The sequence below is a fragment of the Polyodon spathula genome, chromosome 5 (assembly GCF_017654505.1).
Source record: "Polyodon spathula isolate WHYD16114869_AA chromosome 5, ASM1765450v1, whole genome shotgun sequence".
NCBI classification, from domain to species: domain Eukaryota; kingdom Metazoa; phylum Chordata; class Actinopteri; order Acipenseriformes; family Polyodontidae; genus Polyodon; species Polyodon spathula.
In genome coordinates this window covers 52,061,491-52,349,848 of record NC_054538.1, presented here as the reverse complement: position 1 = coordinate 52,349,848, position 288,358 = coordinate 52,061,491, and the positions used below count along the sequence as shown (strand labels likewise).

The 288,358-nt window shown below is 39.0% G+C and overlaps 2 long non-coding RNA genes across 3 annotated transcripts; both read left to right on the top strand.

The window, feature by feature from the left end:
• Positions 1 to 56,225: 56,225 nt before the first annotated feature.
• Positions 56,226 to 62,670, top strand: LOC121315300. The gene is made up of 3 exons (XR_005950234.1): positions 56,226 to 56,496; positions 57,240 to 57,292; positions 62,533 to 62,670. It is a non-coding gene; the product is annotated as an uncharacterized LOC121315300 (long non-coding RNA).
• Positions 62,671 to 124,438: 61,768 nt separating this feature from the next.
• Positions 124,439 to 226,791, top strand: LOC121316046. 2 transcript variants are annotated; one of them, XR_005950355.1, is made up of 5 exons: positions 124,439 to 124,632; positions 168,134 to 168,228; positions 194,184 to 194,263; positions 224,374 to 225,062; positions 226,212 to 226,791. It is a non-coding gene; the product is annotated as an uncharacterized LOC121316046 (long non-coding RNA). The 2 variants fall into 2 exon arrangements; XR_005950356.1 differs by lacking the exons at positions 224,374 to 225,062; positions 226,212 to 226,791 and adding an exon at positions 204,462 to 204,955 and having other exon boundaries at positions 124,449 to 124,632.
• Positions 226,792 to 288,358: the final 61,567 nt, after the last annotated feature.

Sequence of the window (288,358 nt, the reverse complement as noted above, 5' to 3'; positions counted from 1 at the left end):
CTCCCTGCTACTGCAATATGATTTGATGTGTATGATTTACAGCAGTGGCCCTTGAGATCCAATGGAATCCAGGTTTTTACTCCAAACAGGTCCTAATGTATTTACGTGACGTTGCTAAGAGGCAATTAACTAATTTAGTACCCGGTTGGAATAAAGACCAGAGTTGAGTACCACTGATTTAGAGTAAAATGTAGGAGCCAATGGAACATGAGGAAATTCAGCTAGCTACACCCCCACCCACGCTGGCTGAACAGTTTCCAAATGTTGGCAAGTATGTGTTTACAGGACCTGCATCCCTTAGTTAGGCTTACAGTATATTCTAATGAACATTATGGTGGTATTTTATTTTAAAGCAGAAATACCTATTTTTTTTTTTTTTTTAATTGTCAAGTAGACGCATTGTTTGTGTAACACATTAATCAATGTTTTTATATAATAGATATATTCACTTGCATATTTGAATGCGTAATTTTTGAGATACATATCTGCATACTCTGCCAAGGTTATTGTGCTGGAGCCCTTTTTTCATATATCCCAATCAGACCACTTTCAAAGCAGCAAATCTCTCCAGTAGACCCTTGCAACCCGACCCGAGCCCAACGGGACTCGACAATCGGTGTTGGGTTTGGGTCGGATGTAGTTTGTATATTATGGTTTGAGCTAGGGTCGGGTCCAGTTAGTCTTATCACTGAGTGGATTATGGTGTTTTTAATTTTAAACATTTTAAAAAAAATTTAAACGCAAAAACACGGCTCACAGAGCACAAAATAAATATTTAAATGAAACAAAGTAATGAACACAAATAATACAAATATAGGTCAGGCTTGATTCATGCCAAAGCTTGACTTGGCTTGATTCATGCCAAAGCTGCCCGATTCCAGCCTTGCTGAAGCACCCCAAGATCATCACCGATCCTCCACCACATTTCACAGTGGGTGCGAGACACTATGGCTTGTAGGCCTCTCCAGGTCTCCGTCTAACCATTAGGCGACCAGGTGTTGGGCAAAGCTGAAAATTTGACTCATCTGGGGGTGCTTCAGCAAGGCTGGAATCGGGCAGATTTGTCTTTGTGAAGGACGCATGAACCAAGCCAAGTACAAGGTTGTCCTGGAAGAAAACTTGCTTCCTTCTGCTCTGACAATGTTCCCCAACTCTGAGGATTGGTTTTTCCAGCAGGACAATGCTCCATGCCACACAGCCAGGTCAATCAAGGTGTGGATGGAGGACCACCAGATCAAAACCCTGTCATGACCGGCCCAATCTCCAGACCTGAACCCCATTGAAAACCTCTGGAATGTGATCAAGAGGAAGACGGATGGTCACAAGCCATCAAATAAAGCCGAGCTGCTTGAATTTTTGTGCCAGGAGTGGCATAAAGTCACCCAACATCAATGTGAAAGACTGGTGGAGATCATGCCAAGACGCATGAAAGCTGTGCTTGAAAATCAGGGTTATTCCACCAAATATTGATTTCTGAACTCTTCCTAAGTTAAAACATTAGTATTGTGTTATTTAAAAATGAATATGAACTTATTTTCTTTGCATTATTCGAGGTCTGACAACACTGCATCTTTTTTGTTATTTTGACCAGTTGTCATTTTCTGCAAATAAATGCTCTAAATGACAATATTTTTATTTGGAATTTGGGAGAAATGTTGTCAGTAGTTTATAGAATAAAACAAAAATGTTCATTTTACCCAAACACATACCTATAAATAGTAAAACCAGAGAAACTGATAATTTTGCAGTGGTCTCTTAATTTTTTCCAGAGCTATATATATATATATATATATATATATATATATATATATATATATATATATATATATATATATACTTTGCAAAAACTTTGTTAATGTATCACTTAGGGTTGATATTAAAACAACAAAAGTAGGGCAATGCAATGTTAGGGTTTAACCCTAACTGCATTCTCTTCCACCCCCTTACAAGCAGTGGAAGGGGCAAGGCAACACAAGCAACCACAGACAGTCATCAACAGTTAGGATGAACAGCATAAAACTCTCTGAGACATCCAAGAGACATCCATCTGCACTGTATAAGGATGGCTATTTATAGAACGCATGTGTGTTTGATCTGCCAACATAGTCCTAAAACACTGGAGAATACAGAACATACTGGTATTACATCACAACATATACAGCTCAGCTGTGACGATGAGGCCATCCCTCCCATTAAACTGTATTCTGTTGCTCATCCAGTATGATGCTGAAAAACTCTTGGCTGATCTGTGTTGTTGGTACTGCCCTCTCAAACTGACATGACACAATGCATTCCACTCGCCCATGTAAACGCAGTTTCATACACTTTCATTTTTGCAGGTGAAAATATCATTGTGTTATACATCTGTCACTATTCTTAAAGTGTTCCCATTCCCCCTATTCATGTTGCTATGAATGCTAATGCTGGCCCCTCACCCTTTCCTCTCTTGCAAAAGTCTGTATTATGAATTGTAAAGCTGTAATTAGATACAACAGAAAGATATGCTACGGCATAGATTCATATTACAGCACTATTGGTAGTCCTTCTGTCATGCACATGTGACTCACCATATACCATTGATATACATTTCCCCTCATGTTGCCCTGCATGCAGTTCACCACCCCCCACTCCACAAACTGACACACAGTAAACATGTGGATGCCACACTAGGGATTGGTCATGGCAGTGAAATTCATAGATGTACAATGTGATGTACTAGACGTGCATAAGCAGTGCCCAGATATTCACTACCCCCCAACACACTGGCATGACTGTAGGCCTCAGACACCTAGTGGACCATGATGACTCTCCCTGTACAATTAAATCATTTGCTTTTTTAAAATTTCTCTTTTTAATTGTCTCAGTCCAAAAAAATATATAATTTGATGCAAAAGTTGTGGCCATAGCTGTAACATCTCTCAGCAAGAAAAATTTAAATATAAAACATAACATCTCTCAGCCAAAATATTTTAAATATATAATATAAAAGTGTACAATACGTATGTTTAATTTTACTATAACCATTAAAATATTTAATATATACAATGTAATGCACTGTTAGCATTCTGTATGTTCGCACTCATGAACAAAAACTAATAAATTATGTTAGTATATAAGTATAAATATATGAAAAAAAAAAAAAAAAACTTTCACCAGTTTTTGATCCACTAATCTTTGGAATGCAGGCAAACATGTTAACCTCTACACTATAGACTCCAGCTTCATGCCAGCCCCATATTATTAGACCTGGTGGTGGTTGGTGGTTGTTATTTCAGTTTTCACTGAAAAGACCAAACAAACTAATCCCATATTCCAGTAGTGAGATGTCTCTTGTATTTCTAACTCACAGGCTGAGATATCAGAAATTCAAATGTAAGGGGTGTACCTCATGCTGCTGCCCCCAGAAGTACTGTCTGTCTCGGGCAAATGTCTCTCGAGGACTCGGAGGTGGCTGTCCTCAGTCTTTTTTTGCGAAAATGAAAGAACCTCACTAAAGAAGATCCCCTCATGACAATAGAAACTTTCTTACTTCTGTACTACTCTACTGTGACAAAGTGCCCTCCCCTGTGTATATTATCTGTTATGTGTTGCGTGTGGTGTGTTTAAATGTTGGTGTATAGACATTGGTACTTGGGATATAAACGGGTCTGTGTAACACGAGTGTTTAAAATGTATATGTGTATTTAGGCACGAGGATTGCACAGCACTTCACGTGCAAGTAAAATGTAATAATATGTGAGCACGGGGAATTGCACTTTATTAATTCACGTGCTGGGATTCAAGTGAATAATTAATTAGTAATTGAATCCCAGCACAACAGTATGTATAGATGCACGTTTTCACATACTCACGGTTGGGTGTTTGGTGAATGGAGAACGGGATAGGAGACGGAGGTAAAAGTAATCATAAGAATAATACTAATAGTAGTTAAAGTATCTGCTCACCGTGTTTGTTTGTCTAGTCCATTTTGCTTGTCTTTTTTGTTTTGGCGACGTGTGCCGTGTCCTGTGTTTGTGTTTGTTTGTACAACCTTTTTATTTTCTGTTCTGTTTATTAAATGCTGAACGAAACATTCGCTCAGCTTCACCAAACCACACCTCTCTGTCGTTCATTCCTTTTCCTGGTTCTGACACCGCCCACTTCAACCGTCTCTGTGACATCTACTCACTTTGATAAAATATATATAGACTATATAACCCTGTTGTGTTGTTATTGTTTGACTGTGTTTCACTTTCTGGATCGTGAGCTTGGTTAGAAGTAATTAATAATTAAGAGTGCTAATTAATTAAAACCATTACATATATCAGGTAGTTACTCTTGATTGGGTATTGTACATGTATGTACTTGTTAATACTTCCCACATTATTATTGGCCCATCCACAGAAACACAGTATGTTAGCAGCGATATGTAAAAGTTAGCACACTAACCAGTGACGTAGAAAATGATCAGTTTGAAAGGAAATCTGTTTTTAGTGTTGGTGAAATGATTCCCAGTTGTTAAATAGATCATCTGAAATATAAAGTTGTGTAATATTATTTTCTAACCTATACATAGATAAAGGTCTATATGTGGACAGTGTTATGTTATCTACATTTATAATAGTCATTATTTGGGTCGATATTAAATAAATACATGTAAATTGCAGCACAGAAACAGCATCCAATCAACAAGTCATCCTAAATATAACTTTACTATCCTTTGAGATATGCTAGGCAAAGGCATATTTTCTGGATCGAATACAATTATTGAATGTGTATAAAAGTAGCAAGAAACTACACACCACTACAATAGTTTGACTTCTTGTGACAAGATGGCTGGTAAATGACATCACATACCCGGAAGAAGCACACAGGGGTTGAAATTGGATTGAAATAATGGGGTTGAAATTGAGACACAATGGATAAGCTCAGTGTTTTATTAAACAAATAAATACAAGATTTAAACAAAACAGCACACATCATTTTGGGCAAAAATAAATAGACAAAACAGTGGAATTACAAACAAACAAGTACTGAGCTGGTTTTCTAGCACGACGTAGTGATTGTTAGGTTTTAGTCGTTTACCACCTGGCTCTCCACTCTGAACACTTCCCCGTGCAGCCAGTCTGCAGGTCTTTTATATTCTGGCAGAGGGGTTAACTAGCTAATAATGATCTTATTACCCCTCGGCCAGAGTCTGCACGAGTCTAATAAGGATGCATGACTGTCAGTTAATTAACTGCTGACCAGTCACGCATCTTCACAAGGTTCTTAAAATAAACATAAAACAATAACACATAATGGTTGCCGCTTTTAAAATATATAACAAACCATAATAATGATAAGATATATAATAAACCATAATAATGTTAAAATATATAACAAACCATAATAACGATAAAATATATAACAAACCATAATAATGATACAAAGGGGCGGGACACTCCACCACACTATACTATTTTATAATCACTGTTACCGATGATTATTACAAAACAAAAAGCCTTCATGTGATGCATAAATTGGAGAAGAAAAACATATATTAATAAGGGAATTTTGATTCTGTATAGGGTCTAGTTTTTCATAAATACAAACAAGATTCCATGTCCAAGTTTGGACACACACTTTGAGTAATACTTGTTTTCTTTCTTTGTCAGCTTTCTATGATTATAATAATCTCAGTGCTAATTAAAGGAGTGCTTAAGAACTCATGGTTCTTTTTTGTTGTTTCAGGATATACAGTTTAAAGAAATATTTCTTCCTTGTCTGCATATTTCAAATCAAATTATTGTAAAATTCAAGCTCAAATAATTCAATTTTACAAACTGATCTTGATAAACAGATGGCAGAAGTCCTTCCATGTTCTTTAAACATGAGGACGCCTTTGATCCTGAGAGTGTACCCAACCCAATCTTCTTAAACATCATTTTAAACCCTCTCTTTTTAAATGTCTTACAGCTTGATTTAAAAACATCTCTCTCAGCGGTCATTGCTCCAAAAAAAGCCAGGCCATCAGAGATGGGTTCTGATGATGCTTGTTAACTTTACATTTAGATCTCATTAATCCCAGTTGATTACTGTACAAGGGAACTTGGGAAATCAAAATCAAATATCTAAAACTATTAAACTGTGTATTAAACCCTTTGAATAATTATGAATAATAATCTTAAAGTGGATTGTAAATAGTTTTGTAAAACAGACACTGGCCCAACCACCAACAGTTACAGATCTGATGTACTGCCTTTGTATGCACTATTTGTTTTAAATAATAGGGGTCTGTCTGTACTCCTTGCATTTCTCACCCTGCACCACCCCCTGACACGCTATACTATTTATATATAAGAACAATGCTAGACCTTTTATAATCTAAATTGATAAGTGCTGGTCAGGAAGGGACAATTCCTTTCAGAAAGCAAGCAGACTCTTACGAGTGTTTCAGGATGATCACATGTACAGTAAACATTTACAGACATGTAAAGGACAAAACATTACATGTTGCTTTCCCTTGTATGAGAACGAAATAACTTCAAATTGTACAGCAGCCTGAAATAAGTGGTATACACTGCAAACAAGTGCATTTTTGCTTGATAAATGCGTCTTTCTTTGTTAAAAGGTAAATATAAGAGATGACAGCTCATGCTAAATCTAAATACTGGTAGGCATGTATGATGGGAGGAACTTTTAGGTGTAGCATGATAATTCTATAGACTGATTTTGATAAACTTTTCTATAATAAGAATACCAAATTAACATTCTCATGCACCATCCAAGAAAGGACAGACTTCTGTTTGCTTTCATGTGGATGCTAGCCACTGTCACCAGTGGTGACATCAAATTAAGTATGACTAAGCCCTGTGTGCTGTTTTTTATCAGTTGCATGAACATAATTTCCCTGCAGTTTCCACAAAACAGAATAGTGACAGCATATGGGCAGCTGTAATTGTCAGCACAGTTCAAGCTTTCTGCTATACAGTTATATGTAATGTTCATTTTTGATGTTGGTCTGTTTTAGAAAACTGCTTAATCAAGTCTCCATTTATAAAGCCAGGGTTACCTTTCTAATTCAGTGTTAAAGACTGAGGTGTAAATTGAAGAGTGAGAGTAACTATCCTGACAGCAAAATGGCCATGGTGACATTTAAAAAATGTGTAAATTGTATACTGTATTTATTCTGGCACATGCCCACAGTTTATTATTAAACTATATCTTGTAAAACTTTAAACTGTACATTCAGTGCAATGATTGGACAATGCCATGTAGCAAACTTTCTGTTAGTGTGCGCCCTTATAAAAGCTTACCATGTTTTTATTGAACAATATGCATTTGCCATAGTTTATCCTGGTTTTCCATGTTAATTTATATGCCTTGCAATACCTCACTATTAATTACATTGATTGCCTATGTTTTACCATGTTTTTATTATGTTTTTGCTATATTTTACTGTGGTAAACTTTTATAAGCCCTAAAATAACTGATTAATTTCTTAGGAAAATGGCATCCTAGACATTTAAAAAACATCCCTGTTGCAAGTCAGTTTCAATCACAGTGTGCAAGAAAACTGGTCAGGAAGACTGAAGGTTTATAGTTGGCACTACTATAACTAAGACTGAACAAATTAGTGCATGTATCACAAGAAAGTGCCTTATGGTGAGTGTGGACTACATAGGCCATTCTGGTGAACATACTTTGTTACATTGTACTTTACTCAGTTTGTATAAGGTTTATATAAGGCAATATTCTTAGCATTTACAGATTCAGATTATTATTATTATTTTTTTTTATTTTAAACAATAGCATGCCTTTCAACTCTGTGGGCTCCACCTGCTTCTACTATACCTGGGCTTATGCAGTCGAGTGGCCTGTGCCAGCCAAGAAAAAGGAAAATGATAAAACATTGTATTGCTGTAGCTTTATTAGGCAGCATTATAATAACATCATAATAAAGTTTTCTAATCTTTTAAAAATCTATAAAAATAATGCTTATGGCACAGTGAAGATAAAAGCCTTAATACGTCATGCTCTTAAGCCTAACTTTTTTCTTCTGCGTTGCATAGCTTGTTCTATTTTTTCTTGACATGTCTAGCCTGTTGTATTGTTATGCTTTCGATGCAAGAATTCTCCTGCACACAAAGCTGTTTTTGTTTTTACAAGATATTGGGAGACATGACAAATATTCTCATGACGGAAAAGAAAATGAGAGACCGAGGTACAACCCTACCCTGGGTACCGTGTGGTGTCTCATATTTTACTGATGTGCTGTACTTTATCAGTACATTTACTTTAGCTACTAGTTGATTCTGAGATATAATATCTACATGTTTAATAATGATCACGTACTTGGTTATATCATTTGAAGCTAGTTTCTCTTTAATATGTGTGTAGTTCTAGAGATGGGCAGTCATTTACGCCTCCCAAAACTATTTTTATTTTAGTTTAAAACAAATGTGTTGGAATGTGTGGAAGTTGGAGACTTTTCAGTCAAATTAAGTGACTGCTGTGATTTATTTCAGTCATAGCTAGAGGGGAAGATGTGTTCGATGAAGGAACGTGTTGGGTTATGTTCTGACTGATTCATACTGAGGAAAATGCTGCAGATACGTGAACCCAACAGTAAGTTGTTTCATCCAAATTAAATGAGGCAATGACTGACCTCAACTTTCAGGACCAAGGGAATTGGGTGATGACGTATATACATTTAGCTTTCACTAAGATTTAGCAGACTAATGGCTAATGCTGAATGGACACAGTGATGATGTTACCAATTACAAACAGACTTTATAATATCTAATGATGATGTTTAACAAGATGTTGGCATCCTATTGACAAAATAGTTTTGTTAGGTTTGCAGCTGTGTATGCGTTAATTGTGCTTTGTTGGTTTGCTTTGTATATTCTCGGTGATGACAATGCTGTTTCCATTGATGTTTCAAAATATTTTGTTAAAATCTCAGCAGGTAGGCAAATTCCTCAGGCTAAAAAAATAGTTCATGTCCCCAGAGGAGTAGAGTACAATTAAATCATCATCAAACATTTCTCTTGCATTCTATACAGGGAAGTGATATAATAACTTTGGTAGTCTAGAATCTAAAAATGTGTCTTTCCAGATTAATTTGTGACAAAATGAATTGTATTTTTTTCCTACTCTGATTTTATTACATTACTGAAAAAAGGGATTACAATTGTGCATTCTGGAGCAATTTTGGATGGTTTAAGCATGTGCTAGACTAGTAGTGGTCTGCTTGTAGTGTCTGACAAAGTACCTCATTAGTGAAACAAAGGAGTTTTATTTCAGGACTGCTCACAGCAAGGCAAGATCAACAAGAACAATTGACTTTTGGAGCATTAAGGCCCCAGTAACAGAAGACTGAAAATGTGTGTGGAATTGGTGACTGCACCTTTTAATTGTGTACAGTTGTAATATGGGGAAACAGCATGCTGCAGCTCTGAGCATTAGTCAAGTCCTTATCTGAAAGCATATACTGTAACACAGACAGCTCTTATGATTACATGTTACCATTTATTTTTCAGTAAAAACAAGTTTAAATTGCAGTGTGATTGTTCTGCTATTTTCGTTATTAAATACACCACAGCAAGCATATTGTCATTGAGCCTCTGAACAAACCAACCCCTTATCACCTGTGATAACCCTATTCATACACCTGTAGCTGGAGTCTGATTAATCATTAAATCACTTATTCAATTCATGGCTCCAGCCACATGTTTTTGCAGGGAGGATTTTAACTTCCCCCCTGTCACCCATTATTCCACACTCGTGCAAACATCCCTGTACTCCCATATCAATATACCTTTTTAATCTGCACATTAAGTGATTACAATTCCTGTGCCTAAATACAAATATACATTTTAAATCACCATGCTACATAACCCACACTCCGTGCACCCATAGACACAACATAAAACATAACACAAAATAAGCACAGGGGCAGGGCACCCCACCACATACCTCCTCCCTTGTGTGCAGCACACATGGCTTAAAGGCCACCTCCCCCCTTAAAATCCCTAAAGTCTTGTGTGTACTCCTGGGCCAAGAACAGAGGCAAAAATGGACCCGCAGGTGACAATGTTGCCAGTAGCAATGCTGTCAGCAGAAATGCCGACAGAGGCAAGGCTGGCGCCTCCAGCCGGCGCAATCCTGGCAGCGGAAATGCTGCTCTTGGCAATTCTGGCAGTGAAATTGCTGACAACGGCAATGTTGTCAGTGGAAATGCTAACAGTGGGGTAAGGTCCTCCTCCAGGGGCCCCACTTGCAGCGGAAAGTTTAACAGAGGGGTGGCACACTCCAGCAGCAGAAATGCTGCTCATGGCAATGCTGGCAGTGGCAATGCGTACAGCAGAAATGCTGTCAGCAGATGTGCTGACAGCACCCTGGCTGGCTCCTCCAGCCGGGACAATCCTGGCAGGGTCACGCTTTATTTTAAGGGCCGTTTTTTTGGTTTGTTTATTAACTGTTAGCAAACAGCTAATAAACATGTTATTGTACATTATTTATTTTCTGTTAGCTATTAGTTCATAATATAATAGGTCAGCTAAAACTACGAACACCAGAGCCCTATGGATGATCAATAACTAGTCGATCATTTGTTTGAAATCTGTTCAAATTGTTATCGTAGTAATGTTTAGCAAATTTAAATTTTTATTAACCCTAACCCTAACCCAAAACCTTAGATAAAAAATAACAATGTTTGTTAACAGTTAATAAACTAATAAAACGTCCCTTAAAATAAAACGTGACCCCTGGCAGTGGCAACGCTGGCAGTGGCAATGCTAACAGCAGTAAGGCTGGCTCCTCCAGCACAGACGGTCCAGGCAGAGGAAATGCCACCAATGGCATAGTGGTGGGGCATACTCTGCCACAGGCCACAGGCCATAGCAAATCCTCGGTGGTCAGTAGCAAATGACCTCTAGGCAGTGACAAACAGGCCTCCCCGGGCAATGGTGAACAGGCATTCCCAGGCAATGGTGAGCAGTCCTCCCCAGGCAGCGCAGAACCAGCCTCCCTGAACATTGCAGGCTTGGCCTCTCTGGGCTTTGCAGGCTTGGCCTTCCCAGGGTAGTGCAGGCTCGGCAGCCCTAGGAGGTGCAGGCTCAGCAGCCCTAGGCAGTGGCGGTGACGATGGGTGCAGTAGTCTCCTATCTCTGGTCACTGGAGACTTGGGCTTCCCTTTCCTAGGCTCTGGACATGCAGGCTTCCCCTACTTGGGTTGTGGACACCCAGCCTCACCACTCTTGACTGTGGATGCTCCAGCTTCCCTTGAGGTGAAACCAGTCATCCAACTCCCAGAAAAGGAGGTCCTCTTATGGACATTCCCCCTGGAGATGACCAAACTCCTTACTTTTCACACTGGGGTTCTTCCTCCTCCTCCTGACGCAGCTGATTATAGAACAAGGTCTCATATGTCTTTTTTTTTTTCAGAGACCCAGTTCAAAGCAAAAAAATAAACTGCAACCGCAATACTTCTCCTGGCCTGAGTCTTCTAGGCGCAGTTTCTCACTCCTGTGGCTCGTGTGGTGACGTCAGGTCAGGAAGAAACACACAGTACTGTGAATAAATGAAGTGCTGTTGCACAAGTTTATTGTAAATAATAAATTAACCAAATAAAAGGTTTGAACAAACAAGAAGCAAAAATACTACATCAAAACAAAACAGCATGGTGGCCAAAACAAAATAGACTAACACACAAACACGGAACACAACAAATATTGCCTAAACTGGCACATGTAGCAATTGTATGTTTTAGTCCTCCACACGACTCACGTTCCGCCTCTGAACACACCAAGTGTAGTCTCGAGTCCGGTTCTAAAGTAGATCACATTAGGTAGTGCAGTTTATCAGAAGTGGGTATGCTGTAATACCGAACTACATTTTGTGTGTATCCTCCAGTATCCCATAATTCGAGCTGGGATTTAGTCATGGTGGTTGCGGGTGCACGGATTCCGTGACTTTTGCTAGTGTCCACAATTTTTGCTGATGTGCGTGACTTGCAGGATGTTAGTAAATTGTGTTCAATCTGTATGTGATTTTATTGTAAAGTGTTTCTCATTAACATTACATTTCACGTTAAAAAAATGCATTTATCATTTATTAATTCGAATAAATAATTAAATATTTTGAACTAGCTCCAACACCTACTTGCTGTCCTTTATTTTTTTTATTTTTTTGGAGAAGAAAAAAAATCTGAATCAGACTAAGCTCTTCAATTAAATACTTCTTGAAAGTTATGTTAACAGTTCATAAATTCAGTGTGTCTGTATGTGTGCGTGCATGTGTGTGCGTGTGTGTGTGTGCACTATACAAATTGCCAGCATTCGCTGCGGGACATACATTGAGCAGTTTCCTCTTTCTAATTGAAATTATTGTTCCACTTGTGTTTGAATTGTTGTATGGTTGCACGTAATTTAATGTACAAGTCTCTTGTCAGCCCCACACCCCATTAAAAATAAAACCCAACACTTCAAGCCCTACTTGTGTGTGTGTAAGTGTGTGTGTGTGTATGTGTACTTTTTCCAAAATACTTGGTGGCAGTATTTGGTGGTAGTCGTAGGATTTTATTACGATTGAGCACACCTTCAATCAAGCTCCTTCACACAGCAGCAGGCTGTCGGTCCAGAGACACCAACGGTTCGCCCTCCTAAGGCTCGAGAGACAGCGGGGCTTTTCTCGCCAGATTCCACTTCCGGAGCAGCAGTTCCAGCTCCTTTGGCTTCCGCTCCGGCAGCCCTAGCTCCAGTCTCCACCTCCCTGCTGTGTTACAATATATATACAGTATGTGTATATATATATATATATATATATATATATATATATATATATATACATATATATACACACACACTTAGTGTACAAAACATTAGGAACACCTGCTTTTTCCATGAAATAGCCTGACGAGGTGAATCCAGGTGAAGGCTATGATCCCTTATTGATGTAACCTGTTAAATCCACTTCAATCAGTATAGATGAAAGGGAGACAGGTTAAAGAAGGATTTTTAAGCCTTGACACAATTAAGACATGGATTGTGTATACGTGTCATTCAGAGGGTAAATGGGAGAGACAAAAGATTTAAGTGCCTTTGAACGAGGTAGGGTAGAAGGTGACTGGCGCACCAGTTTGAGTGGGTCAAACTGCAACGCTGCTGGGTTTTTTACGTTCAACAGTTTCCCGTGTGTATCAAGGATGGTCCACCACCCAAAGTACATCCAGCCAACGGCAGACCAGTGGTCAAAAACGGCCCATTGATGAAAGAGGCCAAAGGAGGCTGACATGAATTGTGCAGAGCAACAGACGGGGTACAGTTAGTCAACTGACAGTCCAGTGCAACATTGGTGCCAAAAGACCCATAAAAGAACGCACAGCTCGTCGTACCTTGACATGAATGGGGTATGGCCGCCGACAACCTAACAGAGTTCCACTTCTTTCAGCAAAACACAAGAAACTGTGGTTGCAGTGGGCTAAGGAACAAAAACACTGGAGGATTGGAAAAACATTGCCTGGTCTGATGAATCCTGGTTCCTGCTGTTTCATGCTGATGGAAGGACTAGGGTACGGATAAAATCACATGAGTACATGCATCCAACATTGCAGGCTGGTGATGGTGGTGTGATGGTGTGGGGTGTGTTTTCATGGCACACATTGATAAAAGTGGAGGAACATTTGAATGCCACAGGATAGCTGAACATCATTGCCAATCAGGTGCATCCCTTCATGGCAGCAGTGTATCCATCTGCTAATGGATTTTTTCAGCAGGATAATGCCCCATGCCACAAGGCTAGGATTGTCCAAGAATGGTTCCATGAACATGACAGTGAATTCAGCTTACTGCAGTGGCCTGCCCAGTCACCAGATCTCAATCCAATTGAGCATCTGTGGGATGAGATGGAACAAGCTATTCAGAGTAAAGATCCACTACCAGCCAACTTGACACAGCTGTGGGAAGCATTGGAGTCAACATGGGCCAGCATCCCTGTGGAACGCTTTCGACACATTGTAGAGTCCATGCCCCGAAGAATTGAGGCTGAGGGCAAAAAGGGTGCAACTCAATATTAAGAAGGTGTTCCTAATGTTTTGTAGACTCAGAATGTATATATATATATATATATATATATATATATATATATATATATATATATATATATATATATATATATAGTATCTTGCAAAAGTATTCAGACCCCTGACCAATTCTCTCATATTACTGAATTACAAATGGTACATTGAAATTCCGTTCTGTTCGATATTTTATTTTAAAACACTTAAACTCACAATCAATTATTGTAAGGTGACATTGGTTTTATGTTGGGAAATATTTTTAAGAAAAATTAAAAAAACTGAAATATCTTGCTTGCATAAGTATTCAACCCCTGTGCTGTGGAAGATCCCAGTTTGCACCGATGAAAGAAATTGCCCAAATGAGGACACAATTACCTTACCATTGGCCTCCACCTGTGAACCATTAAAGTTGCTGTCACATTTTCTGGATAAAAACCCCACTGTTGAAGGATCATTGGTAAGGCTGTGAATCTGAAGGAAAATGAAGACCCAAGAGCATTCTACAGAAGTTTGAGATAAAGTAATACAAATATATAGTAGGGAAAGGGTACAAAATAATATCCAAGTGTTTGGATATTCCAGTGAGCACAGCTGGATCAATAATCAGGAAGTGGAAGCTGCATCACACCACCCAGGCACTGCCAAGAAAAGGCCGTCCCTCAAAACTCAGCGCTCAGACAAGAAGGAGACTTGTGAGAGAAGCCACAGAGAGGCCAACAATCACTTTGAAGGAGCTACAGAGTTCAGTGGCTGGGAGTGGAGTAATGGTACACCAGTCAACTGTATAAAGAGCTCTGCATAACACTGGCCTGTATGGGAGGGTGGCAAGAAAGAAGCCGTTACTCAAAAAGTACCATCTGAAAGCACATCTGGAGTTTGCCAGAAAGCATGAGAGTGACCCAGCTGCGATGTGGGAAAAGGTTTTGTGGTCAGATGAGACCAAGATAGAGCTTTTTGGCCAAAACTCAAAGCGCTATGTGTGGCGCAAACCTAACACTGCCCATGCCTCAAGACACACCATCCCTACAGTGAAGTATGGTGGTGGCAGCATCATGCTGTGGGGATGTTTCTCATCAGCAGGGACTGGGCATCTTGTTACAATTGAAGGAAGAATGGATGGAGCAAAATACAAGAAAATACTGCAAGAGAATCTGCTTCAGTCCATTAAAAAACTGAAGCTTGGGAGGAAATTTACCTTTCAGCAGGACAATGATCCCAAGCACAAGGCCAAAGCAGCATTGGAATGGCTCAAGAACAAAAAGGTGAATGTCCTACAGTGGCCCAGTCAAAGTCCTGATCTCAATCCCATTGAGAATCTGTGGCACTATTTGAAAATTGTGGTCCACAAGCGTCATCCAACCAACCTGAACAACCTGGAGCAAATCTGCCAAGAAGAATGGGCCAAAATCACTCCGACACTGTGTGCAAAGCTGGTACATACTTACCCCAAAAGACTTAAAGCTGTTATTGCAGTGAAAGGTGGCTCTACCAAATATTAATGTGTGGGGGTTGAATACTTATGCAAGCAAGATATTTCAGTTTTTTATTTTTCTTAAAAATATTTCCCAACATAAAACCAATGTCACCTTACAATAATTAATTGTGAGTTTAAGTGTTTAAAAATAAAATATCAAACAGAATGAAAAATTTCAATGTACCATTTGTAATTCAGTAATATGAGAGAATTGGTCAGGGGTCTGAATACTTTTGCAAGCCACTGTATATATATATATATATATATATATATATATATATATATATATATATATATATACAGTGCCGAGAAAAAGTTTGTGAACCCCTTAGGATTTTTACATATTTCACATATTTTAAACCGAAAATGTTATTAGATCTTAATCTAAGTCCTAATGATAGATAAAAACAACAAATGACACAAAAACATAATACTTTTTCAACATTTATTTATCCACAATTGAATCAACATTCACTATCCATGTGTGAAAAAGTATGTGAACCTTTAGATTCAGTAACTGGTGGCACCTCCTTGAGCAGCAATGACTTCAACAAAGCGTTTCCTGTAACTGTATATATGGTCGGGCCTCTCAAACTCACCCTTGATGATCTGCCTAATTATTTAAACACCTGATTCTAATTATCCCCTTAATTGAGCTGATAAAACCAGGGGTTCACTTACTGTTTCACACACCCTGAATCTTATTTACTCATTGTTTGTCTAATTCATACATCATTTTGTTTCAAAAGACATGAAATTGGTTAATATAAACCCTATTGGATAATTAAGAAAGGCTATCATGGTAAAAGTATGGAATTTCCATATTTATCATATAAAAATCTTTATTTTATACAGTGCCTTTCCCAGTGGACCACCATCACAAAGGGCTTTACAAGATGCAGTAACAACAAGAAAATACATAATACTTCCAATACAGAGAAATACATAATACATGCTATATCATTAAAAAAAAAAAGAAGGATAATACATTAAAAAGTGGAAAGTACATAATACATAATAGTAGAATAATACATGAAATACTACATTAAATACAGTGGAAAGTGCATAATTCATGATAGTAATGTAATACATGAAATAGTAGCAGCAGCACACCAGCTGATAGATATCAGGCTTAAAGAGCACGGAAAGCAAGAGAGAACAGGTGGGTCTTGAGAGTTGATTTAAAGCGAGTGACGGTGAGAGCATCACACACCTAAGCTGGGAGAGAGTTCCAAAGAGTCTGAGCCATGAAGCTAAATGAGCATTGTCCAAGTGTGGCGCACGTTTGCTTGGGGATAACAAGCAGGCCAGAGTCAGAGGACCTTAGTTTGCAGACAGGGACATAACGGGTCAGCAGGTTGAGGAGGTACTCAGGACCTATGTGATGAAGGGAATTGTAGGTGAGCAGGAGAGTTTTAAAAATAATCCTGAACTCTACAGATAGCCAGTGCAGCTGGGCAAGATCCCCCTTTGCATTTTTCCTATTTTGTTGCCTTACAACCTGGAATTAAAATGAATTTTTATTTGGATTTCATGTAATGGATATACACAAAATAGTCCAAATTGGTGAAGTGAAAGGAAAAAAATAACTTGTTTAAAAAAATTCTTAAAAATAAATAACGGAAAAGTGGTGCATGCATATGTATTCACCCCCTTTGCTATTAAGCCTCTAAATAAGATCTGGTGCAACCAATTACCTTCAGAAGTCACATAATTAGTTAAATAAAGTCCACCTGTGTGCAATCTAAGTGTCACATGATCTCAGTATATATACACCTGTTCTGAAAGGCCCCAGAGTCTGCAACACCACTAAGCAAGGGGCACTACCAAGCAAGCAGCACCATGAAGACCAAGGAGCTCTCCAAACAGGTCAGGGACAAAGTTGTGGAGAAGTACAGATCAGGGTTGGGTTATAAAAAAATATCCGAAACTTTGAACATCCCACGGAGCACCATTAAAGGCTTTATTAAAAAACTGAAAGAATATGGCACCACAACAAACCTGGCAAGAGAGGGCCGCCCACCAAAACTCACGGACCAGGCAAGGAGGGCATTAATCAGAGAGGCAACAAAGAGACCAAAGATAACCCTGAAGGAGCTGCAAAGTTCCACAGCGGAGATTGGAGTATCTGTCCATAGGACCACTTTAAGCCGTACACTCCACAGAGCTGGACTTTACGGAAGAGTGGCCAGAAAAAAGCCATTGCTTAAAGAAAAAAATAAACAAACACGTTTGGTGTTTGCCAAAAGGCATGTGGGAGACTCCCCAAACATATGGAAGAAGGTACTCTGGTCAGATGAGACTAAAATTGAGCTTTTTGGCCATCAAGGAAAACATTATGTCTGGCACAAACCCAACACCTCTCATCACCCCAAGAACACCATCCCCTCAGTGAAGCATGGTGGTGGCAACATCATGCTTTGGGGATGTTTTTCATCAGCAGGGACTGGGAAACTGGTCAGAACTGAAGGAATGATTGATGGCGCTAAATACAGGGAAATTCTTGAGGGAAACCTGTTTCAGTCTTCCAGAGATTTGAGACTGGGACGGAGGTTTACCTTCCAGCAGGACAATGACCCTAAGCATACTGCTAAAGCAACACTCAAGTGGTTTAAGGGGAAACATTTAAATGTCTTCGAATGGACTAGTCAAAGCCCAGACCTCAATCCAATTGAGAATCTGTGGTATGACTTAATTATTGCTGTACACCAGCGGAACCCATCCAACTTGAAGGAGCTGGAGCAGTTTTGCCTTGAAGAATGGACAAAAATCCCAGTGGCTAGATGTGCCAAGCTTATAGATACATACCCCAAGAGACTTGCAGCTGTAATTGCTGCAAAAGGTGGCTCTACAAAGTATTGACTTTGGGGGGGGGGGGTGAATACTTATACTTGCTCAAGTTTTCTGTTTTTTTGTCTTATTTTATTATTATTGTTTGCTTCACAATAAAAAATATTTTACATCTTCAAAGTGGCAGGCATGTTGTGTAAATCAAATGATACAACCCCCCAAAAAATCCATTTTAATTCCAGGTTGTAAGGTACAAAATAGGAAAAATGCCAAGGGGCGGTCAATACTTTCGCAAGCCACTGTATGGTGCGTGCCGGGAGACCACCATATAGAGACGAGAGGAGACAAATGCATGACAAAGTATCCCTGCATCTGGGAGGGAAAGGTAGGGACGGACTTTGGAGATGTTTTGAAGATGGTAGAAGGAAGATTTGACCACAGAGGAGATGTGGGCATCAAAGAAGGGGTTTCTGTCAAGAAGGACACCAAGGCTTAGTACTGTGGGGGAAGACAGCAGCAAACAGTTTTCGAGGTTCAGGGCAGCTATATTGAGATTCTTAAGTTGAATTTTAGATCCTACTAGAAGGAGTTCAGATTTGTTTGTGTTCAGTTGAAGAAAATTAGCAGACATCCAGGCCTCGGTGTCTTGAATGCAGGCAGAGAGTCGGACCATGACAGAGGGGCTTCCAGGGTCGAGTTTTAAGTAGAGCTGGGTGTCGTCAGCATAGGAGTGAAACATGAGGCTGTGTTGGCGGATAAGGTGACCCAAGGGAAACATGTAGATATTTAAGAGAAGGGGCCCAAAAACAGATCCTTAGGGGGTACCATAAGTGACTGGGTTTGCAACACCACTGCGTCCAGCATAGAAAACAGACTGCATGTAAGAGGACATTCAGGAGAGACAGGTTCCAGAGATTCCAGCATACCTCTAAAGGCGGTAAAGAAGAATGCCATGAATTATGGTGTCAAAAGCAGCTGTTAGGTCAAGAAGACCAAGCACAGAGGGAGCACCAGCATCAGCATTGAGCAGGAGATCATTCACAATCTGGAGCAGAGCAGTTTCAGTACCATAATGCGGCCAGAAACCAGACTGTCGATTCAAGCAGATTGTTGTCCATGAGTAGTTTCATCAGCTGACTGGCTACAGCCCATTCAAGAGTTTTTGAGAGAAAAGGGAGATTGGAGATGGGATGGAAATTAAATAAGTCAGCCAGTCAAGGGAGGGTTTTTTTGAGTCTCTCGAGGGCAGCAGGATCCGAGCCAGAGTCCAGGGACAGGTTGAGAGTGTACATAATAGAGGAAGCAAGATCAGAAGCAGAGGCAGATATATATATATATATATAGTAAGGGATTGGTCAGTTTAAAAACATAAAAGACAATGTAAACTAACTGCAGGGTAAACAAAGAAATTAAATAATATAATGTGCTTGAGGTTAAAACTAAAGATGGGATAATTGACTACTGAATGATAATGGTGTGATAAATAAAGGAGAGTTAAAATAATTAAATCTGGTTTAAATAGGCCTTATTTAATAGAGACCATACATGGGGGAGGTGGTTGGGACCCAGTAGAGGTTACTAGAGTCGGACCAACTCCAGGTGTAGTCAATAGAGTAATTAGTGGACCAATTAATTATGTTTAAAAGGGTGTGTGTGTGTGTGTGTGTGTGTGTTTGTGTTTGTGTTTGTGTGTTTGTTTGGTGTGGGTGATAGTAGGAGTTGAGTTGGAGAGCTGGAATTGTGAAATTGTGAAATGGGAAAACGGGAAAACTATTGGAGAAGGTATTTGGATTACAATTTGGTTTTGGTGACAAGGTAACAGGCTTAGCCTGCCTTGTTATTAGTTAGGGAACATTTGTTTATCTAGGGCCCGAGATCGGGTTAGGTTTTGTTTTGTTTATTTTGTTTTTGTTTGTAAGTAATAAACACACGCTATGGCGTTTCTTGGCATTCTGTGTCTAAAGTATTTATTTGGAGAAGAAAAATGTGTGACCAGAGGGCAAGCCGTCACTCTATATATAGGTATTGTGTGCGATACAAGCTGACATCCACTCCACCAGGGCTTACTGGCTGCTCTGACATTGAGTGGGTGAAAATCGGATTGTGTTTTACACAGACTGCTATGCTATATTTTTTATATGTACAGTAGTTGAATTAGAACAACAAACTGTACAGGAATTTTAATGTAATTCCCATCTGATACAAATACATTTCAGATGGCTGTGTTACATTCATATCAAGGTCTATTAATATTATATATATATAAATGTCACTGTTTTAGACTATTAGCCAGATGATAGCTTGCAAATGAAGCAGAAGAGGAAGATGATGGGATAAATGACATGAATCTGGAAGTGATATCACTGATCTGGAGCAAAGATTTGCGTGTACAGGAAGTGAGGCGGCTGCATCACAGTGCATTTTCTCTGCGGGTGAATGTGGTCCATTTGTCTGAATTAAATCATCATGAAGAGAAAGATAACAAATAAGGGATTTACGTTGCAGAGTGTGCATGTTGTGTTAGGAGAGCTTGTCTGAGCAGTTGGTGAATGAAAATCTCACATTTTAACTGAGAATAAATTACGAGGACATTCCACTTCTGGTGTCTTTTGTTAGCAATATTTGATTGCATTTTTGCTATCTACTGTAATTATCACTTTTTCAAAGTGAAACCGAGCAGATAATGAAACTAACCCCTTTACAGCCACACATATATGATTGTTTTAACTACTGTTTAAAGTGCTAAAAAAAAAAAAAAAAAAAAACAGTAGAGGGGAAAACAAATCATATTTTAGATTGGGGGGGGGGTGCTAAATATTATATTATAGTCTATCTTTAAGAGGTATATTTCAATAGAACCTGTTTAAATATAAATTGTTAGCTTGGTACCCTGGGTTAAACTGAAGGATTGTTTTTCACAATTCATTATTGAACCTAAAGCTATCAGAATTATCTAATTTTGCTTCATAAAGTCGAACGAAACCTGCTGAATAATGCTACAGTAATGTATTAGATTTTGTACTGTTTTGTAGTTTTCCACATACTTAATGAAAATCAGTTCAGCCTCTTCAGTCGCTACTTGGATTCTAATGTACAATATGAGGTTTAACCTCCACTTCGCCAGTCCTTATACATTATTGTTACTCTCTCTAAGCAGATATATTTAGTTTTATTTTTACACTGGGAATTGTCAAAACAATGCATGCTGTCTAAAACATTGTTCAAGGACAAATGAGCATACTGTCAACCAACATTTCCATACTGTGAAAAGACATTGGAAATAGGAACACTGTGCCGACAATGAATGAATGGATTTCTGTTCCTTTTAACCTTTCAATTGCCAATAAACTCTATGTTGATGTATAGTTTTAAAAAATGTAACAAAGTTCTTCATTTTATAGATTGTTACAGCTATGCCAGTGCAGCTTTTCTCTTTCCATAAGAAGTATGATCACTCTATTCTCCTTTCATCCTGTGCCAACCGAACCACTGCCAGTTCCCAAACTTAATGACAGGTATGTATGCTTTTCATTACATATGAGTCATTCAAAGGTGGTTTTATGTTATTTGCATATTGTTTTCAGTGCAGTACACACATACTAGGTCACTTGAATAAGGGAGAAACTAGATCAAAGCCTTGTAGCTGTCTAAATATTTGACTAGTGTTTGTTACAGTATTTGATTACATTGCTTCTTTCCAGATACCCACTAATAGTATGTAAAAGCAAAGCAAGACAGGATTTGTATATCTCTATAATGATGATTATCATCATTATCATTTGATAAATGAATCTTAGCTTTTCCAGATGGTTTTGCCAAGTGTCAGCCGGAAACCATTGCATAAAATGGAAAACAGTATTAAAAAAATAAACTATCAGGCTTTGTTTAAATTCCTTAACCCTTAAGGACTGTGATCGTGTAAACACAATCATATTGAAGTGTCTATCTTGGCCCGTGGTCAGGTAAACACAAAAAACTTAAAAAAAAAAAAAAAAACCTGCTTCATTTTATTGACCTATTGGGCCACCATACTTTGCAGTACAGGTTGGAAACGCATATCTTTGGATAGGGGAGGGATAGAATTTCACTCCCTGTTAGGTTTTTTTTTTGTGTGTGATGTCACTGACCCTGCCATTTAAAATTTAAAGTGCAGAGACAGTTTATAGCAGTACACAGTTACAAAACATCACATGCACTTGTTTAGAGATCAGAAAAACACTGTAAATCTGATGTATTTGACTTATAATTAAAAGCAGAAAACATAATAAAAAAAATATTTCAGTGTTGGGGAAAAAATAGAAATGTTTTGATGGTTTCTGAAATGTTCTCCAGTGTTGTTGGGGGAGAGGACAGCAATTCCAAGATGCTATTGTATTGATGCTATTGTAAAAAATACAGCCATTAAAATGACTGGTCCTGGGAGAGCATCCCACTGAAAGATGCGTGGTCCTTAAAGGGTTAAGTATATGGAAAACTACAATGCGGTATGTAGTTTATAATGTCAATGTAACATTCAACAGGTTTCATTCGACTTTATGAAGCAGAATTAGATAGCTGTATTATGGATTTGCAATCACTCAGTGAAACAATGTCTCGTAATTTGCCCAAACATCAATATTTTCAACAAAACTGTCAGGAAGTATTGTAAGGTCCCTCAGGTCCTAGAATAATGCTTGGTCCTTAAAAGATTAAAGGATTGTCTTTCAATTTAAAAACTGGAATTTTGCCATTTCTTGAAATGGTTAGTTCTGTGGTAATTCGGTGGTGTTGTGCTCTACATTTCATCTAGTGACGTGCCATGTAAAAAAAATCTTCTTGGCCTTGGATTTAAAATTTGATTTACTTAACTTCCTAGTCAGCCAATACAGGGCGCTTTATCAGGGATAACTGATTGAAAATGGTTTACAAAAAAAAATGTTCATCCTTGATTTAATTTTAGGACAGACCCCTCCCAAAAACACAACAGTAGATTTAAACAGTGGAAACATTGATGCTCTACCAAATGTGGCCAGCTGGTCCAGCTTCCACAATGGTGTGGCTGCAGGATTGAAGATTGCATCTGCTTCCCAGATTGACTCTGCATGGATAGCTTGCAACAGGCCCAAGAATGCAGAACTGGTTAATAAGTGTCGGCTTCCTGATGGCTCCAGGGCTCAATGGATATTGTCAAAGTGTGTGTGTGTGTGTGTGTGTATATATATATATATATATATATATATATATATATATATATATATATATATATATATATATATATCTATATGCTCTGAGCACACTCTTAAACTCAGGGGAGATGTTTTAAACTCCTGTAAGTGGTTCTGGGCTTGCTATATGACCAGATAACTTTTTAATAATCAAGAAAATCACACATTCTCATTTTAGTTTTAATGAATCAGAGCAGTAGTAGTGCTCTTTCAGTTAAAAAATGGATTGGTTGGTTGCACAAACCACTTTAAATCCCAACTAATAAGTAATCTGGGTCATCCTGTGCCTTTACAGGTTTAACAGCATTAGTACTTCTATACAGTATTACAAATGTGGCTATAATATGCTTAGCCTTCAGGCTAGCCAGCAAAAAGCTAGAGCACCCACAGCTATGTTCTAAAATATTCAATATTTAACTCTCTTAAAACTAAAACATAATTGCTATACCTTATAGCAAGGCATCCAATATAAACAAGATATAAATTCAAATATATGCTTACCTTCCAATATATGGAAGTGTAGTGTAGGATATATGAAAAATAAGAACTGTCTTCAAAAGTTAAAGACTTCGACCAAACAGAAACCAACTATTTCAGAGACCCTCAGAGCATGCATCATGTCAGCTTGCAAGATCAAGTTCAATGGTATTGAATGGGGTCTTGCTCAAGGCTTTTATAAGATTTTCCCTCTATTGAATACATCAGGAGTCTCAATTAAATCTGATCATCAATCAGCCTTGTCAGTTCTTATCTTTGAGTTAATGATTTTTTTTAAACTAATTGGAGTTATATAAAATCTTTCAAAATTAATTGGATATAAACTCCTTTCCAAAATATTTCAACATAATCTCATGGTTCTCATTTTAACCCTTCCTTTCTCTAAAAAGTCAGGTGAACTGAAGTTCACAGGATCCTTAGCTACCAAGTTAAATTTACATTTATATGTGTATTAATTCTCTCGGACAATATATATATATATATATATATATATATATATCTTATGATCTATATATATATATATATATTATATCAAGAGATAATATAGTTGAAAAACACACTATATAACCTGGACCATAGAAATTATATAGGGAGCTCGTCGTATCAGGATTTCAGTGGAAAAGTCTAATCAAATGAAAGTATATGTCGTGTGTGTGTGTGTGTGTGTGTGTGTGTGTGTGTGTGTGTGTGTGTGTGTGTGTGTGTGTTAACAGGATATTTAATAAGAATTGTAAGGAGTTTTGCCATAGGCCATTGTTATGAAATCATTTAAGCTTTCAGTTATTTTCATCTAAATTCAGGCTACTGTTAACATATTAAAATGTAATAGTCTTACAGGGACTGAACTAAGTCCGACCTCTTTCTCTGTTCATACACAATCCAGTTGAAGCACGTTTTAGCGTTTAGCTTGCCAATTTTAGTGCTGGTGAAACACTACCGTAAGCATTTTCTAATACTCATTATTTTAATTTTAGATTTTAACTCAAACCATCCTACGCTTTATGCTTTCATCTCTTCTTGCCAGGTTATAATATAATATTAATTAAAGACACTAAAATATATTATCTATATATATATTATATATTATATATATATATATATATAATATATAGTCATATATATATATATATATATGTTATATAAATATATATATCCTACAACTTACCTTCTGTTATCCAAAAGGTATTTTGTTTGTTAATATTAACAAGATCACTCATTATAGAAAGGACCTTGACTTCTAAATTACTGATCAGCAAAAGATCCCCGCTTATCTGCCAAGATTAATGAATCATCTTCAAGGCTGCTTTTACTACAAGCAGGTAAGGATGAGGTCACAAAATTAGTTATTTTTCTTAGATACATGACTGCTAATCCATTTAAACTAAGTTTGTTTAACTATAAGAAATATAGCAGCAGTATTTCAGGTTGTTGTTTCAAATATTCTGTTTCCATTACTTTGGAATACTTGCTTTTAGATTAAAGATTATCTTTAAATCAAACTTACTTCTTTCTTTAAATAAGAGACTTGACCATGAGTTTGTTCTTGAACTAGGTAAACTGTATACTGGTTTTCTAAGTCTTTTTAGTTTCCATGTTATAAGACTTCCATTCTTTATTACTTTAAAATCCTACACTCGTAAAACACACATACTTAACTGTTTAGATTATGTTATTCCTTTTTTGTTCAGCACAGCAGTTCTCTTCAGAAAGTTGGCTACCTTTTTCTCATCAAACTGAAATGTGCTAACAAGGTCAAAGAGTTGCTTTCATCTGATAAGAGCCTGCCAGGAGCAAGTCTGCTCAACCTCTTCAGCAGGTTCCTTCACATAAGCTGCACACAAAAACTACTTACAATATATCCTACTTGGTATACAGATCTATTCAAAATGACAATATTAATATTATTATTGACAAAGAGTATATCATATTATTTCAATCAATATATGTTAGTTTTATTTATCCAATCCATATCTAACAAATCAGCATGTTCCCAGCAGGATTCAAACTCGGCACCAGGCTCAGCTCAGACCGGTTCTGTGAACACCTAAACAGGCCTTTTCATCCAATGCTTTACATCACAGGTGTGAGCAACCAGGGTATTCACTTGATACCTGCAAGACACTTGTACACATTTGGCAGGAACACCCTCCTCACATTCTAGTTTACCCAAATGAACCCTTGTCACTGGATGACCACTGTCACAACCCACACATTCAATTATTTTAATATCTCGTGGATCCACATTCAAGTGTGAAAATGACATCCCTTCTGGACTATTACATTCAAACAGAATTCGACAGTGGGTGACTAATGTAAGTGACTACAGGCTGGGCAAGTTTTTGACCTGGCTCCTCTGTGAGGGCAGCTCTCCACAAACCAAGGGGAATCCCCTTACAAATCTTTAAGTCACAAAGCACTTCTCTCCTATTATCAAATTCCATCGGTTCTTTCTCAGCCCTTGCTTCCATCCTGTGAACTTCCCATGAACTTTATTGCATTAAAAGATAGCACAGCCAATGAAGAATTGTTATTCTGGAACCAAATAGTGTCATTTATTTATTTATTTGTGTATTTATTTCCAGCATTTTGTTTTAATTTCCTGGTCAGTGATCTCTTCGCTTCTCGGTGGATGGCTACCCTCTGCCAAGTGTTTAATTGCTCTCTGTCTGATCCTCTGAACAGTGAAATTGTCATCTGAAGAGATTATGCGGAGGAGGTGCTTAGTGTAAAAGAGTAGCTTCTATGGAGGAGAAGGGGCAAAATAACTGGCTTATTACATACGGGTGTTATACGTATCATACACATGGGAGGGGTCATATGCAAAAAACACTCTATCATATAATAATAGACATATCCCCTCAACTCAATGCCGCATGACTGTACAGAGACCAAAAAACATTGCAATCAGCAACCTAATTTGTTATTCGACTGTCGTACTGACATGTATCAATGATAATCAATGCATTGACATTTTATTCTTTAACAGAAGAGCCAATAACTATGGTTTATTATTGTTAACATTTTATGTCCAAAGCAAAGCAAAACATTTGAATTAATCTCACAAATCCTGACTAATTTAACTACCATACTAAATTCAGTTTCATTTATATAATATTGCAATATAATCCAATCCATAAAACTGCACAGACTTACCAGTGAAGCAACTGAACTCATTTTACAACCCAAGGTAGATGCCTAAAGTGCGTATCCTAGCAACGCACTGACATTAATTATCTACTGTAATAGCACTAAAAGAAGCATACTCAAGGTTTTAATGCAAACTGGCAACAAGAAACTTCAAACTGGGTTCTAATTTGATGCATCGATTCACCAATACAGATATGTCAAGTCTTATACATTGGGCATGAGACTCATGCATTAGCATGCTGTCTAATGCTCACATGCATTCTTAACATTATCTCACGCATTTTGAGTAAATGTTAGTGGTGTCAATTCATTGCAGTTTAATCTGTGATTAACAACAAAGTTGAATAAGACGTTAATGTTTGTAACTTGGGTCAATGTCAAATCCAGTTTGCCTGTCTAAGGTACACCCATTTTGAATAAATATTTTAAAAAAATTTTCTCAGGGGCTGGAAGAGACAACAGTACCTCTGGGACCTCACGCACAGGACTTCGAGCATAGAAAGCTGCTTTCCAAGTTTGTGTACTGTGGTAACCATGAAGACTGCAGGAGTTCTATGCACACGTAAGAGGAGAGAGGAGGTTATTTGGGGGTTTCACTAGATTGTTAAAAAAAGTATGAATTTGTCCAAAAAACTATTAAAATATTAACTAAACAAATATTTGTACTGTAAAGTGTTTTTCAAAATAATGATCTCTATGACAAGGTGATATGCAAAATAAGCACATTGTTGAATTGATAAAACAGTTTTCTTTTTTGTTAGGTTTATATAAAAACAGTCTAGTTTTGAAAATGTATCTTGTTCTGTCCACTGACCGTGTGCCTAAACCAGGGGTTATTAACTCTGGTCCTCAGGGATCTACAGTCGTCCAGGTTTTTATTCCAACCAGCAAATTCTTTTTTTTTTTTTTTTTTTTTTTTTTAAATCCACTGGTTTTCATTGCAAATAGAATTCTCACATGCCCTGGCCTAGACTTTAGTATGAATTAGGACATTTAAGTGTTTAATATGCAATATTAAGCAGTGTACATTTTAAAACAAACTATTAAGTGCTGGTTGGATTAAAAAGGATGAAGGATCAAAGATGAAAGTCCATGTCTTAAGAAACCAGTACGTTTACATGAGCATAAGAATTCCAACAGTTTTTGGAAAATATATTGGAATATTCCGTAAGTCAGTTTTCGGAAAACAACACCTAGAAATGTCTGAAATTAAATTCCAAAAACTAACAAAATGTATATCATGTAAACACATTTTTTTCAGAAAACTTATTCCGATAGCTTACTGCACATGTGCAAACTTTGACCTTCATTCCTGTACATGGTTTTAGAACACAGAGAAAATAATAATAATCTGTAGTCAGTCTGCATGCATCCATTTGTCTAGTTAGGGATAAAGTAATACATTTGTTAAAGTGTGTATGTATTTGTTAATACTAATAGCCCATACTGAACCAGCAAATATTTTCCAGCTTGAAAATGATGTGATAATTTAAAATAATGTCTGCAAAAGAAACTGGTAATATAGAACAGGATGAGCTGTTGGAAAGGTTGATTGCACATTGTACTGAATCTGAATAGAGGTAAAGGATAGTAATCTTTGAATAAGGCACTATATTGGATTGATCTCCGTTCTGTCGTAGAAATGTCCAGTCTTCCAAAAACTTCAATCCATGTATACACTCTAATTCAATTTTCTATCGTTAATCATGTAAACACAGAAAAGTGACGCTTTAAGAAAATCAGTTTTCTGATTCAGTTTTCCGAAAACCACACCTGGAAAGTCTCACTCTTTGACCATGAATCTCAAACGAGGGCTGTAAGTCTCACTTTTAAGGAAAGCCAACCCTTGGCATCTCTGCCAATATGTAATTGAAGCTTGGGAAATTTAAGGACAGATGATCAATAATTGATGCATCGATTAATTGTTGCACCACTAGTAATTTGTAGTTAATTTAAATTACAATGTAATTGTAGTTGAACCATGGCACATCTGCGTAAGTACATTTGTAATTGTAATTACCATATAATTTATAAATTACAATTCAATTACACACCTTTCCAAACGTAATCATTTACAATTCCATGGTGTGTTTTACATTGAGTGAACACTCTTCTTGTATTTTTAACCACTTTTGTTAGAAAAAACCTTATAGAGTCTGTTTCTGTATTTGTACCTGTGATTACTGCTTGGTAGAAGAAACAGAGTAAACATGTTACTTTCTAGTATAATTGTAATTAGAATTGCAATTACTGCAGCATAATTGTAACTAATTATAATTGAACAAAATAGCATTGAAATTGTATTTGCAATTTCAGCAAATGATTCTGCTGTGATTGTAATTGTAAATATAATTGACCCACGGTGTGTTTCTGACATCGTGGGACAAAAGCCACCCGCATACCAATAGTTCATACAATTAAAAATGTACAGAAGTGGCTTATTTAAAAAAAAAAAAAAGCTTTTTTTGAACAAATGAATAGTTATTATTAAGTTAAACTGTGTTGTTTCTTTCTGTGGCTTATAATTAGCTTTATATATGAATCCTAAGCAAAATTACACTACATCCTACACTTTGGCCTTGACTTAAGCTTAGTTGTTTTGCTGCCCTCAACAAATTTACTGAACTGAAAGCCATTTTAGCCTTGCCTTTTTTTTTTTTTGCTGATTTAGCCCTGCAACTAGAAAATTAATTATTATAGTTGACTATGTTTTATTGTAGAGGGTTTGACACGGGCAATGGATATGAATAATATAAATGTAATGTTGAGCTGTTGAGATTTCCATTTAAATGCACTCCAAGATCTGAACCAACAGCAATTGTGTACAGTAAATACAATGATCCCCCCTCTGAGGAACATTGCTTTGTCAGGGTCATATACAATAGGAGCCAATATTTCTGTCTGTGCTGCAGCCCCCGAAAGTTCCTGCAACCCAGGTCAGGTAACACTGCCTGATACTTCCCTAAGTGATTAGTAGCAAATTGCACCAATAAAAGTAGGACCACAGTGTCATCTGCTGACCAGAATTAGTATTAATAATCAATGATGTATTTCACAACCCTACCTTTTTGTTTGTAAATTATTGAAACATAATGGTTTATTGTGAACCCACACCACTGTAAAGCACAAATGTTATTTTATACTGATGAATTTGAACATGTAATACCTAAATGTTTATAGTGCACTGTGAGGCGAGAGTGTATTAAATGGAATGTCCAGACAGTAATTTATGTGTACAGAAATAAAATAATTTATTTTTACTATCTATACAAAACAAAATAATTAAATAACAAAAGAAAACAAAATGGTGTGAGGGAAGGAGTGCAGGGGTGAAATCCAAAACAGATCGTGATAACTCATCTTTAATCGTCTTCGTGGCAAACCATACATAAACAAAAAAAGACAAAAGAAATGTTAGTGTTTTTTTTTAAAAATCCCGCTGCACCAAACTAGTCTCTCCCTCCACCCATTACTCCTCCTATTTTACTTTCGGACCAACCCCGAACACAGTAGTACGTTCCCTTTAGTATGTAATGTCCCGCCTCTGTAGTCAGTGGAACACCAATCCCCAACTGACAAGTGTCCTTATCCTTCACTTGACTCCAGTGGCTGGAATTTACATACTCGTACATCCGGCCGTCACCAAGGTGCCGCCCCTCAAAAGATGACTTTTGCCATGGTCACGAGATCTTGGTAAGGGAAGTCCCGAGTTGGTTTGATGCCATCTACTGTCGGGAGGCTGAATCACAGACCGAAATTCCTTTTGACTCTTCACAAGGATAGTATTTGATTTTTAAGAAAACATACAATAACCTGATTCCTTATATGACCTTTTTTATTCATGGATTTTTTATTTAAACAAGAGGGCTTGGCCCTGAGCCAAAGGGCCTTACCAGTGAGTAAAGCCCTCTTATTAGAGTTCTATACATTAGTTTATGCAACACTAGTTCCCTTTCAATTGAATGACAACCATTACTGAATGGGAAAGAACCCTCTCTTCAGGGTAGGGTGACTTCCTTCCCTCTCCCATCAGGAACCATACCTTCTACCCCTGCAGGAGTGACCCCATACTCGTTGTAGCGCTCTTCCCGTACCTAAAGAGAGCCAGTGTTTCACGGTGTACTTCTGTCTAGTGCTATACTACGAAACCCACGAAAGAAACATTGGGGCTAAACGTACCTAAAAAACCCTGTCAATCACTGAGCATATATAAAAAAGCTGCCCTGTCAGGGCCCTGCTGTGAGGGGAAAGTCCCTCCCACTTCCTGTTGAAGAGGGACGTCCTCACGGTATCACATCGCCATTTTCTCTCTCACTCCACTGAGACAGATCACAGATTGCTTTGTGCTTTCTTTGCCCGAATTTGGCTGATTTGTTGGTTTTTTACCATCAAATTTTATTAATCCACGGTAGAATCACGCTTTTGAGCATTTTTAAGAGTGCCACTGCCTGATTCTCGCATCAGTTTACTGACTAAAGCTAGTTTCGACCCCTCTCATTAGATTGGTAAGTGGCCATTACTCTCTTTTCACTGCATGAGGCCTCGTGTAGTGTTCATATACCGTGTGGGGAGCTGTTCTGGTGCTGTAAGCAGACCCTGTGGGCTCGTGGCGTTGTCCTCCACACTGATTTAATCAGCCACAGCGACCACAAAAAAATACAAACAAAAAAAAAAAAACAACTCGGGCCTATCGCCCCTCTCAAGCCTCGGGCTCTCCGAATCGGCTGCATACCTCGGCATCGACTTCGGTTTTCCCGCTGACTTTGAGGCTGAGAAAAACAGCGCCTACCCGACCCCGATTGACTTGGTACCAGTGTAAACATCTTCGGCGACACCTACAGACGGCACCGACCGTGCCTACTATTGGCACAGACCTTGGAACAAGTTGACTCGGCACCGACTGTTCGGCACCGACAGCGCTCTCCTCAACGCCGATCCTGGCACTGATTAACTCGGCACTGGTTGACTAGCTTCAGAGCCTTCTACAGCCCGGCACCGACCACGCTACACATCACACCAACTTTGCTCACCAGGTGACAGGTGGTCGCTGTACAAGCACCGCTCCCCTTCCCCATGCAGGCGCAGACGATCCCCGTCGGAGGCTCCTCGGAGGCGCCCAAACTTAGCCTAGTAGCACTTTGCGGAGCTAGCGGAGACTGTAAGGGCTCAGCAGACCATGCTGGAGACCCTACTAAAACCATAGGGCAGACTGCCCCCTACCACCGGGCAGCCCCAGCCCCCACAGTCTCGTTCCCCATCCTCACTTCCTAGACCTCCTAGGCAAGGCAAGCTGTCCTTCACGGCGTCGAGATCGGATTTCTCCGACCCAGTCACTTCCATCGGGCAGGCCATGGTGGGGGACTCCTTACCGCCCTTGCCACATGTATCATAGAGGGAAGAGTTCCAGGCACAAATGCAGCGTGCATTTCCCTGGCCGGCAGAAAAGGAGGGAAAGGGGACCCACTTCCTCCAGCAAAAAGGGCACCCACAGCATGCCCTCCCTTTATGCCAGGACTTCCTGAAATTGGTGCGCTCCTCCTGGAGCAACCCAGCGTCTGCACCCTCACCTCGAGAACAGTAGTAGTAGTAGAGTCTCTGCTGCACACTGCAGGACCCCAAGAAGAGGGTCTAGGCACATTCCCCACTATCAGGGACACGATCACAGTATTGTTGCAAGGTTCCACCTTCAACAGGGGAGATAAGGACCTAACCTGCCCGTCTAAGCCTTACAAAACAACATATGCCATGCTCAAGAAGGCCTATGCATCGCCAGCACTGTCAGTAAGAGCTGCAAACGCCATGGCAATACTGGTGCTCTATCAAACTCAGCTGGCGGAGAGGCTGCAGGAAAGATCCACAGAGGCAGGCATAGAGGAGCTCCAGGCAGTGGCAAAGGCAATGAGACCAAGAGGGTGGCAGTACTGGATGACCCCATTACACCGGGGCAGACATTTGGTGCGACCATTGATGTGAGCCTTGAGAAGTCCCACAAGACCACGGAGGTCGCCTCCAAATTTTCCAAGGTGGCCTTCACAGCCTGCAGGGGCAACGGGATCCGATCGCCGCCCTGCACCCAAGAACAGATAAGCAGGCAGAGGAAGAGCCGTCAGCAAGTGACCACCGCAGGCCAGGAGTAACTGGTTCTCCGGCTGGAGACCGAGGCAGTGAGCCTGTCATTATCCCATTTTCATCAGCAATTAGCACACAAACATGTGCTGGTCCAGACGGACAATACCACAGTAGTAACCTACATAAACCACCAAGGCAGTCTGCACTTACCAGGCCTTCACCATGCAACACTCCTGTCCTAGATGCCTGTGGTTACCGGGCCTTCACCACCAGACTTCTGTCCTGGATGCACAGAAACTTACGTTCCATCAGAGCAGTTCACCTCCCCGGTGTGGACAACAAGGCAGCAGACCTCCTGTCCAGAAGAGCTCCGGACAGCTCAGAGTGGAGACTGCACCCTCAAGTGGTGAAAAAGATTTGGGAGAGGTTTTGACCTGCATGAGTCAACCTCTTTGAGTCAATGAGTCCACGTATTGCCCCCTATGTTACTCCATGGAGAGAGACGGGGTCCCCCTGAGAGTAAACTCGCTAGATCACCCCTGGCCACAGGGGGTCTTGTAACAGTTCCCTCTGCTACCATTATTATCCCTGACAATAGAGAGGATCAGGGTTTTGCTGGTTCCACCCAGATGGCCAAGATGCCCTTGGTATGCTCTCCTCTCCAACATGTTGTCAGATCAGTCGTGGCAGCTCCCGCTGCACAAGGACCTCCTGAGCCAAGCAGAGGGGCTATTATGGCACCCAAACCCAGCCCAGCACCAATTCTGGGTCTGGCCGTTGAACGGAGCCGTCTATTCAGACGAGGTTTGCCAGATGCAGTAGTAGAAAGACTACAGCCTGCTAGGGCACCAAGTACTAGAGCCCAGTACTCATATAAATGGAAAGTTTGCCAAGACTGGTGCATTGCCGAAGGTCACGATCCTGCGACCTGCCCTATTGAGACGATACTAACCTTCTTACAACACCTGTTTGATACAGGAAAATCAGCGTCCACTTTGAAGGTATACCTGACAGCAATATCAGTATGCCATGACAAAATTGACTCGGTGTCCCCTGGGGCACATTTCCTGGCAGTGCAATTTCTTAAAGGGCTCGAAGGCTTCGTCCTCCCATGAAAAGTATGGTCCCCAAGTGGGATCTAGAACTGGTACTGGAGGTCCTTATGGGTCCCCCATGGCATCTGAGCCCATGGCATCAGCAGAACTGCACCCTGTTTCCTTGAAGGTGGTGTTTTTAATAGCCATTATGTCTACCAGATGAGTAAGTGAGCTTCGTGCGCTGTCCATTGTTGACACATGCATGGCTTTCACAGGGAATGACTTGCGGGTAACATTATCCAGCCAAAGGTGGTATCTTCATTCCATATCAACCAGTCGGTGGTTTTGGAAACTTTCAGACCTCCCCCGCATGAGTCAGAGGATGACCGTAGACAGCACACGCTATGCCAAGTTCGGGCTCTGCGTTGTTACCTGGATAAGACGACGTCTTGGAGACAGTCCAAACAGCTGTTTGTCTGCTATGGCTCCTGCTCTAGAGGTCAGGCCCTATCAAAACAACATCTAACACACTGGGTGGCAGATGCGATACGCTTGGCTTATGAACAGACGGATTCCCCCTTACCGGGGGACATTATGGCCCATTCTATCAGGGGTCAGGCAACTTCGCTGGCTCTACTTCATGGCGCCTCCTTAGATGAACTATGCAATGCTGCTACATGGACAGGTAGTCAGACATTTGCGCATTTTTACTGCCTCGATGTGGCAAACCGAGTGAGACCCTCTCTGGGCTCTAGGGTGCTGCAGGCATCATGTGGACTCTGTGGCTATCGCTGTGAGGTTATACTGTCGGTAATCTGGAGCCACAACAGCTTTGGTACAGCTTCCCATTCGGTAATAGTTGTCATTCAATTGAAAAGGAATTACAACCATTACCCTTCAAGGTCGTGTCCCCAGCTGACCTCTGATTTTGAAAGAAAATGGCAATATGTTAGTGTGAGGATGTCCCTCTTCAACAGGAGGCAGGAGGTACTTCCCCCTCACAGCAGGGCCCTGATATGACAGCTTTTTTATATATGCTCAGTGATTGACGGTCAGAGAGGGCTCTTTCCCATTCGGTAATGGTTGTCATTCTCTTTCAGGGAACCATGGTGTGACGGAGTGTCCCACCCCTTTATGTTTATTAGTGTTTTATGTGGAATGTAGTGTGTTAGTGTTGGTGTTTATGTATAAAATACACTGGATATAAATATGGGTTACAAGCTCAAATGTTTAAAATGTATGTTTGTATTTAGGCATGAGGATTGCACAGCACTTCATGTGCAGGTAAAATAGTATGTGAGCATTTTTATTAATTCACGTGCAGTTGTACTGTACTGTACCGAGACTCCAATTGAATGATTGATTAGCAATCGAGTCTCGGTAGCTGCATAAAAGCTGAATGTTTTCACTCACTCAGGGTTGTGTGTTCGGTGAGTGGAGAATGGGTGGGGAAAAGGAGAAAATACAAAGAGAAGTAAATAATTGATTTCACTCACCGTGTTTGTCTTTTCATTCACTTTTTGTTTAGTGTTAGTCCATTGCATTTGTCTGTTTTGGCCAACGCGCTGTTTTCTTTTAAAGTGTTTTTGTCTGTTTAAACGTTTTATTTTACAATAAAAGACTGGACGCCATAGTGTCTCAGGTTCACCACCATTCCTCACTGTTTAGAGTCTGTATTTCTGGTTTGACATCACCCCTGCGAAGCCATCCTGTTCAAAGTAGGTGTCAGAAACGGGGCGATACCGCCGTCAAGCGTCAGACCAGGAGTGTTATTTTTTGTGTTGGTTTTTGGAAATAAATAAATAAATAAATAAATAATAAAGAAATGGAAGGCTGGAGCTGGAGAGATGGCTGCCAGGATCTGGAGGACCTCCTTGGTGGTTTAGAGGACCAAGGCTGGTGCCTTGCCTGTGGGGAGTTCGGGCACCTGGTGGTGCGTTGTCCCTAGCAAGAGGGAGAGGAGGAACCGGCCCATAGGCAAGTTAGGGACTATGGATGTGCCAATCACCCATCTTCTAAGCATCCACATTCCTGCCTGGTTGCCACCTGATTCAACTGAGCTAGATGTCCCTCACAATGGGCAAGTGGCTGCTGTTGTAGGAACTGGGCTGGTATACCAGGGAACAGGTCATCGCCACAATGCTGAGGCCCTCCTTGCACAAATCGGTGAGCAATATCATACTTCCTATCATTTATGGAGGGTTATTTAGTAAGCACACAGACTTCCAAAGTGCCTTTATATACTGTCCTGTCCACCCACCTGTGTTATTACAAGCTTTTGTGTAACACAAGCTTCCACAATGAGATTGTTCAGTAAAGTATTTTGATTGTTGACAAAATTTAGCTTTTTGCATGCATTTTAGTGGTTACAATAAACACATTACTAACCATTGCTGTCTTGGGAGAACATGAGGATGGGTCAGGAGTCCTTTAACATTGTTCAGGAGAGCAAAGTAGGGTGAATGTTGGAATAAGTTCAGTCCATAAGAGGAAGACAAAGGAACACATCATTTCCAGGCACACACAGCAATTGATAATACGCTGTAATACACATTCACACAAACATTAATTATAAAGTGTTATTGGTATAAAACACTAGTACATCAGGAAATAAGACTTACCAATAAAGGAACAAAAGGCATTGGAATAAGCCTCAGGTCTAATAAAGGACTGTGACAGAGATCGAATGATTCCAGTATGTAACACAATTTTTGTTCCTGGGTAGTAAGTGTTATTTCCTAATTGTTTATGCCTCAAAAGTACAGAAAATGGCTATTATAGTGAAAGTGATCTTTTCCTTTGTAAATGGTTAGAATAAAATCTAGCTGCAGGCCAGTATTAAATCCAGACACCAACACTTCACTTGTCACTATGAAATGTCTTTTCACCATGAGCACTTAATCGCGCACCATAGGAACTGTGTCTGTGTTTTGTGTGTTTGTCAAAAAAAACAGGACTTTTGTTGCGGGTCAAACCCGTGGGATTTACAAAACAGAAGTGATACACACCGCTGTACCACTTCCATCATTATTATTATTATTTTCAGGTTTTGCTCTAAGGCTCTGGTCATTATAATTATTAATAAACACCCTTACAAATGTGAATCATTGTCTGTGTGATTAATCCACTCTGCACCGCACTCGCCTGCACGTACTCACCGCTTTGCCACAAGGACTTTCGGCATTAAGTCCAGGCACGTAGGAAGGGAACCATTCTCTTCAAGGAACACGAGGCATTGGGATATAGTCACAAAATGTGAATAATACAGTTATTGGCATAAACTCTAGACTCAATAAATATCATTTTACCTCAGGAGGTAGTCTCGAGTCCGGTAATAATTAGATTGCATCAGGTAGTGCGATCAAGTATGGATGCTGTAATACCGAACTACATTTTTTGTGTACCTTCCAATATCCCAAAATGCTCTGTGGTACTATATGTTTGGTGAAATAAAGGACTTGCTATCAGTGTACACTCTGTACTGGGTATTCATTTTTATGCTTAAAAAAAATCTGTCAGGGCATCTCTGTTAAACTAGTGGAGAAAATAACAAAAGCACAATGTTAAATTAGGAGACTGCAAAAATGAAATGCGAGTTACAAGTAGGATCAGGAATGAACAATTCAAGTAATTTGTCAGCTCTCTTTGAAATAAAATTAAAGGGACCAGAATTAGGCTCAGGCAAGATATGAAGGTAAAAACAAAGATAGTTTTGTAATTAACAGCTTAATTATGAAACAGAATCAGCTCAATTTGTTTAAAGGGACTTCACCTAATTAAAAATAAAACCCTACGTGTGTGTGTGTGTGTTCGCATGGTCATGGAAACTAGGATAGAAAGTGGTCATTGACTGAGGGAGATGATGCTGACACAACCCAGGGTCAAAGGACCCAGCAACCGACAACAAATACAAGGGTTATGACTTGGGGAGCTGCCCCTCGGGAAGAAGCTAGTCCCGGTAGACCAGGATATGAAAGGAGAGAGAGAGAGAGAGAGAGAGAGGGGGTACCCAGCATCTGAGAATTTCTGTAAAGAGGTGCTTGTTAAACCCCTGATTGGCTGAGACTTCACAATGCCTTGGACCTGAAATAAGGACAAAGGTTAGTATGGGACTCGAGCACTGGGAGTGGCCTTGTCCCGAAAGAAAGGCAGGATAAAGAACAGAGCCTCGAAGTGAGGCAAGATAAGCGCAGCAGGTGCGAAAGGACAGAGTGTGGCCGGGGGTCTGCTCTGACTCATATGGTGACAATCCCCCTGAAGGTAAGGGAGGCGGATACCTAGCAATGAGGTTGGGGAAGTGAGACTCACTTGCCCCCCAAAGGATGGACCCCTTGTACCTCGCGAAATCACCAACACCATGAGACAAACATAGACAGCACATGCCGACACATAACATAGACACAAGATCAGAAAGACAAATGGTACAAACAGAGGGATGATTAGTAATTTAGTAGGATATGACTATTTGTGTATACCTGCTGTTCAGTGGAGAGGCAAAACCCCTAAAGGCTGATTAGGGGAAAACCTCTGGTGGCCCTGGCAGAAGCCCCCACTTCGGGCATACCCCCAATTTTAAAATGAACTGCAGAAGCAGAAGAAACTGTGAATTCTGAGCTACTGAGGAGACCAAAGAAGGCTGAGAGGCAGATGATCTCCATAGGTAGATCCTTGTAGGGGGGGAGAAGCGGCCTTTCCAAAGAGTAGAAATGAGCAAATGGAGAATGTCCGTCATTATAGACAGACAGGAAGGTGAGGCAAGGGGAAAGCTCTTAAGAATCCAACAGAGGGTCAGGCAAATTGCTGGTATGGAAAGAATGGAGGGAGATGGAGAGATTCCGTAGTGTGTGTGATGAAAGACAGGATCCGGTTTTGATTAAAGAAATAGGATGAATCAGATTCTGAATACAGAAGACATGAATAATAAATATATTTGATACATGTTTAAGGACAGTTAGTCATGTATATGAATAAGTTAACGCAGTATTTAGATGTCACAGTTCAATGACTTGGCCCCACCCGCCACGCAGCAACAGGAAGCCAGAAGATTGCAGTACTGAGGCACAGAGCTTGCAGTGCCTGATGAAGCTGCCTGGTCACCATGGCAACTTACCACTACCCACAGTCACTCAATGAGGGCATTGCCGTGGTAACCATGGTCTGTGAGGCGCCGGTGGAAAAGTTGCAGTGTCGTTGGAGCATGTTGTGAACAGTGAAAATCACGAGCCGCCACAGGCTGAAATGGAGTTTGTAATGGGCTGGATAGGTTTTTTTAAAACGTTGAATGTAGCTGATGGAAATCCAGGGCAGGATCTTCTGATGGAACGATAAATTGTGCGGGCTTTGTGGGAGCAGGGGCAGGGTGCCTAATTGCAAGCGAGTAGTAAAGAAAGATTCCGAAGACAAAGCCTTGTGGCGGATTTAAATAAAGCTAAGGCAGGGTGATCACTGATGACGGGAATGCCGATGTCTTGTCAAAGGAGCTTTGAAAGTTTTAGCAGAGGGCCAGTTTTTCTGATAGACGTGGACAAGTTGAGTAATGAAGTTTTCTTTGGACAGCGCTGTTGCTGGGCTGGAGACTGGATGGAGCAAGAAAGACTAATGTTGGAGATCCTGGGGCCAAATAGAGAAGCTGCATGATGAGAAGAATCACCTGAGAAGGTATGAAAAATTATTGATAATATCTTGGGAGTGCTGCACAGAGAAGTGACCTGCAGTGAAAAGCAACAAAGTTTAGATATTAGCAGTGATGCACGAAATGATGGCGTCTGAGCGTTTGCTACAAAACGAAACACTAGACAGTGAAGGTGCAAGTGATCAGGGCTTAGATAGAACACAGGTACTAATTAACAGGAAATGATACGCCCCCAGCTTCACACTCCCTGAACTACGCAAGCTAACATTGTTAGAAAAACAATCATAGCCAAACCACCAAAGACAATGTTAACTTGCTAGATGATTTCAAAGAAAGCCAAATTTATCTGAAAAAACAATCTGGCAGAACTGGGAGAGTAGCCTACTTTGCCAAGTATTGAGAGCAGAGTGATTCCTCTCCAGTTGCTCCAATCTACTAAGTTTCCTTTGTTAGGTAATTTGATGACCTTCCCGTGAGACCAGTCATCTGGCAGCTCTTCCTCCTCCCATATATTAACAAAGAGAGTGTTGGATTTCTGCTGATGCCTTTAGGACAACCTTGAAGACTTCTGCACAGAGTGAGTTTTTTCCTGGTGCTTTGTTGTTTTTCATTGTGGATATTGCAGCTCTGATTTCTTCTTTTGTTGTTGGAAATGTTTCAAGGTCCAGGTCTCTTTCTGCTAGCTGGATGTCTGCTGGATGTTCAGGGTCTGGTCTGTTTATGACTTCCTTAAAGTGCTCAGTCCATCTTCATTCTTGTTCCTGTTCAGAGGTTAATAACTTTCCATCTTTACCCATGACAGAGGTGTTTATCCTGCAGCGAGTACCTCCACAAATCTGCTTTGTAATTTTATACACCATGCTCTTCTCATATCTGGTGGCAGTGTCTCTGTTGTGTTTGCTAGGTCTTCCACATATTTCCTTTTTGATCATCTTGTTCACGTCACTGTATCGTATTCAAAGTTTTTCTTTTACTCTCTGACTTGGTTTGATTGATTTTGTTTTTATGATGTTTTCTTTCTTGTATGTTTTCCCATGTAGCGGTGCTGATACAATCTTTGTGAAATCTTATTTCAACGCCAAGCATTTCTTTGTTGATTTGATTATAGACTTCCTTCATGTTATTCAACTTTTTGTGTATTTTTTCAGAGGCGACTGTTTTTTTTTTTTCTCCTCTTTGAAACCTGTTCTTTACTTTTGCCGTGAAGGCAGTAGCTTGTGTTATGTCCCTCAAAAAATGTAAATTAAAGTGCTCTTGTCTTGTCTGTTTGCAGGAGTCTATTTCTAAATTTTAGCTTGATCGTTGTGTGGTCACTACCGACGTCAGCTCCTCTTTTGACGCTGACATCAAGCAATGATCTCTGCCACTTACATTGATGTGGTCAATTTTATTTTGGTCTCTGGCGTTAGGGGAAACCATGTCAGTTTGTGGAAGTTTTTTTGTGCTCAAAGATGGTTCCACCTATCACCATGCTGTTCATACCATAAAAGTCACACAGCTTTTCTCCATTTTCATGGGAACCCATGGTTCTCTCTCTTCCAATGTTGTCTGACCCCACCTTTGCATTCAGGTCACCCATGATAATGAGGACGTTGTGTGCAGGTACTTTCTCTTTCTCCGCCTTCAGTGTGTCAGAAAGTCTCTTTCTCCTCTGGTTCTGCATTGTTGGTTGGTGAATAGCATTGGATGATTGTAAGTTTGCTGTGCTTACCATTAAATCTGGCTCTAAGTAGCCTGGCATAGATTGGTTTCCATTCTAGCACTGACTTTTCGATCCTTTTCTTAAGAATCAAGTCAACTCCAACGGGGTGATGGTCGTTGTCTCTGCCCCAGTTGAGGTGATGCACTTCCCAAAACTTGTCCTTCTACATTCATTGATTCCCAGAATGTGTAATTCGTATGTCCTAATTACTTTCAGGACTTGGGTTGTTATTGCTGGGTCCAGCATTATCCTTACATTCCAGGTCCCAATCTGGAGTTTAGTTTTTGCATCCAAGAGGCTTGTCCTCATGTCACTAGCTTCCTTCCGGCTTTCACTAGCGCCGATCATACTGGCTATCTTCTGCCTCAAGGTGCTCGGTACACTGGTGCAGCTAACTTAGTATGGTGATTGTGATTGTGGTGAGGTTTTACCAACAGAGAAACAAATGCATCCTATCTGTGATTTATAAAAGACAGCAGCACTCACAGTAGAAATTTTGTGCATTTCATAAACCTTTAACCACTTCAAGCTAAGAAATGAAGACCCATTTACAGTACATCAAGTTTCCCATTCTATTCTATGATCAGTTTCTCAGTCTAAAGTTTCAGGGTCAAGTGACATTTGTATCCAATTGCGTGTCATGTAGTGATTCCAATCTACCTGTGGGCGTTTAGAAGACTGATATATGTATTGTGGAAAGCCATACAACTGTTACAAGTATATACATTGGACAAAAATATAAACGCATCATGCAACAATTTCAAAGATTTTACTGAGTTACAGTTCATATAAGGAAATCAGTCAATTGAAATAAATTCATTAGGCCCTAATTTATGGATTTCACATGACTGGGAATACAGATATGCATCTGTTGGTCACAGATACCTTAAAAAAAAGGGAGGGGCATAGATCAGAAAACAAGTAAGGATCTGATGTGACCACCAATTGCCTCATGCAGCGTGACACATCTCCTTTGTTCAGGCTGTTGATTGTGGCCTGTGGAAAGTTGACCCACTCCTCTTCAATGGCTGTGCGAAGCTGGTGGATATTGGCAGGAACTGGAACACGTTGTCGTACACGTCGATCCAGAGCATCCCAAACATACTCAATGGGTAACATGTCTGTTGAGTATGCAGGCCATGGAAGAACTGGGACATTTTCAGCATCCAGGAATTGTGTACAGATCCTTGCGATGTGGAGCCGTGCATTATCATGCTGAAACATGAGGTGATGGCGGCGGATGAATTGCACGACAGTGAGCCTCAGGATCTCGTCACGGTATCTCTGTGCATTCAAATTGCCATTGATAAAATGCAGTTGTGTTCATTGTCCGTAGCTTATGCCTGCCCATACCATAACCCCACCGCCACCATGGGGCACTCTGTTCACAACGTTGACCATCAGCAAACCGCTCGCCCACATGACGCCATACACGCTGTCTGCCATCTGCCCGGTACAGTTGAAACCAGGATTCATCTGTAAAGAGCACACTTCTCCAGCATGCCAGTGGCCATCGAAGGTGATTATTTGCCTACTGAAGTCGGTTACAACGCCGAACTGCAGTCAGGTCAAGACCCTGGTGAGGATGACAAGCATGCAAATGAGCTTCCCTGAGACGGTTTCTGACAGTTTCTGCAGAAATTCTTTGGTTGTGCAAACCCGCAGTTTCATCAGCTGTCCGGGTGGCTGATCTCGGATGATCCCGCACGTGAAGAAGCCGGATGTGGAGGTCCTGGGCTGGCGTGATTACACGTGGTCTGTGGTTGTGAGGCCGGTTGGAGGTACTGCCAAATTCTCTAAAACGACGTTGGAGGCGGCTTATGGTAGAGAAATGAACATTCAATTCTCTGGCAACAGCTCTGGTGGACATTCCTGCAGTCAGCATGCCAATTGCACGCTCCCTCAAAACTTGAGACATCTGTGGTATTGTGTTGTGTGACAAAACTGCACATTTTAGAGTGGCCTTTTATTGTCCCCAGCACAAGGTGCACCTGTGTAATGATCATGCTGTTTAATCCGCTTCTTGATATGCCACACCTGTCAGGTGGATGGATTATCTTGGCAAAGGAGAAATGTTCACTAACTGGGATGTAAACAAATTTGTGCACAAAATTTGAGAGAAATAGGCTTTTTGTGCGTATAGAAAATTTCTGGGATCTTTTATTTCAGCTCATGAAACATGGGACCAAGACTTTACATGTTGGGTTTATATTTTTGTTCAGTATATATGGTGTTTTAAATAATTATTTTTTATTATTAGTTTTACTTGATTAGTTGTTGTTTATATAGTTTTTAGCAAAAGCTAAACATGGCAACGTATGTGGAGAGCGACAACAGGAGTGATGATGATTTGAAAGTTGGTTCGGAGGATTTCGATACCAGCGACAGTGTTGCTGATTTCTCACTCAGCGATGATCATGAAGAGGATGTGGAGCCAAGAACAGCAGGGGACTGGGTGTTTATTACTGATCCCTACCATGATGCCAGTCCTCCATCATTTGATTTTTTACCTGTTTACACAGATGTGCACCCCGCCATGGGACTTGAGAGTTTGTGTTCCCCATTGGAGTGCTTTTTGGCTTTTGTTCCTGAAAAGCTAAGAACTTACCTTTGTGACTGTACAGACAAAAGAGCATGCAGCTACTTTATAGCCAAGCCGGGAAGCAAGGAAGCTGTTTGGTTTGAAATGGCAGTGCTGTGACAAAATACTATCAAAACACAATACTGGGCACAAGGCAATAAAGCAGACGTCTGCGGCAGCCAGATCCATCACAATGCCTGTGCAAAGTAGTCCTGTACACGCATTTGTGACCATCCCTCCAACACAAGGGAAGCAGAGACAATAAAAAAGGTGCAGGGTCTGCTGCAAAAAAGAAAACAAAAGAAAGGGCACAAGAAAAATATGAGGTGGTTGCCAAGGCAACCCCGGTTTCTGTTGTATTGAACATTTCAATAAACGGCACAGAGCAAGTCGATAATGGCACGTGTTTTGATGTTGTTTGATTTTTATTTAATAATTACTGTATACTGATTATTATTATTAGCAGGGTTTTTGTTTTCATTGTTAAAAAACCAAAAAAAAAAAAAACATGTTTTTATCTCTACTTTACCTGGGTATGTAGTACTTTGTGTTTTATTCATCATATGTTAAAATTTGATAGCAATTACAGGTTTGAAAACATTGTTATTATTATTTTCAAAATCTGGTATCTGGGAAGGGGTTTCATTTTACATCTGGAGTTGAAGTGGTTAAAGAGGAAACAAGCCATTGAACGAGCAGCTGTCTGACACTTTTTTTCCATTCCAGAAAAAGGAATGCTGCTAACCACACACATATAGATATAAATCTTTAGCGTTACTTTCAGAGTACAGACACAGGCCTGGGGCTTTCTCTTCTTCTACAGGCTCATTTTGGAAGTGATATTTTATAGTGTGTTTCACTATGAAAAAAGTGAAATCAGATGTTAACAAAATAATTAATACTGCACTTGATTTTCTTCCAGGATGGTTCTGTGAAATTAAGTCATTACTGATTCTGATGGGGATTCAAGCAACAGGGCCTGGGCGGAGACAACCATAGAATTTTACAGGCAGCAGGAACAGTCAGCTGACCATACAGAACTTTTCACTCTCAGACAATGGGATCATTGAAGACTGATGTTCTGCTGAAGAATCAATGCCTGACAAAGGGATACAATTGTCACCTACTGTGGACATTATTGTAGACAATGTGAAATTTGAATGATTTGCTGTAGCATTAGATTTCTGAAATGAATGTTGGAAAATTAATGGTAATGCTATTTGTAACAATGGGTTGGCAATAGAAGTGTGTTATACAAAATTACGTGTGTGGGTATTGTATAGAGAATAACACAAGATGTAATAGAAGTTTGTGTAATTGTATGAAGAAAAGCAACTGCTGCATCCCAATGTGTTGCAATTGGATGATTATGCATACGTGTAATCATATAGTGATCATTATCATCTCCAGTTGATTTAAAAGATTCTGATTTGCATAATATAACTGGTACTATAATTAAAATGGAGATAATCAAACAATCTAAGACTGCAAACATTTTCCAAGTTATTCATTATTATGGCAAAATGTGGTGCTTTATCACCATGGCTACTAAATATTCAGTACAAAGGGGGGTAATGATAAGAAATCAATCTATGTGCAGGCAGGTTACAGGGATATAAAAAATTATCCAGTAATCTTGCAGATCAAAAGACTTGGGTAACAGTGCAAAAAGCAACCAAAAACAAAATTATGCAATTGTTAAAGGAACATAGAGCAACAGAAGAAAAGTTGTTTTATACAGGTATGAAATGGGAGGTGTCACTCAAAATGATGATTGTAATTCAATTGTCTATTATAATCATTGTTGTTTGTTTAATGTTGCAGTTTCATTGTTTGGTGGCCAGTCAACGCAAGCAACTCACCCACCTGATAATACGCCAGTTGGCTCAGGTATTATTATAAGACTAACATGTCGACGGGCGGTAGGCAGTAGTGTAGGTGTGCTAGTGACGATATACATATTCATCTACCAGGGATATACGAACGAGTACGGACACAAGGTGAGCCTGTTAGGAAGTAAAGGGAAGAAGATGGCAACACTGTGCTATAGTAGTCAGCTTGACTGGCAATGAATTTGATGACGTTGCCCAGTAGAATGTATGTTGTATGATGGATGGGTAAAAACTGGGTGTACCTTGTCGTGTCCTTGGGTATTCATCAGGCCAGGTTCAAGTGGTAAATGTAGGTGAACATGGTGTGAATATATATATATATATATATATATATATATATATATATATATATATATATATATATATATATATATATAGCTCAAAGAGCCAGCTGCCCAACGTTTCGATATGTTGTACGTATCTTTCTCACACACACACACACACACACACACACACACACACACACACACACACACACACACACACACACACACACACACACACACACACATATACATATATATATATATATATATATATATATATATAGCACAGCTGAGTGATGATAAGCCTTTAACCACCACAGAAGTGGTATATATCATCGAAACAGCACGGCCCGAACTGGTTTATACCTCTTATAACACTGCTACCTGTCATTTGTGGGAAGAAAAATAATTAAAATAATTAAAACATATTTAAATTAAGGCAAAACCATAAACTTTTATTGTGTATACATCCGCTGTGTAATATAGTCCCAAATTTAATTTACTTTAATTCATTATTCACTTATTAAAAATAAATTGTACACATTTGTGTATTGTGAATTTCTGCTTCGAAAGTGCCATCTCACTAAAAACTGGAGGACTGAATACAAGCTGTGATGATGGGCAATGGAGACTTAAGCTGGATCTTGAAGTGAATTTGTGAACTGGTTTTATGCAAGGCACACATATTCTAATAGGTTTTCATCCTTTTGGGTCTCAAAATATGTTTTTGTTAGTTGTTTAAGTTGATGATCGAACCAGCTTTTACGCACCAATCTGACCACGGTGTCAGGGGACAATAACTCAGTTTCTCAGATGCTTAAAATACTGGTCTGTAATTCCGGGCATGGGGGGGTGGTGTCTGGCCTTGTCGTTACCTGATTTTCTAAGAGTTTTCCTGACTGACAGGAATTGTAAACTTGGTTACTTTTCTGGAAGGAGAATCTGCCCATAACCAATATGTCATCAGCAAGCGCATAAAGGCTCGGTGTACTATACATTCTTGTCTCTTCTTTTTGTTGCGGCTGCTCAGTCAAGCGCTGGGAGGCTGAAACGGGAGTTGACCACTTAGAGCAGGGGTTTCTAAAGTTTTGGTGAAGGAGGGCCAGTTTCCGGAGGTTGCATGGGATGGGGGGGGGGGGGGGGCGGCCGCACAAGAGAATGCACCAAACCGAAATATGTCCCAAATCATGCCTTTTTTATTCCTATACATTTTTGTATTTAAATTAGGAATGTAAATTATTACCACTGCAACACCAGCAGCTTTGAAATGTATTTGTATTTTATGGTGCCACAACAGGCTTAGGTTTGAGTACCAATATCATGCGGTCACATCTTATATTGTCTTGGTCACAACAATTAAAGATGATAATACCGAAATAGGTTCTCTTCAAACTATACCAATTAAACTAATTTGTGGGTTATTCTTCAGTAGTGAGGCAGAATGCATCTTGACTTGTACAACTAACCACTTCACTAAGAACTGAATATACCTACAGTGAACTCTGTTTAATTCAAATCTCTGGGGACCATACAAATAGTTTGAGATGTGCAAAATTCAAATTAAACAAATTATGTAAATGGCCCCATGTGTGGACATTTAGAGCTATTTCCATAGTAAATGTGCAGAAATAAAACACAGACGTTATTGTATTTTACCTTGATGTTTTTATTTATTTTTTCTTTCTGAAATCAACGAAATAATAATACATTTCTATTTAGTGCAGAATTAATTATTTCAATTTTCTGCCACTACATTGGTGCTTTTTATGCAGTTAATATGATTGCTATGTAACATCTTGCTAGCTACTGTACTGTAGCCTAACTGTAGTCTTATTCAGAAACACTGTACAAAAAAGAAATATAACAGTAACAATTTTAAACTGTAGCCCACTGTTACTACAGTAGTACTTTCCCTAACAAAAGATCCAAGTTGAACACCAAAACTACAACACTGTACAAAGAGCATTTTCCCGATGTAGTTGAAGATGAATACAGTTTTCCCTCTTAAAATAATAAAATAAAATCTACAACAGAAAAAGTGCCTGTATACTGAACCGTAACATTTCTTGCAGTCGTTCTGTTAACATTACATAAGTTAGCTAGCTACTTCAGCTGCGTAAAGTACTCTAATGTTATTTGGATGGTACCTTCACGTCTTGATATCACAGTCTTTGAGCATCTTCCCCCGTGGAAAGCAATAGGAGATGACAAAATAATAATTTAAGAAAAAAAAAGAAGTGCCTTTTCTTTTGTTAGGAGTTTGCATGTTATTTTCCCATCAGCATAGCAAATCTACTGTGCACTATAGGCGCCATTTTTTTTTAAGGGACAGTATACATATAATGACCTTAACAGCTTAATAAAATCTGCTTGAGAGGGTCCCGATTTAATCCAAAACATGTAAAAAATGTATGTCAGGGAATTTTTATGAACTTTGATTGCTGTGTATTATTAATTTTCCCCAAATTACATTACATTACATTACATTTGGAAGCCATGACTTACAGCCTGGAGGAAAGGCTGCCCTCAGCCACGGATATCCTGAGGATTCCCCCTAAAAATATATTATTATGTGAGTAGGAGGTTTTTCCTTACCTGAGTGCTGAGCGGTTCGTATTTAGTAGTTCTGCAGGGTGCGTGGTCGGGTTGAGAGGCTGGGCTCCCTCACATTCATGCTCTGGGGGACGGGCTGTGTCTCAGCTGCTGATTTTCATTAAATTCAATATTTGCGGGTTAGGTGGCAGAGTACCACTGTGGAGAGCGTTAAATATTTTTCATTATTCATTCATGGTTTGGCGGACTCGTCATTTTGTGGAGAGGTGGCTGCAGCCACTTCTTATCTACAGCACTAGGATGCATGTATCTGTTCATATTTTTATAGCCGGCCTCATGCAGGTAGCCATCGGGCACCCGTGGACGAGACCTTCAGCCAAATTTATATTTCACTTGGGCTCTGAACATCCTTCACAGTCATAAATCATCTGCAATTGCAATCGCTATCAGCATCATTCATTCACTGCCATTCATTTAAGTGGATTCTCCGTGCTGAATACATTATTGCTGGTTTTAAACTCACTGTCAGCAGAGATGTTAAAACCTTTACTTTTAAAATATGCATTTAGTACAGCTCAGAGTTATAAAACTGGAGATTGAATACTGGTCCCCAGCTGAACTTCATGCACTGACATAAAATCCCCTTAATGTTGTTGAGATTTTTTGGACTTATTTCCAAAAAAATACATTTCCATATCTTTTTCTTTAAGTACATTAAACAGCTCACCTTAACTAAACAAACTACAAAACAGAAAACAGGAACTATGTCAACTAATACAGGATGTCATTTCAGTTAACTTCGAGTACCTATGTTAGATTGCTTAAGAACTGAGAGTTAAAAGTGACTTATTTAGCCATAATATGTGATGATGATGTTGGTGTGAACTAATCTAGGATGATGTTTCCTCACAGTAGTTGTAGGTGCCACAGAACAAAGATTTCTGTTCTGTTTGTCTGCTAAGATTTCAGCTTTCACCATATTTGGCGGAATTGTGGAAGTGAAGCTGTCTTTTCTACACGATTGTACTAGTGACCCGTTTTCAGTACCAGTTGATACCAGAGCCTGTACCCTGATTGGTACCAGTCAGTACCAGAGCCTGTTCCAGTGACCTGGTTGGTACCAGAGCCAGCACCAGTTGGTACCAGAGCCTGTACCAGTCACCTCGTTGGTACCAGAACTGGTACCAGAGCCTGTATCAATGACTTGGTCATTACCAGAGTTGGTGCCTTGATACCAGTTGGTACCAGAGCCAGTACCTGTGAACTTGTCGGTACCAAAGTAGGTAGCAGTCACCTTTATTGGTACCAAGACTGTTACCAGTGCTCAATTGTTATGTACTCTGTGTACACAACAGTTTTAAGCACCAGTCAGCTTACTGTCTGTTCTTGTGTGCGTACATCGAATGGCTGAACTGTTTTTTCAACCTTGCACCAAGCCTGGGTTTCACCTTTGTGCTGATTGGGAAGGGAGCACGCAGAGGGAGCAGTTAAAGACTGCACCTCTTGCATGTCTTTTGCTCATTGGAAAGCAGGCTGGCCCACTATTCTAGGGACCACTCTGCATCTCTGACACCAGTGCAGCATGACTCGCCCCATTCGTCCCCTGCAGTGCATTAAATAGAGTCCCCACTCCATGTTACACCAGGAGCTAGGAAGCGTTCCTCTCAGGGTAGGAGCAGGACTTCGAGTCCACACTTCTCTAAATCCTCCTCTTTGTCCTTTGGCTAAGAGAGCTCCCCCTCTCCCCTGCCAAGGAACAGGAACAGAAGCTGCCATAGCAGGCATTCTGGCAATACTGACCAGGTTGAGGGACAAATGGAGAAGCTTCTTGAGGCTATAAACTAGCAGCAATCCCTTTTGACAGCTGTTGAGTACATGGACAAGCAAGAATGAATCATCCTGTCGGAGGATGCAGAATCAGATATATTGGCTCCCACGGTAAGACCCTCCCTGTCAGAGGAGCTCAACTCCCTTATCAGACATGCTACCATGGTCATGCAGATGCCTTGGGCCACGGAAGATGAGCTTAAATGCTCTATATTAGATATGGTGCCCGTTGCTATAATCCAGCGTTGCCCCCCTCGGCTCTTGCAGATTTTTTGGCACGTCCGCCAACTGCCCCTGCTGCTTCAAGATCTTTGGACAGCCTATATAGGGTGCATAGCACAGATAACCTGGGCCTTGTCCAGTTTCCTGCTGTTGAGGCTTCCATTGCCTTTCTGCTGCAGATGCTCAATCTGACCGTGCTGCAAAGGGTCTTTTTTAGAATTTTGCATGCGTCTGGGTATCTACAGTAGTATGCTGGTGGCATCCCAGTCCAAGCTGTTGCAGACTCTGTCCACTGAACATAGGACCCCACTGGTTGGACCAGTTGAGCTTAGTCAATAACCACCTGATACAGTTGTCTAAGTACAATGGGTAGGAACACGGTCACCTTGGTGGTGGCAAGAAGTCTCAGTAGGTATCAGCCCTGTTCCAAAAACCGGTCAGTGAAATTGTTCATCCTCTCAACGAAGGAGGATGGTTTTACTCCAGATATTCCTGGTGCCGTAACTGGATGGCAGTCTCAGACCAATTCTCAACCTCAGACATCTCAACCTGTACTTGAGAGTGTACGAGTGTACCATGTATGAGTTCCGTATATAAGTGCATGGATGCTATACTGGCTCCTCTGAGACTCAAAGGCATCAAAGTGCTTAATTACGCCGATACATGCACCAGTACAGGCTTTACAGTGAACCATTCTAAAAGCCGGCTGACGCCTCTCAGAAGGTTGTCTCTCTCGCCGTAAGCTTTGATCCCATAAACATAATCGCCACTTTGTTGGACGACATGATCAAGAGGCTATCTTTCTGCTTGGAGCTTTTCAACCAAATGCGGCGATGATGATAATGACCTTCCAGATATTCTTGGCCTGATGGCAGCAGCATCCCCAGTTCTCCCTTTAGGGCTCTTACGCATGCGCCATCTCCAAGTCTGGTTCAACCACAGGGGCCTTCACCCTGTCTTGGACCAGTCTCACAGTGTCTTAGGTCACTTTTTGAAAGCTCTCTCGTGGTGGAAACAACTAGCTCATCTGTGCTTGGCAGTTTTGGGCAGTGTCACGAGGAGAGAGATGGTGACCACAGACACTTACAATGTAGAATTTGGCACTGCCCCATACATGTAAGTTCCGGGCACTGAGGGTGAAGCAATTCCAGCTTGTGAGATCAAAGAAAAACAACCAGGCCCATGTTCCCCACTCGAGCCAACTCAAAATACCATTCTTTTTTGTAAACCACAACAGGCTAAAAAATAAAAGTTTTTCAAATCTAATCTTGTAGTCGATTTCATTAGATAGCTTGTAGGGCAGCATGGTGGTTAGTGCTGCTGCCTCACAGCACCAGGGCCCTAGGTTCAAATCCCACAGTCCAAAGACATGCTGTTCAGGTTGACTGACATCCTGTCCACAGTGTAGTCCTGCCTCACACCCAGAGTCTACCGGTTTAGGCTCCTGCTCACCACAGCTCTGTAAAGGAGTTATTGATAATGGATGGATAGATTAGCTAGCTTGTTGTGTAGCCTGTGGCGTCGTTTCATGCTAGCTACTAGTGTAATCAGAAACTGCTTGCTCAGACACTATAATGTAGGCCAGCCCTCCCAACCTCTGTCTCCAAATGACCCGATTCCAAAAGAGTAATTAATTTAGAACAATTTGTAGATTTTGTTTTTCACTTTGACATTATGGACTATTTTTATTCCATGTTATAACACAATACAACGTGGAAAATTCCAAGGGGGGTGAATACTTTTGAGAGCCACTGTAAATACATATGGGGGCATAAAGGGGTTGGCCCCCTATGAGAATCAACTTTGAAATAAGTGGTCCAAAGTGATTTTACCCTTAAAATACCCCAGTTACTTATTCCATCCATGTTACATTTGCGGGATAAGAATAAGAAGCAGCAATGCGAATAAGAAGCTGGCCGAATAAGAAGCTGGCCAAAACACTTTTGGTACAAACCATTCACAGTCACATCTACTATGAAAAAAGAAAAAAACTAAAACTCTACTGTATCAGTAATAACATTTTGACCTCCTCTCTCCCATATTTTTTACTTAAATCAGAAAATATAAAAACACAACCACAATGCCATAATAAATAAATAAAATAAATAATACATTAAAATAAAAAAATAATTTAAATAATTATATTTTTCAACTGCTGCCTAGTATTTACAAAAAAAAAAGTGCCTGTAAGAACCCATTTAACTAAACATCTTCTTAAAACAGTAAAATCGGTTATTACCATAACCCTGGTTCCCTGAAAAGAATGACAACCATTATTGAATGGGAAGATCCTCTCAATCACTGAGCATTTATAAAAAAAAAGCTGCCCTATCAGGGGCCTGCTGTGAGGAGGAAGTCCCTCCCATCCTGCTGAAGAGAGATGTCCTCACAGTAGCATATCGCCATTTTCAAAATCGAAGGTCAGCTGGGGACACGACCACAAAGGGTAATGGTTGTCATTCTTTTCAGAGAACCAGGGTTATGGTAATAACCTAACATTCCCTTTCAAGTGGAATGACAACCATTAACAAATGGGAAGCTGTACCAAAACTGTCGTGGCTCCAGATTACTGATAGTACAGCCCCACGGCGAGAGCTCACAAAGTCACTTGGCTCCTGGTAAAATTGGTGGTAAGAAGTCTGTGCACCGCATGGTGAAGGCCAGGTGAGCGCAGACCGTCTTGGTGGTTTATGTAGGCTACCACTGCCATGTTGTCCGTCCGGACCAGCACGTGTTTGTGCACTAACTGCTGTCAAAAATCAGATAGCGCTAGGGCTACTGCTTGCAGTTTTTGGGCATTTAAATGAACTTGCTGCCAAGGTCCCTTCCACTGACCTCGTATTCCCCTCCCATTCCAGACCGCTCCCCAGCCCAGACTGGAGGCATCCATAGTGACAACTTCCCATCTGTGAAGCACAGATTGCCGGAGCAGAGCACTGTGGACTGAGATGGTACGAAGTTGCTCTTCTGTTGAAGTATGGAGAGCCGTAACTTCGTCACATGATCTATGACCTGTCTGGTGTGCGCCTCGGATCAGGACATGGAAGTTGGCGTCTTGCAGTCAACATGTTGAACTTCCTTTGTTTGAGGAACATGTTGAGGACCCTGAGGTCCAGAATAGGTCAGAAACCGCCGTCCCTCTTGGGCACCAGGAAGTACTTGGAGTAGAACCCGCTGAGGGCATCGCTTGGATTTACCAAGCACACAGTGTGCTTTTGTTGAAGATTGGAGATCTCCTGTTGGAGGAGAATCGCGCATGCTGGTCCGACAGTGGTAGAGAGCACAACCTTTATGGATGGAGGGCCTAAGCGGAAATGCAGAGCGTAATTGTGTCTCATAGTCGTTAGCACCCAGGAGTCCTGGGTGCACCCTTGCCATGGGTCGGTTCCAGTGGTCAGTCCAGTTGTGAGGGGGGATGATGGGAGCTGGAGCCCCTCAGGGGCGATCTTCCTTAGGCTTGGGAGAGGGCACCTCTTTTTTAGGCCCCAGCCTCGGTCTCCAGCTGGAGAACCAGTTACCCCTGGTTGCCGGTGGTCCCTGGCCGTTGGCTTTTCCTCTGCCTGCTTATTTAGCCTGAGGTGGAGGGCGGCATTCAGGCCCAGCTGCCCCACAGGCTGGAAAGGCCACCCAGGGTGCTGGCGATAAGCAGGAAGGCGCAAAAACTTTGAAGTGACCTCCGTGGCCTTGTGGGGCCTTTCAAGGCTCACATCCACAGTTGCTCCGAATGTCTGCCCCGGTGTTATAGGGGCATCCAGCAATGCAGCCTTCTCTGTCTCCACCATTTTGGCCTGGGTCAGCCAAAGATGCCGGCGGGCACCCAAGGGCGCCGCCAGAGACCTCCCTGATGCCTGACCTAGCTCCCCCATCAGGTCAGTTATCACTCCCGTCACTGCCTGAAGCTCCCCTGCGTCTGCCTTCGTTGCCCGCTCCCGCTGTCTTGCCACTAGCTGTGACTGGTAGAGCACCAAGATGGACATGGTGTTCGCCGCTCTCACCGACAATGCCGCTGAAGCATATGCTTTCTTTAGCATTGCATCAGTCATCCTGCATGGCTTGGATGGGCAGGTAGGTTCTTTATCCCCTCTGGTGAAGGTGGACCCTTGCACCAGCACAGTGACCATGTCCCCGATGGGAGGGAACGTGCCTAGGCCAGCTTCTTGGGCTCCGGTTTTGTGCCACAGGGACTCCACTGCTCTGGAGCCAGAGGGAGCAGATGCTGGGTGGTTCCAGGAAGAGCGAACCAGCTCCAAAAAGTCCTCACAGAGGAAGGGCATGTTATGGGTGCCCTTTTTGTTTGAGTAATCGATTCCCCTTTCCCTCCTGCTCCACAGGCCAGGGAATATCCGTGGCAGCAGCTGCACGCTGCATCAGGGTTTTCAGTGCAAAGGTGCCAATTTCCAGGACAAAGAGAGCACAAAGCAATCTCGGTGTTGTCTCAGGTGAGAGAAAATGGTGATATGCTACTGTGAGGATGTCTCTCTTCAGCAGGAGGTAGGAGGGACTTCCCCCTCACAGCAGGGCCCTGATAGGGCAGCTTTTTTATATATGATAAATGATTGATGGGTCAGAGAGGCTCTTCCCATTTGGTAATGGTTGTCATTCCACTTGAAAGGGAACTGTATTTCATTTATTCATTATTTTATTTATGTATTTATTTTGTATATTGACATAATCAGGTAACTGTAAATGAGACACCACACTTTGGACCCCACTTATCAACAAGTAAGAGGAAAGGGATTCCTATGCGTTTTTATTGGTTACACTTTGGGGTATGGCTTGCTCATTAAAATCTTTAACGTTTTTGCAGAGGGGGTGATAACCTATGTAGAGATACTTCAATATTTACTGAGCAAAGCATCTAAGGGGGTAAATGGGGCAAAACAAGCAGGTAATATATGGGGTACAGCTATGCTGCTGATACAGATTTTCATTGATTAATATTTTCGTTTTTCTTGAAAGAGGGAGCAATTATCTTTTAAATAGTAACAATATATTTATTGAGCAAGATGTGTAAGTGAGTGGTTTGTTAACTATACCGCGAATATGGAACCGGGAATAAGTAACCAACTTCAGTGTTCTGAATACGTTAGTTTTCTGAAAACTTGGTCTCATGTAAACCTACTGACATCTGGAGGGATAGGTGGCGTGAAACAAACTGCAATTAAGTAAACACAACTTTACTGAGACCTCAACTTTATATGAGCATGAATGGAAAGCTCCCATTTACAGAGTTAATTCATTAAACAAAAAACATTGACACTGCCAGTGAGCGTGCGTTTCAGTCTTTGTAAGAGATGGGTGTGATCTTCAGCACAGACCTGCGGGGAAAGCCAGGGTGAAACCGATAAATGTTGAATGACATACTGCTGACATTCAGAAAACAGCATACACGCTAACTACTGAATTAATATGCTTCTCAATAACTTCACTTGCTTTCTCTAACAATAAGTAAAACATTTTGGTTCGAGCTAAAACACGAGTAACAACAAGTGAACACTATGCTAACGTCAGTACACACTAAATAAATTAACACGCAACAGACGATGACACGTTACTCGGTAAGTACAGTGTAACCTTTTTAGTAGTTAAATGTGTATGTGGGTAAACAAGGAAAAGTTGTCTACGTTTGAACTTTAAGCATTGTGGTCTACTTTGTAGCTGGAATACAGGGTATTTTTGAAAAGTTTTTTTTTTCTCGCATTACGTTATTAAATTTAAACAAAATGACTGAACAATTTAACAATATTGTTGTGGATAAACAAGGAAAAGTTATATGCAGTTGAACTTTAAACACTGGTCTACTTTGTAGCTGTCGTACAGTGTATTTTGGAGAAAAAAAAAGTAATTACGTTATTAAAGTTTAAAAAATGACTGAAGAATTTTAACGAGGTGATACATTATACATCTGCGTTCAATCATAATGCACACGTATATGCGTTCTGGTTTCAGAATATAGAGTATCATTACGTTATCGATGTCAGTTGCCTAGAAATGTAAAAAGTATAAGTAAGAAAGCAAGTTCTGTTGAATCGGCTGGTTTAGATAGATTTTATGTGAACGGAAGTATGTGGTGTGGATAGTGAGATAGATCAACTTACAACTTAGAAAGCTTCCTGTTTCATTTTTGATATTTAACAGAAGAGCAGTTTGATGTGGATGGCCAGACTGCATTGTCACGTAGTTTCATTTTGTCATATGCATAATTGGGAATGTGACATGCGTTTTCTGTATCTGGCACCTGTTCAATGTTGCATGCCTGAGGCAAGAGGCCTATCTTTTGACTTATTTTGTTGCTCACCAGATAAAGAAATGTGCTTGCCAGGTGTACCCAGACTGCAGGCAGTGCCTTGGAAAGTAAGTGTCCTTAATTTGAATAAAACTAACGTCATTATAAACTTGTATTTACAAAGCAAGTGATAAAAAAATACCAAGTGGTTTTCAAAAATGAACAAATTTATATTGATACAAATATAAATTTCATACATTCTCCCAACTTATCTTCTAGCTGGTTAGTAAACCTGTTTTTTTTTTTTTTATTATTTTGCCTAATAACAATTGCTGCACAAGTGTGTTGGATTAAGTACAACTGTGTGGCATAGCATGGTGAGGAACTCATCAGTCTTTCACCTCTGTATGCCTGAGTTTGATTACAAGTGAAATTACTGAAGATTGATGGTCTCAAACTTACATACATTCACACCATAAAACAACCACATCATTTTGCTCAATTCAGAACAAAGTGAATGTGAGAGGTCATCAGTTCATGATTTGAATCTTTCTCTATCATTAATGAAACCACTCTGCCCTGGTTCATATTTCCTGTTTTGGCTGGTTTGCAATTGCTTTCTCTAGCTAAACTCTTTCTGCAAAATGTTTAAGCTGTGTTATTTTTAGTTGAGGCTATTGTGGCTTTCTACGCCCTTCATCCAGCTTCAACAATATATGTCTAAAACATAATCTGAGCTGCAGGACATCACCATTATGTGTATTGATTCTCAATGTATTTCTGTGTTTCACCATGACAAATTGCTTTTTTTTTTTTCTTGCTTTGACCATTATTTTCTAAATTCCACTTCCATAGGTAGTAGGAGTTCAACATAAAACTATTGTTTGCTCCACACATTTTATGTGAGGTTTATTAAAAGTAGAAGAGAGGGGGAAACACACAGATTTATAATCTGGCTCCCGGAAATGTTATTTTGCCTCTGCAGTGGAGGGAACTGTGGCAACTTGTTGTTCGCTTATGCAGTATTTGAAAGGGCCTTTCTAGTCCTTTGGATCAATAATTGACTTTATTTTATTAGTTACTTGTACTAATCTACTACTGTATTGGAAAGTGATTGAGACAATCATAAAAATGTAATAACTAGACACAGTTTGAAAAAAAAAAAATACTGTACCAGGTGGTGAGTCATCCTATAGTATGTGGGCTGCTGAATACAAATTTCCTTAATTGTTAAAAGTTGTAAAATAGACTAATACTGGGTCACATGTCCAAAAACAGTCAATAGTGCTCTGCACTGTTGATAGTGCTCCAGTAGCCACACCTTTTGTCTTGTTTAATACCAATATTTAAAGACAGGTCAAAAGATAGTAATTTACTGCCTCTTTTTTATTAGATGTAATGTGAATTCTCCATTAGAATAATTTCACTACTATGATATTTACCCAGATAAAAAAGCATGGCAGATGTATGATTTATTCAATGAACCAGACTCACAGGAGGGTAATTTCCATTTTTGTTTTACAAAAAGATATCTGAAACGAGAGATTGAACTTATTTAATACATATTTTACCCTTTCAGGCCAGGTGGTTTGACAGTAAAGATTGTGTTTTAAAATTACCCATGTAAGATTGCAAATACAGGCTTGAAGATTCTAGTGGCAAACACAGAAAAGTATTGCAGTAGGACATACTGAGCTTGCTGAGAAAAAACGGAAGTTCTTGACTAGAGAGATTTCTTCACACCAGTCCAACTGTTTAACTGCATAGTTGTTTCCTGAGTAACTCATACTAGCTGATGCAGAGCTGCACTGAAGCATGAAATGTTATTGAGGCTTTAATAGACCAAAAAAGTAACATATTTGCAGTGGCTATGGATGGACATAGTTAAATCATTTTGCATTGCCATAACACAGTCTGTATGTTGGTTCCAGACTTCTCCCACCTCACCTTTCATTTTTGTTTAAAGCAAAAGCTTTTTTTTTCTTGATTTGATTAGATTTTTAATATTGTATGTTTAGCCATTTTTAGCTGTAGTTTCCAGTAAAGTCAGCCATTAAATTTTTAGGAAGTAGTTGCCCCTAAACCTACATTCATACAAAATATTTGTAAAATAGCACATGCAAATTGGCAGTTACAATTAACTTTTTAATTTGAATTTCATGGTGTACTAACTTAATTTATTTTATTTTTTTTTTATTTTATTTTTTTTTAGCATTCATTTAGAGCATACAATTATTAAAATTACAATATTTATAATAACCTTGAAAGTATATTTTTTAGAATTTATAATATTTTATACAATGTTTTGTTTCATTAAGATATTTTATTTACAGCTTACACTGTTTACCACTGTATACTAATATTATACTGTGAAATATATTTTAGCATGTCTTTTATAAATCCTAAATACTGTAAACTGCATCTTCAATTGCAAATATAGTATTATTAGCACAAAAATACATTTTTTATTCCATGTCATTGGTTGCAAAAATTCTTATAGTCTCGTTGATTAAATCATTTATCTCATTACCACCAGGATGCCTGTGTATTTCAATATTAAAGTTTTAGTGGCGTAATCTGCTTTCATCTTGGCTGTGCTCTGCAGCATACATACAGGCAAGTTCATGGTAAATGCACCAAATTAAAAAAACAAATCACAGATAACATGCATCGATTCATTATGCGCACCCCTCATGAGCCTCAATAATATGTATATGTGCGTTATACTATGAAAACTGCTGCATTTGATAAACTATGGTATTTGTTGAATGGAGGTCATTGTATTCTTAATATTAAAATTAATTAAAAAAAAAAAAAAAAAAAAAAAAAAAAACGATGCAAAGAAACAAATACAATTTAAGACCACCAGCAAATTCTGGATTATAAGAACATAAGAAAATTTAGAACGAGAGGAAGCCCCTTGGCCCATCCATGCTCATCCAGTTCCTAGTACAGTGGTCTCTTTACTGTAGCAGTGTGATAACCTATAAATGTTGCAGCTTTGTAATCCTGTTTTTTCTGCATTAAAGCGGATGCACTCCATCAGTTCAGCATCCAGGTGGCAAAAGAGAGCAGAAAATGTGCTTACAAGTATAAATACCCCACAAAACACCCAGGGCCCGATTTTCGAAAGGTTTGCGCACCGCGCAGAGGGGTATGCATATCGCAAATGACCGTTGTGCCAAAATTGTGCCAAGTTTCCATATTCAAAACATCCTTTTGCACGTCACAATCCATTCTGCGCTGTGCAGGAATAAAATATATGCATCGCTCAATATGGGGGGACTGGCTGACAATATGTGTGATCCTGGTATATTCGAAGGTATGCGCCAAGCACAAAACCAGGTTTCTGATGTGCAGAATAAGGATTGTAAAAGGACTTTGTTAACTCTGCGCACACTACCATTCCAGCACTGACTACAAACAGACAACAATGGGAAATGTGGGTAGCATGCAGCATGTCTGTCGACATGTGGATGTGAATGATGCAAGACACACCCAGCAACAGCAAACCCGACATAGGCGAAGATATGCTGAAAGGGTGTACTGACCTCGGCACACATATGAGGAGCACAGCAATGAGCAAATCATGTCCAGGTATTTTCTCAACGGAGACATGCTGACTCATCTATGTCGCACGTTGCATGATGATCTGGCCAGAACAAATCTGCACAGTCATGCCTTGTCTGAGCAATTGGTATTGTCTGTCTATATGTGTATCCTGGCTACCGGGACCTTCCAGAAGATAGCAGGTGATACAGTAGGGATCACCCAGTGAGCTGTGTCCCGCCACCTCGACAGGTTCATAACCACATTACTGTGACGTACTGAGGAACATATTAAATTCCCCAGTACCAGAGCAAACGGAGGAGATAATACAGGGTTTTTATGAGGTCGCGCACCTGACGCGTGTGGTAGGTGCAATTGACTGCACCCATATTTCTATCTGGGCACCTGTTCCAGTTGTCCTGTTCTGTCAGGATTCCAGTTGTATTCGGAATAATGGGAAATTTGAATAGCTATTCCATGCCATGTAAACAGGGTATTTCAAATGAATCCGTCCGTATTCTGGATACCAGTATTCTGAAAACGTGATACCAAATACCCACTTAGTATTAGGATACTATCGGAATACTAGCCCTGCTAGACACCTTATTCAGAAAACCAGTTTTTTTCTAGACATACGAGTCGTCTTTTTTTTATAATCTAAAATATATAAGATGACGACTTGTGTGCCAAACAAAGCCTTTGCAAAAACTGTGCACAAATATATTAGTACTTGTATGACCCTAAACTGGTTGCTGACTGTGCAATATCTTCCTATTTTTTATTTTTTTAAGTTTTTTAGTAGATCAACAGTCAATACCAGGAGATATATATATATATATATATATATATATATATATATATATATATATATATATATATATATATATATATATATATATATATATATTTTTTTTTTTTTTTTTTATTAAAAAAAGATGAAGTATCAAATTTATAATAACATGCACATGTAAAAATACACTCCCAATGTCTACTTTTTAATGCACAAGATAAACATTTTTGTAAATAGCATAAAATCACTTCATATAATTTACATTGAATAGCCTTATATACCAGAATATACCAGTGCTTCAACCTGCGTAAAGCCAAAGAAGTCCAGTCTACCAAATCATACAATACACAATGATGAGTATTACATCTTGTATTCGTAATGTACCTCAATGCTGCATGATATTGCGAGTCCAGTTTACCTAAAGTTGATGGTTATGCAAACCTATATATTTCATCACCATAGTCAAGTTGCGGCAAAAACATACAAGCAATAAGCCTCTTTTTTTGTTTCCATAATATATATAACATGTTCATATCATAGTGATGTTTATAGCATACTCCCATGCCCAACAGTCGAGTGTGGAAACATGCACTCACCTCTGTCCAGCACAATGCCTTCCATCTGTTCCTTTAATACAGTCCTATTAGCATATGGTAATGCATCGGTAAATAGAAACATGTAATGCAAATGTATTCTAGGTGGACATTCAATATGCACATAGCGCAATCAAATTTGAATTGGGCGAAAGCCCTAATTCCTTTGAATATACCAATATTTGCGCGACAATTGCGATACGCTAGTTCCAATAACTGCGCACCGCTTGCTCAAATAGTGTTGGAGTAACAGTCCACCCTGGAGTTGGGTACAATAGTACAAACATACAATAGTACAGAACCCTAACTCCCTCCCCCCATCCGCACACACCGGATGGGCGGATCAATTATGTGTTTGGTTATCACTGTATTGATATGATGGACCGCTGTAGTGTGTTTACATATACAGTTATATGTGTTCTTCACTGCTCCACAGGCATATCTGCATCCAACGTGTGCCATCAAAGTATGCAAATGAACATTGAGAGAAGGATGAAGAGGACAGGGGGGTCCTGCTTGTTATCTTTGTTGTGTGTTGCCACAAATCTGTAAATAAATTATATAAATGCGGCATAAACCCATCTTGTGGCTCATTGCTTTATTTGGCTGTTCCATAGGTTGCTGGGCATTACGGGTGAGGGGTGGGCAGCTGCAGTTCAGACAGCCAAACACCGACAAGGCACTCTTGCTGTGAAAGGCATGCTAATGTTTTCCTAAAGCCAGACCGGTGATACGATCAACCAGTATTTTCTCTGCAGCAGTCCAATCATAAGTTAGCTGAGGCGGGACAAACAGTTCTGTTAACTGTCATTTCTGGCCGTTTTTATGCAGCTGTCCAGTCTGCTGAATGTCAGTGTTGCTAATTGTACAGAGACAGTTTTTTTTTTTTTTTATTGAGAAATCATATTAGGCTACAATTAACATTTTAGGAGCATATTTAGAATTATTATTCTTACCAAAAAAATGTCATAATGAAAAAAATTCATTCCGGCGACACTCAAAACCTTACAAACTGGGCTTAAACATGATGTTCAAATGGGTGAGTAGAATGAATAACAATGCATTTCTGTGTATTATGTATATAAAGATGCTTGATTGATGTCTACTTTGCAGGTGAATGAACTCATTACATTTACAAATCAGAGTGTGCTTCCACAGTAGACTTTGTCACAGCACCAATTATATAAAAAAAAAATCATTCAGAAAAAAAGACAGTATCTAAAGCCTTTTTTTATTTTACTTCAAAAACATACAGCTATGTCAGATCAGCTGACCTTTAAAGAACCCTTTATAGTATTTCCTTGTGATACAGTACTGTCCGTATTCAATAAAACAGTGGCCTTATCAGTTCATTAATTTGAAAACTTGGTGCCTAGCTATGGAGCCAATTGTGTATTTGAATGGTCCGTATGTATGTGTGCACAATATATTGTGTGGTCCTGTCTGCTGTCATATCGGTACATACTGTGGCAACACCAATGATAGCAGCTTGTCGGGGTAATGCCATTACTAATGGTGACTGTCCATCATTCTGCATTCTCTCTTGGCTGTTGTGTGCAGTTGCTATATTGGTAGTGAATGCACAGACGGTTTTGCGAGGCACAAACAGATTTGCGAATTGCTCAAAAAACTGCTATATTCCAATGTCTCGCAACTCCTTTGTGCCGTTTTGGAATATCTCATTTTGTGCCAAAGCGAGGCACAAATTTAGTGAGGGGATTGCATGAAGATCGAAGATTGGGCCCCCAGTCTTTTTTAGGCATAGTGATAATCAGTCCAGCAAGAATCTGAAATGATCTGCAGCATCCTTATTATAATAATGTAAATATGCATTAATACTACCGGTACAATACTTGTACACTTCCAACCAGGCCAACCAAGAGGACAAGGAGGCCCAAGATATTTCTGCAGGGCACGCTGCCCAGTGGGAAAACAATTTTTCTTGTAAATCAATGCAGAACATTTCAAAATTAAAAAAAAAACCAACAGCACCAGCACTCAGCCTGCGCAGAATCATTTGCGTTCACACCCACCACCACACAGAGAAGAGGAAGGTTGCGCTACACTATTTGTTGAATACATTGCTCTGTCAGTTTTAATGTTGTTTCTCAGTTCTGCACTTTAGTGAAGCTTGGACCCTGATAAAGAGGATGAGCTATGTGTAATATTTGGACATTATTTGGGTTGAACCAACTCATTTCATCAACAAAGGGGATATGTTTACTGAACCGCTTGTGTGAAGCCTACCCAGCAGCTCAGTGTCGGGGCACAAGCAGTGACAATAATATCATTAAGAACCGCACATTCAAATCATAACAAGTTTATTTGATAGAGTGCTGTACTAGTGATACCAGTTTACAATTACCAAAAAAAAAAAAGAAAGAAAAATGTGCCAGTAATTTCAGGAGACTTCACATGTATTTTTTAGCCTCTACATATATTCTCCAGCTGCAGACCTGTGCAGCTTTGTCCATGTCTGTTCTGCTCATTCTTATTTGCCTGTGTGGCATTGGTCTGTCTCTATCTTTAGCACACAAAGAATTAATAAAACTGTGTTTGAGAACTTCAGTGCATTATATTATGTTTGACTGAAAATGCAACATTCTCAGACAGCGTCCATTTCAGAACGAAACATAGTATGATTTTTAAGCACTGCAGCTATTATTTAACAAATTGCCATTATTATGGGGAACTACATACCCACTGCTGATACCACTCTGTTGTAATGAGTGTCCTGAACATCAAATTCCCAATCACGTAACAGGAAGATGACCTTTGTATCGTAAAATCATAGCCAATAGCATCACCAAAAATAATATTTCTTCAGGTTTAAAGGTGTAGAGACAGGAAAATAGTAGAGCAACTGCACACAAATTTTGATTGGAGCCTTTATTTTTAAGGCAGAATATACAGAGAACTAGGATGATTAAAGAATGGAAAAATGAATACCATGCAATGAACACAGGGCATAGAATGCTCAATGCAGGGAAAATAAAGCACTTTACCAAGCTGACCACACTTGTAACCATATTCAACAGTTGCCTGATGTGAATACATTACTGAAATTGTACTTCATTATGCCAATGGTACACCTAGTACAGCTGAACGTTAATTTTCTGCTTTGTAATGGCTGAAACAAGGCAGAATATGACCCAGACAACTTTAAAAGAAGTGGCTTTGATAAGCCCACACAAAGACAGAACCAACACTGTAAATGCTGGAAACATATTTGTTTATAGCAAAGAATAAGCGCAGGGAAGCCTAGTTTGGCAACCCAAAGTCTTAATCCTCATCAGCAGACCTTAGCCGTCACACGATAAGAAAAAGCTTTATTTGTATGCAGGGTGTTATTTGTTTATTGTGGTAAACATATGAATCAGTGGTTTTCTAATGTGTTCATAGTATAGTACTGTAATGTTTGGAGTTTGCGTTCTGTAACAGTTGTTAAAAGCAGATCCTTATTGACACAACTTTATAAAAATATTACCAGTAATCTGACAATGTGGTCATTTTGACTTTGAAGAAGTCTGACTTAGAAGAAGTTTAACCACAGATGTAAATTCATGTCATAGTTGTAAACTGGACAGTGTATTCAGTTCATCAAACATGGACATATGCTTTTAAATACTAGAGTTAATATTTCGCTTGGATTTTATGAGTATCGTGGTTGGTATCCTATGTTATGAGCAACATTGTTTTTTTTGGTGACGTGGGTCACGTGACCATTGTAATTTAACTACAACACGAGTAAGGTTCACAAAGTTCCGGCGCCTATGCTATTGTATTTAAAATATTAGCAAAATACATGCAGGTGTTGGGGGAGGGGGGAGGTCAATGGTAGTTCTGTAACCAGCAAAACAATTTCATACAATAGTTAAACTTGATAAACAAAAATAATACATAACATATTATTAATTACTATACTCGTGGGATGTCATAAATTTGAATTATTACTGTAGACCGTAGACTTTCACCCTTGGGAAATGCAAAGTTAAGAAACCCATTCATTACTTCTCAGTCTTAAACGTGTGCACAGCTGCACAGTAAGTGAAAATAAATGATGAACCTGTATTTACAACTACTGTAGGTTGTATAAATACACACAGAAAATTAAACCTCAGATGAGAAGCAGGATATTTATTATTTGCTGTGCTTACTATTGGTGTGTGTGTACACATTTTAACAACACATGTTTTTACTAGTTCAGCAAAAGCATTGCTTAACTTCATGATATATTGTAGGCTTCGGCATGTTCAAACTGTTACCGCAATCTTACAGTGCAGTATACAAATTACTTTAAGTCAATGTAAACTTTGTGGTTTTGGTGTTCCCAAGCTTCAGTATGTGACACCTGTTGGTCAAACACTGTGTTTCAGTAGTAATCTGTGACAAACCACTTTTTAGTCAGATAGCACCATCTAGCGTGCAGAAGATATGGGGCAGGTTAACAAAACTGCATATCACACTGACTTCAGTTTGATCGCAGACAGTACCGCATCATATTGCGACAATTTTATAGCTGGTTTTGGCTATCACTGTAGCTGACAAATCTCAAAAAGTTGTCAAGTTGGGTCTTAAAAGATCCAAGTGATTCAGCATCAACAACATAACTAGATAACACCATTCCATACTCTGACACTCTCTTTTAAGAAATGCCTCCATCCCTTTGTCCTCTTGTACTGGTTTCTGTACGGTGTTTAAAGTATTGGTTAGAGTTAACTATGTCAACTCCTTTTAATTGGAAATGTGTTAATTATATGATAGAGTGATGGGCTGTACTGATGATTTATAACTGGCTGCCCCATGGATTCAGACCCGTCTGTGAAATAATGATTAGGACACTCGATTGTGGTGACCCAGATCTCGTAGATTGAACTCAAACAATTGCTGAGGTTAAAGAGGGAAGAGTATGACAGGCAGTGTTACGTGTTTCACTGCCATTAAGGATTCTGATCCTACTCTGTTACATTGGCCCCTCGACCAGGATCTCAGTTTGCCTGCAGCCAATTGTTGAGGTTAAAGGAGGAAGAGTCTAATGGGCAGTGTTTTGTGATGCATTGCCGTTACCCATTCTAAAACTATTAGTGAGATGAGGTTAAAAGCTCTAAAACCACATATGTAGACGAACCTTGTTATTACTGTGGTCGCTGGTTCCTGCCAAGCCTCCAGCTCTGTGAAAGAGCTACACAACTGAGCTCTTCTTTGTTACTTTGAGCTAGGATAGACAAGGTGATCAATAAATCACAGGACAAAGGCTGCTAATGGGAAGCAGACTACACATGGTGCTCAAAACATTGCAACTTATTCAAACCTGCTGAGGATCTTTCAGCCAATCAGAGTGCACTTTTGGCTTGCTGTCTTCGACTAGGCATCACAAACAAACTAAATGAATGACATTTATTTTTATTTATTTATTTACCCACAAAGGTTTGAGGCTCTATAACACTATGATATAATTAGTCAAAAACGCTATTTAAACAACAAGCAATGCAATCTTGTGTAAATAGAGGCAATAGTTAGGATAAAGGCAGGCAAAAGAATGAGCAGTATAAACAAACACAATACACTGGAATAGTAAAATGCAGGTGAATCACATTCAGTATAATTAGAGGTTATATTCCTTATAATTTCCTATTCACTGACTGCAACTGTTTTTGCTTCACTGCCACTCAGGGAAAACTCGGAGGTGTTCTAGCAACCCTATTTTCAGGGGTTACTTCGATTGACTTCAATTCATGAAAGAAATGGCTGTCACATACTGAGTTTTTATCCAAGTTCAGAAACCCCAAATAAAAAATAAACGTGTTGCATATGTAGTGCTTTACATCTTGGTGTCAGGGATAGTGTGATATTCATATCACTAAGTTTATGTAGTTTCTCACATTGGTTTGGTACTTTTTTTCACACTCATAAAGCTCTACATCAGTTTTCCGTACTCTTGGTTTTCTACTGAATGTCTGTGCATTCTAGTAAGGGACTGATAGTGGTAATTAATGTGAAGAATATTTCTCCCTTTATCAGTGAGTTTTATCTAATTTGTACATTACTATCTGAGATGTCTCTGCATTTCTCAAAGAATTAAAAGATTATAAGTAAGAGGTAATAATCTTAATAAGGATAATCATAGGTAAGGAAAAAAAAGGTACTGTAATACAATTTAAACCATTGGTTAGAACACAGTTAAGATATTTTAATGATCTAAACAGAAATGAATTGAAATTCTGTGATCCATTAACCCAACTTCCTCTTGCCAGGTATCAATACTAAATCCTTGACACCAAGATGGACCTATGGACTGTTGTGGATAGTACTGTGGTAAATGAACATAATTGGACATTTTTTGAAATTATTGTTTTATGTTTGAAGGCGAATTATATAACGCATTATAAGTTTTGAGTTTTTGAAAGTGATTATAAGACTCTCTGGGACGTGGGTACCCGTGTCCTTTAGGCACACATGGTTTGTCAGGACTCTCATGTTTGCAGGACATATGTCTGTCAGTGTGACACAAACAGGCCCACTGCAGATAACTATCATTTATTTTTTTAATTGTTCAGGTAATACATTTGTGTTGTGTGAAGTTCAAGCTTCAGAATGTTAGCAGGCTCTAACTCTGCGTTTTAGTTCCTGCTTTGGAGAAGTGGAAAACTTGGACATGGGTATGTCTTGAATCGGAACAGACTGAAGAAGAACACTATACTAAGTTGCCCCCCTTTGTTCCCTTTTGTATGGTTGCGTGTTTTACTGAAATCCATTTCAGGCTTTTGTGGATTCTATGGCTATGCCTTTTTGTTATTCATTTTTTTAGACCGAAAAACTTTCTGTTTGTGGTTTTTAGTGTTTGTTTCATCTTGTTAAAAAAAATGGTCAAACCTTTAATAAATGAAGAAAAAATAAATGTCTGTACCATTTACTGGGCTTGCCAGATGTTTTGAGAAAAGTGTGTTTCTCCCAGTTTTCAGCCTTAATTTTTTGTCCTGGTCGGAAACAGTACACTATTAAATCATCCTGGTTTTTCTATTGTATTAACATTTTTTTAGAAGTGCAAAATGATAAGTTCTGTGAAGCGACTAACAGTAAGCAACAATAAGCCCAAATATTTCCTGTGTTCAAAACAGTACAGACTTAGTGTTGTATCAGTATAAGAATCCCATGTACTAACACAAAACAATAGGGTATTTCAAGATTGTTATCATACTTTATGCAATCCTTTTTATTAGCTGTTTATTCCTTTTGGGAAACATATGGCTTGTTTGCTTGTACAGATGAACCCACTTCATATCACGCCACGCAGGCATAATTCGTGATTTAAAGTGGGTCATGATATAAACAGAGTTTCACGTTTGCTATGACAGCACATTACGAGTGAGAGAAAAAAAAGAAAACTAACAGTGAATTAAAGAGCAGTGTTTTAATACTGTACGTTTAGTCGTTCTTTACATTTTAAAAAAATGCATATAGTTTTCTACAAGACAAATATGTATTGTATCATTAACTGGAATGAAACAGTTTGTGTCTAAAAAAGGCATGAATTGTCAAATGGTGAGAGCTGTTTTATGTGCATTGGCATGACTGACTATAGCCCCTTTCACACTGGCATGATCTACCCGGGTCAGAACCTACCTGGGCAGGACCAGGTGACATGTGGGTCGGGTACGCGATTTCACACTGCTTTTGATAAAGCAGGGTTGACCTGGGTAAATAATTAAACAAGTAAACAATACGCATATCAATGACCCGGAAGCAGCTTGTTACAGATGCTTCCACCCAAGCTTCTCTGGATTGAACCATAGTCCCAAATGTTGATTAGAACAAATGTTTCTTCATCCGTGCTGCAATCTGTGTCTCAAACAACAAATATGGCTAAACAAAATAAACAGAAACATTCCTTGAGGAAGTGAAACCTTCATGCAGGCTTCCGCTGCTGCCTGTATGGCCAGGGGCTCACCTCCCGAGGGTCCGCAGCTGCTGCCGTCGCCTCCTGAGGGTCCACTGCTGCCGTCCCCTGCCGGGGGTCCGCAGCTGCTGCCGTCCCCTCCCGAGGGTCCACTGCTGCCGTCCCCTCCCGAGGGTCCACTGCTGCCATCCCCTCCCGGGGGTCCGCTGCAGCCGTCGCCTCCCGAATGTCCCCTGCGGCCATCGCCACCCGAGGTTCCGCTGCGGCCATCGCCACCCGAGGTTCCGCTGCGGCCATCGCCACCCGAGGTTCCGCTGCGGCCATCGCCACCCGAGGTTCCGCTGCGGCCATCGCCACCCGAGGTTCCGCTGCGGCCATCGCCTGGGGTCACCGGCTCTGCTTTGCCTGGGTTCACCGGAACTGAGTGTCCCACCCCTTTGTTTATTTGTATTGTTATTATGATTTATGATATATGATGGCAAAAAGCCGTGTTTTGATGTATTGTTTGGCCGGACGAGCGAGACGCCATCCGCCAGGTTATTGTTTCTATTTTAAAAACCTTGTGAGGATGCGTGACTGATCAGCTATTTAACTAGCTAACAGTCACTGGTCATGCAACTTCTCTGTCGTCTAATATGGATTTCAGTTTCCAATCCTTTTTATTCAAGACACCACTTTCCCGGTTCTCATAATAACATGGCCGGTGCTTTAGCTGAGATACAGATATCCAGATTCCATCATAAAGTCTGCAGCTCATCCAGTGCCTCTGGAAGCTTCACAAACAAATTATCTATTCAACTAAATCTCTCCTTCGTAATCTCCTGGATTCAACCCAGGATGCATTGCATCTACTCTCACCCTACAGCTAGATCATCCTACACCATTGGCTGGAGTACTTTTCTGAACGATTTCTGAACTAAAATGGATTTCTTCAACCCATTTCAATTAAGATTGGTTTCTTGCTTTTTTTTGTTGTTGTTGTTCATTCCAAGGACACTTCCACTATCTAAGTCTACTTATCTGGAATCCAGCGTCAGTATTATGTGATATCCATTCCTTCAACACTACACTCTATTCCAGCTGTTTGTATTCGCCTGTGTGGATCTTCAGGAGCCATCATCTACCTCTCCTTGTTTGCCATTTTTACCGTTTTCAGATATCTTTCTCAAGATCTAGTGATGGAAACTATATGTTTAGCCTCTGCAATTTCTAGGAATCATACTGTCACTGAATGTTTTTTAAGCAAGTCCTCTGTATCTAAACTTGACTATATTCGTTCCCCTACTCTGAACTTTCAGATCAAGAAACATGCACTGCTCTCTTTGCGGGACAATTTTAATTTGTAACTCACATTTTCCCAAAGGTCAGACATTTCATATTTCGATTTACTTGCTCTTTCATCAACAGCAAAAAACTTGGATTCCTACATTAATAAATCAATTAAATGTGGTTGGGTCTCATTCAACATTGGAACGGCCTGTCTATAGTCTATGATGATTTTATTTCAGCACCTCTTGACCTAGCCTTACTTACGAACGCATCATTTAAGAGCCATTTGGGTGCGGGATTTGGGTTTGGAGCTTGAGGATGATGAGTGGAAGTCTATTCTGTTCTATCTCGGGCACACTCATCCTCCATCCATGCTAGGCATGGACTGATACAATTTAAGATTCTCCATCGTATTCATTGGTCAAAGTGTAAACTGTCGAAGATCTTCCTGGATTTGGACGCATCCTGTGACAGCTGTAAACAGGCCCCTGCCTCTTATTCATATGCTTTGCTCCTGTCCCAGACTGACCCTTTCTGGAGCTCTGTTTTTGACCATCTCTCAGACTTTCTCCCCTCTTCCTGCTCTTTTTGGGGTGGTGTTGGATTTTCAATGCCTAAAATAAAATATGACACCCTAGCCTTTGCAGATTTGTTAGGCGATTAATTCTTCAAAACTGGAAACAGACTGTCCCACCCTCACATCTCTTCTGGATCAGAGATATTATATACTTTATTAAATGAAAAAAAAAGTATTATACTATTTGGAGATCCTTGGAGAAATTCTACACAGCATGGCAACCATTCTTATGACATTTAGAGAATCTTCAGAGTCCCTCTGTGCCCTAACTACTAATAGTAATTATATATTACTGTCACTTAATGCAAAGCATATTAAACCTCCTCAGCCTTCTCTGTCTGGACAGGTGGACATGCAAAGTGGTAAATGTCCAAAATAAACATGATAACGCTTTACTGCAGACATTTACTCGTAAAGCTCAAGAATAAAAGAGTGCCTTTACCAATTAGCTTTCTGTAAATGTCCAAAAAGCAATATTTTTCTTCATAGTTCTGGACATTTACCACCTTACTTGGTAGATGTTGACAGTTACTGATAAAATTTAAGATTTATTAGATTTGAACTTTTACCATAACAGAGCCATTAGCAGAATGTAGCAGGGCATGGATGATGGCATATCGGTTAACCTATCGGTTAGCGTGCCACCAAGTGGACTAAAAGTATAGTGCTTTGCATTATATATCTGAAATTAATATATGAAATACACAATGTTTTTTGTAATCAATTTTGTTTTCATATTGTTTGTATTCTAGTACAGTGGAACTTGCCATATGCAACATAACTAACCGACTGAACCAATTCTACCCCTCCCCCTCCTTGTGGGTAATAACAGCTAGAGTCTACAAATAACCTGCCTGTTGTCCTCCCTTTTTAAGGGTTTTTTCGTTTAGCCTTCATTTTTTTCAACATTATCTTAAAGAGTAAGTAGCGAGGTTCCGAAAAATATAGTGTTATACATCCCCACATGTTGGTACAACTGTTTAAATAATGCACCTGTAATTGTTCTTTTCATTATTAACACCCTGACAAATTTTTACACTTATAACTTTTCAAAATGCCCGCTCTAATGCACTGATAGTGTTAGGATTATTGCCCACATTGTCAGACAGGTAACACAGCAATAACGATCCATGGCGTGTTACAGAACAGAAAAGCCAGAGCACTTGTTATGTTTTGTTTCACTTCCTACAGTGATTTAGAGGACAGATCTCAAACCCCAGTGCATTAGAGCGGACAGTTTGAAAAGAGCTTTGAAACAGACATTAAAATTATATGTAAAATGTTGTCAGGATGTTAACAATGAAAACAAAAAATACAAGTACATTATTTAAACAGTGGGGATGTCTAACACTATATCTTTTGGAACCCAGCTACTTACTGTACTTTTTAAGTGAATAATATATAACTATAAAACTAATTGCAACAAGAAAAGGACAGTCATCAAATAATTATTTAATATCAGAGCTAAACAAGAGCAAGGGAGGGAGGAGTGTGTAAGCTAATCGAGAGATTGTATCTAAAGGTGAACTTTAGTTTCTCTTATTTGGCATGTCACCGTTCCACAGTGTGGGGTAATCTTTTCATCTCTGCCTTTTGAAGTGTGATTTTAAAAAGCAGTGATCAGACTTTGAATCAAAAGTTTGAGGTTTCAAGTTACTTCATTCAATTAAGTTAAATTCTTCATTCTTTAACTGCATGAGAACCCACTGAGATTTATCTCTCATTTAGAACTAATTTTATGCCACAGTGTCAATTATGCCAATATATATTGAAAGCTTACTGTTTTCATATTAGTGCAGAAACCACTTAGTTGAAACCACTAGGTGGTGGTATTTGCAAGAAAACTGTAGAAAACTTGATTTGTTAGTGATTTTGTTTTACTGCTGCTGAACCAAAAGTTTTTTTGTTAATATCATTGTTTATAAGTTCCACAGGCACTGACAAAAAAAGAAGAGCCATTTTATTGTCTAACAAACCAAACCAAAAGAATGTTCTTTGTAAGTGAAACACATTGTAAAATAGAACAATGGTTATTATATGTGCAGAAATGCCCATTTTACTGACTAACTTATCTAATCTAATATTATCTGAAAGCTTGCTTTGAGGGTTTTACAACAACAACAACAAACAAATTGGTGCACATACTTGATGTAAAGGATCAGGCAATGTAGTGACTCGTACAGTACTGTTTAAATTCTACCTGGTCAACCTATAATATATAAGGATTTGCTGTTCCTTTTTATTATAACAGGGAAATAAAACACAACACCTGACAAAGACTTAACATAAAGTGTTATCACAAGTCCGATTGTAGTATTTATTTTTTATGTAATAATCCCTACATACCAGTTTTTGTAAATTCATCTGAGGCAGAATTCCTGTTCCCAGATGATGTCATCTTTGAAAACTGTCCAATTGCCTTTATTTTATGAGTTATGGAAAAACTGTACTTTTAAAAAAAAAAAATTTTAATAAAGTTAAAGTTATTAAATAATTTTAATAAAGTTGCTTTTGAATCATACATTAAGGGCACTTTCACACCTAGTTTGTCTGACCCTTTGATGCCGATTGAAGTGCGGTTCAGTTTGATATGTGAAACCACATAATCGCACCAGGATGCGCATCAAGGGCATGTCAAAACACACACACAAACACACATACACATGCACGCACACACACACACACTACAATGAAATAACACGTACACATCAGACAAGAACACCATAATGAAACATGTACACAACAGCACATCACAAAAAGAAATACTATGGAGCTGATTTACTAACTGGAACAATCCGGGTCTATTCAATTACACTAATACCTGTGTCTGAGATTTACTTTTGCAGCATTCAGATTCTTTAAGCATATTAGCAAAACTATCACAAGGCAAAGGGAAGTCACTGGAAAAATATTAAATGACAATTTTTTTTTAGTTTTTATTATCAGCTAAAAAACAGTTGGTTGAATGTACAATATGTACATCTTTTTCATAATCATGATTGTCACTGATAGAAAGACACCGTGGTTAATAAGGCATGTGTGACAGGGCCTTCTTAACGCATACCTGTCACTGCAGGATTAGCTTGGGTGCTCTGTGGAAAACACATTGCCAGGGAAGCCACGTGGGGTTGCCTTCCGAAGAGGAGCCCTGGGAAAAGGACAGTGGGGACTCTGGGCAGGGGTTACCACTGGACGGGCACCCCTCATAAAAGCCTGGTACACCAAGCGGAGCTAACGTTGGGGCTCAGCTGGCGCACTAGACGGACAGTGCTGCTCTTACCTACTTGCACGCCCTGCTGTCTGATGCCAGCTAAGCCCCGACGTAAGCGGGTGCCCGTCCAACCCCTGTGGTAACCTCTGCCCATTGATTCGAATTTAAATCTTAAAAAGTCTGCAAAAATAATTCATACCAAAAACAAGATTCATATTTAGTGGGGACTTTTTTTGTTTGTTTTAGCTTAGAGAGTCCGCCTCAACATGATACTGTGTAACCCTAACCCATATTTACATGGCTATGAGGAAAGATATTATTTCTTTGGAATAGTACGCAGCCCTGGCAGTTTTTCCAACAAATACGTGATGCTTTTCCAACATCTTCCTTCCATTTATTCCATAATGATTTGATGTTGTAAGCACCAGATTAACCAAAAGAACATGGACAACAGCACAGCCACAGCACATAAAGTATCGTCCATTTTGGGCACAATGAAAAAAGTTTTTTCCAGAGAGAACTTCCGTTTTAGCAATCAGCAAGAGAACCAAGTGCATTTGGAAAAGTGCAATGAGAAACCAATAGAACTCTAGTCTGGATGAAGCTTCAAAATGTTATTTTGTTCTCAGTTGACTTGTCTGGTTAAAAAAAAAGGATTGATTGACTGCTTAAAATTACAGATTTATTATTTAACTTTCGAATAATGAAAGCCTTCGTTCTCTGTTTTTTATGTTATTTTAATAATTTTAAGTCATATAGTGTGCTGTCGAAAATATTTTATTCAAAAGCATACAATAACTATATATAACAAAGCCTGTGATATGGTATAGTTTAAACCCAGACCTCTGATTTTATAAAGCAGTTTTGTTTTTCCATCCTATTATAACAGCAATTTACTGACAAAATATACTAAGAAAAAATGCATACAGGTATGTGCAATTACTTTTATAGTTTCCCAAGCAAAGCAAAGTGTATTAAAGCATAGTGAAAGTATGGTTGAACAATGGTAGGAAATTGGTACCAATGTGATACAATTTTAATTCACTGTATGTCCAGTGTGCAATACAATTTGATTCACTATTGATTGTTTGAGTTTAATTAACTTTTAACAAAAACTACTGGGCCCATGGTATGCTTTCTGTGGCTAATGGTCTCAGAACCAAGAATGCATTAAATTACTAAATCTGGTCCTATAAGCCACAGTGTAAAGAACGGAATTGGATAGGGGTATTCATGGTTAACTGTTGACCCAAGAGTTTAAATAGTATAACACATGCTTAGTGACTGGAGCCTGGGGTTTTCATCCACAGTCATACTATTTCAAAGAAATAACATCTTACCTCATAACGGTGCATTTATGGGTTAGGGTTACACAGTATCATGTTGAGGTGGACTAAGCTTAAAAAAAAAAAAAAAAAATCCCCACTAAATATGAATCCGGTTTTTGGTATGAATTATTTTTGCAGTCTTGGTGAGTTTTTGAGATTTAAATCAGAATCAATTTAGAAGTACAATATAGCATGAGTATAATAAATGCAAGGATTTTTTAAAGATACATATGATTACTTGTTTTAATGTACGTTTATACCAGACAAGAAGATTACACTCAGATCAACTGCTTATTAAGTTTTTATTTTTATATTTACTAAACCTTAACTTTTGCAGCTGGTTTAACAGACTTCGATTAGCACTAGTGATGGACTTTGTTACCTAAATTAACATTAGGTAGTTTAGCACTAATCTGGAAAAAGCCACTTCTAACCTGAAGCATACATTTACATTTTGAACTATAATGCAATTCTTAATAAGATGGCAACTTAACAGCATCACTCACCCAATCTCTCAAACTGTGCAGCAGTAAACCTTGGGTAGTCTTTCTTCAAAGTTATTTAGTGCTAAGAGAGTAAAATGGATGCATAGAGACTTTCAATTTATATACTTACTTCCTCTACAGTTCTTCACCAGTATCAGTTTTGTTTTATCATAAACTTTTTTTTCCAGTCACATTTCTATGACTATTTTTCACATCCCAAGAGCAGTCTGATAAATGGGTTTCAACTTTATAATTTAGTAAATAATGACAACAGTAAACCTAGATCATTTAAAATAACTATTATCTGTTTTAAATGTAGGGTTTTACAAAAATAAACTTAGAGACCATTAATTAAGGCAAGGAAAGACTTGCTTGCTTAGTCATTGTTTACGCTTATCTTTGCTGTAAGTATATTGTACAAATGACAGCTGTCATCTGGCCAGTTTAATCATGTAGAGTGAAGGGTGAAAGCAGGGAGACAAAGAGATTGTGATCAGCAGTTCTGTGAAGGCTGCAGGTGGTTGGCGGTGTCAGCGGAATGCAATGGTGTACAGTAAGGGGCAGAGATTCAGAAACATTCTGGTCACTTGTGGTTTCTTTTCTATAGTCAACTAGTGAAATAGGATGTTTCCAAAGTTAACAAAAAAATGCAGGAGTTTGTGAAAAAGTAAAGGGTTTTACCAAACATGCCTTGTTTCTTTATATGGCAAATGTTTTTTACAGACAAAATTGGACTTACCTATAACCCAAAAACATCTTCATTTTGTCATTTGTATAAATCAAAGTATAGTTTTTGAGAGTCTTTTCTTTACATGGACATGCAGCAACATGATTTTAAGGAAACTAAATCAAGGTTAGTCCTGTGGAGACAGGTAGTGTTGCAAGCATTGTGAGTCACAAAAATTGTCTGTGAACTAAAAATTTGACATTTAGAGCCTGACTTTCAAAGGGGGAAAAGTGAAAAATTGGTTGCAAAACACCTTTGCGTCACAAGATAGGCGGCAAACTGTATTTTCCAATTAAATGAATTGGAGACTTAAGTTGATGAGAAGCAATTACTCTCTGCAGTACTAATTAAAACAGTGTGTTGCTTTTTATATGAAAAATGAGAAGCGGGTTGCATGTTGGACCCCAACGCTCCCGACGGCTTTTTTTTTTTTTTTTTTTTTTTTATATGGGTCTCTCGCTATATCGCGGCCCACATCAACACCCGCGATATATCAAGTGGGTGCATGTATTTCATTTCAAATTAAATAGATTCTATCACAAAGGTGATTGGCTACTCTGGTAATTACACTGCATGTCTGTAAAATGACCAGCCACCATGTAGGTGCTACTGTAAAATGACCAGCCACCATGTAGGTGCTACTGTAAAATGACCAGCCCCTACGTAGAAAAAGCACAGTTAATTTACATTTATTTAGAACATGTAGTTTTTTACGTTATTTTGATTGACCCAAATTAGTACATGTACTAAATAACACGTTTTTTGACCCAGATGGCCTTCCATATAGGTGTAAAGGTAAGAGAGAGTGGTATGGTTTATTTATGTATTTATTTTAACTTAAAAAAGAAATATATTATAATTGCCTATTTTATTCTTCTTTAAATCCCCCCATTTTGTTGTATAATGGTGCATACTGTTAGAGCGGGCACAAGTTGTTGCATTCGAAATAATCTCAGCAGCAGCGGCCCCCAGTTTCGAAATTCCTGATGTAAGGAACACGCAGCTTATGCATTGTGTGTATGTATAAGGCTCACCCCTTGTAAAATGCATGGAGAGGTAAAGCAAAAAATAATATTTTAAGCTGTGTTAATATAAACTATATTACCAGAGTATCAATTAATTATGGACTGTGCACATGTTATAAGGACTTCTTTCCCACGTTAATATAGACTTTACTGTAACATCAGCTTTTGCTGATGGATGCAATAACGATTGTTTAGTATTCATGTAGACTGTGACTTAAAGTACACATGTAAAGTGCAATCAAGTATGCTGCCTGCCTCGTGTATAATGCACATCCTGTGTATAGCATGCAGCATTTCTTGTAACAATTGTAAAAGGCTGTAAATTATAGTTTAATGATTGTCCTTGCTTATTGGGAAAAGAGCAATGTGGATAAATAGCAGTGTATGTAGGCAAATGCATAGTTTCCCAATTTCTACTATTCAAATCCCAATGGACCCCTGAGGCTACATAATTAAGGGTGATATTGATTACCCACTTTAGACCTTTTGTTTGCCTAAGTTTGACTGACCTGCATATTCCCTTAGGTACATGTTAACAGTGAGAATATGTGGCAGTGAACAATCTCACACACATATTAAATAATTAAAGACATACCAACATAGTGACAATTCCCTGTTAAGATGCACAGATGTTCCTTGTATGTGTTTAGTGCTTGCATTACTTATTCATAGTACGTCAGTGTGGATTACCAATTCATATGTAAATGTACCGGTAACTTTAAATTGGATAACTTATTACCCTGTTGGGTTACCACAATATAGCTCACTCATTAGCTATTGATTAAATTCATTCATTTTTTTTTTCACTTGTAGTTCAAGTTGTCTTTTTGACATCTAAGGGACCACTTGCAATAATGTGCAGAATATGAAGAAAAACATATTTGAATTGCATTAACACACAAATCATTTTTTTTTAAGTACTTCTAAGAAGCACAGCCTATTTTGTTTTTGTCAAGGACAGGTTATGTATGGTTCATAAAAAAAAAAAAAAAAAAAAAAAGAAAAAAAACCTCCAACTGTAACAAATGGTACTACAACAAGAATAAAAGTAATTAAATCAATAATAACCAATTCATTATTAATGTTAAACAGTCTTAACACTGGGGTTCCCTGAGTGGCTCATCCAGGTAAAGCACTGGTGCTTAGATGCGCAGGATGAGTCACACAGCTTGAATGGTGGCAGTTTGCGCCTGGGCTGTGCAAAGAGGCCGAACAATGGCTCTGGCGCTCCCAGGGTAGGGGGATGGGAAACCGGCAGTGAACCCTGCTGGCCAGACACCAAGCACATTCAGTGTGGATAAGAGGCAGGGCTGATCTCTGTTCTCTGGGATCGCTAGCCGCCCACCTCTGCTCTAGATTGTTCGCCGTAAAAGTGATTCTGGCTTTAGGCTTTTGAGATCGGAGGACACTCACGCCCTCAGAACGTCTATGCTTTATGGAGTCGCTGCGGTGAAGAGAACAAAAAAAAAACAAAAAAACATAACATTGGACATTCCAAATTGGGGGGAAAATCGTAATATTAGTTATTTCCTTTATATATATATATATATATATATATATATATATATATATATATATATATATATATATATATGTAAAGTATTTTCGTGTTGCATTTTATTTTTAAATAACCTAGAAATGCTGTTGCAATGAATTCAAGAGCCACAAACTAAACATGAAGCTTTGTGGTGTCTTTTGTTTCCTAGTTACAAAGCCAACCTGAATCTCCAGACTCAGCATTTCTGTTTGTAGTTTTGAAAGTTTTGAAGTTTTGTCTCAGAAGTGCAGTTTTCCCTCTGTTGGTTTGGTTAAGACCTAATATTTATTTATTTTTTTTTATCATCACACAACTTCAGAAACAATAATGCAATGACCAATGAAACTTGGTATAAAGTACCAATTAGGGAAAGGGCACAGAACTATAGTCATTCTTCCCTACAATCGTCAGAAGTACATTCTTAGGAATTTTCCCAAAATCTTGAACTGAATAATACCTATACATATTTAGTATAAAGTCACATCTCCAAATTGTCACCGACAAAACCACTGGAATCTCAGCAGCAAGCTGAACTCTCCGTGCACCTCAATCAATAAAGCCTTATCTTGTTGTCCTTGACATCATGACATTGAATCCCACTGTTGGAAAATAATTTAATTCAAAAGTATCTTATTATCATTATAATACTTATTGCCCTTTTTATGAATTACTTTGGAGAATTGTATATCTTTTACCAGACATGTTTTTTTTTTTTTTTTTTTTGTTTTGTTTTTACCTATGAAGTTCATATTACAGTGAAGCTACTCTGTTGGCCACATTGCTGAGTAAGGAGGGATAACCTTAAAATAAAGCACATATAAAGTATGTAGTTACTCCCCCCCCCACGTAAATTCAATTAATAGCAGCAATGGATTTTGATGTCTGAAATTCAACCTTACATACAGTGATGTCATCCTATATCTTAAAGAACCGGAACGCCAATCGAAATATTGATATTTCTAAAACAAATTCTACGAATTAATGTTTTATGTGTACATTGCACTTGAGGTAACATTTAATAGTTAATGCATGCATCCCGCATGTGACTTTTAGGCTACTCTCCGTTGATCATTGCGGCCAGATTTGTGGTTTTCCAGCCAAATTTGGCTTGTTTTGAAAGCATCTAGCGGGTAAATGTTGTCTTTGATGGTTTGGTTATTTTATGGCTTTTTATCATGCATGTTTTTTTTTTTCTGTTCCTTTCGGTTATAAGGTCACCATCAGTGTAGAACTTCAAACACCGCGATGCCCTGTATAATATATCACACCCTCCCCCGTCTTCAATCACCATCCCTGTATAGTATATCACATCCTCTCCCTGTCTATCACATCCTTTCCCTGTCTTCAATCACCACGATGCCCTGTATAGTATATCACATCCTCCCCCCTGTCTTCAGTCATCACAATGCCCTGTATAGTATATCACATCATCTCCATGTCTTCAATCACCACGATGCCCTGTATAGTATATCAAATCCTCCTCCAGTCTTCAATCACCATGCCCTGTATAGTATATCACATCCTCTCCCTGTCTTTGTCACCAATTTAAGAACTGTATTAATGCAATTGGACAGTGTACACTGTAGTCTGAATATCTTTTTTTTTTTTTTCCTGGACCTCTACAGCATTTGATCTCATCAGATGAAAAAAAAAACAGAGGTTCTGGTACTGTAAGTTGTGAGAAAAAAAACAAACAAACAAATCAAATACATAAATAGTTTATAACATTACTTACCAGCATTGTTTTTAATAAATATGTAACACTTATTTATGCTTTTGTAATATATATATATATTAAATCTTAAAGCAAGTTCGGTCGTTTATTCCAAACCCCAGGTCTCTGTACTGACCCAGCTTTAAACCTGTGTTTACGGTCACAGTCATAGGATGCACTTTGGAAAAACATGTTTAATAGAAAATGAAAATAAAGATATTATTATAATAAGAAATAAAAAAATACATTTAAAACCAGTGTTTATACAGAATTTTAAATAGCTTTCAAAGCAACACTGCTTTTCTATTTTTGGGAGCACATGCACGTACTTCAGAGGATCCAACAAAAATGAGTTACTGGGCATGTGGCAGAGCAAAGCTCTGCCCTTTTTAAATTGGCAGGGATGGGGTTAATTTCCCCTACCTGCCTGGGTTTATTATGTTCAGGTGGCTGGGGTTGATTAGTTGATTAGGTTAATTAGCAATCAATCAGCGCCCAGCCACCTGACATAAAAGGAGGCCTCTGCTTCTCATTTGGGAAGAGGGAGTTGAGGAAGCAGGTTAGTTTTTTGGCTGTTTGGAAAGTTTGAATCCAGTGAAGGCATTGCCCAGCCTGGAAATTGTTATTTTTGTAAGTTTTGCTTTTAGTCTTCCTTTTTGTGTTTAAATTGCTTTGTTTTGGCCATTGTGCCCTTTCAGGTTTTGTGTTTATTTATAATAAAATAGTTATTTTTTGAACTGCAGTCTGTCTCTGGGCCTCTATCCAATCGCCAGCCTGCCACAGGGCATTTCATATGAGAGTTTAATTTGCCATATTACATTGTAATACCTGAAATCCATAAAAATGACAAAAAGCTCAGTTTATATATGTAGATTTATTTTGGTAGCAAAAAATTAGCATCAGCATCATTCTGCATGGAATTCCAATATGTGTCGCAATACATATCACAATATTCTCTTCAGTATTGTAATATATTGCAATATGGATCCTCAGTCCCAATACCCACCCATAGTTCACAAAGTCAAAAAGTCCCTTTTTAGTAACATGTATTCAATGGATTAATCAAGAATTAGCCATTTCAAACTACAGTAGATTGAAATTTGTTAATCATCAGTATGATATATAGAAATGCACCAGTAAATGAAGTTTGGTTCGTCGTTATATCTTTAATCAGTTAATCATCAGTATGATGTACAGAAATGCCACAGTAAATTAAGTTTGGTGTGTCTGTATATCTTTAATTAGTTAATCATCAGTATGATGTACAGAAGTGCCACAGTAAATGTTAGCCTGCGTAGTTCAGGAGGTGTGCAGCAGGGGGCTTCCAAGTTCCTGTCAATTAGTACCTATTTTCTATTTAAGCCCTGATCACTTGCACCTTCTCTGTCTAGGGTTTTGTTTTTGTAGCAAATGCTCAGACACAGTCTTTTCGTGCTTCACCGCTAATCTACACTTGTTGCCTTTCACTGGAGGTCATTTCTCTGCGCAGCACTATCAAGATATTATCAAATATTTTCCTACCTGCTCTGGTGCTGCTTCTCATCATTCAGCTTCTCCATTCAGCTGCAGGAGCTCCAGCGTTAGTCTTTCCTGCTCTTTCCAGCCTCCAGCACAGCAACAGCACCGTCCAAACCGCAGCTTCATTTCTCAAGTCGTCCACGTCTTTATTAGACAGACTGGCCCTCCACTAAAACCTCTAAAGCTCTGTTTCGGCGTGTTGTGGCTTATGCTTTCGACCGTTGATGACAAGCTCCAACAACACTGCTGTTCTGCAACTTTTCCACCATCGCCTCTCAGTCTGTGACTACCACGGCAATGCCCCCATTACGTGACTGCGGGGAGTGGTAAATACCCATGGTGACCAGGCAGCTTCATCTGCACTGCGAGCTCACTGCCTCAGTACTGCAATCGTCTGGCTTGCTGCTGCTGCGCGTTCACAATCTGCGAGGGCTCGTTCAACTCGCTGAATTGTGTAATCTAAATAATGTGTTAACATATTTATATACATGACTAACTGTCCTAAAACATGTAACGAAGATATTCAAATCTAAAAGAATACGCAATTGTTGTTCCACACCGACAAGGATTTTAATCACCAAATATTCTACCCGGCTTCACTCAAGCCAATGGTTAATTCTAATCATAACTGCTAGATGGCAGTATAACACCACAAATTTTATACAGTCTCTAAGCTGGTTTGCTATCACTGTGAAGCTCGCACACTCCAGCTTTTCTGTACATTCCTGCAGTTTGTTGTCACTCAGAGGGATTCGCAGGAGTCCCCCCCTCCTCAACCGTAGCAACTGACCTTCTCCAATTTCAACTCTTCCCCTCTTCAAGGATCTGGTCATGAAGCAACCTTACTCAGCTGTTTTTGAGATGCTCAGTATCTACCATCATAGTAACATCCTGCTTCCCTGCATCACGCATCCATTCCTGTGATTTATTCCTGTTCCCAGATTCGTGTTTCCTCATCTGGCATTGCTTCTCCAATCCGACCAGCTTCAAAGTCATCATTTCATCAACGCGAGCCGCTAGTCAGTCATGGAACCATGTCGTATGATTTATCAGCGTTCCAGTCAATGTCCTTCTACCCCCTATAGACAATAAACTGCTCCCGACCAATCAATAGGTTTTGCAGACGCCTCGGAGCAACACATTCTTCATCCTCTCTGGTTCTGCAGCGGTCTCAGATCTCTGCAATCTTCATCTCTGCCCAAAAGCAGCCCCATCTCTGGCTCCATCTAAATCTGCCTTAACTCTGAAAGACCAATATCTACTGCATTCAGCAGATCCCTACTCTCTGCAACAGACCACCGCACTCTACCGATGGTAGTCCTCCGTTCTCTATTGCAGATCTCTGCTCTCACAGCTGGGCCTCTGCACACTACAGCACTCTTCCTCAGACCTCTGTTCAGCACATCCCGCCCTCTACTGTTAATCGCTTCTCAGTACAGCAGATCTGCACTCCCTCTTCAGATCAGCTCACTACTGCAGCCACAAAAGTCGCTCTAGCTTACTGTTTAAATCTGCAACTGCACTTCTCCAGAGCCTACAATGCTCCAGCCTTCCTCCAATACGGAGATTGTGGCAGCATTCCCACAATCAAGGCTAACGCTAATCCCCATCTAATCAAAATACGGGGCACTTCTTCAGAAATCCTATTCATATCTCCGCTCATCCTCCCAAATGTGACAGCATTAATACTTGGTTTGAGACATGGTACGAGACTGGAAATCTGTCTTGATTATGAGCTAAGGATTTCCACTATTAAGAGAATAACTGGCGTTGCAAAGTTTACCTTTTCCATTTCAAGCAGACATGATAGTAGCAAACCGCTGATCGATCCTGTATTAACTAACACATAGAAAGGCGGCATCTCATCTCTGCCCTCATTTCTAGAATATGGGGCGCAAAGGCGCCGTGCTTCCCCAGTAGCCGATTCATGTTCGTTCAGTCCAGCTGCCACCTCAGCTCTCCTCCTGCCTCTACTTTCGGTATCCAAGTTCAGTCAGTTGGTCCCATTTGCTTCCACAACCCCCATCTAGAATCCTCAGCTTCTCCAGATGCTTTTGACTGAATCCTACTCTCAGTATACTCTTTCAGTCTGCTCAGCATTACATGTCTCCAGCCCTCCACCTTGTTCAAGAGCTCCTATTCTACAGCCTGCTCAGTGTCTTCAATCCTCTGCGCACAGATTTGAATAATCATAGCCCTTCAATCAAAACCTGGCTCTCATGGTCTGTGCTAGGGATTCTCACCAACTCCCTCCAGTCTCTCCATATCAGCATTCCCTTAAGAGCTTTCCCCCTGCCTCACCTTCCTGTCTGAATGTATCAACATATATTCTCCATTTGCTAATTTCCACTCTTCAGAAAAGCTGCTTCTCCCCCTACAGTGATTTACCCATGGAGATCAGCTGCCTCTCGGCCACCTTCCATGCTTACTCCATCACTTGGCTGCGTACCTCAGGACGGATCAATTCAGCGCGGTCAGTCCACTCACACGTCAAGTATCAAATTCCCTATCTCCCTTTTCAAGGTATCTCCACAGCAGGAACCCCCCCACCCCCTCCGCAGACCATCTGTTCATTGATTCCTCTCACTCCTGTCATCACTTGCCTCGCCTTCGAGCAGACCTCCCTCCATTCCTCCACCCTTGCCTCCGAGCAGGCCTCCTTCCTCTCCACCCTCGCCTCGTGAGTAGGCCTCCCTCCTGGACTCCACCCTCACCTCCACGCAAGCCTCCCGCCTCAACCCCTCCCTCTCCTGCTGAGCAGGCCTCCCTCATCTCCTCTAGCCTCGCCTCCGAGCAGACCTCCCTCCTCTCCACCCTCGCCTCCGAGCAGGCCTCCCTCCTCGACCACCCTCGCCTCCTAGCAGACCTTTTCCTCTCCACCCTCTCCTCCGACCAGGCCTCCCCCATCTCCACCCTCTCCTCCAGAGCAAGCCTCTCTCCTCTCCGCCTTTGACTCCGGAGCAGGCCTCCCTCCTCAACCATCTCCTGTAGAGCAGGCCTCCTTTCCACCCTCGCCTCCTCGCAGGCCTCCCTCCTCTCCACCCTTGCCTCTGGTGCAGACCTCCCCCCTCCCATTCCCCCCAGCCTGATCACGAATGTGGGGGAGCTGGTCCTCCTCTGCAGTGGATTCCTACATTCATTCATCCTTCCCTGATATAGTTGCTGCTCCATCTAAAAATGCTATCATGCCCAGAGTGGGGCTACCTGTCTGCTGGGGCCACTAGAGGTTTTCCCCTAATCAGCCTCAAGGGTTTTTTTCCTCTCCACTGAGCAGCAGGTATACACATAAGAACATAAGAACATAAGAAAGTTTACAAACGAGAGGAGGCCATTCGGCCCATCTTGCTCGTTTGGTTGTTAGTAGCTTATTGATCCCAAAATCTCATCAAGCAGCTTCTTGAAGGATCCCAGGGTGCCAGCTTCAACAACATTACTGGGGAGTTGATTCCAGACCCTCACAATTCTCTGTAAAAAAGTGTCTCCTATTTTCTGTTCTGAATGCCCCTTTTTCTAAACTCCATTTGTGACCCCTGGTCCTTGTTTCTTTTTTCAGGCTGAAAAAGTCCCTTGGGTCGACACTGTCAATACCTTTTAGAATTTTGAATGCTTGAATTAGGTCGCCACGTAGTCTTCTTTGTTCAAGACTGAACAGATTCAATTCTTTTAGCCTGTCTGCATATGACATGCCTTTTAAGCCCGGAATAATTCTGGTCGCTCTTCTTTGCACTCTTTCTAGAGCAGCAATATCTTTTTTATAGCGAGGTGACCAGAACTGCACACAATATTCAAGATGAGGTCTTACTAGTGCATTATACAGTTTTAACTTTACTTCCCTTGATTTAAATTCAACACTTTTCACAATGTATCCGAGCATCTTGTTAGCCTTTTTTATAGCTTCCCCACATTGTCTAGATGAAGACATTTCTGAGTCAACAAAAACTCCTAGGTCTTTTTCATAGATTCCTTCTCCAATTTCAATATCTCCCTTATGATATTTATAATGTACATTTTTATTTCCTGCGTGCAGTACCTTACACTTTTCTCTATTAAATGTGATTTGCCATGTGTCTGCCCAGTTCTGAATCTTGTCTAGATCATTTTGAATGACCTTTGCTGCTGCAACAGTGTTTGCCACTCCTCCTACTTTTGTGTCATCTGCAAATTTAACAAGTTTGCTTACTATACCAGAATCTAAATCATTAATGTAGATTAGGAATAGCAGAGGACATAGTACTATCCCACTAAATTACTAACCATTCTCCTATTTGTCCCTTCTAGTCTTTTGTTTGTTATGCGCTGGCATGTGCTGCCTTTTGTTTGTCTCACGGTGTGGGAGATTTGGTGAGGAGCCGGGGGTCCATCCTTTTGGGGGGCAAGTGATCTCACTTCCCCGACCTCAGGGCAGGCTTCAGCCTCCCTTGAACTTCAGGGGGGGGTTCTCACCATGTGAGTCAGAGCGTTTCCCTGGCCACACTCTGTTCTTTCGCAGCTCCTGCGCTTATCTTGCTTCACTCAAGGCTCTGTTCTATACTTTGTCTCAGTTCGGGACGTGGCTACTCATGCTCTAGTCCCATACTAACCTCTATGTCTTGTTCTTATCTCAGGTCCCAGGCAGCGTGAAATCTCGGCCAATTGGGGGTCTAACGAACGCCCCTTTACAGAAGTCTCAGACGCTGGGTACTTCTCTCTCTCTATCTCCTTTCGTTTCCCAGTCTTCCGGGACCGTCTTCCTCTGAGGGGCGGCTCGAGTCATAACCCTCATGTGTTTTCGGTTGCTAGGTCTTTAGGCCCTGGGTCGTGTCGGCATCGCCGCCCTCCGTCAGTGACCACCTTCTATCCTAACTTCCATGTCCAGCTTCTCTGGTCTGTTACTAGAGTGGGCCTCGCCTGCTCTTCTATCCTAGGTCCGGTCCTTTCTAGCCGGCACTCTGTCCTACTTACCGCTCCTTTCTGCTTCTTCTGCCCTATCCCTACCCCCCAGCTCACACCCTGTGAAATGAAGTTTGGTGTGCCATAATATCTTTGGTTTGGTTTCTGTATGAACATACATAGTATGCTGGGTATATGCTATTCGATGTATGGTTTTAGTCAGAAGTTTACATACCCCAATGGAAATGTATAATTTCTAGAAATTTCTCAAAAACACAGAGTTATTGGAAAAGTTTGTGTGGATGAGAAAAAAAAAATGTTGTTATTTCAGAAATTATTTTTGCAAAACTCCAAAAATTCTAATTCAAAAGTATTCATACCCTGACAAGGAAAATGAAATTAATAGCTAGTTGAGGCACCTTTAGCAATCTTCTTTTAAACAATTTGTATATTTGTTAATGAGCTTTTGGCATGATTCTTTAGTGATTTTTGACCATTCTTCAACGCAAAATTGTTCCAGTTCATTCAAATTCTGAAGACTTCTCTTGTGCACAGCCTTCTTCAAATCATACAAAGATTCTCAATCGGATATAGATCAGGACTTTGACTAGGCCATTTCAGACCCTTGATTTTATTCAACTTTAACCATTCTGAAGTACATTTTGATGTATGCTTTGCAACGTTGTTGTTTTGGAACGTCCAGTTACGCATTAAACAAAGTTTTGTAGTAAAGAGTTTCAGATGATTGACCAATATCTTTTGGTATGCTATGCAATCCATTTTACCATGTATTGGAACTAAATTTCCTGTGCCATTAGAGGAAAAACAGCCCCAGAGAAGGATAGTACTACCTCCATGCTTGACAGTAGGCATGGTGTTCTTTTCTTTGTACGCCTCACCAGACTTTCTCCAAACGTAACGATTATCAGTAGGGGTCTACTTAAATTGCGGTAAATTTACGTATTTTTCACGGGTAGGTTGCAGAATAAAATTAGGATTTCACAGACATTTCGCGGACCTGTCTAAACATTGAATTAACCTAAGTAAACAGTATTTCAGAACACTATAAAGCCTAAAAGTAGTGATACTTGCTTCCTTACTAAAACAGAGTGCTGTCATTTGTTAAAGGCAAGCATGCAACATCCTCCTGCAGTTGACTTGCCCATGCAGAGACTGCACGTCCTGCATCCACTGAATTGGTTGGAAGTTAAGCCAAATTATACATATAGGTGTGGAAATCAATTAGAAACATCCACAAAACTTGGTTACCCAAGGGCATCTGACTTACTGTCATGTTATTTGTCCTATCCAATAATTTATTTTATTAGCACCGAGTCAAAACAAAGAAAACGTGGCTATTCGGGTCTAAAATTCCAACTGTGAAAAAGTAAGCAGCAGGTTGAAGCGAGGTGGCTGTGCTCGATCGTTTTAGTACTGATTTAACTTGCAGACAGGGGTACTTTTTGTCTGGGATGAATTTCCAGTTTGGTTTCTGAAAGCTGTTTATTTTACATTCTTTTACTTTTGTTTAATGTGTGATTCTGAAGCTAAATAGCGATCACTCGTATCTTCTCCAGACACATTAAGATATGCAAAATAATTACCTCAATCTGCATGTACAGTTTCTTTGGGAAATATCTTGAAACGATCATCAGCCGAAATATACTTTGCTTTTTTTGTCGTCCAGTTCTAATATTTTACCTCCAATGCTGAAAACTAAACGCGGCACCAACTTTGTCCCACCCCTAACTGCACATTACAGGTCACAGAAAAGCAGTAAAGACGCACTGATAGGCTGATTAAAACTTCGTTGTCATTTGAATAGTAAACAAGAACGTTATGGCGAAGGAATAAAAAAAGGGCTATCTATAGAAGGAAGATATGTAGTTTGCGTTGCTTGCGTTGTGCAGTAGTTCATTTAAACAAGTTTTTTTTTTCTTCTTCGTACTTGTTTGTATGCATTGGCCCCTAAAAGAGGTGAATTTCGCGGTGACCCCTCAATTTCCCGATTTCTGCTAAATCTGCAAAATCGCGATTTAGTTAGACCCCTAATTATCAGCGTGACCAAATAGCTCGATTTTTGTTTCATCACTCCACAAAAGCTTTGACCAGAACTCATATCCATCAGTCCCATGTGCAGCCAATCCACTTTGAATATCTTTGGCAGTCAATCTCAGATTGTTATTAACCTTCCTCACAATTCTTCTATTTGTTCTTGGTGAAAGAACCTTCTTTCTTCCAGGCTGAGGGAGCATTGTGACAGTACCACGAGTCTTGTACTTCTTGGTAACTTAAACAATAGTTGAAATTGGGATACTTAGATGCTTGGAAATCTTCTTGTATCCTTCTCCAGCTTTATGAGAATAAATAATTTTCTGCTTAAGGTCTTCAGTTAGCTCTTTACTTTTTCCCATATTGACTTATTGGCAATGACAGCAATCATCCTATGCCTAAGCCTTTTATAATGTTCACCTTAGGGATGCACCAAATCCAGGATTTGGTTTTGGATTTGGCCCGAATACCTACTTTTTGAGCAGGAATCCGAATCCTACATCTGCCCAAACCACACCCATTTTAATACGTCCCTCCAATGTGTGCAGTTCTTCTTTAAATAAAAGACACAAATCCTATATTGTATGTAACTGTTGTATTTAATAACAAGAACACATTTAATGAACTCTGTCGCAGCTCTCAGTTCCCTAAATTACTGGTGGCGCATGCACTAAACACGTCACGTAGCTGCTGAATGTAAACATACCCCCCCCCCCCCCCCCCCCCACCCCATATGCAACACAGCACAGTCACATCAAACTTTTTATGGAATAAAGTTATGCAGTAAACCTGTACTATATAGTAATGGCAAAGTATTGTAGACTTTTCTGTTTTGTTGCTTTGTCTGTGAAACATGTTCTAGAGATCATACTGAGATAGAAATAAATAAATAAATAAATAGAAACTTGGTGCACAGAAATATATATCTTTTTGTAGCTTTAAAAGTGTCAGATGTGCAAGACGTAGTTGAACAATATGCTTTAGTAAATTACATTTTCTTTATTGTAATTTGCCAATACAACCTGGACCATTTGGGAACTGCTGTCTTTTATTAAAATAATTATAAAACTATTCATAGCCTATTTGACAGGAGTTACACATACGTATTTTAATCAACATGGGTTTTATTTTGCAGTGAGATTCAGCTCACTCATGGTAATTTTTTCCTCATAGCTCCCAGGTCAGCTGACAAGGGTTGAAACATCATTAAAGAAAATAGTGTGTTATGACAATGATACAGCTCTCCATTCTTGTAAAGGTAAAGTAAACGTTAAAATCTTACTCAGGGATATAGTTCCATTCTTAAATAAAAACACTATTAACTAAAAGGCTCAAAACTGTAGTTTGTGCGCGTCCCTTGTAAGTAGCTGCCAGTCTATTTTTCATTCAACTGTTACCTTCCGTTTTCTTGACAATTTTTGTAGGATTCGGTATTCGGTTTGGTATTCGGACAAATCTTTTCAGTCGGAGTCGTTATTCAGCCAAATCCCAAAAACTTGGATTCACCTTGTAGACAATACTGTCTCAGCATCAAAGGGTATGGATACTTCTGAATTTGAATTTTTTGCAAAACAATTGCTGAAATGAATAACTGTAGACATCTATTTCTTGTAACTTGTTTTCCACATCCAGTTGTTGTGAGCCACAAAAACAAAACTTTTGTACAAAAGATTTTTCCAAAAATTCTTTGTTTCCAAGAAATTTCGAGAAATTATAAATTTCCATTGGGGTATGTAAACTTTTGACTACAACTGTGTGTACTGGGTGATTAGAAAGTAAGTTTACCACATCAACAGACCATATGTCACAAACGGTAGGGCATAGGAAGGTGAAATTGCATACGGTTGTTAAGGGAACCATGGGGACGCAAATGCCACAGTTGTTAATTTTTGCCACTGTGGTTACTGCTGCTTATTTCCATACTACAGTACTGTGGGTATAAATAGTCCTGTGACTCATAAGGCAGCTCAGTCAAGCAACATGAAGCTGACAAGTGTGCAGAGACTTGAACTGGTCAAGTATTTTTTTACAGCAAAGGAAGCAATGCCAAGGCAGCTCTCAGGGAATACCATAGTGCATACCATCCACAGCGGGATGTGTTCAAGAGTTTCTGTTCAAAAATTTGAGGAAATAGGTTGCACTTGTGATAAGTGGCAGACCAACGACACCAACCGAAGTTGCGGTGGCGATCAGACATGCGATAGCAGGACAACCCAGCACAAATGCACGTGTTGTCACCCGCCATCTGGATTTGCCCAGTTCAACTGGTCATAAGGCTCTTCGTTCAACTCTGCGGATGTTTCCATGCAAGCTGCATCATATTCAAGCATTGGAGGAGATGGATTTCATCAGATTTTCCATTACAGTTTGTAGCAATTCACTTGCTCCATGAAGTGGGTGTAAGTTTCATCCACCTGTCCCTTTAATTAGGGTCAGTAGCCTAGCCAGGTTAAAACTAATTTTCCCATAGTTCCTTGCGATCAACCTCTGTTCATCCTTTCCCCCCATTGGCTCATTCAGGTATCCACTCCTCCAGTCTCAGAGCTCCTTGGAAGCCAGTACCGGCATTAAAGCTGGCTGGCTAGGCCAGGGAGGACTCAATTTTTCTCTTGAGGAATCCATTTACAAACAAATAGCATATTACTTAACAGTGTAACTTTAACTATTTTAGATAAATACTGGTGCATCCATTTTTGCTTTTCATAATCTTATACTTTGTCTAAACCTTTCTTTTTTGTTTACACTGTTACTTGTTTAAGTTTAGTTGCTGTTCAAGGTCTGTTTAAGGTTTGTTTTTTGGTAGTGTGTTCAGTCTCCATTTTGTTCCTTATCCTCCGGATATTTTCCAAACGGCTGTTCACCACTCAACCCGGAACTACTCGACAGACTCGCCATTTTCAATGATCGCTGTTTTTTCATCAACCTTCATCCACCATCATCAGTACAGGACTCTATTCGGGACTTCATTATTTGTTGGTGAGATTATTCCTTTTCTGTTTGCTGGTTTTTTCTACTTTACTTTGATACTTTTGTTCCTGTAGTTTTGGTTTTGTTCTTTTGTTACTTTGGATTTCATGCGCATTGCTTCACTGGACTTGTTAGGCCTTTCATTTATCATCCATTGCCATCAAGACTGTCTTTGTAATTGTTTTCCCTGTGTAATTATTCATTCACCTTCGTCTCTTTTGCCTGTCCGTGTGTTAGTTGTATATTGGTGTTGTGTTTGTGTGTGTGTGTGTGTGTGTGTGTGGAGGTTTATTGGAGGCCCACCGGACACTGCATTCAATTCGCTTTAGTGTTAGTTTGTTTGGATGTTTGTTTAATTCACTTTACTTTCTTACTCACCTGTACTGTCCACTTAACAAACTGTTATCTGCAATAAGTTGTTGGCATTATATTTCATTTATTACATTATAGTTTACAACAATAAACCGTTTGTTCATGAATTTGACACCTCTGACGTCCCTGCTTTTGCTGTCTGTCACTCTTGCTGACTTAGTTAGATATTGGGCCAGTAGTATCTCCTTAGGGAGAACAGTACAACTGCTTCTCAGTTGTGCAGAGTGATTGTTACAAGTTCTTGGTACGACTGGAATTGGATGACCAGTGGCCTGTTAATATCCTGTGAACATGCGCAACTGTGTTATCTGGTCGGAGACTAATCCACATGCAACGTTTGCAAGACCCCTGCATGATGTTAAAGTGACAGTGTGGTGTGGCTTTACAGCTAAATTTGTTACTGGACCATTCTTTTTTGAAGAGCCACCAGCAAGGAGACCTCAAACGTGCACAGTCACTGCTTTACGATACCACACCATGCTGACTGTCCATGTCATTCCTATGCTGCAGCAACGAGATGTGATAAACACTGCAGTCTTCATGCAGGATGTCCCTCCTCATATTGGTAACCAGGTGAAACGCGTCTTACAGGAGCACTTTCAAGTCAGAATTATTTAAAGTCACTTTCCTTGTGAATGGCCACCTCATTCACTGGACCTTACACCAGCAGATTTCTGGTTATGGGGGTACCTGAAGTCTTGTGTGTACCGAGAGAACCCTTGCACAATTCCTGACCTGAAGGATGCCATTGTCCAGTAGGTGGCCAGCATACCTGATGAGATGCATAATGCTGCCGTAATGTCCGTTGTCACACGACTGCAATTCATTCTGAATCATGTAGGATCACATATTGAACATCTGTGATTATCAGAGGTAGGTCATAGTGGCGCCCCCTAGTGACAAATTAATAACTATGGCATTTGCACCCTCATGGTTTCCTTAACAACCGTATGCAATTTCGCAATTTCCTATGCCCTAACGTTTGTGAGATAAGGTGCGTTGGTGTGGTAAAGAAATAAAAGTAAATAGATTTAAAAATAATAATTCAATAATTTTAAACTATAAATCAGTTGAAAATGCTTGGACATATTTACGTCATATACATCAGGCATGATTTTATACTAAAATGGAAATGAACAGAAAATGTAATTAGATTAAAATCTGGTGTTATATTCAGAATAAAAGTTTTACTTTCTGTTATTGAGCATTATAACATGACAGAGATCAAATAGAAAGAATACACATTTTTTGTGGTTATAATAATATAATGTAAGCCAGGCACAGTAGTTATTAAACGTTATGTTAACGACAACAATAGACGTTATGTCTGAGAGAATACGGTGCTAGAAATAAAACATAAAACCATCATAGCATTACAATAATAATTTGACGATGTTGTACAGTTTGCCACTTAGCTAATTTTATCATAAACAAATGTATTAAATTCCAACCAGTTATGCTATCCTCACGACAAAGTACATGTATTTTTTTTTTCTTAGCAGACCGACTTAGAGTTAATGTTGTCACAAAATATACATGATTCACAATACAGTAAGAGCATGTCAAATATACAATTACTTCAGTCCTAAGAGCAACTTTAACTAAAATACTTACAGTTCGATAATGACAATATAATAAGAGTACATACAATACTTTTCATATTTTAATGTCATAATTATATGTTATGTTAACATATACACAACAATATATAACAATATAACTTACTCATTAACCAAGTATCCTTATTAAATATTGATTTTACCACAACAGTTTTACAGATATGCAAAGACTGAAAATTTTAAACAACTCACCCTCGTAGTTGCAGAGGTAGCTGGAAACGTACATTTTAAAACCCTTTTCCAGTTTGTTTGATGGAGCTTTGCTGCAGTTTAACAGTTCTATGGACATCATTAACTATGATCCTTGGTAAGTCCTGAAGGCAACATATATAAAACAAGGCCATGACACACTTCACAAGCTGTCATAAATCAGACTCGAATACTGCATTCTAACGCAAACAGACATTATGTAGGATGTGTACAGAGCCTATAGGATGGCTTTGACATGAGCGGTTTCAGAATGGCCCATTCTTGGAAGCAAGCAGCTATATTCACCATGTTCCCTGGAGTATAATGTTCTAACAACCTCTGCAAATCATAAATGTAGCTGCTTTCAGAAAAAACACTACGAAAATATATTAAGAGTAAGACAAAAAAGAACATTGAGATACCTTAAGTTTGTCCTCATCATCTGGGTATGGTGTCTCTGGATCAGGAGGATGAAAATTTATATCAGCTGCTTCCTTTCACCAACAACTTCATCATAGTATCTGGTCTGTGAAATGCAAAGATTTCAGGAATTACCTACTTCTGAGTAAGGAAATCCCTTGAAAGGTTTATAACTGTATTTGTAAATGTATATCTAATTTAGATGATTGGTTCTACTCTTGCATGTTTTTGACTGAAAACATACTGTATTTTGCTTTTACAGATATTCTTCACACACAATAGGCTGCAAGTTTGTAAATGTACATAGCTATATTCATACTGGATCATCGGTTCACTCTCATTAGAAAACAGAGAACTAGCCTGTTATTTTGTGACCTTGACTAAAATCATTTCTTATAAAACTTGTATGTGACCTTGATTTAGTCGGACGAACATACACATGCCTTGTTTATGTGCTGGAAATCTTTTATTATTATTATTATTATTATTATTAAAGACTTTGGGTCAAAAACCAGGAATAATGTTTAACACAGCTGTCAACCCTCCTAGAACCAACTGTTAATATGTTCTGCTACAGGGAGTTGGCCCTTTAAACTGGGGAAATAATTGCAAGGAAAGTTACTTTAAAGTATAAAGTGCGCCATCTGTGTTAAATTGCCCTTAAGCTCTTGATTTTAGTGTTGTTGACTTTTTTTTTTTTTTTTTTTTTTTTTTTTTTTTTGGCTATGTAAAATCTTTTTGCAACACTGTTTTACTGAAACTAGACACCCATTACTGTTTGTTTAGAGTTTTTGGACATTTTCAGGTTGGTTGTTAATGATTTGATTTCACCTTTCAGAAGGAGAGCTAGGCGATGGGACTAGTCATGAGAATACTTATCCTTTTCTTTCTTCAATCACAGCAATATTCCATCTTCATAATCTCAATTGTGTAATGGTAAGCAGTATTTTACTATTTATTTATATCTTGTAGGTCACAGCCCAAATTGTCAGTAATATATATATATATATATATATTTTTTTTTTTGTATTACTGCAGCACAATAAATGTTACGTTTACAGAGACCTCAAAGATTCTTCTTGGTATTATTATTCTCCGAAAAAAACAAAACAAACATGTACACACCAAAGTATATGTTGACATTTTTATATTTAAATGTCCTCTTCAATCAAACAATGGTTGTAATTAAAGTTGTCAGTGGAGATACAACTACAGTCAGCACTCGCATATCGACCTGTAGCAGGACGGCAGGAAAGAGCCCTGCACACAAATAGAAGGGGCAGGGCAAAGCCCTGCTATAAAATGTATTCTTTTGTATTTATATTATGATTTGTGTATTTTAAATGATGGCGAAAAGCTGAGTTTTTTTATTGTTAGGCAGCGTGGATGGGGAAGCCCCATACAGATAAAAACCTTGTGCAGAAGGTGACCAAATCTAGTAGATTGATTAATTGTTGCTAATTGGGAGATGGTCACCTGTATAAATGCCTGCAGCTCTGTACGCTTGGTGTGGGTGTTCAGAGGAGGAACATGTGTGAGAGAGGGAGAGAAAATAAAACAGTATAGGATCAGTGAAAGCGATTGCCCAGCCTGACCTGGGTGTTGCTGTATTTTGTGTTTGTGATTTGTTTTTGTTTAATCTTTTCGATATGTGAGCAGTATTTTTGTTAAAACTGTTTATGTATTTGTGTTTAAATATAAATGGCGCCGCAGCGCAGTTTTTCTTTGCCAGTATCAGTTCCTGCTTCTGGCCTGACATTACCACCTTAGCCATCCCTGTCACATGACTCTATAATATTTTGACTTCAGGGACAGTTAAAAGAATGCGTCACTTATCTAATTTCATTTTGGCCCATTCCAGCCCTTTTCCATTTTTCAGGGAACACAAAAGATATACAGTGTCAAAAATACATAGCTGAAAGGACAGTGTTTTAAAATAAGTAGGCTTCCATTTAGATGTACTGTAATTGGTTTTGTTGGTACAGTACTATATTTAACAGGAGTAGTATTTTAATACAGAACGATATGACTCTGAAAATATCACTTGCCAATAGAGATGACTGTAATACAGTACATAGTTTTAAACCCAGTAAGTATTGTAGCATTGTGTAAAATTCCCCATTAACAAAATGTTACTCATGTACAAAACTGCATAAGATATAAAAGGAAATGAAATTTAGCAAAAGATAAAAAACAACCCACCAGTTTCCAGAATTAACAGTATCCAAAGTCTTCAAAATTGCAGAATACAATGCTCGATAAGGCCCTAATGTCACAGTTCACTTGCAAATGAAAATGCACAAAAGCAACGAGTGCATTAATTAATTAAACAACGCGTATATATATCAATATGTTATATATATATATATATATATATATATATATATATATATATATATATATATATATATATATATATATATATATATATATAATTTGTTATGGATACATATGATTTATAAAAAATGTTATTAGAATACATGTTTCTTAAAGGTTAATTTAAAAAAAAAAAAAAAAAGGAACTTCAGTTTTTTTTTTTTTTTTATAAGTAACTTAAATACTTTCACTTCTGGAAAAGGCAGTTATCAGGGATAAAATAGCACAATATTTTGGAATTGGAAAGCGCACTGATTGATATTAAAAGGTCTGCCTTAGAGATTTAAAAGTTTATGGTCTTTGATAGTAGGGGTGGGATTTTCAAGAAATATATTGCTCAGTACGTGAGCATTACAATTTCTGATTAATCCAACGCCAGCCTCCTCTACATACTAATGTACAGAAACCTCCCAAACATTGCCACAAGTCCTATTTTTAAATGCCAATGTAACACACAACCAAGTAAATTAAGTAATGAATATAGCATTTGCCTTCTTGTGCAGTTGTAATTGGTCAGGTATTACTAAATAATGTAATGTATCCAAATTCAGGTATTCACACAAAATTTACATAAAATTGTTAAAAAGAGATGCCTGGCCTACCTGTTTTAAGTGTGTCTCGGAGTTTCTATACTTTAGTGCAGTGGTTCCAATATACAAACAAAAATTTCACTAAGCAAACTGTCATTCAGTCCAAAATCATAGAGAACAATTTCAAGTGAAGAAGCTTTCCACCTCGCTTATATTGTTTTACGTGTGATGAATGTATTCTTGGTGAATTTTACAATCAAAAGAATCGTATTATGCAATATGTAGTGACTTTAGAGTTTTGTAAAAATAAAACTACTTAAATATACTTAAATATTTATCAAACATACTTAAGACAGACGTGTAGTGAACAAAAACTTGTTAAATATATATTTATTTTCCAATTGATGATTACTGGCATAATCTTACATCGATTTCAAAACTGCTGCATTCACAATTCACACACACGGGCCTTCCCATCGGGGATAATGTGATCACGCACTGTTCGGCTCACTCTATAGCAAATGTTGTTATGGATGTTTACTTTTTACTGCCATCAGTAGCTCCATCCACAGTCATTTCTTAATGTTTTAATTTCAAATGTTTTTGTGGTATGCCAGGTTTGTTTGACTTAATTTACATACCACATTTTTTTAAAGACATGTGGCCAGGTCAGTCAACACCTGGCCACCTGCTGCAACTTAGATTCAGTTAGACGGAGGGGGGGCGGAGGGGCAGGGGTAGTCTAACCTCCCAGGCCGTCCATATTAACCACAGAATTTATTTTACACAAGTTAAACATTTATTTTTTTTTTATTATTGTTTTATTTATTTATTTATTTATTTTTTAGTCGTCTCCAATTTTTTAACCCGGTGTTCTCCCCAATTTAGTGTGCCCAATTATTATCTGTGTCCTCGGCTCGCCGCTCACAACCCCCGCGCCGACTCGGGGAGCGGAGCCTTGAGCACGCGTCCTCCGAAACGTACGTGTGTGAATGTATGTATGTATGTATATATATATATGTGTGTGTGTGTGAACATTCATAATAGAGGAATATGAATAAAGATCTTTACACGTAGGAGGTGTACAGTGTGGCAGAACGGGGAGGAAAGATGTAGTCCAATGGTTTGCTGCAGGACTACATCCCCCAGAATTTAATTAGGGACACCTGCCTGGGATCAAGTGGGCAGGTATAAATAAGCAGGTCAAACTGTGTTTGAGGTCTGTGTTAAGGTTAAGGCCTGGGGAAGAGGCCTGTGTGCAGAAATTAAAAAGGTATGGTGATACTTAAAGTATATATGTGTTTTGGTACTGGTAAACGACCTAGCTGTCCAGTTTATAGTTTAGGACTTAGATTGCAGCAAACTAGAATGAGTGTACTAACTGGGGATGATCCCATGATTAGAACAGTCCTCCGTACTAAACTAGTATGTAACTTTAATACCAATTGCAGCAAACTAAACCGCTCTAGATAATCACCAGCTGCGTACTAAAAATGTTCCCAATTACAATGAACCCAAAATTACTACGGTTGTCTCTTGGAGCAGGGTTTACCAATCCTGGTCCTGGGGGACCCCTGTGTCTGCTGGTTTTCATTCCAACCGACTTTTCAATTACTTAATGAAACCCTCAATTGAACTAATAATTTGCTTAATTAGACTCTTTTTAATTGTTTTCAGCTCCTAAAATGTTGCAGATTTCAAGTTATTTATCACACTGTATACTTAACTTGAAATCTCCAACTGTTTAGAAAACAATTAAAGGTCTAATTAAGCTAATGAATAGTTTGATTAAGGGTTTACTTAAGTAACTGAGAACTCAGTTGGAATGAAAACCAGCAGACACAGGAGTCCTCCTGGACCAGGATTGGGAAACCTTGCCCTAGAGGATATTAAAACACTGTACTTACTTAGTGCAGCATTGTCTTTAGACTAAAATTGTGGTATTGCACTAACTCCTAAAACAAATGTAAAGAATCTCAAAATGTATTGCCAACATTTATGGAACTGAATTATTCCAAATGTTAAATAAAATGATTTGAAGTCAAAATGTTTGCCAAAGTAGTTTCATTCTTATTCAAAATTATAGCTTAGGCCTATATTAAAAAAAAAAAAAAAAAAAAAAAAAAAAAAAAAAAGAAATCACGATTCCATATATAAGATTAATACAGTGCGATGATGAACATAATACCAGATAGGATAGGATCCTATTTGTAATGGTAACGAATGGTAGTTAAATACTATATTGTGGATGGATATTAAAAGGAGTGTAAAACGAAATAATGTGCCGTTCATACCTTATTCATTGATTGTACGATGACCAGTGCATCTTGTGATTGTTGTTTATTTTGTCCTCTTAGAAATTAAATCATAGGACTATTATTGTGCAAAAGCTCATTAAATATAATGATGTAATCATTCATTCAGTGGTGTTCAATTGTTTTTAACAAGTGGCTCCTCTTTTAAAGCAGTTTCCTGCCTTTATTTGCACCTGCTTTCATGGTGTGGAACAATGTTTGCAAGCAATTCAGCCTATTTACTTTCGTGCGTCAATTCATTTCTGTGCTTAATTTGCATATTTAACAAAACTAAAGTAGGATGTTGTTGGGTTTCTCAATAAATAAACACAATTATTAATACAAATCAGTGTTCTTTGAGGAAAAACATAACACTCTAGATGATATTTTTAATTTATTTATAGTTTGAATTATATAATAAGCTGAAACCAACTCATATTTTGAGCTCCCCCTTCAGTTCCTGTTTGGTAACACCCTACAATAAAGAGACTAATCCAGTGCTGGGTACTAGTTGTGTATTAGTTGGTCCCAAACTTTGTTCCGCATCTTTTTTCATTGCAGTTGGTACTAAATTAGTACAGAGTTGAGGATGATCCCGAGATAATAGTACATAGCACGCAGCCCGTATTAAATTCCCAAGTTCACTGCAATTGACCCGCAAAGTTTAGTTTAGCATTCCTGGAAGGAGTCAGGCTTTTGTTTGGTTTGTCTTTGTGTATAAATAAATATAAAGGCCCTGCCCTGTTTAAACATATGTGGCAGAGTAGCGGGAGGAAAGATGTAGTTCTGCAGCCAACCCCTGGACTACATATTTCCTACCCCTAATCTACCACAACAGACAGATAGCGAGACGAATACATGTGTACAACACTGATCTCCAAGGAAAGACCTGCAAACCTTACAGATCTTTAGGATTTACAACCACTTAAGGCTTAGAAAAAAATGTTACATCATTCCAATAAGGAAACTGGTTCAATTAAGCCATTAAGAACAAAAACTTGAAGGCAGAACTCTCTGGCCCATGAGGATTGAAGTTGTAGACCCCAGCTATAAATTGGTGCAAAAAATGCAAACATGCTATAGGTTGCAATGACCCTCTGAAGAATGGTATCCTCTATCAATGCAGCATACCAGGGGTACTCCATAAGCAGATCTTCCAATGAGTTTCTTTGGGGACTTTTGTCACAGCAAGCTATATGATTATTTAACACTATTCATGAGTTTATTGATAGGGATTGGGAAGTATGTCTATTGAGAACAAATCTATAGAAGTTTTAAACATGCTATAAACAAATAAGCAAATAAAACAATTAAATTGATATAGGAAAACACATTTCATTACAATACATTAAGAAATGTACATTTATTTTTTTCTTTCACATATTTAAATTATTTCTTTAGCAAAGGATTTTTGCTTGTGTCCTCTTGTGGCAAAGTTCCCACCCCTGTGTGTATTTTGTGTTGTGTGTTAATGTTGGCGTATAGTCATTGGTACACGGGATATAAACGGGTCTGTGTAACACGAGTGTTTAAAATGTATATTTGTATTTAGGCACAAGGATTGCACAGAACTTCACGTGCAAGTAAAATGTAATAATATGTGAGCACGGGGAATTGCACTTTATTAATTCATGTGCAGTTGTACCGCGACTCCAATTGAATGATTGATAAGCAATCGAGTCTCGGTACAGAAGCATAAAAGTTGCATATTTTCACTCGCTTGGGATTATGTGTTCATTTATTAAATGCTGAGCGAGACCATTTGCTCAGCTCCACCAAACTCCACCTCTATGTCGTTTACTTCCTGGTTCTTGTTTCTGGTCTGACGTCCCCCACTCCGGCCGTCTTTGTGACATGTGGTGTCAGAACCGGGACTACCAGTGCCTGCTAGACGCAAACCAGAGCAGGAACCTCAGTTTCTTGTTTTAAAAAAAAAAAAAAAAAAAGTCAGAAGACGCCGTCAGGCTGAGAGACTGGATCCAGGACAATGCTGGGCTGGAGGCCGAGGCCATACCCATAGCCATCCGGGCCCTGTGGCTGATGGACGGGGAGCGATGGGAGGCGTATGAGAAGAAACACACCCCAAACTCCCTGGAAGAAGGTGCGAAGTTGGTCCTCTGCTACCTAGAGGCAGCTATAAACAGAACCGCAGCCCAGGTAGCAGGGTCTCCACACCCAGGCGGGGGGACCGCGAGAATCCAAAACCCGAGAGGAAGAATGTCTGCTGACCCCAAATCCACCAGCAGAGGAAGAATACTTGCAGACCCCATCTCCACCAGCAGAGGAAGAATGCCTGCTGTCCCCATCTCCACCAGTAGAGGGTGAGTGCCTACTGGTATCACTTCCCCTACCGTCACCACCTGGAGGAGAGGAGCAGGTGCTTCCTCTGCCTCCATCACCTTCCCCTGCAAGTGAGAGAGAGCCGCACCAGTCCCCTGCAAGTGAGGGAGAGCTGTACCAGTCCCCTGCAAGTGAGGGAGAGCTCCACCAAACTTCACCTCTATGTCGTTTATTTCCTGTTTCTGATCTGACATCCCCCACTCTGGCCGTCTTTGTGACACCTCTTTATAAGGGGCTGTGTCTTTCGGAACACTCAATAGAACAGAACCCACTGTGTCCCATGTCACTGAAATATCCTCTCAAAACGCCACGCTTGCCATCTATATATAACATATAACAGGGCAAAGTCCTTTTAAAGAGTCTTGCAATGTTCATACTTTTTTTCAAATTCATTGCTGTGTTACTTTTATAAACATTTGCCAGTTTACGATGCCTATTCAAAATATAACACTATTTAATGATCCCTTTAATTTAGTTCCAAGTACATAATTAAACAGTATTAACTAATAAAGAGTTACTTATCAGATTTTACAACTTCCTTTGTTATAAAAAGCCTAGCTGAGTAATAATTAAACCCTGTTAAGTATTGATTGCACCAAAAGCCACACCTGCATCAAGTGTCTACGGTACATGTTTACATCAAAATAAGGCTTTAAGGCCAGCTCAATTCGGTGTAATCTGCATTAGTACAGATATATAAAATGTTTCAGGTGCACACATACTTTGTAAATTACATTTTATAATAAAAGTAATGTAGCTATCTTTATAAGTCTGTTAATGTACGACAAGAGTATGTCATAATTTACTTATTTGTAAAGACATGTACATTGTTTAGTTGTGATTATAGCAACGGCTAAATATCCTTTTTTTTTTTTCAACAAAAGTTTAAATAAACTCTTGCTGTAACTTACCAATTCTTTGTCCATGGCTGCTGTCATGGCAAATTTCATCTGTCTCCAGCTCTAAAATGGTTTGGAATTTTTGTTGACAATTTTAGGGTACAAGGGGACCGGCCCAGAATAGTGCCCTTTTCTGGTTTGGTGAAAAAATATGAATCTGCTCATGAGTTATAAGGATTTCAAATTCTGGTTCTGAGCATGCTCAGTACAGCTCTTGCTGTTTGATGTTTGATCTTGAAAAAGTAACTGGCCTCACAACAAAATATCATTTTTTGGTGAGGATCTAATCTTCTTTCCTATGAAAAATAATCTTTGGTTGTGTCATTTCTTTTGTCGTGAGGGGGATCTTCTTTCATGTGGTTCTTTCATTCTTGCGAAAAAAGATGTACTCTGGCGAAAAATGAACGTGGACAGCCACCGCCGAGTCCTCGGGAGAGGTTTGCCCAAGTCAGACAGCACTTTGCCGAGCAGCAGTGTGAGGTACCTCACTTACATTTGAATTGCTGATATCTCAGCCTCGAGTTAAAAACCAATTTCCCTCTACTGGAAACTGGTTTGTTTGGTTTCTTCAGTGATGACCAAAAAAACAACCATTAACTGGCGCTAGTTCCATGGCTAATAAGGGGTGGGCCTGTAGCAGACAGTGCAGTGAAATTAGGTTATTGCTGGATTTTAATATGCACAGTTTAAACTTCTTTGACAAAGTTGCAAGTTAATGTTTTCTCTTCTCCCATCTCTTGGTCAAAGTTAGACAGATGCAGCTTTGTGAAGCTGGGTCGTAAACATTCCTTTGCTTAATCACAAACTGAGATCTCTGCAAACAAGCAATTCTGGACATTGACGAGAAACATAGATCTTCCCCCTCAAGAAAGCGGAGAATGGGGGGAGAGCAGCCAACCACCCTTGACAAGACAAAGGAAGTTTGGTCGAACTGTCAATTACTAGCTGTGGGCAAGGCCAATAAGTGGCTGTGACAAAGTGCCCACCCCTGTGCATGTTATCTGTTATATGTTGCGTGCGGTGTGTTAAATGTTGGTGTATAGTCATTGGTACATGGGATATAAACGGGTCTGTGTTTCATGTGTGTTTAGAAATGTATAATTGTATTTAGGCACGGGATTGTACATCACTTCACGTGCATTTAAAGTAGTTAATATGTGAGCACGAAGTTGCACATAATTAATTCACGTGCTGGGATTCAAGTGAATAATTAATTAGTAATTGAATCCCAGCACAACAGTATATATAGATGCACATTTTGTTTACTGGGGGTTGGATGTTCGGTGAGTAGGGAACGGGAGAGAGAGACGGAGAAAGTCATAAATATCAATTGCTATTATGTGCTGGTGGGACCAGCATGATACTTGTTTATTTAAACTCACCTTTTTGTTAAGTTTTAGTCTGTTTTTGTTTGTATATTTATTTTGGCGTAAAGTGCAGTGTCCTGCCTTTTTGTCTGTTTAAACTGCTTATTTACAATAAACCGGCGCAAGCAAGCGCCTCATCATTTCAATTAATCTGTTCTGTCTTTGTGTTCCTTCCTTTCCTGGTTCTGACACCACCCACTCGGCCGTCTTTGTGACAGTGGCCCAGAGACAAACCAATCAGTGTTTAAGCACATTGTGTGACTTTAAACACTGCCCATGAATTCAACGATCCAATCAAGATGGGTCGAGGTTTAATTCAAAAGACTGCGACAAGCAAGAAGTTGTGGTCTGAAGTCATGCTCTGAAAAGGGTTCTGAAGTCATGTCTGAAATGGGGTTTGAAATCTGCTCTGAAGTGGGGGTAGAATCAGGTCTGAAAATAGCTCAAATCATGTTCTGAAAAGGCTAAAAGGAGGTTGAAATCTGCTCTGAAGTGGGGGTAGAATCAGGTCTGAAAATAACTAAAATCATGTTCTGAAAAGGCTAAAAGGAGGCTGAAATCAGCTCTGAAGAGGGCCCTGCTCTGTTCTCTGCGAGAGACTGAACCAGGAAACAGGAAACTGCATTGATCCGAAAATGGGTCTTTGTTTTATTTTGCTGCTTGAAACCACAGAACGAACTGAAGCAAAAAGCAGCAGCTGTGCCTCTGAAAGGTGCCTGGCCTGTAACAAAAGAACTGCAACAAGAAAACTTTTACAAACTACATTACTTTTCAATTACAATGCAGTCTTTGAGCTGTGAGTTACGTCTGAGCAACGGAACTATTTTCAGTTGGAAACTTTCCGACAAGTTAAAGATAATGTTGTAAGACTATTAGAAATCAACAGCTGCCTCTTTCTGAAAAGAAATATTGTTTTTCTGAGAGCCGACGCAATACAATGCCTAATTCCCAAGGACAACCATCTCCTTTTCTTTCGGTGGAACTTCAGAAAGAAAGAGATGGGAGAAAATGGAGTGTTCTTATCAGACAGGTAATGTGGTCCAGTAGTTAAAGTCCAGGGCTTGTAACCAGAAGATCACTGGTTCAAATCCCACCTCTGCCACAGACTGACTCACTGTGTGACCCTGAGCAAGTCACTTAACCTCTTTGTGCTCCATCCTGTGGATGAGATGTTAAATCAATGTCCTATTGCAAGTGACTACATATAATGCACAGTGCACAACCTACCTCTGTAAATTACTTTGTGATGGTGTCCAGTATGCCAGGCACTATATAAAGATATTATCATTATTATTACCACCAAAGGCTGACTTCTTTGTTGAAAATCTAATTTAAACATATGAAATTTAAAACTTTGTATGACTCGAGAAATTAACTGTAACTAACTCTATTAAGTTAGTGGATACATTGTTCTAGGAATAGAATATAACTTCCTGTTTTGGAGCAAGGAATGTATTTTGTTTGTTGAAATGTGTAATTCAAAGGAGTTGCCTAATAAATGCAGAAAATGTGATCATTGCACCATTTCTGAGTTAATTTGACTATAGAATCAATTGAGGTTGATAACATAGTGTCAGTTTGGTAGATCACGTCTAAACTAAATTAACTCATTAAAACAAATTTGATAAATTTGTTGTTAATGTTGGATTCCATTGAAAATGGGAAGTTGAATTAATTCTTATGCATTTTAATATTATGGTATCTCTAACCAATAGCCTTTCCTTACTGTAATATTAGATTAGTTGTGGTCCTGTGCACCCTTTTTATTCTTAAATAAAATCTTGTTTTATATTTCTGACACGTTGTGTGTGTCGATCATTCTGGTTGTACATAATGCTGAACTCATAAGGTACAACTTAAGAGTACAACTTAAGAAGAAGACGGGTTATATATATATATAGATAGTATATATATATTACTTCAATATATATAATATATATATATATATATATATATATATATATATATATATATATATATATATATATATATATATATATTATATTATATATATTATTTATATATATACATTGATGTAAAACTAGCCGGGTGGGCGAATACAGACTTATTTACTTTTAAATAAATTGTGTACATAACACACTACAGCGTGAAGCTGGAGCCTATAGTAGGTATTAGCATGTTTGCCTGCATGTCAAAGATCAGTGGATCGAAAACTGGTGAAAAGTTTTTCTTTTTAATATGAATTATACTTATATACTAACATAATTTATTAGTTTTTGTCCATGAGTGTGAACATCCAAAATGCTAACAGTGTATTACATTTTATATATTAAATATTGTAATGGTTATAGTAAAATGTCCTCAATGATTAAGTTTTTACATGTAATTTATTATTTTATTTTTGCAGCTATAGCCACAACTTTTGGTTAATCACCTACATATTTTTTTTTGGATTGAGACAAGTAAATAAATAAATAAATAAACAAGCCTAGATTAACATAATTTAGATGTTTTATATAACATCATGGGATGAAAGAAACTACAGAACGATATCACAAAAGTCTACCGGAAGCCATAGTAGTTACATAGTAGTACAGTAGTATTTAAGGCATGTTGGATTTCCAAATGTCACATTTTTTAATTGTTTTCAGCTTTTCGTTAAGTATTGATAACTATGATTAATGCTATGAATAACTATGTATGTAATTCAATATGTTAACATAGCATTATTCCACAGGCTTCATTCGACTCTGTGAAGCAACATTATTTAATTACATAGAGAGATTTTGTCCGTAACTTTCTGACAGAGATGCAAAACCTTTGGACATAGCTGTACTCAATTCACTGTCAGTTACAACTGTACAAGCAATACACTGATGAGGGGAGGGGGGCATGGTTAGGAACACTAAACACTAAGCATCTGTAATATATATAAAGATATATATATATATATGCCTGTGACGTGTTTAATCAAGTTTATAAATATAGCCAGTTTTACTTGTTGTGCTCTATAATAGAATAGGAAGGACATTCTTTGTAAAAAAACTAATTTAATGCATCAGTTAGGGTATTAAAACAACAAAAATAGGGAAATATAGTATTAGGATTAGCTCTACATTCCCTCCCACCCCCTTACAAGCAGTGGAAGGGGCAAAGCAACACAAGTAACCACAGACAGCCATCATCAGTTAAGACGAACAACATACAACTCTGCAGATAACGCAAGAGACATCCGTCACCATGGTCCACTAGGTGTATGAGGCTTACTGTCAGTGTGTTGGTTGGTCTGCAAAAAAAAATCTGATTTGCTCACTACAATGTTTGAATATCTTCATCTTCCCCAACATAACTTTGTGGCATTGCTCTGCCCAGAGGTTAGAGCTTGCTATAAGTGATGTAGGAAGCTATTAACCATTTCAAAATACTAATGGACAAGGTCTATGCGCTTTATAGCACGTCTGGCAAAAATTTAATGGAGCTTAACGAATGAAAGAAGAATTTAGACATTCAACTGTGCAAAAATGGCAGAATCTTAGATACTAGGTGGGTGAAAAATGATCCTGCACTTCACAAACATTTCACCTCTGCAGCAGAGAATGACTCACAGGACAGTATGTCCCGTCAAAGCTACTCTGGCCTGGCCAGGCGCTTATCGTCAAATGCCTTTGTTAACAGTTTCAGCCTCATGTGCGATGCTTTACAAGAATTGTCGTAACTGTCAGTTGAGCTTCAAAAGAGGGACTACAATTATTGAAGCACATCGAGCAGTCTTCAGAGAAGTGAGGGTGTTTGAGGCCATGGCAGAACAGCCTGGGAAAAACACCCAACTGAGTCAGAGGGGAATCGAGGAGAACTTTTTTGAGGGGGTGACTCGAAATGCAGGAAAACCCTGAGACAAGAAGCTTTGGCAGAGGCAGTTTTGGCGAGGAACATGAAAGATTGCATGTTGTCACAAGGAGGACGGGTATTAGACAAAAGAGGATGCTGCAAGCTGATCAAGGAATTAAAGGTGCTTTACAAGCAATACTGGCCCGATAAGTCAGATGCATTGTACGGGCAAACCGAAGTGGAATCTCTTTGCCAGCGCTTCGGCATTGACTGTCTGCGTACGACTATACGGGCATACAGGCGATTCAGGGAAAGTAATGGACAAGACCTCCAAAGTGAATTGAATGACCTGTTTGTGGCGGTCAACACTATTGCAATTTCTAGTGCCGAATGTGAGCGCTGGACCTAATTTGCATCTCAACCTGTGCTGCCCTGCATGTCTCCACCATAGCATCTTTGCTCTTTCTAAACCTTGTCGGCCCACCTCTGACAAAATTCAACCCCGTCCCCTATGTGAGGTCCTGGATTGCTAAAGGCCCTGTAAGCCCACTATATTTTCCCTTGCACACCTGCTCATAACTTTTTCTTTTTTTTTTTTTTTTTAACCAAAAATATGTTTAAATCATGGTTTTATGAAGGTAATGATGGAAATAATGAATAAGAAGATAATTTTATCTTTAAAGTGATATATGTTTGTCAATATTGGTTACCCATGGGCTATATACAGTATAGTGGGAGATCATGCAGTAAGATTCTGAAACCCCACGGACTCAACGACGGGTCCATCAGAGTGGAAATGTTTTAAAAATACAGTAGGCCTAATGGCATATAATTATGGTATTTGAAATTGCTACCTTGTTAACATGTTATCTACAGTGTTTGCTTGAAAATGTGTTTAAATTGCATTACATTGATGTTCAGCTTTATGCGCCCCTCGTACATTTGTTCTCTCCTGTTCACATTGAGCTCCGGCACCTTGTGATTTACAAATGTGTATGTGTGTGTGTGTGTGTGTGTGTATATATATATATATATATATATATATATATATATATATATATATATATATATATATATATGAAAGTAGAGTCTCTATGGCAATGCAAAAGTTCAAAATTCTATTCAGTTTAAAACATGACTATAAAAACACATTGTGAACCTGATGAAGACATGGTAGTGTTGAAACGCATTTGTTTGTTTGTTTGTTTTTATAGTCATGTTTTAAACTAATTGTGGCAATGTTGCCCTGTCCCTGTGTGCATTTCGGTGTTGTATGTTACATGTAGTGTGTTAATGTTGGTGTATAGTTATTGGTACATGGGATATAAATGGGTCTGTGTAACACGAGTGGTTTAAAATGTATATTTGTATTTAGGCACGAGGATTGCACAGCACTTCACGTGCAGGTAAAATGTAATAATATGTGAACACTGGGAATTGCACGTGCAATTCACGTGCAGTTGTACTGAGACTCCAATTGAATGATTGATTAGCAATCGAGTCTTGGTACAGCTGCATAAAAGCAGCATGTTTTCACTCACTCGGAGTTGTGTGTTCGGTGAGTGGAGAACAGGATTGGAGCCGGAGGTAACAATAATAGTTAAAGTAAGAACTTCTCACCGTGTTTGTCTGTGTAGTCCGTTTTGTTTGTCTCTTTATTTTGGTGAAAAGTGCCATGTCTTTTGTTTTGTTTGTCTTATAACCTTTTAATTTCTGTCGTTCATTTATTAAATGCTGAGCGCAAGCAAACGCTGAGCTTCACCAAAACTCCACCTCTCTGTTGTTTATTTGTTGGTTCCTGGGTCTGGTCTGACATCACCCACTTCAGCCGTCTTTGCTGCTCCCACGCTGCTCCCACCTTTGTCACCAGGAGACTACATGCTGCTCCCACTCTGTTGCCAGGAGACTACACGCTGCTCCCACCTCTGTCGCCTGGAGACTACATGCTGCTCCCAGGAGCAGAGTAGCAGGAGCTGCCTCGGCCTCCGCCACTTCCTCCGCCAGGAGCAGCGCAGCAGGAGCTGCCTCTACTTCCTCCATCAGTAGAGGGTGAATGCCTGCTGGGTCCCCGTCCACCAGCAGAGGGTTAATGCCTGCTTGGTCCCCGTCCACCAGCAGAGGGTGAATGCCTGCTAGGTCCCTTTCCACCAGCAGAGGATGAATGCCTGCTGGTATCACTTCCCCCACCATCACCAGGAGAGGAGCTGGAGCTGCCTCTGCCTCCATCACCATCAGGGGGAGAGGAGCAGGAGCCTAAGGATACCTGCCTTGCTTCGCCCAAGGATGCCAGCCACTCCACATCGCCTGGGGTTGCATACCGCTCTGCATCGTCTGGGGTTATCTGCCTCTCCACATCGCCTGGGGTTGCCTGCTGCTCAGCATCGCCTGGGGTTGCCTGCCGCGCCGCATATCCTGTGGAGCCACCGGTTGCAGGGTACGAGGGAGAAGCAGAGCTCCCGCTGCTGCCTCTATGGCCAGGGGCTCCCCTCCCGAGTTTGCCTCCCGAAGGTCCACTGCTGCCTTCGCCTTATGTCGCCAGAACTGCTTCGACAGGGGTCGCCGTCAGCTCTGCAGGAGTTCTTGTGGCTGGAGTCCCACAGGAAGGAGCTGCTGGTTGAGAAGGGGGGAAAGGTCAGGAGACCAGTCGAGACGTCTTCAAGAACACGACGTCAGGGGTGTCCTTCTCGGGACGACCAACTCTCCCCCTTTTCCAGCCTCTGGTGGAAGGAGTCGTCAGATAGGCGAGGATAGATTCGGTAAATTTGACTTTCAAACCGACTTTTAAACTGAAAACAAAAGGGGGGGGGGGGGGGGGGGTTGAATGTTTTGCTCAAAGGGATTTTGAACTTTTGCATTGCCGTAGAGACTCTACTTTCACTATATGTAATTACTTTATACTGGTCAGCATTTCGTAATGCACAAATGACTTTCTTGTTTTTATATATTATATATATATATATATATATATATATATAGATATATATATATATATATATATATATATATTAGAGAGAGAGAGAGAGAGAGAGAGAGAGAGAGAGAGAGAGAGAGAGATGTACTTAGAGCCTATTAGCAGGATTTAAGCCTTAGGGCATTTAATTAAGGTTTGTGGTACCCAGTTCTTTTTTCATGTGCGTTTATTGTGTTTAATACAACCACATTACTTTTTTCCTTCTTCTCCCTTGCTTTATATACCTACCGACTATTTACCTTGTGAGGGGGCTTACCTGTTGGTGACATGCTTCACTTTTAGTGCTGTTTTAAAAAGTGAAGAAGTCACTGATTTCAATGTTCAGTCTGTTTTCTGGAGTAAACATAGTGGTGAATACTGTATTAGACATGAGTAAACTCATGCCTATCACTGTGACTAGGAAACTTTCAAAAGGCCAGAAACTGTACTCGGTGATCAATCTGTTTTTTCTCACTTTCCTTGTATTATATGGGTGCATTTGTGCAATTTCTTTGTTTTTTTTCTGCATACACAGAGAGCTCTTTTTTCTTGTTTTTGCTTGCGTCTTTGGGGACATTACACAAGCTGCTAAAACAGGCTGTGCATAAAGGACTCTTTTTCGTTGATTATTTTTGTTATACAGTTGAGCAGTGCTCCAGATCCACTATTTAGTGACTCATTTGTGAAAATAAAAAGTTGCTATTATTACAGCAATTAGTTGTTACTATTTAACTTTATAAAATGGCTTGGATAAATTAGGTGCTCTGATTGGCTGAACAAGATCTCATGACCGTGCAGTAATAGTTGTCTTACTGCATGGCTATGACATTATAGACCAACTTACTAACCTGATCTATTAATATTACTGTGCCTTAATAGTAACAGTTATCTAAACAGTGTTTCTGTAGGTAATAATGTCAACATACAACTGAAACAGCATTTAAATCAGTCAACAATCTGTTTTTTTTTTCATATTTAAAACAAAATTAAAATATCTCCTGCTCTATGCTGACCCAACCATTGGGCTTTTAAACAGGGTCGGGTTCAGCATAGAATTCTGTTGTGCTCGCCGAGGACGGGGAGGACAGCAGCACTGTGCAAACTGATACGGAAGTCGTTTAGTCCACACATCATCTAATGCTGGTTTACAATCTAGGGAAAGTATGCCAGTTACCGGCGTTGTTGTAAAAACAGCTTCAGAAATTATTGTTCAGCTTCTCTTGAAAACTGCAAAGCCTGAGTAGGACCATTTCCTACAAAAAAAAAAAAGACACTTGGAAGCCCTTCCCTCGAGCGTCAGTGCAGTGGCTGTTCCATGAATCCTCCATCAGATGTAGGAAATCAGTCTGCTTTCAATTCACAAATGTCATTTCATCTAGAAAATGTTACTGTAAATGACAATGTTCAATGTAGTGTTTATGGCAAATTAAAAAAAAAATACAAAATATATGTTACAATTAAACAGTCTTCAGGGACTATTTTTTCTCAGTGGAAGGATACACAATATATTTCTTATTTTTTTCCTTAAAAAAACTAGTTTGTGTAATTATTAAAAAAAAAAAAAAAAACATTTTATAAGTGAAATAACCCATTCCAGGGTGTGCAGCAAGACAACCTTACCGCAATTCCTGGGTGGGTTATTTCTTACTTGCAGGGCTAGTTTTTCTTGACTTTGTTTTACTGCAGCCCTATGGTATCAACACCTGTTATCAAGTTACTTCTTGCCTACCTTTTGATTCTGGTTCTATGAAATTTACTGTCCTGATCACTCCTCGCACATATTTGTGTGTCTTAACAATGAGCTAGATCCAGTTAGACTGCTACAAAACTTATGCAAATATGTGAACCTGCACTCAAATTAAAAAGTAAAACGTTTCCAGTACTGTTTTACTTTTACATGTAGATAAAAAGAAACAGTTCACAAACTGTTATGTATTTTGGGTTTGGAAGTAAGGGAGCCCAGACAAGGGAACCTTACAAAATGAAACGTCGATTTATAATTAAGCAGTTACACACAGAACACACTCTCCAAGAACAGAACCCCAAGAACCACAAAGCGCACACACGCCTTCCCTTTTATAATGCTGCTAACACACAGCCTTACACGTGTTAGCTAACACTGTAACAATTTGGGTACGTGCTGTGCAAACTGTGTTGATAAGGTACCTGAACTGAAGATGTACGGCTCCATGTAAAGAATTTTTAATTTTTCTTTTTGGTATTAAGGTACTATTTAGGCTATTGGAAGTACCCACACACCTCTGGTAAATTAAAGCTTTACAGATACAGCACACGACCCAGAGATTAACAGTCCATCTTAATTTTTTAAATGCCTCCTGAATTAACCATTTCATCTTGGATATTGATGCCTGAAAGCTACTAGACCACACACGGAATTCTGAGCAAACCACATTACTCTTGGAATATTCAGGGAAATGTTTGTATTCATTAACAAAAACTAGTGCTGCATAGCATCCTGAAAAAAAAAAGAAAAACAATAACTTTAAATTGTATCTTTTTTAACACAACCATTTTTTAATAGCAATAGAACCCAAATAAGCTTTGTCGTCTGGTAAAAAGCTGGATTAATACACTGCAGTCCAGCATTGGTTTTGATAGGAAAGATTTTAAAGCATTTAAAATATGGTAAAAAAAATAGTGAGGCATATTTATTATTGGAAATTAAGAAGGGGCTCAGTCTCAAAAGCTACCAATGCCATTTTAGTACAATCTGTTTAAGATTTGTTTAAAATGTATTTTTTACAGTCATGTCATTGGATACATTGTCAGCAAAAAAAGAGACGTATGTACTGTAACCTTCATACGAAACAGTTACTGAAACAATAAGGGTAAACTACTAAAATATTACTTTGAAATATTGATCTGAAACTTCACTATTTTCGTGAGATATCAATTATTATTTTGACTTGCTTCTAAAAAGTCACATGGTTGACATATTTGGCAAATGCTATTCTTGTAAGTTTGCTGTTGCTTTACCGCAATACAGTCATTTAAGTGCGTGGGTGTGGATTACAATATGACAACATTTATCAGTTACTCATAATACTCATAGGTGTAATACTCATATCATTTTAAGTATCTGTAAACAGATGGAATTGATCTTCTGTCATAGAAAGATATGCTTTCATTTGCATGTCGTCTGGTTGTCTCCTGTACGGCAATCGTCTACTGTGACAGTCACTTAAACAAGCACTGAATCACTACGTTATCATTTGACAAAGAAAAATAAAATTAAAAGCAATATGGAAACAAATACATCAAAGTTTTAGAACAATAATATGTACGTCATGTTTTGGCATGGATCATTTCCAATTGCCTGGAATGAATTGATTGTCTAAAAGGACTATTCAGTTACTTGTTTATGATGATGGTAATTTTCCTTCAAGCCCCTAAAAAGAGTTGTCTGTCCAAGTGACTGTCCTTGTTTTTTAGATGTCAAAAAATGTTTTTTACAAATCATATGTTGTTATTTACAATAACATCTGAAGAACCCCATTCTCTTCACAAGAGTTGTCTTAGCTGAAGCTCTTGAATTTATTGAGCTCCACAATATGGCTGTCTTGATTAAGAGGAGTTTGAATCGTTAAATAGTAAAATGTAGTTGCTACATTTTATAGTTCACATTTTAGTTTTAGTAAACCAAATGTAGTCTTTTCTTCCTATTGCCAAGTTAATAATTTAAATGGATTTTATTTTATAATCCTAGTCTGGCCACCGCAAAGAATAATCCCAGGAAATATACACCAATGTGTATTGCACTGCTCCAAAACAACGGGTTGCAGTCCCAAAATAATAAGACGTAGTTTGTAACTAATGAAACACAGTATCACACACACAAAGACACACATTCACAAATCCAGAGTGATTGTTATTGTGCTTGTGGTGAAAATACAATTTACTTGTATACAATGGCGCAGTGTTGTCTGGGTTTAGTGCTGGCTTGTAGCGAGAGCTCTGGATCGCGTTAGCCGTCTAGTAAATAAAAAAACAGTACAATTAGAACCGACAAGACAAACAAACACTAGACACTCATGGTAATATTTTGCGTTCTCTTAACCATAAACAAAGGAACAGATCACCTAGCTACGTCCCCTTCTGTACCTTCAGTCACACTCCCTTGGTTAGCGAGTGCACCCGTTTCTCCTCCAATCTGCAGTTGTCACATCAGTTTCCCTCTGGATCGATGACTTAATGTACGATGAGATGTACAGTATGTGAGATTTGGGAATACTGCTAAAATTGATGCCAAAAAAGGTCCTAAAATGAGTGTCTCTCTCCAAATGAGTGACACTTGACATGCCAGCTGTTTATATGTTTTTCACTCAATTGATCTCCCCTGCTTTCGATTTAGCTTGCATAAATATTTTAGCTGAATTACTAATAAGCTAACTATATGCTTGTAGATGATTCTTTAAATAACAATATCTGTAGATTTATTTAGACTGTAGTTTTGGAACAGTATACTATCTAAGTTTATAAGGGAACATTCTAAGTTCCCTTATAAATAGCTTCTTATTCCTGTTAGTATTTATCATAGCTTTCATATATTTTGTAATACACTCTCTTGGGGGATTATAACTGTGATGTACTGGCGGTGGACATGGATATTCAGATTGTTGGTGCACTGGGGAGTGCTTGGACTTAGTTTTTGATTAGCTACTTCTGCCATTAACTGTTTCACTTTCTTTGCAGGAGGGGTGTAAATATATTGTACAAATACAGTATTCCCAGAGCAAATGGTCAGTAAGCACTGCATTTAGGGAGGGAAAGTGAAGCCTGCACATTATAACAAACAAGTAAGTTTCCAAGCGCTATTTGAACTAGCCGGTACGATATTTTCAAAACTTCATGAAGAAAAGTCCCCAAACAGAATTTGAATTTATTTTACTTTGAAATAATAGTGGTGTATTTATCACATTTAAAGTTGATCTAACTGTGAAATAGTGTACGGAGAAAAAAAAAAAAACACTCTGTCATTGTAATTAAGCTCATAGAATTGTGTGCTTTTTTTTTGTGACCGCTTATTATCGGTGTCAGGTTTTTTTTTCCATTTCCTTTTTTTTGTTGTGTACTGTAGTTGTCAGTCAGATCCAACATCTGCCAGCACTTTCCAGTGTCTAGCACCTTCCAGTTGTCGTACACGAGTTTTGGTTTTAATACCTTTTCTTTTGGCGGTTGCTTCCCTGGACAGAGGAATGCTGTTCTTCGTGTGACATATATTGCTAGCATTGGTGGCAACCTGTTGGTCATGCTGCCCTTGTCTCCCAATGTTAGGGCTAAACATTGCAGCACCTGGTCATGACGCCAAGTAAACTGTCCTTGGCTAAGACCCACCTTACATCCTGTCAAAATGTGTCTTAATGTAGCTGGCGATAAACACAAAGGACACCACAGATCCTTTACTGCCCATAGATTAAGGTTCTTTGGTGATGGGAAAACATCAATATTGACCTGATGAGGAAATTGATCCTGCTCTGTTCCATTGTCCATAGATCTCGCCAGCCATTTTTGCTTTTAAATAGCCAATTCTCCCATCTCGTCCATTCTACTTGCTTGGCCTGGGAAACTGATTTACTTCTTTACCTCATCTTCTCCTCCTGCTTTTGCAGCTCGTTAACTACCAGCTTCTGCTGTTGAGCTGGGGCTGCCTTGTGCCATGTAGGAGGAGCTGAATTGAGACCAAGGCCTCCTTCCATGCTATACTTGCCCCATGACATCACTGATACAAAGGGCAACCTTTGCATCTTCCACAGCTTCCTTTGCCGCTCACTTTCTTCTAGTTTTCAACACAGGTGCTGACTCCCTCACACATTTGTCATGTGACTCTATCAATGTCATTTCCAATCGAATCTTGGCACACTTAAACTCCTCAGTTAGAGCTGAGATTGGCAGCTACAGTATCCCTTTATCTTACAGTCCCACTCTGCTGAGGCAGCGTGGAACTCCTAACCATTTATTGACATATGAACTGAATAACGCTTCCAGCTTCTCTACTTTTGTCAAGGAAACCTCATACACAGTGAGTGGCCAATAATTCTTTACAGTAGACCAAATTGAAAGCACCAGAGTTTAAGTTTGCCTGGTAAAGTGCTGCTGTCTATGCTCTTCAACCCTTCCACTGCTTGTTGTCTCACTTCTACCACACAAACGGTGTCCTTTAGGTCCCCATCATACCAAAACTCTTCACAGGCTTCTCAGACACTGTTGGTATTGCCTCACCATTTATGTAGAACCTGATATCCACTACTTTACCTTTAATTATAGAGATACTCCTTGACTTAGTGGGCTTGAATTGCATTTGTGCCCATTCAATGTTATTGATTGGTTTGCCTAATAACCGATAGTGCGGGCCACTGTTGCAGTCGTGATTGTCATGTCATCCGTATATGCTCTAATTGGAGGCAGTCTCATTCCAGAAGCAAAGCCAGTGGAGAAATGGTGCATCCTGCCATTATTCCAATTTCTAGACATTGCAGTGTAGTGGTGAATTCTGAAGTTAAAAAACAAAATTGCAAATCTCTGAAGTAGGTTTGCTATTGTCCTCCATACACTGAAAAAAAATGAAATGCTGCCCAAAGAAGCTCTTGTGGTACTGAACTGTATGAATAAGCTAAATCCAGGAATGTCACATGGAGCTCCTTCCTCTCCTTTTTAGCTATTTGAATTTGCTGCCAGATCACACTGAATACACACCTGGAATACCAGCTTTCTGTACTGAAGTGTCAATGAAGCAGCTCTTCAATAGGTAAACTGACAATCTCTGTGCAGCAATGCTGAAGAAAAGCTTCAACGTTTAACAGGGAAATAGGGCGAAACTGACCGACACTCACAGAATCTTTTTCTTTGTGTATGAAGACCCCACCTGCTTGGTTCCATTCTCTTGGTACAACCTGTTGGTACAAAACAGAGATCTGTGTTTACTGTGTCCCACGCTGTTTTCTCAGAAGCTCTTGGCCATTTAACTCCAGGCTTGTGCCCGTTGAGGTTCTTTTCTCTCTTATGCTAGTTTGTCTGACCGGCTTCAGAAGGATTATTAGGTTCATCACTAGTTGTGTTTATACAAGTCCTCCTCTTATCTATGGCAGAGGTGCTATCTACAAACTGTGGTTTGCTTCCTGTCGCTGGATTTCATTTGACTGACTTGATTGACTTGGTAAAAAGTATTGATCAATGTGAGGCCCTATCCTTTCTCCCTCAAGCATTTAATTCTCCCTTGATGAATCTTCAAAACCTTTGCTCCAGCCACAGACACAAACCATGGAGCTCCATGTCTTTGCTAATTGCAGATCTTGAGCTAGTCCTTTGCAAAGTATTCTTTGTTCTCATATCTGTTTCCTTTCTTAAGTCGTCAACCATGTTGTCACACCTTGAGTCATTTTCCACCCACACACTCACAGACTCTAGGGGTATTTTTCTCTTTAATTTCTTAGAAGCCTTGGGCGTTTGTCTCCAGCTTCCTGTTCCATTTGAAAACACAGAGCTGGTGGCTAACCCCTGCCAGCCCCAAGGAGGTCTATTTCCTCCTTTCAGCTTTCTCTCCAAGCTGTCACAAGGTCTTTTCCTCATCTGTGCAACCCCCGAAAACAGCAACACACAATCTCCCCACTCATTTACTCACTCCCCCTTCCCATGCTAAGTTACGGCGTGACCAGTAGCCCTTACAATACATATAACATAAAATACAGACAAGCCAAACTGAACAGACAACAAGACAAAAAATTGTCTGGGTCGTTACAATATATTTTTAAATTTGAAATTTCAAATATATTAAAGCATGACGATCTTTATGTACAAAATCTTCACTAATGTACAATTTCTGTTTCATACGGTATTAAATGGCAGTGTTTATATCTGATAGTGAAAAATAAATAAATAAATATCAAGATAGCTACAAATAAATGTCTATGTATTTATTTATGTTTTACTTTTACAAAATATGTAGGCTATCCTTCTGCATAGCTAATTCTCAAAAATTAACATTCCTTTTTGTCCAGTGGGGACCATAAATAGCGGTACTCTCATCAACCAATATTGAGAGGAAAACATGCTTCCTTGCGCCAATAGGGACCATGATGAGCGTTACACTGACAGGAAACCAAAATCTTTCAGAGATCAAGATCAGAATTTCAGAATGATGAGATGACTCGAAAAAAATCTCTGAAAAAAATCTTCAAAATGTAAAAAAATAACAAAGTCCCCAGAATTCTCAGCTGGCTGACTTCAACGTTCAAAATACTCTTGCAAACTGCACGTTATAGTTTCATCAAATCAGGCAAATGTTCCATTTTAAAACAGAAGTAAATCATTGAATATAAATATAGATGTCACAATAAGTGTGTTCCCTAGTATATTTCCATGTTGACAAAACAAGTTAATTGTCATTAAACTCAGATTTCCTGCAAAAAATTTTTTTTTTACCTTACTTTGACTACTTGTTTCTCTTACTGTATGACAGGTGTGGCAAAGTGGTGAATACGTGCAGGTGAGTGCAGTACAGAGCGAATTAATCACACAGATGAATGATTTGCAGGTGCAAGCATGTTTATTAATGATTATAATGTCCAGAGCCTTATGGCAGAACCTGCAAACAATAACAACGATGGAAGTGGTACAGCGGATCATGCGAGTACTCTCTGAAAAACAAACAGCACAAACAAACAATGTTATAAGACCGACGAACACTCAGAACTCTCACGATTTATTCACAGATTACAGGCGCCTTCTTGGTTGTTGCTAACCATCTACAAAGGAACAGATCACTGAAGCTACGCCCCCTATTTATACCCTCGCTCATGACCCCTAGATTAATGAGCGCATCCTCTCCTCCAATCCTTGGAAACACGCCGTCTACCATCTGGGTCAGTGAGCTTGGGTGCCGTAGCTCCGCCCTCTTCCTAAATGGCCGACTTCCACCTACCCTACGGAATAAATTGTCTTGCCTTTTGCTTACGGTTACTCTGTTCCTTCTTTCTAGTGCGCTCACTGGTCGGGAAGGAAATCTAACATCAAATGACATTCGATCTCTGTCACACAGGTATTGACTTTGTTTCTCCATTTCACCTAAGAGTGTTGGGAACTACAAATTAACTGTCCTTGCTTTATAGAGAGTCTTTTGAATGAATGAATCATTAGCATACAGTGGCTTGCGAAAGTATTGACCCCCCTTGGCATTTTTCCTATTTTGTTGCCTTACAACCTGGAATTAAAATGGATTTTTTGGGAGTTTGTATCATTTGATTTACACAACATGCCTACCACTTTGAAGATGCAAAATATTTTTTATTGTGAAACAAACAAGAAATAAGACAAAAAAACTGAAAACTTGAGCGTGCATAAGTATTCACCCCCAAAGTCAATACTTTGTAGAGCCACATTTTGCAGCAATTACAGCTGCAAGTCTCTTGGGGTATGTATCTATAAGTTTGGCACATCTAGCCACTGGGATTTTTGCCCATTCTTCAAGGCAAAACTGCTCCAGCTCCTTCAAGTTGGATGGGTTCTGCTGGTGTACAGCAATCTTTAAGTCATACCACAGATTCTCAATTGGATTGAGGTCTGGGCTTTGACTAGGCCATTCCAAGACATTTAAATGTTTCCCCTTAAACCACTCGAGTGTTGCTTTAGCAGTACGCTTGTGGTCATTGTCCTGCTGGAAGGTGAACCTCCGTCCCAGTCTGAAATCTCTGGAAGACTAAAACAGGTTTCCCTCAAGAATTTCCCTGTATTTAGCACCATCCATCATTCCTTCAATTCTGACCAGTTTCCCAGTCCCTGCCGATGAAAAACATCCCTACAGCAAGATGCTGCCACCACCATGCTTCACTGTGGGGATGGTGTTCTCGGGGTGATGAGAGGTGTTGGGTTTGCACCAGACATAGCGTTTTCCTTGATGGCCAAAAAGCTCAATTTTAGTCTCATCTGACCAGAGTACCTTCTTCCATATGTTTGGGGAGTCTCCCACATGCCTTTTGGCGAACACCAAACGTGTTTGCTTATTTTTTTCTTTAAGCAATGGCTTTTTTCTGGCCACTCTTCCGTAAAGCCCAGCTCTGTGGAGTGTATGGCTTAAAGTGGTCCTATGGACAGCTACTCCAATCTCCACTGTGGAGCTTTGCAACTCCTTTAGGGTTATCTTTGATCTCTTTGTTGCCTCTCTGATTAATGCCCTCCTTGCCTGGTCCGTGAGTTTTGGTGGGCGGCCCTCTCTTGCCAGGTTTGTTGTGGTGCCATATTCTTTCCATTTTTTAATAATGGCTTTAATGGTGCTCCGTGGGATGTTCAAAGTTTCGGATATTTTTTTTATAACCCAACCCTGATCTGTACTTCTCCACAACTTTGTCCCTGACCTGTTTGGAGAGCTCCTTGGTCTTGATGGTGCTGCTTGCTTGGTAGTGCCCCTTGCTTAGTGGTGTTGCAGACTCTGGGGCCTTTCAGAACAGGTGTATATATACTGAGATCATGTGACACTTAGATTGCACACAGGTGGACTTTATTTAACTAATTATGTGACTTCTGAAGGTAATTGGTTGCACCAGATCTTATTTAGAGGCTTAATAGCAAAAGGGGTGAATACATACGCACGCACCACTTTTCCATTATTTATTTTTTAGAATTTTTTGAAACAGGTTATTTTTTTCATTTCACTTCACCAATTTGGACTATTTTGTGTATGTCCAGTACATGAAATCCAAATAAAAATCCATTTTAATTCCAGGTTGTAAGGCAACAAAATGGTAAAAATGCCAAGGGGGTCAATACTTTCGCAAGCCACTGTAGGAAATGAAAATAGTATTTAGCAACCAAGTTTTCCAACAGGCTTAAAAAAGCTTTGGACATTTATTTTCCTTTTTACAAATGTTGTAGATATTTAGGTGAATTCACTAGTTTATTTAATATTGTGTTTTCCATTTATTATTATTATTATTATTATTATTATTATTATTATTATTATTATTATTATTATTGTACAAGCTTGTAAAATAACATATATTATAACAGTTAAAAGACGATAGATTAAATTGTTACACATGTATAGCACTTTACTGTGTCCTCAGTAACTGTACTTCAAACAATTAAAGATAAATACAGTAAACCAGCCTTCAAACCTTAAATAGACACACTTAAATAGTGCATGAAAAAATGAAGCAGCAACTGTATAATCAGCTTTCACCAAAGTTGTTTTTTTCTGCATTCTAAGATTTCAATTAGTTTTACCTCTTAAACTCCATGACCTCCAAATATTCCTCCCAAAAGCCTTGGGGTTAATATTCAGGATGGATATTATTTATGGGAATTTTTCCCAAGAGATTTTTTTTAGCAGTTTCCCAACTTCTTATTGCTTCTCCTGGCGTTCTGACCTGAAGAAATCTACAGATTTATATTGCATTATCAAAAATATATGTTAAGGAATCATATCATAAATGTGCGTAGTTTTCCTGAATATTAATTATTTTTCTCAGTAGGGTAGCATGCCGAAAATTGAATTTTGAATTTAAACATTTGAATTTTACAGAGTGAAAAAGATATACACATTAAAAGCTACGTACATTTAATTATGATGGTGTCTTAAATAGCTTATTGACTTAAATGTATATATACATTTAATGATGCAAAAATTGGACTAAGAGGACTAGGAGGACTAGGTGAAACTCAGCAGTTCTAATGTGAGCTTCCTTTACCAGCCCGGTCAACATTGTAACTACATCACAGAACACATCAGTAAGTTGAATGCATCTTCCTTTGCTTGTAAACTACTGCCGTTCATGCCGTGGCTTTCCCTTTCTAGGTAAATCCATTGAAATCTTCTGAAAAGACAATGGGGAGTGTCTCCTGGAAGACTGTTGACTGTCCTCTCCACCCATGATAGTCAAGACTCCTTTCCAGCTTAAAGCAGCCCTTTGAGATAGTGGGATCATGAGAAACTCATTTAGCAAAAGAAAATAGTGGTTAGTGAGTCAGCATACATGAGTAATTTTGTTCCAGTGAGCATCAACTGTTGTTCTTACTCATTTGGACATCTGTTAGTACATCACAGAACACGTCAGTTAAGGTGGTTCTGTGTGTGGGAACAGCTAGCTGTTTAGCCTCAGTGAAGTGAAACTGGGTGATGTGTATACTATTGTCTCCTCCCTCCCCCTTTTTATGTAGGTTTGAATTCTGAAGGGAAGAGAAGATCCAGGAAAGTCGGTTTTCTGGTAAGTATTATTTAAGCGCCTATTATGTCTCATCTCATGTCTAAATTATTTTTCCTTTTTTTTTTGTGGAATTAGCTTTTTGAGATCATTTAGATGGTACGATTTTCGAGTTTAGTTTGTGCAGACAATTGCATTCAAATGACTATTGATTCTAGATGGCTGAAATTCTGCGGCGCTTTTAAATATTTTGTAGTTGGCTGCAACACATATAGTATCTGGAAAGGATGGCCACATTGTCTAGGTCTTACTGACACTGTATCAGGGGGACACTTGTGACACATTCCTGACACGTACTCTAAGAAATAGTGTGACATGTTTGGTCAGCAACAGTATATATATATATATATATATATATATATATATATATATATATATATATATATATATATATATATATATACACTGTACCCTAATTACTAATATAAAGCTGACTTTAGAATCTTTTTTTTTTTTTTTTTTTTTTTTTTTAAATAGTGCTTAAATTAATTAATATATAATATTTTATGGAGACAATATGATATATTATGGAGAGACCTCTGAAACATTTATAACTAGCTGATAAACAACTACATATTCTTCATCATTAAGTTTTCTAAAATTCCTTTTTTGCCCTTTTATTTGGTATATAAATTCAACCTTTTTTGTTCAAGCTTTTATAAGATGTTAACTTATTACATATTTTTTTTTTTGTTTTTTTTTTTTACAGTAGCAAGGCATCTATTAACGTTTAAATATCTTTGATTTAATTACAAGATTTAAAAAAGTTTCTATATGTCTTCAGGAATCACTCCCTTTTTAAGGGTGTTCATCTTTAAAGAATACAATTAAAATATGTATATGGATTTTTTTTTTTTCAGTACTAATCTACAAACCTATTCCTATATCCCAGTAGCAACATTTGAGACATCAATGTAAAGTCGATATTATAACTTAAGTCAAGATTTGACCATTTACTCTAGGGAGGCATATTAATTGATCACTCCTAATGTTGTGAGCATCAGTAAAACTACATTTCACTCTCAGTTAAACAGAGTTACTGGTTTGGCAAATGTCTTTGTGGTCTGCTTCATTTTATACCATGAATGTAATTCTTAAAGTGTTATACAGTAACATTTTAAACCGTTGACCAGGAGTCAGTAATTATAACACAAGGCCTTATAAAGGTTGTGAAAGAAGTAGTATTAATACATAACTATTTTCACAAAAATGCAGGAGCAAGTGTAAAGCCTATAGCCTGGCAATGCTTGATACCCCATGCCTGCAGTTCTGGTTAACCCAGTTACAGTAAATGTTGACAGTTTTCAAGGGCTACTTTACACTGCAAAACATTTTAGTAGTATTTTCTGTGGAAATTAAGCGTGGTATAGCCCATCCTAAAGCTGCTTCATCTTCTCGGTGCAGTCAGCAAAGGTTTGCTTGCGTGGGCCACTTTGATTAAAATGAGTCAGCACAGTCTACACATGTCCTGTTGCTAGGCAGAAAACACATCTGCTATCAGTTTGGGCTGATCAATGTCAAAAACAAAGAAAAAAACCTTTCAACATGTGTTTTTTGATTTGAGAGGAAGTCTGCTAATCTGTTAGAAAAGAGATAGTAGGCCGATATATTTTGCAATATAATTTTACAGTAGTCTTTAGATATTGAAATAATTCTACTTTGCATATTATTGCCATTTTTTTCAGTTAGTTCTTAGTTTATTTACAATAGTTTTGGCACACTAGTTTACTGTAAATGTTAGAAGAAACTTGTTTTACAGTAAATCTTAGTATTCTCAACCTAGTGTTTTTACAGACCTGAACAAATGTGAACATCTCAGTATTGATATGTTTATGGACTGATGGACAGAGAAAAACATGGAGGTGAGAAAAATATTTGAAAGGTTACACTTTTTCTTTAAGAAGTTGGGTTTTGATGTTCTCTGTGGCTTGCTACTGGATAAATCTGGCTAAAATTTTCAAATGTTGTAAGCTGTCATTTCAGTCAGTTATTTCAGTTGTTGTGGTGTTTAGATTTATACCAACTGTTATACCAAAATATATTTTATTTGCATTATCAGAGATGGTGTTGTATGAGAAAGCTTTCCTACTGTTGAAAAAGTTATTTATCAGCGAGAACTACCAGAGACTCTCTATAGAGCAAGGATAGTTTAACGTGCTTTTATGGTATTGGTGAAGGAAAAGTAAATTAAATGGGACTATAATATCAATTTAATGTATTATTTCAAATTTAATTTTCCAAATGAAGACCCATGGCTAATGAATTGGAATGACAATTGCTCATTGAGATTTGGTACATTTTGATTATAATTAGGCCCGTTGCGACGATACAGTTACTTGCATACCATAATTTTGGTTTCTGAAAATGTATTCTGAATTCATAACACATGGGGATATGATATAGGGATTTCTGTGAAAACAACACGTGTTTTGTCATGTAAACAGACTTTGCTGTGCAAATAACTGCACAAGTCTGCTTGTATAAATCCCACAGCCACAGTAGAAGATTATATCATTTATCAAAACTGATCAAATTCATTTGCGAGATAACAATCATTGAATTAAACACAGCCAAATCAAGATTTTCTTTACATTTAAGGGTACAGCAGAATAATTTACTAAAATTTGCCTTTCCTAATGACTGCCATTAAACTTTATGAATAGGGCCCATAATGCTCTGACGTTATTTTTAAAGCATTCTAAGTAGTGTTTGAAAAATGACTTGGTTCAAATCTTTATGCAATTGTGGTTTGCAGTGAAACATTTTACAACATACAAAATAACAAATAAAATGTTCAGTAGTCATTGTGGGATGTCAATAATTGTAATCCAAAGGGAGCATACAGCAGTGGAGCTGCAAACACATGCCTGCATGTCCCTGAACGTCATATTTAGCTTGGGAACCGCTCCTCCACCTGTGTTGAAATTTGATATGGCATTTCTTAGCACAAGTTATTGTTGGTATGAAGGTAGGGGTGATGAAGATCACCCTCTGATTTGTTAAGTTAATGAACGCCATAACCTATCAGCCTAATTAATTAAATTGTTCATGAACATTTATAACAAGGTGTTGTTACAACAGCATGCAGTTCATGGTGATCAATCAGGGCTGGCAGCAGGTTTTCGTGGGCTTCGGGCAATGGACCTCCACTAATAAATACAGTGGTAAAATGAAATTAATACCAATAGCACACTTTCTTTTCACTTTAGCCTGCTGGCAACACAAAATAAATCACACTGCTGTATTTTACACATTACTGTACAGTGTGAACATAGTAAAAGATTATTTTTAACTGTCAGTACTTGAATCATCTTGTACTTGCACTTAACCACTCCACACTTTATTGTATTCTACTGCTTATAGTTGCTGTATCTTGTACATGCTTTACTCTTACAGGCAGCGCCTGGTTTCAGTAAGCGGTACTTTTAACACACACTGAGGCACCTCGTAAAGTTAGCGCCCATTTTATGTAATTGCTCTTATTTGAAATCGTTCTTATCCATTTATTGTACTTACTTGTGAAATTTACTCATAACTAAATACTTAAGTTTAACTGCTGTTAGTCGTAATCACTCTTAAACGTAATTATTTAGTGTAATATTTATTTTCTCTCATTTGCTCTTACTACTGATTTTATTGTATCTATAACTGCTATTGTCTGTAGTGTGACACATTGTAACACCTGTAAGTTGCTCTGGATAAGGGCGTCTGCTAGAAAATAAATGATAAATAATAATTAAAACAAAATAATTTTAGCTCATTTTTGTTTTACTGTGGGCTACTTAGTACACAATTAACAGAGAATAGAACACATACTTTACAGAAATAATCATTTTTAAATGTACATAGAAAATATGACAGTGCTTTTTTTAGTTTTTTTTTTTTTTTGTATTCTTTTCCTTCCGTTTTTGACATCCAGATTTGTTTTTCTTTTTATTTGGAGGTTTGGCAGGTTTTATTTTTGATGGTTTAAAATTGTGTAATTATAAAAGGTGTTTAGGCATGATAATATGATAATAGCAGATGTTGATAGTGAGGCTCTCGTCGAAACGCTTGTCAAACAAAGGTCTTGATTGTTGGAAAGTAAATCTGCCAATTATAGAATGTCTTTAGTTGGCGCATTTATATAATTGTATGTCGATCAGCCAGTAACTTTAGGCATTATGAAGCCCTGGGGAGGACAGAAGGCAATGGGGAGTGAGAAGAGGCAGAAATAAGGCAAAAGGATGCAAGCAGGAAAAGAGAATAGAAAAACATGGAGATCTGAAAAGTTTAACTGTACTGCACACATACAGTTTAGTTTAGTTTAATGAAAATGAAATGTTTTTAGCCCTAAAGGCTGCTTGAGTAGGATAGCTGGCACAGAAATAGTACAGTTACTCATATTTACCATTTTATTTCTGTATGTGTGTGGGCCCCCCTCTGGCGTCAGAGCCTGGGGTTGCCATATTGAAAGTGATTGCAGAGACTTGTGGTGATAATCAATGGAAAATGTTACTATAAAAATGTATATTATTGTCTTTGCAATATCATTTCTACTCAAGAAGTATAGTTATTATACAATAGCAATTCAATAATATCAAATTCTGAGATTCTATTTTATTACTGATTACTGAGGCAAATCTAGTCCCTTTTCTGTCTAAAAAACTGTATCTTCTCTCTGAGTTCCACTTTCCATCTTCCATTTCTATCTCTAGGCTATCCTTCAGTGTCCAATCTGCAAACCAGGCCCTTCCGGTATGAAAACATTTAATATCTCAATATTTATGTTTATTAAATGGTTATACTTCATAGAATCAATTTTTTCTAAATATCTAGAGCCTCATTCCCTAAACAGCGGTAATGTGTTTTGCCCGCAGTAAGCCCCTTTATTGCCTGATTTGTACAGCTGCTCTATTCAGTAAACAGTGGCAGGCAACCTAGCGCGTGGAAAAAAGCATGTGTAAAAAGTACAGCATTCGAGTCATTTTAATATAATGAATAGTGTTAATGTGTGGAAATGTATGCAAATCACATCACCAAATATGCATACCATATTCATTTAAGGGCGCTAACTTTAGTAGGTGCCTCAGTGTGTATTAGAAGTATTGCTTACTGAAACCAGACAGTGTCACAGAACCAGCAGAAGAGCTGCACAGGAGAGTGAGAAGAAGTCAGGGATAGAGTATTTTGGACCAGGCAGACGTTACTAGGGCTGTGTGAGGAGGAGGTAATAACAAGATACAGATTGAGTACAGCTCATACTAGCCTTATATGTAGGGCCCCGGAAAATTCACGATATCACGAATGTCACAGAAATCGTGTATTTGACTACCTACCGTGAACAATATTCATTTTATTTTCCTTTCAGTGTTTTACATTACTCTTCACCTCCCCTGTTAACGTCAGCAGAGCTACAGCAGCTGTACACGGCCCGGCGTCATCACCATGCATTTGGTTACTAGGTCAACAAGGTCAAACAAATACCAGCTTCATGATTGGTGAATTCCTCATACTGTACAATGACGTAATTTTTGAGTCAGAGGCAGGAAGCTTAAAATGGTTGTTTAGATATTGATGCTTTATTAGCTTGCAATGTATAATTAACAAAAAATGCAGACAGCTGACAAATAAAAAAAAAGCTAAATTCATTTCAATAGAAGATCGCGTTCAGAGCTACGAAAAGCATGGTGGGATTCTGTTTTGCTCCACTTGTAATGTGTCTTTGGATCATCTAAGAAAAGGTACTATTGACAAGCATTTTGACAGTGCAGTACACAAAAACAAGAAAATCAAACTACCGAACAAGCAGCTCACAATCACATGATTGTTTAAAAAAAGCAAAGAAAGTGGAGCAACAAGTAATGTCACGATACTTGAATTAGTGGAAGCCTTTAGTGCAGCAAGCATACTGGTACAATGGCTGGTCAATGAAATAGTACCAATTTTTTTAATGAAAAAAATCTCTAATTTTAAAGGTTTACAAAACTCGAAAATGTTGCTGAATATGTCATTCAAGGTTGTTTTTTTTAAAAAGCTGTCTTGTCTGCTTGTTACTTTTTTTTTTGCAGCAACACAGCCCATTTTAAACAACTCTTGTTTCCAGCAAAAGTTTGTTTAGTTTTTAAAGAATGTTACAATGTACTCGTACATTTTCAGACAATTTGGGATATATGAAGATTACTATGCAGGTGTATAAGCAACACTTTTGGCTATGTTAATATATTTATACAGTCACCATGTACTTGTGATATTTAAGTAGGCTATGCTTAAAATATCTTTAAAATATACAAAAGAAATTGTAAATGTCCAATAAATGAATGTACACAGAGTGCGAGTTGAGCTGCAATCAAACATTTTGCCAAACACCTTTTGAAATGCAAATAGTGATCTTCTAATTGACTGAGCGAGTGCTTTTGATTAATATTACAAAATAAATCAGAGGGAGATGAAGTTGAACAAACAAATATTTATTTGATTTGCAAAGTTAAACATAAATGTTCCATTAACAATGACTGTCTCTGCTTTGACTGTCTCACAGGATGCTGTGATTTGCGTCTCTTTCTATAGAGCGCATTTATTTTGTCCTTAATGTTTCAATGAAGTTTATGTTCTCACTGTATTCCTTTTTTTTAAATTTAGAGTGATCAGTTATTATTTTTATTTATTTTCCCCTAATTTGGAATGTGTAGCGAGTCCCCACACAGCACAGACATACTGAGGGCGTGTGAGCATCCTCCACTCACAAGCCTAAAGCCAGATTCGCTTTTACACTGAGCAATCCAGAACAGGGATGGGCGGGCTATATCCCAGAGAACAAAGATCAGCCCTGATTTTTATCCTCTCTGAATGTGCTCAGTGTCTGGCCAATAGGTTTTGCTGTTGCGCGATGAGGAGGTGCAATCTCTGTAGGTTTTCCATCCCCCACCACGGGAGCGTCAGACCCAATGTGACACCCCCTTCAGAGTTCGCAGCAAAGTTTGGCCTCTTTTGTACAGCCTGGAAACAAATTGGTGCCCACAGAATTAGCATCCCAAAGCTCTGGGGACACAGAGTCAAGTGTTCCAAAAAGTGGGATTGTCCCGTCTAAAATGGGATGTCTGGTCACCTCACTTATACCTTGTTCAGACCTGCCAAGTCTGTCAATTTCGCCGGGAGACTCCCGATGTAGAGCTTGATCTCCGTCTCCCGGTGAAACTCCTGATAATTTAGATTGCCGGTTGTTATGCATTATTACCTTAAGTTAATTTTCTAAAACAAGCATTGTATATATATTAGCGGTCGACATGGGTAGAAAATCTGGAACCAGGTACCCACTGTGAAAAATAGCCGGGTACCTGGATTTTTTGGGGGGGGTAATGATGATTTTTTTAATTTTTTTTAAATCACATGTATATTTTAAGTGCATGATACATATTTAAATACTGTGTAGTACACATACAGTACTGTGCAAAAGTTTTAAGCAGGTGTGAAAAAATGCTGTAAAGTAAGAATGCTTTCAAAAATAGACATGGTAATAGATTATATTTATCAATTAACAAATGCAAAGTGAGTGAACAGAAGAAAAATCAACATCAAATCAATATTTGGTGTGACCACCCTTTGCCTTCAAAACAGCATCAATTCTTCTAGGTACACTTGCACACAGTTTTTGAAGGAACTTGGCAGGTAGGATGGCCCAAACATCTTGGAGAACTAACCACAGTTCTTCTGTGAATTTAAACAGCCTCAGTTGCTTCTCTCTCTTCATGTAATCCCAGACAGACTCGATGATGTTGAGATCAGGGCTCTGTGGGGGCCATACCATCACTTCTAGGACTCCTTGTTCTTCTTTATGCTGAAGATAGTTCTTAATGATTTTCGATGTATGTTTGGGGTCGTTGTCATGCTGCAGAACAAATATGGGGCCAATCAGATGCCTCCCTGATGGTATGGCATGATGGATAAGTATCTGCCTGTACTTCTCAGCATTGAGGAGACCTTTAATTCTGACCAAATCCCCAACTCCATTTGCAGAAATGCAGCCCCAAACTTGCAAGGAACGTTCACCATGCTTCACTGTTGTCTGCAGACACTCATTTGTGTACTACTCTCCTGCCCTTTGCCGAACAAACTGCCTTCTGCTACAGTCAAATATTTCAAATTCTGACTCATCAGCCCAGAGCACCTGCTGCCATTTTTCTGCAGCCCAGTTCCTGTGTTTTTGTGCATAGTTGAGTCGCTTGGCCTTGTTTCAATGTGGGAGGTATGGCTTTTTGGTCACAAGTCTTCCTTCCTTCCATGAAGGCCACTTCTGACCAGACTTCTCCGGACGGTAGATGGGTGTACCAGGGTCCCACTGTTTTCTGCCAATTCTGAGCTGGTGGCATTGCTGGACATGTTCCGATTGCGAAGGGAAGTAAGCATGATGTGTCTTTCATCTGCTGCAGTAAGTTTCCTTGGCCGACCACTGCGTCTACGGTCCTCAATGTTGCCCATGTCTTTGTGCTTCTTCAAAAGAGCTTGGACAGCATATCTGGAAACCCCTGTCTGCCTTGAAATTTCTGCCTGGGAGAGACCTTGCTGATGCAGTATAACTACCTTGTGTCTTGTTGCTTTGCTCAGTCTTGCCATGGTGTATGACTTTTGACAGTAAACTATCTTCAGCAACCTCACATTGTTAGCTGAGTTTGGCTGTTCCTCACCCAGTTTTATTCCACCTACACAGCTGTTTCTGTTTCAGTTAAGGATTGTGTTTCAACTTTCATATTGAACTAATGATCATTAGCACCTGCTTGGTATAATTGTTTAATCATACACCTGACTATATGCCTACAAAATCCCTGACTTTGTGCAAGTGTACCTAGAAGAATTGATGCTGTTTTGAAGGCAAAGGGTGGTCACACCAAATATGGATTTGATTTAGATTTTTCTTCTGTTCACTCACTTTGCATTTAGTTCATTGATAAATATAATCTATTAACATGTCTATTTTTGAAAGCATTCTTACTTTACAGGATTTTTTCACACCTGCCTAAAACTTTTGCACAGTACTGTACATTTAGTCATTTCAGATCTGTAGACTTGTGTAATCTTTTTCAGTACTGTAAACATCGAAATAATAATAATAATAATAATAATAATAATAATAATAATAATAATAATAATAATAATAATAATAATCTTTGTTTAAATACAGACATTATGTTAAATGCACTTCATGCTGCAGGATTACATATATTGACTATGTAACAGTTATTATTAATGGATCACAGAGTTATCACTGACATAAACCGGATGGTTTATGTTGTTTTAGTTTCTGAGCATAGTCTCCGAAGTTATTATTATTGAAGTCTACTTGACGCTCACTATGTGTTATTGTTTTCTGTAAAATATCGATATCTTGTCAGTTAGAAAAGGCTCAATGTAAAGCTTGTTTTATCATTGTCTTTATTACATAAGAACATAAGAAAGATTACAGACGAGAGGAGGCCATTTGGCCCATCTTGCTCGTTTGGTTGTTAGTAGCTTATTGATCCCAGCATCTCATCAAGCAGCTTCTTGAAGGATCCCAGGGTGTCAGCTTTAACAACATTACTGGGGAGTTGATTCCAGACCCTCACGATTCTCTGTCTAAAAAAGCGCCTCCTATTTTCTGTTCTGAATGCCCCTTTGTCTAATCTCCATTTGTGACACCTGGTCCTTGTTTCTTTTTTCAGGTCGAAAAAGTCCCTTGGGTCAACATTGTCAATACCTTTTAGAATTCTGAATGCTTGAATTAGGTTGCCGCGTAGTCTTCTTTGTTCAAGACTGAACAGATTCAAGTCTTTTAGCTTGTCTGCATATGACATGCCTTTTAAACCCAGAATAATTCTGGTCGCTCTTCTTTGCAATCTTTCCAGAGCGGCAATATTTTTTTTTTATAGCGAGGTGACCAGAACTGAACACAATATTCAAGATGAGGTCTTACTAATGCATTGTACAGTTTTAACATTACTTCCCTTGATTTAAATTCAACACTTCATTATATGTCCAAGCATTTTGATGGCCTTTTTTATAGCTTCCCCACATTGTCTAGATGAAGACATTTCTGAGTCAACAAAAACTCCTAGGTCTTTTTCATAGATTCACTCTCCAATTTCAGTATCTCCCATATGATATTTATAATGCACATTTTTATTTCCTGAGTGCAGAACCTTACACTTTTCTTTATTAAATGTAATTTGCCATGTGTCTGCCCAGTTCTGAATCTTGTCCAGATCATTTTGAATGACCTTTGCTACTGCAACAGTGTTTGCCACTCCTCCTATTTTTGTGTCGTCTGCAAATTTAACAAGTTTGCTTACTATACCAGAATCTAAATCATTAATGTAGATTAGGAATAGCAGAGGACCTAATACTGATCCCTGTGGTACTCCACTGGTTACCACACTCCATTCTGAGGTTTCTCCTCTAATCAGTACTTTCTGTTTTCTACATGTTAACCACTCCCTAATCCATGTACATGTGTTTCCTTTAATCCCTACTGCGTTCAGTTTGAGAATTAATCTTTTGTGCGGGACTTTGTCAAAAGCTTTCTGGAAATCTAAATAAACCTTGTCATGTGCTTTGCAATTATCCATTATCGATGTTGCATCCTCAAAAAAATCAAGCAAGTTAGTTAGACACGATCTCCCTTTTCTAAAACCATGTTGACTGTCTCCCAGGACGCTGTTACCATATAGGTAATTTTCCATTTTGGATCTTATTATAATTTCCATAAATTTGCATATAATAGAAGTCAGGCTTACTGGTCTGTAGTTACCTGGTTCAGTGTTGTTTCTCTTTTTGTGGTTCGGTATTAAGTTTGCAATTTTCCAGTCTGTCAGTACCACCCCTGTGTCAAGAGACTGTTGCATGGTCTTGGTTAGCGGTTTGTAAATAACTTCTTTCATTTCTTTGAGTACTATTGGGAGGATCTCATCTGGCCCAGGGGATTTGTTTATTTTAAGAGCTCCTAGTCCCTTTAACACTTCTGCCTCAGTTATGCTAAAGTTATTTAAAACTGGATAGGAACTGGATGACATGTGGGGCATGTTGTCAGTATCTTCCTTTGTAAAAACTTGTGAAAAGTAATCATTTAATATATTTGCTATTTTTTTTCTTCATCTACAATTTTGCCATTTGTATCTCTTAGACATTTAACCTCCTCTTTGAATGTTCTCTTGCTGTTGTAATATTGGAAAAACATTTTGGAATTGGTTTTAGCCCCCTTAGCAATGTTCATTTCTATTTCTTTCTTGGCCTTTCTAACTTCCTTTTTGACTTGCATTTGCAGTTCTGTGTACTCTTTCTGCATACTTTCTTTTTGGTCCTTTTTTAATGCTCTGTAAAGTGCCTTTTTTCGCTGAATTTTTTTTTAATTGATTTATTAAACCATTTTAGCAATTTAGTTTTACATTTAGATTTGTCTACTTTAGGGATGTAATTCTTTTGCTCCTCTAGTATTACATTTTTGAAGAACAGCCATCCTTTTTCTGTGGATGTTTTCTCTATTTTACACCAATCTACTTCTGTTAGTCTCTGTTTCATACCTTCATAGTTTGTTTTTCTAAAATTGTAAACCTTAGCTTTAGTCATTACTTTTGGGGTTTTAAAAAGCACTTCAAATGAGACCATGTTGTGGTCTAGTTTGCTAGTGGTTCTCTGACCTCTGTTTTAGTTATTCTGTCTTCGTTATTTGAAAAGACTAAATCAAGGCATGCCTCCCTTCTAGTCGGTGCCTTGACAAATTGTGTTAGGAAGCAGTCATTTGTCATTTCCACTATTTCAATTTCATCCTTCGTGCTCCCCACCGGGTTTTCCCATTTTATATGGCGGAAGTTGAAATCCCCCATTAGTATTGCTTCTCCTTTGCTACATGCATTTCTAATGTCATTGTATAACAGATTATTTATAATAATGCTACTGGTCGCTGGGTGCGAATGTTGACCAAACAGTATAAAAGAATAAGACTGTATTGTAAGTATTATATTTTCTTATTCTCAAATTAATTCATCGATACTTGGGTAGTAAAAAGAGACCCGGATAGGGTCCAGTAATTTAAAACCCAATGGGTACCCAGGTTTTCAGGTACCCATGCAGACCTCTAATACAGTGCGCCCTTGCTATAAGGCTCTTGGTTATAACGTGCCTTGGATATAATGCTCCTACAGCAGGTCCCCTAATTCTCTATACTAGTGCTTCATGCAATATTTCTACAGTAAATACAGTACCGGTGTTCACACTGTAAATAACTTCTCAGTCTAACTTCCGTTTCTGTCTCTCCGTTTTGATACAGTATCTGAACTGAAGAAAAGCTGTGCTGGCACTTGATAACACAGACATCTTATTCAGCAATCGTTTTATAACTAAACAAATATTAGGCCCATTACATGGTTATCTTTCCTAATGCATTTACTTTTTTGCTGCAAGAGGAGCTGTGGCTTTGCTTCAGCCCCACTCCAGCAGCCGAACCTGGGGCAAGCCCTCTTCCCCTCACCCGACCCGCTCTCCTTCTCATGCTTGGTTTGCTTGTCTGTCACTTTGAACTGAACTTCCGACTGTCATTTAGCCAGGCTATTTATAGTTTAAAAACTGCTAATTAAAATGATCCACGAGCGGGAATGTTACTTCTTTTTTTTTTTAAATATAATATGGTGCTTTATGCATGGTTAAACGCTCTTCAGTTATAATGCTCATATTGTGTGTCCCCCGAGACCCTCGTTAACACTGGGAACACAGGGAACACTGTGTGTGTGTGTGTGTGTGTGTGTGTGTCTATGTGTCTATATATATATATATATATATATATATATATATATATATATATATATATATATATATATATATATATATATATATGCACACTGCATCAACCCCCCCCCCCCCCCCCCCCCCCCATGGGCATGGCGTAACGCCTGTGCGGATGCCCACGACTTGTACTGTAAGAATTCTTTTTAAAAACTACTGTACAGACTGAGGCCTACAGACTGAGGCTTGCAGCTTAGACTGCCACACACCACGCTGTACAGGGGAAACAGTAAAAAAGCTGCAAATATATTATAATATACAGCATAATGTTTGTCATTCGTCAGATTCTGAAGCATACCACTGATATGCTTATAAAAAGTCAATCAGTAATTCCCCCTTCAAAAAAAAGTTGACAGGTATGACACTTTCCACTGTCTGGTGCTCCCAGCTACAGCAAAAACAGGGTGTTTCCAGTGCTTGTCCAAGTGGCTGAGCATGGCTATCTGGTCAAGTTTTGTATTTCATACTTGATGCAGCAAAACTGGCTTTATGATGAACACAACGACAAAGCCTGACTGTTGGTTGGCATGTTTTAACCAGATTCCTTTTTATTTGTAATGAGCCTCTGGTTTCATTAAAACAAACAGCAATACGATTCCACAATCTCCCAGTGACCTTTAACGCTAGGCGAGAAATTCTGAAATGGTTTGTAAAAAAAACTTTCGATTTTGCCGCATAGCAGTAGGCAACCAAAGCCTGTAGTGCCAGTCAGTGGAAACACGGCATTATACTGCCTCAAGCTAATTACATATTAACCTATTGTGTACACCAGATTGTGTGAAAAAGGGAAAGCTTATATACCAGCCACAAGCATATAATCACAAATTCCAAGGTTAAGATAAATGACAAACTAGTAATAATACAATTATTATTATTATTATTATTATTATTATTATTATTATTATTATTATTATTATTATTTGGGGTAAGTATACAAAATCTAATTTGCCTGTGCAGATGACGTTACCGCAATTTTTGTTTCACCTATTAATTTAGCAGATATAGGTGTTTCTAACTTCTTTGTACAAACAACTTATTTGTGTGTGTCTAATTATAAGGAATGTTGGAAATGAAGGGGTTCTGTTGATATTCATCCTCAGTTTCTCTGGCCCTGCATCAGCCCTGCTAATTAAACATGTGTCTATGATGATTATGAATGAAAGCAGTAAAAAGTAAATACATAGTCAGTCCTTATCCTTACCAAGATCCATAACTGGTAAAGAGGTAAGCCGAGGTTGCTGTGACATCGATTGTTTGCTAGCCAATACAGTGGGTGTGCCAAATACAGTAACTGAGCCACTCAGAGCAGCAAAAGAACCAACTTAAAGGCATGCTCAGTTCCTCTGCTATATAACGTTAGGTTCCGTGTTATCCATTACCCTCACTCCAACACAGCTAACTTGAATGGAAAATTGGCGCTGATCCTTTATGCACACAGCATTTTATCCAGGTATATGATGTGATAATGTTCCTTTGATTTCCTGGCTGTGTAAACATAAATCTCGATTTCATTAAATGCTAAATTTTGTGAGTATCTACCCCTCAAAATATAGTAGTAGCTGCAAAATAGTTTCTGATGTCTAGACCTGTAATGTTTTCTGGTAAAGATAAGACATGGACAGAAGAAGATACAAGTTTTTTAACTCTTCACTGCCGCCATACCTACTACTGGTAGTAAGTATCTCATATACCATATAGGCTGGCAACTTCAAATTTCAGTATTGTGGAAGCTGTGGGCAAATTCTAATGACACCCTTCACTTTCACTTGTGACATAGGATGGTCACTATTGAGATATTGTCTTCATACGTGGTACACATATGTATTCTGTGATTCCCAAGGTGGAATTTGATCAAGGTTTTTTTGTAAAGCTACAGCCACCACAGTGTCAGTGCATTGTATCTCAGAAACCATTTCTTCATATTTTCAGAGTGTATAAACTGTTCATGATAAATGTGTTGCTGACCATGAAATGTACTTCTAACCTAACATGGCTGTGTGACAGAGAGCGAATGAATCCGAGTCAACAATCTCCCTCCTGACCTGTGAGGGCATAGTATAACAGGAACAGTTACCCCGGACTGGATGGTTTGACAGTTCATTCCAGGGTCAGTTGGAAGTTGCCCATCCAGGAAGGGGGCAGAGCCACAATACCAGAAGTCATCGCCCTACTATGGTAGGAGAGGTGTCAGTCATGGATTGGAGGATACGTGATTGCACTCACTACCGAAGGGGGCGGGTCTGAAGGTATATCAGGGGATGTGGCCAAGCAATCTGTTCCTCTGTTATGGTTATGGACTGACCTGCAGTAATTACGAGAAACTGTGTGTATTATTATTATTATCATTTCGGGACAGAACCCTGTGGTTTTTCTAACTTTACACATCATTGTGTAGAGTCAGTGTTATTATTTAAAAACCACTAATAAAGCTGTGTTATTTACCACTGAACTGTTGTTGGACTGTTTCTAAGCGATGCATCACCTCTACACCTGTGCACTACAAACCACTTTGCCACAGGCTGCCATTTTGAGGTCATGTGACTTTTAAAGTTATAACTGCATAGAGACAGTTATGAGACAGTTATTATCTTAATGTTTGGTACATTAATGTATGATTTGATTTTCCATTTTGGCCATATCAATGATACAGGCCACATGCTTTGACATAGGGTTGTTATAGTTAGCACACAGTGGTATTCTATGTTTATGTTCTACGACAGGTTGTATCCTGTAAATATTAATTGTTTCACTGCCACGTTGTTTTTAACCTCTTGATATGACTTTTTCATATTTCCATTTTACTTCATGTTTACAAACAATTTGATCTGATATGACATGCCTCTTAGATTATGGCACTGGGGATGCTTTGTTTTTGTTCACAAAAACACACATTTGTAGTTTAAGGAAGTGGGGTTGGTGGATGGGGTACTGAACTTCTATTAATATTATGATTTTTTGAAGAGATACTTTAATTCCTGGGTCATGCAAAATTGATTTTGTAAGAAGACAGTTAACATCAAATCTCTTGGGAAAGAGAACAAACTGTAACTGTAGTGAAAATAATTTGTATCTGAATAGCAGCACTATAATTATCTCTGGAGCATAGTGGTTATTTTGGATGAGCTAGTGTTCTGCTTGTTTATGGCCAGCAATTGTACTAATAGTATGAGACAGTTAGCAATATTAGGAACTGGCTGCACAATCATATGGTTTCAATTTACATACCATAAACCTAAGTACATGTAATGAAAGTTGTTATAAAAAGATAATGTGTAAAGGGAACGGGAGTGAAGATTGCAGTGAATAGAGAGAAGAGGTAGATAGGAGAGGGGTAGAAGAAGTGAAATGGAGAAGTGGTCCAAGAAGGAAAGGGGGGTGATAGTAGGGGAAAGAGGAGAGCAGTTTCTGGAAAAAACTAGGTAATTTGTTGTAACACTTTACTACAAAATTCAAATAATGAGGAGGTGGTTGTAAAATGCAAAAGATGTACTGTTGTGTTTCCACATATAGCTTCTAATTACAATAGCACAAAGCATGTCCAGACATGTTTAATGCAATTTCAGATTTTGCAGGATTCAGCATGATGAATGAAGTTTCTTTTGAGTCCTATGGCTATTTATGTGCTGAGACAGTGTATTGCTTGTTTCTTTAACAACATGAAAGATTTAATTATGTATCTTTCTTTTTGCTTTTTTATTTGTATTTATTTTTTGCTTTTTACAGTATACTTGGCTATCTAGCAGAAACAGTCTGTCTTAAGAAAATATTACAGTGAGGTCAATTACGTAAAGTCATATTTTTCAGGCTCATAAGAAACCTCATTTGTGGAGTTGCCTCTGCTTTGTTCACAGCTAATACACTTGGTTTCATTTAGCGTACTCATAATATACTTAGATGGCAGTTTCAGTGACCTTTCAGAAAGGTATAATTACTGTGGTTTGTTAGTTATTTTATTATGCAGTGGCCATAATCTCTTTATGTATATACAGTAATACTAAGTGTGTCTGTCATAGTGGTTTTCATTGCAGTTTTTGCACTATGCAGATATTTTTTTTTTTTTTTTTGAATATGCATGGGTCAATAAGTAAAACTGAACAGCAAAACTGAACATTATAAAAGGGTCTTCTCGATTTCTTATTTACCATTCATATGTTTAAATCAATTTGTATGTTTAATGAACTTCCATCTATTTTGTTGATGGAAATGGTGTCACCATTTTAATCAATTGAACTGCACATTATATAAAAAAAAGTGTAGGCGTGATATCGATTAGGCCACTTATCTGGTCGTTTCTTCAATCGTGTCATTTAGTCAGACTTAGGTTTTTGAAATGCTTTACCAGTTATCAAGATCAGCACAGTTGTTATTATTATTATTATTATTATTATTATTATTATTATTAGGGGGTGGGGCGGCACGGCGGCGTGGTCGTTAGCATTGCTGCTTCACAGTACCAGGGTCCTGGGTTCACTTCCAGCCTAGGGGTCTGTCTGTGTGGAGTTTGCATGTTCTCCCCATGTGGGTTTTCTCCAGGTACTCCAGTTTCCTCCCACAGTCCAAAGACATGCTGTTCTGGTTGATTGGTCACTTTAAATTGCCCTATGTGTGTGTGAGTGAGTGAGTGTGTATGTGTGTGGTGCCCTGCAATGGACTGGCATCCCATCCAGGGTGTATTGGTACAGCTAACACCACTGCTGACCAAGAGCCTGCAGTCACTGACTGAGAGCCCAGTCACCAGCAGAGAGCTCCACTCCACAACCACCCCCTTGAGAGAGCCCCACACCACCAGAGCCCCCTCAAGAGAGAGAGCCCCACACCACCAGAGAGAGAGCTCTGCATCACCAGTTATAAGTAAAGAACAATTCATAGCCAGACAGTGTTGGGAGTAACTTATTACATTGAATGGATTACAGTATTCGGGTTCCTTTTTCAGATAGGTAACAACATACATTACATTTCAAGTGAAAAAAAAAAATGTTGTTACTTTATAGTTGCATTTAAAAAGTAGACTGCTGCTAAAGCATAAGTCAGAAAGTGCAAGTCAAACCTTACATATCACATCAAAGCCCTATCATCTATCAAAATAGCATCAGAGGAAACAAGTGGGTTCGATAGCTGAATATTTCAAGCTGCAGGCTGGCGAAACAGAAAAAAAAAATCTTTGCAAAATGTAAACTATGCCTGTGAAGTAACTATTTGTAAGTTTAATTAACTACTGTGGTTTAATTGTTTCAAGGTAATGTTATTTTAACTAGTTACATTTTTGTTGACGTAATTGTTGTTGAAAGAGATTACTTTTTAAAAGTATCTTTTACAAGACTATAGTCAGATAATCTTGTAGTATAATTTGTATTCCGCATTTTCCTTTTTTTAAATTTAGAATCTCCAATTATTTTTACCCCCATTTTTCTCCCAATTTGGAATGCCCAATTATTATTATTATTATTATTATTATTATTATTCTCCTTCACCACAGCGATTCCCCACACAGCTCAGGGCCTGAGGCTCAATGGGCATCCTCCGATCCCACGAGCCAATCTGCATCTTTTTACACCCAGAAACTCGAGAGTGGATGTCTGCAGACTACTGGCCTCTGGAGGACAAAGACCAGCCCCGCAAATCTGCTCCCCCAAGCTCACTGGCCTGGCATGTAGGTGTCACCGCAGAGCAGTGAGGAAAACAATCAGATCCCACCTCCCAACCCCAGGAGCACCACCCCAGATTCCCCTGCGAAGACTGGCTGCCTCGCACAACCAGGATTCGAACTTTCGATCACCCTGCACGTCGCGTGGCAGTGCTTTTACCAGTTGAGCCATTCAGGGACCACTCCCCCACATTTCCAGTTTATTCAAATTTTTCCGAAAAACTATCAATTTGTTTAAAAAAAAAAAAAAGTGTCGTTTTTTACTGATTTATACCCAATTTTTGTCTACTGTTCAATATTTTACCGGTTCTACGAAATACACAATATTTTAATTAATATTGTAATAAGCAGCCCTACACTGTATTCTAGGAATACAGTAGGTATGTTTAGACGTGATTCTCTGTTCTTTATCACCTGATTGTGTTGGCCAATAAAAGCCTGATTATTGTAACAATTGCTACTAGCTTGATCGAAAACTACATTGCAATGACTAATTAGCTCATTTGGCTTTAAATACAAGTCTACTGTACATAGCTAAATTTGCTCTTACATGTTTCACTTTCATAAGAAAATTCATCTGGGACTGACATTTTGAGAAACAGAACTCTTCACCCTTGTAAAAACCCCTAACACCAGCTGAATTAATATTCCTTTAAAGGGCACTGGATTTGATCTTCCACTACTTAGATCATTAAAACTAGACCCCTGATGTGTATCCATTTGAGCCTATTTGACCTATTTGAGCCTATATTATCAACACAGGGAGTGTTAACTAGTATAGCATATTATTTAGGACTGGTCTTCTTTTCCTAAAAGAGATGATTTCCTCTACTGCATGATATTAGAAGCCTGACATTTTAAGAAGTGTGGTTTTAGGTAAACAAAACCAACTGGGCTTATCTGATCATTGAGAGGATCCCATACCCCTTTCTTCCTTTACAGTTGCTATATATATATATATATATATATATATATATACACACACACACACATACTTGCAATTTTTGTTTGCAAAGCTTTTTAACTGAAGCCGGTGTGTAGGTGGGGATTTACCTTCCAGTCTCAGCTCTGAGTCCCAGACCAGGTCCCCACCAACACACTGTCCTTCCACAAACCAGCTGGAGTGCAGATATGACTGTTCTATTTGAACAAGGTGCCAAAACTAGAGCAACTGTGAACTCCTTTAATTCAAGATCTGTTTCATATTATTTCTTTCCCAAGTGACTTATGATGCTGCTTTACATACCAGAATAACACTACAGTTACCGGAAGAATTAACATATAGACACATTCCGAAAATTGGTTGAGAAGCTACTATCATTGTCATTACAGTGCCTATAGAAAGTCTACACCCCCTTGAATTTTTTTCACATTTTGTTGTGTCAGTGCCTCAGAGTTTCATTCATTTAAATGAGGATTTTTTTCCACTTATCTACACACCATACTCCACACTGTTAAAGAGAAAAAAGTTTTTTTATTGAGAAATATTATATATTAAAAACACAAAACTGAAAGATCATAATTAGATACGTCTCCACGCCCCTGAGTCAATACTTGGTGGAAGCACTTTTGGCTGCAATTACAGCTGTGAGTCTGATGGGATAGGTCTATATCAACTTTGTACACCTAGATTTGACAATATTTAACCATTCTTCTTTACAAAATTGTTCAAGCTCTGTCAGGTTCCTTGGGGAGTGTTGATGGACAGCAATCATCAAGTAAGACACTTCTCCAAGCAAGCTATTTCAGTTTTTATTTTTTATCAATTTTCTACAAATTTCTAGAATATTTTTTTCACTTGGAAGTTGTGGGATAATTTGTGGATTAAAAAAAAAAAAAAAAAAAAAAAAATATTTCAATGCATTTTAATTCCAGGCTGTAAGGCAACAAATGGTGAAAAATTCAAAAGGGGAAGTAGACTCTACAGGCACTGTGTATATAATGTAAGGGATAACATACAACAGGGCGTGCATTGTGTTGCATTATCATGTGGCTGCGGTTCAGTTTTTTTTGTTTGCTTTATTTTACTTTTCTTCGATTTTATGAAGTTGTTTTCTTGTTAGATCTTTGTGTCTCTTGCTTTTTTTCAACTGAGATTCCCTTTTAAGTACGAAACGTATCCATTACATAAAGGGGTTAACTTTGTTTATCTGAAAATTTTGAGACTTGCCAAAGCTGTCACGCAGTGACCGGCAAATTCGTCACGCCAGGCTCTGCCCCTCCTGAGAGACACTAGGCTCTGTGATTTGAACAGCACTATTTTCTCTTCAGCTTGATTCGAGCAAGCTGGAGAGAGACACTTTATTTCATATATTTACATAAATCGTAAAAATACAATAAATCAGAATAACACTGCACAAATATACATAGAGGCAGGACACTCCACCACACATGGCCCCACCCCTTGTGCGCGGCACACATGGCCTCAAAGGCCACCTCCCCCTTAAAAGCCCAGCAGTCCTGCTAAAAGTCCTGGACCAAGAAGAGAGGCTTTAATCCTTTGCAGTCCATTTATTCAGCGTTTGTCAGGCGCATCAGGTCCAATTTATTTTCACACACAGTTTATTTTATACACGCTGTTTAAAATATTTTTCAGTGTAAAACATGTTTAAAAGGCAAAAAAAAAAAAAAAAAAAAGAATAAACTGCACCTGCGGTATCCCTGGTCTGACACGTGGAGGCGCTGTTATCTCATGCTGAACACATATGTGATCTGGACGGCTACAGGGGTAACGTCGGAGCATGGAAATGAAACCAAAACAAAGAATGCCGGGGTAAACTGAGATGCTATGGTGCTCACTGCTTTTATTAAATAATCAAATAAAAGATTTAAACAAAGCAAAACACTCAAACAAAAAGGCACGTTGGCACACAAACACAATAAAAAGTAACAAGTAGTATGCTGGTTGCGAAACAAGCATACATAGCAGTTGTTGTCTTTTTAAATCACATTACCTGTTAACTCCCCACTTGTTTTCCACTCTTGAACACCTTTCTCCATGCAGCCAAACTACAGATCTTTTATATTTGTGACTGAGAGACTAACTCCGCCACATTAAGTTTTTGTTTAAAAAATATTAATAATTCAATTCAGACACCATAGAGGTAGTTTGGAGGGAAATAATTTTAGTAGCAGTCACCAGCTCTTGAATTGGCAAAGACACATGCACATAAACAATTTCTAAAGTACACATTTGCACCTCACAAGCCAAATCCAAGCAGGGTCTTTCCAATAAAGTAAATACATTTTTTTTTTAAAATAGGAAAACAGTGTATTGAGTCAATTATGTAAGTAAATTACATGATCTGTACACTTGTAATATCCATTCTGGCAATAACCTCTCATCACATACCTTCAATTATGTCTTTTCTGCTGTTAGAATCTCAATAGGTACAACCTTTATTGCTTCTTATGTCTACCCAAGAGGCATGACTATTATACCACGAACACGAAATTTCTTCACTGCTGACTTATCTCACTGTTAAAACTAGAAACACACGTCAACAGAAAAGTATGATGTTGTTGGAATTACAGAAACTTGTCTTAGTCCTGAAAATGGAGAAGAATTGCACATACAGGGGTGTGGCAAAGTGGTGAGTAGATACAGTTGATCCCAGTGCAGGTACAAATCACACAGACAATTACGAAAAGGTGCAAGGGTGTTTATTGAAAGTGTCCAGAGCCTTATGGCGAACACCTGTAAATGATAGATGATGGAAATGAAACAGCGGCGTGTATCATTTCAGTTTGTATAATCCCACTGTTTTCACCCTCAACCAAAAGTCCAGTTTATCATGCACAAAAAACATAAAGACACAGTCACAGTTCCTACAGTGCATGAATTAGGTGCTTGTGGTGAAAAGACAGTTTCTAGTGGAAAGTGAAGTGCTGGTGTCCGGGTTTAATGCTGGCCTGTGGCTCCAGATCGTGCTAGTAATCTTGAAAACAGACAAAACAAACAAACAACGTTTACAAGACTGACTAACAGAACAGTTACGGCTTCATTTAAATGCAGGGACTCCTTTTAGGTTGTTTTCTAACCATTTACAAAGGAACAGATTACTTTTCTACGCCCCTAGTTTATAGCTTCACTCATGACCCCTTGGTTAACGAGTGCATCCGGTTCTCCAGTCCACGGATGCCACGCTGTTTGCTTTCGGGTCATTGAGTTTGGGTACTGTAGCTCAGTCCCTTTTCTAGCTGGCTAACTTCCACCTACCCACGGGAATAAAGTGTCATCCCTTTTAGTCCAGGGTATTCTGCTACGTTTATCTTGTACCCTCTCAGGTCGGGAGGGAGAGGTAACACCAAGCGTCATTCGGTCTCTGTAACAAGGGGTATAAATTATTCAAAATAGATTAGATAGGAGAGGAGGAGGTGTAGCTTTATATGTTAGGGATGGACTAGAAGTATAAAACATTGATTTATCTCAGACTAAAAGTGAGTCAATTTGGGTACAGCTGGTAGGTAAAAGCGCTAAAGCTTTTCTATTGGGGGTATGTTACAAACAGCCGAGTCAGAATATTATTGATAGCAAATAATTATACAACGCAATTAGAAATGCATGTAGGGGCAAGAAGTAATGACAAGTAATGGTTTCGATTTCACAATATAAACTGTGACCATTCAGTGGGATAACATAGAGACTGAACTGATCGATACAGTAAATGATTGCTTCCTGACCCAGTGTGTCAAAAACCCAACAAGAGACAGAGCAATTTTATATCTGATGTTAATTACAAATAATACTAACCAAAATACTAACAATACAATAATAGCAGTGCATATATATTTGTGTGTGTGTGCGTGTATATATATATATACACACACAATTTTTCCAGTTTTTCCAGTTTTTATTGAAATTTAAGCAGTTCAAGTCCAGTGAATAACCTGAAATGGTACAAAGGTAAGCAGTAAACTTCCAGAGGTTAAAAAAAAAAGTTTAGGGTACCAAAAACTGAAAAATAATGTACATTTCAGAGTTATACAAAAAGGCCTTTTTCAGGGAACAAGTAATGGGTTAACAACTTACAGCTGTTCTGCAGCAATGAAAGTAAATTAAGCCTTGAAAGTTGATGCTAACAATTCCTACAGGTGTCCCAACTTTTGTTGATTACTTACAAACCCTCTGTCTGTACAAAAGCGGTGTTGGAACAGACTGTGTTACTACACACTCTTAAGCATTATTTGGACAGTATTGTACTGCAGGAATTAGTACATTGCTATCATAATGGCGAGAAAAAGGCAATTAACAAAGGAAGACAGACAGACTGTTATAACCCTTTAGAGAAATTGTAAAGAAAGCCAAGGTGTCAGTGAATACAGTTTCCTACACCATCAAACGGCACTTGGAAACTGGAGGAAACTCTGACAGGAAGAGGTCTGGCAGACCCAAAGCCACAACAGAATCAGAAGACAAGTTTTGCGTGATAGGCGGCTCACAGGACAACAGCTTCAAGCACAGCTTAACACTGGTCGAAGTAAGCAAGTCTCAGTTTCAACTGTGAAGAGAAGACTTCGAGCTGCAGGTTTGACAGGTCGAGTGGCAGTAAGAAAGCCATTGCTAAGAAGCACCGCCAATGGACTACTGAAGACTGGAAGAAGGTCTTATGGACCGATGAATCAAAATTGAAATCTTCGGTTCATCATGCAGGGTTTTTGTACCCCGTCGAGTAGGCGAAAGGATGGTTCCTCGGTATGTGACACAAACTGTCAAACATGGAGGAGGACGTATGATGGTCTGGGGCTCTTTTGCTGGATCCAGAGTCGGCACCCTGAACCAAAACGGCTACCACAGCATTTTGCAGTGCCATGCAATACCCTCTGGTATACGCCTAGTTGGTCAGGGGTTCATCCTACAGCAAGATAATGACCCAAAACATACCTCCAGACTATGTCAGAACTACCTTAGAAGAAAAGAACAAAACGGTAGGCTTCAAATCATGGAATGGCCAGTCTCCAGACTTAAACCCCATCGAGCTGGTTTGGGATGAACTGGACAGAAGAGTGAAAGCAAAGCAACCTACAAGTGCAACACATTTGTGGGAACTTCTGCAACAGTGTTGGGAAGAACTTTCCAAACAATATTTGATTTCCATTATAGAAAGAAGGCCACGAGTGTGTGTGGCTACTTTGATGAGTTAAAAATTTAGATAAAATTTTGTTAAACAAAATGATTCCATGATTTCTTTTTTTATCTCCAATTGTTTATTTGTTCTATGCTTTAATTTCAGAGTACATATAGAGACATTAAACTGCGTAAATTTCAATAAAAACTGGAAGAATTGATGTGTTCTAAAACTTTTGACCTGTAGTGTGTGTGTGTGTGTGTGTGTGTGTGTGTGTGTATATATATATATAAAAATATTTTATTACGTGATTTATGACATTTTAGAAGTATTGCGGTTGCTTATTTTCTGTAATACGGTAGCCTACCTGTATGCAGCAGCGTGTGTGGCTACTTTGACTACAGTACATTTATCGGTGACAGTTACTGAGAGCCTGTTAGGGGGGAGTTGGAAGTTCAGGGGAGTACTATATCAGCGAATCAGTAGTGTGTATTGGTTGTTAAGGGGCAGGACAATGTGGGTGTGGCAGTTAAGTCCAAGACTGTGACGTAGATGTTTTCTGCACCAAAAATTAGCTCAGAATATCAGCTTGATCTCTGTAAAAACTATAATATATCCTATCCGGTTATTTTTTTTCTCACTGTAACTTGCTTATTTGTAATATCTCTGCAAGAGAAACCGAAACTAAATCTTCTCATAGATAGTAAGCACTTTGTTTTTATTTGTACAGGATTGAGTACAGGAATTACAATTGAACTAAAAACAAAACAACAAAACCACCTGTAAGAACTTCACAAGGATTGCTGTTTTGTACATAGTTTATCTTATATTTTCTTTCAGAACTGTACTGCCATAAATATAATGTGCTTGCTGTGTGTGTGTATACATTAGTTTGTAATTTAATTGCTAGATTGAGGCTCCCGTCTCTTCGAGGGCGTTATGTGTACATAGTCAGTGTTGCGCGTTTATTTGTTTACTCTGTGTGTGTTTTTTTAGAAGGAGGAGAAAAAAAAACCTTACTGTTTCTTTATAGATAGCGGTGTTTATTCTAGGGCGGCCTCTATTACAAAGCTGACATATGACTGATATATGATGACGTTTTTAATTCGAGGGTGGCACCAAATTGAAGTAATACGGTGTATGTATGTATGTGTGTATATATATATATATATAGATATATATATATATATATATATATATGAACGATTGCGCCACTTCCAGAGTTTGTTGCCCCTTTAAGACCAGACCCAAGGACACGCAAATGGATTTTTCAGCACTTACGCGCTCTTTTAATAAACACAAATGAATATAACAAAACCAACAAAACAGAAACAAACACCTAGCTCTCTCCTGGAGCTCTAACTAAACATTAATATGTCCCTGACTAATACGCAGGACGGCTAAGCCGTTTACCTGCAACACAAAACCAATAACACATGGGCTTCACACAATGACTTACTTTGTAACGACTGTTCTCACACACACACAGTTGGGCTCTCCACTCAGCAGCCCCGATCAGTCTGGCTGCCTCTCTTAAATACCCTGCACCTGGCTCTAATTTATAATTACCACCAGGTGCAGGGGATTAACTAAATCATTAAACAATTAAAACAATTACAAAAACCCTTAGCCCAATCACCCACAGTGCATTCTCACATGTTTCCAGCAGGGAGAAATTTTAACCCCCTCCCTGCTATCTCACAATATATATATATATATATATATATATATATATATATATATATATATATATATATATATGGACGGGACACTCCGCCACATATGCCCCCCCTTGTGCACACCACACATGGCCTCAAACGGTCACCTCCCCCCTTAGTCCCCAAAGTCCTGGTTCACAGTCCCGGCACAGGAACATGGGCAGCAATGGGCCAAGGGTGGCAGCCATGGAGGGAGGTCCTCCTTCCACCCCAACTGCTGTAGTGACCGTACACAGGCCGGCTCCTCCGGCCAAGGCAATCCTGGCTGCCGCCCGGCTGTCTGTGGGGTTGGTCCCCCCGCCCCCCTTCTCTGTAGCCAGCAGCTCCCCCTTGTGGGGCTCCGGCCACCAAATTCCCTGCAGTGAAAGTGCTGCGGGGGAAGGTGGTCTCCTGACCTCTCCCTCCTTCTTCATAATCGGCAGCTCCCCCTTGTTGGGCTCTGGCCACAGTATTTCCTGCAGAAAAGCAGGGCTGACAGCAACCCCAGGCAAAGCAGTTATGGCGACCCCAGGCGACGGCAGCAGCGGACACTCTGGAAGTGGCGGCACCAGCAGCGGCGCAGCAGTCAAACCCAGGAGATGCGGAGCAGCAGTCAACCCCAGGCGATGCTGAGCAGCAGTCATCCCCAGGCGATGCAGAGCAGCAGTCAACCCCAGGCGATGCGGAACAGCAGTCAACCTGCAAGCAGTCCTCCCATGGCAGTGGAGACGGTGGAGACAGAGGGAGCTCCTGCTACTCTGCTCCTGGCAGTAGAGATGGTGGAGACAGAGGCAGCTCCTGCTGCTCTGCTCCTGGCAGTGGAGGCGGAACCAGCAGGAATTCACCCTCTGCTGGTGGAAGTGGGAGCTACAGGCAGTCTTCCCCTGGCGGTGAAGGCGAGAACATCAGGTAGTCTCCTCCTATCCTCTGGGACTGACGTGGCTCTCCCTTTAATCCCGGGAAAATGGTGCTTGTGTTCGTACTGTGCTGTGCAGGGAAGATAATGCTCAGGGGGTAGTGATGGCTCTATGGCGGCAGCTCCTGGTCCTCTTACCCATGTGGTAGGGATGGAGGCAGAGGCAACTCCTGCTCTTCTCCTCGTGAGGGTGGTGGTGAAACTAGCAAGTATTCTCCCTCTGCTGGTGGAGGTGGAACCAGCAGGCATTCTGCTGGCAGAGGTGGGAACAGCAGGCACTTTTCCTCTGCTGTTCTCATCCTGGGCTGTGGACCTGGGGGCTTTCCTTTCTTGGGATGCGGACACTTGGCGTCTTTCCTCTTGGGCTGTGAATGTTCGTGCTCCTGCATCTCAGGCTGTGGAGGCAAAACCAGCAGGCATTCTCCCTCTACTGATGGAGATGGCAGCAATGGCTCCTCTCCCTTCGATGCTGGAGATGGCGGCAATTGCTCCTCTCCTTCTAGCACTGGGGATAGTGGGGCTTCTCCCTCTTGCACTGGAGATGGCAGTGATGGCTCTTCTCCATCTGGTGCTGGAAACAGTAGCGGGGCCCCTCCCATATCCACAGCCAGTTAGCTGAACACCATGGCTGTGATGTCTGGGTGGTGTTGCTGTTCCCAGGACTCCCAGCACACCCTATCTCAGGCCCACAGGAGGTTGATCGCAGCAGGGAGGGCCTCCTCGATATCCATCTCAGGGTCTGTCAGCCAGTCCGCTTCGGAGGATGCAGAGGCAGCTCCTCCTCCTCTCCCTCGGATGATGGTGGTAGAGGTGAAACCAGCAGGCATTCTCCCTCTGCTGGTGGAGGTGGGAACTGCTCCCTCTCATGCTTTGGATGCACAGGCTCCTCCCACTCAGGCATTTTCGCCGGTCTCACACAACAAAAAAAAATATCGGATGGCTTTTGTCTGTCCGCAAAAAAACACAAATATATATATATATATATATATATATATATATATATATATATATATATATATATATATATATATATATATAATATAATATAATAATACTAACCAAAATAATAATAATAACAATGATAATAATACAAATAATAATACAACAGTGCATGCACACACATATAGGGGCGGGACACTCCATTCCAAGCAAAAGGCTGCACAAACTAAAGTGTATAGTTTCGGAGAGGCTAACTTTAAAGGGATGGGACTGGGTAGGGAAATTGGACAATAGGACAGCTGAAGTTCAATGGAACAGATTTTAATTGATAATGCAAGACATGCAGGACAAGTATATACCTAAAAGGACCAAGTTTAACAAGCAGTCGCCAAGATGGTTAAGCAGATAAATAAAAAAATTAAAGTAGAACAAAAGAAGATACCGCATATTCTTTCTTATCGTTTTACCACATTTTCCTGGGAGTTATAAGATTATGTTTAAATTTCACAGACTACACAAGGAAAGAAAATCCTCCATAAAGACAAAAAAACAGGAAAAGGAAATACTGTTAAGTCACCAAAAAATAGACACAAACAGCAGTCCACAGTGCATGCTCTAGTGCTCATAGTGAATACAGTTCTTTAGTGGCAAAAGTGCAGTGTTGTTGATCCAGCTTTAGTGCTGGCCATTGGCGACAGCTCTGGATTGTGTTAGCCATCCAAATAATTACAAACAGTATTATTAAAGGCAAACAAAACACTCGTTTTTCACAGCACAGATTCTCCTTCTGATCATTTATCATAACCATTCACAAAGGAACAGATCACATCACTATGTCCCCTTTTTATAACGTCACCCATAACCCGTTGGTCAATGAGTGCATCCGCTCCTCCAATCTATGGATGCCACTCCGTTTCCCGTCTGGTTCTTTGAGTTTGTATACCGTAGCATTGCCCCCTTTCTAATGGTCGACTTCCACCTAACCCTGGGAATAAACTGTCGTGCCATTTAGTGCAGGTTATTCTGTTCCCTTTATGCAGCTGCCTCGCAGGTCGGGAGGGAGAACTTACACCAAGAATAATTTGAGATGCAGAAAGATTAAAATCTATAAAGTTTATTTTAAACAGTACATAAGGATCTTTTTATTTTATTATGTTACATGTTCACATGTATTGCTACAACTGTTTACATAAGGTCTGTGTGTATTGTTTTTTTTTGTTTGTTTTGTTTTTACATTTTGATCACTTTTTTAAACTTAAATTGCATTCACTGCCTCAAGATGGCTTCCCATGCACCCGTGCAGACCTCTCAGAACTACATTTCCCATCATCCTCTTCTGAGAGGTCCATGCGGGTACATGGGAGTGTGTAGTATAATAGTCGCTGTGTTTTTTTTGAAAATAAGTAAGCCGCAAACTAAACTGAGTGCCAAATGTAATCTCGGTGAATTGTACCATCTTAAGAATTATATTTTGTGAGCTTAATATAATATTTTCAGAAATTATTATTACGTTTAACACAACAGGTTTCATTGTCACTTGCGTTATGTAGTGAATTTAGAGCTCTGTAAACGTAAAACTACTCAAACATGCTTAAATATTTTAAAACAGACGTGTAGTGGACAAAAAGTTATATTAATGTATGTATATGTTTTTCAATTGATAATTATTGAGGTCAGTTTACATCAATTTCAAATATGTTTGCAGCACACACAGCCCTTCCCATAGGGGATGAGCACGATCACGCTCTGTTCACCCACTCTACCATGATGTGGTATGGAACAGAATCACTGTTTTTGAGGACAGATCTCAAACCCCAGTGCACTAGAATGGCCCTTTAGAAAAGGGCTTTGATACAGACTTTAATGTTAGAAGTTTAAAGTTGTCAGGATGTTAACAACGAAAATAAAAATTACAGGTACTTTATTTAAATCGTTGTAGCAACACGTGGAGACGTATAAGGCTACCTTTTTCAGAACCCTGCCACTTACTCTTTAAGCATATATTTCTTCTGATGAAATATACTTTCAAGAATTTAGACATACTATATGATTTGATGATAGCATTTGTCTTAAATGTATTTTACCAGTACTTGTTTCATTGAAGGTAGCAAATCCTACAACATCAGGTTGTAGGATTTACATCAGGTTTGAAAACAAGAATTGCTTAATTGCTTATCTGACTGTACACAAGTGTACTGTGTTGCATCTGTTTTTTTTTTTAGCTCAATATTGACTAGCAGTGGTTTCAAGTACATGCCTGTAGATGGAGTTGTTGGTACAGGAATAAAGCAGGCTTGTTAATTATATCTGTTGCTGAATTTGTTTGATCTACACAGAAAAAACCCAGCTATAACACAGAAACAAGACTTTATATTCTCAGTTTGAGATTAAACAACTGTAGTAGTATGTAGTAGAATGCTGACATCTACAGCTATGGACAAAAGTTTTGCATCACCTAGAATTTTAGGACTGAGTCATTATTAAAACAAAAATATAGATCTTTTATTTAATATCATGTAATCAAAGAAACTACAAAATTATAAGAGTCTACCGGAAGCCATACTAGTACTAGTAGTATATCATGTTAGATTTCAACATGTTTGACAGTTTTTCATTAAGTATATGGAAAACTACAATGCTGTGTGTAATTCAGTGTTAACGTAGGATTGAACAGGTTTCATTCAACTTTATGTAGCAAATTTAGTTCATTCTATAGGGTGATGCTAAACTTTTGGCCATAGCTATACTACAAGAACTTTTTAAAATGTATTTATACCTTTACAATAACAACAGTTTATTCAATTTTGCTTCCCATCTGTTGTCTAGTTTGAACAAATCTCAATCGGTAGTAATTTTACATTCCCTATTTATGCAAACCAGTTTACAACACATATATTAGCCTAGAAAGACTATTACATTGTGGTAGATATAAACTAGGTCATCATATTGTAGCTTAAGTACTATATATGTACTTTTAATCAAGTTAATTTGTTGATTGTGTGGATCAATAACAGACTGCCCATGTACAGCAAAAGACTGCAAAAGTTTAAACTGTAAATACATTAAAAAAGGTATAGTATGTTGCTAAACATTTAAATAAAATTGTGCTATTTTATGATCTTACATGTTACATGCTTTCAGTAAGAGGCACGATACATTGATCTTATCTTGATACGTTGTGTGCCTTTAATATTAAATATGAACTAGAATGTACAATTTGGAATACAGTTAAATATATTCCAATGTGTAGTGTATAAATGTGTAATCTATTAAACATAGATGTACATCTTTAGGGCCTGACATCGCAAAGTAATGGTGCTAGCACGGAGGTCGTTTGGGCACGGTTTTTGTGTTCTCATGCCCTTCCCCTTATATAAAAACATTCACATATATTTCCTTTAAAATGCCTTCATATTGAATACATATTTATGAATTGTACTGCGCAAATACAAAAAATAGTCAGCATAAATTTACAGCAGTCTATACTGTCATTTGCAGAATCTGAAATTATTATATTTGAAAATAATTATTCATCTGTCGTTATCCACCCATCACATATCCGCCATGATCAAGCTCTTCAGCACAGTGTGTGTGCATGTGCGAGTGAGTGAGAGAGAGAGAACCCGAACCAGGAAGGGTGAGTAAGCAATTTCGAAACCGCGACAACTGAGTGAGTAGCCGGAGTTCGTATATTATGGAACAGAGAAGATTAGTTCAGAGATTGTAGATCCAACCAAAGTTTTCGTACACTGTGTTGTATGTACTCCATGCGCTATCATTGCTGGTAGTGTTAAGTGAGCTGTTCAGTATGTTGATATGTAAATAAATCCTGTTCGCCTGTGGGGCATATCAACTTCAATCCCCGTTTCAATCTACTGCCTGTCACTCAGCAGTGAATGCAGGCACCCACACGGCAGACAACTACCCTGTCACAAGCATTAATACCCGGTGTCTTTCTAAACAAGGAATTTAGGGGAACGCCCTAATCAAAGCTGAATCTCAAAACAATCATTGTGTGAATATAGGTATTGTTACAGCTGTGTATAATGTTATTTAAAACATTATTCATTTATCTGACTTTTTACATATCCAACTTACTCTGGTCCCACCGCAGTCGGATATGCGACAGACTACTGTAATATCTTTTCTATATCAGTTAATGTTCTGATTATTCTGGTGGCTATGATCTGAAATATTGCAAATAAAAACAGTGATGCCCTGATGGCAGCATTCATAGATCAGAAATTCCGTAGGATGGTGTATTCAGCCATCATTGAATGAATCACTGGTGGACCACAGTTCCACTGGCTGTGGTTTATAAAATACAGATCCTTTTTCACTTATTTCAGTATTAGTCACTGGAATAAAATTATGGTTATCAGACTGCGGAGAGAGGCACAAGAAAATCCTTACTGGGTTCATGTTTTAGTAGTGTGTGAGTGTGATAAAATCCAGCGTCTTGATATTAAGTGGATCTAAACCTGTAAAATGTATAGGTAAATATGAAAAGCATAATTCTACTTAAAGATATCACTTCATATTTTTGCATGGATTCAGGTGAATCTTTCAAAATCTTTTATGTTGGGACAGTAAGCTTATAGTTTATAGTTTTGTCAGCAATGGTATGAGATTATATATATTTATATATATATATAATTTTTTTTTTTTTTTTTTTTCCTAGAATGAAGATTGGCTGTATAATTTGTAGTAATCAGTCTATATGTTTTTGGTGTGGAAATTCCTGTTGCACTTGTTAAATCTAAAACAGGTTGTAGTTGGTAGCTGCTAACTAACTGCACAGAAAGTAGCATGCAGAACCTTTAGAATGATTTTTGTGAAGACCTAAGCTAATAAAAAATAAGTTGTTATTAATTATTTAGCATTCCTGTATTCAGATCTGAAAACATAAAATATCCCAGGTCCCCTTTGGTTGTGGGAATATATTCTAAAGACTTAATGAAGGGATGGAATCATTGTTTATTTGTAGGGTTTTTTGTGTTAATGTTGTAGAACAATATGTGATTGTAATTAAATATTGTAATGAAAGATTTTGGAACTTATCTTAATAAATTACAAACAGCAAATAAGAGTTATTATACTGTAGGTCAGTATGACTGAAGTTGTTTCGCTGTATTTCTGATGCACTAAGAAAGTACCATATTTAAAAACAAATTTAAATGCCATTGCAAAAATAGCTAGTCCAGTTTACCTTTTTTGGGGGTGTGGTTGAGGGGAATTTCAGGATCCTTCAAATTGTAATATTGTAATATGTATATTTGGTGGGGGGGGGGGGGGTGTTTTGTTCTACTCATACCATTATTTTCATTTTTTTATATTTGAGTACAGAGATATTGCAAGTCATCTTACAATTTTGTTTTAGTCTTTGGTTTATTTCTAAGCTAAAAAAAAGACTGCAGTGAGACAAGCAATACACATCCTTCTGAAAAATCAGCAGGTAACAGTGCAGGCAAAAATATGAAAAAAGGTAATCAACTTGTTTCTTTAGGGTTTGTGGTTTGCAGATTATTGTTGAAATGCAACTAGCTAAACATTGTGACATTTACTTCTTATCTTGATTTTTTTAAAGAATGTGGTGCATTGGGGACACAAAGATAATCAAACAGCATAATCAGAACATGATTAACATATTTAGTGTTGGTTAAACATCAAGAACATTTATATCACCCTCCAAAAGTACCCCGTCCTGGGATAAAATTGCATTAGTTAGATATGAGACTATTTGTGATAATATACAACGATACTATTTTGAAGACACTGAGAAAGGCTCATATTGAAAACATTAACATAATACATTTTGCATGCTGTAAGGAATAGTTAATATGGGATACCAGCTGCTAGTGTATATAATGAATTGTATAATCCTATAGGATTACTATGTACGGTACCGTCATTGTTTTATAGGTATTGGTTGTAGTAAACTGTCACAAAGACAGCCGGAGTGGGTGACATCAGACCAGAAACAGGAAATAAACGACAGAGAGAGGTGGAGTTTGGTGGAGCTGAGCGAATGGTCTCGCTCAGCATTTAATAAATAAACAGAACAGAAAATAAAAAGGTTGTAAGATAAAAACACCCAGGACACGGCACTCGTCGCCAAAACAAAAAGACAAACAAAATGAACTATACAGACAAAACACGGTGAGCAGATATTTAACTACTTATTACTTTTACAATTACCTCGTCTCCAATCCTGTTCTCCACTCACCGAACACACAACCCAGAGTGGGTGAAAACATGCAAGCTGTACCGAGACTCGATTGCAATCATTCAGTTGGACTCGCAGTACAACTGCACGTGAATTAATAAAGTGCAATTCCCCGTGCTCACATATTATTACTTTTTACTTGCACGTGAAGTACTGTGCAATCCTCGTGCCTAAATACAACTGTGTATTTTAAACACTCCAAGACCCGTTTATATGCCGTGTACCAATGACTATACACCAATATTAACACACAACATATAATACACAGAGGGGCGGGCACTTTGCCACGTAAATGTAATAGATAAATGAAAAACACATCAATTAAGAGTTACTGAACAAATGTAAGGTTTAAAACACTACACATTACTTTTTTCAGCATAATCATGATTTTTTGATATTTTTAATAACATATCCCTGGTCATAAATCAATTTATTTTCATGTTACATCAGGCCTTCTCATGAAAATATCCTCTGAATTCAAAACTTTCCCTGGTTGAATTCAACCTTTCAATCAGAAACATTTAGGGTAGATGTACTAAAGTGTTGTGTCTGTCAGAATCGTTGCAAACCACATGCAAACCAGAAGGAAGCGTAACGTGAAATGTACTAAACAAACGCAACGCTGTTAGCGTCATTTTAACAAATGCTTTGCAGCCGCTGTTCTTATTTGTGCTTTTGACAGCACGTCACAATTGTTACTGGCATTTCCCAGTCCGCTTTTTCTCATGTGTTGCCAGTTGTTATCAATGTACTGGAGATGAACACCCAAGCACCTAATTTTCACTAAAGTCAGGGTGTACTTACAAGCCTTGAAAACACATTTCTATGACATTTCTGGTTTTCCCAGTGTGTTTAGCGCAATAGACTGCACACCTGTGCCATCTGTATAGGACCAAGAACTATTATGTGTTAACTGTCAAGGCTACTAAGTAGACCAGGTTAAAAATAATAATTAAAATTAAATTAAATTAAAAAAAAAACATAAAATCATTTAGTTTCAATTTAAAATAATCTTTTATTCGCATTGTGCACCAAAGTGTACAATACAGCCGCATGATTTATTTTGCGTTACCAGGAGGCTAAAGTACAAAACAAGTGTGCTAGGTATTCATTTGATTTTATTAATGTACTTTATACTGTACAGGCTTACTGTGCAGATTTATATTTTTACATAATGTAATGTGTAGCCTACCCAAAACACATTTGTGTTATTTCAGCACAATTATTTATATTTAAAATACATTGAGGAGTGTAAATGTATGTGTGTGAGATTTTATTGTATTGTTTTTAAACCCGACACCTCCTTATGTTTGACAAACATGCCTGGTTTAGTGAGGGGATACTGTATGATTATGAAAAGCTTTCTGAGGGTAAAGGTTGGTGCCCCACTATAAAATCAATGGGATTAAACTGCCTTTCACATATATATATATATATATATATATATATATATATATATATATATATATATATATATATATATATATATATATATATATATAAAAACAGTATTAAAAGAGGTAAAATGAAGACTGAACAGAATGCATTGTACAGATGATATTTATATTTAACAAAAACTATGTTTATTTTGATTCTTGCACCCTTGCATGTATAGACGTTATCCTTCGGGCACTCTCTGCTGCAGCAAACCACAACTCAGCTGCTGCTATTTGATTTGAAAAAATAAAGTAGATGATGCAAATATTTTAATTAGTATATTACGGCTCTCTTCATTAACATATTTTGTCTTAGTACATACGACAAAGTGTGCACTTTACAAATTGTCGTAACGAAAATGCAAATTGCGGTATGTTTGCGCTGCGACTGGCCCATCTTAGTACATCTGCCTCTTAACTGGTTCCTGACTCCTCTGACAAAGTTCACTATTTTTATTGGTTCATCTGTCCGTCATGTTTACCAGGATCCTATCTGCTCGGTATGACAAAGGTTGAGGAGGGGTGGGCACAGGTTTATGAATATGCATGATAAGCATATAATGCCAAAAATAAATAAATCCATTATTTTTGTGGGTTAATGTGGAATAATAAAGCAGACATCACTGCCTAGAGGTTAGAGTGTCATGTGTGACAACGTCTTATCTGCATTCATATTCTTGTGGTTAGAGGTATTTCCCTTGTACATTTTGCATCTTAGCTCTAACCGGGCAGGTGTCCGTAAAGCAATTGTTGTCATTTATATGGGGCTTGTCATTCATATTCCTAAACCTGTTCCCGTCTGTGCTGGAGTTAGCAGGTACAGAACAATTGTGGCAAAGATGACAGACAGATGAATCAATCAAAATGCTGAACTTCGTGAGAGGAGTCAGGGGCCAGTGAAATGTTTCTGATTTAACAGGTTGAATTGAAGCTGCCGATGTTTAGAATTCAGAAGCCATTTTGACAGTAAGATCCAAATGCCTAACTGATGTAACACGAAAATAACTACTAAAAACTGATTTCTGACCAAGGATATGCTAATAAAAATATTAAAATAATGGTGATTATGTTGAAGTAGATATTACAGGAATATGTAGAACACATGAACAGGTCTTACTTTGCTGTCCAAAATAAAATAGTGATTAAGTGGTTTTTAAGCTTTGTTGGAAAACAAAAAGCCTTCATTTGGTTAAAATAGTTATTGTTCTGGCATTGTTCCCTCACAGCACTGACCCCCCCCCCTCAATTTGCATATTTCCTTTCCTTTTATTCTTTGTTATAAAGATATTAAAAAAGGGAGACTGTCTATACTTATTCAGCTGCCACATGATTTACTGTGCAGGGTATAGCTACTCTTTAAAAGTCAATATCCAGTATGTGTACAGCTCAGTTTCTGTTGTGTGAGGAACCTGATCACTTTAAATATAAGGATGAGTAAACTAACTCTAATAGTTCACAGAAACGCGCATGGTTCATTTTCTTCAAATAAACAAAGGATGACATTGTGATCAGCATGTGATTATTTCCCGTTGCTGAGTCTGAATGTCAAGTTAAAGTGTAAGGGTATTTGGAATATTTAATACATTTGACATTCTCTGATGTACCTGTAGTTTTTTATGTTTATGTGTAAATTGTTTCATTCTGCCATTATTTGTCAGCTGTGCAGGAAACAAGTTAAATGCATGTCCCTGAGTTGATGGTTACATATCATGCTTGCACTAGTGGAAAGCTCAAAAGAATTAGGCCTAAAATTACCATGCCCTTTTTTCCAGCTATAATTTGTTTTATTGGATTTTTCTGTAGCTTAATATCTTCAAGTTGCGGTCTTTTCTTCAATTTTCAGGATTTTTAATTTCCACCAACTATTGTTTTCTGTATTTCTTGGGGTTAATTGTCTTTTAAATAAGCCACTTTCAAAGGTTCCTGTGTATTGTAGGCTATTTAACCTGTCTCTCAGTAGGCTTGGAGTCAATTATAAGCTGGTAAAAAAAAAAAAAAAAAAGTTTTATATTAATTTAATAAAGGTGGCACTTACATGAAGATTTTAGCCTTTTTGAAAGGATACAGGTTAATGTAGTTTGACGCTCAACTGAGGAGATGTACAATGTTCTAGAATTATATATTTGGAATGAACATGATATATTTTTTGCACTATAAAGAATAAATAACATGGGATATCAGCTGCCAGGATATATTATGAATTGTATGATAAAGTGCATTTTGTACAGTATATTCTCTCTTATATGGTCAGCATTGCAATACAATACACATTTTCACAGGAACAGATCACAAAGATCATAGTTAGAAAATTATTTGTGGGTCGCAGTAGGTATCCACAATATATAATTAATATTTTATGACTAAGCTGCTCATACTAACTACTCAAAGTTTCAGTTTGCTTAGCTACAAATGTTGAAGGTGCCCACAATTGTACAGATTTGAAGCTGTGATGCTCTGTGCCACTAACCGGGATTTGCGTGGGCTTGGTTTGAACGGTAAACACAGCTGATACAAACAAACCTCATAGGATGTTTAAATGTCAGGCAGAAAAGCAATTCCTCTCCAAAATATTGCAAAGGTCTGGTGTAAAGAAATATACATGTATATGTAAATGTTTTTCTGTGAAAACCACAGGCTCTTCTCAGTTTTGTTTTCAGCTGTCTTCTGATGAAGAGATATATACCTGAACAAATATCAAATATTTCAACAGTTCATAGTTACAGATATTATTTTAACTATAAACCACAAGCTTACCAATTATAATTGTTATTGAAAATGATGTAGTTATATAAATATATTTCTGTGTTTTCTTGATTATATTATGTGTGCATGTTAAATAGTAGTTTTGAAAGTATACAATTAAGTACATGAATTGTTTTTATTAGTACTATGCTGCAAGTAGAAGACCCTGGTAAACAACAGGCCTGTTTTCTTTTTTCTTTTTCTTTTCAATTCATAGTTACTTTCCTTGTGGTTGTGGTCATACAATAAAGAAAATGGTTAAAAGAAAAGAAAATCCAGGCATTAATATACAGGGCTGTAGTTGCAATGTTTATTATTTCTTATTTTTTGTTCATGATCTGTTCAATACTCATTGTTACCTGCATTCCAATTAGCCCTTATTATATTACTAACTTTACTGATTAGAGGACTGTAACCATTAGCAACACTCTCCTTTGAATAGTTTAGTTTGTTTTGGAAAGTAAAAGTTAGCTCTAATATATGATAATCTATTTTAAAACTATTAATGTTGCATTGCCTGTAGATTGCTAAGGTTTTAACACCTTGAAAAACACAAAATGTGTGGTTAATTTTAAGAACACTGCATTTCAATTAGACTTGTATCAAAAGATCTGAAACTGCAGTTAAATACAAAACAAGAGACAGTTCCCTGAAACGTGTGTTATATGTTAAGAATAAAAGAGAGATGTGGGGAGAATAATAATAAAAAACAGCACCTTTTCTAATGTGGTTTAATTTCTGTACGGGTATGACAGACTTGTTAAAAAATAAGAGATGCTTTGGGAGCTTCTTTTTTGGACTCCCACTTGTGGTTACAAATTCTTGCAAAATAGACACAGACAGTTTTGTGAAAAAATTTCATATATGGATAAATATTGATATACACCACATGTTTTATGTTAATAAATACATCAGTGTTCATCAATTTGGCTTTTTAGTGCTCCTAAATATGGAACACGGTCTTATTGTACTTTCTATATATTTCTTATTTCTGTGTTAATATGGCTTTGTTTAATTACATTTTAAAAGAAGCCTTATGTGTAGCTTTACAATGTTGTGCAATCGGCACTGATTATAATAAAGTTTTATTGTTTTACAAAACTAATATATATCTAGATATATCTATCTTATATTATATCTATATGATATATATTCGTATATATATATATATATATATATATATTAACTGTTTTAAATCTGGAAAAAAAAATACACTCCAAACCAAAAATGCTGTGTTTTAAAGCAACTTTTTCTTCACATTAAGAAATTCCAAGGATGGTAGATGTATGTGAAACTCCTGCATTCTGTATGATAACTGTATTTGTTAGTTTCATGTTATATCACAGGGTGAAACTTACAATTATTTTGTTGACCTAATTAAATCAATATTTTGTTTGGGCATAAAGACTATTTTAATTGTGAAAGAACGTTTAAGATAAAAATCAGGGGTTGAAAATGTTACCAAACAGAATTGTACAACAATATATACAGACAAGGTCCTGCCTGGGAACTCGTACAGACTCTTGTTTAAGCTCAACATGTGTGTAATTATGTGACCTTATGGGACCCGAGAATTTTAATTTGATCTAGGGTGCCTGTATTCATTAGTTTCATAATGTGTCACTGAAGACTAATTCACATTTCTGTGTGTGGTTAACAGATATTAAGGTCTCGAGAAACCTTTCTTATTTTTTCCTCATAGTCATACTTTTAAAAACTTTTTTTAGATCAAAATCATAGTCTTAAATAGACTTGACTTGAATTATCTTAGATGAGTTGTTCACTGCTTTACTGGGTTAAAGCAATACCATTTTTAAGTGTGTACCTGTCAACAATAAAATTAAAAGACTACAGAAAATACAGTAACAATCTATCTTGTATTTACTGTTGTCTTATACAATGGACTTACAGTAATACCCATTCTGTGAAAATGCAAGAATGTCAAATGTAATTGGTTATTCTTAGAATGAAATGCATGCCGATAAAATGGTGGTTTCAAAATGAAAGGTGCAGTTTTATCAGAACCTGATTTTTAATATATTGATTGTATCTCAAAGCAGTAGGATTTAAACATTTTGAGTAGCAGGCTGTTGTATTATTAGCAACTAGAATTATAAGAACCTTAGAAAAAAATGTGTGGTATTTTTATTAGAGTTTGTTGATTTCAGTTTTAATAGCTGAGGTTCAAACTATGTAGGAGTCACTGTGGCTCACCATTATATAGGTGATAAATTAAAATAACAGTTTAAACTGTCTGTTCTTTTGTGTATATTTTGCTTACTGTAGAATAATTTAAATGGAACTCTTGTGATGCAGGTTATCCTCTTATCAGAACTGATTTATGGGGACAATACAGGTCATTAGGCATCATGTTGAAATGAGATATAAATGGTCTTATACAGTATTTGTACAAAGTTGCTGCTGTCTTATGAATAAACCGATTTAGCAAGTAGCTTTATTGTTGTAACAATTGACTGGTAGATGTAGATCTAGACTAGTGTTTAATATTTGTTTTGCACAATGAGTATCGTACATAAACCTTCTGTTTAAGTAGTTTTAGCTGAATGTGAAAAGCCAGTTTAGGAACAGAAAAGTCTATCTATAAAGCATGCGATTTGTAACCACATTTGTGCTCATCAAAGGGTTGGTTAAACAGAGTATGAATGCTGTAAAGCAAAGGAATTATTTGTGTGTTTTTGACCATTTAGTGTTTTTTTTGTCAGTTTTCCTGGTTTTAGTGAAAAAAAAAAAACATTGCTGCATTTACAAACGTAATTATAAATAACACTAGTCAAATATAAAAATGTAGGTGTTATTTTAAACATATTCTATGTTTTTGGAAGTTATTAAAATAGTGTACCATATCAAATTGAAAATATACATACTACTATAGTGCTGTTCGTAATGATGTACTGAAAAAAGGTAAACACGGTCACCCCCTTTGAAAATCAGCTGATTTAGTGTAGAAATAAGGATACAGTTAATGTTTTGCTCTACTTATCTAATCGCTGTTTTTTTTAATATACATAAATATAAATAAGTCATTCTGAAACTTGATGGCTTTGGTGATAATAAAATAGCAGCCGAGGGGAAATTTTCTTCATTAAAATGTTCTTTCACAACCCACACTCAGTTTCGATAGGAAAATTATTTAACCTTTTCAGCAACAACTAATGCCTATGAAAACAAAACCAGACCAAAAACTGTTGTTGTTGTTTTTTTTTTTTTGTTTTTTTTTTTCCATTTTAGAACAGGTACACCATCATTTTTCTTTCTGGTGGCTGATAAATAAATACCTATGGAAATTACCAACATGCTGTGGTTATTATAATTAAAATAGTAGAACAATTGTTGACAAGAATGTACAATTTTAAATTGTAAATTTAAATCTTCAATTTGGTATATACATTTTGACATAATGTAATGTGTAATACCCCTATCTGGCTTACACATTTCTGCAGTAGTTAGATTTTGCAATGCAAATGATATGACATTTCTTTTGAATGGTTATGTCGTCTTAGTTAAGCCATACACTTTGCTGTGTTATTATAGAATATCCATTAGTTGCAATCTAGAATGGATTGGCTTAGTTATCTTTTTCTCTAAGCGAGACACAACCACATTTATGTGTCAGTTCCCATACAGACTCAGACAAGGTGGAAAATATCAATAAAATGTGTGGGCACAAGTTTTAGGTTTACATTGAATCTTGGGTATTTGTAAATGGACTTAGGGAATATTCAGAACATTTTTTTTTATCTTATTATAGCTTATCATATATGTGTGTGTGATAAAAGATAAAATTAAACCAGTAAAATAAATAAGTTTCAGGTGTTGTATTTATTATAGCTGTCATATTGCCAGGGTTAAAAAAGTTAATAAATAATTTAATAAAATACAAATATAAAAATTGAACACGATGTGTATATTCTTTACTGAAAGTACTAATTTTGCAGAGGCTTAACTTGAGAGTAAATTTCAAAAACTGCTCATTCATTGCTTTCACGAGTGACATTTTCACATCAATTTTCTCAACAAAATTGTCAAAGGACAGCATCAAAAAAAAGAAAACCTTTTAGTTGCAGTATTTCTGTTTTTCAAAACATTTGGTATTACAAGAACATGTATTTAGAGATCCACAGCTCATTTCCTCTTTGATCTGTTTTGTTTGCCATCTAAGGTGCTATTTTTAAACATATTTTGCGAATAGCTCATTTGAATTTCAAGGTAAGATTTTTTCATGATACTTAGATAAAGAGATAAACATGCACGTAAAGATTTTATTTATTCATGAAATCTCTGACCTATTTTTTTTTTTTTTAATAATTAAAATACTGTAGCTGCTTGTTCCCTTTCATTTCTGTTTGACATTCTATAAACAGTGCATTAAAGTTATGGTTTTGAATATTTTTTAATGGTACATATTTTAGAAATGTGTCACCTTATGAGAGACAATGGGGGAAAATGTTTTTTAAACTAGTACAACACACCTGTGATGTTCATAATCTCTTCCTGCTTCTGTTTTGAGCTGGGCTGTAGTTATGCATCTGTGCACCTTACGGCTGTATGAGAATGTAAGCAAACGTGACAGTCAGCATTTGTAGATGTAGCTGATCTAATTCTTCACCATAGCTCATATTGTGATCTTTTTCAAAAATAAGTGGTATCCTAAGAACCTCAGGAGGCCTGAAATTAAATCCACCTTAAGTGAAATTAGCTTTCTGACCAAGTCCACATCATCAAACATCACTCAATTCAGAACAACTGGGGCAAAAAAAAAGCCAATCATGAAATAGACTGATGTGCAGTACGGATAAGGTCACATTGCCATGGCCTGTGTTAAGAGGGTTATACTATCCATCTATCAGCTTCACAGACACCTACATGTGGAGGAAAAAAACAAACATACATTTCAGGACTTTGACCAACAAAGTGGTGCAGTACTGTAGATATCCTTTAATACTTTCTGTCCATTTTTTCTTTGTTCCTGTATATCTTTAAGTACAAAGCATGGTGGTCAGTCATTTTTTCTGTGTTTTTGTTTCAGAATTTCTGATACCTGAAACAGAAAGCAGCATGGTACAGTTTGACTGGAAATGGTGTTGAGTGAAGTCACGACTACCACTTATTTACCAAACCATGGTGAGTGATGCGTACAGTGTTGGAAACCTCTCAAATGCAAATAGAGGCCTTTTTTCGTTGTGACTCAAACTGTACATTAAAAGAGGATGAATAACATTGGTCTGAAGCGTTATTTTGATTCAAAGGTTAAGCCCCTCATCCGCTTTTTTAACCACTCTGGTTAGAAATAAGAAAGTAAAAACAATTTGGGAACAAAAAAACAACTGATCAGCCCTTCAAGACTCCACATTGTATTTATTATATAGATTTGCCTTCCAAAAATCAGGTTGACTGATAGGTGAATTGGTAGGTTAGGTTGAGGAGGACTGAGACAGCGTTGAGAAATCCAAATCCAAAATCTAGAATCCAGTTGCTTATTCACCAGTCACAAATTGCAAGTGGGTGGATTGAACCACACCAGTGGAGACACCTCCCCTAAAATTTCCACTAAAAACTATATCTCCCAGGATACCATGTCTTCATTTACTAGGCAACCATACACAAGAAAAATCCATCCAACAAAACATTAGTCAATTGCTGGTTATACCTGTTACCTTTACAGACAGTTAGAGTAAGAACATTTCAAACTTCTCAGAGTCATTGTAAGTAGTAACACCTACTAGTACAAAAAATATTTAAGTTGCCTATAGTAGTAAACCCAACTGTTTTATAAGTTATGGATTTTTTTATTAATACATTCCCTTATTTTATTTTCCAGTGTTGTATTCCATGCTGTTGTATTACCGATAATGTCATGTTAAAATACAGGCCCCAAGTAGCGTAATTATTTGCAGAGTAGGTGTCATGCCTTAATGAAAAAAATGCTATAAAGTTATAAAAGAGCTATGGTTTGTCCATTCTTGAACATGTGAATGACCCTTGATTGCAAGTTTAAAAGAAAGGCATGGGAGGAAAATGTTCTAATTGAGCCTGCTGTACATTTGGAGAAGTTTTGGCTGCCTGTTTTCTGTAAGGCAAACTACTTTAAAAATGTACCTTATTGCACTAAGATTGTTTTGAAGACATTGCAGTAAGTATTAGAGCTAGGTATCATACAGAAATATTTTTTTTGTCAAGTCCACATCCAAACTAGGGTTTTTTTTTTTTTTTCCCACCTGTTTCTTTCATGCTATTGTGTGTGTGTGTGTGCAAGTATCCCTATCTGTGTGCAATTATCCCTATCTGTGTGCTGTGTACAGTAAAATAAGATATGGTAACAATTGGTATCTCTTGAATATAAAGTATTGGCAGTGAGTATATAATATTACGTTACAGGTCACCATGGTAATTTGCAGTTTACTAAAAATAAAAATTAATGAAAACCATTCTGCAGCAAAAATACTCCTACAGTCCTTTCTTAGAATTTCTTAATTGATCCTTCGCCCCCCCCCCCCCCCCCCCCCCCCATCTGTCTGCCACCCCTTCGCCTCCTCTCCTGGAGTCGCCACTGAACTATACTATACAATTTTAAAAATATATATATTGAAAACCCTGACTTATTGATCACATGTTTCTGACAATTCCTAGGCAGGTTAGAAGCTAGTCTGTCATTTCTTCAGTTACCGCTTGCAGTATATTCACAACTGACCATTTCGGTGCAGGGCACCAATGGAGTGCAAGAATCTTGATGAGCTGTGCTGCAAAATTGTGATGCGTATTTGTTACGCATTAAATGGAAATATCATACTGTGGGAGGGTGTGGGAAGTTCACTGACACAGGAGACAGAAGGTTGGAGTTTAAAACACTGCTTGGGTGCACTGATTTATTTTCGCCACAGGGTGGCATGGTTGCACAGTTAAACTCAATACCAGCAATGGTAGAGGCTTGCCGTCCACTCGGCGCAAATGCAAGTAAAACACTGTTAACAAACCGTCCCACAACCGTCGCTATCCGAAGCAGCTCGGGTCTTCAGCTATGCTTTCCTATGCCCTCACTATTAATTACGGGGTTGCCCAGCCTTCCCCAACTAAACTAGCAACATCACTCTCGAGTATGTAAATAAATAAAATGCAGCGGCTGCCTTCTGCAGTGGGGCTTTCCTTCCCTTTTCTTGTTTAAGAGTGATGGGATAGCGAAGCATTCCTTTTATAGGTCGAGCAACCCCCCAAGGCCCGCCTCCCAACCACTCAGAGAGAGAGAGAGACACACCCTCACCCAACTTCTCCTTGTCATTGCCATGGTTGACAGGCAGATCCTACGGGGCTCCCGACCTCCTCCTGCAGGGTCATGCATGCGTCAGACAGCCAGCACAGACCTCTCCCTGTTACACATACGTAAATAATTATTTTTCATTTTGTAAAACACTTTGCACAGCTTATCTGGAGGGTTGAATATAGTACTATTCCATAATTCATGTTTTAATGTAAAAAGACACCTCACTGATAAACAGTTTTCAATATTTTAATGTGTAAGTCTTATAGTGAAATAGAGGGTGCACTGTATAGTTAAATACAAGTAATTAAACAGTATAGTTAATATTAATGTGACGTTATTTTATCTAATACAAACTATATGATATAAGCTGACACATATAGAATATTGTATAGAGTGCTGTACCTTCCAAGCTGATATCCACTCCATGAGAAGTCAAAACAGCTTCACCACAAGTGAGCTTCCTGTGCGCTCTGACCTTAACTGGGGGAAAATCAGCCTGTATCATACACAGTACGTGACAGAGTAGCCCTCGCTAATACAGACACTGTTATGCTGTGCATTCGGATATGCCGACAAAACGTATGCCCCCCAATAATATCCCATTAAATGTGACACTAGGTCTTTTTAATTGCTTTTGCAAAGGAAGTCCGACTCATACCAAGAGAAAACAAAAGTAGCAGGTAGGCTATGTGTCTTACTGGCAGCCACACATACACTATAAACTTTTCTATGTACATTTAAAAATGATTTATTTTTGTAAAACGTGTGCAGTGTATGTATGGTAGTGTATAGTATCATAACATGTCCATGCGACACCATGATCTATTTTATGTTAATTGTGTACTAAGTAGGCTACACTAAAAAAGAAAATGCACTAAAATAATTTTGTTTCAGTTTAAAATAATATTTATTATTTTCGCATAGTACCGTTATGTGCACAATGCAGCAGCATGGCTTATTTTGTGTAACCGGTAGCATATAGGCTAAAGTAAAAAGAAAGTGTGCTAAGTATTCAGTAGGCTACTTGACACTATCGGTATAGATTTTTTTTAATTCAGACAACTCGTTATTTCGGACAACCGGTCTGTCTCCCGACTATTCCAGTTTAGCAAGGAACTATTGTACTACATACTGTATGATCTCGTAAAATAAGAATAATCTGTATAGACACATTTAATGTGATAATTTCCATCTGATGCCATCATGTCTTGTGACTGTCTACAGCCTCCTACTCAAAAGACATAAGAATCAGGTGCATTAACACTGTTTTTTATCCACAGCCTAGCTTTCAGATTCCAATATACAAACTGGAAGAGGCTAGATCCAACATTACTGCAGAGGGCAGAGTTGGCATCTTAACTCTTTAACTTGGACATAGTTGATCCGTGTGTGATATAATACTCTTACAAAGACAGGTCTCTGCAGAATTTTACATGTACATCATTCAGAAAGGTGCTTGTAAACAGTGGGCATGCAGCTTCAAGTATATCACCAACTTTTTATTTTTTTATTTTATTTTTTTTGAGAATGAACAGATAAGAATCGTCATAATGATTTTTATCTGAGAAAATTTTTTTGTATGAATTTGCCTTGCCACAATTGTCTTAATGCTTTATAAATATGTCAGTCAAATATTCCAAATACTGACTGCGTTGGACAAGCAAACTTGTTGTAGGGGCTGCCTCTTACTGCTTTGAAAGTGCTGTATTATGTGTTCTTTGTAGATAAGGCATGCAACTCTAATTAAATAATTAAAGAAAACCACTGAAGTCAATAGAGTCATCTGGAAAATGTGTAACATTTTTTGCTCAGTGTTAAGTTTTTGTTTTTTACATTTTTTTAAACACAGTTAAGTTAGACCTCTCGTGTGTTGTCTGCACCATTCCGTCATATACATATATACACAGAGTGCACAAGTGGAACTGAAGCCAGCGCCCCTGTCAGTATGTGCCAGGCAGCCTCAGCTTGCACATAAATGAGCCAATTCTTACAATAATGTTAATGTGGTTCTATTATATACTGTAGAATGCGGCTGTTTGACCATTTCTAATCTAAGTTCTGCAACATGTTTCTTTCTTTTAGTAACAACTAGTGCAAACTTAGTACTGGAGCAAATGCTTTGTAAATCTTGCCCTTGGTCTATTTATAATATTTAAGTTATGTTATATTTATGAATTTAAAATATTTATGTTAAATATTTCTGTTAAAAAAACAGTTACTGGCTGTGGCCATGTTTTTTTTAGGAACAATTTGGAAATACAGTAGACACATCAGGAAGCAAGGTGATGAGTAGGAGTTGAAATGTGTGGCATTTCATGTGATTTAAGGTTTAAAGCTGTTTACTGCTTGTTAGTTGACTGTAAAATAGGTAAAATCAAAGACTGATTTGAGCTTAGAAGGGGCAATAATGTAGATGTCATATTTGGCTGCATCATGTACTTGTTACAGTTGCCATGGTAAAGTACTTCTCTAATAGCATCCAGTATATGATTGCCATGACTTATACATAATATCAAATATTGTTATTGCAATTTCTTCAAAATGGTTCAACACATAGCCACAGAATGTAAAATCTAATCAAAACGTTTTAAATATTTAGTAACACGTTACATTAAGTGCCTCTGTAATTATGCTTTATTTGCATATGTGGTTACATAGTAGTGTAATTGCAAAAGTCACTGCCTACATTTATAATTGTGTAAGTAAGCATTTTGTTGTATTTCAACTACCATATGGAGGGTATATACTGTGCCTTGTAAAAATATTCAGACCCCTGACCAATTCTTTCATATTACCGAATTACAAATGGTACATTGAAATTTCATTCTGTTTGATATTTTATTTTTAAACACTAGAACTCAGAATCAATTATTGTAAGGTGACATTGGTTTTATGTTGGGAAATATTTTTAAGAAAAATAAAAAACTGAAATATCTTGCTTGCATAAGCTCCCAGTTTGCACCGATGAAAGAAATTGCCCTAACGAGGACACAGTTACCTTACCATTGGCCTCCACCTGTGAACCATTAAAGTTGCTGTCACATTTTCTGGATAAAAACCCCACTGTTGAAGGATCATTGGTAAGGCTGTGAATCTGAAGGAAAATGAAGACCAAAGAGCATTCTACAGAAGTTAGAGATAAAGTAATTCAGAGTGAAGTATTCATACAGTGAAGTATGGTGGTGGCAGCATCATGCTGTGGGGATGCTTCTCATCAGCAGGGACTGGGCATCTTGTTACAATTGAAGGAAGAATGGATGGAGCAAAATACAGGAAAATACTGCAAGAGAATCTGCTTCAGTCCGCTAAAAAACTGAAGCTTGGGAGGAAATTCACCTTTCAGCAGGACAATGATCCCAAGCACAAGGCCAAAGCAACATTGCAGTGGCTCAAGAACAAAAAGGTGAATGTCCTACAGTGGCCCAGTCAAAGTCCTGATCTCAATCCCATTGAGAATCTCTGGCATTATTTGAAAATTGCGGTCCACAAGAGTCGTCCAACCAACTTGAACAACCTGGAGCAAATCTGCCAAGAAGAATGGGCCAAAATCACTCTGACACTGTGTGCAAAGCTGGTACATACTTACCCCAATAGACTTAAAGCTGTTATTGCAGCGAAAGGTGGCTCTACCAAATATTAATGTGTGGGGGTTGAATACTTATGCAAGCAAGATATTTCAGTATTTTATTTTTCTTAAAAATATTTCACAACATAAAACCAATGTCACCTTACAATAAATGATTTTGAGTTTAAGTGTTTTAAAAAATATATATATCGAACAGAATGAAATTTCAATATACCATTTGTAATTCAGTAATATGAGAGAACTGGTCAGGGGTCTGAATACTTTTGCAAGACACTGTATGTGTGTATATATCAGTGCCGAGAAAAAGTTTGTTAACTCCAGTGATAATTATGGAAATTCCATAGTTTTACCATAATAGCCTTCTTGAATCAAAACCAGTATTTTCTTAAATATCTAATAGAGATTATATTAACCAATTCCATGTCTTTTGAAATAAAGTGATGTATGAATTAGTCAAACAATGATTAATTAACATTCATGGTATGTGAAAAAGTAGGTGAACCCCTGGTTTTGTCAACGCAATTAAAGGGATAATTAGAATCAGGTGTTTAAATAATTAAATAGATCTTCAGGGTTTAGTTTGGAAGGCCCCACCCTATATAAGGATCAGAAACTTTGTGAGTTTGGTTTTCATCATACAGGTGTGTGGAAACATGTCAAGCCATGATCAAAACAAATCTCTGAGGACCTCAGAAAAACAGATATTGATGCTCATCAGTCTAGAAAGGGTTACAAAACTATTTCTAAGGATTTGGGCTCCACCAATCCACTGTCAAACAGAGAAATGGAGAAAGTTCAAGACCACAGTCACTCTACCCAGGAGTGGTTGTCCTACCAAAATCTCTCCAAGAACAAACCGAAAAATCATCAAGGAAGTCACAAAGAACCCCAGAGTAACATCCAAGGATCTGCAGGCCACTCTCGCCTTGGTTAATGTGAGTGTTCATGACTCAACTATCAGAAAAAGACAAGAATGGTGTTCCTGGAAGGATAGCCAGGAGTAAACCACTGATCTCTAAAAAGAACATTGCTGCCCATCTGAAGTTTGCCAAAGAGCACATAGTTGGTCCACAGGACTTCTGGAACAATGTTCTCAGGACAGATGAGTCAAAGGTACAACTTTTTGGCTTCAATGAGAAACGTTATGTTTGGCAAAAACCAAACACTGCCTTTGAGCAGAAGAACCTCATCCCAACCATGGGATGCTTTGCTGCCTCAAGACATAGACGGCTTACCATCATTGACATGAATTCTGCATTGCATCAGAAGATTCTAGAGGAGAATGTCAGGCTATCTGTCCGTGAGCTGAAGCTGAACCGAAAGTGGTTCATGCAGAAGACAATGATCCTAAACACACAGAACAAGCAGATCTAAAAAAAGAATGACTGCAGAAGAAGAAACTCTGCTTTTTAGAATGGCCTAGTCAAAGTCTGGACCTAAACCGCATCGAAATGTTGTGGCAGGACCTGAAGCGAGCTGTCCTTGCAAGGAAGCCCTCAAATGTCACAGAGTTGAGGCAGTTCTGCAAGGAGGAATGGGCCAAAATTCCTCAAAACCGATGTGAAAGACTGACCAAAAGTTACAGGAAACAATGTAATAACATTTTAGGTTTAAAATATGTGAAATATATGAAAATCTTAAGGGGTTCACAAACTTTCTTGGCACAATGTGTGTGTGTGTCTGTCTATATATATATATATATATATATATATATATATATATATATATATATATATATATATATATATATATAAACTCAGTTGTCAAACTTCTTGTCACGTGGTGAATCTTTCGAAAGGAAAGTCTTCAAAATCAGCTTTCAGAAGTTTTAGTTGGACGTCTACAACCTTAACTCCCTTAATTATACGTGTGTGTGTGTTGTCTGTTCAGCAGCGTGTGTATTGAGCAGCCTGCTGTCACTGAGCACGTGTGGATGACTGGGTCTGTCACTTTGTTCTCTTCTCTCTTCTCTCTTCTCTCTCTCTCTCTCTCTCTCTCTCTCTCTCTCTCTCTCTCTCTCTCTCTCATGAGTGTGTGGCCAGTTTGCAGTTGGCATGTATGCAAAATAAAAAGGCAAATTTGGATAGCCTAGCTGTAATTTTGTAAATGTTTATTATAGTTTTTTCCATTATATTAATAACTATATATTGTTAATAATTTTAACATAATTTCTGAGCAGAAGTAATTAACTTACTTGCTTATACTGAGGTCCCTTTTTTTAACCTGCCAATTAAACAGCAATCTTACAAGAGCATAATTCTTTCATTAGCCACAAAGCTGAGCTACAACAAGTCCAATTCACTTTTATGTTTTAGTAAGTTTAATGTACCTGTTTTTATGGCTACTGAAAGCACAGACTTTCTTGCATGAGACACAGGCAACGTATCCAGCCACAGTGTGTCCATTTTCATCGGTAAGTAATCAGAATGTTTTCCAAATTGATGACCTGCCTTTCTCATTTTCCTTTAAGCTGTAATCACCTGTGATTAATTTCTTGTAGATTTGGTTCTCCTTATTTAAAAATCAACAGGCAACTACGGAAAGTTCAAACAGGTGACTGTGTCAGCTGACAATGTTATATTCACTATACTCACTGACAGATTTTATATATTAAAGTAAAGCAATTTGAATCCCACAAGTCTCTAGGGTTTCTGAGTCTCAAGTCTACTGGCAATATTTGAGATGACTGATAAAGACACTACCAGTAGTTGTGCAGGTTTAATTTGGCTGCCCTACAGTTGAAAGTACCTGTTGCACAAAAACATGTTTCACAAAGACATCGGGTCTGATTTTTTCGAAAGGGGTTTCATTTTTGGTGGAAACAGCAAAATCGAATGAATATTTTCAACTGTTAATATGCAAAAAATATCCTCCTATTTTCTAAAGCAATCATCGGTTTTACCCACCGGCGGATTGCATTTCACGTGTAATTTTCTGCGGTTCTTGGTAGCTTTAAATGAATAAATCAAGGCCATTTAAGCGGTATAATCTGCCAAAAAAAATGGTTCGGGTTCAAATGTGTTATCTTAGCAATGCTATATAAACATAATTGAAATTGAAACCTGTCCCAAAACAGCGGAGAAAAATTAATCAAAGCTCAAATGCAGGGACGGAAATAAGGCTCCCATTGCATAGCAGTTTGATCCAGTTCTGGTTTTGAATTTAATAAGACACTTCTGAGCTTGTGTGATAGGATGTAAATGGTGTAGTGTAACAAGTGAATGTCCATGCTTGAGTTATCACAAAATTGTATTTATTCAAATGCCTCACAAATAATAAATCAGCCGCGCCCCCCAACAATGGTATAGGTCAAGCAATACGGCGGGGTTGCAGTCCCAAACAAAAAGCAACACCCCTAAACCATAGTCCTCCATGCAAGAAACTATGCTCCTTTAATCCCGGGGAAATGCGATGTTCATGTCTGCGCTGTGCTATGCAGTGGGTAATGTTTTGGGGTATGTGGTATTCATGTATGCGATGTGCAGTGGGGTAGTGATCTGGGGAATGTGGTGTTCACGTCTGTGCTGTGCAGTGGGGTAGTGGTCTGGGGAATGTGGCGTTCATGTCTGTGCTGTGCTGTGCTGTGCAGTGGGGTAGTGATCTGGGGAATGTGGTGTTCATGTTTGTGCTGTGCTATGCAGTGGGTAGTGATCTGGGGTATGTGGTGTTCATATCTGTGCTATGCAGTGAGTAGTGATCTAGGGAACATGGTGTTCATGTCTGTGCTGTGCAGTGGGGTAGTGGTCAGGGGAATGTGGTATTCATGTCTGTGCTGTGCTGTGCTATGCAGTGGGGTAGTGATCTGGGGAATGTGGTGTTCATGTCTGTGCTGTGCTGTGCTATGCAGTTGGGTAGTGATCTGGGGTATGTGGTGTTCATGTCTGTGCTGTGCAATGGGTAGTGATCTGGGGAACATGGTGTTCATGTCTGTGCTGTGCAGTGGGATAGTGGTCTGGAGAATGTGGTGTTCGTGTCTGTGCTGTGCTGTGCTGTAGTGGTCTGGGGAATGTGGTCTTCATGTCTGTGCTGTGCTGTGCTGTGCAGTGGGGTAGTGATCTGGGGAATGTGGTGTTCATGTCTGTGCTGTGCAGTGCTGTGCTGTGCAGTGGGGTAGTGATCTGGGGAATGTGGTGTTCATGTCTGTGCTGTGCTGTGCTGTGCAGTGGGGTAGTGATCTGGGGTATGTGGTGTTCATGTCTGTGCTGTGCAGTGGGGTAGTGGTCTGGGGAATGTGGTGTTCATGTCTGTGCTGTGCAGTGGGGTAGTGATCTGGGGAATGTGGTGTTCATGTTTGTGCTGTGCTATGCAGTGGGTAGTGATCTGGGGTTTGTGGTGTTCATGTCTGTGCTGTGCAGTGGGGTAGTGGTCTGGGGAATGTGGTGTTCATGTCTGTGCTGTGCTGTGCTGTGCAGTGGGGTAGTGATCTGGGGAATGTGGTGTTCATGTCTGTGCTGTGCTGGGTAGTGGGGAATGTGGTGTTCATGTCTGTGCTGTGCTGTAGTGATCTGGGGAATGTGGTGTTCATGTCTGTGCTGTGCAGTGGGATAGTGATCTGGGGTTTGTGGTGTGGATCTGGGGAATGTGTGTCATGTCTGTGCTGTGCTGTGCAGTGGGGTAGTGATCTGGGGAATGTGGTGTTCATGTCTGTGCTGTGCAGTGGGGTAGTGGTCTGGGGAATGTGGTGTTCATGTCTGTGCTGTGCTGTGCTATGCAGTGTGGTAGTGATCTGGGGAACATGGTGTTCATGTCTGTGCTGTGCAGTGGGGTAGTGATCTGGGGTATGTGGTGTTCATGTCTGTGCTGTGCAGTGGGGTAGTGGTCTGGGGAATGTGGTGTTCATGTCTGTGCTGTGCAGTGGGGTAGTGATCTGGGGAATGTGGTGTTCATGTCTGTGCTGTGCAGTGGGGTAGTGATCTGGGGTATGTGGTGTTCATGTCTGTGCTGTGCAGTGGGGTAGTGATCTGGGGAATGTGGTGTTCATGTCTGTGCTGTGCAGTGGGGTAGTGATCTGGGGAATGTGGTGTTCATGTCTGTGCTGTGCAGTGGGGTAGTGATCTGGGGAATGTGGTGTTCATGTCTGTGCTGTGCTGTGCTGTGCAGTGGGTAGTGATCTGGGGTGCTGTGCTGTGCAGTGGGGTAGTGATCTGGGGAATGTGGCGTTCATGTCTGTGCTGTGCTGTGCTATGCAGTGGGGTAGTGATCTGGGGAATGTGGTGTTCATGTCTGTGCTGTGCAGTGGGGTAGTGGTCTGGGGAATGTGGTGTTCATGTCTGTGCTGTGCTGGGGTAGTGATCTGGGGAATGTGGTGTTCATGTCTGTGCTGTGCAGTGGGGTAGTGATCTGGGGAATGTGGTGTTCATGTCTGTGCTGTGCAGTGGGGTAGTGGTCTGGGGAATGTGGTGTTCATGTCTGTGCTGTGCTGTGCTGTGCAGTGGGGTAGTGATCTGGGGTATGTGGTGTTCATGTCTGTGCTGTGCAGTGGGGTAGTGATCTGGGGAATGTGGTGTTCATGTCTGTGCTGTGTGCTGTGCAGTGGGGTAGTGGTCTGGGGAATGTGCTAATATGGTGTTCAAATCTGTGCTGTGCAGACATTGACAGTCACCCCATCACTAGACCCATGTACACCACAAGTGAGACACGACACGACACGTCACCCATCACGTGATCCTTACACCTGCACAACAAGGTAGTCAATGTTACGTCACCACTAGATGCTTGTACCACAAGTGCGACACGTCACCCCATCACTAGACCCCTTAGCACCACAAAGTACAGACACGGGTGCTCATGCAGTGCTGTGCAATGGGTAGTGGTCTGGGGAATGTGGTGTTCATGTCTGTGCTGTGCAGTGGGGTAGTGGTCTGGGGAATGTGGTGTTCATGTCTGTGCTGTGCTGTGCAGTGCTGTGCAGTGATATGCCATCCATACACCTACAAGTACAGACAGACACGTCACCAATGTGTCCCATTAGACACCCTGTACAGACACGTCACGACAGTGGACACCTCACCACGTACACCACAAGTACCCACCATACGTCTGGACAATGGGTACACGATATGGACACGACACGGTGTCATGTGCTGTGCCAGACCCCTTGTACCACAAGTACAGACACGACACGTCACCCTATCACTGACCTCTTACAACCACAAGTACCAGACACGGACACGACACGACGTTACGCGTCACCCCCACACACCTAGACCCCTTACACACTAGACCCACGACACCTGTGCTGTGCAGTGGGGTAGTGATCTGGGGAATGTGGTGTTCATGTCTGTGCTGTGCTGTGCTGCTGTGCAGTGGGGTAGTGATCTGTGGTGTGCTGTCTGTGCTGTGCTATGCAGTGAGTAGTGATCTGGGGAACATGGTGTTCATGTCTGTGCTGTGCAGTGGGGTAGTGGTCTGGGGAATGTGGTGTTCATGTCTGTGCTGTGCTGTGCAGTGCAGTGGGTAGTGATCTGGGGTATGTGGTGTTCATGTCTGTGCTGTGCAGTGGGGTAGTGATCTGGGGAATGTGGTGTTCATGTCTGTGCTGTGCAGTGCTAGTGGTCATCTGGGGTATGTGGTGTTCATGTCTGTGCTGTGGTGCTGTGCAGTGGGGTAGTGATCTGAGGAATGTGGTGTTCATGTCTGTGCTGTGCAGTGGGTAGTGATCTGGGGAATGTGGTGTTCATGTCTGTGCTGTGCAGTGGGGTTACACCACGTCACCCATGTAGACACGTACACACACGACACGACCCACGTGACCCCATCACTAGACCCCTACACATGGACACGACACGTTGACCACGCAAGACAGTACACCCAAAGTTCACAAGGACACGACACGACACGTTAGTGCTGTGGGGTAGTGTGTCTGGGGTCTGTGTGCTGTGCTATGTGTTCTGGGTAGTGATCTGGGGGTATGTGGTGTTCATGTCTGTGCTGTGCAGTGGGGTAGTGATCTGGGGAATGTGGTGTTCATGTCTGTCTGTGCTGTGCAGTGGGGGGTAGTGATCTGGGGAATGTGGTGTTCATGTCTGTGCTGTGCTGTGCAGTGGGGTAGTGATCTGGGGAATGTGGTGTTCATGTCTGTGCTGTGCAGTGGGTAGTGATCTGGGGAATGTGGTGTTCATGTCTGTGCTGTGCAGTGGGGTAGTGATCTGGGGAATGTGGTGTTCATGTCTGTGCTGTGCAGTGGGGTGGGGTAGTGATCTGGGGAATGTGGTGTTCTGTCTGTGCTGTGCAGTGGGGTAGTGATCTGGGGTATGTGGTGTTCATGTCTGTGCTGTGCAGTGCTGGTAGTGATCTGGGGAATGTGGTGTTCATGTCTGTTCATGTCTGTGCTGTGCAGTGGGGTAGTGATCTGGGGAATGTGGTGTTCATGTCTGTGCTGTGCAGTGGGTAGTGATCTGGGGTATGTGGTGTTCATGTCTGTGCTGTGCAGTGGGGTAGTGGTCTGGGGAATGTGGTGTTCATGTCTGTCTGTGCTGTGCAGTGGGGTAGTGATCTGGGGAATGTGGTGTTCATGTCTGTGCTGTGCAGTGGGGTAGTGATCTGGGGAATGTGGTGTTCATGTCTGTGCTGTGCAGTGGGGTAGTGGTCTGGGGAATGTGGTGTTCGTGTCTGTGCTGTGCAGTGGGGTAGTGATCTGAGGGTGTGGTAGTGTGCTCTGGGGTTGTGGTGGGGAATGTGTGTCTTCTGTCCTGTGCTGTGCTGTGCAGTGGGGTAGTGGTCTGGGGAATGTGGTGTTCATGTCTGTGCTGTGCTGTGCAGTGGGGTAGTGATCTGGGGAATGTGGTGTTCATGTCTGTGCTGTGCTGTGCGGTGGGGGGTAGTGGTCTGGGGAATGTGGTGTTCGTGTCTGTGCGGTGTGTGTGCTAGACCCCTACAACCACAAGTGACACGACACGTGTCATGTCTGTGCTGCCACACTAGACCCGTGATCACCACAAGTACAAGTGTTACACTGTGCACACACGGGTAGTCACCCCAAGTCACTAGACCCTGGTACACAAACAAGTACAGACACGACACGATACGTCACCCCATCACTAGACCCCTTACACACAAAGTAGCAGACACGACACGTCACACCCCATCACTAGTGCCATACACCACAAAGTACAGACACGAACACGTGTAACATCACTAGACCCCACAAGTTACACCCAATCAGTCCAGAGTCGACACGATATGGTAACCCTACAGACACGACACGTCCCATCACCAAGACACTGTATGGTGTTCATGTCTGTGCTGTGCAGTGGGGTAGTGATCTGGGGAATGTGGTGTTCATGTCTGTGCTGTGCTGTGCAGTGGGGTAGTGATCTGGGGTATGTGGTGTTCATGTCTGTGCTGTGCAGTGGGGTAGTGATCTGGGGAATGTGGTGTTGTGGTGTTCATGTCTGTGCTGTGCAGTGGGGTAGTGGTCTGGGGAATGATCTGTTCATGTCTGTGCTGTGCAGTGGGGTAGTGGTCTGGGGAATGTGGTGTTCATGTCTGTGCTGTGCAGTGGGGTAGTGGTCTGGGGAATGTGGTGTTCATGTCTGTGCTGTGCTGTGCTGTGGTAGTGATCTGGGGAATGTGGTGTTCATGTCTGTGCTGTGCAGTGGGTAGTGATCTGGGGAATGTGGTGTTCATGTCTGTGCTGTGCAGTGGGGTAGTGATCTGGGGAATGTGGTGTTCATGTCTGTCTGTGCTGTGCTGTGCTAGTGATCTGGGGTATGTGGTGTTCATGTCTGTGCTGTGCAGTGGGGTAGTGATCTGGGGAATGTGGTGTTCATGTCTGTGCTGTGCAGTGGGGTAGTGGTCTGGGGAATGTGGTGTTCATGTCTGTGCTGTGCTGTGCTGTGCAGTGGGGTAGTGATCTGGGGAATGTGGTGTTCATGTCTGTGCTGTGCAGTGGGGTAGTGATCTGGGGAATGTGGTGTTCATGTCTGTGCTGTGCTGTGGGGTAGTGATCTGGGGAATGTGGTGTTCATGTCTGTGCTGTGCAGTGGGGTAGTGGTCTGGGGAATGTGGTGTTCATGTCTGTGCTGTGCTGTGCTGTGCAGTGGGGTAGTGATCTGGGGTATGTGGTGTTCATGTCTGTGCTGTGCAGTGGGGTAGTGGTCTGGGGAATGTGGTGTTCATGTTTGTGCTGTGCTGTGCAGTGTGCAGTGGTGGGTAGTGATCTGGGGTATGTGGTGTTCATGTCTGTGCTGTGCAGTGGGGTAGTGATCTGGGGAGTGTGGTGTTCATGTGGCTGTTCATGTCTGTGCTGTGCAGTGGGGTAGTGATCTGGGGAATGTGGTGTTCATGTCTGTGTGCTGTGCTATGCAGTGGGGTAGTGATCTGGGGTATGTGGTGTTCATGTCTGTGCTGTGCAGTGGGGTAGTGATCTGGGGAACATGGTGTTCATGTCTGTGCTGTGCTGTGCAGTGGGGTAGTGATCTGGGGTGTGTGTGTTCATGTGCTGTGCAGTGGGGTAGTGATCTGGGGAATGTGGTGTTCATGTCTGTGCTGTGCAGTGGGTAGTGATCTGGGGAATGTGGTGTTCATGTCTGTGCTGTGCAGTGGGGTATGCAGTGGGGTAGTGATCTGGGGTATGTGGTGTTCATGTCTGTGCTGTGCAGTGGGTAGTGATCTGGGGAACATGGTGTTCATGTCTGTGCTGTGCAGTGGGGTAGTGGTCTGGGGAATGTGGTGTTCATGTCTGTGCTGTGCTGTGCAGTGTAGTGATCTGGGGTGTGTGGTGTTCATGTCTGTGCTGTGCTGGGGTAGTGGTCTGTGGAATGTGGTGTTCATGTCTGTGCTGTGCAGTGGGGTAGTGGTCTGGGGAATGTGGTGTTCATGTCTGTGCTGTGCTGTGCTGTGCAGTGTGCTAGTGGGGTAGTGATCTGGGGAATGTGGTGTTCATGTCTGTGCTGTGCAGTGGGGTAGTGGTCTGGGGAATGTGGTGTTCATGTCTGTGCTGTGCTGTGCTATGCAGTGGGGTAGTGATCTGGGGAATGTGGTGTTCATGTCTGTGCTGTGCAGTGGGGTAGTGATCTGGGGAATGTGGTGTTCATGTCTGTGCTGTGCAGTGGGGTAGTGATCTGGGGAATGTGGTGTTCATGTCTGTGCTGTGCAGTGGGGTAGTGATCTGGGGTATGTGGTGTTCATGTCTGTGCTGTGCAGTGGGGTAGTGGTCAGGGGAATGGGTCTGGGGTCTGTGGTGTTCATGTCTGTGCTGTGCAGTGGGGTAGTGATCTGGGGAATGTGGTGTTCATGTCTGTGCTGTGCAGTGGGGTAGTGATCTGGGGAAGTGCAGTGCTGTGCAGTGGGGTAGTGATCTGGGGTATGTGGTGTTCATGTCTGTGCTGTGCAGTGGGGTAGTGATCTGGGGAATGTGGTGTTCATGTCTGTGCTGTGCAGTGGGGTAGTGGTCTGGGGAATGTGGCGTTCATGTCTGTGCTGTGCAGTGTAGTGATCTGGGGAACTGTGCTGTGCTGTGCAGTGGGGTAGTGATCTGGGGAATGTGGTGTTCATGTCTGTGCTGTGCAGTGGGGTAGTGGTCTGGGGAATGTGGTGTTCATGTCTGTGCTGTGCTGTGCTGTGCAGTGGGGTAGTGATCTGGGGAATGTGGTGTTCATGTCTGTGCTGTGCAGTGGGGTAGTGGTCTGGGGAATGTGGTGTTCATGTCTGTGCTGTGCTGTGCAGTGGGGTAGTGATCTGGGGAATGTGGTGTTCATGTCTGTGCTGTGCAGTGGGGTAGTGATCTGGGGAATGTGGTGTTCATGTCTGTGCTGTGCAGTGGGCAGTAGTGATCTGGGGAATGTGGTGTTCATGTCTGTGCTGTGCAGTGGGGTAGTGATCTGGGGTATGTGGTGTTCATGTCTGTGCTGTGCAATGGGTAGTGATCTGGGGAACATGGTGTTCATGTCTGTGCTGTGCAGTGGGGTAGTGGTCTGGGGAATGTGGTGTTCATGTCTGTGCTGTGCTGTGGGTATGCAGTGGGTAGTGATCTGTGGTATGTGGTGTTCAGTGTCTGTGGTGTTCATGTCTGTGCTGTGCAGTGGGGTAGTGGTCTGGGGAATGTGGTGTTCATGTCTGTGCTGTGCTGTGCTATGCAGTGGGGTAGTGATCTGGGGTATGTGGTGTTCATGTCTGTGCTGTGCAATGGGTAGTGATCTGGGGAACATGGTGTTCATGTCTGTGCTGTGCAGTCTGATAATGGTCTGGAGAATGTGGTGTTCGTGTCTGTGCTGTGCAGTGGGGTGCAGTGGTCTGGTGGTGTTCATGTAGTGCTGTGCAGTGGGGTAGTGATCTGGGGAATGTGGTGTTCATGTCTGTGCTGTGCAGTGGGGTAGTGGTCTGGGGAATGTGGTGTTCATGTCTGTGCTGTGCTGTGCTGTGCAGTGGGGTAGTGATCTGGGGTATGTGGTGTTCATGTCTGTGCTGTGCAGTGGGGTAGTGATCTGGGGAATGTGGTGTTCATGTCTGTGCTGTGCAGTGGGGTAGTGGTCTGGGGAATGTGGTGTTCATGTCTGTGCTGTGCTGTGCTATGCAGTGGGGTAGTGATCTGGGGAATGTGGTGTTCATGTCTGTGCTGTGCAGTGGGGTAGTGATCTGGGGAATGTGGTGTTCATGTCTGTGCTGTGCAGTGGGGGTAGTGATCTGGGGAATGTGGTGTTCATGTCTGTGCTGTGCTGTGCTGTGCAGTGGGGTAGTGATCTGGGGAATGTGGTGTTCATGTCTGTGCTGTGCTGTGCTGTGCAGTGGGGTAGTGATCTGGGGAATGTGGTGTTCATGTCTGTGCTGTGCAGTGGGGTAGTGGTCTGGGGAATGTGGTGTTCATGTCTGTGCTGTGCTGTTCTATGCAGTGTGGTAGTGATCTGGGGAATGTGGTGTTCATGTCTGTGCTGTGCTGTGCTAGTGATCTGGGGTATGTGGTGTTCATGTCTGTGCTGTGCAGTGGGGTAGTGGTCTGGGGAATGTGGTGTTCATGTCTGTGCTGTGCAGTGGGGTAGTGGTCTGGGGAATGTGGTGTTCATGTCTGTGCTGTGCTGGGGTAGTGATCTGGGGAATGTGGTGTTCAGTCTGTGCTGTAGTGATCTGGGGAATGTGGTGTTCATGTCTGTGCTGTGCTGTGCAGTGGGGTAGTGATCTGGGGAATGTGGTGTTCATGTCTGTGCTGTGCAGTGGGGTAGTGATCTGGGGAATGTGGTGTTCATGTCTGTGCTGTGCAGTGGGGTAGTGGTCTGGGGAATGTGGTGTTCATGTCTGTGCTGTGCTGTGGTGCATGCAGTGGGGTAGTGTGGTGTTCTGTCTGTGCTGTGCAGTGGGTGTGATGTGGTGTTCATGTCTGTGCTGTGCAGTGGGGTACACCACAAGTACAGACACGATACGTTGCTGGACCATTGCTAACCCAATCAGTGATACCACAAAAGTACAGACACGACACGTCACCCCATACCAGTCCCCTTACACCACAAGTGGGTTCATACGTCACACCACGACACGACACGACAGCTACGCAACCATCTGTGGGTATGTGACCCAGTACACAAGTGCAAGACACGACACGTGACCACCAGTACCAGACACTGACACGTTACAGGACACACATCACTAGACCCCTTACCACCCAAAGGGGTAGACACGACACGGGAATGGACAGACCTACTACACACAAGCCAGACACGTCCACGTGTGCTGTGCTGTGCAGTGGGGTAGTGATCTGGGGAATGTGGTGTTCATGTCTGTGCTGTGCAGTGGGGTAGTGATCTGGGGAACATGGTGTTCATGTCTGTGCTGTGCTGTGCAGTGGATGACGTCTCACTGACCCCTTACATCACAAGTACATACCGACACGTCATGCAGTGTGGTACAAACACGGACAAGGGAGACCCATCACGATCCACACCCAGTGTACGACACGTCCAGAAGTACAGTTCATGGTGACATTGCTGTGCCAGTCACCACAGTCACTACAAGTGCGTACCAAGTACAGACACGTACAGACACGCCACGTCACCCCATCACAGTGACCCCTATACACGACACGACATGACAGCTGTGCACACCACAGTAATACACGACACGTCACATCACAGTCCGTCACGGACCAGCACTAGACGACAGTTAGTGACACGGGGACACAAGTACACAGACAGTGACAGTGCACTTCACCCCAATCACCAGACACTTACAAAGGTGTTGTTGGTGTTCATGTCTGTGCTGTGCAGTGGGGTAGTGATCTGGGGAATGTGGTGTTCATGTCTGTGCTGTGCAGTGGGGTAGTGGTCTGGGGAATGTGGTGTTCATGTCTGTGCTGTGCAGTGCTGTCTGTGCTGTGCAGTGGGGTAGTGATCTGGGGTATGTGGTGTTCATGTCTGTGCTGTGCAGTGGGGTAGTGATCTGGGGAACATGTGGTGTTCATGTCTGGCTAGTGTGGGTAGTGATCTGGGGAATGTGGTGTTCATGTCTGTGCTGTGCAGTGGGGTAGTGGTCAGGGGAATGTGGTGTTCATGTCTGTGCTGTGCTGTGCTATGCAGTGGGGTAGTGATCTGGGGTATGTGGTGTTCATGTCTGTGCTGTGCAGTGGGGTAGTGGTCTGGGGAATGTGGTGTTCATGTCTGTGCTGTGCTGTGGGGTAGTGCAGTGTGGTAGTGATGTCTGGGGTATGTGGTGTTCATGTCTGTGCTGTGCAGTGGGGTAGTGATCTGGGGAATGTGGTGTTCATGTCTGTGCTGTGCTGTGCAGTGGGGTAGTGTCTGGGGAATGTGGTGTTCATGTCTGTGCTGTGCAGTGGGGTAGTGGTCTGGGGAATGTGGTGTTCATGTCTGTGCTGTGCTGGGGAGTGGGGTAGTGGAAGTACAGACACGACAACGTCACCCATACCAGACCTCATAACACCACAAGTACAGACACGCACACGTCACCCATCACCAGACCCCTTACACCACAAGTACAGACACGACTTGCTGGCATGTGGTGTTCATGTCTGTGCTGTGCTGTGCAGTGGGGTAGTGGTCTGGGGAATGTGGTGTTCATGTCTGTGCTGTGCAGTGGGTAGTGATCTGGGGTCTGGGGCAATGTGGTGTTCATGTCTGTGCTGTGCAGTGGGGTAGTGGTCTGGGGAATGTGGTGTTCATGTCTGTGCTGTGCTGTGCAGTGGGGTAGTGATCTGGGGAATGTGGTGTTCATGTCTGTGCTGTGCAGTGGGGTAGTGGTCTGGGGAATGTGGTGTTCATGTCTGTGCTGTGCTGTGCTGTGCAGTGGGGTAGTGATCTGTGGTATGTGGTGTTCATGTCTGTGCTGTGCAGTGGGTAGTGATCTGGGGAATGTGGTGTTCATGTCTGTGCTGTGCAGTGGGGTAGTGGTCTGGGGAATGTGGTGTTCATGTCTGTGCTGTGCAGTGGGGTAGTGATCTGGGGTGTTGGTGTTCATGTCTGTGCTGTGCAGTGGGGTAGTGTGTCTGGGGAATGTGGTGTTCATGTCTGTGCTGTGCTGTGCTGTGCAGTGGGGTAGTGATCTGGGGAATGTGGTGTTCAGTCTGTGCTGTGCAGTGGGGTAGTGGTCTGGGGAATGTGGTGTTCATGTCTGTGCTGTGCAGTGGGGTAGTGGTCTGGGGAATGTGGTGTTCATGTCTGTGCTGTGCTGTGCTGTGCAGTGGGGTAGTGATCTGGGGTATGTGGTGTTCATGTCTGTGCTGTGCAGTGGGGTAGTGGTCTGGGGAATGTGGTGTTCATGTCTGTGCTGTGCTGTGCTGTGCAGTGGGGTAGTGATCTGGGGAATGTGGTGTTCATGTCTGTGCTGTGCTGTGCTATGCAGTGGGGTAGTGATCTGGGGTATGTGGTGTTCATGTCTGTGCTGTGCAGTGGGTAGTGATCTGGGGAATGTGGTGTTCATGTCTGTGCTGTGCAGTGGGGTAGTGGTCTGGGGAATGTGGTGTTCATGTCTGTGCTGTGCAGTGGGGTAATGATCTGGAGAATGTGATGTTCATGTCTGTACTGTGCAGTGGGGTAATGATCTCAGGTAAGTGCTGGCTCATTGGCGGCAGCAGACAATAAAAAAACTAAACGCGCACACGCCCCGGCTGTGAATCACGTCTCAGCGTAAGGGGCCGTACTGACGTGGCTGCTTCCCCTTTTGTACCACCAAACTCCCCCCTGCAATCAACCCAGTGCCATGGTTTCTCCATTCACCGTCTGCTCCATAGTTGATTGCAATGTAGTCCTTCCGTGTACGTGCAGCTATGCGCTTCCCTTAATATCATCTTCGGGTTTCCATCGAGGCTGCCCATCCAGGAGGAAGCATACCACCAACCTTACACAGCACCCTTTCTGGTTGGGAGGGAGATTTACAGCTCGAATTCCATTGCTCTCCGTCACAGCTTGTTACCTGGCCACTATGGCTAATCAAGCTCATACTAAAACCGGAAATGGTGAAACTGCTATGCAATAGTAGTCGTATTTTCATCCCTCCAAATGGAAACAAGACCAGCTGTAAAGGCAAAAAGTGCAAATTCCTGATTAAAAGCTTACGCTGATTGTATCATTCATGATTGTATCACTGCTTTTTTAACTTCAAGGACAGCATAAAACAAACAAATATTATTATTATTATTATTATTATTATTATTATTATTATTATTATTATTATTATTATTATTATTATTATTATAATATGTACACTGTTAAGACAATCTGTACAATTGCAGGACAATGCAGCAGTGTAATCTTAATAGATTGTTGTAAATGTAAATTGTCGTAAAGCATATATCATTAAGTTCAATATTTAAAATTAAAAGTGCAATCGTAAAGTAGCTGTGAAGGGGTGTAGACTGATAAGAGATCAGATAAATACTGTGGAGTCAAACCATGTAAAGCCTTAAAAGTAAGAAGTAAAATTTTAAAATCAACACGAAACCTGACAGGCAACCAGTGCAGGGCCTCTAGAACAGGAGTGATATGATCCCTTGCATGTGACTTTGTCAGGATACAAGCTGCTGAGTTCTGAACATGTTATAATTTGGACAGTGTGCTTTTGGAGATGCCTGCAAGCACAGCGTTACAATAATCAATCCTCGAAAAAACAAATGCAATTTTTCAGCTACAGAAGCAGAAAGCATAGTTGCACCCTAGCGATGTTTCTAAGGTGAAAAAGTTATGCCTTAACAGCATTCTGTAGGTGAGGTTCAACAGTTAATCTACGATCAAAAATAAAAATCTAAACTCAAGCATAGTACCATCAACTGACAAGTTTACAGCATTGGTTTTACATAACTGGTGGGCAGTGCCTAGCAATATAACCTCTGTCTTGTCACACCATGTTAATTAATAGTACTATTAAATAGTAGAGAGACCAAAACAACAACACTGGAACAAAACAACAGCAGCATGCTGTATATATATATATATATATATATATATATATATATATATATATATATATATATATATATATATATATATATATATATATATTATACACGTTTTAAAAAATGCTGTAAAGTAAGAATGCGTTCAAAAATAGACATGTTAATAGATTATATATTATCAATTAACTAAATGCAAAGTGAGTGAACAGAAGAAAAATCTAAATCAAATCCATATTTGGTGTGACCACTCTTTGCCTTCAAAACAGCATCAATTCTTCTAGGTACACTTGCACAAAGTCAGGGATTTTGTAGGCATATAGTCAGGTGTATGATTAAACAATTATACCAAACAGGTGCTAATGAGCATCAATTCAATATGTAGGTTGAAACACAATCATTAACTGAAACAGAAACAGCTGTGTAGGAGGAATAAAACTGGGTGAGGAACAGCCAAACTCAGCTAACAAGGTGAGGTTGCTGAAGACAGTTTACTGTCAAAAGTCGTACACCATGGCTTGACTGAGCAGAGCAAACAGACACCTGGTAGTTATACTGCCAAGGTATTTACAGTATAATCGTAAATCTCGAAAAACTACTCACTTCTAAAGCTTTTGTAGTCATTTTTGTATTACTTTAGTATAAATACATGTTAATTTGGATTCATATGTTGTTTTTTTCTGACTTTATGTGAACGAAAAGACACACATTTGCCCGTTTTCCCATTGGAAATAGTGATATTTTGAAATATCACTGTCCTGGTCACAAAAGCAAAGTTTGTGGGGAATAATAACCATTTCTATACTTTTGCGGCATAAGCAATTAGGAAATAACACTTACTACCCAGGAAAAAAGCAAAAAAAAAAAATTGTTACACAGTGTTATTTACAGTTGTAGTCAAAAGTTTAAATACTCCAGTGGAAGTTTATAATTTCTAGAAATTTCTCAAAATCAAATAATTATAGGAAAAATGTTTTTGAAGCAAGTTTTGCTTTTGTGGACAAGGAAAAAAGGTTACAAGAAATATATTATTTCAAAGTTGAGGCACCTTTAGCAATAATAACCTGTTTTAAATGATTAGGATATTTGTCAATGAGCTTTTTGGCATAATTATTTAGTGATGTTTGACCAGTCTTCCAACACAAAATTGTTTCAGTTTATTCATATTCCGAGGACTTCTCTTATGCACAGCCTTCTTCAACTCATACCAAAGATTCTCAATTAGATTTAGATTTAGACTTTGAATAGGCCTTTCCAGAACATTGATTTTATTATTCTTTAACCATTCTGAAGTAGATTTTGATGTGTGTTTTGGATCGTTGTCATGTTGGAACATCCAGTTGCGCTTTAAACCAAGTTTTGTAGCGGAGGGTTTCAGATGATTGGCCAGTATCTTTTGGTATGCTATGGAGTCCACTTTACCATGTATTGGAACTACATTTCCTGTGCCATTAGAGGACAAACAGCTCCATAGAAGGATATTACCACCTCCATGCTTGATAGTAGGTATGGTGTTCTTTTCTTTGTATGCCTCACCAGACTTTCTCCAAATATAATGACTATCAGCTTGACCAAATAGCTCGATTTTTGTATCATCACTCCACAAAACCTTTGACCAGAACTCATATCCATCATTAATACTTCTTGTATCATTCTCTAGGTTTATGACAATAAATAATGTTCTGCCTAAGGTCTTCAGATAACTATTTACTTTTTACAATAATGACTTTGGTAATGACAGCAATCATCCTATACCTAACCAATTTATACTCTATAAAAATGTTCACCTACAATCCAACATTTTCTAGACTTTTCTAGAATTATGTTCTGCATTATTATATTGAAATTTCTAGCACCTTGTAGACAATACTATTATAGCATCGAAGGGTATGAATACTTTTGAATTGGCATTTTTGGAGTTTTCCTAAAATTCTTTGTTTTTGAGAAATTTCTAAAAATTATAAATTTCCATTGGGGTAATTTTTCTTTTACTTAAATAGATAAATAGGTGTTGATGCTGGCTTTGTTTTATTAACATGTTTAACCACCCAGCTGCTTATCCTGCGATTTCCATGCGGAGCGCAAGAGAGTCAAAATGTGTCAAAATATGTGCATCTGCAAAGTTTAACACATCATGTGGTACTGTTGTCTGCGGTTTTGTTTTTCGTTTTCAGATGGCAGCAGTCCCTAAGAAATAGCCCCTATCCCTAAAAAAAAAAAAGCATTCGCTGAGTAAAAAATGGATGCCTATTACAGAGAATGAGATGAGGGTATTTATGTCTTTGATGTTCAGCAGCCCCACTATATTTGTTCTAGCTCCACGGCTTTGATCTGAAGTGCTGTCACTCTTTGTACTGGCGGATGGCTGTACTGACCATTCTGATGACTAGCGGAAAGCTAACTGGTGGAAGTTTAAATTATCCACCACTTTGGTCTTTGGAAAATAAACGCAGATTCTTAGACCATTATATATTCCACCAAAAAGAAAGTGTCAGAATAACTAATGAACCAGACTAGAAGATCCATTCCCGCCATGTTTAGAAAACACTCAATCTGAGGAAAAAACAGGTACAGAAAAAACGATTGAAATAATGGCGTATAGAGCTATACTCCAGCTGATCTCCTTTGAAAATAACCTCCATAAACATTACTGTGTTTTTTTATGAGGAAATAAATACTGATATGCTGCCATCTTACCTGGCTTCTTTTAGCCAGACAAAATGTTAATATTAATCAAGCAGCATCATATAGAAGTTTCGAAAAAGTTGCTTGTTTAAATCTATATAAACATAATGCTGAACATGTGAAGTAAATAAAATGCTATATAATCATTTCCACCTGTAAATCCAATATCAAGCTAGACACGTCAGGAATGATAAGAATGTACTGCACATATGTGAATTAAAGGTTTACAAATTAGCTTGTGAACTGAACCATGTAAAGGCCATGACACTGAAAGTTAGAAAACCCACCATAATTACAATTTACTTTATATCAATTTAATGTGAATTTTAAGCTGCATTTCATTAGTACTGTAATTTAGCAATGCACAATCAAGCAAAGTATTTTATCTAAACTTTGTTAGGGATGACAGATATATAAAGAATACTGCACGACCATTCATTAGACAAATGAGGATGGCACAATAATTGCCAATGTGTGCTCGTATCAGGAATAAACACAATACTCGGTTATCCAGAATTTATCTAGCAGTACAATCTACAACACTTTTTAATTAAACTGTGTAATTTGTTTAATTAATTCACCTGGGGCATCTTTACCTGTATTTAGATTAAGTGGTTGTTTACACTAGTTATGATTGAACAGTGTAGTCCAATGATTTCCAACTGCCTTTTAAAAATCAAGAGCATTTGGTGCCAGTAGCTTCGATGAACAAAAGGCTGAGCAAATTGTTATTCAGCAAGATATATATACAATATCCAACAATAAAAAAGTGTGTTATTATGATTGCAAAGCATTTTAAGTTATGCATGCATGGTTTAAAAAATAATATTTGATACAATTGTGTTGCACTGAAGAACCTTAGCACTGTTGTAGCAGACCACTACCAGCAATGGAAAAATGTAAAAAATGTAATTTTACAACAGATATGTACATTTAAAAAAAGTATTACTATGTACAGAACGTACATTTGTTTATTATAGATGTACTATCAGTTATAACAACAATTTTTAAACTGTTGGAAATGGTCGAGCCAAAAAATACTAAAACTATGTGAGGCATTTCACCTTTAAAACATTTCCTATCTGTGATGAAATGTTAACTGTTAAAAGCAACCAATAAATAAATAAATACATGGTAGACTAACCAAAAAAGCCAAGCTTAATTTAAAACAATGAGTACACAATAATAAACACTAACATTATTTTGTCTTATCTCATTAGCAGCCACTCCACTCCAGACAAACTGAACCTGCTATTCAAGAGGAGCAGAGTCAGACACCTTTAATACGTACGTCCAAAACGTAAGGATGTTTTTTTTTTTTTTTTTTACATTTAATAAATTATTTCCTGAGGCTCACGATTATTTCCATCATTCTTTCTTCCTAATAGTACAATATTTTTATTTATTTATTTATTTATTAAGTCTAGTTCAGTATAGACCACCCTTATAAAAGTTTACCATTGTAAAAACATAGCAAGGTGTAATAAAACAGTCAGAGCGTGGTAGAGCATAGGTAATCATTGTAAAGCCCAGAGAGATATAGTAAAGCATATTAAAAACAAAACAAACCATGGACAAACTGCAGAATTACTGTACAGATTTACTGTGGTAAACTTTTATAATGGTTATCCAAAAAAACTGCATCAGAGAAACCACACTTATTTTCCCAACCTCCATCATTATTATAATGATATGATACATTTGGGGACTTTTGCTCAACTTCCAATACAGTAGTCACCATATGTATCTGGAAAATTACCTTTTTATTCTTGTTGAAATCTCTCATAACATGACTGCAGTTTAATTGAGTGGAATGGTAGTTCCTCGAGCCAAGATATCAGCGAAGCGCAAGAACTGCCACTCTCTGTTTTCAGGGTACTGGCGCAGCAAAAGTAAATAAGCCCGAAGCACCATTCACTTTTAATTTGTAGTTCCCAACACTCTTAGGTGAAATAAAGAACAAAAAAAGTCAATACCTGTGTGGCAGAGCACAGCTCTGCTCTTTTTAAATTGGCAGGGATGGGGTTAAATTCCCCTACCTGCCTGGGTTCATTGTGTTCAGGTGGCTGGGGTTGATTAGATGATTAGTTTAATTAACGATCAGTCAGCGCCCAGCCACCTGACATAAAAGGAGGCCTCTGCTTCTCATTTGGAAAGGAGGGAGCTGAGGAAGCAGGTTGGTTTTGATTGTTTGGAAAGTTTGACTCCAGTGAAGGCACTGCCCACCCTGGAAATTGTTATTTTTGTAAGTTTTGCTTTTTGTCTTTCTTTTTGTGTTTAAATCGCTTTGTTCTGGCCCTTGTGCCCTTTCATTTTTGTGTTTATTTATAATAAAATAGTTATTTTTTTGAACTACAGACTGTCTCTGGGCCTCTATCCACTCGCCAGCCTGCCACATTTGGTGTCAGTTGTGGGATAGTGCCACCTAGAGGCTCAGAGCAGTAATTTTTTTTTGGGGGGGGGGGGGGGGGGGATTTTTTGGATCTTTTTTTTTTTTATTAACATGGGAAAGAAGAGCAGACAGCGGCAAAGGCGGGACAAGCAGCAGCTGAAGAAATGTAAGCTGCTGCAGCCACCGCTGGAGGACCCGGCCAGCATCTTCCCTTGGTGTTCCTGGTGCGGGAAGGAGGACCATCGTTGGCGGTCCTGCCCAGATGCGCCACCGGCAAACTGGTGTGGCCGGTGTGAGGAGGACGGCCACAACTGGGCAGGATGCCCCTACAACCAGGCCCAGGAAGAGATGCAGTGTTCACCCCGGGCATCAGGGGCCACCTCACTACCGCCAGCACCACCACCTTCACCACCGTCCCAGGAGATCTGGGACTGGTTGATGCACCCTGAGGCAGACCTCGTCAACGATCTCCCCATAGTTATCAACACGCTGTGGCGTCGAGATGGGGAGAGGTGGGAACAGTGGGAGGAACAACACCACCCGGCGTCCTTCCCAGAGGTTGCCCTCATGGTGGTTAATTACCTGGCGGTAGACATGGGAGATGCCCCGGTCACTCCAATAAAGAGGGGTGAGCCGCCTTCCCGAGAGCCAGAGAGGGAGGAGGAGCTGCCGTCGTCCGGAGAGCCAGAGAGGGGTGAGGAGCTGCCGTCGCTCCCAGAGCCAGAGAGGGAGGAGGAGCTGCCGTCGCTCCCAGAGCCTGAGAGGGAGGAAGAGGAGCCGCTGCTCCCAGAGCCCAGAGGGGAGGAGCCGCTGCTCCCAGAGCCCAGAGGGGAGGAGCCGCCGCTCCCAGAGCCCAGAGGGGAGGAGCTATAGCCCAAGGATGCCTGCCTTGCACCGTTCAGGGATGACGCATCCGCATCGGCTGGGGTCGCCTGCTGCTCCGCATCGGCTGGGGTCGCCTGCTGCTCCGCATCGGCTGGGGTCGCTGGTGTCTCCTTTTTGTTTTTTCGGCCTCCCGAGGGTCCGCGCCGCCGGCCGCCACCTGAGGGGGCCTCCAGCCGAGGGAGCCCCTCCGCCGTCGCCGTGCTACCTTGGAGATTCGGGGCCCCCTCAACCAAAGAAGTCTTGGGGGCTCCTACATCAACCCCGCCCACCACCACCCACCAAAACAGCCCACCCAAGGGACATAATTGGACATTTTTGTGTTTATTTATAATAAAAGTTATTTTTTTGAACTACTGACTGTCTCTGGGCCTCTATCCACTCGCCAGCCTGCCACAACCTGTCATACAGTCAGAGAAATAAGTAATATTTTTTGCAGACCCCAGACACTTTTATTCACAAATATGTATATTACAGGACATCCGAGTTTAATGACAATTAGCTTGTTTTGTTATCATGGAAATATACTTGGCAACACATTTATTTTGACGTCTGTGTCATTTTATATTAAACGATTTATTGATATTTAAAAATGGATTAGTCACATACTGCATGGGTAAAAAAAAAATGTTGAAGACCCCAGGGAGTTTTAATCCATGCATAGTATACTACAGGACATTGCAAGATAAGGTAGCCACCCTAACCTTAACTCTGCACCCTTATGTGTATGTTTACTGTCACACTTGACATTGGAAATGACAGATTCTCCCAGAAGACTGGTCATACGGACATAACACTTGGAAATCGTAGTCCTGTGATTGGTAACATGTTCAGTAACTGCATTAGCATACCCGCAATGTTTGCTGTCAATGTGTGCTTTAACGAACAAAATAATTCCTTGTACTCAGAAATGTGTAATTCGTGTTGAGTTACGTAGTGATGAGTATTAGATTTTTGGACATGCAATATGTCAAACCCTACATGTATGTAGTAATTGTATGGTATACTGTTGATACATTTATGCTGTGGTACACAAAGCAGGGTTTATGCCTCTTGTAAGCATAACACCCACGCATTACAATCCACCTCTTGTTTATGTACTTCATTGAGTACCATTTTCACAGTGGTGAACTGCAGAAATCTGCAATTGTACCTAAACATGTTAATGTCAAAATTGGCATCCAGCATAACAGTATGTTAGCACGCATTCATAGTCAACTGTAAAGTTTGAAAGATGAATGGTTAATCACAGTGCAAACATACACATTCTGCAGAAAATGCATTGACTCCTTTTGCCACATGAAACAATGAAGTTAATACAAGAAAGCCAATGTTGCAGATTCCAGATACCGAAAATATTGTTTGTATGAATATTGCTGATAGCTTTTGAAGAAATATGACTTGTTTAACATTAGTTCCAGTAATACAAGGGAGGTCCCTAATTAATTCTATAACACTACTGTATTATGAGTTTATTGGTTTTACTTAGAACATTGGTGAAATAATTAGTGAACTAACTTAGTGAACTCATTGGTGAACTAATGCAGTTACTGAACTGTGTTGTGTCCGTATGGCCAGTCTTCAGGGAGGATTTGTCACAAGCTTAGTGATGTCATTGCCAGTGTCAAGTGTGATGGAAAACATACACATAAGGGTGCAGAGTTAATGTTGCGTGGCTATCTTAACTTGCAATTTCCTAAGCTTTTGGACTTTTGCAACCAAACCTTAACATTACTGTAACAAAGTATTTGCCATTGAATTTCCATTATTTTGCAGATGGCATCCTGGCAAATCAAACAACCACATCTGCCACATAATGCAGTAATGAAAATATAACTTGAGACACTAAATAGCACAGAAGAGAGAGACACACACCAAGTATGCACTTTTTTTTTTTTTAAAGCCAGATTTATTGAAGCAAAATTAAATGTGAAAAATGTTGATCCCTGCCTCTGAGGCTGGGGAGGTGGGGACAGCAATAGCTGTCCCTGAGACTTGAGAGGCAGGGATAGCAAAAGCTATCCCTGAAACTGGAGAGGTAAGGACAGCAACGACTGTACCTGAGGCTGGAGAGGTGAGGACAACTTTGAACAGCAGTGCTGAGGGCAGTTATTCTTCATGTTGTGTGGCTCTGTCCACTCTTTCTAGAAAGATCATGTAAGAATCCTGCAGGTTTTTAGGCAGTCTGAAGCATTGTGTGCATTGCGTATCATTACATTGAAACCATTGCTCGTCTTTTCACACCCAGGCAACATAGTGACCATGGCTGATGGGCTTCCCTTTGTGGAACACAATTGCCAGAGTTTAAAATGTTTTCCTATCAATTACAACTCTGTTATGCTTGAAATTGGCAAGTGTTTTATTAATTGCAATATCATATCATTTTAATAAACTAATAAACAATAAGGGGGGTAATTAATTCTATGTTTGATTTTTAAAATGGCGTTATATAAATCTGGTGATACAGAGCAGTAAGTTTATTTTCTAACTCAGCTCAAGTGACAAGTGTTAAACAGGAGCATGTTAGCATTTATGTCTTGTTGTCAACCAACATTTTGTTATTTTTAAACTTCACTAAATGTGGACATCAGTAAGTACCTCTGAAAGAAATGTGTACTGTAAGTGTCGCTGCCTGCAACTGCTGTACTCGCTACATGCTAGAGGTTGCTTCCCCACCAGTTTAATTAAATCTTAATTGTATAATAAGTAACACTATACACGGGGCCACTTTAATTTTTATTATTTAAAAGTACACAGAAAACAGTTTTAATACCGAGAGCAACATAGATTTATTTGTGAAATGGAGCGGTATTATCGAACTCCTGACCATACCATAACAACAAAAGTGAGAGGGGGATAATGAAAATCGTATTTCCTAAATTAAAAAATTGTTATTAATTTCCCCAGTGTTTAAGGAACAAACACAAAAGAAATTTATCACTGATTACCAAGTTTAATCCAGATAGAAACACAGATGTGACCCGTGTGTGCTGAACTATATATTCGATGTGTCCCTATTCAGTGCAATGGAACGGTCGCAAGTCACTCTAATTAGCAATGACGTCAGACAACAGTGATGTCAGACCGTCACCATTGGGGTTCATTTTCTGTAAAACTATGACCCCCCCAAAAAATATTAATACTTTGCACATCTACACCCCCGGGACTATGTCTATGACCAGCATGGTTCATTATTTTGCAATACTTTTTGAGATATAAACAAGCATCTTAATCATCTCAAAAAAACAAAACAAAAACAAAGAAAAACAGCTCCACTAAATGCATTCATATTGGTGAGGTTTTACCCCCCTTTTGAGCTGGTTGTAAAATTAACTTTAAACAGTACCTTTGTTCAAACCTTGACTATGTCTATGCAGCATTTAAAACATATATATATATATATATATATATATATATATATATATATATATATATATATATATATATATATATATATATATATATAAAAGGCAGGATTTGAACCCTAACTAATTTTCACTCTAACTACATAACTGCTATGCTACACAGATTCACATCTTAACCCTTTCAACAGACTAGACTACCATTTACATTTATCATATCCAATACATTGCCTCAATATAGGTTGAACAATTTTGCTATTATCGTAACGTGAGTGTGTGTGATAACTGAAAAAAGAAGTGATATCTGAAACAAAAACACACTGGAAATGTAAAAAAAAAAAAACACCAAGTTATCAAAAGTGCCCAGCCATTTAAAGCAGAGATATTAAAAACACAAGCCAAGTTTCAAGAAACCATTGGACTTGAACTTGCAGGAATGTTTTTGATATCTCCACTTGGCTGAGTACTTGTGATAACTTGTCATTTTTTCACATTTCCAACATGTGTTCCAGTTTTGTTTCAGATAAGCTATATCAGTGATGACAGTGATTTATTGTTATAAATGTATATTTTTTTAATCAACATCAGATTAATTCTGTTGCAAATATTTGTTCATACCTGTGGTTTTTGTGAAAATATACAAAATTAGGGGCCTGTTTTTCCACAGTTGGTATATTGCTCATTTAGTATTGTCATTTAGTACTGTATTGTGCTTTGCTCATGGGAGTAAATATATAGTAAACTAGTACAAAACTGTAAATGTACTTTAAGTAAACCAGAATCATGTACTGTATTCTGTATCAGCAGCCTTACCTTTTAATGAACAATGTAATCATAACATCTGCACTGTGCAAATATGCCAGCAATTCTTATATCGTCAAGACAATTCCTTATATTGTCTCAATTTCCCACTAAAAAGATATGCAGAAACAAAATGCTGATATTACATGTACAGCGTACGATGTATGGAAGTTTTTTTTTTTTGTTTGTTTTGGTTTTTTTTGCTAGTCTTGTGGTCTGTTTAGTTTGTACTGTAGTTTGGGTTCCATTTCAAGGTCATTTTCACATTCTAGTTAGATGCCAGTTGGGGAGGCAGCTGATTGGTTATTGACAGGAATTAAACCGGAGAAGGAGTCTTCTGCACTCTAGAAAACATGTAAAATTATGTATATCCGTGGAGGGCGATGTATATGTTACTGAATTTCTTAGTTGCCATGACTTTCAGATAAGATCTTTCCACTTCATGTGTGCACGTGCCCAAACAAGTCAGAAGTATGCTATTCAGGACTATTTATATTAAACATTTATATTGCAGGGCTGAAGATACTTGGTAGTCTAGCAATTTCAGATTTGATTAAAAGTGTAGAGTGACTCACTTAATTTGCATAGCATACAGTAGCAGGGAACAACAGAATACAAGGTATTACTTCAAGTTAATGTATTAATTTTATTTCAGATAGCAGAATATTATAAAAATATGTAACTAACAAATAAGGTACTGTGAACAGGCTGGCTGTAGCAGTGACATCAGGCCACGACATTAAACCAAAACACACAGCAACTGTGGGCGAAACTGAGACGCTGTGGCACGTTGACCTAATGAACAGGCAGACACTAACAAACACCGTAAGACAAACAAGCACCGTGCAATTGTCATGTTTATTATTCCTATTTAATCTACCTCCTGACTCTCGTTCTTTCCTTTGTGTGCGTGAAAACTGACTATATATACAGCTGTGCTGGGATTCAATTAATCCTTTACTTGAATCCCAGCACATTAACTAATTGTGCCCTCCCTATGATCACATACTATTGCATGCTTTATCTGCACGTGAAGTGATTGTGCAATCCCCGTGCAGAAGTAAAACTATATATTTTAAATCACTAGTGCTGCATAGCCCCATTATATCCCATGCATCAATACATATACACCAACATTAACACACCACATGCAACATATAACACAAAATACGCACATGGGCTGGGCACCCTGCCACAGGTACCCTGTTATGTATTTCAGCTTGTCCTTCAAGGGTGTTTGCAAATGTTGTTTTAAGTATTGCGGATGTGGGCTTACATACTGCCACATAAATGATTGTTAATACGCAGCACGCTCTTACTTTTGTTAAATATAGTACAGAGTGTCAAGAAATAACCTATTGTGGTTTGAGAGGAAAGGAAACAATCCTTTTTTCAATGTTGTGCTCAGAAAAAGCTGGAGTGGGCGTGAGGGTTTTGAAAATGTTTTAACTGTTTTAAGAATGTGTTTCATATGATGCCATTAAACTACTGTAACTGTGAACCATTTAATGCAATATTACTTGCATATCTTGTCCTTTACATAGTGAGTTCACAGAATCATTAACCTGAAGTAACTCACTATTCATTATTTCTATATGTTGCACTAAAATGACAATGTTTACCAAGCACAATTTAAATATGAAATGAAAACTTTATTGTGAATCCCTGTCTTGTCTTAAGGAACTGCAGGGAAATAAGAATAAAAAGTTCCCGAAATAAGTGAGACTTACCAAGTCTGCTATTATAACGTGTTTTAATTCTTTAAATTCAATCAGAAATAAACTTTGATTGAAAGTTTAAGTAAAGGAAAATCCAAGCTATACAGTGCTAGATTTTTTTGCATCGTCAGCAAATGTTGCAAATTAGTCAGTTCTTCATCCTATTCTATAAAACCACTCAGTTGTAGAATATATTTAGGGCTTCTGATTTTTGTTTTTAACCGATAAAAACCAATATAGCACCCCGATGCACAAAAAATGTAATCTGTGTATAGCCAATGAACACCGAAAAACAATGGAAATGTGCCTTCCCATTTGACACAGACACACGCACAACTTGAGTTTCTAATTATAAAACTGTTTGAACACTTGCTTTCTAACTGCATTTTTTTGTCGTAGTCATTTTTTTTTTATGGGAAAGTTGTGAGGTCAACATGAATCGATGTTGAACCTCACAACTTTCCCATAAAATAAACGACTACTGCAAAAAAATGCAGTTAGAAAGCAAGTGTTCAAACAGTTTTATAATTAGAAACTCAAGTTGTGCGTGTGTCTGTGTCAAATGGGAAGGCACTTAACTTTCAACAGTGAAGGCCATCTAGAAAGGGGGCAGAGCTACGGTACACTATAGGATCGACCTGGGAGGGAACTATGTGGCAGCCGCGGATTGGAGGAGCAGCTGCACTCATTAACCAAGGGGTCATGATGGACGGTACAAAAGGGGAAGTAGCAAAGAAGGAACCAGAAGGAAAACCCGTATTTTTACCATGAGTGTTTTGTTTTTGTCGTGACTAATTATACTTGTTTGTTGTTATTAGATGGCTAAACACGATCCAGAGTTGTCACCAAAGGCCAGCACTTACCCTGACTTAACTGCACTGCACCACACATTGTTCACTAATAACTGTATTTGCACCACAAGCACTATAGCACTCACTGTGTTTTTGTTTTGTGTTGTGTGGGCGTTTAGGAACAGGTCTATTAACCCATGGATTAAATGGAGCAATACACACCACTCTATTGCCATTATTATTGTTTACTGTCTTTACAGATATATGTCCTATTAAAATGTGTTAAAATATTAATTTATATAGGTTCAGTGGGGTTTAATATTGAGATTTTACCTCTGCATATCTATTTCTGGAACTGGGTTATTTATTAAATACTGTATACATACCATCTGTTTTTAGAAATATACATATACAGTTCAGTGAAATATTCCCTCAAGTGTGAGTCTTTATTAAAATCCTGATGGAAATATTGTGCAGTCTTAAATTATCAGTACTATAACAATGTCTCAAAGTTATTACATGAGCTATTTTGCATTACACTCCAGATACTTTTACAAGGTTAAAAACATAAATGTATGTACAAAAAGGAACACCCATAGCTGTCAACAAACAGAAATGATCAAGGGAATGTGTATAAATGATGAGACTTCTAATGTTTTGTAAAAGTGTTGTCTTTGAAGAGGTTGTTGAGGTACACGTGAGTGGAAAAACTTTTGTATACCACCCTTAACCACAAAGAATTCTATTGGTATAAACCATCTGTTGAACTGAAAACAATAAGAAACAGTTCTGAATCAACAAGAACAGTATGTTGTTCAAATCACAGAAAAGCAGATCCACATACGAGGCATGTTACAGTATTTTTAATCATTTAAAATTAAACAATCTGTGGTATGCTACTCTATTGCGTTTGCTGTAGATATTACTTTTTATCCTGATGTGACCTGTAGATCCTTACTGTGACCTGTAGATCCTTACTAAAACTTTGTAAAACTCCTTTGATGTTTGTGTCTGGTATCATCTTTGTCACGAGGATAGGCCTTTTCTAGACTATGATGCAAGTCACAATCTGATGTGTTGTAAATGTGTAGCTCAAAAGGTCAAAATGTTATCTTTCAACATCACTTCACACCTTTTTGCCTTACAATAGCTATATATCTTTTGTTTTAGTAGTTGTTATAAATGACATTTTTAGATACAATACATAACTTTTTCTTCTTTTAGATGCTGGTCACCTTTTCATTATACAGTAATCCCTATAGTAAGAATAAAGATTGTAGTTCACTGCATGTCACTGGAGCGAAAGGGCAGTGAAAGACTATTCACAGTACAAAAGAGCAGTGAAAAGGCTAATAGTGGCAGATGCACCATCCATTAAAGGAAAACTTTGGAAACATGCAAAATGTCAATAGGAATGTCAATGTCAATTGGAAAATTTAAAAGAATATTTGAAGGAAGGTGATAGCTTAATGCCAGGTTTTACTAGATGCAGATTCTGTTAAATGCTGCTTAACAGATGCTACAGTGAGAATGATTTACCTTGTCCCTTCAGGTTCAAGACAGCAGACCAAGGACTTGAGGAGTAACTGTGGAATATTTAAATACAAGTGAATGGTTATTTGAAAACCCCGTTGTATGAAAGACATTGTCAAGGTAAATATTGTACTTGGGAACAGCTTTCTCAATTTAACACTGAAAGTCTTCTGCACAATAGCAGTCTTTCAAATTGAATGTGCAGCTAGTCCCATACCTATACAAACAGAGTGTTGTAAGTGAGTCACTCTACACTTTTAATCAAATCTGAAATTGCTAGACTACCAAGTATCTTCAGCCCTGCAATATAAATGTTTAATATAAATAGTCCTGAATAGCATACTTCTGACTTGTTTGGGCACGTGCACACATGAAGTGGAAAGATCTTATCTGAAAGCCATGGCAACAAGATATACACCAGACTTTGTCTGTATGGGTCAAACATGTAGGGGTCAGATCAGTTAGTATTCACTAGTGACTAGAAAGACAGAAAGTAAAGAGGTGTGGAATAAAGGGAATGGGCAACAAGAAAAATCAGCTGTTCATTTCAGCAGTTTTTGGTTTTTTAACAAAGTACAATAGCCTAGATGTGCATTTGTGCCATCTATGGTGGTGTTTATGCTATGTGTGATGTGTGTTCAAATATTTTGTATATCGTCAATAAATGTGGATTTTTTTTTTCAGAAATTGTTGTCTTTCTTTCTTTTGGAATTCTCCAAAAACTCAATGGCCAGCCTGTCTAGCAAAACTGGTATTACTCCTATATATTGTGGTATTGTGGCCATTGTATGTGACTGTGAAGAGGGTGGCTTTGTGGTGATGTCAGACCAGGTGAGGCAGACAATAATACTGCGAGTGACACACTACTGCGCATATTTATTTCAAAATAAATGGTTTAAACACAAAACAACACTTTGCTCATTGGCCAAAACAAAACAGTGACCCAAAACAAGTATCGTGCTGAGATATCTAAACCCAACTGCTGACTACCCCAGCTTGACAATCTAGAGTAGTTATGTGGCCAGAGGACAAATCTTGACTAAAAGGTGGATTAAGCCTTGGGTCATGCACAATACTCAATGAACAGACAACTATTCCACCTTGACCATGAATGGGTGGTTACCTTTCAATTCGAAGATGACCACCAAAACATTACTTATGGGATATGCCTCCTATTGGCAGGTATTCACTGAGCTCTTTATATCAATGCTGCCAACAGGCCCCTTCCTGGGGTGACGTCCTCGATCCCGCTACCGAGGGATTAAACAGTCAGCCCACGGAAGCCATGTTCTCTTTTTGCTTCTCAAGACGGTAAGGTAAAACCTCTATATTGAAACTGAGCGTATTCAAAAGAGCTTTTCTGAGTCGACTGCAGTTCTCCTTCATTCGTGCTGAAAGCTGGCTTGCCGCTTTCATGGAATAAACAGCTCTAATATATAGCCTCTTTTTCTCCTTTCTTCTGCAACCTGCCTCGCTTGCGTTGCAGGCTGCCTTTTTTTACTATCTGTCATATGTGAGCGACTGCCTGTGCACTATTGATTTAAAGGAGCTGTCTGGATTGTGCTGTGGATTTAGCTGCAGGCCCTTGGTACTTTGGTGCCTTGATGCGCATGATGCTTAGTGCACATGGGGCATACGTTGCCTGGTACATAAGGTACTTGGTGCATATGGTACTCCGGTGCGTGTACCGCTTCAGTGCACGCGGTACTCTTTGCATGCTGTGCACACGGTGCACACTGTGTTTGGTACATCGGTGCATATAGCACCCTCGCTGCTAGTTGCACACAGTGCACATGGTATTTGGTGCACGCAGTACCCAGTGTGCACAGTGTTTAGTACCTCGGTGCACGTAGCTCCCACGGTGCTTGGTATATCTGGTCCACACAGTGCTCGGTGCACACAGTGATCGGTGAGCACGGTACTTGGTGCAAATGCTCGCCGCTCACAGTGTTCGTTGCATTAAGTGTCAATAAGGCTAGGTGCACAGTGCTCAGTGCACATGGTGTGCATGGAACCTGGTGCTCTTGGTGTACACGGTAGTTAGTACCCTGATGCACGTATAGCCTGGTGCAAGCATTGCTCTCAGTGCTTTGTTACCCCAGTGCACGCGGTGCTTAAGCGCTCCCCGTGCCTTGCACTTCATCCGCTGTCCCAGAGCCCCTTGCAGGATATACCCTGCACGCAGACTCGGGTGTAGACCCCTCATAGCCGCTGTCCATCTCCACAGGTGAGACAGGTTAAGCACTCGAAGTAGGAAAGGGACATAATGGACCTCAAAGCACAGATGGCCCAGGTCCTTGTTGAGGCAGCAGGCACCAGCCGCAGGCCTGGCTCCCCCAGGGGAGCTCAGGGTGAGCAGGAAGCACCACTGATGGAAGAGGAGGACGCTGTAGAAAAAGCACTATAGAAAAAGCGGCCTCCTGGGGTAAGGACTCCTTCCCCACTAAGATGAGCCTGCTGATCCACACCGGCCGTAGCTCCCCTCCCGCAGCCTTTCCGAGCTTTCCCAGACTTTATGGAGGAGGTGCGCTCCTCTTGGGATTGGCCGGCCTCAGTGCCAAACATATTGAAGCAAGCCTCATAGCTTGTTTCCTTGGAAGGCTCAGATAAGCTGGGCCTAGCAGGTTTTCTCCCATTGGATTCCACCATTGTGGCCTTGGTCAAGGCTCCGCTGGTGGGGAGATTAATCAAGGACTTTGTGTGCCTGAACCTGTAGTGCAGGTTTACAGAAACACACCTCAAACGGGCAAATATAGCGGAGTCGCAGGTGACCTGCCTTGCAAACAGGACGGGTATACTGACCACCTATATGAACGGTATACTGAGGGAAGCCCTGTTCCCAGAGCAGGTGTCTACCAAATTGTGCCTCCTGTCAGGCATGCTGCTCCAAATCTCCAGCCTTCAAGGACAAGCCCTAGGCTGGAGCCTGGCAAGCCTAGTAGTAGCTCGCAGGCAGCCGTAGCTGATGCAAACAGGGGTCCCTGACGCAGAAAAGGCTGCGTTATTAGACGCACCAATATCCCTTGGACTGGCGAGGGAGGAGATCTTGCAGCACCCACCAGGAACGAGAGGCATCTCGCTATGTGGCCACGCTACTCCCTGCCAGTGCTCTGTGCACGTACTATTACCAGGACAGTCCCGATGACCTGAGGTGAAGCCTACAGGCCAGAGTTCTTTTGAAAGTGCCTTGGTGCTCATGGTTGAGTCTTTGCTTTCAAATGCACTACCCAGCAGAGGGAACCTACAGGAACTGCTGAATTTATCTTGAAATCATGTTAACACAGGTGGAAGCCACATAACTTGAAATTTTGAAGGCGATTGGTTACACCTGAGCTAATTTAGGATCGCTATTACAAGGGGGGTGGACACTTATCCCACCAAGCTATTTTAGTTTTTATTTTTAATTAATTGATTACAAATTTCTAGAATATTTTTTTCACTTGGAAATTGTGGGGTAGGATGTGTAGAGAAATGAAAACAAAAACTATTTGAATGTATTTTAATTCCAGGCGATAAGGCAACAAAAGGTGAAAATTTTGAAAGGGGGTGTAGACTTTCTAAACACTGTAAACGATAACTGCTGACCTTTTATTTATCTTTAAGCAGTTATAGATAATAGCATAGTTCTAGAAATTAGTCTGGTATCTCAAAATAAATGTACACAGAGACCATGAAAAAAATTGGTTCCACCAGTATTTATTGTTAGTGATTTAACCCCAGGATCTTTACATGTCACAAAGCAAATGGAAAATGTTCTTTTTAATGACCTCAATGGCTCTGTTTTTCTCCCTGAGGCCACAAATGTGGTCATGTCACTATTGTTCTCACAATAGTTTTGTAGAGACAGCTTTGCCGTACAGCAAGACTCATGCATTTGTAATATTTAGCACGTTAATCGGTATATTCAGCAGCTATACATTTTATTACATTTCTTTCTACCAACTCCTGATATCCTGGTTAAAACATGTATGCATAAATGATGCCTCAACATAAACAGCCTCATTAGATGAGCATTATTACCTCTATAACCCTACAATGTAGTGTGACATCAGACATCAGCCTAATAGCAATGCAGTAGCCTAGTGAGATTGACATTAAAACAGGAGCTACTGTGCTTTGATTTGGCAGTTCCTGAGTGGTACAAGCACACACAGTTTTTAAAACTATTTATTAAATCATTTCAAAGCCCCTCCCCCCTATTTAAACAGACAGATGCATTGTCTGGATTTTGTTTAACTACTATAATTTAAAGTAACTGGTTTAAGTATATTTTGTGGTAAGAAGTCTGTTATTAGTATTACGTAGTGCAATGTTATATACGTATGACTTGTATGATATGACTTGACAAAGATATGCAAACAGAATATTAGAGCATCAGTAGTTGTTTTACGCAGCAGTAGTTGTTGCTAAGGAATGTACAGCAGATGTTTCCCTCAATATTCCACGAGTAATGCGGTTTACTCAGAATTCCGTGTGTGGGATGGTTAATTCTGAGACCTTTACAATATTAAACTTGAGTTCTATATTTTTTTCAAGACTGTTAGTTTTGGGGTCATGTGCTCTATCAAGCGATTTCAGACAGCCTAAATGATAAGTTATATTGTTTGTTTAAATCATTTTAGGCACCTCGTACTCAGAGGTGAACATGTTTAATCATTTGTTTGTTATTATCTACCTCTTAAATGTAAAAGAATAAAAATACAAGTAACATTTTATGTTTTTATTAAGATTTGAGTGTTTAAATTACCAATACGTTGCAAAATGTATTAGAGTAACATGTTCACAGTGTGTTCGTAGTGTCCTGGTTTATTTAGAGAAGAGAGCTCTTTGCCTGTGTTGCTATTATGATATGATATGCTGAAATAAAGTTACTGAAAGTAATCACTCTGCATCCAGTTGTTTTCTACAACGTGTCATTCAAATGGGAGACTTGTTGAATACTGTACATATTTTCCAGGGGATTGATTTGGAACAGTGATTTAACATACTGGTACTTTAAAAGATAGCATTCAAGGTCCTTTCCCAGAGATTAGGGACCTCATATTGACCAATCATGTTAAAGGAAATCTCTGATCCATTTTCTAATTTTCAATTAAATATATTCACTGTTTTTTTGTGAAAAAAAAGCTTTATAAAAACATAATGATATAGTATGTTTAGATATTTAACAACGAATTTTTGTATGTAACATTTCATGCCAAACACCTGGAACCAGATTTACATGTCGAATAACTAGGGTGGTGATAGTTATGTAATATCACACAATTCAAAAACAAATTAACACAATTGATAGTGCTTATGAAAAATAATAGAAAACTATGGGATGTCTACCACATTAATCATTCTGTTCCTCCTCCTACACTGGAAATTAATAAAGCATTGTTCACTTCAGTACTCTACACTATCAATTTGCAAGGAACAATTTGGGGGATATTAGGTCGGCTTTATAAAAGGATTATCAGTGACTGATACATTTTACCATCATATTCTCCTCTGTGTCCGTTAATTGGTTGGGCGCGCTTCGGCGCTGTGGAACCTATGTCTGCACATGCATACACATGGTTACTAATTCATGTGCTTGTTAGACACAGACACAGTCAGTTTTGCATCTGCCTTTGCAAACAGATTTGATAAATAAGGTAATATGTAAAAATATCAACTCCCTCCAAGCAGTAAGTAAGCAGTATTTAAGGCATAGCAAAAAGCCCCTCTTATACTTCCATCCTATCAATCAATCCTATCATAATTTTTCTGTTAAAAAAGTGGGGTGTTGTTCCACAGCAATTGGGCTCATTTTTTATTTTAGTATGTCAAATATCCCAAACTACCATTAGCCCCTGCTGCTTATGCCTGCTGTGTTTTGTGTTGATAGAATGAGGTGTGTTTTAACTATTTTCTGAATTTTAGAATTATCTACAGATAATTTACTTTTAATGCAATGATCACCATAAATGTACTTAATAAGTTACAACCATATTTACTGTTTTATTTATATATCACCAGTATTACATTGGTACGGCTATGTATATTGATATAAAGTGTTATTCAAACCAAGAAAACACACTACAGCAGCATTTATCATAAAAGGATCTGAACATGTACAGTTAAACTTTGAATGGTCAGTTTTAGCTTGGTAGTACAGTGTCACAGACCCTTTGCAGCATTTTACAGTACTGAAACTCACATCTGCTAAAAAAGTATTTGCGTTAAAACCCATTCACCTTATTAACTACTCTATGGATCATTTAGTAGCAACCCACAGCCTGTGCATATAATGAAGTTACAAGCGTAAAGCTTCTACAACACTGTAGAGCTGGCATTGTACTAATGTGTAATGATACGCCAGTCATGATCTTGAAGAAGCCCAACCACATTTTTGTACAGAATGGATTCTTGCATGCTCTTATGTTATCAGTTTAAGATGCAAATAATGCACATACTATAAGTGGGACACATTATCTTAATCTAGATGATTTCCCTTTTCCCATTGCTTATCACATGTGAATACATTTAGTTCACACAGCGGCTAACCGGTAGTTTTCCAGATAATGAAATCCCAAAATATAGATATCTGGGAACCAGCGTGATACAAATAAGGCCTTGAACAATGGGTTAGTGAGCAATTCTTAAAGGAGTGGTAAATAATGTTTTTAAATCCAGGAAGAAATGTTTAATCTTTCAAAGATATGGAGTGAAAAAAGCAGCATGTTGCCAAAGAAAATAAAATGATCAATGAAAAAAAAGTTTTCAGAATAAAGGGAACCAGTGATAATGTTGCTAATGCTAACTCCTTTAGATTTGAGATGTTAAAATGAAGACAACTTTGCTAAACGTATTTATCTAATAGAAACTATATATATATATATATATATATATATATATATATATATATATATACACACACACACACACACACACACACACACACACACATATGACACATATATACTATATTTTATTCAGAAAAAAAAAAAAACATTGGTTAAGTAAAGGAGTATGTTTTGTATTGAGTGAATAAAAACAGGATTGCAACTTTTCATTACATTCAATTAAATGAACTATTTCACTACACCAAATTCAGTTGTGATTCAGTCCTGTTTTTTTTTTTTTTCTGTAGCTATAACCCATAAGTGAAAACCCATGGGTTAAATGACCATATCTGGGAAAAATTTCTGGATACCGGTACAATGTATTAAGTTATATATAGGCCAACTGCAGCTGAAGCATTACCTGTGTTTACTTTGCGGATTGTGAACGTTATATGCAAAAATGACACTGTAATCAACCTGAATTCCTGGTAATTACTATAAATTTATATTCACTATATATTACAACATTTACTATATATTTTTAGCATTTTTTTTTTGCATTGTTTTACATTAATATAGTGACTCACTTTAGAAATACTATGCAATAAGATACAACATGATGATGTTCTTTAAAAAATTGCTTTTGAATTTTGTCTACATTTTTATTGTTCTGTTTAGAGTCCAAGGAGATCCAAACAGCATATTGCTGTCTAAGAACACAAATGCTTGGAATCTTGTTCAGCAATGCCATCAGTAATAATGGTAAAAGCCAATGGCACAATCAATTTAATATATTTAGTATGAACCAATTCATTCTGGAAATCTATTGCAGTAGAGTTCTATGGTACCACCAGCGGTCCAGATAAGCTGCGTACCTGCCATTTTTATGCTTGAAAAAATCCAAAATGTGCACTAAATTTAAATTCTCTCAGTGTTAAAACTAGAGGGTAAATTATTACCAGACCCAAAACAAGCAAGGTAAAGACCCTTAAGCAAGGTAGTCGAGTAAATGCATAATAAACACATGGGCTGCTATATTTCTATGCAAAATGACCACTGTACATTTTTATAGTACACGGTAGACCTGTGTGCTTAAAACACCAGGGTCAGGAGAGAGAGAGCTACAGCTGACAATAAGACAAGAAACTTGTCTGCTCAGTTAATTGGGAAAACTAATGCAGGCCTTTTCTGGGAACAGAATATGGATCTCCAGCTGGGTGATAGGAGCCATAAACAATAACAATCAATTGCAATCAAGTGGCATTACAATAAACAGCCATGAAGCTTAATCAGCACATTTTTATTATCTTACCTTCTTCGGTTTTGTGTTTTCTTTGCTGCATGCTTCTGCCAGATTATACATAGCACAACCTTTTTATTAGCTAATCTGGCCATTGATGTATTTACTATTGTTTTCAACTGTTGTATAGACACACTGTATGACTTAGTGTTTTCATAGGAACACTTTACCTGTCATCTTTTTTGTTGAATAAAGGATGTGTTAACAAGGTCTTTTTTGATGTTATCAATCTCAACTCAATTTTTTTTTTTTTTTCATTGAATAAATCATTGTCATATCCAGGTTGCTTTACCAGGTGTAAAGTAAAATGCTAGAGGAAAGCACCGTAGAAACGTTGAATATTTATTTTCTAGAGAGAAAATTATAAACTATCATTGATAGTGGTGATTTTTGCTATACAAGGAGTGAATCTACAGTGTTCTGACAGAAAACAAATGCTTAATCAAATGTATGGTAAGTCTTGAAAATAAACAATATACAGTAAAAATATAAACAATGACTAATGATTAATTAATCCATACTAAAGCATAAATAGTATGACGAGAGTATGATAAAGCATAGGGGAGGGGAAAAGTTGGCAAAACATGCAGAAATGCAGATCTACAGCACTGCAGAAACACTACAATTTAATCACAAAACACTTTAATAAGAAAATCAAATCAAGGAATAAATGTGTACTGTGATAAAGTTGAAGTCAAAAGCCAAATTTGTATATAATGGCCTACATTCCTGTTAGATACTTGTCACAAATACTGTATTTACTTGATGTATATATGGGTTTGTAACCAATATATTCAGTGTAGGAGTGTGAAAGTTCAAAGTAAGTATTGCTTACTCATAATCTAACCATCATAGTACAGATGACTGTAATAAAGAATGTAAGTTCTGCAGTACCTTCTGAAATAATCATATCAAAATTGTTGTCAAAATTGACTTGACTCTATATTTTCTCACTGTTATATTTAAAACCTTAAATGCTATCTTAGAGTTTAAGATGTGGTTGTGATGTCAACTATTTCCATATAGGGCCCTTCGTTAGATCACCATTGTCAGAAAGACCAGAGCTAACGTCTCTGATTTCTTAATCAATAGTATGGACCACTAAAACCTAAGCCTTGCGTGGCGACATCACAGGCCCGGAAGTAGACGGGACACAGATTGATGAGTGAAGTGGTGATGTGCAGATTTAATAATAAACAAACAAAACACAGAGACACCAAAATAAACAGCACGATGGCCAAAAGAAACAAAACAGTGAACACAAACCCCAAAACAAGTATCATGCTGGTGCAGAACCAGCCCACGTAGCATTTATTTTCTTTCTGTCTAACCCCGACACAGCCTGCACATGAACTAATTGTGCATTACCAGTGCCCACATACTAATATATTCCACCACCCTCCTGGTCCTGGTCATGGGCGTACATTTAACCCCTCTTGTGACCCCTGGGCTTCTGTGAGGAGATGCCTGTTTAACCCTCTTTCATCCCCCTAAGCCAGAGTGACTTTTCTCCACTCTGGGCATTTCTATAGAGGGTTGTCCCAATACTGGCAGTGGCACTGGGCCCTTCAGTGGTGGCGACACAGGCAGTGGCCATGCTGGCAGTAGTGCTGGGCACTCCAGCAGTGGTGAGTCTGGCAGTAGCTCAGGGCACTCCGGCAGTGGCGATGCTGGCAGTGGCAAGGCTGGCCACGGGACTCCAGTAGCAATTTGGGCTTTGGAAACAGCAACGGCTCCTCCCCCTTTTGCACTGGAGATGGCAACATCTCCTCCCCTTCTTGCACTCGGGATGACAACAGCCGCTTTCCCTTTGGCTCTGGGGATAGTGGAAATTCTCCCTCTGCTTGCCTCTGGGAATGGTCGGCCCTCTTTCTTCCTCTTTCAAACAGGTCTTTCCTCCTTCTCAGGAATTCAGGCAGGTAGTTCCTCCTGATATTGGAGGGGGCAGCATACCAGCGAGTGCCAGGACTCCACCCAGGTGAGGCACCAACCTTGGTCCTTGACGTAGCTGAGGAAGTTGTCTAATCCACCGTCCCAGGTGGCTTGGGAGGCAGAGGGGTCTGTCTCTGGCTTTCCGGCATATGCCATCACAAAGCAGGAGTCTTTATATGGGCACATTTTCTGGTGCCCAAAGTCCAGGCAGGTCTCGTAAATTGTAAGTCCCTTCAGCTTTCCTCCAGCTCTGCTCCTGCTCCCACTCCTCTGCTAGTTTGTCCATTTTTTTTGTTTTAATTTAACTGCAGTCCTGCTCTGGGTCACAAGGGGATCTTCTCACTTCTGACTCCACATGTGCTGGGGTAGCATCATAGACTAAGATGTTACCAGCAGGAAATAGAAATAGAGATAGAAAGCTGCAGTTTTAAAGCATTGTTGCACACTTTATTAAACAAACAGGAACACAAAATAAACATGGCACAAGGGCCAAAATAAAAGGTTCAAACAAAACAAAGTTTTGTCAAGTTTGCAAAATGGTACAAAATCACAGCTCTCCCACTCGCTCCCAAACTCCTACTAAACTCCACCAACAAACAAGGATTTTGCTTCCTTTTATACATACGAACACTCCCTGGTTAGCATCATTTACCTGCTTGGGATATTGCCACACCTGCAGTTGTTAGCAGGGCCAGATTTAACCCCATCCCTGCCAACCTTACATTCCCACACACACTATTTACAGCAGCAGTGCTTCTGCCCTGCCACAGTCATATAAAAAATACAAATAAAACAGTGAATGAAGAGATCTCTAAACCCCTCAGACTGTATTCTTATTTTTTCCTATTTGGTCAAAGAAGCTTGCCTGGGCTACTTCCAGGAGATAACAGTTGTTAATAAAGAATTACTTGGCACGGCCTTCAGTTATAGCAGAAAGTTGTGTGAGGTTACGTCACAAACAGGATTTTCACTGCGGAATTCTTGTAAGCATAAAGTACAGCTTTAGGACATGTTTATTGTTATGCTAGATTGGTTATATTATTATGGATCATATTTGATTGCTTCATTAACTTTGTGATTGTATGTTTGTTGCTGCTGCCATTAAAAAAATATGTTATTTGTTAATTGATTGCTGTGATCTACCTGTGTGTCTAATTGAAATGTGATCTGTTTTATGTTTCCTTTTGTTCACCTGAAATGAATAATGACTGTTTAAGGATTATGTATTTACCTTTCTTATCGATGCTCTGAATAAGACCTATGGGTCGAAATGTGTTAGTTATGTTTGTTGTGAAGTTTTAAAGATGAAATAAAAGTGGCTATCCACTGGAGGATATATATATATATATATATATATATATATATATATATATATATATATATATATATATATATATATAAACGTTATGTTAAACCCATTTTTTACTTAAACTGGGAGGCTTAAACCCCATTTTTTGTACTTAAATAAGTTTGACCTCATTAAATGGATTTACACAAAAATGTATATGTTTGGTCTCGTGGGTGAGATCTGTTGACATGGCACATTTCGTACTGCTGAGACGTGTCAATTCCAAGACTCCAAACTGTGATTTCCATTTTTTTTGTAATCGGTACCCAGCTTGTAATTTTGGTCTGAAATGTTCAGGCTACAAAAAGGACTGGCCCAGAATAGTGCCTTTCACTGGTTTGATGAAAAAATATGAATCCGTTCCTGAGTTATAAGGATTTTAAATTTGGGGTTCTGAGCATGTGCAGTACAGCTCTTCAAATTAAGGCCACTACACATTAGACAATGTGATTATTTTTTATCAGGCGACAAGATACTTTGGCAGCGACATGACCATACACACCTGAAGCGACACAGATGCGATAGATTTGAAAACTGCCAGATCTATAAAACTATACAAAATTGTTATTGATGTTATTTCAATATATATAGCAATACATCATACATACCAGGCTTATCCAGTTCCTTAGAAATTGACTCCTATATATTATCTTTCATCTCTGTGTTTTTATAATTACAATGATCTTTGTATAAAGCTCTGGGTATTATTCCACGGCAAGTATTATTTTTTCCTCTATCATTTTGGATACTGCTTCACCCTGGAGGACACAGTGCATTGAAGCTGTTCTTCAATTACTCAATTCCCTAAACCCTATTTTGCATTGCCCCCGTGTCGCCTGTGGTATGAATGATATTTATGAAAAGTATACAGTAGGTTGTTTTAATTTGTCAAATTGCTGCGCATTTCCATTTGTCGTATCAGGTCTGGTGTGTAGCCGATTTTAGATGCTTGATCATGAAATAAGAACTGGCCTTGCAAAAAAAGATTCTTTGTCATGAGGGTCCAATCTTTTTTCGTGCGAAATAATCTTTGTTCGTGAGATAGTTTTCTTTTCCATTTTAAAAAACAAAACAAAATGCCTTAAAATCATGATCTTTAGGAAACCAGGAAATTTTTCTATATATTTGGGACTCTGTAAAACTGACTCTGACATTATCTTTCCATCTTTTTTTCATCACTCGTCTCAAAATATAATTCTTCTCACGAACAAAGAATTTCTTCTGTTCTGAGAAGGATCTTTTGTACTCGCAAAAAAATAATTTTGACTTTGACTGGGCAGGAGTCCGAGTCATTTTCCATCTCATTTAATCGCTCATCTCTTGGCCCCTGTGCATGTAAGGGAGAAATTAAAAGTTGGGCCCAAGTTTGTGGTAAACAGGGAGTTGGGGGAGGGGTGGGAGGTGTTAAAAAAAAATACTCCACTGGACTTACAATGAGATAGGAGTTGCAATGATGTTGTTGTGTTTGACTGGATAAGCATGCTGGTCAACATTCAAAGTTTAAATTTATTCATGTGCTTCAGTATATGATACACTATACAACCTCTTTGCATTTATCTATTTCCAGTTCACTTCAGCAGGCACCATCGGTAATGACAATTGTGTTTGAAACTGGGTTATCTTGTGTTCTGTGTTTGTGTGTGTGTATATAAAGATTAACTCATTTTATATCACCTCGCATAATATCATGCCCTGTTTATTATCACAATTTTTCAAAAACCACTCGCCATGCACGATAGGTTCTTTAAGAAATTACCTTTCTTAATATCATCTCACAAACCCGCTTATTGTCATGTTTTGTGCAGCCTGTCAAATGCTGCATGGCCGGGCTTCACTAAGTAACCACAGGATAGAATTACTTTACAACGCAATTAACAATCAATAATCACCTCGGCTGATAAACTGACATTTAGTGTCAAATGCTGCATCGGCAGTCTTCACAGGATACAGTTCAGTTACAAAACACCAAAGTCACCAATTTTCTTTTTTTTAAACATACTGTGACAGGGTCTTCCTCGAGTCACACGTGTGGGTCGCCGCTGTTCAAGCATACAGAGAGACTGAGGTGGTGTTGAAACGACAGCACAGGCGCTCGGGATTTATTAACAACAAACAGAAAACGAAAGTAAAATAAAGGCGGTCATGTGACGTTACCAGCGATGGTAACGCACTGAGGACAAATACAGCAAACTGTACAAAAAGTGCAAAATAAAACACAATACCCCCAACTATAACTCAAAAGGTGCCGTGAAAACGGCAGGCCTTGCAGCAGCCCCGAGCAATCTCCCGCGGATGTTTTTAAACTGACGGACACTCGGTCGAGACCCGCCCACGTGCTGATTGAGGACCAGCACAGCCAATCACTTGCTGCCCTTCCCTCAACCAAGCATAGCAGGCAGCAAGTCTCAATCGAGCGCCCGTCTGTAAACAATAATACAATCAAACTAATCAAGTCCCAAAACATCACAAAATAAACCCATTCCCACATATAAACCACACCAACACCAATTTACCACTGTGCAGGGCAATCACACTGCCACACATACTTATTCACAAAAAAAAAACCCACCAAGTGCAATGTCTAATTGATAGCTCTCATCAGTTGACATCAGTTTATATTGTAAACCACTTTATATCCATGGCCTTTTCTTTTTTAGTGATTTTCACATCCTTGTAATTTTTAGCTATGAAGGACAAATTGTGTAGTATACAATACCTTGTACAACTTATAGCCATTTCAGTTGAACAGACATAGTGACATTAGCTAAAATGAATGGCATGTCAATAAAATGGGGGGTTTACTGGATACACAAGGCCCTAACAAGACCAAAACAATTCCAGGTTTTACATTCAGTAAATACATTTAAGTAAATTAGAAATCAGTTGCAGTGCAACACAAGGTTGTCTGTTTACCATACTGCAGTAGTGATACAAGTTTCTTCTTCTATCAGTGCTACAGTAGTGAGAAGCTCCATCCGACCCCCCCAGTATTACCTGAAATTTACCCTAAAAACTGCAGAATTAATTTTTATTTTTACAAACTCAGATTAATTCCAGGGAAATTTAATATAAAACAAAGGTCCTTCAATATACCTTATTTAATGGATCAGAAGTTGAACGTACATCCACTGACCTGTACATTGGAATTTAATTGGATACAGCATGTGAAAGCATCCTATCATGTACAGCCACTTACAACCAATCACATGAGAGTTGATCTCACTGCAAAAACATAAGGAAACAGGATACAAGTATGACAATGAAAGTAACAGTTTTGCAAAGCAAAGCAGATCATAAAGTAAATATGATCAGAGCAAAGGTCATACATAATTAAATATCATAAATACTTGTTTTCAGGTGTTCTAATATTACTAACAGAAAATATTGTTTCTAAAGCGTGAAACATATACAAGCTGACAACACGATCTAAAAACATGTAGCATAATAACCCCAAATATCAACTCTCATGAGGTAATGTTAAGGTCATTCATAGAAAGTCCACCTAGCTATCTTGTTAGTCCAGGCAGTTTAGTTTTCATCTCTTGAACCAAATTGCACGTGATGACATTTTTTTTCTTTATCTTGTTTTCATTCTTACACTGTTTACCAAGTGTATTTGGGAAATTCTGCTTTTATTTTGCTTGTATTTAAGTTCACAATTTTTATAAATTCATGGGCATTTTATTGTGCGGCACCTTGGGACACTTTAGTGTGAAAGGCACTAAATTTAAATAAAAGTATCGGGTGACACTAACATGAGACTTAAAATAATATTCTAAAGCAGGTCACAGTTGTGGACTTTTCACTATGTATAGAGGAGGATAGGAACGTTGTGTTACAATACTCAATTATTTAACAAACACACACACAAAAAAAACACTTACCAGTGTAAATTTGATTGTTACTTTTGCAGTTTTTACATATTTTTTCACATGTTCATACAATGCATTTACTGTGGTTTACCATGGTTTGTTGTGTTTTTTAAAATAATTTTTCATAACTAAGGACGTTATAATATATGGATACGTTATGGGGTTAAATCTGTCACTGCTAGCAGTTACAGGTGTGGCCCTTCCCCAATTAGGTACTTGAGTGCTAACTGGGGATGCCATTGTTTGGTGAAGGGAGGTTGTGTACTGTTTTGTAACTTTGTAATGAAGGCCCAGCCTACAAGTGTTTTGTTTGAATCTTTTATTTTTTCCCATGTGCCATATTTATTTTGTTAAAGTGTGCTTTGTGAGTAAAACTTAGGTTTTCTGTCTCTGTGTCTTTCTTGCCGGTAACCAGCCTGGGCCCTGTTGCTACCCTGTCACACTTGTATAATCAGGATTACAGGGTGTGTATTTTTATATGTAATTAATTAAAAGGGAAAAATAATCACTAGTTTAGGCTTCATGGCAGAAGCATGAGGTTTTTTTTTTTTTTTTTTTTTTTTTAAATACCTGAAAATCACCTTAATTAAGTGGGTTCCTTGCAAGATTGTTGTTACTTTTCTTAAATTCTAGCACTTGATACAGCAATTTAAAACATAAATGGCTGATTCCACACACTCTGATTAGCCCTATTCGCAGCACAAATCTTGGCACTACTGCTTAGTTTCACAGACCCTAAATAGCATTAGTCTTGAACTACCTAATGTTGCTTTAGGTAAGGTAGTCCAAGATTAGTGTTAACTGGGGTCATGGAACCAGCTGCAAGATGTCCAAATGCTACATGAAGTAATATCAGGTTTTCTTTCCTGTGGCTATTAATTAATTGAATTTGAGATATTGCCATGAAACATCATTGTCACCTTACTTTGATTTCAGTTAAATGTAGTAAATAAAATAAATATATAACTTATAGGAACCTATTTTGAAACTAGTGCAAGGCACATAGTGTGCTTTAATTATTGATCATTTGCTTTTGTTTTCAGCTCTGAAACCATTGCAGAGTTCAAGTTACTTATACAATGTTACAGCTAACTTGAAATATGCAACTGGTAAAGCTGAAAACAATTTAAAGATCTAATTAAGCAAATTATCAGTTCAATTAAGGGTCTAATTAAACAATTGAGAGCTCAGTTATTATGAAAACCTGCAGACATGTTGTGTCCTCAGGAGCGGTTTGGGAACGACTGCTCTAGGCCATTCCTTTCTAGTTGTAAATCAGTGCTGGAAATCTAATAATAAAAATATGTAAACGTAGACGTGGTTTTTTTTCAATTGTGCTATATATATATATATATATATATATATATATATATATATATATATATATATATATATATATATAACCTGCAGACATGTTGTGTCCTCAGGAGCGGTTTGGGAACGACTGCTCTAGGCCATTCCTTTCTAGTTGTAAATCAGTGCTGGAAATCTAATAATAAAAATATGTAAACGTAGACGTGGTTTTTTTTCAATTGTGCTATATATATTTCTTTTTTCGATATGGACGGAACACGATAAGGGTACGATATAGACTGTTATATATAAGGTATAAACCACAACGGGCCGTGTGTATCCCATGAAATATAAGCATGTCTGGGTGATGATAAGGCCCAAGATGTAAGCCAAGGGCCTTTAACGACCACAGAAGTGGTATATATCATCGGAAACACATAGCCCATAGTGGTTTATACCACTTATAAAACTGCTACCTGTCATTTGGGGGGAGAAAAAAATTAAAATAATTAAAACACATTTTAAATTAAGACAAAACTAGAAACTTTTATTGTGTATACATCTGCAGTTTAATGTAATCCCAAGTGTAATGTAATTTAATTAAATGTATTGTTCACTTATTAAAAATAAATTGCACATGTCCGTTTATTGTGAATATCTGCATCAAAAGTGGCATCTCACTAGAAACTAGAGGGCTGAGCACAAGCTGGTGATTGGTGGAGTTTCAAGTGACACTGAAGAAGGCAGGGCAACTACTGCGATGGAGGCTGTTGTCAGACACCCTTGCGTCCAAGTCGTGCCAGATTAAGTTGAAGATCAAACCAGACTTTACACACCAATCTGACCGCGGTGTCAGGGGACAGTACCTCAGTTTCCTGCAGATGCTTAAAATCCAGGCCGGTAATTCAGGGGGTCATGTCTGGCCTCGTCGTTACCTGCTTTTCTAAGAGTTTTCATGACTGTCACTGTCAGCAGAGATGTTAAAACTTCTACTGTTAAAATATCTATTTACTGTTCAGCTCAGCATTATAAAACCTGAGACTGAAAACTGGTCCCCAGTTGAACTTGTTGCACTGGCAAAAAATTCCCTTAATATTGTGGTTTGGACTTTATTTCCTTAAAATGAATGGCATATTTTTTTTTTTTCTTTCAGCCAGTCTTTTAGTACATTAACAGCATGTGCTGTAGTGTTTTGGGGTTTTTTTTTTAGTGTTTTTTTCAATGTTCCTCATCTACTGTTATGTGTCTACTCTTGACAGTTGCTGGTGCACTTATTTTATTTGTAATTTTTTTTTCAGGTGGACTGCTGTCTTCACTCAGGAAGTTGGTGTTGTACCAGTTATCTGGAGTTTCATCTCCAAATATATTAAAGGAAATGGTTAAATGCCACTTATTTTTGCTCTAGGTGGCGCTATCCCACTCTGACACCAAATGTGGCAGGCTGGCGAGTGGATAGAGGCCCAGAGACAGTCTGTAGTTCAAAAAAATTACTATTTTATTATAAATAAACACAAATGAAAGGGCACAAGGGCCAAAATAAAAGGATTTAAACACAAATAAAGCAAGACAAAAAGCAAAAATAACAATTTCCAGGCTGGACAATGCCTTCACTGGATTCAAACATACAAACAAAACACCAACCTGCTTCCTCAGCTCCCTCTCCCTAAATGAGAAGCAGAGGCCTCCTTTTATGTCAGGTGGCTGGGTGTTGATTGATCGTTAATTAAACTAATCATCTAATCAACCCCAGCCACCTGAACATAATGAACCCAGGCAGTTAGCAGAATTTAACCCCATCCCTGCCAATTTCTAAAGGGCAGAGCTGTGCTCTGCCACATTTTCTTTATCTATTATTTTGCATTTGTATCTCTTCGACATTTAACCTCTTCTTGGAATGTTCACTTGCTGTTGTAATAATGGAAAAACATTTTGGAATTGGTTTTAGCCCTCTTAGCAATGTTCATTTCTATCTCTCTCTCTTGGCCTTCCTAACTTCCTTTTTGACTTGCATTTTCAGTTCCGAGTACTCTTTCTGCTTTGTTTTTGGTCCCTTTTAAACTCCCTGAAGCACATTCAGCAGCAGTACTTACCCCAGACACTGTTTGAAATGCCATTGAAATTGATTCAACTTGCAAATGAATATTGTAAGAGGATCGCACTTCATTATTTCAAACAGTGCCAATTTGCAACCTATTTAAAATCTAGCTCTAAGGCTTTGTGTACCCATTTTTTTAATTTATTACATTAATTTCGTAATTATATTGTCGTTTAAAATTAATAATAAATAGGGCTTGAATTTGGCATTTTTTTTTATTTTGGAGGTGTTTTTTCATTGTTTTATTATTATTTGACAAAATTGGTTACGTTTGGTTATTAAAAATAAACACCACACAAAAATGCATCAATTTTCAGTCTCAATCCTACTGTGATGAACCCGGGATGTTGTGGCAACCTCATCTGATGCTGCCTCACTTCTATGGAAATGTTCCACCAAACATCTTGCTGCTCCAACAGCTCGGTCACTAGTAGCTTTCAGATAATTATTCACTACTAATTGAATTGTGTGCTCTGTACAGCTGATGTTTGCCCAGCTGAACTTGTCCTTCAGTTTTCTGGCTGCAGCTTGTCACAAACTAATACACAAATAAAAGGTACTTGTAATTCAAATTTGTTAAGCACTTCTTCAATCCAGGTCACAATGTTTTCAATTGTGTGTCTTTCTGCAAGAGGTTTTGTGGCAAGATTTATGGTCTTTAATTGTTATTCTTTAGTGATGAAATGTGCTGTCACTGACATGTATGTTTCAATTGCTAGGCTGGTCTTTCATCTGTTCATTTACTTTCTTATATTTAATGATGCAGATTTTAAGTCCAATTTTTTTAACATATATATTTTTAATAATAATAAATGACCAGATGAACAAACATCATAAATTAAAATGTTTTATTTTGATAAGAAAGTATTACTTGCGTTTCGGCTTGTGTTTCATTCATTAAAGCGAATGGCTGCTTTGTTTATAGGTATTCAAGCAGAATGAGGAATAGTGATAAAAAGAGCATGTGTGATAGAGAGAAATGTTGTAAATCTCCCTCCCAACCAGAAAGAGCGCTGTGTAAGGATGGTGGTATGCTGCCTCCTAGATGGACCACCTTGATGGTAGGTGGAAACCAGAAAGTGACCATATTAGGGGGAGCGTGTAGATGCAAGTACCCGGAACGACTCCATTGCAATCAGTTGTGGGAGGTGTCTGCAGGGAGGAGTTTGTGAGTAAAAAGGGGAAGCAGCTACATCAGTATGTTACCTTGTGCTGAGAATGTAACCACTAGCTTGAGTGTTTTGTTTATTTTGTTACGGGCTGTTTTCTTTTGTGTTCATAGAGGACGAGTAAGGAGCCAGGGACTGCAGCCACAGAGCCAGCCCACATAAACAGAGCATTACAACACCAGCACCCCCCTGCAGATTGAAGAGCACACTTTCATGCACGGGAATGTGGATTGGGGGTTATTAAATACTATTATTTGTTTTTGTTTTTGGTCTGCAAGCCAGCCGTGTTCCCCCATCGATACCTTTGCAGGTAGGGGGATAGTTCTTTTTGTGTTCTGTCAATAAACACAGACCTGCTAATTGAGCAGTTCATAAAGGTGCTGGGACCAGACGTGCAGAACTGGGTCAGCTGCCATCGTCCCACCAGGCTGAATGCAGCAGTCAGATTGGCTGAAGGGTTTGAGGATGCACCTCTTACCCCTCCAGTGGTTGCCATTCCTGCTCCTGCCTCCAACAAGCCACAATTGGCTGGACCACCACAGCGCTTCATCCACACTACCCATGGACCAACACTGCAACGTCACCACATGGGCGGCCTCCCTCCAGCACAATGGAGATCAAGGGTGACCTGCAGTCGAGTAAGAGCAGAGCACCCCTTCCACCTGCAGTGGAACACGCAAGCTCTGTGGGTGCCCTTTCGCCCCACCTGTTACCAGTGACAGGAGGTCAGCCACCTTCGCCAGAAATTGCCCGTCCACAATGGAATATGACGTGACCGCCCATTATGTCCTGATAGCACCAGGTAAGTTCAGGGGTAATGATTGGGAGGGGCCTTGCATTGTTAATGTACAAGATAACAAGGACTACCCTCTCACTAAATTAGATTTGACGATTGGATGTCATACCCACCGCGTAATCGTGGCTGTGGCTGAAAAGTTGCCATATCCAGTCATTTTAGGTCAAGACTGGATACATTTTGATAGCATGATTAATAAAGACTCTGGGAGCAGCGGGGGAAGCTATTGGGAATATCTTTCCACTGCGCACTGATTTGTTCCATTCCCTATTTCACCTGACAAAAACTAAAAGAGAGTGAAGAGTTGAAAAATGAGAAGGAACGAAACAAGGCTGGGGTTTGGTGGGGGAAACCTCGGAATCTGTCAAATGTAAGGGAAAGGGGATCGGGACTCAGTGTGACCTGCGGGGGCGGGTTACTGAGGGCCCAGTGCTAAAGATACTTTAGCTCCATTCGATATCCTGAAATTCTGGGACCGAGATGTGGACCTAGCGTTGGAACAAAAGAATGATCCTTCACTGGCACACATCTGGGGGCAGGTTCGGTCTATTGAGGGGAAGGATGTAGATGATAACCGGCCGTTTACATATTCTCACCACATTATTGTCGGGCACTTACTATATAGAGTATCCCAAGCTACGAGCACAAGTCAGATTATAACAAAATTACTCGTTCCCCAGTCTTTTTGACGTGAGATCATGCAGTTGACTTACGATATTCAGGCCATTTAGGTAGTGATAAGACTCGGGAACGAATATTGGCTCAGTTTTATTTGATGGGAAGTTCTTGTGAGGTGAATGGCAGCAAGTAGCTCCGGGGCGGGTTCGCCCAGCCCCGCTGGTCCCACTGCCCCTGATCTCAATTACCTTTGAACACATTACTATGGGCATAGTGGGTCTATTGAATCAGTCTGACTCTGGTTATACGCACATTTTGGTAGCGGTGGACTACACTACTAGACATCTAGAGGCAGTACCATTGAGATCCACTAGCGCTGCAGCAATTGCTCAAGAGTTAGTGCAGATTATAGTGAGAGTAGGGATTCCAAAAGAAATCCTCACCGATCACAGAACGAACTTTATGTCACAGTGTTTGAAGGAATTATATAAATTATTGCAAATTAAGTTCATTTGAACCTCTGTTTATCATTCGCAGACAGATGGATTGGTGGAACATTCTAATCATACTTTAAAACAGATGCCGAAGCGGTTTATCAACCAAGAGCAGAAACATTGGGTGAAACTCCTCCCCTACCTGATGTTTGCTGTGAGAGAGGTGCCTCAGAGCGCGATCGGGTTCTCTCCCTTTGAGCTGCTGTATGGGGGACAACCATGGGGTATCCTCAAAAGAAGGCTGGGAGGAGCAAACAAAAACTTCTAAAAATATAGTCAAGTATGTAATTATGTTAAGAGACCGTCTAGCATTAGTTGGTCGTTTGGCACAGGAAAATGTAAAACTCTCAGCATCGCCAGGAGCAACAGTACAACTGTAACAGGGAGCAGGTTCGCTGGTTCCTGCACAAGTGTGTGTGTGTCTGTGATTTAAATCAGCTGCGACGTGCAGCCGGAGATGCTGCACAGAGCTCAAAAAAACGTTGCGCAACAACTTCCCAGGTTTTGTTCATATATGCAGCATTGTCTGTAACAAAAGCAATAATTTCATCAAAAGGAATTTTGTATTTCTGAACTGTTTCCACCACTGATTGACTCACAGTTTTAATGTTTACCATCTCCAAACAAGCACACTCTATTAAAAAAGACTTCAATTCCAAACTCCGTTCCCACTGTCGTTGATGTAAGCCTTTAAATGCTTAACTGCTCAATTACAACACATTTCATTGGCTGAGCTACACCGCTACACGTGCCTGCTACACCATGCTATGCAGCTGTGTTTTTAGCACATCACATGCTTTTTTTTTTTTTTTTGTGTGTAAAATTTTACACTTATGGGAATTTTCATGAAGTCACGGACATCTCTTAAAATCACAGAATCCGTGACCTCCGTGACCTCCGTGACACAATCGTAGCCTTACTAGTAATATAAGTAATACCAGTAATAGGACTGCTAAGCAAATACTGCTATGTAATAAACAGTTTGAGCAAATTTGAATTCTGCATTTCAAGGCCAAAAACACTTTAACTTATGTTTCTTTTACTTCCAAAAGTCTAACTGGAAAAAATAACTTGTATGTAAATAGAGTAAATTTGACCTAAGAAATGTAACAATAAAAATGTTTTAAATTAAACGCATAAATAGGGCAAAACTATCCATACTGCCTCATAAATATTTAAAGTAAGTATAGTTACTGTAACTGTTCAGACATTGGGTCTTATTTCAAAGCAAGTAGAAAGGCATTTTTTCTATGGGCATAACAATTATTTTAACTACAGTATTCATAATAATTTAACTGGGGATCACTAAAGCAGGTTGTCTGTAGTGTTTTCCAAAAGCACATTCGTCACTTTAAAAAAGGAGCACCTGATAAGATCTTAGCAACTAAACACCCTCATACTTTTACTGTAATGAAAATATATTCCAAAATGTACTGTAATATGTCATTTTTGGAAAAAAAATAAGTCATACATTCTTGTTTATTGTATACTTTCTGTAAAATGACTTAACAGGTGCTTCACCCACTTATGTTAAGAACAGGTTTCGAGCAGCATGACTATTCTGTGATGCATAGATGCAAACGATATCTTACAATGGGACCCACAGTTAGAAGTACCAGCAGGCCCTATTACAGATGCTTTGTGTCTGCATTGTACTGTGGCTGCCTTAAACAAAGAACTCTATTCAGAAAGTATTACTGTACTTCATGTCAGCAGACAGACGTGGGAGGAACTCCTGCAATTAGAAGGATGTGGTTAATATTTAATATTTAAAAAAAAAAAATACTTTCACATTTTAGCTGAAGTAAACTGGTCATTGTGAGATCTTTAGTTTGTAGTATTTGATCAGGCCTACTCAACCAAATTTGATCCCTATCATCCAGACAAGGAGAAAAAAATGACTTTGACTTTTTACTGACAAGAAATTACTCTTCCAACCTAGTACATGGCAATTTGGAATAATGATCCAGTCAAGTGATATTTTTTAATGTATTTTCTATTGGATCATTATCATTTTCTAATTACTGCAACAAAAATTGCAATACAATACTTAGTATTGAGATTTTTTTTTTCTGAATCTTGTTCTCAAAGATATGGGGCCCTGTGGCAAAGTGGTTGATAGTGTACAGGTGCAGGTGATTAAAGAACAGACAATTGTAATCCAGGTGAAAAGGTTTGTTTTATTTTCTTTTAAGTCCATGCCCTGATGGCAAAATAAACAGTAAATAATAATGTGTGTATTACTTACATTTATAATCCCTGGGCTGGTCCCAAAATAGTCCCATTCTTGTATCCCCACATTAAACACAAAACACATACACAAGTCCAGTTAGTGCATGAATTAGTGATTGTGGTGCAATACAGCTTTACAGTGGTACAAGTGAATTGCTGTTCTGGGTTTGTGCTGGCCTCATGACCCCTTGGTAAACGATTGCAGCTTCCTTTATGATCTGCAGCTGCCACATCATTTGCCCTCCAGGTCAATAAGTTAGTGTACCGAAGCTCCCTCTATGTTCTACACGACCGACTTCCTTTAAACTCTCAGAACGAAATGTTTTGTTCCTGTTACTTAGCACCCTCACAGGTCGAGAGGGAGATTTACCACCAATAATCATTGTCTTTGTATCACAGACCCTATTTAGCAATGTTCGCAAACCCCTAATGCAATTGCAACACACTTTTGTGAACAGTTAGTGCACCAGAATCAGGCACACGTGTGGGCAAACTGACTTTGCTGACATATGTGATTTAGCAACCGTGTTTTAGTGCCCATCTGCCATTAGCGCTGGACATGGGCTGAACTTTAGGCTGAACTACATACAAATGTAGTGATTTAGCAAACCATCAACAGCTTTAGCGTTTGCGTTTTAGCAGACATGTGAAAACCAGGACTAAACTATGCGCAAATTACTTGGTCGAATATAAATACCAGTGAAACTACCAGAGAAGCAGGCAAAGAAAGGATTGAGAATAAACAGAAATAAAATAAATACGAGTGTGCAGTGGATTAATATGATACTTTGTAATGTGATTCTTCGTACTGTGATTTTGTAACAATTGTAAGTCGCCCTGGATGAGGGCGTCTGCTAATAAATAAATAATAATAATAATAATTTTTACCTGGCCAGACAAAGAGAGGAGGAGGAAACGTCCCCAAATACTTAGAAGTCATCTGCCTTTTCTGAGCCTGTCTGACACATAATGTATGCAGGAATTTCGCCTCAACAAACAAACAATCACTGGTATCTGCCAACTGCTTCAGGCTGACATGGAAGGAGACATGTGGAGAGCACACTGTTTGCTTGTAAACACACACTTGTAAGGTACGCGCACCAACACAGAACAGGCATCTCTACGTAAATCGTAAGGGAACTTATTCTGTCAGCGTACAAGTAGTGTGTGATCTGTGATGCCAATGACTACATCACAAATGTGTATGCAAACTATCGTTTCTCCGCTGATGACTTGTTTATGCTCACTAATTCGCAGGTGGCAGCTGCATTTCAGCAGGATGAGAGGCTGGTTATTAGAGGACAACGGGTATCCACTGAGGCGGTCGCTACTGAAGCAGTGGCTGGGCACATATTTGCTAAATAGGCCCCTTGGACTCTTGGACCCTTAGCCAGTTGACAATACTGGACAAAAAGTTGTTCTAAAGTTCTTTGGCTGGAGATAGCAATTTTTTAAGCAATTTATTTTTGACAATTCAAATTGACCATGTGTCATTAATTGACTCGGGTTTTCAACAAAATTTTTATTGGCAATCCATTTCCTAAAATAGACCACTGCTCTATCTTCAGCAGTTCAGTTGAAAATATTTCTGTGTGCCTGGGTGTGTTCAGCCAGTGAAACTAAATTTTCTAATTGCTTGATTTCACTCTAAATTTAGCAAAATAGGAAGTATAGCATGGCAGTGGATACATGACGAAACTTTGCAATTGATTGATTTTTTTTCATGATGGAAAATATTTATGGGGTGTTAGATGTGTGGAATATAAAAGACTACAATAAAAAAAGAAAATAAATATAAGTAGCTAACATTTTTGGGAAAACCCCACCGACAGTAATGGACAAAATTGCCATAAAGGTTATTGGCACTCAGGAGAACTCAACTCCCTCATATTTGTATTTTGCCTTGCAATGATTGAACTCACTCAAGCCAACACATCTCTTCAAATGTCGACTGAGACGTGCATAAAAAAAATCTCCAATCCTACAGGATCCTCTAAGCACAATTCCTGCATCAAAACATGTGCTTCAATGCTGTTTCTGCAGCACACCTACTCTCTGGTCCTCACTCAACTTTTTCTATGAAATGTCTTTTCAAAATTATTCCAATTACAATAGCAGCTGCAGAAATATATTTTACCTGCAAACAGGCAACATCTTAAAATTGTTTAAAATAATTGGCAATATCCCAGTGTGTGTGGCACATTAAGCAAACAGCAATTCAGTTGTCAATTTTTTTTTGTGTCAACTAGAATTGACAATAAAAATTGCTTGAGTATATCCGGCCTTACAAATAGTATTTATGCTATTATGAAATTGATCCACATGTGTTGATTGTACATTATTTAAGAGTTGTCTATCCACTATAGAGGATTGGTACTGGATTGTCAGTCTTTTTTTAGTCTATTCCAAACTAAGGTCTGAATCAAACCAAAGTTTATGGCACTGCCATAGCTATACTTTAGAATTGTCTATAGCACTACCATGATTTTGATTTAAACCAGGCTCAGTTCCAACTAAGTCCTCAATTAATAATGCCACCCCTCACCCCCTCCCAAGGACCAGTGTTGTACAACCAATTTAGCCCAGTTTTTCCTGTCCAATTATGTGTCTTCAAGGCAGAAACTCACAGTTAGTTCACTCTAATTTCCCTATTCCTCACAACAATTAGTTTCAAGTAGGTATTCGGGTAATAACCCATTGTTGCTGTTTTTTGACAGCTAATGTCAACTAAACAATGAAAATGAAGAAAGTAATACAGCCAGACTGGTGAATTGTTTTTTAAACTTTTGTGTCCTGACCTAGAAACTTAAATACATTGTTACTTTTTTGTAAATCCTTCAGGTCTGAACAGCCTACCTGATTCAGTTGAAATTTCAATTTCAGTTTTGTTCTGTTACCTTTCTGTGTTAACACAAGTCATTATAAACAAACTATATCTATCGTGATTCTAACCATTTTCACTGGCAATTACTGTACAAACTAAATGCAGTAATCAAGCAACATTTAGAATGTTTTAAATCTCTAACTGGGATCTGCACAGCAACATACAATTAGTGAGAATTAGATTTATTTGAGCAATCTTGAATGAAAACAATGTTCCCTTCACATTTGCTTTTCCATTGTCTCTGTCACGAGATATCACTGCTGCCTCTAACATCAGCTCTTGCATCTCGTGCTCAAATGCCAGCACTAATTACATAATTGCTCAGACTGCTGCAGGCTGCCAAATCTGAAATCCACAGCCAGTAAGGAGAACTACCAGGCAAGTGGTTCAATTGCTCTCCGGTATGGAGACGCCCAGACATGCAGTAGCTCTCAAATTTATTGCTCTTTGTCCACCAAAATGTAAACACTGCCCTGCAATCTGTGCTAACAGCTCCAGCACCACTGTGATTAGGCTATAATCTGGTGGATAAACATTTTTTGATATACAGCGTCTTTCCATGTATAGCACTTGAGAAGGGTTTTTCACAGTTAAATGTGTTTTAGTTTCATATGTCTGAGTCATATGAAACACTGCCTGCATTTAAAAAAATTATCAGAAAGTACCGGTATTGAGGAACCATACCCCTATTTTTTTCTTCCTCTTTCACCCACACAATCCTTCTCAAAATTACCTAAAAGCTCACACTTTAAAATATTTTTCACCTTCCCTCCACCACTGTACAGCAATTTCCTATCCCTGAGTGGGACAGGATGTCTAAACCTAAGGATTCAATTGTTAATTCATGTTTTACGCACACTTGTTTGTAAAGAAAACATAGTATTTAAATAGGTGAATACCTTTATACTGCTTACTAATTATTTGTTGATACCAGTACCAATTAATTCAGTCTTTATCTTTGACCAGTTTAAACGCATATAAAACATTATTATTTCCTTTTGTTTACCTTGAATATTTAGATTTTTGTGTATAAAGGACATTTATGTAAGGTTAATATAAAGGAAATATATAACTTACCTCATTTAATTAGCTGTTTTGTTTGGAGTTTTCTATTTGTAAGAATATTGACTGTGACTTTGGGTTAGAGTGAAGTCCCATGACCCTCCATCCTTTCAAAACAAAGGGGGAAATACTTTTTAAATATATGTAAATACAAATTTCTAGGTGATTGTAAGTTTAGGGTGATATTTCTTGCAGATTTAGCAGGAATTACTTTTGGATGTTTTTATTATTATTTGGTTATGCTAAAACTATTACTTTATGCATTGTTTAAAATATTTTATTTTTAAAATGACCTTTGAACTGCCCTTAGGTCATGTGACAAAATGTGCAGATATAAAAGCAGATTACTTTGTGCAGTCAGGGTACAGGTGCAACCAAACCATTGAGGTCAATACTGTACGGCATATGAGATGATTTGTGACGCTATTTAGCAAATTACTTTTGTTTGTGAATTGCGAAATTGTGTGATGTAGTGTGATTCCTTTATATAAGTAAAAAGGTGACTTGTAGAGGTGAATATCTTAATAAATCAAAACACTATTTTCCTTAACCCTGGGGCTGTTGGGGCAATTCCAAATTCTTAACCTTTTTGTCCCATCAGCCCAAATTCAGTGAAGCACTGGTTCAGGGCAGACAATCTTTAATCATCTTGGGATTTGGCTTTTGCCTGCAGGTTTGGTTTGTTTCCATAATCTTCACACCTTTTTTTTGGTCAAACATCCAATTTTTGTAATTCTTATCTACTTAGAGAATACTTTTGGACAGCTTTCAATTGCTGTAGTTCTATTGCTTTTATAATGTACTGTAACCAAATAGATAGATAGATCAATATGATTCATTTCAGTGTTCATGTTCCTGTTAACAATCAGATACAGAATGAAACAGAGCTCTCTTTGTTTAATTGTATTGTTTAACGCTGACAGTAATAGACATTATACCAAAACAATATATTCCTAATGTGTTCAAACACAGATTTGACTTTATTACATAATCAGAGACATGTACTTGCAAGAGAAATACAGTATATATGTGTTTTAGGGTTGAAGTTGTGACATTTTACCTGAGGTTAAATTCCCATATTACTGCAATTGGTTTCATCTGCAATAAAAGCCAATCTGACTAAATTTTTGTGTTTGTGTGAGAAAGTGTACCCTGCTTATTATAAATAAAGTGACTTTTATATGAGCCAACTTAAAATAAAATACCTCTATACATACATTAAGTATATAATTATTTTCCTGGGACATCTCACAGATGACACTGCTACATTTCCATAAAAATATATCATGAGAGTTTTTGCACTGTATGCAAGCTGAGGGTGATTTATGTTTATATAAACTGTATAGCAACTTCTTGTATTATTTAAATTCATGTAGGGGCTTGTTACAGTTTTTAAAAGTGACAGCATTTATTTCAATGGATACAGGGACTATGAAGGATACAATACTGAAAACTGACCTCCAGATCATATTGTATGTCTCAAACATGCAACAGCGTTATTTTTCAATTTTAAAACTGTTTACCCAAAATGTCTAGGCATTATAGTGCTTAGTACATTATACTACAGTGTACTATAGTGCTTACTATAATGTACATCAAAAACTGTAATACTGTATACTGTAGTGTTGAACAAGGTACTGCAGTTCATACTATAGTATTATTATTGACCCTTTATAGTTTTATAACACTGAATCCAAATAGGGCCTTTTTAGTGTTTTCTTTGGATCATGTATGTTATCCAAATTGCTACCTAGGAAGTATTTATACCTCAGCTTAAAATAACTAGACTGGGCATATTAGAGGAAAGAAGGTACAGTACATAGCCTGAAAACCAAACTATATCAGTTAAGTATGACAATCATTGGTAAAAAAGACAACCATTTAATTATAGGCACTTGCTCATAATATTTGCTTACACTTTGGATTTCACAAGTGAACCATCTTTTAACCTTTTGCAATGCTATATTTTTCCTCACTAATACATTTCCAAACAATACTTATTTAATGAAAGCTTGTGTAAAACAACTAATTGGAATCACATATTATTTTCTTTTCTTTGTACAGTAGCTTGTTTTGTACATAATTGTGAACAAATAACTAAATATAATACAACAGCAAGATGACCGACTTCCTTTTAACCCTGGGAATTAACTGTCAGGCCACCCAATCCAGGGTATTCTGTTCCTGTTACTTAGCGCGTCACAGTTTGGGAGGGAGAGTTACCACTAAGAATCATTCTATTTCTGTCACAGGGTGTTACCACATAATTTCTAAACTTTCTATGTGAAGTGATACTAAATTAGATTGCACTTGATTATGGGGTCCATAACTACCACAAAAATGAATTGGTTATGTTCCTTGCACTAATCTAAAGCTTAGTTCGCATACTTGTAACTTGGCTGATCTTAGAAATTATTTCTGTTCATATGAAATATTGGCTTGGTTATGAGATCAGAGGATGCCCACTGACCTGTTCTGTGTTACTTCAAACACTGAAGCCAACAATGTTTTTCACCATATTTGTTTAGACATGAACCTCAACGTAACTCAAATATTGTAAAATGTTTTTTTAGTGAAGTTTCGTTTCATTAGATACAGTAACCTTTATTTCTTCCTTGTGTCGCAGTATGACTGGGTAAGTAAAAAAATACCCTCAAAGGGTTAAGGAATAAAGTCAGATGATGACTAATGGAACAGGAAAGTACCTTGTCTGTAAACACTGACTAGGCTTTATGCTGAACAATTAGTTGGGTTCATGTAGTGTCAGTAGTGACATAAAAACTGATAGCACATCATTGCACACATACTTTGACCTAAAGCTATTTATTTATCTCTGTCTACCTTTTTACCCTTGTTCTTAATTCTAGTAGCTGTAGCTGGTGTAACACCTGTATTTTTAGAACATAAAATAATAATTACAGCATATCTTACCAAATATGCATTTTGATGACTTTGTAGGTATCAGATACATGAAAGATACACACATTTTTGCAAATGTGTATTTGACTTTTAAACCTAAATTTTTCATTACAATTAGTGTAGAAATATTGAAGGAGCACTCCCTGTCACATCAAAGAACCAACTGCAGAGACATTAAAAGCAACGCTTGGTTATTGAGAAGGTGAATTATATGTGGCTCTCTGCATAGATCTGTGGACCATGTGACCTGACCAGACACCTTTTGGGCTCTCTATACTCTAGTGTAGATGCCTGTACTTTAGGCTTTCCTGCCTCTGCTACCCGTCCATTCAAGCTCATCTAAAACTCTTCTGCTCGCCTTACCTTTTCCCTACCTCGTTTCTCCCACGCTACTCCGCACCTCGAATCTCTGTACTGGCTCCCTACTGCTGCTCGTATCCAATTCAAAACTCTTATACTCACCTATCACTGTCCTGTATGTCCCTGCAGGGAATTTGGTGGCTGGACTTCCACAAGGTGGAGTTGCCGGCTATGAAGAAAGGAGGAAGTCAGGAGACCACCTCCCCCGCAGCACTATCGCTGCTGGGAATTTGGTGGCCGGAGCCCCACAAGGGGGAGCTGCCGGCTACAGAGAAGGGGGAGAAGGTCAGGAGACCACCCCCACAGTCAGCCGGGCGGCGGCCAGGATTGCCTGTTTTACGCTACAGCTGTTGGGATGGGAGGAGAACCTCCCACCGTGGCCGCCACCTTTGGCCCATTGCTGCCCCTATTCCTGGGCCAGGACTACGACCGGGACTTTGGGACTGAGAGGGGAAGTAACCATTGAGGCTAGGTGTGCTGCGCACAAGGGAGGCATATGTGGCAGAGTGTCCCATCTCTTTATGTTTATTAAGTGTTTTATGTAAATATAAAATATAAAATACACGGAATGTAAATATGTGTTACGAGCACAAGTGTTTAAAATGTTTATTTAGGCACGAGGATTGCACAACACTTCACAACCAGGTAAAATGTAATATGTGAGCATGGGGAATTACACTTAATTAATTCATGTGCAGTTGTACCAAGACTCCAATTGAATGACTGATTACTAATCAAGTCTTGCTACAGCATGTTTTCACCCACTCAGGGTTGTATGTGTTCGGTGAATGGAGAATGGGTGTGGAGAAGAGAATTAAAAACAAAGAGAAGGAAAAGTAATTGATTTCACTCACCATGTTTGTCTGTTCGTCCACTGTTTGTTTACTGTTTTGTCGTTTTATTTGTCTGTTTTATTTGGCCTCAAGTGCCATATGCTGTTTTGTTTAAATCTTTTGTTTATTATTATTTAATAAAACACTGGACGCCGTAGCGTCTCAGGTTCACCGCCATTACCTGTTTTGGTTCTGTGTGCTTCCGGGTCTGACGTCACCACTAGAGTCATCCTGGTCACAGGAATACAACTTAAGTTAGATTTACAGTATAAGATTTTAAATAAACAAAATTTCAACTGAAATCTTAAAAAATGAATATAGTATCAGTTTGTCTGCTGTTAAATTACTGATTAAGCTTAAGCTCAGGGAGAAATACCTTAAATTATAAACTGGTTTGGCAAGTTATTACTGTTATGTCAAACCTGTTTGTAAACCTGGTATTTCCCAATGAGATGGGTCTTACTGTAATTATATGTCATCCAGGGATGAGACAACAGCTCTAATAATACGTTGCTATAAACATATTAAATATTGGTTTTAAAATCAGTCTTGTGATTCATTAAAACACATTCACATGGCAGATTATAGTTTGCATTATAGGCCACAAGGTCCTTAACAACAATCTATATTCATAGCAACCTCTCTGACTTTGGCCGACGGGGTGACCTTTCACATTACAAATAAAATATATGGTGGAAGACTATTTTCCTCAGCTTACTGAAGATGAGATTCAATAAACTGTAAACAATAATAACACTAAAAACAAAAAAGTTTGAATAAAAACATCAAACCATCTTGCAGCATTATCTCCAATCTCAAAAAGCATGAAATACGAGCCTTAAGACCTAAACCTGTGGCTGCAAGAGTTTTACACTACTGTCTGGAAACCAAATGCATATTAAGCTGTTTTTCAAGGTTTAGTAAAACATATATGGACTGGATATTTGGGGTTATTGTGGAAAACTATTGTGCCCATGTGTTAATGTAGTGTCTTCCAGTGGATAGTATAGCTCTCAGTCTTTGGCTTCAGGTAGTATAATCCCCTGTCAGACACTATACCCCCCTTTGGGTCTTTGGTAAATTTCATCACAATTGGCCCTTGGTACTCTTGACATGCTGTATGAAAAGGGGAATGTACACTATATACAATTGTACACCTACAATTTCTAGAAGACCAAGCTTTTTGTAGTGCCACTCCACAACAATGGAACATGATGCCCAGATCTATTCAAGATTCGAAATGTAGTTCTGAGAGGTCCACCCAGTTTAAATAAGTGGTCAAAATGTAACAATAATAATAATAATAATAATAATAATAATACACCCACCTTACGTAAACAGTTGTAGCAACACATGGGAACATGTAACACAATAAAATAAAAGGTCCTTATGTACCCTTTAAACTACATGTATATTAAAACAGAGTGGGAAAACTAGACCAAGACAAAACTGCCTGGATGGGGCACTAAAAAAATCAGGCTGAGCTGGTATCTTGACAAAACATTTCAATCAGGTCAGTTTTAGTGGCTTATACTGCAAACTGTCTGCAAGATTCCTACAAAATATTCTTATATGAGAATGTATAGTATTTTGGGGTATGACTCTTAATAATTACAATAATTGTAATAGGAAATAACATAAACTGTTACAAATGACTGAAAATTCAGCACTGTAACCTCTACTAAACGTGCTGATTAAACCTTTGCCTCAACAGATATTGAAAGTGATTTCCTGATATTAATTCTGATATTGCCTGCCATGTCAGGCAAAACAAACATGTAATCTGGAAAAACACCTGTTTGGGGTCTGATATGGGGCAGATGGGATTTCTCCTGCCTAATTTATGCTCTCTGATGCCTTCTAGACATCTGCAGACATCTTTGTTCCCCTCCTGTATATAAGAATGGGGTTAATACCTTTTTTGTTGTTGTTGTTGTTGTTAAAAGCTGACTTCTCCTGGTTTTAATAACGTGCCATTGAGAAGGTGTTGAATTGTGCCCTACAACTTTGTGGATTACACCGATTACATAATTAATACATACTGTAAACACCTAAAATGTGTTCACAAAACGTTATTAAGAAAACATGTTAATAGCACTAATTCAAGCACACAGACTGATTTTTGTAGGTTAGATTATTTGCTGAAGATGGATATTAGCACTGATACTAAAACAGAAATGGTACTAATGGCACTAAAAACATTCTGTGAACTGAGCCCAAAGCCACTTCTTGAGTTGTCTGGGCTCTGTGGTTATAGAGAGGAATTTTCGGACGACTATGCTGTAGAACAGGACTATGCAGTGGAACAACTCCGAACAAATCTTAGAATTTAATAAAGTAACTTGCTACCCCTTTCATTATTTTTTTTTTTAAAGTAATAAAATAAGTTACATTAAAGATGTCCTATCTGTACCGAGATGTCTAAACCTAAATGCCAGTGTGCCCAGCAGGTAGAAACAACCTTGTGGGATTCTTACACCTTACACCTGCCGTGGCTGGGATCGAGACAATAGAGAGTTTCAGCCCCGAAATGACAGTGATGTCGAAAACAATTAAACAGAGAGGAATTCTATGGTATACATTGCTGCTGAACAAGCACCAGCAATTAATTGAAAAGCCCACAACTGTAAAGTAGCTCTAAGTTTTTTAACCTATTGGATTGACATGTGTTTTACACATTGTGACATAGTGGGAGAAGCTTTTCAACTCGCAGGACCTTTTCATACTTTCTTCTTGTATAATAAACAGTACTCAGAAACACTGGTAGGTTTTAACAGGGCTGTGCCTGTATAGTTATTTATTTACACAAAAAAACATAGTTTCCTTCAGGCCTTAGCCTTAACACAGACACTAGACAAATCAAGTGTAATTAATTAAACTAGAGCCAGGTGATTCTGATCCTGGCTCAATAAACAATGAAAGAATTATATCGGGGCTGTGTTAAAACACCCACAAAATACACAATATCCAGTGTGCAGGTCCTCTGCCATGTCACAACATTTACACATGTTTTCACCCTCAACAACATTTGTTGGAATATTCCTATTAAAAGTATATGCAAAGGGTTTGGTTAAGGAGCCCATCTAACAGAATGCTAAGAAGAGCTCATTATGTGCCCCTCCTTAGCAGTCTATTCTAGTCACAATTATTTTACCAGAGCAAACTGTCTTTTCTTGTACTGCAAGCTTTTGAACAATGCAGTTATGCAATATGTTTCAAATAGGAACAGCATATTCATGCAATCTTTTGAGACAAAGTGTGACATTACGCTGGAGGCAAACACATTTAAGGCATGTCAGTTAATAAACAAAGCCCTGAATACAAAGAACTGATTTCTCAACCTATCTGGGTCTTTCTGTTAAGATGTTCCCTGATACCATGCATGTGGCAAGCTTAGAAATGTGAATTTGACAGAGGCAAAAACAGGTAATAAGCGTATATACTTAAATACATCTTTCTCAAATCAACAAAAACATACACTGGATTTCCCCTGTGGCCAACTTCTAGGCTTCTTTTTTATATTTAAATTTATCTGCAATTTACTTTGAAGGGGTTTCCAAATCCTGTTATCCCACGATAAGTCTGGATAAACAGACATATAAAAAGTCCATTGACAGCATAGTAACACCAACTTGTTGCTGAGCCCAAAGACTGATTCAGTTGAAGTCAAAGTCATAGGAGAAGGGACATCTATGTCATATAATAGCTATATGATGCAAGAGTCTCACTAGATAGTACAACATCCTTGACTTTATCTTGCATGGTATCCACTTTGAAGGCTGCTATCTACACTCAGTGTGCCCTGTAGTTGCTATTAACATTTATTATCTTCAAGCTGAATCACTTGTTTGTTCCTGCTTCTAAAAGTTCAACCTAAATTATCAAACAGTCAGGAAACACTTCCTGTTGGCAGACTTGTTGTTATGAGCTATCTAATTGTCTACAGGTTCCAGAGTTTGAATCCTGATGCAGTAAAACAAAAAAAATGCTTAAATTGTGAGTAATACAACAGCATTGTATTAAATTGTGAGTAATACAACAGCATACTGATTCAATATGTTCCTCCCTTCTGGAAGTAAAACACTCAATCACTGAAAATAATCTCCTGTGAGACATTTGACAGGTTTTGCGAGGCCTCTCAGTGTCTGTAATGGTTTTATAAGCTGAAAGTCGGCAGGCTCTTGTTATGTTTCTTATTATGTTTCATGAGAGGAACATTTTTAATGTACCTGAACAAATGCATTTCTGTTACTTATTGTTTCAGTACTATTTCAAATTATAGGTCATAGACTGAGCACTGACATGTCTGAGAGTTGTTATAATTTGGCTGGGCGGCTGTAATTGTGACCTCTGCCAGCACTATTTTGAGCTCTTTGCCAGACAATATACTAACATCTGTTTCAATATAGTTAATTACATAGTCATTGGTATAACACCAGATGTTCTGTAATTCTGTGTGCTGTAATTCTCAAGAGCTTTTAAAAAAAAGTTTCAGGCAAATGGCTGAAAGCCTTATCCACCCTTCCACTTCCACTTTACATCCACTACCATGGCAACATTCTATTAAAGATAACATTCTTCTTAAACTACACACCAGGGGTGCTTGTTCACTAAAACATTCATGTCTGTGTTTGCATTTCAGAAGGAGACAAACCACAGACACTCATTAAAGCAACGCATACAAATGTTAGCTGGTATGTTTTGCACAAGGAAACTATACGTGTAACTAAACTAAATTGCCCTGCTTTGTTGTGCAAGTTAAGGAATATGATAGATTCAAATGAGGTGACACAAGGGTTTCCAGGAAACAGTGGGGGATGAGGAACTAAATGATTCTAACTGGTTCAACAAGGAAATGCTTACAGTGTTAAATATGTTGGTGTTTTAGAATAAGCGTGACCATTGCCAGACTGGTATACAAATTTAATGTGGGTGTAACTTAAGCATGTCGATTTATGAAAACATAAAAAGAATAAGGAAATTGAGTGAGCACAGTATTTAGCAGCACTCAGGCCCATATTCATAAAACTTACCGTCTCCTTTATCATGCCAGCAATAGTGTTTTACATGACAGTATTTAATGGGGTGATTCATGAACAGCATTTACCCTCAAAAAACATCACTCACCTGGGAATTAGAATAATGTGCCCTAATGGACCAATTTTCTCATTAGCATATTATTCGTCTGATTCATAAATCTTCTATTGTACCGTTAATTGACCCTTACCGGCATCATAATTAACTTGTGCTTCAGACCAGGCAGAGAATGAGATGTATCTTAACGGTATCATTTCCTAGCATAATTTCAACGTTTAGAACATGTATTTAAACCAATAGTAATATTTTAAAAAGTCTATGTTTAATTATCCAATAACTACATAATTTAAGTATTTTCTTATTTTGCAACACATACATTATGTCACTAACTAACATTGTTAACTCGTCTGAACAGGATAGGCAACTTACTGGTTGAAAAACATAAATCACGTTTGTAGTGTATTCGTTGCTCTAAGAGAATGCCAGGCTTTGGTATGCTTGTGTGGACTGTACAGCAAGAGGAGGGAGGTATCTTGAAACATGATCTTCTCAAAAAAGTGAGAAGACCCAGCAGATTTGAGCTGTAACTTGCTCTGGATTACTGATGATGTGGTATAGCAGGTATTGACTTAACAGGAGCTCAATTATTCACTAACACGTACTGGTACTGAAGAGTTGAACTGCTTCAAACAAGGCTGTCCTCGTATTAAAGCAGATTAAATCAGTGCATGATTAGGATTGATGTTGGCGAGTTTTGCAGGTATATTCATCTCTGCCATGTCCAGAAAACTAGTAGGGCCAGGATACTTAGCTTTACATATTTTTCATAGCATTCTATCTACTGATAGAGGTAGCTCAAGTAAATTATATTTTATTATAACCCCCAACACGTACATCTGTTTACTATTTACAGCTATGCCAAAAGTTTTTGCATCACCTAATTAACTACTTTTTCTTCATAAAGTCAAATGAAACCTGCTGAATAATGATATGTTAACATATATTATAGAAAGTGACATTTTGAAATCTAACATAAAATACTGTACTAATATTATGGCTTTCAGTAGACTTTTGCGATATCATTTTGTAGTCTCTTCGATTACATGATGTTAATTAAATAAAATATGTAAATTATGTCATATAGATTTTTTTTTATTGTCGCAATGCTAAATTTCTAGGGGGGTCATGTAAGGATATGTACAAAGTGATTTGCGGGTGCAAAACCCCCATAATACTGCCGTAAATCATGTTTAGCAGCCGTAAAGTCTGATTTTACCGGTCGATAAAAAAATGCAGTGCATGTAAAGAATGCTGTTCACCTGGCGTTCTGCACCCGCTATCAGATTTGCACTTTGCTATCATTAATCCATTAAAATGATATTGAAGTGCATTCAAATGAAGAAAAGACCATGAAATCGGACAGGATCTGGATACTAAGGGGGCACAATACAATGTAATGTAAGGATTTTGCCTTGCACTTAGGCAATTGTTGACCCTCCAAAAACATTACACCTCTTCTTACAAGGTGCAAATCATTGTAGAAGCGAGTAACTAAGATAGCTGCGGTGGTATATTTACTGATACAGCGGCACTTGGCTCTGTTGAGGAGAGGCAGGAACACATTCGAAGGAGAAGGGCAAGACAAAGAAGACCCTGCATATTCAAACCCAGTGTCACTTTGTTTGGGATGCTGGAGGATGTGGTGCTAAAGCATTATCATCTCACTTCAAAGGTCATCCTAGACATAATAGCTGAATTGAGGGATGAGCTAGATCCCAGCGTCAATCTAGGGGCAGCTATCTCTGCACATGTGAAAGTGTTGTGTTCTCTGCACTACTTATCCTCTGGTTTCTTTCAAACCACAGTTGGAATGTCTGCAGGGATAACCCAATCCACCTTTTCCAGAGTGCTAGGCAAATTTTTGGATGTCATGCTAAAAAAGGCAGGCTAATACATATACTTTCCTAAGTATACTAGCATAACTGATGTTGGCTGAGGCTTTTCCAAACAACTCTGTTTCATGGTGAATGACCTCAGCTCCTCAGAAAACTTTTTTTCCAAAGAGGACTTTGCTGCCCTTCTTCTGACCTATTTTAGTCAGGGAGCATGTGAAGTCCCATGGGAATTTTATGATCAAAGCAAGCCACCCATTTCGATGCCTTAAGTGGACCCCAAAAAACAATAAAAACCTTGTTGGCAGTCTGGGAATCTGTTCTGTTTGGCTATGAATTATTGAGAAATAAATCCAAACTATCGGACTGAAGACATTTATACCTTAAATATATCCATATGTATGCAGAATGAAAATACAGCAATCAGGGTGACCACAGGCATTGGCTATGCCTTTATAACATGAGTTCATAAAAAAAAAAAAAGTCACTTTCATGTAAAACAATGATCGAGTTCTTAAGACTTATCAGATATGTTAACAGTATGGAACAGCCTGGCAAGAAATTATTCTAAGTACTACTATCACTCATGAAATAAACATTGTGTATTGATCTTTAAATTCTGACATTTATAGACTGATCTACACCTAAGTCTTTGTTGATAGAAGTTACAGTGTTATAGGGAAACCTGCATTTACTGTGGGCTTAAAATTTAAGAGTGTACTGCTACCCCACAAACAATGTCCACATTTGCAAGTACACAGGAATATGTCATCACCTTCTCCCTCCTCCTCCTCCTCCTCCTCCTCCTCCTCCTCATGCACTGGGTCACACTCCTCCCCAATATCGGAACATCCACAGATGTCAGTTCAGCTGAACCCTACTTTCCAACTGGTGCACCTTGTTGTTTGACATCTCATCTTGGTGCAGTCACACTTCATCAAGTGGAGTACAGACTTTGGTGCTGGAAGTTGCATGGTCATGACTGGAACCCACTCTTCCCCTTCTAATTTCCAACCATATTTTTTGTGGTGATGGGATCTCAGGGTTTGCCGTGGTTTCCATGGTGTCATTGTTCCAAATAATGACCTGGTAGTGAGCCTGTAGAAGTGCTTGATGTAGTGCATCTTGTGTAGGCACTAGCCTTTCCGATTGTGCCTGCTTCTTTGTGAACATCCACCACCTCAACTTCTCCACCTTTGAGGTATGCATTTGAGGCAGCTACACTTTTTCCGGCAAAACTGCCTGTATTGTCAGCACCACTGATGACATGGAATCCTGGCAAGGCGCGAGCCTTGGTAGGTCCAAGGTCTTCATAGATGGGTCTCAGTGGAATGACATGGTGCCACTGACCAGTTCTGGTTACAAAGTTGGTGTCCTTGCATAGTTCTGGATACCGTCGGATAGATAGCACAAAGATGTCGGTATCTGATGAGTGAATGCTGATGCTGAAAGCCCCACAGGCTGTTGCATCAGCGGCATGCAGCAGCGGCTTTGCATCGGTAGGCTTGACACCACCGAGCCTGCCATGTCTTCTGTGTCATTGCTACTTCTGCCTATTCCTTCTCCATGTTCATTAGTGTCAGGCACAGTGTCTTCCCCTTTGGGCAGCTTCCGAAGGATGGCCATCAGACTACTCTTCACTTGGCAGTGTAGCATTGCTCCATAAGCTGCAAACATCGACATTGGAACAACTGAGAACTTGTGCCTCCCTACAGTTTTCTCTAAGTTGATTTCTGGTCTTGACTTGGACACCAACAGCAAGCTAGCAAAAAGGTTTCTGTCTTCTTTCAGATCAATCATCTTGTCTCTGGTGTTCACTCTCATTTGCTTCCCTGTGGTTTTCAGGTCTGTAGTTGACTTTTTTTTATTGGGGCCCACAGGTTGGTCATTCCTGACCTGATGCGGTTTGAGACAAATTCGTCAAGTAGCTTACTGTCATTTGCCCTTTGTCCACAGAGGCAATGAGGGCTTCAATGTTCTTCTCTTGCCACATGATCACTGAAGTTGAGAGTGCATTGTGATGCATTAGCATATCTGACGATCTAGCCATCTGTTGTGCTTCTCCAGCAAGCCTCACTAGTTCTGGTGAGATGAGGAAGAACTTGCTGCAAGCATTTGGGTAATAGGGTAATACCCATGAGTCCACCAGCTACTTTCATTGACCGATTGATATGCTCCAAGGCATGATTAGCTCCAATGAAACAGAATGGCATGTGTGTATTCTTGTTCACAACCCAGTTGCCATGCAGAAACTCCTGGTAGATGTCAGTGTCCGACTCCTTCAGTGATTCCATATCTGATAGGTACAGTGGTATTATCCGTGCATAGACAAGCTTGTCATGGGCAAAGAAGTGCTTGGTGAATGCCTCAAGTACCATCAAATGTAACTTCCAGTCACCCGTTCTGACCATCTGCATATACTGATACATCATGACTGGCAGTGGCTTGCTCCCGTTCGAATCGAGTCATCTCTTCCATTACTTTCCAGGACTCCATCACCATTTCTGACTGTGTTTGTTGTATCTCTTCACAGCTACCATCTGCACATGACTGATCAAGATCTTCAGCTATACCAGGCTTCCTGGTATAGCATGAACATGGCCTGCAGGGTGACCATGTGTGCCTCTACTCCTCTTTTCACGTGCTTCCCTTCATTGATTTGTTTGATTGTCATGGGTCCATACAGGTCTGCCTCGGTCCAGCAGAAGTCAATTCTGCTGTTCTCGATGTAAGCGCCAATGCAGCATTGCTCTGCCACTATATTAAGCTCGCGAGGGCTGACTGTCGTGTGATTCGTGTCTTTGCGAGCCATATGGAGCTGCTTTGCAGGCTTGCAGAGCCCCATGTCAAGAGAGATAGCAGTCTTGTGATCAGGGCCCACTACTTTTGTGTTAATGCCTTGGGCTTGCATGAGCACCATCAGTAGTGTTTGCCACTCTTCCAAGGTGACTTATAGGTGTTACAGGGAGTACAGGGTTACGATGCAAGCTTCATATTTAAATACAGTATAGTTTATAGTAAGTGCAAATAATGGTGCTAAAATACAATACGAACTAGTATACAGCAAGTTAGGATTACAAGTGTAGTCTACAATGACATATTAGTCTGTGTGATGTTCTGAAGCCTGAGAAATTGCGGTTTGTTTCCGTTTTCAAGAGATTGCATAATTATCTTGTGAAATATTTATTTATTTATTTATTTATTTATTTATTAATTTATTTAGCACTTTTTGTTCAAAAGTATTGCAAAGCACTGTACAGTACAAAATCTTAGAATCAATTGTATACTGAAGTGTAAAGAGGCAAAAACAGAGGTAATATGTTCATGTTTCTTGGTTTTTGTCAGATTTCTAGTGGAGGTATGCTGAACAAGCTGCAAGAGGAATACCACACGTTTTAGAAAACCAGAAAAAAATGCACTACAATAATCAATTCAAAATGAAACAAAGGCATTAGTCTCTCAGCATCAGATACAGAAATATAGTGCCGAGAAAAAGTTTGTGAACACCAATGATAATTATGAAATTCCATAGTTTTACCATGATAGCTTTCTTGAATCAAAATGTCTTTTCTTAAATATCCAATAGACTTTGTATTAACCAATGTCATGTCTTTTGAAACAAAGTTATGTATGAATTAGACAAACAATGAGTGATTAAGATTAAGGGTATGTGAAAAAGTAAGTGAACCCCTGGTTTTATTAAGGGGATAATTAGAATCAGGTGCTTAAATAATTAATAGACCTTCAGGCGTGAGTATGGGAGGCCCTCCCTATATAAAGATCAGAAACTTTGTGAGTTTGGTCTTCACCATACAGGTGTGTGGAAACACGTCATGCCATGATCAAAAGAAATCTCTGAGGACCTCAGAAAAACAGTTATTGATGCTCATCAGTCTAGAAAGGGTTACAAGACCTTTCATAAGGATTTGGGGCTCCACCAATCCACTGTCAAACAGAGAAGTTGGTGGATAAAGTTCAAGATCACAGTTACTCTACCCATGAGAGGTCGTCCTACCAAAATCTCTCCAAGAACAAACCGAAAAATCATCAAGGTGGTAACAAAGAACATCAGAGTAACATCCAAGGATCTGCAGGCCACTCTCGCCTTGGCTAATGTGAGTATTCATGACTCAACTATCAGAAAAAGACTGAACAACAATGGTGTTCATGGAAGGATAGCCAGGAGGAAACCACTGCTCTCTAAAAAGAACATTGCTGCCTGTCTGAAGTTCACCAAAGAACACATAAATGATCCACAAGACTTCTGGAGCAATGTTCTCTGGACAAACAAGTCAAAGGTAGAACTTTTTGGCCTCAATGAGAAACGTTATGTTTGGTGAAAACCAAACACTGAGTTCGAACAGAAGAACCTCATCTCAACAGTCAAGCATGGTGGGGGGAGTGTGATGATTTGGAGCGGCTTTGCTGCCTCAGGACCTAGACGGTTTGCCATCATTGACACAACCATGAATTCCGCACTGTATCATTAGATTCTAGAGGAGACTGTCATGCCATCCATCCGTGAGCTAAAGCTGAACCAAAAGTGGGTCATGCAGCAAGACAATGATCAAAAGAAAGGCTGCAGAAGAAGAAATGTGGCATTTTAGAATGGCCTAGTCAAAGTCTGGACCTAAACCCCATCGAAATGTTGTGGTAGGACCTGAAGCGAGCTGTCCATGCAAGGAAGCCCTTAAAAGTAATTGAGTTGAAGCAGTTCTGTAAGGAGGAATGGGCCAAAATTCCTCAAAACCGTTGTTACAGGAAACACTTAGTTGAAGTCATTGCTGCTCAAGGGGGTGCCACCACTTATTGAATCTAAAGGTTCACATTCTTTTCCACACATGGATATTGAATGTTGAATCATTTATGGATAAATAAATGTTGAAAAAGTATCATGTTTTTGTGTCATTTGTTTCTATTATTAGGACAATTGTGTGATTCCACTAGCATAACCTCTGTTTTATCTGAATTCAACATTAGAAAATTCTGTGACATCCAATGCTTGATGTCTGTAAGACAAATAGCTAATAACACCCAGGCAGAAGAAATTCCTCCTCCCTTAGGGAGAAATATAACTGGGTATCATCAGCGTAGCAATGGAATAGGAAATCATTAGCATAATTATAATGTAATAAAGTCATTATTATCTTGTGAAAATGAAATATGTTTATTTTTGCTCTACATGGCAGCTATAAGCTTTCATAGAAATGAAATGAATAAAGATAAAATATTTTACCAATTATTTTGGTAAAATGTAATTAATGATATTTGACTTTTAGTTTTAAAATGACAATATTCAAATTGTAAATTAAACAATGTGAATTTGCAGACAGTCTAAGTTATTATTATTGGTAATTGTTGGTACATGTGGGAGGAGGAGTTCATCTGGTACCAGGTATAAAAGCGGGAGAATTTGTTTTGCTGGGAAAAGAATAGTCTAGAGACTTGGTGTAATGCTTTGCAGTGGCCTAGAGTATTGGGTCTGTGCTAAACCACTTTGGGAATGTATGTATACTCCATCGCAGTGCCCAGGCAGATGCTGAAGGCTGGGATTGACTTCCAGAGTTCTGTTGCATAATACCATCCATTACTTAGTTTGAGTTAAAAAGAGTTTGCCCATTGATCTTTAGTCCTCCTGATAGTAAGGGTGTTGCAGTATATCTTAACAGAAAGAAACCTCTGTCCAAAACCATAATGAATGATCCACCGTTATATGCTGCAAAGTGTATTGTTTCAATTTCTGAAAGATACTGGCTAGCCTAAACCATGGTTTGCTTTTTCATTTGGGGAAGTTCTGTTCCAAAGCAATTACCGTCAATATGGCTGCAACAGAAATGCAAATCAATTTGAGGAAAGGAAAAACAGGATCAGGAAATCATCCTTGTTAATAAAGATAATCAAAGGCAGCACACTGCAGTCTACAGGCACATCTTTTTCACATATGATGTAAACATGATCCAATCCAAGTGTAGCAGGGACTCACTAAGGGCTACTTTTAAAAGAAAAGTAAAAAAAAAACTTTTATTAATTCACATGCAAGTGTACCGAGACACCAATTGAATGCTTGATTAGCAATCGAGTCTCAGTACAGCTGCATAAAAGCAGCATGTTTTCACTCACTCGGGGTCGTGTGTTCGGTGAGTGGAGAACGGGTGTGGAGAGGAGGAAGTAAAAACGTAAATTAGTTTTACTAACCGTGCTTGTTCGTCCACTCTCTTGTCTGTCTGTTTAGTGTTAGTACGTATTGTTTGTCTACTTATTTTGGCCTCAAGTGCCATGTCCTGTGTTTTGTTTATCTTTCAACCTTTTATTTTTTTCAACCTTTGTTTAATCATTAAATGCTAAGCGCAACCAGGTGCTTAGCTTCACCAAACTCCACCTCTCTGTGTCTCTTCTGTGTTGGTTCCTGTTTCTGGTCTGACGTCACCCACTACAGCCATCTTTGTGACACTCAGAAATTACACAAATGACAAAACTTTTATTTTACAGATTTTAATAAATAAACAGTTAATTGTGGAAATCAATTAATTGGAGTTTCAAGCAAGCGTAGAGGGTTGTAACATCAGGGCTAATGTTAGATTACTTACTATTGATCAATATCACCAATAGCTGTACATAAACAGGTTTCTAAAATCTTCCAACCACTGTTTATGAAACATCAAACATAAACCAAACTCAAAGTACATGAAATCTCAAACAACCAAAATAAATGACCATGAATTATAATATTTTAAATCAACCACCCTGCAAAATAACTACTGATTTATGTAATTTCACTATAGTGAATATTATTAAATAAAACTAGTGCAGAAAACTTTTTGCAGAAACAGTTCAATACAGAAAACCGAGTACAGAAAACAGTGACAATAAGCACTCCCGAAATATATCCATGTGTCTAGTTCACTCGGGTCGGGTTGACATTATTTCTATTAACAAAAATTCACATGCAGCTACCTAGCTCTCACGCAACTGATGCCCCATGTTTACTCTATGACACACCCTCCCCCTCAGTATGACCTTATAGGGGCGGGCAACTTCCCAAATTAAATTGCACTCCTTGAGAAGAATCTGCATTCTGGTGTTCCTTTCCCACTCTATGCTGAACTCTGACACAAAAAGGCTGTAGCATCAAAAATCACCTGGCTACTTTAGAATTTTTTTTTTGTTACGATGGATCCATGTAAGAGGTGCATGGTCAGTCACTAATATAAATGATCTTCTTAACAAATAATACCTAAGAGACTCGATAGCCCACCTGATAGTCAAGCACTGTATAGCACTGGCGTAGAGTACCGCACCTAAACCTACATCAGACGCATCGGTCTGTAGGCTAAATGGTTTTGAAAAGTCAGGGCTTATCAGCACTGGTTCTGAACATAATACAGATTTCAGATCTAGGAAGGCAGCCTCTGTAGTAGCACTCCATTTAACCATGGTTGAATTTTTATTGTTAACGGCACAGCGCGGGGGGGAAATCTTTAATAAAGCACATGTAGTAACCAACCAAACCTAACAATGCCCACACTTGCTTTTTATTTATTAGCTAGGAACAATTTTGACTGGCTTCCACTTTGTGGTTTTACCATACCCCCACCCAGTGTACCCCAAATATTTAGTTTCTTGCATTGCCAAGGCACATGGATTTGTAGTTAAGTTAGCCCGTCGTAAAGACTCTAAGACGGCCTCTACCTTTTTTAGATGGTCTACACTGTAAATTAGAATGGCATCTAAATATGACACTGCATATTGTGCATGGGGCCTCAATAGCTCATCCCCCAACCTTTGCAAGGTAGCTGGAGCGCTGTGTAGTCCAAAAGGTAATATAGTGAACTGGAATAAGCCATCCGGAGTTCAAAACGATGTTTTCTCTACAGACGCCTGGGTAAGAGATGCCTGCCAATAACCCATGGTTAAGTCTAACACGGTGATATATTTTGCTTTTCCCAATCATTCAATCACATCATCCACTCAGTCCATGGGATAAGTGTCAAATTTTGAAATTTCATTGACCTTCCTAAAGTCAATACAAAATTGAATACTCTCATCAGGCATTGCCACCAGCACAATTTGACTTGCTCACTTGCTGTTGGATTCCTGAATTACTCCTAACTCTAGCTTTGTAATTATTTCCATTGTCATTGATAGGTGAAATGGTAGCCGTATAGTCCAGAGATGATCAACAAAGAAAAGGAGAGGTGATACCTTTTATTGGGCTAACTAAAGACTTCAGATGTTTCTTCTTCAGGTGAAAGTAGAAAAGAAAGTTTATGTTTACATTAAAAGGTGCCACCTTTAGCTGATTTTTCTAAAAGACCCACCAAATCCATAGCAATTCTTTCAAAGGGAACAATCAGTAGCATGGGCATTAGAGGAGCTTTAAAGTGGGGACGAGGAGCTACTTGTTGACAATAAAGACAAATAACACAGTCATTTTGTGATCACATTTTTATTGGAACATAAAAAACAATACAACAGTTCAGTACAGAAGAACATTCCCCATGTTTCCCAGAATGTATACCCTGGGGCAGGAGTGAGTTTCATTTGAAATGGTCTCTGAGGGGTTAAATATATTCTATGAATAAAATTTAAATTGATCAGCATACATGAATGGAATACCTATTGTGATATGAGTTCATTGACATGGATTTTGCCTAATGTATTTGTAATATTGTCAGACTGCCCCCACACTGTATGTGCAGTGTACACTCTCACCTTCACACTTCTGTATGCACATATTACAACATCTTCTTATAATACAGTAAATGTTTGGTGACTACTTCTATTCATGTTGAATTTCTTTATTACGGAGGCGAGTAAACAGTACCAGAGAAAAGGCATGATTAGAGGAATTAACAGAACAATTAATTATAAACAAATTGTGTATTGTGTTGAGGAGTTCTAACGTAATTTTAAAAGCTTAATAAATGTATAATGAAGTGTACAACTAACAACTATAAACACAAATGACACTTCACACGTATGTATGTATGTATAGCCTACAATCGTACATACTAAAAGTAGATGTCAACATAAGAAAATAAATTCCAACCAATATACATAGATGGCTTACCCCCTGCCCCATCTAAAAAATAAAACGTTTTTTTTTTTTTTTAAATCTGTGCCATCTGATTTTTACCAACACGCCAGATAATCATAAATCACCACTGTATATGTGAACAAAGCAAACAATTCAAACAAAAGACCTAGCTCTTTGGAGCACTAACTAGCACAATTCTTCTCTATCTGAAAATATCCAGAACCTAACAGGGGAAGGCTAGTTCCTTTAATATATCATTACAAATCATTTTCTGTAGACCAGTGAAACACACACATCTCTTCCCTGGTGGTCACGAAGTACCTGGCTATTGGCAACCTGTCATCTTAACAAGATACACCTGTAAGCAATTGTTTGGAAATTGGTGGCTAGTTTGGCTCCAGATAGCTGCCATCAACCAGTTTCTAAGGTCATAGTGGCCTATAGTTTTGGGAGTGTATGTATACTCAATCGCAGTGCCCAAGAAGACACTCAAGGCTGGGACATCTCCAGGGTTCTGTGGCTTGATAACATCCAATACTTAGTTTGTTAAAAAAGAGTTGGTGATTGGTGAAAGCAGGGGTGGATTTTGCCCATTGATCTTTAATCCTCTTGATAATAAGGGTGTTGGAGCATATCTTAACAGAAAGAAACATCTGTCCACCCCCCTTCCCCCATGGCTTGCTTTTTCATCAGGGGTAGTTCTGTTCCTAAGCAATTACCATCAATGGGGCTGCAACAGAAATGCAAATCAATTTGAGGAAAGGAAAAACAGGATCAGGATACCATCCTTGTTAATAAAGATAATCAAAAGCAGCACACTGCAGTCTACAGGCACTTCTTTTTCACATGATATAAACATGATCCAATCCAAGTGTAGCAGGGACTCACTAAGGGTTACTTTTAAAAGAAAAGTCAGAGAATCAGAAAATTACACAAATGACAAAAGTTTATTTTACAGACTTTAACAGTTAATCAATATCACAAATGTAATATAATGGAGGAGAGAAAAGTATTTTATTTTCATTTTAAATCTCAAACAATAAAACAAAAGATGTCAGAGTATATAATGCTGTCTCCATATTTAACTTATGATCCAAAATATAATGTTTTTAACAGCACTGAAAAAAGATACTGACAAGCTGTGAAAATGTGAAATAGTAAACAGTACCAATTTGAAATGTACCTTTTTTTATGACTTTATTGTTTCTCCCCAGCATGCACCCAAGCACTCCGCCAGCCAGTCTGACCTTGTGAGCCCTCTAAATGAAGATGTTATAAATGTGAAAATTGTTCTGTGCAGAGGGCTAATCGATTCATTGTCCCAGATCTCAACCATCACTGAAGAGTTTTGTAGGGCTCATCCAGTTCTGAGCACACAGAAGCTAGAGAGCACTGATGTCCGCCATTGAAGGAGTTGGAGGTTAAAATGTCCCCCATCTGGGTGTGGTGAAAATAGACCTCTCGTTTCTGGGCCAGACTTATCATGATGTGCCAGTGTTTGTCGTGCCTTCTACTGATTACCGAAGAGCTGTTCCTACCCTGTGGGAACTAATGTAATTCGTACCAGCAAGTAAGATCTAGAAAATCAACATGGTGGTAGATGACCTGAATGCATGATAGATGAGTCCCCTGCGTGGCATGCTGCATACCTGCAAGTATCTGCCATTTCACCTCCAAATGGGCAACCAGGGAGTAAAAATGAACAACATGCAGTGCGTCATGTCCCTTACAGTTGGACCTGGAGAAAGAAAAGATGCTTTGGTGAAGGCCCCGTGGAGCAAAGGATGGAAACCTTACAATGTACTAGTGGAGCAGTCCAGCCAGGGGTGTGTGCCAGCAGACCTGGTAATGGAGGAAACAATATCCCAAGTGGACCAGGGCCTGACTTTTGTTAGTCTGCACAATATTTCCCCAATTCCAGTAGTGGTCAAAAAGGGCCAACTGCCTATAAGTGACATCGCAAAGGTGATGGTGCAAACACAGCACACAAGGTCCAACATTATGATGGCACATGATGAGCAAGGCGATGCAGTGTCAGAGGGAGCAACAGCCAAAGGCACCTGAAGTGGATCTAAGCCAGGCAGCAGTGTTGAACTATGACCAGATGGAACAGCTTAGAGAGCTTTTGAGAAAAAATTCTGATGTTTTCCAGCAGTGACTTGGATCTGGGCTGCACCACCACTGTTAAGCACAAATTTCCACTGATTGTCTCTATTCCCATGAGTCAACCATATCATCAAATTCCCCCAACTCATTATCAAGAAGTCAGGCACCATCTACAAGATATGACAGCTGCTAGAGCCATACACCCAAACCAGAGCCCTTATGCTTTGCCTATAGTGGTGGCCAGGAAGAAAGATGGAGCCATACACATCTGTATGGACTACAGGCAACTAAATGCAAAGACGGTGTGTGATGCGTTCCCACTGTCACATATTTAAGAAACCTTATATGCTCTGGGAGGAGCCAGATACTACTCCAACTTGGATCTGACCTCTGGCCGCTGGCAAGTGGAGGTGGCTGAAAAGGATAAGCATCAGACGGCATTTACCACACCCATGGGGCAATCTGAGTGTAATAGGATGTCTTTTGGTTTACAGAATGCCCCTGGGACTTTTCAGAGGCTAATGATGAATGGGTTGGGGGATCTAAACTTCACTTCTGTGTTGATTTACCTGGATGATGTAATAGTGTTCTCTGATACCTTCGAGGATCATCTACAGTGCCTTGAAGTGGTCTTCAAAAGGCTTCGCCAAACCGTCTTAAGCTGAAGTCAAGAAAGTGCCATCTGCTGCAGGAAAGAGTGAAGTATCTGGGGCATGTATTGTCTGCAGAAGTCATTGCTAAAGACTCTGAGAAGATAGAGCAAGTGTGGGACTGGGCAACCCCCACCAACCGCAAAGAGATGTCACAATTCCTCGGCTTTGCTGGATATTATCGGTAGTTCATTAAGGGTTACTCAAAGCTGGCAGCACCATTATTCCAATTGACAGCCGTGATCACCAGGAGAAAGGGAGTTGAGGCCTCCATCAGCAAGCTGCCGCCATTTATCTGGACAGAACAGTGTGATAAAGCTTTTAAAGAGCTGAGATTAAGACTGGCCGCTGCTCCTGTCCTGGGTTATGCAAATTACACTTTCACATTCTTGCTTCAGACTGATTCCTCAATGGAAGGTTGGGAGTAGTGCTAGCGTAAGTCCAGGAAGGAAAAGAAAGGGTAATTTTGTGTGCCAGTAGGGGTCTGAGCCCTTCAGAGAAGCGGTACCCAGCACACAAGCTTGAGTTCCTAGCACTGAAGTGGGCAGCAGCTGAGAAGCTAAGAGACTACCTGCTAGGGCACAAGTTCACTGTATTGACCGACAGCAACCCCTTGGTATATGTGACCAGTACTTCGCAATTGGATGCAACCGACCAGCGTTGGGTAGCAAAGTTGTCAGAATTTAATTTTGACATCAAGTATCGGCCTGGAAAGAGTAATGCCAATGCAGACGGACTATCACGCATGCCTCGGACTGAAATGGCTGACTTGCTGAAGGTAGACTGCAACCCCTTGGTAATACACCAGCAATAGAGCAGCCAACACAACGTGGGGGAGCAGAAGTCATTCCAGGTCTTTCCAAGGCAGAACTGAAGAGATAGATGACATAATCGCCAAAGTGCGGCAGTACTTAGCACAGCCAGGTGCACCCAGAGCTAGACGGACACGCCAGGAATCTCCCCAGGTGCAAGTGTTGTTGAAACAGCAGAACCGACTGATAATAGAGGATGAAGTACTTTACAGGAAGATATGCATTACAGGAAAGGGGCCAATAAAACAGGTGGTTCTAACTGACTGTCTCCAAAGGGTTTTTGACAGCCTAAATACTGATATGGTATACTTGGGCTTTAACAGGAACATTGACCTCTTTGTGCCTGTTGTTATTGGCCTACCATGCACAAGGTTGTACAACAATGGTGCGTTGCCTGTGAGAGATGCTGCCTGAGGAAAGGGGGTACCCCTGAAGCAGATGTCCCTTTAACATCCATGCACACATCTCACCCACTGGAAGTGGTATGCTTTGACTTTCTCACCTTGGAGAGATCCAGAGCAGGGATCGAGACTATCATGGTGGTTAAGGACTACTTTACCTGCTATGCCCAGGCATATCCGACAAGGGACCAGCGGGCATCTACCATCGCCAAGATAATCTGGAAAAGATTCATATGCCACTATGGAATTCCGAAGCATATTCACACAGACCAGGGAAAGAACTTCAAAAGCAACCTGTCAATATTTATGTGGTATTGAATCTCAAAGAACACTCTTAAAAATATATTTTTTTTAATATGAATTTCCTCTTTGTGGTTAAAGATTTAAATAAAAATGTACTTTGCTGAGCTTAATCATTTTTTAAAGAAGTCTTACTGATGTAAGGAACAGCAGAAACAAGACCTTGAGAAAAAAAAAAATGTTTTAAACCTGTTCCATTCAAATTTTAGGTAGATTTGAGAATTATCAGCATAAGTACTGAAATTCACTTTTGAATATATGGCAAAACACTTAGGGTCCAACATTGAACCCTGTGGAGTCTGATGTGGTCACTGGTCTGGATATGGGTGGAAATTTAAGATTGTGGATGGTTACACCCTGGCCCTGTGCATATCTGATGTTTTATGTGGTGTGTTATTGTTTTGGTGTATACATGTATGTATTGGTGCACAGGGTGCAGCATTATTAGTATTTAACATGTTTGTATTTGGGCACTGTGGCTTTAGGTCGGTAGGGAAGGGTTAATTGTCTTCCCTGCCAAAGTAGTTCATGTTTAGATTGTGCCAGGCCTGACTGAATGATTAGCAGTCGAGCCCGAGCACAGCTACATAAAAGAGGTCCCTCGAGGCTAGGTGTTCAGAGGAGAGAACATGAGAGACAGAGACATGTGAAAGAAATTCAGAGAAAGATAAAAAATTGCTACTGTTTTGGGGTTTGGTTCAACTGGTTTTGTTTGTTTTGGCCAATGTGTCATTTTGTTTATGAAAAGTGTTTTGTTTTGTTTTGTGTTTAATCATTTTATTTTGAAATAAACACGTGCATCAGCGCTTCACTCAAAGTATTATTGTCTGTCTCTTCCTGGTCTGATGTCATCACAAAGCCATCCTTGTGACAGGGATACAAGCATGTTCAGATAATGGGGGTTCTACTGTATGCACACTAAAAATAGGAATTTGGCAAAACACATCTAAAGCACAGTCCCAGCCTTTACAGTGTTATATTAATTCAACCAACTTCACAAATGAGAAAAAAAAAACTGGTTGTTTTCCCCGTTTGTGGGAAACCCAAGCTCAAATTATTAAGTCATTTGACATGATTTAAATTAACCCAGCTGCAAATTTTGGTTTAGACACTTCCCAAATAAAGTCATACTAAAACATGTATATCATTTAAGATTGCTGATATGTTAAACATTATTGTCTATGTAAAGAATATTATTGTCTATGTAAAAATGCCAAAATCCATATCAGTCTTTCATATTTTTAGTATAAGGATGTGTGAAGTGTGTATGTGTGTGTGTGTGTATCTATCTATCTATCTATCTATCTATCTATCTATATATATATCTATATATATATATATAATATATATATATATATATTTTTACATTTTTTCTTTAAAATTAACTCTCATTTCCTGATAGAATGAATTTTCTACAAGGTCCCAGCAAAAGTTTGCAGTTGCTTATTATAAATTACTTCTTGATGTTGCTCCAGATTTCAACATTCCCACACATTCCCACTTTGTCAACCATTCTCAAAAGAAGGGACAGTTGTCAGTGTTTCTGATTTGCTCAATACCCTGGCGCTGAGGGCCTTGCTTTGGTGGTTTAAAGTTTTGATCAGAATGGGACATGCAGGTGTCAAGTACAGTTCATTTGCAATGTATACTTTTTAAAAGTTCACTTCCAGCAGTATTCTCAATACTTTTAAATGTATAATACCTGATATTGTTCTGTAACAATATTAACCTGTTACTGAGTTATAGGTATTTAAAATTTTGGTTCTGAGCATGCTCAGAACAGCTCTTGTAGTTTGACGTTTGATCTCGAAAAAGGAATTGGCATCAAAACAAAATATCTTTTTTTCGCGAGGGTTTAATCTACTTTCATCAGAAAAAATCTTTGAGGCGGACAATTTGTTTTCAGTTTTTTTTAAAATGCCTGAAAATCTTTAGTAAACCATGACATGTCTGTTTATAATTGGGACTCTATAAGATTGAAACGATTTTCGTTCCATTTTGTGAGTGACAAATGTGTTTATTTTATCTTTTTAAATCTTTTTTTTGCCATTTGTCTGACAAAAAAGCAGCTGTTCTGCCAAAAAAAGTAGTCTGGTGAAAAAGAAATTTTGAATGTAATTTCTTTTGTCATAAGGAGGATCTTCTTTCGTTCTCACGAAAAAAAATAAGTACTCTGCCGAAAAAAGAATGGACAGCCAATGTTGAGTCCTCATGAAATCAAAAACTGGCGAAAACTTTTTAATATACTTAATATATTATTAGTTGATGAGTGCGAACAACCAAAACGCTAACAGTGTATTACATTTTATATATAAAATATTGTAAAGTTGCAGTCAGGTATATTTTTTTTTGGATTGAGACAATTAAAAAAAAAAAAAAAATAGAATAGAATAACATAATTTAGATGTTTTATCTAACATCATGTAATCAAATAAACTACAGAACGATATTGCAAAAGTCTACCGGTAGCAACAATAATATTTAAGGCATACTGGATTTCTAAATGTCACATTTCTAAATGTCAGTTTTTTGTTCAGTATGGAAAACTACAAAGCGGTATGTAATTCAATATGTTAACGTAGCATTATTCCACAGGCTTCATTCAACTCCGTGAAGCAAAATCATTTAATTATATAGGGAGATGCAAAACTTCTGTCCATAGCTGTACAGATCCACTCCACTTATCACGGATCCTGTTAGAACAGAGTTCCGTTTAGAACGTATTGAGGAGGCATGTCCCTGCCAAACAACATGTGTTTTAATGGTTAAAACTGACTAGTTTATGACGTATATTCTGTTGACTGTTTAACATGTACAGTTTTCCTGTTCCGTAAGTATTTTGTGTTGAATGCATTGAGTTTAATACATACTGCACTGTTTTGTTAGGTACTATTTCTTATTCCACAGGTAGATAGTTTGCGCAAATAATGTACATCCAGGACAGTAAATATAAATTTGTAAAATGGTACTACTTATTACATTGTCAGTCCACAGGGGCATGTTTTGTACAAATAATAAGCTCCCATTCTTTGGCAGTTAAAGGGGAACTGTAATGCAAATGAATATATAACCATTCAAACAGAAAACATGTTCACTGGTGTGGCTGGCTGTAACGTAACAGCGGCGCCAAAAAAGATCCAATGTGGCGACGGCCTGCATTTCCAGCTGACAAAAAAATTGAAATGCTGGCCAAACGCTTGACTTTTGAACAAAATTGGTGCAGCGAGACGTATTTGTTATGTATACAGAGCATTTACAGAGCCTTTCTGTTTTGAGTACTGTTCCCCTTTAAGCTTTCTTGTATTGTTTATATTTAAGGTACCTATGTTCACAGTTACATACAGCATTTCGAATTTACTACGTACTTCGTTTATAAAGTACTGAATTCCATTGTCTTTTGAAGTTCGTTATAAGTGGAATGTACCTTTATTACTAATTCACCATATTCTAGATAAATTACAATGGTACATGCCATACTGGCAAAATACAATAAGCATTGCCTCGATTTATGATGTTCTGCACTGTATAGCAACATGTTTTTATATATTTGACCCATAATATTAATGTTATAGTTTATTGCATATTAACAAGTCTATTTTTGAAAGCATTCTTACTTTACAGCATTTTTTCACACATGACTAAAACTTTTGCACAGTGCTCTGTGTGTGTGTGTGTGTGTGTGTGTGTGTGTGTGTGTGTGTGTGTGTGTGTGTGTGTGTGTGTGTGTGTGTGTGTGTGTGTGTGTGTGTGTGTGCCTATAGAAAGTTTACATAAACCCCCTTTTAAAATTCTCACCTTTTGATGCCTTATAGCCTGAAATCCTACCCACAACTTCCAAGTGAAAAAAAAATATTCTGAAAATTTGTAGAAAATTAATTAAAAATAAGAACTGAAATAGCTTGGTTGGATAAGTGTCCACCCCTCTTGTAATAGCGATCCTAAATTAGCTCAGGTTTAACCAATCGCCTTCAAAATCACACACCAAGTTAAGTGGCCTCCACCTGTGTTAAATTGTAGTGATTCACATGATAAATTCAGCAGTTCCTGTAGGTTCCCTCTGCTGGGTAGTGTATTTCAAAGCAAAGACTCAACCATGAGCACCAAGGAGATTTCAAAAGGACTCCGGGACAAAGTTGTTGAAAGGCACAGATCAGGGGATGGGTAAAAAAAAAAATATCAAAGGCCTTGAATATCCCTTGGAGCACGGTTAAGTGATTATTAAGAAGTAGAATGTGTATGGCACCACCAAGACCTTGGCTAGATCAGGCCGTCCCTCCAAATTGGATGACCAAGCAAGAAGGAGACTGATCAGAGAGGCTACCAAGAGGCCAATGGCAACTTTGCAAGAGCTACAGGCTTTTATGGCCAAGACTGGTCAAAGTGTGCATGTGACAACAATATCCCAAGCACTCCACAAATCTGGCCTGTTATCACCCTGACGAAACTAAAATGGAACTTTTTGGCCTAAATGCAACACCATCCCTACTGTGAAGCATGGTGGTGGCAGCATCATGTTATGGGGATGTTTCTCATTGGCAGGGACTGGGGCACTTGTCAGGATAGAAGCGAAAATGAATGGAGCAAAGTACAGAGAAGTTCTTGAGGAAAACCTGCTGCCCTCTACAAGAAAGCTGAAACTGGGACGGAAGTTCACCTTTCAGCATGACAACGACCCAAAGCACACAGCCAAAGCTACACTGGAATGGCTAAGGAACAAAAAAGTAAATGTCCTTGAGTGGCCCAGTCAGAGCCCCCACCTAAATCCAATCAAAGATGTGTGGCATTACTTGAAGATTGCTGTCCATCAGCACTCCCCAAGGAACTTGACAGGGCTTGAACAGTTTTGTAAAGAAAAATGGACAAATATTGTCAAATCTAGGTGTGCAAAGTTGGTAGAGACCTATCCCAACAGACTCACAGCTGTAATTGCTGCCAAAGGTGTTTCCATCAAGTATTAACTCAGGGGGGTGGAGACTTATCCAATTATGATCTTTCAATTTTGTATTTTTAATATATAATTTTTTTCTCAATAAAAAACTTTTTTTCCCCTTAACATGGTGGAGTATGGTGTATGGATAAGTGGGAAAAAATCCTCATTTAAATGTATAAAACTCTGAGGCATTGACACAACAGAATGTGAAAAAAGTTCAAGGGGGTGTAGACTTTCTATAGGCACCATATATATATAAACCCAGTGTATTTCTTTTAAAGTTCCCTAGAGACAAATCTGTCTTCATGAATTACAACCGGGAAGGCTTTGTTTTTGTTCACAAAAGCACTGTTTTCTCATTGTTCTGGTTGGATGAGTGATTGGGTTGTTGTTAGGCAGTATGTGGGAATTCCTGTGAATACTTCAGTTGCAGGAATTGAGCCTAAATGCACCAAATAACTTTTAATTGTGTAGGCAATTCACCCAAGAGAAAAGAAGGCACTGTAACTCAACCCATTGAGAAAGCATGAATCGCGATAAACAAATAATAGAAGATGTACAGTTAAAAGTCCTAACCATGTACTGTATGTATAGCAGCACCTTTGCATGGATTCTGTTTTCTGGTAAAAACCTAAATAACCCCTAAATAAGTGTGAAGTAAAGATAACTAAAAACTAATATCCTTATTTTTGAAGCTTAGGAGTTTGAATCTGAGAAAGCTTAACAGTTCTATTATGCAATTGTTTATTCTTACATACAGGTGTTGGTTAACCGGTAAAAGGGAAATAAGTAGTGTGACTTCATCCTTTCTTTTCATTTTGTTGAGATTTGTTAATGTTATTTGCATAACATTTTTGATAGGCTGAGAAAGGTTACTTCCTTAAGCAATGACGTTAATTTATATAATATCTATCTGTCTGTCTATCTCATTGTTTTCAGGTTAATGAGAAAAAAAGGTATACTGATATCAAGATGGTCATGCCCGACTGTTCCTCCTCACACAGGACAGTGCCTCATGTGGAGTTTTCAAGGTAATATTGATAGCATGTCTATCAGCTGCCTCTTGCCAGGACTACCTTGGAAACAAGAGTTGAGTCTAAATGTTGCTTTATACTTTGTATAGATAACCTAATACAATATGAATCAAATAATGACATATTTATTATTTGAATTCCAATGTCATTTATGTGAATCTGAAGTTGGATATTTTGACTGTGTATTTATAATAACATTTACAATTTTGTATCACAAATATGATATTATCCTTGTTTCACTAATTATTTGTATAATTATTGTATAATATTGGAAATGTGTATGTTTATAATTACTGAACGTTCATATAAATATATAAACATAGATGTTTTATGATAAAATATATATAGTCCCAATAATACCTAAATTAACAAATATTTCTAATATTTCCAACTAACTGGTTACCAAGAATGTGTTATTTTTTTCCAGTTGCAGAGTGTCTTTTAAATGAAGAGAGTTGTTTTCCAACAGAGGACAGCTGCCATCAATATATTACGAAGGGAGATAGTTGAGAATTTAATCAATGAGTCTGGTTTATACATGATTAGTAATAAAGGTGGTGGAAACACTTTTCTTTTTCATTCTTAAATTGACATCTAAGAAAATGTAAGCTTTTAAATTATATCAAATCCTAAACTAAATTAACAATTTCTCTGTTCTGAATCATTGTTAAAGTTCCGCAGAACCCAGTACATCAACTATTGCCATGAATTGCAATATTGTTTGATGGATGGTACATTTACATTGCAAAAATGTGGTTTCTACACACAGTTTAAAGTTCCAGTTCAAATGAAGGTTCCACTTTGTTCCAAAAGTTAATTCTATCTATCTATCTATCTATCTATCTATCTATCTATCTATCTATATCTATATCTATATATATATATATATATATATATATATATATATATATATATATATATATATATATATATATAGGGCCTCTGCTTTTTCAGGTTTCATTTTTTTTCCTGTATTTATGTAGAACAATCTGTTATGTAGAACAATCATTTAATCCATGTGGATTGCATTTACAGGAAAAAAGCTCTAAACAGTTTCCTTTGGGATTTAGTAGTCTACCATTTATAATGCTTTTAATTTCAGTGGTTTTCTTAGCAATTCAATTTCAGTAGTGCCCAACTAGAAAACCTTGTCTGTAGTCTGCTGGAGGCTTCTAATTTTGTCCCATTATGACATTCCTTCTAGTCACAACAGATGGATAAATCACTACCGAATGCATGCAGCTTCATGAGGTTAGTCTTTAAATGTAGGAACTGTTGCTATGTACATCTTCTACATCCTTTCAGAAATAACAGCACATTTGGGGTTTTACTTGCTTTAACCTGCAATCTGGGTACTTAGATGGATATACTTAGATAGATAGATAGTTCTGCCATATACCATGTAATGGGCCATTTTGGCTGGTATTAAATTTGGCGAATTTGCTACCTTGATGGATTTTGACGTTTTTTTAATTGTCGTTTTTCACTTAGCATGTTCACGAAGAAAAATGCCACACAGTTTTGCATTTGTACTTTAAATTTCTAAAACTTTCAAATACATGTTTACTTAATGAAATGTGTCTGCTAAAACAGGATCTCGTTTATAGTAGCTCCTTACAATACTTACAATGTCACTGGAGCAACTTGGAGAACAACAAAGAGGGCCTTTTAAAAATTAGTTACAGTATTTATTGTTCTTATATGGCCCTTAATTTTAAGGTACCAGTAATTGGAAAGGATTACTAACTGCAGTACACTTTAACGAAAGGCATTTGCTAACTCTCAGTTTTAAAACTTAGTTGTGGTTTACTGACATAAGACATTGAAATAATCAAAGAATCATTTAAGTAACTGTACAATAGTATTGCCATGTGTGAAAACTTTAACAAGTAAGCCAAAACAAAAATGCTTTAAAGTTGCTTCGAAATCATTTCAAACTGGTTAATACACTAGTAAGCACTGGCAAAATCAGCACAGTTTTATATGGTGCAGAACTAATTTATTTTAACATTTTGTTTAGGGACTTTGAGATACCTGCATGGTGGGTGTCTTCAGTAACAGTACGGTATCTACAATTTATCGATAGTAACAATCCAAAGCAAATCAGCATCGTTTTGTTATAGACTTTATAACAAGTCTGGCATAAACAATTTTGGCTGTTACTTAATTAACCCCTTGTAAAAAAAAAAAAAAAAAAAAAAAACACAAAAAATGATTAACATAAAAAAGAACAATGCTACATGTACCACAGTAGCATACGTCGATTACACTGCCTCGGCGGTCCGATCGCATCATAAATTCATTATTGGAAATGTCTGGTCTACGTTTAATGGTTTCAAGCATCACTGGCATTCTCATGTCCACTTTGACATCTGACACGTTCATTCCCATGTCTAGCACTTCTTTGACCTGTTCTGCATACGAGTCTGTCTGAGGACAGTGTTTTTAGAGAGGGTAAGTGATGTGTTCTACATTTTTGGTGAGAATACTTCTGTGAGTAAGAAGAAATTGAAGAGTCAGAAGCATAGATGCTTAACCCATGGGGGGCATGACCCCCCCCCCCCCCCCCCCCCCCCCCCTCCCCACACACACACACACACACACTTTGAATATTGGGTGGTCAAATATTTTGCCCCCGCCCCCCCCCCCCACACACACACACTTTTTTCTTTCATTATTTATGTATTATACCTTGTTGTGTTTGCCATTGTTTTGCTTTAAAATCTTTTTAAATAAAATCAAAAAATGGAAAAGTATTCAGAGGATGGGCCACATTTATAAACAATCACAATAAATTCTCCCTGCATGCACAAACACATTGGTTTGACCCAAGGTCTGCACCATGGCTAACATTAGCTAACAGTAAGAAAAAACACTGCTAAGTGAATGTGAACTTGACAAACAGTGATCCCATTGGCTGGATATCCCCATCTCAGCCAGGGAAACAATTTCCTTAAAAATAGTTGCACATGCTTGTCTATTATAGTGACTGCTAATTTGATTGGCTGGATATACGTGAGATATACGTTCGCTGCTGTCTCCTGATGACAAAATGTGAAAAACATTCTCTAGCATCCAGCATTACATTTAAAACAAAGCCAAGCAAGGAATATTTTGACTTAACATACATATGTCACTATATCTATCAATAAACAAGCCATATTATAGCATGTTGTACATGTTATTGTTTGTGTTTGTTTAGCACTTCCCTTTAATAAGCTACATTTTGGAATTATAGGCACAGTATAGTATTGTACAGATATACCACTGCAGCTGGTTCTGCTGTTTGGTGCTACTTGTGTTTGTACCTAATAAATACTCATTTAGTAAATATTCTATATTTTATGTTGAAACACCTGTTCAATTTTGTGGATTTACTATTACAAAAACCGTAATCTGAAAAAGATTAAATAGTAAAAATGAGGTTACCGGAGCTTCTTAGCAAAAATAAATAAAATGAAAGGTGAGGAGGAAGCAGAGGGAGCCAAGGTGGTGCACTATCTGCATTGCTTATGGGCATGAGGACGAAAACTGCCCAGAACAAGAGCCAGAGGATGAGGATCCCAGTTGCCCTACGTCTGAGGGGGAGGAGCCCAAACTTCCTACGCCTGAGTGGGAGCAGCCTGAGTATCCTGCGCCCAGAAGGGGGGAACACAGGCATCTACAGCCCGCAAAGGGGGAGTCAGAGCATCCACAGCCCGTCTCCACCAGCAGAGGGAGAGTGCCTGCTGGTTCCTTCTCCAGCGTCGATGGGAGAAGCCCTGCTTGCTCGATGGCCACCAACGAGGGAGATCTGGGACTGGCTGACGGACCCTGATGTTGGCCTGGATAGTGACCTCCCGAAGGTGATCAACCTGCTGTGGGCCCGAGATGGGGAGCGTTGGGAAACTTGAGAACAGCAACACCACCCAGTGTCCCTCCGAGACATCGCAGCCATGGTGTTCAACTACCTGGCTGCCGATATGGGAGGGGTCCCGCCTCTGGTCTCATCAGGAGAAGCCCTGACACTGTCTCCAGGACCAGAGGGAGAAGAGCCAACGCACCAGTACCCTGCAAGTGAGGGAGAGCCTCCGTCACCAAGAGACCACACGCTGCTCCCACCTCTGTCGCCAGGAGACTACACGCCTCCGCCACCTCCATTGGCAGGAGCAGAGCAGCAAGAGCTGCCTCTGCCTCCGCCACCTCCACCACCAGGAGCAGAACAGCAGGAGCTGCCTCTGCCTTCGCCACCTCCACCAGCAGAGGGTGAATGCCTACTGAGTCCCCGTCTACCAGCAGAGGGTGAATGCCTGCTGGGTCCCCGTCCACCAGCAGAGGGTGAATGCCTGCTGGGTCCCCGTCCACCAGCAGAGGGTGAATTTCAGGTGTTTCCAGATGTGCTGTCCAAGCTCTTTTGAAGAAGCACAAAGAAACAAGCAACGTTGAGGACCATAGACGCAGTGGTCGGCCAAGGAAACTTACTGCAGCAGATGAAAGACACATCATGCTTACTTCCCTTCGCAATCGGAAGATGTCCAGCAATGCCACCAGCTCAGAATTGGCAGAAAACAGTGGGACCCTGGTACACCCATCTACTGTCCGGAGAAGTCTGGTCAGAAGTGGCCTTCATGGAAGACTTGCGGCCAAAAAGCCATACCTCCAACGTGGAAACAAGGCCAATCGACTCAACTATGCACAAAAGCACAGGAACTGGGGTGCAGAAAACTGATGAGTCAAAATTTGAAATATTTGGCTGTAGCAGAAGGCAGTTTGTTCGCCGAAGGGCTGGAGAGCGGTACACAAATGAGTGTCAGCAGGCAACAGTGAAGCATGGTGGAGGTTCCTTGCAAGTTTGGGGCTGCATTTATGCAAATAGGGTTAGGGATTTGGTCAGAATTAATGGTCTCCTCAATGCTGAGAAGTACAGGCAGATACTTATCCATCATGCAATATCATCAGGGAGGCATCTGATTGGCCCCAAATTTATTCTGCAGCATGACAACGACCCCAAGCATACAGCGAAAGTCATTAAGAACTATCTTCAGCGTAAAGAAGAACAAGGATTCCTGGAAGTGATGGTATGACCCCCACAGAGCCCTGATCTCAACATCATAGAGTCTGTCTGGGATTACATGAAGAGAGAGAAGCAACTGAGGCTGCCTAAATCCACAGAAGAACTGTGGTTAGTTCTCCAAGATGTTTGGGCCAACCTACCTGCCGAGTTCCTTCAACAACTGTGTGCAAGTGTACCTAGAAGAATTGATGCTGTTTTGAAGGCAAAGGGTGGTCGCACCAAATATTGATTTGATGTTGATTTTTCTTCTGTTCACTCGCTTTGCATGTTGTTAATTGATAAATATAAACTATAAACATTCTTACTTTACAGCATTTTTTCACACCTGCCTAAAACTTTTGCACAGTACTGTATATATATATATATATATATATATATATATATATATATATATATATATACACACATACACACACACACACACACACACACACACACACACACACACAATATTACTTCAAATTAACATCAGCCTCGAATTAACGCCTCACTCAGATATCAGCTTTTTATTTAATAGATGCTGACCTCAAATAAACGCCGCTCTCAATAAAGAAACATAAAGGTATTTTTTTTCTACCCCTGCTCAAAAAATAGAGAAAGAAACGTGCGCAACTCTGGTTATTTGCATGTGACGGCGCCGAAGACACTTTAGCCTCAATCCACCATTTAATACAAACTAATGTTCACACACCACCTGTCCACCTGTGTGCAATTAAGGTGTTTCACATGATTTCAGGTTTAATATACCTATCTCTGGGAGATCCCACAGTTGGTTAGTACATTTTCTAACAAAAACTACATCATGAAGAGGAAGGAACATTCAAAGCAAATCCAGAATAAGGTTCGTCAAAAGCACCAATCAGGGGTAGGATATAAGAACATTTCCAAGGCATTGAATATCCCCCAGAGCACAGTAAAGTCCATTATTAAGAAACTGAGAGAATATGGCACAACTGGGAATCTGTCTAGAACAGCATGTACAGGACGAGTATCCAGGCGAGAAGGGCACTAGTCAGGGAGGCCACCAAGAGACCTATGGCAACTCAAAAGGAGTTACAGTCTTCCCCAGCTGAGCTGGGAGACACTGTGCATATGGCAACAACAGCCTCGGTGCTTCACAAAACTGGTCTTTATGGGACAGTGGCAAAAAGAAAGCCATTGTTGAAAAAAACTCACATCAAATCTCAACTAGAGACCAAGTGGAAGAAGATTCTATGGTCTGATGAGACCAAAATAGAGCTTCTTGGCCTCAACGTTAAGCGCCATGTTTGGCGCAAGCCTAACACCAGACATTATCATGAGAACACCATCCCTACCGTGAAGCATGGTGGTGGCAGCATCATGCTATGGGGATGCTTCTCTGAGTCAGGGCCTGAAAAGCTCGTGAATTTTGCAAAGAAGAATTGGCAAAAATTGCAGTATCCAGATGTGCAAAGCTGGTAAAGACTTATTCAAATAGAATCATGGCTGTAATTGCTTCCAAAGGTGCCTCTACCAAATATTGACTCAAGGGGGTGAATACTTATGCAATCAATTATTTTCTGTTTTGTATTTGTAATTAATTTAGAATAATTTGTAGATTTTATTTTTCACTTTGACATTATCGACTTTTTTTGTGTTGATCAGTGGCAAAAACTCCTAATTAAATCAATTTTAATTCCATGTTGTAACACAATAAAATGTGGAAAAGTCCAAGGAGGGTGAATACTTTTGAGAGCCACTATATATATATATATATATATATATATATATATATATATATATATATATATATATATATATATATGTTTAGGTTATTACCATAACCCTGGTTCCCTGAAAAGAGAATGACAACCATTACCGAATGGGAAAGAGCCCTCTCTGTCCGTCGATCTCTGAGCAAATATACAAAAGCTGCACTATCAGGGCCCTGTTGTGAGGGGGAAACAGAGGTCAGCTCAAACAGGTGTTGTAAGAAGGTTAATATCGTCTCAATAGGGCAGGTCACAGGATCATGACCTTAGGCAAGGCTCCAGTCTTGGAAAGCTTTCCATTTATATGAGTACTGTGCTCTATTGCTCAGCGCCCTAGCAGACTGTAGTGTTTCTACTACTCTACTGAATATGGCAAACCTCGTCTGAATAGATGGCTCCGTTCAACGGCCAGACCCAGAGTTGGAGCTGGGCTGGGTTCGGATGCCATAATAGCCCCTCCGCTTGGCTCAAGAGGTCTTTGCGTAGCAGGAGCTGCCACGGCTGATCCGACAACATGTCGGAGAGGAGAGCAAACCAAGGGTGTCTCTGCCATCTGGATGCGACCAGCAAAACCTGTGCTCTCTCCACCCTGATCCTCTCTAGTGTCAGGGGTAATAATGGAGGAGGTGGGAACGCACAAAATAGCCCCTGTGGCCAGGGGTGAGCTAGCGCTTCTACTCCCAGAGAGCCCCCGTCTCTCTCCATGGAGAACCATAGAGGGTAATGAGTGGACTTGGCTGTGGCAAAGAGGTCGACTCATGCAGGTCTAAACCTCTCCCAAATCTGTTTCACCACTTGAGGATGCAGCCTCCACTCCAAGCTGTCTGGAGCTTTTCTGGACAGGAGGTCTGCTGCCTTGTTGTCCACACCGGGGCGGTGAACTGCCCTGATGGAACGTAAGTTTCTGTGAGTCCAAGACAGGAGTCTGTGAACTGCGTGGTGAAAGCTTGGTGAGCGCAGGCTGCCTTGGTGGTTTATGTAGGCTACTACTGTAGTATTGTCCTTCTGGACCAGCACATGTTTGTGCACTAACTGCTGGCAAAAATGAGATAACACCAGGTTCACCGCTTGCAGCTCTTGCGCATTTATGGGCGCTTGCTGCCAATGTCCCTTTCATTGACGTCTTATTCCTCTCCCGTTCCAGACACCTCCCCAATCCAGGCTGGAGGCGTCTGTAGTGATCACTTCCCTTCTGTGAGGGGATCCTAGGGGAGACCCGAGGCATAGATTGCCGGGACGGAGCCACCACTCTAGTGTCTTCCAGCATTGGCTGGATACTCGCACCAGCCTGTACCGATCTCGGACCGGGTGCACCTTGAGCATATTTACCCAGGCTTGAAGCAGGCGCATTCTCAGCAGCCCTTGTGGAAGGATTCTCGAGGCGTCTGCCATGAGCCTCAACAACCCTTGATATATTTTGACCTGTAGGAGAGCCTCCTCTTTGAATAGGGAGAGTGTGGCCTCCAATGACCGAATCCTTCTGACAGTGAGGCAAGCATGCTCACAGAGTTCAGTTTGATCCCCAGGAACACTGTGGACTGAGATGGTACAGTTGAGTTGCTCTTCTGTTGATGTATTGAGAGCCTTAACTTCGTCACATGATCTGTGACCTGTTTTGTGTGCGCCTCTGCTCGTGCTTTTAAATGCGTGCAAACTAGCCAATCGTCCAGATAGTTCAGGATCCGAATACCCCGCAGCATGAGTGGAGCCAGTGCTGCATCCATGCACTTTGAAACAGTGCAGGGCACCAGCAAGAGGCCAAAAGACAGCACACAGAATTTGTACGAGTTGCCCTGAAAGGCGAAGCGCAGATATTTTCTGTGTGAGGGACAGATCGGGGCGTGAAAATAGGCGTCTTGCAGGTCGATCAATGTGAACCAGTCGCCCGGTTGGACAGACTGGATGATACGCTATGATATCAACAGGTAGATCTTCCTCTGTTTGAGGAACAAGTTGAGGACCCTGAGGTCCATAATTGGTTTGAAACCACCGTCCCTTTTGGGCACCAGGGAGTACATGGAGTAAAAGCCACTGAGGGCATCATTTGGACTTGCCAAGCATACAGCGTTCTTCCTTTGAAGATTGGCGATCTCCTGTTAAAGGAGTATTGCCCTCGCTGGTTCGACAGTGGTGGGGAGCACACCCTTGAATGGTGGCAAACCTATGTGGAATTGTAGAGCGTATCTGTGTCTCATTGTCGATAGCACCCAGGAGTCCTGGGTGCAGCCTTGCCATGGGTCGTTGCCGTTGGTCAGTCTGGTTGTAGGGGGGTTTGGTGGCAACCAGGGCTGTTTTTTTTTTTAATTGTTACTGGTCGCTGTGACCGATTAAATCGGTGTAGAGGACGATACCGTGAGCCTGCAGGGTCTCCTTACAGCACCAGGCCTCGTGTAGTGAAAGAGCAAGGGTTGCTTGCTAATCCCTTAAGAGGGGTCGAAACCAGCTGTAGTCAGAAAAACTGACAAGAGAATAAAGCAAGAGCACTCTTAGACACGCTCGAAGCGTGATTTTACCATGGAAAATTAGTTTTTAATTTGCGGATAAAACCAACAAATCAGCCAATTTCGGTTCAAGAAAGCAAAATCAATCTGACCTCAGAGAAATGAGAGAGAAAATTGTGATGTGTTACTGCAAGGACATCCCTCTTCAACAGGAGGTAGGATGGACTTTCCCCCTCATAGCAGGGCCCTGATAGGGTAGCTTTTGTATATTTGCTCAGAGATTGACGGTCAGAGAGGCTCTTCCCCATTTGGTAATGGTTGTCATTCAAATTGAAAGGGAATATATATATATATATATATATATATATATATATATATATATATATATATATATTATATATATATATATAGATAGATATATAGTATACATCAGACTATAATGAAGGTGGGTCTCACTTCCCGCAGACACTAGAGTGAAGGGCGTCTGTCCGCGGAGTGTGTCTCGTTCCGTTAGGTGTGTGTCCACCTCACGACCGCACTTGGTTCCTGGAGAGTGTGATTTCGTATCACGACTATTGGCGACATGTTTTCTCGACAGAGGAAACGTTCCGAATATAGAAGCATACACTAATGCAGTGGACGGTGCCAACGACGACGGAAGGGGGCACGTGTACATAATATATTTATATATATATATAGTATATATATATAATATATATATATATATATATATATATATAATATAGTAACACAGCTAGCACTCAGTCATTCGTTGCCCCTTTTAAAGCAGATCCAACACAGAGAAATTGAGGTTTTAAAGTGCTTTCGCGCTGTTTTTAATAAACAATAGCAAAAATAGAACAAACACCTAGCTCCTTCGGAGCACTAACTGCACACTCAGAATCTCCCAGACTACTTAACCGGAGAGCTAAGCTGTTTTCCGGCATACACAAAAACCATACACAAGTAATACACAGGAAAAAGGTTTTACACACTACCTTTACTTTTTCATATTGCTGTGCTCACATACATGCCCAGAGCAGCCTGACTGCTCTCTTTTTATACTTGGCAGCTGGCCTCAATTTACAATAACAAGGCCAACTGCCAAAACAATAAAACAATTAATAATTAAGAAAACAATTAAATTAAATTAAACAAATGTGCATGTGCACATGTTTTTCTTCAGCAGGAAGGAATTTAACCCTCTCCCTGCTCACACAATATATAATGAGTGTATGTCAGAGGCAGTAAGACTTTCTGTAAATATAGCTGCTGGGCATGGCATGCAGAGAGAGAGAGAGAGAGAGAGAGAGAGAGAGAGAAAACAGCACATTGTCAGTAAGAGCGCAGTACAGGTACAATGTCAGACACAGAGACACTTTAAGTTAATTTTAAAGGAATTACTTGTAAGGTCTGAGAAAGGGTCTCAACCACAGATAGAAAGAAGTCAACCCAGGATAGAACCAGAACATAGAAGAGAAGCAGGACTTAATTTGTATCTGTCACAGGTTGAATCTAGTTCAGGGTATACTCTGGCCAGCTTGACTTTTGACAAGTGGAATCTTGAATTGATTCAGACCGTGAGGAAAACAGGCAGATGAGGAATGCACAAAAGCGAGAATGGATTCCCAGATATCCTCTGTAAAATGTTCTCCTATATCTTGTTCCCACAAGGTTTTCAGTGTCGATAGAGGGGCAGAGACAGTATAATATTATGAATTTTAGATAGATCTCCTCTACTGTCCGGGTGGATATCCAGTAAGGAATCAATAGTGAATCTGAGAGGTTGCAGAGGAACTTGAGCAAGTTTATTACACACAAAGTCACATATTTGCAAGTAACAGAAATGTCCTTGCGAATTCTGGGATGCTTTTTATTCCAAATAAATGAGGAAATGGTTTTAACCAGGGTGTTGAAGAAATTTTTGGTAATAAAAACAGGGAACATTGAAAGAGAAATGAATAATTTAGGGAGTGTGTTCATCTTGACAGAATTAGTGCAGCCAACCAGTGACAGAGGAAGAGTGGACCAACGAAGAATGTCTCATTTAATGTGCTCTAGTAAGGGAGTAAAATTAGATTTAAAAAGTTTATTGTATGAGTGGGTAAGCTATTGAGTTCAATTTTGAAGGGGAAATTATCAAGGGGGCACTGGTGGCCACATTGATAGAGAAGAGTTCACGATTTTGTAAATTGAGTTATACCCAGAAAATAAGGCGTGGGTGAGAGAGGACATACGGTCAGATATATATGAAAGAAGGTAATCTGCATATGGAGACATTTTCTGCTCTTGACCCCCTCGAATTATACCCTGCACCTTTCTATTTTTAGGGAGAGACAGTGAAAGAGGTTCAGTGGCAATTGCAAAGAGGAGAGGTGAAAGAGGGCAACCCTGTCTTGTATCCCGGTGGAGAGGGAAGTATTTAGAATGTGTGTTGTTTGGGCGAACTGAGGCTGATGGGTAGGTACTGCATATAACAGGTTGATCCAAAAAATAAAATTGTGACCAAAGCCAAACCTGTGCAGTGTAGTGAATAAGTAATCCCACTCAACATGATCAAATGCCTTCTCTGCATCAAGTAAAACAATGACCTCCAGCAAAGGGGAAGTAAGAGTATATATTATATTGAACAAACAGCGAAGATCGAAATATGCGTGTCTACCCTGCACAAACTATGGTCAAAGGAGATTATGGAGGGGAGAATGGATTCAAGACGGTGCACCAGGGTCTTAGCAAGAATTCAAAAGTCTGCATTAAGGAGAGATATAGGGTGGAACGAGCCACACATGACAAGGTCTTTATTTTATTTCAACAGTAGCGATATGGGGGCTTGGTGCAATGTTGAGGGTAAAGACAGAGACGAAAAAGATTCAGTAAACACAGCGCTCAGCAAAGGAGATAAACTAGAACAAAATGGCTATAGGAAACCCATCTGGGCAAGGAGACAAATGAACAAATAGTCAAGACAGATTTTGAGGGAGGGGTAAGATTTGTGGAAGAGTGGTCTTGTCTAGGGTGTAAAGCACAATTCATATCCCCCCAAGTAATAGGTGCTGCGTGTGCATATCAGGTGAAGAAGATAAAAAGTGAGTGAAGAACTGGCTATCATCCCAGTTAGGGCATATGCATTGGCTAAAATTAATGGGGAGTTTGATAGAAATAGAATGATTCTTGGTGGTAAATATCCATCCTGACCTGAGGGTGCTAAGTAATGGGAACAGAGTACTGGTTAGCCTGACAATTAATTCACAGAGTTAAAAGGAAGTCGGTCATCTAGAAAGGGGGTGGAACTCCGGTGCATTAACTCATCGACCCCGAAGGGAAATGATGTGGCACCTGCGGATTGGAGGAGCGGCTTTGAAGGACCTGTGTTTGTGAAATCATAAGTGTTTGTTTGTTTTGTCTTTAATTGTTTCTTGTTATTATTAGTAGATGGCTAACATGTTCCAGAGCTGTCACCAAGGGCCAGCACAAATCCTGAACATCATTACACTTGTATCACGATTTATTGTACATGCACCACAAGCACTACAGCATGCACACAGGACTGGTGACCGTGTATGTAAATTGACTGTGCTTATTATTTGGGACTGTAAACCCTTTAGTTAGAACAGAGCAATACACATTGCTGTGTATTGCCTGGGATTTATTATTTACAGTCACCAGACCTGGATTATAATTAAACCTCCTTGCACTTGAATTCTTGTTCTCTACCTATTCATTGATCACTGAATCCCTCCTGCACCTACACACTGCAAGCCACTTTGCCACACGGAGTCAAAAAGTGTACCAGTGACAACAATATAATGGCCATTTGGGTTTGCAGTCACCTGTGAGGCTATAAAGGGAATAGATTTGTGAATTAGGATTGCTGCTCCTCGAGCCTTGCCATTAAACTTGGAATGAAACAGTTGCCCCACCTAGGACAAGAGGGGTATGAGTTTACAATCAAATCATAACTACTACTGAAGGGTGTTATTGTATCACTTGGTTTTCATGGTAACCAAATCAAAATTAGCTTGGCACTATATAAAAAATTAAATGTTTGGTCAGAGACTATAAATGTGGAAAATGATATGGTTCTAAGATGAAGTGTTCAATTTTGAGAACAGCTGTGATTTTTATAAAGATGTAATGTACTTAAGAAAAGGTTTAAAAAAAGCAGGAAAACCTCGATGTGGTAAGATTGCAGTTATAATAGGTCTTTATTATAAGTTACCATTTTAGGAGTAGATGGAATTAGTCCTCAGCTACAGAACTGCCTACAATGATGTGGTGTAGTATGTTTGTGCTGAACAGTAAAGCTCTGGACACACTGCTCGATGCAATCAATGGCATGTTATGCTTTGCGATGCGATTTTACAGGATTGGCCGATCGATTGCAAAGTTTAAACCTGTTTAATATTATGCGATTCCATGTGTTATACCAACTCGCAAGGCTCAATGTCAGCAATTGCTGCATTCAGTCATATGACTGGAGACACACATGCATGTATTCCCTCTATATACATATACACACACACACACACAAGGTATTCAGTTGGTTTGTATATGATGCCCGTGCCAAAATATTTTGAAAACAAGCCCAACAGCCCCTATAAGCATTGTACTTTTTAACTGTTAGACGAAATATTTACAGAACAGAGTACTTCAAAACTGGTGCTATAACAATGTTTGATTTATTATTAATAGCATTTTAATTATATTATACCAAATAACGTGTTTATTTACAATGAAGGGAAAACACAATACATGTTTTCATTATAAGCATTTGGGCGACACACTGTGTTCCACTTACTTCCACTGAGCGGTTTTTTTTAACCAGGCAAGTCTATTATGGAAAATTGGGTTGTGATGTAGGAGTTCACACAGAAAATTAAAGTTGGCTGACAGGCCTATGTTTTTATTTTTTTCAGTATTTGTGATTATATACCTTGTTAGTAAACTGTTTGTTATAATCTTTATAAACATCAGCTGTGAAAGAAATGCACCCCCCCTCCCCCCCACCTCTGATTTGATAATGTGTGTTATGACTGACAGTACTACTTATTTTTGAACCACCCGGAGAACAGTTTTTTGTTTTTCGATAAAGGACTTTGAAAAAAAATATATATAATTGATATGGGCCCCAGCAGAGGCTGGGCCCAGGTGCAGTCACATCCCTCACGCCTCCCCCGATGCCGGCCCTGCTGTCGGGGCTTGTTTTCAAAAGATAGAATACCTTGTGTGTAGGTGTGTGCGTGTGTATTAATAGAGAGAGTACATATGCATATTTCCAGTCATGTGGGTTTCACAATCACACCGCCCTCTAGCCAAAATTGTATATAGTGTCTTAGCCTAATGTTTTCGCTTATAGTCATTGATTTGCCCCATTGCCGCTGTACTTTATGCATCCAGGGCAGGTAAAGCATCAGGAAAAAAATCACAAATTGTGCGTCCCTTCCTTCGATTTCAATCGGGTAGTGTGTAATGCCCGCACCCAAAGATTGTTTTTTGTGACGCAACCTCCCGCATTGAGATGCGACAGTCACATCAGGCAGTGTGTTCCAGGCTTATAGTAAGACTCCTTAACAAGCTTTTTGTCAGTGTTCAGGCCGAAGTCCTGGAGGCACACATAATCAAAATAATTACATTTAATATGATATTATATTTGTTTGTCATTCTAAAATTGTCTTAGACCATTATTGAACATGTTCACTACCTTACGACACTTTTCAACCACAGAAAAGGCCATAGATACACTGGCCTGTATTACACCCACAATCGAACAACAATAAGAATCACAGAATACAGTTGTGTACCGTGTAGAAGCCAATATCTCGTGGTATGTTATGCCTTTATCATCTGGAAACCAAAAAGGTTATGTGACAGCAACATGGCTGCCATCTTAGCGATGAGCAAAGTGAAATGTTTAATTTTAAAACTATAAAGTTGCAAGCTGAAAGGGTTAATGAGGTTTTAGCAGTTGTAGTGATATTGTAGGCAGATTTATTCAAGCTACAGTCACCTTGTTACTTAATAAACTGTATTTAATTTACAACTAAGCAGAAATAAATCAACTGTACACACAAGACTCCCAACAAAATTCATTCTTTATTACAAGTAAATATAATATGACATTCAAAAGCAGTATGTACAGCAGTATTGCACAATTAAAAACTGGATCAGTGCAAAAACACAAGAATGTAAAAAAAAAAAAAAACTTGCTACAAATGTACTGGGTCCTTTAAAGTGGTTAATCAGAAAATATTGCAGGCCAGTGCTATGCATATTGGTAACAGTTCAGTAATTCATAGTAATTAGTGCAATTTGAAGGTTTTTCAAACTACTTAATTTTCTTTGGCCATTATATGCCAAACTGCCAATTTATTTTAACATATTTTAAAACTGATAATCAGAATGTTAAAAAAATAAACAAAAAAACAATAACTTTAAAGCAGTAGCAAAATAAGGCTGGCATATCCAATTATTTAAATTCACAATCTAGCTATTCAAACCCTAATTTTACATACCCGCAATAATTAAATCGGGAAGATTTCCTCGTTTAAGATTTGGAAACCACATCGGACAGTATTTCACTATAACAAACTTCCTTACACTTGAACACTTGTTACAGGGGTGAACAGTTAGAGAAACACTAAGCTAAATACTAATGGTTGTGCAAATACATAAAACTGCTAACACATTGTAGAACCCCCACTTACTGTAATACCTTGGAAATCTCATAGTTTAAAACCTGTATGTGTATATATTTTCATGTTCTTTTTCCACCCAAGGTGGGTCTAATGAACGAAGATACCCCCCCCCTCCCCCTCCCCCTCCCCCCTCCCCCATGGACACTGGATGGAGAATAGTTTTACAAAACCAGAACGACCTTTGCTTTACTGTTTAGTGAGTTAGTGAGGTGCCCATGCAACAAACAGGCCATTGCTTTTTAAGGGAAAATGCTCAAGCCTAATGAATGGAGACTAAGGTTAATTCATTAAAATAACACAGGTATTTCCACTACTACTTTTTTTTCATGTTCATAATACACTACCCTCCATCAAGTACTGCATAAGGGCAGACAAATTAAAGCAGAATGTCTAAGGCTGGGTCATGTGTTGCTTTTTTAACCCCACTCGGAAATCTTAATTACTAAATATCTTTGTATCCCTGAATACACAATTGCCTCATGACAGTTACAACATTCAGTTTGGTATAACATTCAAGTCTTTGCAAGTTGCCGTTGTAGAAACACATTCTTAGGGTAAAATACAGAGCAAATGTGCCAGTCTTTCTCCATTAGTTTAGCATTGTAATTATCTGTCCCAATACTTGAAGGGGTAGCGGTGAGGGCAGTGTATGTTTTGGCTTTGCTCAACAACAAAATCATTTACCACACTACTATTCTGAAACCTTCCACAATTGAGTTATTGGTAAGAGGCTGCCCTTAGCAGCAGTATAATAGTAATACACTCACTGCTCGTATTTCATGAAACATTTCCTTTTAGGTAGCTGACTTAACCAAGGGTTCCACATATCTCCATATTTTGATGGTTGCTTTGTGAACGACTTAAGCATCATATTAAAACTGCAATCACTCTGGCTGCCCTTTTCGTATTGCATACAGACAAAAACTAATTGCAGCTAACAAAATAATTCCATAAATCATAGCCATTTTGCATTCTTCCTTTAGTTACATGTCTCAAATGTACAGTTTTAAAATAAACATGTTATAACACACATCAATTTTAATTTTAAAACCTGCTACTACTTTAGGTTAAAGGTAGATGCCCATTTTATGCCTTATTCTTGGGTTTATCTTTTTGCACTTGTACTCTCTCGGTGAGTAGTCTTCTGGGTCAAAGCATGTTACTGGCTGAAAGTATGTCAATCAAAATGGGAAGCATCTGATTGGTTATTGGCAGGAAAGAAGCCAATGACGGGGTAGGGATAATTTCACTCTCCAATTAAAATTACCTAAGAAATACAAGACAGTTAAAAAGAGAGTTTTCTTTAACATAGTGTAGTACCAGCTATCATGCTTCGAAATGTTAAAATGTATTTCTTTCAAAACTGCACATCTATGACCTATAAAGTAATTAGCTACAATTATTTTAAAAGGCTTGCTCCATGAAACAGAATGACAGAGTATGATTTTTAGGCACAGTTGGTACCAGGCAGATATAGTACTGACTGATTGGACACCACTTTTGATTAAAAAAAAAAAAAAAAAAAAATACAAAATATTTAGAGTACAAATACATCGTCCAAAAGAAAAATTAAATATTTAGATGAAAATAAATAAAAAACGAGAGTGGCAAAGGAAAATAATATCAACATCTTACACTATTTACAGCAAACTTAAAAACGCAATTTACAAAATGCTTTTTTTTTTTTTTTTTTTTTTTAAAGCAATGGAGAAAACCAAGACAAAGAATATTACAAAAAAGCTCTACATCAAATAAATATTATGCCATTAACAATTTACAAATACATAATATACATATTTGGCTGACTGAGAAAAGACATGATTTAATACAAAACTAGGATAGACACCATGTGCAAAACAGGTTGCCCTACCCCAATGTCAGGCAGATTGCATATTAGCTGGCTCAGTTTCAATAAACTGAAGAAAATATTACAATGTCTGAGATGCAAAGCTCAGAGCAATTTATCAATAAAACAATTATAATTACGGATGCATCTTTGCCATGGTAGCCACACATAGATCTACTGATTAGAGGTCTTCTTTAAAAAAAAAAAAAAAAAAAAGTTTAACCAGTGAACAGAGTTCATCTGGGAGAAAAGTGCCTAAAATATTTTTGCTTTTAAAAAAAAAACAAAAAAAAAACAACATGTTTTATACATATACAGTATGTTTGCTACTTAGTTGCTGGGTTTAGGTCCAAGTAAACATGACTGCAGTGTGGGTTAACCTGTCTGCAGTGTGGAGTACAGTTAAGGTAAATCAATGTCACTCAATGCCATCTCATGTAGATCTGAAAGAGTCTTCGAACCATGATGGCAAGCCAGCGCATGCAATTCTGCTCATTTCGGATTTCATTGTGATTGTTCTGCTCTGCTCTGCCGTTCCTGCCTTCGATACCCTGAAATCAAAGCAAAAATGAAGTTAAAGTGGTGCCAAAACCAGCTATTTACCTGACACTATAATGCCGCAGTGTTGAAATCCTGTTTTTTCTAACTACCGTTGAATCAACTGCATTTCATTAGTCCTGCCACCAGGTGGCAAAAGAGGAGGAAATGCATTATACAAAACAGCAGGGGGCGCTGTGGACTTCAAGACGAAGCTTTAAAAGACAATCACGCATTTTGTCAGAACGCAGCTAAACGGCATATGGTTTGGAGGTATGCTCTGACGTCAACTGATTGTTCACGCTCGTTCATAAACGGGAGGATTTACAGCTATTGAACTAAAATCAATACAGCAGGCTGTTTAAAACGTGCTAACAAATATAAATACCCCACAAAACATTACGTGTAATTTATGGCAATGCGTAATTTGCTTAACAACCACAAACTCACCCGAACAAACTAGCAACATGGCGTCGCCAGTTAGTTTTTTGGCATTACGATTTTATTCAGTGATGAACCGAAAACGTTACTGTAAATATAAAACTGCTGTACAGTTATGCTTCTACTAATGCATATTAATTTTTTTCTTGCGTACAACTAATTATTATTACTATTATGATTATTAACTACATAAATATCAAACCTTAATCACAGTACCACGATGAATGTTTAATAGTAGGAAAAACTTCTTGTATGCTGAGATTAATCACAGTATTCCTTTGAATTTAAGACACCGCCCAAATTCACCACCCTCAATTTGAGGAAAAAAATAAAACATAAAATAAATATGCATTTACAAAGATACAACCTCAATTACGCTGTTGAATCGTACAAAACTGATATGAAACAGTGTTGTTGTAGATTAACCATGGAGTTTGTTTATCGTTCTGCGCACTGTATAATACTTAAGATGGCATCTCTGTTTTACACACCCCACCACTCACTTACGGCACCCCACATCCTGGCAACAGCAAGAACGACACAACACTCCACGGCATCAGGCAACATGTAACCCGGCAACCACAACAGCATTGAACTGTGGTACTGTTTGGCGTGTCAAAAAATATGGGGTTTGATCAGCATTTCCGATTTGTCCAAGCTGGAACTGTTTGTTAGAAATGCTGAAATTGTAAAATGTTTCTCTTGGAATTCCTCAGGAAGCTTGGTTTGTTTTTTTCTCAGCAGTCAGTCAAGTTGCTGTTTGTTTACTTGGGTAGCCATATCTTTTGGTTGGCAATTTTAATATACGCAAAAAGAAAAAAAAGTTGATTCAATCATATGCCCATGGTCAAGTCATCCAATTGGGATTAGGGTTTATAATTAGGATTTCACTGACATTTTGCAGACATGTTTAAACATTAAATACACCTAATATTTCAGAGCACTACAAAAGCCTAAAAATAGTGGTACTTGCTTCCTTACTAAAACAGAGTGCTGTCATTTGTTAAAAAACAATACATTGAGACTGCATGTTTGCATCTACTGAATTGGTTGGAAGCGTAAGACAAAGCTTTGCCAAGTTATACAGATGTGGAACTCGATTAGAAACAGCCCCAAAACTCGGCTACCCAAAGGTATCTGACATTCTTTAATAAAGTCCATATTTGCAGCACGTTCATTGTCATGTTATTTGTCCCATCCAGGAATTATTTATTTTATCAGTACCGAGTCAAAACAAAGAAAACGTGCCTAAAATTCCAACTGCGTTTAAAAAGTAAACTGAAGTAGCTGTGCTTGATTGTACCTGTAATGCTGATTTAACTAATTCAACACAGGAATACTTATTTTGTCTGCGCTGACTTTCCAGTTTTTTTTGGTTTTTTTTTTCCTGAGAGCTGTTATTTGTTTTACGTTCTGTTTAGCAGCCTCTGTAGTAGCCTATTGTTTAATGTGTGATTCTGAAGTTATAGCGATCGCTCGTATTTTCTTTAAGTCCCATTACAAGATGTGCAATACAATTACCTCCATCTGCATGTACAGTTCATTTGGGAAATGTCTTGACACGATCCTCAGCCGAAATATACTTTGCGTGTTTTACTTTGTTATCCATTTTTGGTATTTTAGATTTAATGCTGAAAACTAGATTTTAGCAACCTAAATCAAAACAATGCAGCACTGACTTTGCCCCACCTGCTACATCCAGTAAGTCACAGAAAAGCCAGTACAGATGCACTGATAGGCTGATTAAAAACACTGTTGTCATTTGAACAGTAAACAAGAAAGTTAACCTCTTTTTTTTAAAAATTACATTTCTCTAAGTTTTTGTTTTTGCCTAAGTGCAATGCACACAAGAAGGCGAAGGAATAAAAAAAAGCCTGCCTAAAGAAGAAAGATACGTACTGGTAGTTTGCGTCGCTTGTGTTGTGCAGTAGTTCATAAGGTTTCTTTCCTCCCCACACCAAGTGTCCCGATTTTTCACTTTAGCTATCCAGTCACCCTACCCTAATGTGAATTTCACAACATAATGGCTGCAATGCCACAAACCATCTTGTTACCCTAGCATTTTTTCTTTGTTGGTTTTCATCGATATGACGGGTGTGTGATCTGTTACTAATTTAAACTTCTTTCCCAAAAAAAGGCCCATTTAATTCTATTTTTTGTATAATCACTACAGTTATGACAACTTGCTAAATCAACCTCTTTTGTGAAATTGATTTACTTTAAAAAAAAAAAAAGAACATAACAACAACTTGGTGATTGATGGAAATGCAAGAGAATGTCAGTGTGGCAAATCTTCATTCCACATGGTTTTTTTCAGGCCAGTATGTAGTCAGACTCACTCTCTTGAGACATTCAAGAGCAAAAGCAGAATTGCTAGCTACATTTCAATGGGTTTTATTAACAAAATTTATTCCACTGGCAGCGGGAGTGACTTATAGTACAGTATATTCAAGTAGATTTGTGTTCTAGTGTAGATGCATGACATCAGAACCTTAAAACCCAGGAACTGCAAGCTGGTAGTTTAGAATTTGTAACAGCTTTTGAAACTGCCCTTTATTATGGCTTTCAGGCATTTATGATAATTATTAACCAGTATGTTACATCTTGTTGGTGAAATCAAGGCCCATTCTGTCTTGCACATTTCCTTCAGCTCAGACAGACTGGACATACAATGCTTGGCTACAGCTTTTTTCAGATCAGTCCAAAGCATTTCTATTGAATTGAGATCAGGTGATTGTGAACAGTCCAGAACTTGTATCTTTGTTTTCTTCAAAAATTCAAGAATTAACTTAGCTATATGCTTTGGTTAATTGTCAGGTTGGAAAATAAACTGTCTATGAGTAGATTGTATCATTGTACTTCGTAGAACACTTTGAAACATGGCTGTGTTCATTCGATCTTCAATTACATGCATGTCTCCAGTCCTGATGTTTCCAAATCTTTCTTAAGTCCTTGGCTTTTAATCTTGGATTTAGCTGCTCGGACGATTCTCCTACCTGCTGAACCCATAGTTTTCTTTGGACGTCCACTTCTTTCAAGCGTTTCAGTTGAATATGTTATGTGGTGCTTCTTGATTGCTGTTCTGAAAAAGCTTAATCAGTCAGACTGCATTAATAACCTGCTAAGCTTCACTTGGCGCTCCTACCCAGGCTTCTGGCTACCCGGGTCATAATCCTGTGCAGTGTGAAATCGTGTTCCGTGACTTTTTTCACTTGCATGTGTTTATGTTAGGTCCCCAGAACAACGTACTAAAAGTCTACCAGAAAATATTGGGTGGAAATATTTTTAAATGTAATTTCAATTATTTATTTACTTTTTCTAATCCGCCTATTTTTTGCTGTTAGTTGTATTTTTCCATGTTTTGTTTGTGCTGTTGAAAGCCAATAAAAAAGTGTTCACACAAAAAAGCAATTTCTATCTTGGTATCTTTTTTCTAAAAGAAGTCTGTTAAAGCATTAAGATGAGAGAGGGAGTAGGTTACCGTGGATACTCTCACCGCTTGGTGCGTTGTTAGGTACGAGGCGCAGCCGAGTATCTGCAACCCACCAAGCAGTGACAATATACACAGTAATTCACAGTACATAGTAATTCTTGATTGCTGTTCTGATTGTGGATTTTGATATTCCCTATTTCTTTGATACTGCTCTGTAGCCATTACCTTTGTTGTAGTTTCTTACAAGTGCTTTTCTCAAACAGAAATCCAACTCATCATCTGTTGTGTTTCTAAAACGTTCTTGTTGGAAATAACTATTGCCTTTATAATGCAGCTTTATAATGTTATGAACAAATATTTTAGATTGCTTAAGTACTTGAAAAAAAAAAAAAAGTTAGGAAGATTGTTTGTTAAACTACCAGAAATTGTATATTTTGGTCTTTATCATATTCACTACTGGCTCATGTTCACTAAATTCTTGTATTTAACATGTTTTCTTCAGTTATCTTATATTAACTGTAGGGTGCCAATACTCTTGTCTGTGACTACACATACAATATATGCAACACAAATTAAGCCTCTGCTGTTTCAAAGGTAACTGAGGTAGACACTGCAAGCAGCTTCGGGGTGTTGCAAATGCAGGGCTTAAGAAAAATGTCTTTAAAGTAAAAACTAATTATGTGGGATATTTCTTTCAAACAAAACCTTTTTTTTATATTGCCCTTAAGCTGTTATTTCAGGGATTTGTGCTTATTTCCTTCAACCCCATTTTCTGAAGTCAGTCACGAGAGCCTGTCTTTGTATGAGTGCACTGCAGCTAATCAAATAAAGGGTTTTTAAGAAGCTGCACTACCAGGACTCAATGTTATTACATCTGTTCAATGTGTCTGTCTGCAACATGTAATCAGCCTGTCAATGCATTTTCTAATACATCCCAGAGTGTCCATGGTAGTACAGGATATTTTACTGTGGATATTGGATTTCTATTGCTGAATGGTTAACATTACTTTATGCGCCTCCCACCCTGTATATAACTTTGACTGATTTCAACTGAAGTCAAGCGGAGGCAACTGTTGCTGCTGCTACTATATTGGTATCGCTAACAGATGCCTCAGCACTAAAATGTATTTCACTATTTATATAGATAAGTCTCACTTAGCTGCAGCATCTTGTTAATATATGTGCACAGTTGGCAGTAGAAACAGTATTTATTTAAGTGCAGACAGGCAAAGGGACAGGAATGAAGGCCAGGTGATGAACTGAGTCAAAAGTGCTGACAGCAGAGTTGGAATGAAAGGGCTATTTTCTATTGTTTGGCTCTAGGGATACTATGATAATATGAATAAGTTCAATAAGAGTGTTGAGGCCATCAGCACAGAGTTTACTCAGTACTCGTCCCAGATTTCTAAAGGTTAAGTAGAGCACTCTGCACAGACAATTACCTCTCCAGACTTGGAACGGGGAGACTGAAAACAGGTGGTGTTTTTGGCTTGCAGTGTTGGCTCAGGTTCACTTGTTTGGCATAATGGAATTGTGATAAGGTCCGGGCATTTCCTCTTTGGTTTCTCTAGAGCATTATGCAAGGAAATACACTACATGAACGTGATTCCTGTCAAAAACTTCTGTGCAACCACAGCCTTAGATTGTTATCACCTTTTCAACTGGAATTGAGTTTTGTATTGTTCAGATGAAATTTACAGCCCTGGCATATAGATAGAACAGCAGCAACCAGTAGGAATTTAGCCTGTCTGCACTTTTGTTTTTGTTTGTTTTCTTGCTTGGGAGGAAAAATACCGTTTCTACACTTAATTCTTGATTGTTAATAATATACAGCCTGCAACCACACTGCAAAATATAAACTAAAAATAAAAACACCATAACTTTTTTTTTTTTTTAATTTAAATAACAATCTAGATAAAAGTAGTTGTTACAACATGTGCTATTTCACAGGCTTTAAAGTGTACCTAAGTATAGTAGTATAGTAGTAATTTTGCACTCTGGGTTCGATTTATCAAGCTATTTAACAACAAAGTGTCTGCAAGTACAAATACACTTTGTTATATCACATTTTAAATTGTATTCCTTTGTTAGCCCAATTAAGATGACACCGTACATGCCGTTCAAAGTCTGCATCTTCTTTTAGTTGAACCACGACCCCCTCATCTACAGTAGGTCCTGACCTTAACAATATCACTATTAACAATTTATATTCAATTAAAAACAAAAAAAAAACTGAAGCCAAGAGCAGAATCTATTAAACATTTTCATAGACTATAGTAATTTCATTTTGGAGTTCAGTAGAGAGGTATGATAGATAACAAAAGCACCAAAAAAATAAATAGATTTTTATCCACACTGCAATCACTGCAATGTAAAAATCCAAGAAACAATACATTCTACAAGTGTTGATTCAACCCAGGGAAACAGGTGCTTAGGAAATGCAATTGGCCTTGAAATTACATTAACCTTCACACAAAATAAAAAAAAGCTTAATCAGTCAGACTGCATTAATAACCTGCTAAGCTTCACTTGGCGCTCCTACCCAGGCTTCTGGCTACCCGGGTCATAATCCTGTGTAGTGTGAAATCGTGTTCCGTGACTTTTTTCACTTGCATGTGTTTATGTTAGGTCCCCAGAACAACGTACTAAAAGTCTACCAGAAAATATTGGGTGGAAATATTTTTAAATGTAATTTCAATTATTTATTTATTTTTTCTAATCCGCCTATTTTTTGCTGTTAGTTGTATTTTTCCATGTTTTGTTTGTGCTGTTGAAAGCCAATAAAAAAGTGTTCACACAAAAAAGCAATTTCTATCTTGGTATCTTTTTTCTAAAAGAAGTCTGTTAAAGCATTAAGATTGAAGAGGGAGTAGGTTACCGTGGATACTCTCACCGCTTGGTGCGTTGTTAGGTAAGAGGCGCAGCCGAGTATCTGCAACCCACCAAGCAGTGACAATATACACAGTAATCCATGCCCTCAAGGACCTTAATGCTTTTATAAAATGGATTTACTAATGTAAATGAATAACCTTCCAGAACAGAAAATGGTTCCTTTGAACTACTGATACTCAGGTGTAAGATTTTTTCTTTATTTGAGTTGCAATTTTGTGTTCATATACGTTCATTTGAATGTTGCCGTTAACTGTACAGTTCTTAAGGTGACTGTCAATTGTTGCAGAAGGGGGCATTGAAGTGCAGGAAAGGGGGTTGCTTTCATCTCATCTTATTTTTTGTTTGGCTATGCTGTGGAGTTTTCCTCTGTCAAGATGTTTCTCCAGCGCTTTCAATTTTCTAACGATGGTTCCCAATAACTTTGCAGGGAGCTCTCCGATCTGTGACCACTGACGGACATAATTTCTCTCGCTTGCAATCCAGCGTTGGACAGTTTCTTGTATTAAGGTACTGTGGATGCAATGATTGGTGTATATTTGCGTGGTGCCTACCTTTCTGCATATTCTAGGCAACATTGTTGCTAGGTAATTCACTCCCATTGGCTCTAGCCTATACCATACACCGCGATAA